The sequence below is a fragment of the Rhinoderma darwinii genome, chromosome 6, assembly GCF_050947455.1.
Source record: "Rhinoderma darwinii isolate aRhiDar2 chromosome 6, aRhiDar2.hap1, whole genome shotgun sequence".
Lineage (NCBI taxonomy): Eukaryota > Metazoa > Chordata > Amphibia > Anura > Rhinodermatidae > Rhinoderma > Rhinoderma darwinii.
In genome coordinates this window covers 124545959-124834316 of record NC_134692.1, presented here as the reverse complement: position 1 = coordinate 124834316, position 288358 = coordinate 124545959, and the positions used below count along the sequence as shown (strand labels likewise).

Sequence of the window (288358 nt, the reverse complement as noted above, 5' to 3'; positions counted from 1 at the left end):
TAATTATTGGTATTGACTTCACCTGTCAGTGGTTTTAATGTTATGGCTGATCGGTGTGTGTATATATAGTTAGTTTTTCTATATTTATTTTAAATTTCCTCCCATTTTGAAGGAGCGGCTTTAATAATTTTAAGTAAGTTTCCTCTCATATTACTCCTACGTGTCTAACAAAATCTTCTCTGTTCAATATACATGAACCTCGCTTGCACTTTCAACCTGTCAAACAATGTTGGAAGATATTAAGGGTCATAATAAAGATGTGATACATTTTATGACAACATTATAGAATATGTTGGTTCTACATAAATAACATAAAGTGAGTACAATTTACATTATTGTACAATTAAGGTACAGTACAAATGTATAAAAACAAAACCCTGACTGGCCCTCTTTAAAGGGGTTGTCACATCTACGCCATACCTTTCTATATCCCCTATTATGGGATCCTGGGCTCAGGACCCCACTTTATGTACAAAAGCAGAGAGTCGCTCCATAAAGTGACTCCCACTTTCGCAGACTCAACATGACCATCTTACATGGTTGCCCATGGATTTAACCCTTCCCCGCCGCAGCCATTTTTTATTTTTTTCCTCCCTGCCTTCCAAATGCCCAACTTTTGCATGGTCTTCTGAGGTTTTTTTTTGCGGGACGAGTTGACGTTTTTAATGGCACCATTTAATGTACCAAATAATGTACTGGGAACCTTTTAAGAAATATTTTATGGGGTAGAATGGAAAAGAAACAGCAATTCCTCCATTGTTCTTCAGGTTTTGTTTTTATGGCATTCACCAAGCGATAAAAATGACCTGTTAACTTTATGACTGGTCAATATGATTCCGGTGAAACCAAATTTCTACAGTTTTTCTTATCTTTTACTACTCTTACAAAATATCAAATTTGTTAAAAAAAACATTTGTTTTGTGTCGCCATATTCAAAAACCCTATAAGGGCATGTTTTTAGTAGGGCGAGCTGTAGTTTTTATTGGTACCTTTTGGGGTACATACGGCTTTTAGATCACTTTTTATTACATTTTTTGGGAGGGTGACCAAAAAACAGCAATTTTGGCGTTTAATATTCTTATGACGTTCACCTTATGGGTTAAATAATGTTATATTGTAATAGTTGGGACTTTTATGGATACAGCTATACCAATCAATTTTCATTTATTACATTACTTTAGGGCAAAAATGGGAAAAGGTGTTTTTTTTTGTACATTCCTAAAAACTTCAGTTCTTTAATTGTTCAAATATAATGGTGGTTTCTCTTGGCTCAAATACCCACAAAATCTCTCTCAGACCGGAGCAGGCAAAACTAAATTGGGTATGACCCAACAAATACCCTAAATGACATATATAAAGTACAGTTAAGTTTACCGCTCAGACGGAACTGGTAAAAAAAATTTAATTGTTACAGTATTTCTGTGTCACTAGGGAGACAATACACTTCAATACTTATGGCTTAATAAGAGGACAAAGATGGCAGACCTTAATTAGGCTGCCATGACAACCCTCGGTTTAACGGCTTAGATGCCACGGTTGATATTGACCACAACATCTAAGAGGTTAAATGGCCGTGATCCGTGATAACACCGATCCCAGCACTTATAGAATAGTCTCAGCTATAATACTTAGCTGACACCCACAGCATTTGGAGCCCTCTCAGCCCCCTTCCACCCTACGATTTCGGTAAGGGGTTAAATTGGCGCTACATCATACCACATTTTCCATAAAGTGGGGGCTTCCTCACGGCCAGGTGTTAAGCCAGCCATACACATTAGATGTAAGTTGACCGACCCGCCAATTTCGGCAGGACCAGCCTACCATCTAATGTGTATGGCGGCATCCCAAATCTCAACATGTCAAATCCTTTTGTTTGTTAGTAGATAAGCCGCGGCCAGAGAAGTCTGGTAGCGGCTTTCTCCTTCTCCCTATTGAAAACACATTCACGCCTGGCTGAGCGGAGCGTGCATGTATATTAGGGAGTCGGGAGGAGTAGTTGTCAGCTGAACAATCAACTATGTAAAGTAAATGGCCAGCTTTAGAGAAGTCAAACCTGCAAAGGTCAGCTGTTCCCTAAAGCGGCTGCAATATAAAGGATTTGTTCAGATGGGACTAACCCTTTAAATAGTAACAACCTTTTATAGATCTTCCTATAGACTGATGTCCAATTTAATTCATTTCTTTTGGTTCAGATTAAAAACAATTTCCCTTAGAAAATAGGTAGATCTATTCTTTAGATTTACTAGAGAGCAGTAAAATGATAAAACTGTAAAACCTTCAGCCATTTGACGGCCGTTTCGCCACTTTTAAAAAGTTGTGTAAGATAAAGTTCTCCTGTCTGAAGGTTTTTACATCTTTTCATGTTTAAGCTTTCATTACATTTTTAATATCAGCAAGTTCTCTACTTTTGATTTTACATTTCTCCAATTCATCTTGTTTGCTGAAATAAAAATATTTCAGTCAAGGAACAAAGAATTTATATTTCAAAGCATCTAAACATAGTTTATTTTATTACTTTTTACTTTACCGTAGCTGCGGACGTGAGAACACAAAGATTTCTTACTAGTATACCGCCAAAAATGGTTCTAGAAAATGAAAATTATATCCCAAGGGGCATAAAAATGCTAAAAACACAAGTTCATAGTTTGCCACATGCTTATAAACAAAAGGAGACGACAGTACATAGAAAGATGATAGATTAAATATATCTTGTCCTTTTATTTTTGTTGAAAGACTTCCAGAATTTTAATAACTTTCAAGTCTTCTTCAGGGAATTCAAAGCATTTTCTTTCTTATGTATCTGTAAGAGATAAATCTTAAATTTTTGAAGATTTTCAATGTCACTGCAAAGGAAGGAAACAGGAAAGTATGTTACAAAGGAACATTTTTGTTATAATTATTGTTAATAATAAAAAAATTATATATAAAGTTTCAGTAATTGTATTAGAATATTGGTGGTTATAATGTTTTCACAAATTAAAGGGGTTTTCCAATCCTCATGATAGGCCATCTATAGCTGATCGTTCAGGTCAGACTACAGAGACACCCGCCGATCTGTGAATCGCCGACACAGCATTAGCGGCGGTCCACAGTGATACAGCCTTCTCTGATTCACTTCAATGTGAGCATGTTGTAATACTGTGAATCGCCGTTAGTGTTGTGTCAGTGAGTCACAATACGAGCAGTGACCGGAATGAAGGGGAAGTAGCGCTCAAACGAGCACGGCGGCCCTTTAAAACAGCTGATCAACGGGGGTCCTAGCAGTTGGACCCCAAGCGATCAGCTATTGATGGCCTATCCTGAGGATAGGCCATCAATTTTTAGGGACTGGAAAACCCCTTTTTAATATATCATATTTTTTAAATTGTCAGTTCTTTAAAGAAAAAAATCAAGGGCATGTTTCAGTAGGCCTTGTTTTTTGTGTGGGTGGATTTTTAGGGGTTTTGTTTTTGTTGTTTATAGGTTTTTACATTTTACTGAACTCTATTGCCCAGATACAGCGGTAATTAACATTCCTTTTAATTGCGGCCTCTGAGTCATGATCTTCTACCACCTATTATCTAAGACAACAGCTATCAAATGTTCTATTTAATTTGTTTTTATGGGGAATTAATAGATCTACTTGAACTGTTCTGTAAAATTTTTATTTTTAGAAAATGTTTTCCTGTGCACATAACACTTTATTAAGATAATATGATTAATTCATATATTATATTGTTATTAATTCATATTATTAAAACATTTAAATAATCATATTGTTAAAGCATTAACAATGTACTTAAAAACAATGATCATACACAATGGTGACATATTGTCCCTGACATTAATGCTTCAGTCAGCGATTGGCTGTCACAGTCATGGTCAACAGGTCATGACGAAAACAGGAAGCAGGGCTATACCCCTGTGAGCGGGGGCATGGGGATATAACCAAATACAAAAGGCTATTAGAAATTGTATTCACCATTTTCTGTCTGTGGAATGTGATTTCAGGGGTTGGAGTACAGCTTTAAAGTGCTATTGTTGCCAAATATAACACTTCACCTACCTATTAGGGTCTATATGTTTCTCTCTACGGGCAGTATTTTTGTCAGCCAGTGCTTGCAGAGTCAAGATTTTCCATTGAGTTTGTCTGACCACAATTGAATGGTCTTAAAAAGTGACAACCACTTTACCGATTCACACCAGGGGGTCAATGAATGATGAAGAAGGCACAGCCTACGGTAAAGAAGTATTAGACATCAGTGGCCAAAAAAGATTAATTAGCAAAATCAATTTATTAAATTTATTAAATCAATTTACCAATGTTTATCACAATTACATACTTTCCATAGAGTGAGACCATGCTTTATGGGGAAAGTGGAGGGTTCGGGCCCAGCACTAAACTGCTTCACAACATACAGAAATAGCATTTGCTTGAGGCCACCACTAGGGGGAGCTAACTGCGTAGATAATGCAGCAGCTCGTGTAGCTGTATAAATGCATACACAGTGTGCTCCCCCTAGTGGTGGCTGCAGAAATCCAGATTTTCATGATTTAACTGTGAAGAGAAGCAGGGGATTTGAAGCTCAGTGTGATAATCGCTTACGTTTTTATAGGATATGTTGCAACATTACTGTGAACATTTAATATAATTAAAAAGTAGTTGGAGATCTCCATTGAGATTGGGGTACATTCTAAGTTTTGTTATGGGACCCTATGATTTTAGTGTGTGACCCTTGTTTACTACTGATGTTAATATCACTTGTGAGTGGGATTGCTCTTTAGTGAAAGTTTGTGTGTCCCGTCTATAACCTTTAATGCATGCCAGTCTGAGCTTGAGCAGCATTTTACATTCTTTTAGCAAGTTAAACTTTAGTCTTGGCAAATTGCATCTCAGAAATTCTCCTTTTATTAGCCTACATAGTGTCATATGAGTTACTGGAATGAAGCACTGGACAAAGGTTTGCATACTTTCCATGAATCTAAGCGTAATTCTTGAACAGATGGAGACTTATGCTTTGTCTGTAGTTTGATTGTGATCTCATTTTACATTTTTTTTTTTGCCAAAGTCCATCTGTCGAACTATCCAGGGACAATACTAAATGTCCTGTAATTTATTCTTTCTTTTTTGGAAAAGCAGATGTGTTCTACTTTATACCGTACTTCTCTACATAAAAATACCTTAAAGGGGAGCATCAGAAGTTTAAAAGCTATTTCCACCTTCGTAACTATTTATTTTCATTGTTCCAATGCATCTAAAATGAAAAAATAAAGAGATTTTGCAATTACTGTAGTCTTAATTAAAAATCTATTATTTTGTGTCTACAGCTCCTATGCAGACCTATGTGTTTCCATGATAACAGACTACAAACAAACCCTGTCTGGTCTCATCCTGCATTCATGTTGCCAGCCATCTGTCCCCTACTTTTTGCTAACCTACCAAATGTAATGTAAAAATAACGGGAATGATTAAAGGTAGTATGACTGCAGGATCAAACTACACAAGGATTGTTTGAAGTCTGTTACCATGGAAACAAATAGGTCTGCATAGAAACTGTAGACACAAAATGAAAAGAGATCAGCTGACTGTCCATATAATGCATAGACATTTGGTGCCTTCCAAGGCAAGATACGCTCTTTATAGTCGCTAATAGATAAGGGTCCTAAACTGGGGACCTCTTTCTTTTAAAGGCTATGTAAAACTTTGAAAGGGTTTGGTTTTTTTTAAATAAAAATGTCAGTCAGTGTGTTTGGTGCAACTTTCAAATTAGTATTTATAAAAAATTATTTTTAGTTTGTGAGATACAGCTGCTCTGTATCCTGTACACAGAGCAGCTGTATCGTTCGCTAAGACCTGAATCCGTCAGGTCTGCGGGACTTACACGTTCAGTGAAAGCGGGTCCTGCGTGTCGATCCACCTGTTATACATCAAATCTAAGTTCATAGCTCTGATGTGATAAATTGCAGATGGATCCTGCGTGTCAAAGACACGCAGGAGCCGCTGACACTGAGACCATCGGTCCTGCTGAGCTGACGGATTCAGGTCTTAGCGAACTATACAGCTGCTCTGTATACAGAATACAAAGCAGCTGTATGTCAAAAAGTAACAATAATTTTTAATAAAAACTAATTTGAAAGTTGCACCAAACACACTGGGACATTGCCCTTTCTAAGGTGTACATAGCCTTTAAATAATAGGGTATTTAAAAAGGTGTTTTCTAAACCAGACAGCTCCTCAGAGATGTAAAGAGCACAGAAAGTATGTGACCAATCAGCGTCATACACTTCTCTCCATTCACTTACACTGCACTAGCGATATAGTTATATCGTTATGTGCAGCTACATACACAAACATTAACATTACTGCAGTGTCCTGAATATACATCACTACCAGCCTGGACGTCATGTGTATTCAGAATCCTGACACGTATGTAGCGTCTCTGTGAGATTCCAGCAAGGCAAGCGTAATCTCGTTTGAAATGACAGGTTACATCGTAATCTCGCGAGATTACGCTTGCCTTGCTGGAATCTCACAGAAAAGATTCAGAAGTGTCAGGATTCTGAATAAGCATCACGTCCAGGCTGGTAGTTTTGTATATTCATTATCAGGACACTGCAGTAATGTTTTATTGTTTGTGTATGTAGCTGCACAAAACGATATAGCTATAGCGCTAGTGCAGTGTAAATGAAAGGAGAGAAATGTATGACGCTGATTGGTCAGCGTCATACACTCCTCTGTACAACGCCCACTTGGTCTAAAGTAAAAACACGCCCACTTGGGCATTAAGAAACTCATTAGCATAAAGCTAAAAATCGCTCATAAAGTGGTTTAAAATAGATCGTTTTTCGAAATAAAAAGCATTACTGTCACCTACATTATAGCGCCGATCTTCTTATATAGGAGATAGGGCACTTATAATGTGGTGACAGAGCCTCTTTAACAGATAACAAACAAACCCTGTGTAGTCTGTTCCTGCATTCATACTCTCTTCCATTTGTCCATTAGTCCTTGCTAACGTTTACTCGGGGCAAAAAGTAGCAGAAGTTGGGGACAGCTGGAAGGGCGTCTCACTGCAGGATCAGACTACACAGGCTTTGTTTGTTTGTAGTCTGTTACCATAGAGACACACCAGTCTGCATAGGAGCTGTAGACAGAAAACTGTAAAAGATTTTTAGATGCATTGGAACAACAATAATAATTTAAAAAAAAAAACTGTTGCAAAAATGTCAATATCCTTTGAGGAATTGTAAGGAAATGTTTTTGAAAGTCTTTTCTTCATTTTATTTTATTTTGTTTTGGAGGGAGCATTGAAAATAAATAAATTATATATGACAACAAGTTTATTATGATATCAACTCAACCCCTAGAAATAAAATTATATTCATTGAAATTCATATTTCTGTGAAAAGCATTTATTTCATTAAACCCACCTTTAGTATTTATAAAGCTTTAAACCCTTCCTGTAACATAATGTGTGAAGTTTTTCTTAATAACACATTTTCTTTTGATAAATTCAGCATTTTCAAGATACCTACAGAGCGCTGAATGTATTAAATTAGATTAGTCATTATAAACAGCGTGGGATAAAAACATGTAAAGTATTTTCCCATTCTAATTGAAGCAGAAACTATGTGACAAATCAGCTCAATCCAAACTTTTTATCACATACACAAAACAAATAAATTTTGCAAATTCTTGGTAAAAATAAAATTATGGGGATTACATTCTCAAATGCTGCAATAATATAAATACATTCATAGAAATTCTAAAAGAAAAAAAAAAAGAAAAATGAACATGAAATTATATACTGCTTAAAAAGTTTATAAATCTATGCAACCATTTTATAAAGAGAATAGAAATGGAGGAATGCATAGAATAATTATATTTAGTGAATATGAATTGAAACCATGAAAAGCAGAAAAGCCCTTTTCAAATACCCTATTAGAAAATTTTAAGTTAATGGGGTTCTTCGCTTTGGACAATTCCTACTTGTTAAAAAGGTCCCTTCGCAATAAGCAGGTTACATAGTGTCCCCCTGCTGGGAGCGCCAGCGATCCGGAAACCTTACAGTTATTGTTTAATTTCACTGCAGTGCCACCACTGGGGATATTAAGCATTACACAGCACCCATTCACATAAATGGTTTGTCTGTGTATGGCAGGATAGGTCCTCCAAAGCGAGAGACTCTCTCTGCAACCGCTCCTAATTCTGGCCAAGAGCTCAGGATTCTGAATGGAGAACACACCACGATTAACTCAGAATTCCCTAACAGGGTACATTAAAATGGGGTTTCTAAGGCCTCATTGACATTAAATTTTTGGGCTATGTATAACGTATACACCGGGAAAAGCTCCCGACATATACGTTAAACGTAGGCTGTGACAGATGCTTAACACTGGCATCCCTCTCCCATAGGTTAATATGGGATAAGCTAAACGTATACGTCATGAACTCCAATGACTCTTTTCATGATGTATACCTTAACTAGTTATAACCATTATAGTCTGTGGTTGGCCAAGGTTAGACATTCGTCACAGACATCTGTCACCCATAGACTATTATTATATACAGCTGATGTACACTTCATAAAAATCTGTTGCAAAGCCCATGGCGTATAGGATCCCATGTTAAAAAAATATATACGTCACGGCATACTTTTTTTTGCGAGATCCCTTTGGATGAAACAGTGAAGTCTTCTACACTATTCTATACTTTAAAAAAAATATATACGGATGTCTATCATCCCAAAGTAAGTTAGAAGGACACAATTTTGGCCTACGTCGAAGTAGTAATGTCCTATGGACACATTTAGTTAAACATAGGGAAAAATGTGATGTTAAAGGGTCATAAACTAGGCAACCCCCTTCATAGAGAGCGATTCTCTCTGGAGGACCCAGCATGTCATGTATTGCAAGGACAGCTCATTGATTGAAATGGCTACTCTGTCATTCTTTATTTCCCCTGTGGTGGCGCTGCAGGAAAATGTAACACTTACTGCCAACTTCCTTGAAATATTACAGCTGATTACTTGGACACCCTGTGATCATCTTATTTTCAAGGGACTCTTCTAAATTAAGAGATTGTTAAATAACCCCTCTATGGTAAAATGTATATATGTTACATAGACTGCCAATAAAAGCTGTCCATTGATGGTGTCATATTACGGATTATTTAATGAGAAGTCTGTGAACCACACTGTCTAGAGCAAAATATTTGGTCTTTTTGACCATCAAACATGTTTGAGAATTTTATAATTATGCAATTCTTCACTTTTGTGAGAGATTTCTGCTTGTACACGGTGGACAGCATAAAGCCTAACGTTAATAAAACACCTAACTTTCTTCTTCCCCTATGTATAGGATCATTATCAGAAGTTCAGAAGATGGCAAAACTAGTTGGTTGGTGGGGGCCTTACATTTTGGTGACTTAATTTCCCTGACTAAGGCCACATGCACACGACCGTAAAATCGCCCGTATTTACGGATCGTAATCACGGTCCGTAATTACGGGCCCATTCATTTCAATGGCCGACGGACACCTTTCTGTCTATGGGAGGGTCTCCCTGCCATAGAAACCTGCCGAAAAAAATAGGACATGTCTTATTTTTTTATTTTGCGGACCGTGCTCCAATACGTTATAATGGGAGCACGGCCCGTAAAAACGGCCAGCTGTCCGCGCCTGTCTGTGGCCAGCAGTGCCCGTAATTACGGGTCTTGTGCATGAAGCCTAAGAAAATAGTAGCTCTGTGGGGTAAAAATAAAATTGAGCACAGTGATCCCTTAATGTTACAGCAGGGGCAGCTAAAGCAGCTCTACAGTGTGAGGACCCTACCAAACTGCTCTGCATCTTTCGGCTTGCTGGACCCTTCTGAGTATGACATTGAGCAGTGGGATATTATAGTTATGAAATTGTTCCAAAATGTACAGTCATATTGAAAAATTACCCTGTCACGTAGCGGGTTAGTGGACCCACTAGGCCGCACCGCCGTAGCAGGGAGGAAGCTGGCCAAACAACAGGAACCCCAGAATACAAAGTCCCGCACAAGGGTGCCTGGATAGTCCAGACAGTGGCCGTAGCTCTGGCACAGATGGAGATGGGTTCAGCAGGAAACGCCAAACGTGACGGATGTCACAGGTGCCGCAGTTTGCGCCCGATGTGGCGAATTCCTCTGGACGTGGCAAAAGACACAGGACGTGGCGGATGACACAGATGCCGCAGGTTGTGCCAGACGTGGCGAATTCCTCTGGACGTGGCAGATGACACAGGACGTGACACGACTCTGACACTAATAGGCAGAGGAACAAGAACAGCACAGGATACAGGAATAGGTAACAGGGCACGGGTAACAACTGGAATGGGAAACACTAAGGGACCATTTGCAAGACAGACTGGGAAAACTAACAACGCTCAGGCAAGGATCAGAAGGCCTGGGGCCTTCTTATAGACCAGGAAATCATGGCAGTTGATGATGATGATGACCACACAGACCGGAGCGGAAGTGAGCACTGGCATCTCCTAGGAAGGAGATGGGGACTAGCGCTCACGGATCCATGGCTGCGGGCGTCGGGAGGTGAGTAAACCGGACGCTACATACCCAGTTTGGAAATTCTCTGCCATCTCTTGTTAAATATTTTTATGGACAAACAACTTGCACCTGAGAATTTATTTTTTGAACTTTGGGGGTACATTTCCAATGGTCTGAAATACTCAGATTATTACTATATTGGCAACGACTTATTTTCATACCACTTAATCATAACTTATTTTAACTTTTTGTAGACTCATTGCTATAATAAATAGATATGGTTAAATGCTATAAACATTATAATATTACAAAAAAAAGTTGATTTCCAAGGAGAATAATCAGCTTAATGATGATGTGGTGAATGAAGAATGAATAAAATAGTATAATATGAAGGTAAGCTGTTAGTCCCTCTGCATGCGAGGTAAATGGAATAAACTTTTAAGAGATTAGCTACTTTGAAAACAGCACTAGGGTTTATACTAATCCGTCATTGTCAAATTGTCCAAAAGTATTAATGCCTAATATTTCTTTTATTTCCTGTGTGTTCTCTTTACATGGCTCTGAAAATGCTACTAGGGACTTGAAGCTATATTTAACCCTAAAAACGTACCATGACATAACTGTACGTCATGGATTGCCTTACATTCAGGCACCATGGTAATCACGTTGTCACAGATCCTGATTGACTCCTGGACTCCCGCTGTAACAGTCAGGATCAGGGAAACCTCTTATCATGGGTGTTTAACCCTTTAGATACCACCATTAAAACCAAAATCGCGGGGTGCCAATCGTTTACCATAGTAGCCGGGGGCATAACAAAGCTCCCCAGGTCTGCCATAAGCTTTTGCCTATGGCAGACCTGGTGGCTGAAGCTAATAGGATGCCTGTCAGTGTAATACTGACAGGCAATAATGCTTTGGAATATTATGTATTTCAAAACATTGTAAAAGCCAGAGGCGTAGCTAGGTTCTCCAGCACCCGGGGCAAAGATTCAGTTTGGCGCCCCCCCCCCCCCCCAACCTCTTTCCCGTCATCTCCTTCCCCCTCGCCGTGTTTGTTTTCTCTACCAATCGACGTGTCATTTCTTTTTATGTAACGCGAGCATAAAATTATTTGCACATTTCACAAGCAATATGGTTCTATACACAACACCAGAACCAAGCTCGGTACATATATACAGCCCCAGAACAAATACAGCTCAATTTATTGCAACCCCTGCCGTATAGGTTTGTACGGCGTAAAACTACAGCTCCCAGCATGGCCCGAACAATGATAAGGATATGCTGGGAGATGCCGTTTCACAAAAAATAAATCCTATCATAATCACACCACCATCATCTCGCTGCAGATCATACAGTGACTACAGTGCTGATTAGAGGCAGAATAAACATTTACATTAGGTGACTCACCGGTGACGTCTCAGATTCTAGTTATTTTTCTCCATTTGGTCCAGACCTCTATGATGACTTCTCCAGGTCCATTTCTGCAGTTTGCCGCTCACATGTCTTCAGCTTCTCACTTTTCCAACATTTCTGCACCTATAAATAAATATAAAGTTATCATTATACCACACACTACGCCCCTAAATATAATAGCGCCATACACTGCACTTATAATTATAATAGCACCATACACGGTGTCCCACACACACACTGTGCCCCCTGTAGATAGTGCCTGCCATAGAGCCCCCTGTAGATAGTGCCCCTATATAGCCCACCCCTGTATATAGTGTCCCACAAATAACTCCCCCTATAGTGCTCTACAGATAGCCCATCCCTGTATATACCCCCTGTAGATATAGCCCACCCCTTTATATAGAGCTCTACAGATAGCCCAACCATGTATGTAGCCCCCCTGTAGATATAGCCCACCCCTGTATATAGTGCTCCACATATAGTCCACCCCTGTATATAGTGTTTCACAGATAGCCCACCCCTGTATATAGCCCCCCCCCCTTGTACATATAGTCCACTCCTGTATATAGTGCTCCACTAGATAGTCCACCCCTGTATATAGTGCTCCACAGATAGACCACCCTTGTATATAGTATATACAGGGGTGGGCTATCTGTGGAGCACTATATAAAGGGGTGGACTATATGTACAAGGGGGCTATATACAGGGGTGGGCTTTCTGTGGAGCACTATAGGGGGGAACTATTTGTGGGATACTATATACAGGGGTGGGCTAGATCTACAGGGGGGCCATATCTACAGGGGGATCATATCTACAGGGGGACCATATCTACAGGGGACCATATCTACAGGGGGACCATATCTACAGGGGGACCATATCTACAGGGCTGGGCTATACATAGGGCTTGGATATACACAGGGGGGCTATATCTACAGGGGTGGGCTATACACAGGGGGGCTATATACAGGGGTGGGCTATATACAGGGGGAATATATCTACAGGGGGCTATATCTACAGGGCTGGGCTATATACAGGGCGACTATATCTACAGGGGGGCTATATACTGGGGTGGGCTATCTATGGGGCACCATATACAGGGGTGGGCTATATCTACAGGGGGCTATATACTATATAGCCCACCCCTGTATATGGTGCTCTATAGACAGCCCACTCCAGTATATAGCCCCCCTGTAGATATAGTCCCCCTGTATATAGCCCAGCAGATATAGTCCCCCTGTATATAGCCCAGCCCTGTAGCTATAGTCCCCCTGTATATAGCCCCCCTGTAGATATAGTCCCCCTGTAGATATAGTCCCCCTGTATATAGCCCAGCAGATATAGTCCCCCTGTATGTAGCCCACCCCTGTAGATATAGTCCCCCTGTATATAGTCCCCCTGTATATAGCCCCCCTGTAGATATAGTCCCCCTTTATATAGCCCCCCTGTAGATATAGTCCCCCTGTATATAGCCCAGCAGATATAGTCCCCCTGTATATAGCCCCCCTGTAGATATAGTCCCCCTGTATATAGCCCAGCAGATATAGTCCCCCTGTATATAGCCCAGCCCTGTAGCTATAGTCCCCCTGTATATAGCCCCCCTGTAGATATAGTCCCCCTGTAGATATAGTCCCCCTGTATATAGCCCAGCCCTGTAGATATAGTCCCCCTGTATATAGCCCAGCAGATATAGTGCCCCTGTATATAGCCCAGCCCTGTAGATATAGTCCCCCTGTAGATAAACACCCCCATAGATAAAGTCCCCCCCGTGTAGACAAAGTCCCCCCCCCCCCCGCAGATACAGCCACACACTTCTATTACAATTTAAAAAAAATAAAAAATGTCAAACTCACCTTATTCCCGCTCCCACGCCGTCCGGCAGCCATGGAGACCTGCTCTCTTCTGCGCAGGTCTCCTGGGGGTTGAACGCGGCGTCTATGAAAGGCGCTGATTGGCTGGGCAGGATGACTTTCCCTGCCAGTCAGTCAGCGCCTTTCATCGATGGAAGCGTCACTGGTACAAAAGGTACCAGTCGCTTCATTCGTGGAGAGGCGCTGAATGGCCGGGCACGGAACGTGGCCGGTCATTCATTGCTTCTAATTGTACCTGTGTCCTTGTGACACAGGTACAATTATAGTGCAGGAGGAGGGGGCTCTGGCGCCCCCCTCTGAACTGCGCCCGGGGCACGTGCCCCGCTTGCCCCCCCCTAGCTACGCCCCTGTAAAAGCGATCACACAATTGCTCCTTCAAGTCCCCTAGGAGGACAAAAGAAAGCAAAAATAGTCAAATCAAGTTGAATAAATTAAAAATGTCTACCTAAAAAAAACAACATTTTTTTCCATCCTTTTTTCAATAAAAATAATTAGATTTTTTAAAAATAGTTCACCATAAAAAAAATTACATATTTGGTACCACCAAAAATCGGAATGAAGTGTAGCATAAAATTAACTTGTTTTTTTATACAGTATCTTAATCAAACAGAAAAGAATGGCAGAATTAGTGTTGATTTGCACCCCCCCCCCCCAAAATGTATGAAGATGAATTAATAAATGATATGTACCCTAAAATTGTATCAATAAAAACTGCAATCCGTACCACAGAAAAAAAGCCCGTAAGCCCTGCTACGTTGATAGTAAATTAAAAATGTTATGGATCTCGGTATGTGGTGACACAAAAATAAGTTTATAATAATGTTTTTATTTTGCAAAAGTATTAAAACGTAAAAAGAAATGAGTAAAACAGTAGACCTTCTTTTCTAGTACAGGACAAGCCCCTTTAGCCCTAATGCGCACGACTGTGGGTGCCACCCGAGTCCCTTTCATGACCGGTGGAAAGATAATACATGTTCTATCTTTCCAGGGATCGGAGAGTCGGGTCCATTTTCACGGACCCGAATCACCCACTAAAGTGAATGTGCCACTCGGATGCCATGGAAAACGGTCTAAGTGGCACTCGGTCGTGCGCAAGAGGGCTAATAGCTTCAACTTAGGTTTCCTCTCAAAATATCCATTATTTCCAAAGACAGTTCCCTCGCTCTAAATGAACCCCTGTATCTCACCACATCTGGAACTCTGTTAAATGCAACCTGAAAAAAGGACGTTTACATGTAAAAAATGGATGTCTGTCTTGGGTTTTCAAGAGGTTTTAGGGAAAACACATTGATTATCTATCCTTAGGGTAGGCCAACCTTAAATAGTTGAGGTCTGAGCGGGTCAGAGAGTGTCACAGTCCCATTGTTCTCCTGAATGGTGAGAGTGCAAGGGGCCAGACCCCCACACATTGATGGCCTATCTTAAGAAAAACCCTCTAATGTAGCCAATGGAAATCAACAGACAAACGTAACTCATTATATAGTGTGTGAATTCAAATTTTAATACAAAGTTAACTAAAAGGGCGAAATAAAAAAACAAAAATTCAGAACACACTGAAGCTGATTAATGTTTTCACAGCAGTTTCTTTCTTCTGTCTTTTTTCTTTGGCAGAGCAGGTGTTGTAATAAATTAATCTACAGAAAAGTCCTGATGAATATACAACTCATAACACCCACCCTCAGAAACAAGATGCAATTACTCAGAATATGTTGTATCTTGGAACATTGACAGCTCCACATATAAAAGCTTATTATAGGACAATACATGTATTTTAGAATGCCGCAAACGGCGATAATTGGAACAAAATGTTAATGGATGGACTTAGTTGTATTATTATAATTTATATATGAGTCTTAAACATGCTGCAGTTTTCTATGGAAGTTCACATCCTACAGTGTAAGTGAGATTTGGTCTCTCGTGAGTCGCAGTAAAATTGAGGCATTAATTTTACAACCGCAACTTGTACATGACCTTAATGTTTCACTACAAGTAAAAAATGTGATGTTATCTTGGGTTGTCACATTGCCTACAGGGTAATACATTACCCTACATATCATGTTCATGGTTATATTCAGACCACATCTTCATGCTAAGGCCGATTCCCTTACATTGGATGCAATATAGCAGTGGGATTTCTATGGAAAAGCATATCCCTATTCTAAAATTAGGATCATTTGACAGGTAATCCAGATAATGACAAAAATAAAATCCCTATCCTTCCAGTTTGATCCTTCACAAACAAAAGTGTTGTACTGTTTAATTTCCAATCTATCTTTTTGACGACTTTCCAGAGATTCGATTTCTGACACTTATCCCATCAAACCTAAAGTCTATAAACAGAATATGCAGCAGTAGTACCACGTACCACGTGGGGTGCTAAGATATATGCAAACAGTGAATTTTTAATAAATATAAATTGCAAACTCATTGCACCAGTCCATCACACCGTTCAGCCATAACATTAAAACCACTGACGGGTAAAGATAGTAACATTTATGATCTGGTTACAATGGCGCCTTTCATGGGGTGGGATATATTAGGCAGCAAGTGAACAGTCAGTTCTTGAAGTTGAGGTGTTGGATGCAGGAAAAACGGGTAAGTGTAAGGATCTGAGCGACTTTGACAAGAGCCAAATGGTGATGGCTAGAAGACTGGGTCAGATCATCTCCAAAACAGCAGAACTTATGGGGTGCTCCAGGTATGCAGTCATGGGTGCCCACGGCTCAATGAGTCTGTCTGGTCCGATCCCACAGAAGAGCTACTGTAGCACAAATTGCTGCAAAAGGTACAGCTGGCTATGATAGAAAGGTGTCAGAAAACACATTGTATCGCAGCTTATAGCATTTGGGGCTGTGCAGCCCATGTTGACCCTGGCCCAACATCAAAAGTGCCTACAAAGGGCACATAAGCATTAGAACTGGACCATGGAGCAATGGAGGAAGATGGTCTGATGAATCATGTTTTATTTTACATCATATGGACGGACGGGTGCGCTGCTTAACTGGGAAGAATATGGCATCAGGATGCACTATGAGAAGAAGGCAAGCTGGCGGAGGCAGTGCGATTCTCTGGGCAATGTTCTGCTGGTAAACCTTGGGTCCTGGATGTAATGTTAATGTTACTTTAACATATGCCACCAACCTAAACATTGTTGCAGACCAGGATCACCTCTTCATTGCAGTGGTATTTCCTAAGAACAGTGGCCTCTTACAGAAGGATAACGCGCCCTGTCACACTGCAAAAATTGTTCAGCGTTCAAGGTGTGGACTTGGCATCCAAATTCCCCAGATCTCAATCCGATCGAGCATCTGTGGGATGTGGTGGGAAAACATGTCTGATCCATGAAGACCGCACCTCACAACTTACAGAACTTAAAGAATATGCTGCTAAAGTTTTGGTGCCAGATACCACAGGACACCTTCAGAAGTTTCGTGAAGTCTATGCCTCGACGGGTCAGAGCTGTTTTGGCAGTACGAGGGGGACTAACATAATATAAGGCAGGTGGTTTTAATGTTATGACTGAGTGGTATGTTTTTTGCTTTGTTAAAGAGTTGCTGACTATCTTTGCATTTTAAATTCCTCTTTTGTGAGTGGTGACAGCCTCAATTTTGGTCATGCACTCCTCCCACCTGTCCAAGGACTGTTTCCTGCCTATGTGAAGTTCATTTTGTAGGTCTAGGCCCAAGAAACGTTCTCTTTTGTCTCGGTCATGCAAGTTGCATGATGGAGAAACCGGCATTTAATTCCCCTGGCGCAGCGGTCGTAAGTGCCACTCTCTGCTCTGAGTGGCGGCTCTAGCGGTCAATCATGAGGCCACTAGAGTCATCATTTGGAGCAGAGGGTCGGAGCTGGCAGCATGTAGTGAGAAGAGCCAAGGAGCGCTTAAACATCACTTGCGACTGCGGTCCTGGGGGAATTAAACATCGACTAGCTGCATGACCGAGAAGAAGGGTGACATTACAATGCCCTCCCCCACCTCTATAATGCGCTGTCAGTCGTTTTGAGGCCTCAAAACTGCTGACAGATTCCCTTTAATGTGAGATATCCAGTTTAGAGCAATGACTCAAGGAGAATGAAAGCTAGAGATTCAGGTGGAGGTCTACCTCCGATTTCTGTCCTTGGCATGGGGTAGAAGACGGACCTAAGATGCCCCTTCATCTGTAGTGCCTACAAGCGCTTCCACCCCTGACTATATAAAGAAAACTTTTACTAATTTTAAATATTTTTTTTTCTGCATGTGTCCACAGAAATCTTTATCTGGAAATGTTCCAAACCTTTATTTATAATACATCGCAATTTACATTTAATGAAGCCTTAAAATATTTCTTTTATTTTTCCGAACTAAGAGCTTTCTTGAGATTTTTCACATTCCTTATGCTGTGCTCTGGGTATCAGGGGTATTCCTTTTTATTTTTCCGTTACTTAACTCATCTTGTAGTTCTTTTGAGTGACTTAAAATGTATTCTCCACTGTGCAATGTATCATTCATGTGCGCATAATGTTCATTCAGACTGTCTCCGGAGTGAAGGCAGCTCTCTGCGGTGTTTAATAATCATTAACATCTCTGCTGTACGAGCCAAGGAGCTCATCCCATCTGTATAGCAACTTTTGTTGTCTACGACATATCCTTTACTTTAATATATATGCAAAAACAGCATGCAGCATCATACGAAGAAACAAACAAGCAGAAGGTGCTTATTTGTCACTACAACGCTATATCATTCCCATCATCCTGTGTGATTTGACCCATTCCACCTAATTTAACTTAGATATATCCCACATTAACCATGCATTGGATTCAAACAGCTTTGTGTATTTCCCTCACAGCTGAAACCTCAGGGCTCTGGGTTCGAGGTATGACTATTTACATATTATGATGAAGAATGCCACATTAGGTCCCTAAGCACATTTCCACTCTGACGGGTACAGTCAGCAAACCTTGAAGTGGAAGATAATACTTGCAGATCGACTTTTCTTGGAAAGTGAGATTCTACTACATGCAGTAATTCCCCGGGCCTCCTCTATAGAAGTGTAAGCTTATCTGAAGGAAGTTACAGTGCACTGCAGTCTCAGACTCCCAAGTTCTACTGCTCGATAAAAGTCGAAGTCACTAACAAGACATAAGTTGCACTCGGTATTCCGAATTGATCTATCTGTATTTCGATTCTGTTAATGTGAAGTCTTTTATAGGAGTGAGGATAAGGTTTCCATTAAAGATTTACTTTTTTGCATAAAAGGATTTCACTTATTCAATTAAAGCAGTAATAGCAATTGTGTCCCAGAGCCACAGAAATTTGGAGATTTTAACAACTGGTAAAGTTAAAGTAATTTGCATGTCATGAATTGCACCTTAGCACGGCTTTGAAAAAAGCCGAAATATGTGTCCGATATTACTATGTACCCTTTATTTAAAATATATTTGTGTCTAGACCAATGCATACTCTAGGACAGCTTTATTGATTGTTATACCCTGGGGGACAGTACTTTATAAGGTTTTGTAGAGAATGGAGGTATATATGAATATTTGCCGGAAAATATTTCTATAACCTCAGCAAAGGCTTTATGCACACGGCAGAGTCATGTATGGCGGCACGGACCCTGTACGGAGGCACATGCAGTCCCTGCAGCTCGATACTACAAAGCCGAAGTCTACCTGCGTGCCACCGTATGGTGCCTTTGTACAGCGCCATATTAAAAAGGAGCTGTCACCTCTCCTGACATGTCTGTTTTAGTAAATACTTGTATTCCTTATGGAAAAAAATGATAACTGGGCGTTACCATTCCCCTTGTCTAAAGGGCGTGTCCCTACACAGTCTCACTCTATCAGCACTGATTGGACATTGTCAGTGTGTGAAGGGACACACCCCCAACAGTTCACACCCAGTTGTCAATTTCTTTGTAAATTTCTAGGAGGAAAAATAGAGTAATGGCACATTGTAGAGTTCTAAGAAAACATGCCCCAGATTTAAGTCATGGGGAATACAGTACAATTATTCACTAAAACAGACATGTCAAGGGAGGTGACAGGTCCTCTTTAAGGAGATAATATGGCATCCGATCTACCATGACTACATTTTTTTTTCTAACAGATTCATACAGAATCCAACAGAAAAAAAGCACTTTATTCCTCCATATGTAATCAAAGGCAGGTATGGAGCTACATTAGAGTTCCATAGCCTCCTTTAGGTGTCATATTAGGAAGTTGTATGCAGCTATGAAACATTAATGTGAATGAGGCCTTACCTTTAAAGAAAAATTAGAAACACAGCACTTCATGGGATAATATCAAATCAAGGATAGCGGTATAGCATGTAAAAAGAATGTAGTCTGGAGAAAGAAGCTGGTTGGCTGGCTCTATTCCAGTATTGGGAACATTGATGTCAATCAGGAGGTCTCCAATGAAAAAATGAGTTGAGGAGAAATCGACCAAGGTGAAGAGTAATTCAATTATATAATTTGTTGTATCTTTTTATTTGGGAAAGCGGTATATATGAACCTTAAAATGTGTTATAACAAGACTTTCAATAAAGTAGTTTCCTTATTTTCACCCTACTGACATTGGGAATTACTCTTTACGAAAAAAATTTAACTTTTCCTTAACTTGTCCCTCAGCTAACTATAGAAAGAAGAAATGTAAAGTTGACCAATAATCAAACACACTGCTAATGTCACATGTTGAAAAATATAAAGAGGCACGCACCAAGAAGAGAAGTAAATATGGCCCAGCCAAGAACCCAGCAGGTCTGAAAACAAGAAGGAGACGTGCTGGCTCCAAAAATTACCTATTTATTAACCCTGCAGAACTCTTATATATCACTGAAAATAACTTTTTGATGACACAATCCTCCCCTTTTTGTTATGGAATCACCAGTTGAGCAATTTCCAGGGTGGAAGTTTATGGAATTGCTGGGTGAGCGATTCCCAAAGGTGCTGGAGACTGTCAGGAATGAGCGTGCAAATAAATCCGCAACCCCAAATCCATCACAACTCTGATCAACAGAATCTAAGGCTAGTCTATGGTTTTTGTCAGAGCCCACCGCAAGGCAGGTTGGACTTTTGCAGCATAGAACCCAGGTTGTTTTAACAGAGTTCAGTGTTAAATAAGAGGTACAATGCAGACAAAACCAGAGCAGATAACAAGACAGCCCGAGGGTTAACAGAAAGTCCAAATCACAAAGTGGATATCAGGGATTGCAGAGGTCAAAACCAGCCGGGAGCAGAAAGTCCAAATCATTAAGCAAAGGGTAATCCAGAGACTAGCCGAGGTCCAGTTCCAAAATGAGCAAATAGTCAAAGGTACAGGGTATAGTTAGTAGCATGATCAAACACATGGAGACAAGGAAAATCACAAGCAAAGAAAACAGAACCAACCCAGATTTAAATAATCCACCCTTCAATCTGATAAAAAGAAAGACAGAGAAGTGGAATAGGCTCAACAACTAAAACCAGGACTGCCCAGAAGTTAGACTAGTAGTCATGGTAATCTTAAAGGGACGGACGTTTCTAACACTTTTCTCACGGACAATGGAAGTATCTAGCTGCCACCTTAACACCTTAAGTTCCCTATCATGGTCGGCCAGGAGCTAAGGTTCTTACTGTTGGTGAAAACAACTCTTCACCTGCTGGAATTATTAAAAGCATTGTCCTAAATAAAAATATTACCTCCATGGAGTGCAGGAGTCTCGTGAAATGTAGTAGCTGTTTGAGCTGATACAGTAAAGATTCCATAATTTGCTTATAATGTATTGCCGAGATAATGTGTCATTGAAGTCAAAAACTCTAAGCATTTTTCATGGAATCATCAATAAGCACAGCCTATTACATTTCCAATTTTTCTTTTTTTAAGAACTGAACATAGCAGAAGAAACTGTATTTTCCACATTCACATAGCAGGGGCATCTACTTTAATAATAGAACAGGCCTCCAGGGTGGCTTTCCATCATCTGCTGTTTGAGTATAACAGTATATCTGGATACTCACACACAAATCCTGTGGAATTATTCACTTTTATAAATGGTAGTCATATTCCATAGATGTACAGAAGTTAAATTTAGAAAGATCCTTTTCCTATCATAATTGTATATGAAATACCTTTTCCAATGAAAACCAATCTTTTGAAAAATGAATTGCTGTAGGTTCAGCTCTGTTATTTTTCTTCTTTTGAGAAGGTTTTTGAAATGTGCTTGGAAAGAAAAGGTTGTGTTTGAATAGAGGTATTTTTAAATTTTAAGTAACCAGCTTTTGTGGAGATGCTAAGAAACACTCATCACAAATTTATGTATTTACAATGATAAAAAAAGTAGTTTAATGCTACCCAAAAAGAATCTATATTTTTATGTTGGTGTTCTTGGACATAGCGTGCTATTATTGGATCAGCCTGGCTATATTGGATATTTTTGCTTTTATACATGTTGCATGTTGTATATTTTTCAACTGTATTGGTTTATATTGCTTATATAATAATGTATTAGGTATTTTGAAGAGTCAATTAAATATATTTATTTCCCATTGTGCCAAAATATTCTACAGCACGTTACCATCCTTGATCTGTGGCCTTGTCTGGGCTACTATTGATGGGGCCTCCATCAACCTTAATCCAGCCCTGGACTACAGACATTCATTACAATGTTTTGTGGCTATATTTTTATCACATTGAGTTGTATGTCTTTAAATTATTATTAGCCCCTTAATGACCACCAATTAGCCTTTTAACAGTGGTCATAAAGGTTACTCATGCCACAGCGTCATAACCTAGCTAGGTTGTCCCGTGCCGGCTAGAGCGGTTGCTAGACCAGGCTCCTGCTCTATCAGCCGGGATCAGAGTTACCTCCTATCTCGGCACATTAGCCCCTTACAAAAGTGACCATGGCATCTAAGTGGTTTTAGAGAGGGGGCTCCGCAACCGCATGGTACTGATGGTTATTATGGCAGCTGGGGGCCTAACAAAGGCCCCTTGTTCTGCCATCAGTGTATGCCTATTAGGCCCAGTCAGAAGCTGACAGGCATAATACACTGCAATTCAAAAGTATTGCAGTGTATTATAAAAGCATTCAAACGATCGCATAGTGAAGTCATATGGGGGACTAAAAAGAAAGTAAAAAATAGATCAATAAAGTTTATCATAAAAAAATGAAAATCCCAAATAAAAATGATTAAAAAAAAAAACATTTATTCCCCTTCAAAATCCTTTATTATGAAAAAAACCAAAAAAAAACCTATACATAATTGGTATCGCATCCGTAACTATAAAACGATTACATAATTTAAACCGGATGGGGAAAACCATCAAATATAAAATTAAAAACAATGCCAGAATTGCTGTTTTCTGTTTAAACATACTCCCAAAAAAACACAATAAAATGTTGTATGTACCCCAAAATGGTACTAATAAAAATTTTAAGTTGTCTTCCAAACATAAGCACTCATACAGCTACATCGGCAGAAAAAAACAAATCATTTTAAAAAAAACAAAAACATTTAATTGTGCAAAAAAAAAACTATATAAATTTGGCATCAACACAAACGTAATGACCCGAAGAATAAAGTTATTATATTATAAATACCACGGCGGAAATTTACAACACTAAAAAGGATAGTGGAATTGATGGGGGGGGGGTTCTATTAACCAGCAGAAAAATGTACAAACCCAAATCAATAAATTATATGTACCTCAAAAGGGTGCCATTAAAAACACAACTCTTCCTGCAAAAAACAAGCCCTCACACGGCTATGACTACGGAAAAATAAAAAAGATATGGCTCTTAAAATGCGATGATGAAAAAGCGGAAAAAATTGCTTGGTAATTAAAGAGGCTCTGTCACCAGTTTATAACTGCCCTATCTCCTACCTAATCTAAAAGGGGCTTTAATGTAGATAACAACAGTTGTTGTTTGTTTTTGTTTTTTAAAAACAACACATTATTTTTGACCAAGTTATCATAATTTTTTGTTTTATGCTAATTTGTTCTAAATGCCCAACTGGGCATTTTTTTACTTTTCACCAAGTGGGTGTTGTAAAGAAAAGTGTATGACGCTGACCAATCAGCGTCATACACTTCTCTCCATTCATGCCCAGCTTGTTTCACTGCACATCGTGATCTCGCGAGATCACGCTGTGACGGGAATTCCTCCCACAGGTCCTTCACTGGAGCCATGGAAGACTGAACAGACATCGCCTCCAGCCGCTGCAGTTTCGGATAAACGTCCTGGCACGGCTGGAGGCGATGTCTGTTGACTTCCGTCGCTCCGGTAAAGGACTTGTGGGAGGAAGTCCCGTCACCGTGATCTCGCGAGATCACGCTGTGCTGTGATACAAGCTGGGCTGGAATGAAGAGAAGTGTATGATGCTGATTGATCAGCGTTATACACTTTCCTTTACAACGCCCACTTGGTGAAAAGTTTAAAAAAAACGCCCAGTTGGGCATTTAGAACAAATTAGCATAAAACAAAAAATGATCAGAACTTGGTAAAAAATAAATGTTTAAAAAAATATATATATATTGTTATCAACATTAAAGCGCCTATTAGATTAGGTAGGAGATAGGGCACTTATAAACTGGTGACAGAGCCTCTTTAAGGCCCAAAATAGGCTGGCCACTAAAGGGTTAACAATAACATTATTCTTTTTTTGTGCTTTCCATATCTGGATAACATATACCAACGCTGGAAAGCAAACAATACAATTAAAATGAAACCAAAAAATACAACAACCCTGGTTCTTGTTGCTATGGCAACAACAATGACAATAGACAAGGCAAAGTATTGTTCCGCATTCAAATTTATAGTAAAGTTTAACTTAAATCTGTGCAATTAGTTTTATGTCCCAATTCTCCAAAATAGAAAAAGACAATGTATAGAAGATTATTTCCTCTACATATAATCATTTGCTGACAACTGCCATAAAAATATATCCATCTCTTTCAGCTTCAATTTCCATAACCTTGCTGTGCTAGAATACAGGGGTTTTATATGTTACAATGTGTTTTGCACCCCTGGATTTCAGTTCCGCTTCGTCTGAGTCAAGACCGTGTAATAGAAAAGGCCAAAGCCCACAGGCTGCTCATCGAAACTAATTAAAAGGGCACTCAGATGAAATCCAAGGACTCTGCAAGTACAAGATGATAACAGGGGAAGCCACCATAACAGGCATTTATTGGTGAAACTGAACATGTTATGATTTCCATGTAGCTTAATGGTTTGATGTAGCCCTATGTTAAACATTTACTTAAAAAAGGGTTGTTTCCGTTTAGAGCTACCACAGCGATCAGCTGATCTGCAGTGATCAGCTAATCGGTAATCAGCTGATCCGTGCAGATCAGACTCCTGACTGATTTTGCAGAGGAAGCCACATATAAAATATAGACATCTTGAGTCTGTCAGAGTAGAAGCCTTTCTTATAGCTCCTGCGGGGGACCCCAATTTTATGATATTTATATGCCCTAATATTACATCTGGACAGTGTTTGTCTTCATGAGACAACCCCTTTAAAGGCAGTAAGACAATCATTGCTGATGATAATTGAAATACATTATACACCACTCAGTCTGTAATTTATTGGAAGGATGGACCTTAGGGAGCGATCCACATGGGACTATGACCATCCTACTTAATACCCTTGACCAAGGTACAGGCAGATTTGAGGTCCTACTTGGTGACAAACGTAAATGGGCCCTGTCTGGTCCATGTGGATGGTAAGAGGGGGAAGATTACTTCCACCATTAGTGATAGGTCGGTTATCGTTTGGCCAGGTAGACCGTGTGAACTTCCATTGCGGTTAAAAATAGGGAAAAATCCATTGGCCTTTATAAGACCGATGACATATCATAGGAGCTGAATTTCTGTACAATTCTCAAAATGTCACATGGTTTTAACAATTTAAGGGCATTGAGAAACTTCATAGCCATTACCTGATAACTTATTTTGTAAACTGTGGGGGGCATGGCAACAAGAGTTGAATTCCTCTGCAGCGCCCCCGAAAGGGAGAAATAAAGATTTCTTATTGAAATCAATGGTCATATAATGCAAAAAAAGTTTTTGGTCCTACAGATTGAGAAATGCTTTTTGTAGCTACATTTTACTCTGGCTTAGGGCCCTGAATGAAGACTCAGAATTCCCTAATAGGGTATTTGAAAATGGGTTTACTAAATTAGAAAGCTTCTCTGATCTTTTATCTTTTAATGGGGAACATTAAAAAGAACCTTTCATCTGCCCATACATGTGTAGCTGAGAGCAGCATGTAATGGGCAGGGCTGTACAAACCCTGGAGCACTGTAAAAAAATGTTCCTATCTTTCTCCGTTATTTAGATATTGGTGCCGTTATATTTGGCGCCCAATATTTAAATAACCCCTGAACTGTCAATGGGGCGTGTAATTGGCAAGGGTGTGACATCGCTGTGACACTGTCCAATCAGCTATGGACAGTGTCACAGCAAGAGCTGGAGAGAGGAGAGTGAGAGCATGTGCGCACCTCCGCCGCCACCACGGAACAGAAGAGGAGAAGAGGAATGCGAATTCTTCTTCTTCTGTTCCATGGTGGCAGGAGTATCTTCGGCAGCGGCAATAAGCGGCGCATGCGTGCCAGAGTGCAGGGGGGGGGGGCGCTCCCTCACTCATTCTTCAGCTTTCGGCAGACAAGGACAAGACTGTGTGATCTCCCACGAGTCTCGTTAAGCTTGTCTGCCGAGAGCCGAAGAGTGAGAGCGTGCGCGCACATGCTCGCACAGCTCTGAGCTGCGCGTGCGCCTACACGCTCTCCCAGGGGCGTAGCTAAAGGCTCATGGGCCCCGATGCAAAAATTCTTACTGGGCCCCCCCCCCCCCGCAAACTTCTCATGGCCGACGGTCCGCAGCTTTCAGCTGCAACGCTGGGTCTCCTAAGTGACCCAACAATGCAGCACTAGCAGCCAGGGGCGTCACTAAGGCTGGGTTCACACACCCTATTTACGGACGTAATTCGGGCGTTTTAGCATTGAATTACATCCGAAAATGCGGCTCAATAGCATAGGCAAACATCTGCCCATTCATTTGAATGGGTCTTACGATGTTCTGTGCCGACGGTCATTTTTTTTTACGCGCCGCTGTCAAAAGGCGGAGCGTAAAAAAGACGCCCGCGTCAAAGAAGTGCCTGTCACTTCTTCAGACGGAAATGGAGCCGTTTTCCATGGACTCCATAGAAAAACAGCTCCAATTACGTCCGTAATGGACGCAGCGAAAGACGCCTGCACATGCCATTACGGCTGAAATTACGGTGCCGTTTTCTCCTGAAAACAGCACCGTAATTTCAGCCGTAACAGACGCTGCCGTGTGAACATACCCTCAGGGCTTAACATGTCAGGGAAATAGCCCCAATACATATGTGTCCGCCCAAAAAAAAGTGTGTATATGAGACAGCATATCTATAGCACTACGACCCTATAAACTATGGATAGGATTAGATACAGTGGCTCAGCAGACAGTATCACACATGATAGGATTAGATACAGTGGCTCAGAAGGCAGTATCACACATAATAGGATTAGATACAGTGGCCCAGCAGACAGTATCACACATGATAGGATTAGATACAGTGGCTCAGCAGACAGTATCACACATGAGAGGATTAGATACAGTGGCTCAGCAGACAGTATCACACATGATAGGATTAGATACAGTGGCTGAGCAGACAGTATCACACATGATAGGATTAGATACAGTGGCTCAGCAGACAGTACCACACATGATAGGATTAGATACAGTGGCTCAGCAGACAGTACCACACATGATAGGATTAGATACAGTGGCTCAGAAGGCAGTATCACACATGATAGGATTAGATACAGTGGCCCAGCAGACAGTATCACACAAGATACGATTAGATATAGGGCCCAGCAGACAGTATCACACATGATTGGATTAGATACAGTGGCCCAGCAGACAGTATCACACAAGATACGATTAGATATAGGGCCCAGCAGACAGTATCACACATGATTGGATTAGATACACAGCTCAGCAGACAGTATCACACATGATTGGATTAGATACACAGCTCAGCAGACAGTATCACACATGATTGGATTAGATACAGGGCCCAGCTCGCTGACATTGCGTCTCCAGCGCTGGACCCAGGATAGGTAAGAATAATGATTTTGCTTCTTTATGTGTTACTGATTATTTTTGTGTGTTTGTGTTTTTTTTACAGGTTCGGTTGTTGGACTTCGGATACGAGGACTTCAATGACGGCGTTTTTTTTATTCTCAATAAAATGGTTAATGAGGGTTGTGTTTTTTTATTTCAATAAAATATTTTTTCTGTGTGCTTGTATCTTTTTAAACTTTATTATCACCGCCTTAGTAATGGCCGCTGGCTGATTGACAAGCTCCATTACTAAGGCGGGGCTTAATGTTAGCAGGTGCAGAGGCTAACACTAACCCCCATTATTACCCAGGTACCCACCGCCAACAGGGGTACTGGGAAGAGCCGGGTACGAACCAGTACCCGACCATCTGTAGTGACGGGCAGGCACCGGGGTGACCGCAGGCTGGTAGTATTTGGCTGGGGAAGGCCAAAAACAGTGGCCCTTCCCACCCTTGTAATGCTGCCTGCTGCTGCTGTGTTGTATCTGGCTGGTTATGAAAATTGGGGGGGACCCCACATCGTTCTTTCCAATTATTATTTTTTTTAAATAACGTGGGTTCCCCCCCATTTTTCATAACCAGCCAGATACAATAAAGCAGCAGCAGGCAGCATCACCAGGGTGGGAAGGGCCACTGTTTTTAGCCTTTCCCCTCCTGATAATACCAGCCTGCGGCCACCCCAGTGGCCGACCATCACTACAGATGGTCAGGTACTGGATCGTACCCGACTCTTCCCAGCACCCCTGGTGGCGGTGGGTACCGGGGTAATAAAGAGGGTTAGTGTTAGCTTCTGCATCGGCTAACACTAAGCCCCGCCTTAGCAATGGATGCTGTCAATCAGCCGGTGGCCATTACTAAGGCGGTAGTAATATAGTTTAAAAAAAAAACACAAAGACATAGAAAAAATATTTTATTGAAATAAAAAAAAAAAACACAACCCTCATTAACCATTTTATTAATAAAAAAAAAAGCCGTCATCGAAGTAGTCCTGGAATCCGCCGTAGTCCAACGACCGAACCTGTAAGAAAACACACACAAAATGATTAGTAACACGTGTGTTAGGCTTAGATACAGGGCCCATGTGTGATACTGTCTGTGGGACCCTGTATCTAAGCCTACCACAACATAGGCTTAGATTCAGGGTCCAGCAGACAGTAATCTTATACAGTATAAGATTACTGTGTGCTGGGGCCCTGTATCTAAACCTACAGTGTGGTAGGCTTATATACAGGGCCCATCAGACAGGATCTTGCATGGGCCATGTATCTAAGCCTACCATGTGATTGGCTTATATACAGGGCCCATCAGACAGGATCACACATGGGCCATGTATCTAAGCCTACCATGTGATTGGCTTAGATACAGGGCCCAGCAGACAGGATCACGCATGGGCCATGTATCTAAGCCTACCATGTGATTGGCTTAGATACAGGGCCCAGCAGACAGGATCACACAATCTGTGATCCTGTCTCATGGGCCCCCTAAGCCTGCTACATCGTAGGCTTAGGGGTTGTACAGTCTCTAAACATTGATGGCCTATCCTCAGGATAGGCCATCAATAGCTGATGTGTCTCCCGGGACCCGCCAATCAGCTGTTTTGAAGGGGCCGCAGCACTCGTACGAGAGCTGCTTCCCCTTCATTTCACTACTCGCCCACACTGTGAATCGCCAAAACGGATTCACAGTGTGACCGGAATGAAGTGACAGGAATGAAGGGGAGCAGCTCTCGTACGAGTGCTGCGGCCCCTTCAAACAGCTGATTGGCGGGTCCCGGGAGTCGGACCCCGCCAGTCAGGGCTAACCTTACCTTCCTCTTCGGCCGCGGCGGGAGTTCTGTCGTCTCGAGGCTGTGCGCGGCGCATAGCGTGGTGACGTCATGCGCTGCGCACAGCGCTTTACGTCAGGACCTCCGCTGCCATCCGGAACCTGGAAGGTAAGTAAAGTATGTTACTATAGTAACAGGGGCCCGCGGCCCGAGTTACTATAGTAACTTTTTATTGATGTAGTGCGGGGGGCCGTGGGCCCCCCTGGCTTCGGGGCCCGGTCGCAATTGCGACCGCTGCGACCCCTATAGCTACGCCAGTGCGCTCTCCTCTCTCCAGCTCTTGCTGTGACACTGTCCGTAGCTGATTCTACAGTGTCACGGTGATGTTACACGCCGCATTGACCATTCAGGGGGCTATTTAAATATCGGGCTCCAAATATAACGGCACCAATATCTAAATAATGGAGGAGGATAGGAAATTTTTTTAAAGTGCCCCAGGGTTTGTGCAGCCCTGCCTATTACATGCTGCACTCAGCTGCGCATGTATGGGGAGGTGAAAGGTTCTATTTAAGAAAGAAAATTAAAAAGATAAATACATAAAAAGGATGTGGCGTAAATTGTGTGCCAAATTTTTACCACAAAAAAACTGTTGTAAACTAAGCCAACCAAGAGGTGGTATAAGGAAGAGAAAAGTTTCTAACGTGTAGCAAGATGCGCTGAATTTATTTTACAGCATGCGCCACTCTGATAAATTTGGCGCATTTTCTAACAAGTTTACACTGTCTACTGTACATCTTAGACAGCATTGGTAAATCTGCCCTAATGTGTCTTAGACTAGCTGTATTATAATATGTAATAAAATTTTATATTCCTGATGCTGTATTCCATATGTCTATTGGATTCTTTTGAGAGTCTAAAAAAAGGCTTTAAAAAAAAAAAATAGCATAAAAAAAGCATAAAAACAAGCTGTATTTGACTCAAACCATAGGCGTCTGTTCTGGTTCTTAGGAGCTGCCAGCAGTATTATGGAATATCCACCTCCGAGGCTTGACATCCGCTTTGTGATATTAGCTGTCAGATAAATATTTAATGCCTGTGGAAATATTACATTATTATACCGGGGAAGGGTTCAGCTACAGATGGCGGGAGGTGGTTCCATTCCTACAGGAAGCAAAGTGCAGCGATATTAAATAAGTCATCCTACCATTCACTGCATGTACTTTTATCTTATTATGATTCACAATGCAATTTTTCAACCTTGTCACCGAGCTGATCATCCACGACAAAATCTTTAAATTAGTTCTTTGTCTTTAGCCACAAACTAGTCGTATAAATGGGCTAATATTTTCTGAATGTCGTCTATTTTGTTTCATAATAGAACATTTCACTCAATGATTCCTCTTCTTATGACTCCGTCTATAACTCTCCAAACAGCACCCACTTCATGTGAGAGTCCCATAACTTTACCATCATTGCATGGAAGCAATGTAAAATAGGACACTTTAAAGCCGCTATATTTTCTGGTAAAGGAGGAATTATAACCGGGGATGATGGAGTCTAATGTGCGCTCCGGAACTCGCACTTGCAGTAAGGTCTACTGATATCTGTGATGTTTTCTACTTTCAGCAAATAAAGCTTAACCATTGTATAGCAAAAAGTTAAGCAATATTCTAATATACTTTGTGTATCAATTTCTCAAATTTTTTCTCCAAGATCACTGCTTGCTGCCATTGAATGGGAACCTTATTTGTTTTATTTACGGAGGATTTAAATCTGTCCTGGTCATGTAATGATCATTAGAAGACACAGCTTTGATAACTATACTGTAACTACACGCTAGCATTCAGGGATTTGTATGTGTTACATTGTTGAGGACGGGCACCAAACTGAATCTTTGCCCTTGGTGGTAGAAAGCCTAGCTTTGCACCTGGATAGGGAATAGAAGGGACGTTCGATCCCTTAGATAAGATGAAAATTTTTGCCTCAATTGACAACCTTCCATCACTGAAAGAGTATTAGCACTTTTGCCAGATATACGGTATATACCCCGTAACACTTGCATCAACATTCGTGGAACACTTTAAAGCTCCGCCCCTGATTAACCCAGGAACGCCCACAAAATATCTTGGGAACACCCGCGCTTATTACAATTTGCATACGCCTCACCCAATTTGCAACCCAGTGTTTTGACAATCCCACGAAAAACAGGACAGTTGGGAGGTATGGACATGCAGTTCACCCAGACATACTTTACCATCTACAATTTGGGGAAGGGAAAGCACCATTTCCCTTTTTGTCTCAGGTGGCAAAAAGGTTAGAAACACTCCTAAAGCATGGCTTAACTAATGCCAGGACCGTAAAGAAGTGTAACGTTTTTGGTAGTTGGACGTGTTCTCGGTAGGAACAGGGTGGTGCTTAAAATATCCCATCATTTAGGATTCAACTGATTCAGAAAAAATGAGACATGTCTTTCGCTAAAAGTCACATTTTTTTTTCACGAATGTCCCATGTACCGAGCTGTAAAAGGGCCATGGTCCAGGAAAGGAGCAAGACTTACAAATGTCTCATAGTTTGGGATAAAATGTTGGTAAGTATGCAGCCACATCCCTAGCAACCAGTCGGTTTAAGGCTAAATTGCTACTGGCACTGAACTGATGGCAAAGAAGGGGCACGGATGCTTGGCAGTACTCAAACTTTGCTTTTCTCTATCCTTTCTGCCTTATTTTTGCAAAAATAACTTAAAGAGGCTCTGTCACCAGATTTTGCAACCCCTATCTGCTATTGCAGCAGATCGGCGCTGCAATGTAGATTACAGTAACGTTTTTATTTTTAAAAAACGAGCATTTTTGGCCAAGTTATGACCATTTTTGTATTTATGCAAATGAGGTTTGCAAAAGTACAACTGGGCGTGTTGAAAAGTAAAAGTAAAACTGGGCGTGTATTATGTGTGTTACATCGGGGCGTTTTTACTACTTTTACTAGCTGGGCGTTCTGACGAGAAGTGGATGATACTTCTCGTCAGAACGCCCAGCTAGTAAAAGTAGTAAACACGCCCAGATGTAACACACATAATACACGCCCAGTTGGACTTTTACTGTAAACACGCCCAGTTGTACTTTTGCAAACCTCATTTGCATAAATACAAAAATGGTCATAACTTGGCCAAAAATGCTCGTCTTTTAAAAATAAAAACGTTACTGTAATCTACATTGCAGCGCCTGCTGCAATAGCATATAGGGGTTGCAAAATCTGGTGACAGAGCCTCTTTAAGGTGGAGAATCCCTTTAAAAGCGAAAGGCCAATGTATACATATGCCACATTAAGTGAGGCTTACATTTCAGAGCTTGTACCTGTAGTTTTTGATCATAATTTTGGACCATTTCGGAGACAGGAGATGTGATGTTAACATTAGCCGTAGATTGAGAACGACATAACAATTTTAAAATTACATATTGACAGATTAAATGGGGAAAAGGTTCTAAATTTAGAACCTCCAGCAAGTTTTTGGCAAGAAAATGATTTGGGCTGCTGAGAAAAATTTAAGTGCATAATCACTCTGACTGTTCCCATCTAGTTAGTCAAATGATTTACAAAAAATGTATGAAGTTGTAAAGCTGAACATTAAATCACACAAGAATGGCTTTAATGGTGAATGGATTGTATCATAAAGCTTTTCATAAAAGGCAGAAAATATTCAAGACGTTCTTTGCATTTTGCAAGACGAGAGACAAAGTAGGTGGAACGGAACCCAGGGTTATGTAAAGGGTAATGAATGAAATAAAATATATTACATACACAAAAATGATAATGGTTGAGAAGCATAGGGCTGATGGAATTATTTTTGCACTATTATTTTTATGTCGTAGGTGCAGAATACATTATTTTTCTTTCCAAGAACTTGTAAAATTCAGGATAAAAAAAACATATTTCAAACAATTGGACTAATTTAAGTCTGACAGTAACAAACCTCAAAGTTTCAAAGTTTGTAAAAGTTTCATAGTTTACACCACCATTGCTTACTTGGACATTGTGTTGAGCACAGTTCCTTTACTGCATTTATCTTGTATATATAACTAAGGGTTTAAATAAATTCGTTACAATCAATATTCAGAATACTTATCTATGCGTTAAAGGATTTATGATCTCTACAGAGTTAATTACTTTGGAAGACCCGTAACATTCATGCAGTATATGTCTAATGATTTCATTGAGAACTGTGTAATGCTAAATTTCCCCTGTGGTGGCGCTGCAGGGGAATTGAACACTTTCTGTCAGGTTCCCCACAGATTACACCTTTCCATGATACCTTGTACATATAACTAAGAGCAGCCTCGGATTGGGGTTCCTTGGGCCCACCAGAGGAGATGATTCTGAGGGCCCACCCTCCATCTATATAGAACATACTCATGTCCACTTTTAATTTCATCACATTCCTTGTTGTTATCATTGTACACACAGGACATATCATTAACAAGTTTTAGTAGGTTAGATGTGAATCATCCCATAAGAAATAGATCCTAGTGGTAAGTGATTTGCTCCAAAGAGCTTCAAATGGAGTTGAATGGAGTTGTCTTCTGCTGGACCTTTAAGGCCCATTATTGGGTCAGAGCCTGGGCCCACCGGAGGAATCTCTGGTGGGTTAATCCAACCCTGAATAAGGGAGGGTGTAAATAAATAAGTTGTAATAAATAGGTCAATATTCAGAAAACATCTTAGTGATACATTAAAGGGCTTTTGATCTCTACCGAGTCTTTCACTCTGGAAGACCCATAAGATTAATGCAATATACACCCAACATTGAAATTGCAACACCAAGTAGGGCAAGCCATACGTTTATGCAAATCGAGGAAGTAGCAGGTGTCGCTAAGATCTGCAAATGATCAAATTTTTAAGCACCCGCTCCAATCTGTGGCATGTGAGAGGGGTATAAGAGCCGTATTGAGAGCAAAGGTTTTTAGCCAGTTGAAACCTCAAAAATCTGACCTGTTCGTCGATGTGCCAGTTATCGCAACTTGTCGCAAACAGAGTGGGACAGAATCCTTGAACTGAAAGACCTTGGTTCATCACTCCGGGAGATGTCTACGCGCCTAGACTGAGATGTCAGCACTGTTCAACGCTGCCTGTTCCGGAGGTTGGGAGAACAAACAGGAATGACAGCAAGAGGTTCACGGAGGCGATCCTCTGCACGGACGGATCGTCTGATTGAAAGAAAGGTGCGTAGTGATCCATTCTGTACTGTAAGTGAAATTGTACATCACATCCCAAGCCTAGGGCGGCAACCAGTGTCGACACAAACCATCAGAATGTGTTTGCATGACATTGGGCTACGAGCCAGACCTCCAGCTACAGGTGTTCCATTGATCACATGCCACCGCTCTCAAAGGCTATCATGGTGTAAATAAGGCGGCAATGGAGGCTGGAAATGGAGGTCTATGCTGTTCAGCGCCCCGCTTTTGTCACGGATGCAATGATTGCTAGAGATTGTTATGGAAACCACGTGGGCAATGCCATGAAGAGGCCTTCACAAGGGAACGTCACACAGGTCCTATTCCCGGGATTCTGGTGTGGGCTGGCATAATATACGATAGCCGTTTAATCAACAGAACAACACCAGGCCGCATGTTGCTCGTGCTACTGTGAGTAGCCTGCGTGGCCTAAACGTGCTACCGTGGCCAGCAGCATCTCCAAACTTTTGAGCACATCTGGGATGTCATTGGTCAACAATATCAAAGGGAGCTGCCAGTAGCCAATCTTGATGATTTGCATACCCAAGTGCATATATCGTGGCACAACATTCCTCAGACAACCATTAATAACCTCATTGATAGCATTGATATATTGTTTACTTTTTTTGATCATTTGCATATCATTAACATGTTTATCAATGATGCAATTTGCACAATTCCAAAACGTTTACTTCTTGGTGTTGCAATTTTAATGTTGAGGAGCGTATGTACTGCCTAATAATTTCAATAAGAACTGTGTAATGCTTAATTTTCCCTGTGGAGGCACTATAGGGGAATTTAACGCTTATTGTCATGTTCCGACACAGATAACAGCTGATCGCTGGGGAAACCTGTAATCATTTTATCATCAGGAGACCCCTCTAACAGAAAGATTCTCAAAAGCGAACAACCCCATTAATAAACCAACTCAAAGTAACAGCATTGAGATCTATATATCTTATTGATGTTCTCAACCTTTATACATGCTGAGCAAAAATGGGACATAGCAGTGAAGTCAATCATTTTGTCAGGTGGCTACTTGATTGGTCAGTAAAGAAACTGTGTATTCAACCCCGTAATAAATGCCGGCGGTCATTAACGGTACTTATAACACTGTGCCGCCTTTTCAGACAAGACAGCCCGGCTAATGCTGTGATCGCAAGATTCTGAGTTGCCTCCGATCCTGGCCTTTTAAAGTCCATAAAACCAAAATGAAAGTATCCAAATAAAAAAAAGACAACATTTTTTTTTGTCTTCTTAGAAAATGCTTTATTATGAAAAAATTAAAAATATAAAAAAAATCTACACCTAAATGGTATCGCTGCTTCAGTAATAACTTGAACTATAACATAAAAAAATAATAAAAAAATGCCAGAATAGCTGTTTTCTGTTCCTCCCACCTCCAAAAACAAAATAAAAAGCAATCAAAAAAGTTATATGTACCCCAAAATGTTACCAATAAAAAATAATAATAAAGTCGCCCCCCAAAAAATAAGCTACGTCGGCGGAAAAATAAAAAAAGTTATGCCTCTTAGAATATGGTGACACAAAAACAAATACTTGTTTTTTGTTTTTTTAAAAGGGTTTCTATTGTACAAAAAAGTTATGTTATTTATACCACACAGTAAGCGGCGTTGCTGTTTTTTTTTCCATCATCCCCAAAAAAGTTAATTAAAGTTAATCAATAAATTATTTGTGCCCCAAACTTGTCCAGCAAAAAACAAGCCCTACCACAGCTCTGTCTACAGAAAAATAAAAAGTTATGTTTTTTGAAATGCAACAATGAAAAACCGGAAAAAAGGTATGCAGGGGTCGGTGCCGGAAGCAGAAGGCTCCGAACACATTATAATGGCCGTGCTGGGTTACTGCAGCTCTGCTCCTATTAACGTAAATAGGAGCAGAGCTGCAGTACTGCAGCACGATCGCTATACAGTGGTCGGAGCTTTCTGCTTCCGGCACCGACCATGGAAAACTTCCGGCAGCCGAAGCAGCTGATCGGCGGAGTTCCAGGTGTCGGACCCCTGCAATCATATATTGAAAATAGGTTGTACATAGTTACATTCCTAAATACGGAAGTCCATAGATGGACCACTGATGATGTAAATGTGTGCGTCTACAGACTCTGGACTGCAACATTGGCTGTTGAATTCAGCTCTGATTGGGGCATAAAATTATAAATTTGGCGTGATAGAAGAGGGCACAGTGGTTGTGGGTTGATATGGTTGGTATATAATTGCAATGCTTCTCAATCTTCTGATGTTGACTGCAGAATTGTAATTCCTGTAAAGTAGCTGCAAAAAATGAAATAGAGTTAGAAGATTTGTGTACTTTTTTCATTTTAATTTTATTTGGTCACCACCGCAGGTCTGGGACAAGGCATTGGCGGAGTAGACAGCTGTCTAGGGAGTCATTGGGGTGCTAGAGTTGTAGCTAGGATTTCCTCCAATCATGGCAATGATTCAGTTTGCTGCCATAGCAATGAATTTAAATACCCTAGCCAAGGCAGAGTGGCATGTTGTCCTCTCTATGGCACCCAGCGAACATGTCCCACCTGTCCCTCTCCCTAGCAACATCCCTGATTAAAGAAAGTGAGTGTCAGGTGTCAGTGTAGAAGTATAATATATGAAAAGTAAAGGATGGAGACAGGAGAAGAGCGGCAGGGCCCAGCAGACCTACTACAAATACATTAGGCCTCATGCACACGAACGTGCTTTTGCGGCCGCAATTCTCACGAAAATCCACGTGAGAATTGCGGCCCCATTCATTCCTATGAGGCCATGAACACGACCGTGGTTTTCACGGTCCGTGCATGGCCCCGGAGTCCGGACCGCAGAAAGAACAGGCAAGCCTTATTACGGCCGTGTTATGCAGTTCGGGCTCATTGAAAATAATGGCCGTGGCCATGTGCACAGCCCGCGATTTGCAGGCGGCACGCGGCTGTCACTCTGTTGCCGGCCGACTTGGAAATCACGGCCATGCACATGGCTACGGTCGTGTGCATGAGGCCTTAGAGTGACCAGCCGACTTTGCATTGAGAACTGCCAACTGCACATGAGTGGAGCAGATGGAGGTGGAGGGTAACTGGGAGCATGTATTATGCATAAGAAGGCTAGGGCTTGGTGGGAAATGGGGGCATGTGAACTCCGGGTTGAACTTCTGACACCAAGGGTGCTGGGGCCAATTCTGGAACCCCTGTGTAGCCTGTCTCTCCCCTGCACCACAGTACTACTGGTTAATAGTAAAAAGTTACATTTGGACAGGATGAGTAGGCTATGGTTGTCACAGGAAATATCTACAGCTACTACAGCCAAGCTGACAACCTGTCCTCCAGGAACGCCACTTACAAGGTGATTTATATAAAGGAGATTTCTAAATCATATATTTGCAAAAACATAATGTTCTTACATTTTACTCTCCTTATTGATGATAGAACAAAGCAGAATAAGTATAATTTCCAATTTCTATCAAGTATATATAGTTTATTCTGCCCCTAACCAAAAGTGCTGGACCAGTGAGTGTTGACGTCCATAAAGTCACAATGTAATTAAAGACCAATACAAATCTTAATACGTGGATTATGTGCAGAGGTTATTGTGCAGGGAGGGGGAGGAGGTGAGCTGTGTCCATCACCTATTGTTCCACCTATTGTCCATGGTGAACAGGACCACCATCAGAAATTTCTGGGCCCCATACAGTCAAGGCTTTGGGCCTCCTCTCCCATTACCAGGGGATGGGGGTGGCAAAGGAAAGTGGCTAGAGAGGGGCAGGGTTGAGACGCAAACTGGGAGTAGCCCGTGGAGGGGCAGGATGGAGACAGTAGGTGGGTAGGGGCTCTGTCAGGGGACAAAGAGGAAAGACTAGGTGGAAGAGCTCCGTGGAGAGGGGAGAGGGCTAAGAAAGCAGAAAGTGATAGGAGCGGGAGTGGCGCCAAAAGGAGACGCACCCTGATCGGGGCTTTGGAGGAGGCCAAGGGTGAGACTGTAGGTGTGCAGGGAAGGCAACATAGAAAAAAATCATTGCACGGAAACTTCTGCTTTCACACAGCAGAGTCACTTACCAAGTTGGAGTGTTGGCTGCTGCTTCTGGCTCTTGCAGTCTCTGCGATCTTCCACTGCCCTCACACACAGCACCCACGTCACCTGTTTAGACACTTAGACCAGAGGACAAAGCTAATTTAGAACCCTATCCAGCACCTTAAATTAATTCAGATCTCCGATCAGACCCATAAATTAATTCAAACTCCCAGCCAGATTCCTAAATTAATTCAGACCACAGACCGGACCCCTAAATAAATATACACACAAATCAGACACGCAAATGAATTCAGACTTCCGACCAGACACCTAAATTAATTGAGTCCCAACCAGACCCCAAGATGCATTCAAGGCACTCCGAGAGTAATAAATTGGAGTTATTTTTTTTATTTTCAAGTGAAGCAAAAGAGTGTAACGTTTCGGCCTTTTCGTTGGCCTTTATGAAACACTGTAACAATTAGTGAGTAAAACAGGATACATTGGTATAAAATATTGAAAAAAGATTCTATGTCACTTAGTAACAGGTCTGATATTATAAGCAGCGTAATGTCAAAGTAAATATGTATTAAATGAGCAGTTATGCACACAAACTTCCTTTATTACAACCGATAAAGTAATTTGTTAGAGAATAGATATAATACATTGCATGTGTTGTGTGGTACACTGAGAAAATCAATGGGGGTGCATCAAGGTGCAGAGAATCCGTATCAGAAACGTTAAGGTGGCAAAGATTTAGAGATGCCCAAAGAGCAGGAAGGTATCTCTAGTCTTCCTGCTCTTCAGGCATCTCTAGTCTTCCTGCTCTTCAGGTATCTCTAGTCTTCCTGCTCTTCAGGTATCTCTAGTCTTCCTGCTCTTCAGGTATCTCTAGTCTTCCTGCTCTTCAGGTATCTCTAGTCTTCCTGCTCTTCAGGTGTCTCTAGTCTTCCTGCTCTTCAGGTATCTCTAGCCTTCCTGCTCCTCAGGTATCTCTAGTCTTCCTGCTCTTCAGATATCTCTAGTCTTCCTGCTCCTCAGGTATCTCTGGTCTTCCTGCTCTTCAGGTACCCCTAAAATATTTCAATATATAGGTATTACCAGTTATTGTAATCCTGCCTGTGATGATAATGAGATGAATGCTGACAAGTGATCTCTACAGAATAGGAAGTGTGAGTCTATTATGAGGCTCAGTGGCCAGAGTGAAAACTGCAGGATTTTAGGATTATTTTTTATATAGATAATGACATAGAAAATGTTTAAAAAATCAACAAATATTCTTTAAAAATATGTTTCACATAAAAACGTAATTTAAACAATAGGTCATTTTCTGATGACACATACCCTCTAAGACTCCCTATCTCTTGTTGGATCTTAGTAAGGAGAATCAGTATTGTCTATTGAAGTGTGACTCAAGCAGGGAAACACTCTATAACTAGACTTGGATAGCGCAATAGCGGCATCATCTGATATACCTGGTACCTGTTGGCAACTGGTGTTGTATTGTATGTTTTAAGATGTTAGTGTGCTGGATGGCAGCAATGAAATAAATATCACAGCAAGTATAACTGGTATGTGGGAATATAACTGTAAATACTCTTAGTATACCGTAAGTGGCTCATAATACCTGAATTGTGCATTTTACTATGGAAAACACTTCTTATTATCTACTCCTGGTGTGGCCTGATATTAGCACATGGCTTTCTAAGCAAGGTACGTGTCTATGCCATTTTTGGCCATGCCTACTTACAAAAAACAGTTGACCAAGTGGCAAAATATGGGTATAAAATATGGCCCTTGGCAGGAGCAAGCTGACCATTTGGGCATTAAGGGCCCATGGTAACATGGTCTGCAAAAAAAAAAAGAATGCACGTAGGAAGTGCTCATTAAATGTATTTTAGTAAGGCCCTGTTAACATCAGCATTCGGCATTCATTTGTTCTGCTTCGACAGAGGAGCAAAACAACGAAAATGCCGGAAGCACGGGCTCCGCTGAACAATGGAGACAACCACCGCCCGATGGAATCCATTGACTTTAATGGGTTCCATTGGGTTTCCATGGGGGTGTCTGTGAATTTACCGGCGCATGCTGTGCTATTGTTTTCGGTATTTTCAGCAGAATCTGCGACGGAGGCCCCTCCAATGCAGATGTGAACAGGGCCTAACCCAAATCAAGTGTGTCATGGCTAGATTGGTTGGTAAGGGGCCCATGACTTTTAATGCCCAGATAAGATTATGGCAATATACATTAAGATATTTCACTGGCACTGCTGTGATAAAGGTGTCATTGGCACAGGGTGGTCCATTAATAGCCCTTTAAATCACAAAAAGTGTAATATTAAGAGTAGGACCTTATGCCCACTAGCCGTAGCACAAATCTTGTAAGGACCAGTAATATGGCACCTAGAGATTATAACAGCCCATGGGGACTCTGCTTCATATCTTGTTATTTATGGTACAATTATCAGCCCATTCATTGCAAGTGACCCATATATAACACGTGTATGGTCCGCTAAAGGGTATATCAGTAATATCACTAAAGTAAATGTGTTTATTCATACAAGACTGGTTTATAATTGTGATCCATTATTAATATCAATCTGGAGGGTAAGGTATGTAATAAGATGTACTATATATCATTATAACCTCTATATTCTGCTCTATGTATAGTCATATCAGCGCTGCCATGTGAGAGACACTTTACTATTTAGGATTTCATGTTGCTTTAAAATGAATGACACCAAATAATTTCTATTAGAAAAATAAGAGATAATCAATGAGAGGAGCTAGAGGTCGCCATCTGGTGGTAAAAGACAACATAACAGCCTCGTTTTTTTGTTTTTTTTTTGTTTATTAAGGCCTAGTTCACACTGAGTTTTTTGTCGCAGTTTTTGACGCAGAAACCGTGTAAGAAACCGCAGAAAAACATGGCCGAAAAACGCCTCCCATTGATTTCAATGGGTGGCGGAGACGTTTTTCCCACAAGCGTAAAAAAACGCTCTCGGGATAAAGAAGAGTTTTGCTCTTTCTTCAGGCGTTTCCGTCTCTGACCTCCCATTGAGATCAATGGGAAGCAGAGACAGTTTTTTTTGCTGCGTTTTTTTGCCCGTGTCGCTCAATAGCCGTGGCCGAAGAACACGGCAAAGAGTGCAGGCAAGTCAAAATTTGCCTCAAAATAGTCTCCCCATTACAATTCAATCAAAAACGCATCAGCACAGTCCAATATACAATGAAGAGATTTGCGCAAAATTTGCCCCAATGGGGCCAGAAAATTTGAAATATGTGGCGTGTGCCAAATACAGTGGAATACATGGCGTGTGCCAAATATAGTGGAATACATGGCGTGTGCCAAATATAGTGGAATACATGGCGTAAGCCAGAAGTGTCAGTCCTCCCTGTACTCCTTGCATTCTATAGATGAACCCGTGCTATGGGTCTAACTCAGAGAGGAGAGTACTGCAGTGCATGGATATTTCGGGGAAATACAAAATAAAAAAATGTAAATGGTAATATGAAAATAATTTTACCATTTTAAAGAAATATGTTTTCCACAGCAAGTTATACAAGATTATTGGCTGCAATCTATGGGAACTCCTGGAATAACACGACGGTGCCCTTGTTCTTGGGCTGTGGCTGATATTGCAGTTTATTCCATTTACTTAAATCGAGATAAGCTGCAATACCAGATACAACCAGTGGACAAGAGTGGCACTGTTGCTGGATAAAAAGCAGACCCTGTTTTCTAATCTTGGACAACTCCGTTTAGTATTTATAATGTCAAGGTTGGAAAACATATACATCTGTAGTAAAGTGTTCTTCCACTGTAACACCACCTAAGGGTCAATATTTTTTGAATTTATTTCCCTGGACCTAGAAGAATCCTAAAAGCCAATGCCAGGACCCAACTCATAATGTGGACTCCAGAATTGTATTTATCAGTCAAGACTCCACGTCAGCAACATGAATTCAGTTGACCCTTGTATCCCACCATTGTCGGAAGTCTTTTTGGCCTGATTTTTTATAAACCGGCCCACGGATTACTCAATATACATAAATATAGCGCCATTTCTCAAGAAACCACAGTCATAAACAAATATATTTCAACATGTTTTCTCTCTTATCCACAGAAAACACCACAACTGAAGACTTCTCTAACTACTACTTACTCCAGCCTCCTTCCTTGGTGGTGACATGGTGGGGCAGCCAAAACCACACAGTGGAAATAGTTTGGGAGGAACCGGCAGAAATTGTAAAAAAAAAAAAAGAAAATAAATATGAAAACAAGCGATCAAGATCTTCCTGAAACGGATAATTTGCTTGATGAGATAATTAGACATGTGGTTTGCTGTTTATGTTACTAGATAATTACGATTCTATTATGGAATTCATTATCTAATCTCTGACACTTCCACCTAAAGGTCTGAGTTATAGAATTTCCACCATTTCTATGGAATTTTTTAACAATTTTTGTCCATACTTGTATCTCAGACAATGGAAATCCTCTTGAGTTCTTGAGTGATCTTCATAGAAGGTTCCATGTGTCCTGTTTTTTGGGGAGTGTGGAAATTTTTCTAAACGCTTTTTTATTTTTAATAAATCTCAATTACCAAATGTTAGGGATATTTCTCCGGATTAGGACCTGAGTGGATGCATCGCTGTTTTACCTTATTATTAAAAGAGCTGTGTCATGAAGACAACCCCTGTCCATATGTCCTATTAGAACATTTAGACATCATTACAAGAACATTTACATTTACATTTCATTCATATGGCCACCATGTAACACTAAATTTACCCAGCAGCAGTCTCCGCAAGGGAAATGCCTCGCTGACCATGGCTTCCCGGGCAAAATCAGCTTCCTGGGGGTACAGGGATCGGCAAATGGATCAATCAGCTGATCACCCCAAGGGCCGCATTCTAAAAGGGGTTGTTTTTTATGAGATAACTCACAAGTTAATTTACAAAATGTCAAAATTAATGGGTTGACCAAACAGGTTCATCACATTTAACCATTCATGCATACATGGTTCAGTTTACCCTTAAAAGGCTTGTTTTGGTTTAGGAAACACATTATCAAATACCATATTTAGCAGACCGGGGTCCCCAGTCCAGGACTCTAATCTATTAGTCACACTGGAGAGCAACTACAAAGAGTGTCTCTCGCTCTGGAGGACCCAGCACATTCATGCATTACATGAACAGCCATTGATTTGAATGGGAACTGTGCAATGCTTCATTTCCCATGTGGTGGTGCTGGAGGGAATTTTGAACAGTTGCCGGAAATCCCCATAGATTACAGCTGATCGCTGGATTCCAAGCAGGACACCTTGTGATCAGTTAATTGTCGGAGGGACCACTCTAACAAAAAGTGTTTATCCAAAGTGGAAAATCCTTTTAGGGGTTGTCAAGGTTCAACAATCTTTTCTCATTGTGTAGGCCACATACAGAAATGCTGATTTCCGTATTCTCATTCTGGGAGTCCTTGTGATCATCTGCTGGATGAAGGGGAGCCAAAATGTAAATACTTTACTTGGCACCAGCACTCCACACGTTTGGCCCAGGTGATTTTAATTAGGGAATGACCTCATAAGTGTTTCTGCTCTTGCTTGTGCTCTCAGTTGGCCACTAGGAGCGCATGGTAAGGTGAGCTTATTCCATCTGTTCACATGTTGTGGTGCTGGGGGGTGGTGTATGTTGCTGTGGTGCTGCAGTTGTGGGGGGACGTGGCTCAGAGTCAGGGAGGCTTGGCCTGGCCTAGCAGCATGGGTGCTTTTGGGCTTCTGGGTTGCTCCCTCTGCGGGAGCATTGTTGCAGTGGCGGTGGCCGCCATTCGGTGCTGGACCGATAGAGTAGGGACCCACTTTAAGGAGTTCGCTGTGAAGTGGCAAGTGGGCTTATATAAAATTTTATCAAAATGTTATCAAAGAACCTCATGTTCATGTTTATAATGTTTTGCCTAGCAGCTATAGGTCAAAGTATAACAAATGGATATGCGGTCCATGTCTAGTTCTACAATACTGATACGAAATGTAAATACTGTGACATCAGGTGGAGTCCTGGGGTCCCTCAGTTCTGAGAGCCACTTTGGATGTGGGACCTCCCATCTTAAGCTTTGTTGCGGTCATTGCACATAGGACATAACAATAAGGTCAAATATGTTGTTTTTAAATCAAGATTGGCTAAAATGGGACCTTTTGGGGCTCACAATTATGTCAGAGCCTGGACCCACTGGGGGTTCTCCTGGTACTCTAGTGGGCCAGTCTGACCTCCATCCACATTAGACTAGACTCTTCTCCAAATGTTAGACTTTTTACACACTTGCATATAATATGTGTGTATCCCTTTAAAATATTTTTATTTAACTTTTTTAACCCAAAAATCCCATGATGAAATACACTACCGTCCACTGATATCTCATCCGATAGTGTCTTAAACAGCGCTCTTCCAACCCCCAGACTTATTACAGTGACCTGCAAGAAAATGCAATGTTCTCCAGACCAATCCTCCTAATAGTGTTCTGTTGGTAAATTGAAAACTCATTTCTATTGTCATTTATTCACCACAAGCTTTAATCTCTTATTTGAAAAATAAAACTGCTGAACGGTGACCAAATGTTGCATTTAATGTGTGTTTAGGGAGAAATTCTGCTCAGAAAACATACTTATGCAAGCTTTCTTTTCCCATTGACATTTTTCATTAGTTTTTTTGTTATCCAATATACCAGCAAATGAATTTTTTAGCTGCTCTGCAGACACTGATTGGCTCCATTATAATCTGTTGTGTTTATTCAATTTTTACGTCGAATTTATATTTATCTGTCCGAAAAATTCCAGATAGTTGTCACTAAAGCAGCAACAGGTAATTATCGGCACCGCCCCTGCTTAAAAGGGTTGTCTAATGAGGACAACCGCGACCCATACGCCCTATTAGGGTACATGGACATTAAAGAGGGGGCTTAGGACCCCCATTTATGAGCCAGGCTACAAAGCTGCTCAAAAAAGAGCATCGCCCATTATAGGGTCAGCCATTCATTTGAATGGCCGCCATGTAATGCTACATTTCTCCTGCAGGGACCACCCCAGGGGAAATATCTGGTCACATATGACCTCCTCTCGCAATAACAGTTGATTGCCGGGGGTTAAAGAAGCCGGTCCAGCAGCGATCAGCCAGCTTATAGTTAAATAGGGGTTGATCGATCATAAATAGCAGACACAGCCCATGGACAAGGGTGGCACTATTTCTGGGGAAAGTAATAATGACCATTTTTTCTAATCCTGGACAATATGGATCACGCCACCATACCAAAATGAAAATGGAGCGCCTTCTGCTATGAAAATGTGTCCAAAAGGAAACCCCATTCACCCAAATCCTCTTCCCCCTTGTTTCTACTTTGGCTCCAAATATCCACATTTCATCATTTATGATCAGCAGTTCTGTGGGGGATGTGCAGTATGATAAAGACCACACAGAACCTGTCAAGTGCAAGAACATAAATACCCAGTAGGTTGTTGTACCACTGGTACAGAATTCCCCTTATGATACATTCCTACTTCCCAAAACCCTGATATGAGCTGGCATCGTAACCAGGTGTGTGGCACCATGACCCAGACAGGGTGGAAGTGACCCAAATCATTTTGGGACCAGGTTGAGTGAAGAGTCATTGGACAATACCCTCCAAACTTGTATTTCTATAATTACTTCGCTATATAGTCAAATAGCATTAATTAGAATCTGAAATAATTTTTCTCCTCCACACGTTTTGCTTTAGAAAATGTACGCAGAATGTACGCAGTTTTTCCTGATGGTCGTCCATATGTAGTCCCATGCTACTGGTGGAGTTTAGTGAGGGGATCCATGCAAAGGTGGGTTCAAGAAGTCAACAATATCAAGGACATGGAAGCGCTAGTGCAGTGTCGGCCTGCGGTACCTGTGGGCCACTAGAGAGCCTGTGCTCCATCAATACAGGACATGTTCACGTCTATCTGATATATCAATGTAAATGTCTAATAATTTATTTGTGAAATATTCCATAATAAATAGATCCTACCAGAGAGTCAGCTTAAAATTGCATGGTCTTATACTCGTCACTTGGGCCCACCAGAGGATCCGAACTTCCATAAATGTCAAATAACAACTACTGTGAAAAGCATTTTTGAGCATTGGTACCTGCTGGGTTAAAGGATAGGTCATCAATATCAGATCGGTGGGGGTCCGACTAACGGCACCCCACTGATCAGCTGATTGCTTTTCACAGGCAGGCACAGCACTGTACACTTCCGTAGTGGCTGTGCCTGGGATTGCAGTTCTGGTCCAATTTAAGTGAAAGGGCCTGCGCTGATTGCTATGGTAGTGTATGGCACGGCCCCTTCAGTCAGCTGATCGGTGGGGGTGCAGGGAGTCGGACCCACACCGATCTGATATCCTAAGGATAGGCAATCAATAAAAAAATGCCCGGACAATTCCTTTAGGTTTAAAAACTTTTCCTCGTCCCTTATGTTTAGGAAACTAAACAAAACTTCCTTCCCTGCAGCCACCACTAGAGGGAGCTGACAAGATTACTGAATACTGTTTTATTATTGAGTTCAATGTATAAATCGGAGGCAATAACTCCTAAGCTCCACCTAGTGGTAGATGCAGGGAGACATAATTTTATTATTTTACTTAGAATTTGGAGCTCTATAAATATACTATATACCACTATAAATATGTATTAGGAAGAGAATTTTGGACCTATTTAGAAAAAAACAAACCAGGATGGACATTAATTTTTAACGTTTAGAACACATTTAAACCATGTCATTACTGAACGTGGCTAAAAGTCCTAAACCTTCGGTAAACTTCGATATCTGGAAGGCTGTAAAATAATAATTGTAGTTGTTTGGTGCTTTGTGTGACGCAAGCAGCGTTATAGAATAGGGGGCTGGGAGAATACATTCTTTGAATGACTTTTTTGTAGACGGAATCTAACAAATGAACAGCTGAAGTTTATTTGAAATTGGACAGCGGCTTCTTTTCTATGTTCCACTGTTAATAATGAAGTTCTTCTGTTATCATTCTAACCTGGAGTATTGCTCAGTATTGGGAACGCACCTCCTATTATCCCAAAGGTGAATTGGCTATCACTGTAGGTCACTTTAAAGATTTGCTGATAAAGTTTCTTCGCCGTCCAGCGATTCTTCCCAGCTTTTCTTTTTTTAGAGATCATAAGATTAAAAGGCTGCAGTCCAATGTTTTACAGCGGCCGCTCCTCTATCATTAATTTTTTTTAATTTATTTAAAGGCAGTATAAAAGGTATTATTCAAACAGGGCGGCTTCGGTGCGGTACCATTATCGTATCTTAATGACCGAAGAAAAGCGCTTGTAAATATATTCAGGTCTTGCAGCGATTTTACTGCAATTGCGGAAAATAAACATTTTATGGGAAAAAAAACTCTAGAACTGTTTCTATGTAAAATTGCAATTGCGGTACCGCATGTAAAAACCGGAATTGCACTTTTTACATCCAACTTTAAATTCCTGTTTATCACATAGAAGTCAGTGGGGAAAAAATATGCACAAAACTGTTGCAAAAACACTACAGATTTATGGCAAACTAAAAAACACGGGGGTATAAGAAAGCATTGCTTCTAGGGAACAATATATGCGATGTGCGTAACGGCACAGAGCGCCATACCGAGGCATACAAAGTGCTTATAGCTCAAGGATATGGCGCTGCAAGGACTCTGTGTACCGCTAGACAGTCTCCTGCACACGGCTCTGCTATGTACATGAGGCCTCACAGTTGTGAAATATAATAGGATCTTACCTATAGTAAATATGGGAAACTGCAAGGCAAAGTATTCAAATACCGTGCCGCATTACTGTTCACCCATCACCAAGCACAGGATGCATAGCCAAAGTCTACTAATCTATAGATATGGCAGCCTATATTCCGCTACAGATGTGCAGCACAAGAGCTGGGAAACGTAAATTACCAATATTGTATCACTGCCAGGATTACCCAGGATTTCTATGAGCTGGAGCATAGAGCCAATGCAAAAAAAAACTTCTCCTGCTCTGGAGGACTTAAGGCTACCCATTGTATTACATAGCTACCCATTCATGAGCTCCATATAATACACTAATGGAATAAAATATGTTAACGATGGATTGTAGTACAACTCTTATCATTAGTGCTCGTGTTGTGTCCGTGGTCGCTGACCGCCGGCAAGTCTTACTTACCGGCAGCCGTGACCATGGGACACTCTCATCATGCCGACGTCTCCCTCCCCAGAGACACCGGCACATGCGGCTGCAGCTCCTCACTAATTCCTGTAGGGTGCGCGAGTGCTCGTTCCCGGCCTTAAAGAGCAAACGTGCGCACCAGTGCAAAATTCCCTCGCCAATCCCTATATACGATGGACTTTAAAAAGGGCTCTGCCCTTCGTCTCCTTGCCTAAGCGTTGTTGTGTCTGCCCATGTTCGTTATTGCAAATGGTTCCGTAGTTGTATCCTGTGTTCCCGCCCGTATCCAGTAATTGTGTTTGTTCCAGTGTGAAATCAAGTGTCATCTGTGCCAAGTGTCATTTGTGCCAAGTGTCTGCTACACCAAGTGCCTGCTACGCCAAGTGTCTGCCACGTCGAGTGTCTGCCACGTCAAGTGTCTGCCAAATCATCTATCCAGGTACTCTAGTCCCAGAGACTGCTATTGAGTATTGTTTGGTCAGCTGCTACTCTGCTATTTGCTATGTAATACTACAATTCTACAAGTTCCCGGTGATAAAAGCTGAGTGACTGGGTTAGAAGAAGGGGTTGCCCACAAGGTCCTGGTGACAGTTTCTCTTTGGGTTGTCGCAGAATGGACAATTATCACTTATCCCCAGGATAGGGGATAATTGTCTGATCACTGGGGGCCTCACCGCTGGTTTACCCCACCGATTGCAAGAACAGGGGTCCCAAACCCTCGTTGTTCCTCACTGCTCAGTCGCAATGAGGAGGACTTTGAATGTAGCGATCAGTGGGACCTCCAACAATCAGACCTGTGGATAGGTGATTTTTGCAGATTCTGGGACAACCCCTTTAAAGCTTATCTACCACATGCTTCTTTAACCTTAAAGGGGTTTTCCGGGACTTTGATATTGATGACCTATACTTAGGATAAGCCATCAATGTCAGAATAGTGGAAGTACAACTACCAGCATTCCCAACGTACAGCTGATTGAAGGATTGCCCTGTCCCTTTCATTCCCAGACACAGCTCCGCACATTTTGTAGTGGCTGTGGTAGTTGGATCCTGAACCCCCAGATCCTCCTGACTACACCCCTTGCAGTGAGGAGGATCTTGAACTAAGTGCTGTACTTAGCAGTTTCCATCATTCCCATAAACTTTGAATGGAGTGGCAGTGCAAATGCTCGACCACCACTCCATTCAACATCTTCCTCACTATGGTCGAGCAATGAGGGGGTTCGGAAGATCAGGGGGTTCGGAAGATCCCTTCTCATGATCGGTGGGGGACCTAGTGGCAAAGCATATCTTACAATACCAATTTACTGGGGCACCTGTGGATAGGTGATAATTGTTAATTCTGGGACAACCCTTTAAGGATTGGTCTTTTGTAGAAAAATATTATGAACTCAAAGTTTTTGGAGCAGATTTACATTGGCCACCAGTGATATAACAAACCATACAGAACAAAATCTGTCATTGACCTATTAGAGACCTATGGTTGGTGAGTTATCTGATCATGGCCATAGCTGAAGGGGAGATCTTGGAGGGGCATTTGCCTCAGGGGTTGGGGGCCAGGGGTGTGCCAACAAGCTACTTTGCTTTGTTAGAATATGTAGATACAGGGCTAAGGCAGTGAAATGATCTTTGCCCCAAGTGAAGGAAAGCCAAGCCATTCCTCTGTATTTGCCCATTCTCGGACCCCTCTACACCGTAAAGGCCACTGGCGCAGCAGGGATTTTATCTCCCATTTTCATCACTTGCAAAAATACTTTCCAACATATGCGATTGGTATGAATGTTTAGTGTTACTATGTTTAATTCCAGGATGTAGACGCCGAGATGGTTATTGCAAATATGAAATCTTACATTGAAATGTTAACCAGATGCTTAATGGGCTGGCAGCAGAACTCATTGGCTTAACTCATCATTTATGGGGCGAGGAAATGGGTAATTGGTTACAAACTAGGAAACCGTTACATATCGCCCAAATAATTTCTTCTCAGATCTGTAATGAACCACTGAATATAATGAGATAGGTTTAGCTTTTGCAGACATATGGTTTATGGTAAGATGGCCGAGCGCTCGTCTCCTGCACCTGCCCACCTGTTCGTAATTTGGGAGCTGTAGCGAGGCATCTTAAAGCATGATTGTGTTGTGTAATAAAGATGAAATGTAGCAGCAGAACACATGGTAAATGAATTAAATGTGCGCAATGATAAACAGCGGAATAATGCGGCAGCGAGATCACGAAACAACGAGCATTCATTATGTATCACTGTTACATTGCATAGAATAGGGCTCATCTGCTCTGATAACTGCGGATCTGAATGGCCGGATTGGGGATTGAGCAGTTTTGGGTCAGCGCTGGTGCAGGATCAGGTGTGTTACTGAAACGCTATAACTCTACAGATGAATTATTAAAAAATGTTTTAAAAAGTAAGATCTAATGGGAAAACCGGTGCATGTAACAATGATATTGCAAACCATATCTTACAATACCAATTTACTGTGCACATTAAATTTTATCACGACCCATGGGTAATCAAATATTGCCATAGAGCCGTAGCCTAGATGTGATCTGAGACCTGAGAAAGAAAAAGACAAAAGATGGGTAGTGAAATAGTCGGCAAGGTGGGGAAACTTTTTTTGTGTTCCCACGCTACCTACAGGACAAGCGGGGCTAGTCAAACAATTCTTCTTCACATCAAAAAGTCAGTGATATAAGATGATATAGTACAATGTAGGTTATAAGCAATAGTTAAAGGGGTTCTCCACCTAAATGTATTTTTATGAAAAATTAGGATATCGGCAAATGTGTGTTGTAAGTTCTGCCAAGTCGCCTCCACAGGATATGCCATGAATGGCTGATAGGATCTTGGGCGCCCCAGAGGAAATAATTCTTGGGGCCCACCCGTCAGCTATATTGAAATAATGCGACCACTCTTAATTGTGTAGTAAAATGTGTGTAGTAAACCAAAGACCAATATTACCACCACATAGTACCATTTAGTGGTAGACACCAGTCCTACACAAGCGCTCTGCAGGCCATATGACTTAAAGAGGCTCTGTCACCAGATTATAAGTGCCCTGTCTCCTACATAGTCTGATCGGTGCTGTAATGTAGATAACAACAGTGTTTTTTTTATTTTAAAAACTATCATTTTTGAGCAAGTTATGAGCAATTTTAGATTTATGCTAATTAGTTTCTTAATAGATAACAGGGCGTTTTTTCCAATTTATTCTATTTAAAACATTTTTTTTTTTTAAATGACGTGGGGTCCCCCCCAATTTTCATAACCAGCCAGATACAACACAGCAGCCTAGCATTACCAGGGTGGGAAGGGCTACTGTTTTTGGCCTTTCCCAGCCTAATAATACCAGCCTGCAGCTGCCCCAGTCCCCGACCATCACTACAGATGGTCGGGTACTGGGTCGTACCTGGCTCTTCCCAGTACCCCGGGAAAAATGTTTTATTGAAATAAAAACACCACACAACCCTTTATTGAAAATAAAAAAAGCCGTCATCGAAGTAGTCCTCGAATCCGACGTAGTCCAATGACCAAACCTGTAAAAAAAACACAAACAAACAACACATTAGTAACACATGTGGTAGGCTTAGATGCAGGGCCCATGTGTGATACTGTCTGTTAGACCATGTATCTAAGCCTACCACAAGGTAGGCTTAGATACAGGGACCTAGCAGGCAGTAATCTTATACTGTATAAGATTACGTTCTGCTGGGGCGCTGTATATAAGCCTACTACGTTGTAAGCTTATATACAGGGCCCATCAGACAGTATCAGGCATGGGCCACGTATCTAAGAATACCATGTGGTAGGCTTAGATACAGGGTCCATGTGTGACACAGTCTTTTGTAGCATGTATCTCAGCTTACCAGAAGGCAAGCTTAGATACAGGACCATAGCAGACAGTAATCTTATACTGTATAAGATTACTGTCTGCTGGGGCCCTGTACCTAAGCCTAATGTGTCAGGCTTAGATACAGAATCCCAGCAGGCAGTACTGTTACACTTAACCTCCTCTTCGCCTCCGGGTGCAGCGGATGTCCTGACACCATCTAACGCCATGACATCATCCGCGGCGCATAGCGTCGTGACGTCATGACTCGAGAAGACGTGAGGACTTCCGCTGCGCTCGGGAAGGAAGATGGGTAAGTATGTGTCGTGACTATAGTAACAGGGGCCCGTGTATTTTATTACATAGGCCCCAGTTACTATACTAAGATTTATAGGTGCGGGCGACCCGAATGTGGCAGTCGCCAGGCACCGGGGCTTGGGCCCCGAAAGGCCTGGTGCTAGCGATGCCCCTGGTAAGCAGCAGGGCAGGGAGACAATGCCTCTCTGCTCCGCTGCCGGATAAAAGCAGGGTGAACAGTAATGCGGCACGGTCTTCCAGTCCTCCGGTCCGACATTGTATACATATATATATTTATATATATACTGTATATGCATACATACATACATACTTACATACATACATACCCTAATGGACGGAGCTGTTGCCACCTTCCAGGTCAACAACTCGATACGGCAGCTGCTGGCCACCATCAGGTGAAGTTAGAGTCAGGGGCCCCACTTAAAGATATTGTTAGGGATCTGCCAGGTACTTCATCTAGCTATTCTCCTGGGATTAATCAATCCACACCTGAGGCCAGACCTGTTCGACTGACACCATCTCCCACCAACCAGGGTGGCAGGCTCAGGAGTGGGAGAGCCTATCGCGGCCTGGTCTGTCGGAGTTAGCTCCGCCCCCTGCCCTTTATTACCTGCCCTGTGCTCTCCCTCAGTGCTTGTAATTCTTTTGGATTCCTGGCCCCACTGCTGCTTGCTCCAGCCTGCTTCTGCCGTGCTTCTGCCTTGCTGCAGTTCTGCTTGACCTGCTTTGCTTTGCCCCTGGCTTGCTTCTGTCTCCGTGCCCGCTCGGGTGTACTCACTTCGTCTTGGTCCTGACTGTTCGTTCGCCGCCCCGTTTCCTCGTGGCGTTCCGTGGCTACTGCCCCTTCCCTTGCGTGTCCCCTGTTTGTCTTCCTGTGCACTTAGCCAGCGTAGGGACCGCCGCCCAGTTGTACCTCGTCGCCTAGGGCGAGTCGTTGCAAGTAGGCAGGGACAGGGCGGTGGGTAGATTAGGGCTCACTTTCCCTTCACCTCCTTCCTGCCATTACATAATTACAAGCCCTTACCTAGTCTACCATTTCTCCTACGCTGACGCTATCATGGACCCCCTTGAGACCCTGACCCAGCAGATGCAGGGCCTCTCCCTACAGGTCCAGGCCCTGGCCCAAAGGGTCAATCAGGGTGACGCTGCTTTAGTAGTACCCCTCACCTCACCTCTAGAACCCGACCTCAAGCTACCTGACCGGTTTTCAGGGGACCGTAAGACGTTTCTCTCCTTCCGGGAGAGTTGCAGACTGTATTTCCGCCTAAAGCCCCACTCCTCAGGTTCCGAGAACCAGCGGGTGGGTATCATCATATCCCGACTCCAGGAAGGGCCCCAAGAGTGGGCCTTCTCCTTGGCTCCTGACGCCCCTGAACTTTCCTCTGTTGATCGTTTTTTCTCTGCCCTCGGACTCATTTACGACGAGACTGACAGGACTGCTTTAGCCGAGAGTCAGCTGGTGACCTTACGTCAGGGTAGGAGACCGGTTGAGGAATACTGTTCTGATTTTAGGAAGTGGTGCATAGCTTCTCAGTGGAACGATCCGGCCCTAAGGTGCCAGTTTAGGTTAGGATTATCTGACGCCCTGAAGGATCTGCTGGTTAGCTACCCCTCGCCTGACTCCCTTGACCAGGTTATGGCCCTAGCAGTACGACTTGACCGACGTCTCAGGGAACGTCAGCTAGAACGCTTCAGTGTGCTCCCCTCTGACTTTTCTGCGATCCCCCCCGAGGTCCCGTCTCCTCGCCCCTCCACGGAGGACTCGGAGGTACCTATGCAACTCGGGGCCTCCATGTCCCCTCGACAACGTAGGGAGTTTCGCAGAATGAATGGTCTCTGCTTCTACTGTGGGGACGACAAGCATCTACTGAACACCTGTCCCAGGCGCAAGAATAAGAAGCCGGAAAACTTCCGCGCCTAAGTGATCATCGGGGAGGTCACTTGGGCGCACAGGTATTTCCCGTTAATGTGAAACGCAATAAAATTTTGCTTCCCTTTCAGGTCTCGTTTGCTGGCCGGTCTGCCACGGGCAGTGCTTTCGTGGATTCTGGCTCATCTGCTAATATCATGTCTGTGGAATTTGCTATGTCTCTAAAGATGCCTTGTATTGATTTACCTTATCCTATCCCTGTAGTAGGAATCGACTCAACCCCCCTTGCTAATGGTTATTTTACTCAGCATACTCCTGTTTTTGAACTCCTGGTTGGCTCCATGCATTTGGAGCAGTGCTCTGTACTGGTGATGCAGGGATTATCGTCTGATCTGGTATTAGGTCTTCCCTGGTTGCAGCTGCATAATCCCACGTTTGATTGGAATACTGGGGATCTCACCAAATGGGGTAATGAATGTCTTATGTCATGTCTTTCTGTTAACTCTATTTCTCCCCGGGAGGAGGTAAACACGCTTCCTGAGTTTGTTCAGGACTTCGCCGATGTGTTTTCTAAGGAGGCCTCCGAGGTGTTGCCCCCCCCATAGAGATTACGATTGCGCTATCGATTTGGTGCCTGGTGCCAAGCTTCCTAAGGGTAGGATATTTAATCTTTCATGTCCTGAACGTGAAGCGATGAGGGTGTATATCCAAGAATGCCTGGCCAAGGGTTTCATTCGCCCCTCGACTTCTCCTGTAGGTGCTGGCTTCTTCTTCGTGGGGAAGAAGGATGGTGGTCTTAGGCCGTGCATTGATTATCGTAACCTGAATAAGGTCACCGTAAGGAACCAGTACCCACTTCCTTTGATTCCGGATCTTTTTAATCAGGTTCAGGGAGCCCAATGGTTTTCTAAGTTCGATCTACGGGGGGCATATAACCTTATCCGCATCAAAGAGGGGGATGAGTGGAAAACTGCGTTCAACACACCCGAGGGTCATTTCGAATACCTGGTCATGCCCTTTGGGTTGTGTAATGCCCCTGCTGTCTTCCAGAATTTTATTAATGAAATCCTGAGAGAGTACCTGGGTAATTTTCTTGTTGTGTACCTTGATGACATACTGGTGTTTTCCAAGGACTGGTCCTCCCACGTGGAGCATGTCAGGAAGGTGCTCCAGGTCCTTCGGGAGAATAATCTGTTTGCTAAGACTGAAAAATGTGTCTTTGGGGTACAGGAGATACCATTTTTAGGGCAAATCCTCACTCCTCATGAATTCCGCATGGACCCTGCCAAGGTTCAAGCTGTGGCGGAATGGGTCCAACCTGCCTCCCTTAAGGCGTTACAGTGTTTTTTAGGGTTCGCCAACTATTACAGGAGATTTATTGCCAACTTCTCGGTCGTCGCTAAGCCTCTTACGGACCTTACCCGCAAGGGTGCCGATGTCCTCCATTGGTCCCCTGAGGCCGTCCAGGCCTTTGAGACTCTCAAGAAGTGCTTTATCTCGGCCCCCGTGCTGATTCAGCCCAACCAAGAGGAGCCATTTATTGTGGAGGTTGACGCTTCCGAGGTGGGAGTGGGGGCCGTCTTGTCCCAGGGTACCAGCTCCCTCACCCATCTCCGCCCCTGTGCTTACTTCTCTAGGAAGTTTTCGCCCACGGAGAGTAACTATGATATTGGCAACCGCGAACTTCTAGCCATTAAATGGGCTTTTGAGGAGTGGCGGCACTTCCTGGAGGGGGCCAGACACCAGGTAACGGTCCTTACGGATCACAAGAATCTGGTTTTCCTAGAATCGGCCCGGAGGCTTAATCCTAGACAAGCTCGGTGGGCACTATTCTTTACCAGATTTAATTTCTTGGTTACCTATAGGGCTGGGTCCAAGAATATTAAGGCTGACGCTCTGTCACGTAGTTTCATGGCCAATCCTCCTTCCGAGAAGGATCCTGCTTGTATTTTACCCCCTGGTATAATCGTCTCTGCCACGGATTCTGATTTAGCTTCTGATATCGCGGCTGATCAGGGTGCAGCTCCCGGGAACGTCCCTGGGGACAAACTGTTTGTTCCCCTGCAATACCGGCTGAGGGTACTCAGGGAAAACCATGACTCCGCTCTATCTGGTCATCCTGGCATCTTGGGCACCAAACACCTCATTACCAGAAACTATTGGTGGCCTGGGTTGCCTAAAGATGTTAGGGCTTACGTCGCCGCTTGTGAGGTTTGCGCTAGGTCCAAAACCCCTAGGTCCCGACCTGCGGGCCTACTACGTTCCTTGCCCATTCCCCAGAGACCTTGGACCCATATCTCCATGGATTTTATCACCGATTTGCCTCCATCTCAGGGCAAGTCGGTGGTGTGGGTGGTAGTCGACCGCTTCAGCAAGATGTGCCACTTTGTGCCCCTTAAGAAGCTACCTAACGCCAAGACGTTAGCTTCTTTGTTTGTGAAACACATCCTGCGTCTCCATGGGGCCCCAGTCAATATCGTTTCTGACAGAGGGGTACAATTTGTTTCCTTATTTTGGAGAGCTTTTTGTAAAAAGTTGGAGATTGATCTGTCCTTCTCCTCCGCCTTCCATCCCGAAACTAATGGCCAAACGGAAAGGACCAACCAATCCCTGGAACAATATTTAAGGTGTTTCATCTCTGACTGTCAATTCGATTGGGTCTCATTCCTTCCCCTTGCTGAATTTTCCCTGAATAACCGGGTCAGTAACTCGTCAGGGGTCTCCCCGTTTTTCTGTAATTTCGGGTTTAACCCAAGGTTCTCCTCCGTCTCCCCTGGTTGTTCCAATAATCCTGAGGTAGAGGAGGTTCATCGGGAACTGTGCACTGTCTGGGCCCAGGTTCAGAAGAACCTAGAGGCGTCCCAGAGCGCACAAAAGATTCAGGCGGATAGTAGACGTTCTGCTAACCCCCGGTTTGTCGTCGGGGATTTGGTCTGGTTGTCGTCCAGGAACTTGCGCCTTAAGGTCCCGTCCAGGAAGTTTGCTCCCCGATTTATTGGACCTTATAAGATCATTGAAGTCCTCAACCCTGTATCCTTCCGTCTGGAGCTCCCCCCATCCTTTCGCATACATGACGTCTTCCATGCCTCCCTCCTTAAACGCTGCTCCCCGTCCTGGTCCCCCTCGAGGAAACCTCCTGTTCCCGTTCTCACCCCTGAGGGGGTGGAATTCGAGGTGGCCAAGATTATGGACAGTAGGATGGTCCAGGGCTCCCTCCAGTACCTGGTCCATTGGAGAGGATACGGGCCGGAGGAGAGGACTTGGGTACCTGCCCGTGATGTTCACGCTGGGGTATTGATCAGGAGGTTCCACCTCCTCTTCCCCACTAAACCGGGTCCCCTTAGTAAGGGTCCGGTGGCCCCTCATAAAAGGGGGAGTACTGTTAGGGATCTGCCAGGTACTTCATCTAGCTATTCTCCTGGGATTAATCAATCCACACCTGAGGCCAGACCTGTTCGACTGACACCATCTCCCACCAACCAGGGTGGCAGGCTCAGGAGTGGGAGAGCCTATCGCGGCCTGGTCTGTCGGAGTTAGCTCCGCCCCCTGCCCTTTATTACCTGCCCTGTGCTCTCCCTCAGTGCTTGTAATTCTTTTGGATTCCTGGCCCCACTGCTGCTTGCTCCAGCCTGCTTCTGCCGTGCTTCTGCCTTGCTGCAGTTCTGCTTGACCTGCTTTGCTTTGCCCCTGGCTTGCTTCTGTCTCCGTGCCCGCTCGGGTGTACTCACTTCGTCCTGGTCCTGACTGTTCGTTCGCCGCCCCGTTTCCTCGTGGCGTTCCGTGGCTACTGCCCCTTCCCTTGCGTGTCCCCTGTTTGTCTTCCTGTGCACTTAGCCAGCGTAGGGACCGCCGCCCAGTTGTACCTCGTCGCCTAGGGCGAGTCGTTGCAAGTAGGCAGGGACAGGGCGGTGGGTAGATTAGGGCTCACTTTCCCTTCACCTCCTTCCTGCCATTACAGATATGCTCTAAATGTCTATTGTGGAGAAATCCCTTTTACAACAATGCTGCTTGTAACAGTCTCACAAAATCTGTCAGAATGGGTTTTTAGCTTCTGAATGTAAACAAGTATATCTCCATTCAATGGCTGCAAGCAGAGATCTTATTGAGAGTTTAGAAGTGAAACACAGAGTACATTAGAAAGTTGTGTAACTTAGGGTTCATAGATAAGATAAGGATCAAGAGCTTACAAAAAGGAGAACCTTTTTCTGTCCCTCCTTTCTGAGACCAGAGGGCCACCCCCGCTTCCATGACATAGTTTGATCCTGTAGAGAGGGATCCTTGGGGGCGGGGCACGGCCATTATAGAAGTGAGTGCTGCAGACCTGGCCACACAATGTCACAAAAAGCTTTTGCTCAGATTCTGTGAAAATGACAATGATTAAGTTGGTAATTGACTTTTTGTACAATTTCTTGCAACAATTTATAATAAATAACAGCAGCGAATTTAGAAGACTTGAATGGACGTAACTCACCAGCTTTCCACACGCTTTAATAAATTTAATTTTCCTAGTTCCTATGCAAGTTCTGCACAGTTGAGACTTTGAAAAATTGCCTCTTATATAAGGAAATGCAAAGACTAATATGTGGGGGAGGTGACACGCTTTCCAGCAGCGAGTTTTACGCTTATCACTAAATGAAACCTTTTTTTATTTTAAATGAGTTGTCTCCTTGTGTAATCCATTCTTATTACCCCCCCCCCCCCATCACTGTCCTATTTAGTTAATTTCCTGCAATGTATCTCCCACTTCACACACAGACAACCAGAATTAAATGTTCCATTGTTTCCCTTCAGTTATCGAGCTTCCGAATTCATGAAAGGAGAAGGCTTATGAAATTACCGGCAGACAAACGCTTCTGTTTCTCTTTTTTCATGATTATTTTTTCAGGCTCCTGACAAGAAGTAATAAAAAGCAAAACACATGTAAAATGTTTGATGGGAATATTAATCATGTGGGAATATTGATAAGACAACAAATTATAGGATACGGCTGGAAAACAAAAACACTAAAAACAGTGGTGGTGCTACTCCACCCATTTCATAGATAATTTGCTTAAAATGAATCAGTATATGCCGGTGGTCCCCAACGTGTGGCTTTCTAGCTGTTGGAAAAATACAACTGCTCCCATCAGGCTGTGAGTTGTAGTATTGCAACAGTTGGAGAGCCACAGGTTGGGGGTCACTGATGTAGGCAATCCTCCAGACTACCACGTGTGAGCTCTATGACTGTGCCACTCCACCCGCTACATAGACTATTTGGTTACAATGAATCAGTATAAGCCAGTGGTCCCCAACCTGGAGATTTCCAGCTGTGGCAAAACTACAACTCCCAGAATGCTGGGGCTTGTAGTTTTGCAACAACTGGAGAGCCATAGATTGTGGTTTAATGATGTAAACAATCATCTTAGAACTAAACACAAAAGTAGTACAAATCGCTCTGCCATGTCTGATAGTTCTTAACTATGCTGATACATTGTGACAACCCCAGCAGCTCAGTAAACGGGAAAGTCAGAATCACAGAAGAGGTCGATACAGGCTTTTTTTTTTTCCTATAGGTTATATGTTTTTGGTTCTGTCTACAATCAAAGCCTAAACACTTGTCCTAACCTATTCCTGCTTAAACAGCTGCAGTTTGTTACAATGAATCAGTGATAAACACAACAGCAGAAATCATTCTTCTCTTGTGGAATCAAGGCTGATAGTTCCTATGTACATTGATGTAATAACCCAGCAGATCTGTGAACGTGACTAAAGGTCCTTTTGCATGGGCAAATATTCTGCCTGTTAAATGAGCACCGATCGACAGTACAGAATGATGATCGGGAGTATGGGGACGAATGATCCTAAATCAGATCACTTGTTCCCATATATTAGCATCTTGTGAGCAGCACATCCCGTCTACACAGAGAGATATAATTCTAACTAGCGACCATTTTTATGGCTCCATAAAAGATCCAGTCAGCTCGTTCATCGGCTGATCGCTGACCTGTTTACATGGGCCAATGATCGTGATTGCGCATTCGTCCGATCATTGGTCCATGGCAGAAGAAGTCTATACAGTCTTCCCTTTTTTAAAGTTTATATATTGAGTGGGATTCCAAGAAATAATTTCAGTAAAAATTACATTTAATTCAAGAGCTCATATATTATCTAGTAGGACATGCTGGAGCCTACATAGAGGAGAGTCACGTCCAGAGCATGAAGCAAAATGGGGCCCCCTTCCTGGTGGAAGTTCATTTCTACCCATTCCTTAATTCTTTGCTTGACCTTTGGGCCCCTTCCCCATTCACTAACACTATGGTGCCTGAGGAAGAAGATGATCTACTCAGGTTCCTACTGGTCATGGTAAAAGTGGTGAAACCAAACTTATCTGGGACCAGTCTCCATGGTATACAGAAAACCACCAGTTTCCAAGGGCAGAGAAGACCTTCAGGTCCTCATTTCATAGACTCGTTTATGAGGTGTAATTAATTTGAATATTTTATATTTTGTTTTTAACCTTTTTCTCTCATTTAACAGTTTTTTTCGCAGTGTAAAATGGAACTATTTCTTAGCGCTAAACAAATCCTACCTTCAGAGTAATATGATTTACACCTCACCCGCACTGTGATAATTATCAAGCCCCAAGGATAAAGTGCTACAAGCATTTTGCAGTAATTGTCTTGATTGTCACCACATCAAACCTTTTGTGTTTACAAACTACAACAAGGTGGCCTTCACACCGCTCAATATTTTCATTTCAAGAACATCAGGATTTTATTTATAATGAAAGAAAATTATAATTACCGTACACGCTACTTCCGAGCGGTACAGCACTGAAACATTTACGCATGTGGGATATAGTAATGTCATAGTGCTCTGGAACCAAAAAGTTCAAAACCACTAGGTAGCAGCTCTACGCAAAATTCCTCTATTACCAAAACCAGTATATAGCTTGAATTCAGGGTATGGAGAATTCAAGGGCATATATGTACCATAGAGGCAACCCATGCAGCTGCCATGGGGCCTATGGAGAAAAGGCGCTCAGCCAGGGGCAGGACTGAAAGCTTCTCACCCGGGTGCAAAATCTGTAACAGGGCCACCCCTCTACCATGTACCATTTATAATACTGATGTCTTCTAATGTGGTAGAGGGGTCTTTGGGCACCTTCAGGCACCAGGGCCCAGGTGCTATTTCTATTTTCTTAGCTATGCCCCTAAGCTCAGCCTTGGTTTGTCCGACCCCTTTGCTATTGGGTGAAACATATCAGTGCAGGACTCCCCTCTTTAGAGGAACTACATTGTTAGTATCTAAAACAAAAGGGTGTAGAGGTTTTTCTGTCCTGGGTGGCAAAGCTTGGCAGTTTATTGGGGGGCATGGTTTGCTCTTTGCTATGGAGCTCCTTCTATATATGTACACCACTAGGGGTGCACATATAAGGTTGAGGTCCATCATGTTACCCTACCCTCCTCAACTTTGGACAGCTGGGTCTCTCAATTGTTTTTCTGAAACTTTTAGAGTATGTCTACACTTAGTTTAAATACTGCAGATTTTCCGCAACGTATTTCATTGTGATAAATCCGCAGCGTAATACAGTAGCAGCAGAGTGGATGAGATTTTAACAAATCCACAGCATGTAAATCTATGCTGCGGAATCGCAACTCAGAAAAAAAGCTCATACTTACCTGTAGTCATGGCGACACATCCCTCTGACGTCCTGCAGCCCAGCCTCCTAGAATGAAGTTTCATCCCATGTGACTGCCGCAGCCAATCACACGCAGCCGCATGGGATGAAACATCATCCTAGGAGGTGGGCTGCAGGATGTCAGAGGGACAAGACTACGGGTAAGTATAGTTTTTTTTTCTTTTACCACTGTTTTCCGCAGCGGACCTTCTGGCTGAAAAAACTGCATTACAATTTGGTGCGGTTTTTCGTCCGGAATTCCCTGTGGGGTCCAAGGCGGATATGCTGTGTACTTTTACGTAGCATATCCACCCTGTGTGACCATACCCTTGGAATTTCTTGAACCCTGGGCCAGTTCCTCCTCCCGCCATTTTCTAAGACTCTGTTCATGTTGGTGTCATGGCTTCTGTTATGAACTAAGATATGAAAGGAATGATGGATCCCATTGACATAAAATGGGGCCCATCAGGTTTTTCTTTCCTTTCCTGCAAGAATTTTATGCCGTCAAAAAACACCAAACCCCAATGGAACGGAACCCAGATCCAATGTGGATGGAGCCGAAGAGCTTGTTCACACAAAAGAGCAATTGACTTTATTCGAGAATTGTGATAAAAACATTCCAGGAAGTTTTTGATTTCTCTTTTCTCTCAATTTGAGGCCAATGTGTTCAGTTTTGTGGACTAGGTAACTAGACAAGTAACATCAGGATAATTTCTACTAAAAAATTAACACGATCCCTCGTGTGTTTAATTCGGTAGTGCGTAGATCCGCTATGCTTCAGCAATGCCCGGATTTGAAGTTAAATCATTTTATAATATAATGATAATGAGTTTTTCAGCAGTCATTATGTCTCTGTCAAACGGTAATAAAAATTGGGTATTTGTCTCCTTCCCAATTCTCATGGAGACCATGCAGATATGCCAGTCCTCATTACATCTTGATGGAAACAAAACCCATTAACACAGGTGCTGTAGATTTTGAACAAGAGAGACAAGTAGGAACAAATCTTGGTCAATTACAATAAGGAGCTGCGCACCTTACCCAGACTGATAGAAATCGAATTATGTTCTCTTCAGATAGCATGTTGTCTGCCGTCTTGCCTTAATCTTTTCATCTCTTAGAACGGTGTTGCGTCACTTTTATTTTCGTCCTATGTGTTTCTTTAAATACACTGGGTGAACGATTATTTCCAATATTAAATGTGTGTACGTTTTATTGCTTGGTCTTTAGCGCTTTGATGTATTTTGTTACGTTCTTAAGAAGATTTATTAAAAACTGACACTGATTTATGGAGAGCGTACACCTCAATAGTTCAGAGCATGTGCTAATAGCAGTAGAAATAGGACATATTGCTTTCTCGGTGGAATCACCAGTTTATATGGTAGACACTCAAATATAGTAAAATTCTATGTTGATCAGTATCAATATATCTGACTTGGCCGACAATCGGCAGGTGCAGCGAGCGCCGATTAACGAGACATCGTTGATCGGCGCTCGTTTGCTCCTGCCACACTGCTCAGGGCTTAACACAGGCAGAGTGGAGGCAGTCCTGGGGGCCTTCATTAGGTCCCTGGGCTGCCATGACAACCATCGTCACCGCCTGATCTCTTTGTGGGGGGGACAATGAGCTGTCGGAGTGGGTGCCCCCCTCTTTCTAATGCCTAAAATGCTGTGATCGTGATTGACCGCAGCATTTGAGGGGTTAAACAGCCAGGAACAGCGCGATCGAGGTTCATGGCTGTTAGTCCCGGGTGTCGGCTGTAAAACACAGCCAACAGCCATAGCGTATGGAGCGCGCTCAGCAAGTGAGCGCGCTCCATACTTCTCCCCCTGCACCAGGACGTACCGGTGCGTCCTGGTGCATGAAGGGGTTAATAAAAGTATTTTATATGCCTTAGGGCTGATTCACACGAACGTGTTAAACGTCCGCGGGACGGCCGTTGAAACAGCGGCCGTCCCACGGACCTATGTTATTCAATGTGGCTGTTCACACAGCCGTTGTTTCAACGGACCGTGTGAAGGGTCCGTGGGAAAATAGGACATATCTTATCTTTTCACGCATCACGCATCCCTCCATAGACTCTCAACTATGGGGGATGCGTGACATAGCGTCCCGCGGCACTGAGCACGTTTTCACGTCCGAGATGCGCAGCGCTCGTGTGAATAAGGCTTTAAATTGTAGTTTTGGTTGTTGGAACTTGATATATTCATGAAAGTTTTGAACTACGTTTCTATATTGGACCTTATATAAAATTGTTATGAAAAGCATTGCCCACATAACTAAATGACATGTCTCGTTTCTTGCAAAATGGCAAAAATCTACTTTAATGCCTCCATGCACCCTATGCCAATTAGGGACAAGGAGTCCTCTGTACTAGGAAGCGTCGAGTTCTTTTCTTTCTAACACCTTAACATTCCCTCTTCTCTACACTTCTCTGACATCTCTGCCAAACTGCTACGTCTTCCGCCATTTCATCCAGGGAGGGAATGGGGACGCGTTAGGAAGAAAAGTGCAGGACACTGCCTGGTACGGAGGACTACATGTGTCCAGTCTATCGTACTACTTGGGGTTGTTTTGTGACTTCTCAATTAAATTTCTGTACCTATTTTTTTTGTCGGTATTAGTCAGTAATAGATGTGCATATATAAAACTTATCAATAGATAGATAGATAGATAGATAGATAGATAGATAGATAGATTTTTATGGAAAACTCCTCACCTCCCATAGTTCCTTTTTACTGTGACTCCAGTCTAGTCTAATACAGTAAATAGGAAAAGTGAAGTGTCTTTTGCAATTTCTTTCCCTTTAACTGTATCTTAGACTGCATGCTGTGAGAGGGGAGAGGGAGCTGCAAGCAGAGACTGATTGACTCAGTGCTAAGCTCAGCTCTTGCATGAGACTGCCAACTGAGCAACCATGGAAAGCGGAAATGTTAAAGAAAACAGTAGAAAGGAAAAACACCCCAAATCTGCAGATCCAAGAGAGCATTTCAGCTGCACTACATCTGATATACATTTACAGCTGCCTATAAAGAGGCATTGGGTTCTAGATTCTCTACAGAGGTGAGTCCTGCACAGGTTCTTCACACCCGGCAGTAAGAGGGATCGGACCAACCACGTATGACATCTCCTTTTCTCTAAGGGTGCTTTTTGCTTAAATATACATAATCACCGGATCAGTCTACATTACTATAGAGTTAACTTTTGATGTAAAATCAAATATAAAATTACCCCGACCTTATCAGTATTTACAGAACCACTAGGAAGTAATTGTGTTTCCCCTCGAATGGTTAATAGTGATTGGCAGATAATCACGGTACGACTTTAATGCCCTCGACTAGCCGATTAGTAGATTTGTCAAGATAAAAAAGCTTCAACACCTGGCAATTAGATTTAGCGCAAAATCTATGCTTTGAAATTAAATCATCTCGCCACCGCGCGGCTATAAAGCTTCTTTTTTTTTATTTTGCACCTTTAGATTAAATCTCAATATTTGATGTCACCTATTGAGATTAAGATTACATTTCGTCTTTCTTATCACTTGACAGCTATTGTAAGACATTTGCTTTGAAAGAAAGCTTAACTGCAGCTCGCTAAATGTATCTATTACCGCGTTCAGTGCCATTGAATTGGCCTGCGGATTTATACAAAAGACCATTTTCTCAGAACTGAAGAGATCTTAAATAACGACGGAGAACTCCTTGTCTTTCTCCACTGAAAAGTAGATTTTTTTTTTTCCAATGGATCTTTGTTCAAATAACATATTCACCAATGTAATTGTTTGAAACCTTTTTCTATTTCCAAGCTGTGGTATTTTCACCTTCAAAAAAAGATTTGCATCAAAAGGTGAAAGCAATTTTAGACCTCCGTAAGGAATATACCTGGACGGGCTGTTTCTCATTTTTATCATGCCTTAGCAGTCTCTTTGCTCCACGGTATTGAGATAACACTTTAATTTTCTATGAGCACTAACCCCAAAGAATAGGGCATTGTTTTCATGTGATAGCCGGTTCGTGTGGTGCCCAGAGGAGTCTCCGCACGTCTGCAGACAAATGGGATTTATAACAAAGAGACTGGAAATCAAACAAAAAATTCCAATTCATCTGACGGATAATTGGAAAGGAATTTAATGCTGTTTTTCCTTTATCTGGACTTTTGACATAGACTTAGGTATCTAATAAAATTAAATTGATTTGATATATTTTTTTCATATACAAATTGTAAAAGTGGGAGAGGTAGGAGAGATCAGACGAGCTGAAGCAGCTGAGTTGCTCTTTATGTTTTATCATCTCCGGGACTCATCAATGTAACATTTAATGTATGTGATTATCTCATTTTGTTTTGACTGCATTCCACCAACTGAATAAAAATAGGTCCTTATTATCAACTAAATATTAGATGCTGTTTTATCCTTAAAGTGAATCTACACATTTTAACACCATGCAATTTTTAGGTCGAAATTCTGTGCTGATTAATTTATTAATATATCATATCTTTAAAGCGGTCGGAGCTCAGTTCTTCTAATAGAGAGCTCCCAATACCCCTAATAGACATAGAGTTTAAATATTGACTTCCTGCAGTCACCACTAGAGGGAGCTCAGGTGCTTACTGTATACTGTTATGATTGTGATCATTGTATAACTCATATGCAGTAAACTACTCCTAGTGGTGGCTGTAAGCAACCAGAATTGTATACATTTTGTGCTGGTAGCTCCATTTTTCTTATACGGAGCTCTAAATTTCCTGCATAGACATAGATTTAAAGCAAAACATTCTGGATGCCTGCAGCCACCACTAGGGGGAGTTTATTAACTCAATAATAACACAGTATATGATAAGCTCCCATGCTCCCTCTAGTGGTGACTGCAGGCAGCCAGTATGTTGTGTGGTGGGCCAGTCAAGACTTGGGCTGATGCTCCAGAACACTTCCTACAACCTATGTATAAGATGGTAATGTAAGGCCTAATTCACACAAGCATGTTCGGTCTGTGATATACGGACCGTATGTCGGCAGTATTTACCGGACCGAACACACTGCAGTTTCATAGTTATCTATGACGCTAGGAGTCCCTGCCTCGCTGCGGTAAACTGTTCCGTACTGAAAACATGATTACAGTAGGGGACAGTTTTCCCGCAGCGTGGCAAGGTCTCCTAGATTCATAGATAACTATGACGCTAGGAGCCCGGCTCCCTACAGTGTGTTCTGTCTGGAAAATACTGCCGACATACGGTCAATATATCACGAACCGAACATGCTCGTGTGAATTAGGCCTAATAGTTCAAGCATTTTTTGAGTATCTGGCGGAGTTTGATAACATTTACAAAGTGACATTCACAAGTCTTTTGAAGTCTTTCCTGGATTTTCCATTAACTAGAAGGGAACAGATTTAAAAGGCCCTTTATAAGAGCATGAAAAACAATTTAAGTTGAGGGACTCTTTAAGCATTGATGCATACAATAGTATGCTTAAAATGCCGGTGTTTTACCTGATATTGAAATATCCGAGAGAAAGTGTTAAGGGCCATGTCATGTGTTAGAAGAGCGGTTCCTAATCACTGACTCAAGGAGAATATTGAGGCTCTGAAATAATTGCTATCCAAATCCTACAGATACACTCATCGAGCCGTCCCACACAGGCTTTTTATAGGAAAGGCAATTACACATGTGCCTTGCATCTCTGATGAAGAGAAAAATGACAAATTATAAAGGAAATGGCTTAAAATGAGATAGTAGGGTTTTACAACTCACTCAATGTGGATGATAAGCTCTGGTAAGATATTAAGGCTTATTTAATTACGTGGTACATCCAGGAGAGACATGCTGGAGTATATAGCAAGTTACAGCACCTAACACTGGATAGCCTAACAACTATACAGGGGCATACAAAGGAGTGGAGGCCCTTTGACAAAATCAAAATGGGAAGTCCAGTGCTATTCTGTTTGCATTAAAAATTTTGACATAGTTTAACTGCTCTTACAGTAAAGAACCCTTTCTTATATTGATGATGGAGCCTCATTTCCTCTATGCTGGTCCATTGTACACTTTCCAGAATATTTTATATTTATCTGCTTGCTGACGCATGACGTGTATGCTCGTCATGAGCGGCCGGACATTGCCTGACCTGATCAAGGCCCGTACCTTCTATGGGCAGACTGTCCAGGGTCCATTTATGGGCTGTCTGACCAGGTTTCCTGCTGATAGGGCATACTTAGGTATGCCCTAACTTCTGCGTGTGTACTATTATTATACCCTTATAAGATTTATTTTTTTTAAAGTAAAAAGTCACATAGAATAAAAACAGTAAAAATGAACACACATATGCACATTTTTTTTATATAATAAATAAACTTTATTAAATATAATTCCCAAAACGTACAACTTTTCCCGCAAGAAAACAAAGCCTCATGAAGCCATGTTGACGTCGGAATGCAAAAAGGTAAAATAAAAACATTGTTCTGGTCCTCGAGGCAAAAATTGTTTTGGTTCTCAAGGGGTTAAAAAGTCTTTGTGTTTATCTTGTATATATTCATAAATATTAATAAGTGATACCACCCATCCCAATGTACCGAATGTATATTAGCAAGAAGTAGGGGGTAGCAGAAAGGGAGTATGGCTGCAGGATCAGACTACACAGGGTTTAGTTGTAGTCTGTAACCATGGAGACACATAGTTCTGCATAGGAGCTATAGACACAAAATTATAGGAATATTTTTAACAAGACTTTTTGTAAATTGGAATGATCTTGATTATAGAGGGAGTAAATCCAATTAGACTATTAGGTAGTTGTTATTTCGACAATTTCCAAATATAGTGGTGTAGGGTCAATTCTGGGACATTGCATATTTAATCATTAGGATCATGAGAAGCAGTGAATCACATTGTAAAAGATGTTTGCCCTTTAAAAACATTTTTAAAATATACAGTTTTAAGATAGACGGAATTTGGCAGCTACCGCTGTATCTTTGTATTTACATTGCCCCTAAGGCCAGAAGATTGGTATTTAGAGGCCCAAGTCTTATAAATTTATGACTGGGGAATAAAGAGCGTGGGTGATTCGAGGCCGATTCTGTGGATATTATGCTGACATATACTTTGTGTAATTGTAAATTTCAATAGACAGAGGTGACAAATCTTTTTTTTTTTTTTCCTTAAAAGGGTTTATTTTCAATATTTTTGCTGTACAAACATGTACAAATAGACAAGTTAGACAAACTAAAAGACAGTGAGAGAAGCATTACTACATTGAATACAGAGTGGATTCAGAGCAGTTAGATTGCATATATAGGAGTTACAAAATTTACAGCCCTCAATGCCCCAACTCAATCAAACCGTACATACACACACATTCATCCTAGTGCCCCAAACCTCCCACTCCCAAGAACCTCTACCACTCATGTAAATCGCGGCTAAACCGCAGTCTCTAGAGTCTCTAACCACCTTGACCAAATTTTACCAAATTTGACTGGACATCGTCTGTTCAGATATAATTTTTGATACATAGAGATATATTTATTCACCAATTGCTTCCAGTGTATTAAACTCGGACCGTCTGGACTCTTCCAAGCCATAATCACAAGCTTCCTAGCACAGAAAAGAACAAATATCTTATCATAATGGTTTGGTATGACTTCATTCATAACTCCGAATAGACACCTCTGAGGTGTAAGAAGTCGCGGAAAATCATAATGATCATGAAGAAACTCCACTACTTCCGACCAAAAGGGGGCAACTCTGGGACATACCCACACACAATGTAAATAAGTACCAACATCTGACTGGCGGCGAAAAGAACTATCCGACGTCAATGCCCCCATCCTCTGGAGTCTGACTGGTGTGTAATAGATCCTATGTAAAAACCTAGATTGTATCAGAAAATCCCCTGTACTTACAACCGAGTCAAAATAAGAAAGTTCCACCTCCCTCCAATCCTAGTCCGCCAAATCAGGGATATCACCCCTCCATCGCATAAATGCCCTACCAAAGGGTCTTTGTCCCAGGGAGGACATTAAGGTGTATAATTGGGTGGGGACCTTGAAAAGATCTGGAGCGCCAAGAAGGTCCTCCAGCCTAGAGAAACCAACCTGAGGTGACATAGAGCCAAATTGGGCACACCAAGCATGACGCAGCTGAAGATAATGGAAAAAAAAAGCCATCCCCGGAATGTCAAAGCTATCCTGAAGTGCAGAAAAGGATACAAAGCCAGTGTCTGCACTAACTACCTGACCCAGGAATTTTACCCAGCCCCGGACCACATCACCGCTCCTGGGAGCGACTCAAGATGGGACAACCAAGGATTATTCCATAGTGGAGTCCTAGGTGAGTATGAGGGAACCTCAGAGACCTTCATCAGAGAATGTGCCACCCTTCAAGCCACAGCCACCATCCGAAGTGGCAGTGGTACGCTCCCTGGGGATTTATATCTATAGAGCAAGTTTGTGAGACTTTCATAAGAAGTCATCAGTGCACCCGCCAGTGCAGTGGCTGCATTACAGAAGCGACAAATCTTTACTGGAAACAGAAACTATCAAATACGCCCCCATCTTCCAACAAGTGCATTTTATGGGTTCACTTACATCGGTTTTTTAACAAGATAAATACGGAAAAGTCCTCCCTAGTGGGGGTTGCTGAGAATCTCATACGACTGGGGAAACAGGGCATTGAAGCACCATGAAAAGAGAACAGAGCTAGAAAGAGAACAGAGTTTGAAGCCATGGTAAATGATATGAAAACATGCGAAAATAAAACGCATGGTGTTTTACTTAAAGGGAACCCGTCACCAGCATTTCACCTATTGAACTTTACTTATCCCTCACTGGCCGCTGCTATCAAAATTTCATTGCCGTTATCCCCTCTCCTAAACTCCTCCTCCGACTGTAAATAACGATCTGTAAACATGTTGCGCCTTTTATCGTAATAATTTGGTGTCCCGTTGTACGCTCACCGCAGAAGAGGACATCAATGCACAAGTGCGGGATTTTGTGTGATGGGGGAGGCGAGGAGCCGTCAATCAAAAGTAAAGAGGCGGGGTAAACTCGGAAAGACTTGAGGAATGAAGTTATGACTCTTTTCAAACAAAGATATGACTCTTTTATGCTCATTTGCATACAGTGTGGGAACACTAAAAAACTGAATACTAAAGGTACAGAGCCGACTAAGAAGACAATTATAGGTTATATAGAAATTATATGTCACCCACTACCCCCTGGTATTGCTGGTTTAAACAGTAAAATGCTGGTGACAGGTTCCCTTTAAGTACAAAAAATATTACTGGAAGCGGTGTCCGTGCATAATATTTATGGAGTAGTCTGCCTTCAACACCTTTTCTTTTTGTGGGTTCTTCAGAGACAAGCAATGTGTTCTCTGTCAAGGGAATGTCTAATTCTAAATTTTAATTGACGTGTCTGCAAATCTTTGTATAACTGGCATCAGAAAGTGCCTATTATACAGTTCCTCCTATGGCACATGAAAGGGAAGTTACACGTGGGCAACTGTGGACAGGCCACTCATATAGAATAAACGGAGCACCAGTGACGGCGTAACTTGCAGGGGGGGGGGGTGAGCACTTATTGTTGTATTGGCTGGCACTGTATAGAGGGGCAAAGTGAGCTGGTCTGGCACTGTAATACACACCTCAGCTACTGCATACCCTCAAAGCTCGCCCATTAAAGGGGTGGCGCTACAGGGGAAATAAAACCTTGCTGGTCACTGGGGGGTCTCAACAACAGAACAGCCTGTGGTCAGCTTATCGTCAGGCGACTCTTCTAACAAAAAGGAACTATTGAAAGCGGAAGGTTACATGGTCGGGACTAACGAAAACAGCGTAGCTCGCAGATCTACGCTGTTTCCGTAACTACCATTCAGTTCTATGGGACTTGCGGAAACAGCATTTACGTAACTCATGACCATATAAACTTTTTCATGGTTGGAATTCACCTCATTCCGCCGCAACACAGAGTGGCTGAACAGAGTTTAGGGGTCCCCGTTCTAGAGATAGGTGCGAGTCCCAGAGGTCGGACCCGCATCTAACTGACATTTATGACATATCCTGTGGATATGTCATAAATGTCTCTCATGGGAAAACCCCTTTAAAGGGGTTTCCTGGGACCCGCACCTATCTCTAGAACGGGGTCCCCTAAACCCCATTCTACCATTTTCTGCTATTGCTGCCTCCTGGGCACATCCTGGTTGTATGGTCAGGAGTTATGGAAACAGCGTAACTCGCTGAGCTGCGCTGTTTCTGTATGTCCCATAGTAGTGAACGGCAGTTATGGAAGCAGCGTAGCATGTGAGCTACGCCGTTTCCGTAACTACCATACAGTTCTATGGGACTTATGGAAACAGCGCAGCTCATTGAGCTACACTGTTTCCCAATTCATGGTCGGAATTCACCTGCTTCTGCCGCAACACAGAGCGGCAGAACGAGGTTTAGGGCGCCCCATTCTAGAGATAGGTGCAGGTCCCAGAGGTGGGACCCGCATCTATCTGACATTTATGACATGTCCTGTGGATATGTCATAAATATCCCTCATGGGGAAAACCCTTTTAAAATTCTACTTCCACTTTAAAAAAGCGGTACAGCAGTAGCTGCGTTATTAGTTATAAGGGATACTGATCCACCTCCCATAAATTTTATGTTAGAATTGGATGATACAAGCAGCAGAAACCAGTACAGGAATTGGTTAACGGACAGATATCTTTCGAGCAGCTTCGGGACGCTAGCTATACTCAGGAGATGTCTTCTTATTGTAAATGACAAGGTGTCTTCAAGGCTGTATTCTGAATTAATAATCTTACTGAGCGAGCACCTGAAATCTAAAAAGAATTCTGTCCAAGGAAATGACTTCAAGGTTTTAGAAAACCTCTATGGGGAGATAATCATAAAGTTCCCAAATTACATTTAACTTATACACACAGCTGAGATGCAGCGATAATACAAGTCTCTCTCTCCTATCAGTTAAAAAGGAAAAAAATCTGTTACCTGAAATAGTTTAATGCCTTATGGGGAAAAATAAATCCTACTGCTTGTGCCTATGTGTGATTTTTCTCCTTCTTCTGATACAGAGCTCCAAATCCTCTACATAGATAAAGGAGTTAAATCATGCACATTATCTTCCTGCAGTCACTAGAGGGAGCTTTGAAGCTTTCTGCATACTGAGTATGCATTGCAAACTCAATAATAAACCAGTATGCAGATAGCTCCTTCTAGTGGTCACTGCAGGCTGCCAGAATTTTTATAATTTAAATATATAGCTATGCAGAGGATTTGGTGCTCTGTCTCATAATGCAGTCTGCCTTAACCCCTTTAGGGCACAGCCATTTTAGGCCTTGAGGGTGCAATGATTTTTTTTTTTATCACTGCGTTACGAGAGCCATAACTTTTTAATTTCCCCGACATGGCTGTATGAGGGCTTGTTTTCTGTCCAATGACTTGTATTTTTATTATTGGCACCATTTTGGGTACGTAGATTGTATGTTTTGGGGGGAGGCAATGAAAAAAACCTAGCAATTCCGCCATTATTATTATTATTATTTTTTACGACGTTCGCTGTGCGGTATAAATGACACGTTAACTGTATTCTTTGGGTCAGTATGATCATGGTAATACCAAATTTATATAGATTTTTTTGTTTTGCTACTTTTTCTCAATAAAAACAATTTTCTTTTGGGCGTTCACCATGTGAAATAAATAACGCGTTTGTTTTATAGAACGGGTTGTTATGGTTGCAGCGATACCAAATATGTGTACTGTTTTTTTTATATATACTGTATTTCATTTTTTTCCCCATAATAAAGCATTTTATTTTTTTATTTATTTCTTAACAGTACTTTTAACTTTTTTTTCCCACTTACATACACTGCAGTACTATTGTATTGCAATGCATTATGCCGGTCAGTTTAAAACTGCCTCTGGCAAGGCCCAATGGGCAATCACAGGTGGCAGACCCGGGAGCCTTTGGCACCCAGTCATCATGTCACAGGGGCACCGATGTGTGATAGAGGAAGCCCCTTCCCTGTCTGACCACTTAGATGTTGCGGATGCCATTAACTGCAGAATCTAAAGGGTTAGACGGCTGAGATCTGAGTCATCTCTGACCCTAGCCGTTGCAGCAGTATCATCTGTAAAAACAGCTACCGTTCCCACACCAGAAGTTTGCAGCACTTGGCGCTAAGTACATAGATAACGAATATAGATAGATGTGTGCACTTTACTTATTACAGACGTGTCCTCAAAAATGTGGGTATCCAGCTGTCGTGGAACTACAACGCCTAGATTTCTGGGAGTTATAGTTTACCACAGCTGAATAGCCAAAGGTTGCAGCCCAATGGTCTATAGCAAAGGCCAGTGGCATATACAAGAACAAAGGCTCCATCATGGCGCTGGGTTTTGCCATCAACTCCACACCCGCTTGTTTGCTAAGAACGCAGTCCATCTAGAAACAGGAGTCCCGCACAGCTTTTTGCCACCTAAAAGCAAAAGTTGTGGTACTGACTAGGGCTGGGCCCCCTTTCTCCAGAAACAGTGCCACTCCTGCCCGTATCGGATATTGCAGCTCTACTACATTCACTTGAATTGTGCGGAGGTGCAATACCAGACACGGCCCATTCATGAGTCGCCGTTTCTCGGAAAGGGGGAAAAAAAAACAAAAAATCCAGATCTTTTTTTTTCTAATCTTATACAACACCTTTAGGCATAATCGCTCTTTTTATTCCCTTTTACATTGTACAAAGACAGATCTTGAGTAAATAATATATGATTCGAGCAAACTACCGAACAAGTGCCTACAACCATAGCACACGTACATTACCCTTATACTGCACCATTACAGACCGTGCGGAGATGGAAAACATTGTCCTAGGAGATAATACATTGCTCTGAGCTGATCTAGATGATCAGAAGGACACACAATGCATTGAAGACTATTGAGCCTGTGTGTGGTAGACAGTTTATCAAATATTGAAGATGTTATTTTCCAGTGCAGACTGCATTACGAGAGGGCTTCATCCGGACAGCAGAAGCTACTCCATCCATTGTGATCCAGGGATAACCAGACGACACATCATGGATCAAGAAACCAGCTCTTACCTATCCCTGGTGACAGGCCACAGATTAATAAGGTCACTGCTGCTCCTGGAGCTTGAATCTTTACGTAATTTACGGTAGTCAGCTATTTTTTCACATAGAGCGCTATAGAATATTAATAGCCACATCTGGCAGGTAGTCAGTTTACAAGTGTGCAGGGTGAGGATAAAGGCGATTATGGACAATGAAAGTTGAGTAAATAACAAAAATGGTCTTATTTCTAACAGGTATAATCTAATATTGGGTACAGTAAAATTTCATTAATATGGCACCAATAGGACTTTACTTGATAGACCCTGGATTTTCTGGATTATCAAGCAGTCATGGAAATGTATATAAACCTCACTTGTAAAGGTAGAGAAGAAAGCCCAACATAAGGTGGATACAATACAAAATCTGCTACTATACATTTTTTCATCCCAGCTCCGTCAGCTAAATTCTACATATTGTAGGTGCTGGACTATAGGAATCACTGTATATTGTAGAAGTGTCGTATACTTTTTTTCTTCTTGTACCCCATCTTTTAAAGGGACAACAGGCTCTCTCTCATCCCATAAGGTAGATTAGACAAAGTTGCCAATATGTGCAGTAAATGATTTATTGAAAGTTAAGTTGACACAATGACTTGACAGGTCCCAGCTGTAGAATATCCTCAGCGGAGTCCATCAGATTATAAAAAATGTTTGCAATCTGGCTAAATGTTTTTATACTGATGAAATTCTACCCCATTTATGTCCATACAAGCCAGAAAATAACATTTAAACTACGTTTTTATTATAAACATATTTTTGTTAGCTTTGCTGTACAGACTGGAACAGGATCAGCAAAGGATTTAATTAGTTCCATAAATTGAAAAGAGACACAGGTCCATCAGGTTCAATCTTTCTCAATATATTACCTGTCATTCATTACTTGCTTAATTATAACCAATGCCATTAGTCAATAAATAAGCATCCAGACTTTTTTTAAATGCCGACATAGTATCTGCCATCACTACCTCTTGGGGTAGAACATTCCATAGTGTTACAACTCTAACTGTAAAGAATCCTTTCCTATATTGATGTTTGAAACGTCTTTCTTCCACACGCAATGGTTGACCCCTGGTCCTTTGTAGAGTCCTTGGAATTAACAGATCATGTGCTAGTTCTCTGTATTGACCACACATATACTTATACATGTTAATAAGATCACCTCTGAGACGTCTTTTTTCCCAAGCTAAACAAACCTATTTTCTGATGTAGACATAGGCTTAAGTGGCATGTATGAACCCTGCACTTCTTATACTTTTATTTTTAGGAGGTATTGTGCATCTTCGGCTCCGCTATATCCAGAAACATGAATTTCTATGCATTTTTTTTTCTGAATTGTTACACTTTGATGCAAAATTGCATGAAGGCGGCCAGGAGTGTAAAGTACTGGGTTACATTATCCCAATGTGTGGGTGTCTATTTTTACCAAATATATGAATTTAGGCATATAGTGAAAATTGCACTAAAACCCTTGGCAGCGAGTTGTACCCTCTTTTACCCAAGGCAGGAAATTACAGGAAATTGTCAGTCTTTGTTTACTGTGCTGCAGCGATTACTTTCCCGTATGCCCATGTAACTGCTGCAGCAAATTTTTTGCTTCTGTGGTGTATGACATGAAACCGCTGAGGCCGGGGATTGGCTACAGCGGTCACGTGGGTATACTGGCATGTCATCGCTGCAGCACAATAAACAAAGACTGACGGGTACCACCAAACTGGAAGAGCTGGAACGACACAGGATTTATCAGGTGACTAATGGGTCTTATTTTTTTTTTTTTATGGCATTGCCGCCTTACTCAAATTTTTTGCAGATCTTGGAAAACCCCTTTAAGTCATACAGAGCTAAAACACACTCATGTGAACAGAACCCTATACCTTAAATCTTCATTACAGGAATGAAAACAAAGCCTTCGAGAAATTTTTCAAAATATTTATTTTGAAAACGGATGTACAAATACTTGTAAGAACGAATTCTCTTAATACTGGGCATTTATAAAACAACTTGTAGCAAAGAAATTCAGAAGCGCAACCATTCCATAAAAAGTACAAACCAGTCGTTGTCGTCATCAGTGCTGACAAAATAATAATTCAAACAGCAAAAAATGTAACACCAAAAAGAGTCAAATCGTCTACGTATCCTCTGTAAATCTCATTCTCCGTATGCTCCCGTCTGGAAACAATGTACATTCATATAACAAATGGCTTGGGTGAGCTCGATTCGAGACTCCTTGCCTGGAGAACGAGGCTTTGTTTAAGAACTTTATGTAAAAAGAAAAAAAAAAAAAAATCTATACATGATACATTTTGTACAGCCCAGTCTTATTAAAAGAACCATTCAGATGAACATTGCCCATAGCGTATGAAAGTTACATGGCTCCAAACCAAGGCGCCATTGTGGCCTCATCGCTATTAAAAAATATAAAATATTACAACTCCCTTGGATTTTTTTTCTTCGTCTTTTCTTGGTTTGTATAGAGCAAGAGCACAATAAGCGAGAGAAGAAGAAAATCATTATGTGTCTGTACAGGGTCCCTTTGTGTTTTTCATCCTCTATAGCTGCTATTTTATATGCTTTGAAATGTGTTTGAACTTGAAGAAAATCAATATTCTCTTTGTAAAAAGCGTAGCGCTTAATGACATGAGAAAGAAGTGTTCTGTAAACATGATTAGCTTCCATAGAGACCGGCAGATTGCCCCTAAAAAGCCTATCATATGTGCTGTAATTGTGAAATCGCCTTAGTTGGAAACGGCTGATACAAGACGGTTTTCTAGTCTACATTATGGTTGGATTTGGGACACGGCACAACCCAAAAAAGTTGTACAAAAAAGTAGCAAAACAAAAACAAACATTTTTCACAGCTTTAAAACCCCCTCGTAGAAACACATAGTTTATTATTTACGGATGGTCTTGGTAACACAGGGGTTAATCTTAACACAACGAAGTCCAGTTAGAGCCAGGGATGCCATGCAGGGTCCATACGGCACAAGTTATCCAGACTGTTGGCGGCGGCTACCAAGGTGTTGACTTTGCTTTCCCCTCCGTCGAATTGGGCCAGATTGTGCAGCCGGGTCACGATGGCCGTGACGGCTTTCTGAACCAGTGAAACCAGCTGTTGGCTGTCCATGTTCTCGGGCTGCCCGGCCGGCGATAGCGGGGACGAAGTGTCCTCTTGTGTCTTCTTGTGCCAGGCAATTATTTCATCCCTCAGAACGGTTTTCAAAATGCCGTCAACCTGAGCAAGAGGGGGGAAATTGGATAATTACATTCGGCTGAGAAAAACAGATGAGGGAGGAGAGAATTTGGCGAACTGCAATGAGGCCAAGCCGAGTTCTGTTAACCATTTCCAGATGGATATAAAAGAAGCATTTGAGTACAGGATTTACAGCGGATTATGAAGGGTGCATTTAAAGGGGCAGTACATTTTTTATTTTTTTGTATTTCCATGCAATCCAATGTTAATTTTATTTAAATGTCCAAAATTATTAGCAGTGGGAAAAAAAAAATGGGCTTAGCGTGCCTTTAATAAAAATGGTAGATATGTGGTGCTAATGTCGCCAGATACAAAAAAAATTAAAACTTGTTTAGGTCTATATTTTTGTCCATAGGGGGCAGTATTATAGAAGATGGTATTGGTATATTCTGCATTGTCCCTTATTGTGACAATACATTTTCTGGGGTAAAAACACGCTCAGAGCAGACGTAATTTCCCTTCCCCCACATCTCTCGACAGCTAATGCAATATGAATTCCTCAGATGTTGGGTAAAAACAAGAGCATGAAAAAGCTCCGCCCACAATAAAATTATTTGAAACCTATATTCCATTCTGAGGCATGATGGGAGTCCTAAATTAAAATTAAAAAAAATGTAAGCTTTTACCTAAGTTTTTACTATCCTGTACCATACAATTGATGTTGAGATCAATAGGGGCTGTAAATTCAGTATTTTGGAAAAGTTCGGCTAATAGAGGCCCAGGTCTATTATAGGAGAACATGAAAACAAGGAAGGAATGAGAGTAAGGCATTTCTGCCGTCCTGAACTCATTAATAATACCTTAAAATTTGGCTGTGCAAAGCAACGAGCGACTGCAATCATGGAAGCCGTCAATGGACCAGATACTCCGATGGTTGTTAGAAATTCAGAAATATTCGGGGTGAGCCGGAACGGGACAGGGCGATTAGCATCCAAGTCTCCAGTGGCATCATTGATATCAAACCGAAAGTAAGCAACATTGAGCTTTCCAGTGTCCTACAGTTAAATGAGAACGGAATTAGAAACAGAGCAGAACATTGTAAAGAGGACCTGTCAGCTCCCTCGACATGTCTGTTTTAGTAATTACTTGTATTCCCCATTTCTCCATAAAATACCAAATTATGTTCCTCAGTTATTCCTGTTGGAAATGTATGAGTACATTAAGAACTGGTTTCCATTCCCTTTGACAAAAGGATGTGTCCGTTACAGTCTGACACTCTCAGAACAGAATGAACAGTGTCTGTGTTTTAGGGACATAACCTATTAATACGAATGGTATTGCCCAGTTGTTAATTTATTCAAATATTTCCAGGAGGTATAACAGATGAATACTTTGATAGCATAAATGTGCATAAACTGACCCCTACGCTTCTAAAAGACAAAATCGGCTTGCTTGAAAAGGGTTAAAATAACCGTGGAGTGACCACCTAGAGAAATCTTTATATGGTCAGACAGCCCTGGGGTCCTTCAATGGACCCTGCGCAGCCTGGCCATACAAGGTATGGGCCCGGATTGCGTTACAGGGATTTCCTGTGATGCGATCAAAGGGGCATCCACCCTTCTCATTTTCACTTTGAATGCCGCGGTCACCTTTGGACACAGGACGAGAATGCTCACCCTAATACGTCAAGCCCCCGGCGCTCAGGACGTGTATTCTCGTCCTGTGTCTTCAACCAGTTAAGCACATACTGAAATTAGACCTTCTCCATGTAGTCCAGAACTTGGGTGTAGTTGTTGGTCTGGGCTGTGGCACACGGCTGCCATTTTTATTTTATTTCTACTGAACTACCACAGCACAAAAGTAATGTTCATGAATAACCCGATTTTAGGATGATCTCTGGTATCCTAGCTTAGACAGAAATCGTAACCATACCTAAATACACAAATGAATATCCTAAATACACAAATGTTATTCCGCCACGCTAAGTCCCCGGATGTTCTTCCGATTCAACGTGCAAGGCAAACGACAATTTAATCCAAAACACAGCAAACAACTGCTGATCCGGTCCACAAGCATCTGGCGCTGAAAGGGTGGGACCGCCGTGCAATTAAAGGTGGATTTGTAGAATCGTGTTCTGCTTAAGTCGTTTTACCAACGGCCCAATATTTGCTGCTTCTTCAAATACTCCACACACCTGAGCAATCTGCAGCATCTCCGGATTCAGCCTGTTCAGATGAAAGACAAATTCTGCAAAGCCGATCAAAGCCAGCTGGATGGTAAACATCTTCCGGAAGGTCCAGTAGTCGGTGGCGTTGGGGAACGTGTGAAGAGCCCACTCCTTCAGCATGCTGCGCGGCACCATGTTACCCTGCACTTCCTTCAGGATGTCACGCAAGACCTACGACAAATCAAAAAGAGGATTCCTATTATTTCAGGCTACAGCCTTGGGTGTAATCTGGGAGCTTCAGCAGCTGATTGATAGCGTTATAGTCGCTACCTTGAGAGCGAATGATTGAGATTGGATATGTGATGCACTTATGAGAAATATCACACGGAGGCTGTTCCTAGTCATTGCTTTATACCTGGAATGAAAGCTCTTGTGCAGTGTAGTGGGCCGTAACCCTAAAGACCACAGCGGCATCAAATAAAGGGTAAATGAGGAACGGGCTAGAGAACAAATCAGAACAAAAGGAGTAGAAATAAGACCAGGTCTACGAACGTCTGCGAATGAACACAGCACTAGCAATATAAAAAAGGAATGGCCGACTGTGTAATACACAACTGGACCGGGATCTCTAGAACGAGAGTAACTCGGTGTTAGGTGTTAATAAAGGGGGTTCCTAAACAGAGGACCCTGATTTATGACATCCATTTGGCCTAAAAGGGCATATGGAATGGAGGTGTCCTAGAAGCCATCCCTTTAAAAAAAAAAAAGCAATTCCACCCTGTTCTCATAGAAACTGCATGATTGAATAAGTTACCGGTAATGGAGGAAAGGGGAGGGGGGGTTGTCATTTTCCTTTCACCACAAAATCGTAAGGACAACGTTTTCAAAGCCCAGGTAGAAAACCTACCCAAGCTCCAAGTAGTCTGATGGTGACTCATTGTTATACAAAGCACCTTAAATAACCCAATAGTACCTAGTAACTGGTGACTTCTGTTGGGGGCTAGAATGAAAAACGTCACCTATGCTTATGAGTATATGTGGCAGAATTCCTGATCAGTAAGTCGCTTCAGGCTCACATGATGCGTTTGTTGACTCCTGAGAAACCTGCGGCTTCCTAGCAGTCCAGTGGATGGAAAAACATGAGCTCTTTTGGTAATTGAAAAACATGAGCCCTTTCTGTGCAGCTGATTGGCATTGAGTGGAGCCAAAATATATACTCACTAGCTTGTGAGTCTCAGTATATCCCTTCTCCTCCATCTGTTTTAGTGTTCTCACAATATCTATAAGTTTCCTTTAGGCTTCATGCACACGAACGTGCTTTTGCGGCCACAATTTCCCCGAAAATCCACAGGAGAATTGCAGCCCCATTCATTCCTATGGGGCCATGCGCACGACTGTGGTTTTCACGGTCCGTGCATGGCCCAGGAGCCTGGACCGCAGAAAGAACGGGCAAGTCTTATTACGGCCGTGTTCTGTGGTCCGGGCTCATTGAAAATAATGGCCGCGGCCATGTGCACGGCCCGCGATTTGCGGACGGCTCGCGGCTGTCACTCCGTGGCCGGCCGACCCGAAAATCACGGTCGTGTGCATGAGGCCTTACTCAAATCTGCTTTTACTGGAGTCAGGTTCTCGTTTAAGGCTGTATTTGGACATAGAACGAACTTAAGGTGGACAAACTGATGTTCACAATCTCGGTCAATCAAATCTAGGAACCTGTAAGAAGTTAAAGATGAAAAACTCAGGATTTGGGATTATATATAGATTTTAGTCTTTTTAAGAGGAACACATCCTCTAACAATACATCTACCATAGTAGGGACCTTCTGCCCTCACTGGTGAGATTGCCACATTATTTTGATTGATTTAATATTTGCTCAATTTGATAAATCTTTGAAATCGGATTTGTTAAATGCACGGAGGACTGGACCGGCCGCCTACCACAGTATTTATAGAAGGATCAGTAAACTATAGGAAAATTATTAGCAGTAAAAAGCAGGTTATAGCTGAGAAATACAGGCCGACTGTTCTTTTAACCATTCAGAACGGGCAGGACATCCTCTACGACATAATTAGAGAATAAAATCTTATTCACTGGAAGCCATTTTTCCCTTTTTATTATCCATTTTGCTTCAATTAGAGAAATTGCTTTCTTTATTGGATATTAAGACTTCTGTCATATTAAACCACAAGGTCTCATAACTCACTGGAGGCTGTGCAGTAATCTGCTGCGTGTGCGGCGCGCAGACCAGACCTGCTGCAGAATGCTAATCTTTCATGCAGCAGCCTGACCCTGGTGTGACGACGCTAAGGAGGAGACACAGGCTACTTTATATATATATATATATATATATATATATATATATATATATATATATATATATAGGTGTTGACCTATAAGAAGTGGGCATATACTCTTGCACTTACTTGAAATGAGAAGAAGAAATGGAAAGAAAAGCTGCTCTAGCAAGTTGTTTCAGGACTTTAATTATGATGGTGTATACCTAGTATACGCCATCAATATGTGATCGGTGGGACCTATGGTGGGACCTATCCTGATCAGCAGAGGGAAGGGCCATCTTGAGTATTGTGTCCCCTTCATTGTTTGTTTCGTTACAGCGCCTTACATATGGTTGTGGCTATGCCTGGTACTTCAGCTGAGCCCAATTTAAGTGAATGGGACTGAGAAGGGGTCAGACTCCCTATCCAAAGGATAGGCCAATCGAGATTAAAGTCTCGGAAAACCCTTTAAATGGTGTTGGATTATCATAAATTCTGGATTACTGGACAATCGTAGAAAAGTAAAGACAATTGTAATAAACCCCACAATTAAATACCAGTACAATATTTGCTACACATTCCTCTGATTTTGGTCTTGTGAAATGCAAGATTATCACGTAGATCTCTTCTGAAAACAAGTGGCGGATTATAATAAATTCTGGATTATGAAATGCTGGATTAATATGTCATGTCCATCCACATATGAATAAGGGTATGTTCACACGCATACTCAAAAACATCTGAAAATACGGAGCGGTTTTCAAGAGAAAACCGCTCCTGATATTCAGAAGTTTTTTTTAGCAACTCTATTTTCACTGCGTTTTTTACGGCCGTTTTTGGAGCTGTTTTTCAATAGAGTCAAAACTTCTTTTTCACGGCCGTTTTTCAAAACGGACCCGTAAAAAAAAATGGCTCGTCGGAACAGAACACCGTTTTCCCATTGCAATCAATGGGCAGATGTTTAGAGGCAGATGTTTGGAGGCCCGAAAAACAGCCGAAAATAAGCCGTGTGAACATACCAAGGGTAAATTCACAAAGGACGGATAAGCTGCATAAAAGCACACAGCGTATTCGCCCCGAAGCACCGCAGGGAATTCCGGCCGAAAAACTGCACCAAATTGAAGGCCGCAATGTATGCTGCGGAAAACTGCATGTATTAAAAAACCCGCACCGCAGGTCAGTTTCTGAATGTTTTTTCCGCTCATCATTTACGCATCGTGTTGATAAAATTTGTTCAAATCTCATCCACTCTGCTGCTACTGTATTATGCTGCAAATTTTGTGAAACTAAATCCGTTGCGGAAAATTTGCAGTATTTAAAAAACAAAACTAGTATTATATTTTATAATCAGGTTTTTTTTTTTGTTTTTTTTTTAGATATAGACTGTCTACCCTAGAATAAAGCTTTGTATGGTGTTCTATGATTGTGTGAGAATCCAGAATGGATAGCCTGCCACCTATTAGGTCTTGTTATTGGCAGATTGAATAAGAAAAAAAAATTATAAAATTATATACACTGAAAGAGTTAAAGTAATATAATGCACATGTACAAAGTAATAATTTCATGGAGCAGGTGACCATATGAACATCAAAAAGTCCCGTCCAGCTGCCGTGGATGACTAAGCTTATTATCATCTTATGTCGAGCTCATTTCCAGTGAAATGACATATTTGCACGGCGGCGCATACCACAGGGTGATTAAGTCGGAGCAGGGTGCAGAATGGTTCTACAGTGCGGCTTCCAAATTAATTACCGTATTTTCCGGACTATAAGGCGCACATAAAATGCTGAGAATTTCTCAGAAATAGAAAGTGCGCCTTATAATCCGGTGCGCCTTATATATGAACCCGACAGTAAAGAGAGGGGTTCATACAGGATCCTTTACCTCTATCGTGGGCGGCAGGGGTCGGCGGCGGCATACCACAGCACACACCATGCTCCTCCCCCCCGTGCGCCTAGGAATGAACTGAAAAAGTACGGTAAGGGTATGTGCACACACACTAATTACGTCCGTAATTGACGGACGTATATTTCGGCCGCAAGTCCCGGACCGAACAGTGCAAGGAGCCGGGCTCCTAGCATCATACTTATGTACGATGCTAGAAGTCCCTGCCTCGCTGCAGGACAACTGTCCCGTACTGTAAACATGATTATACTACGGGACAGTTGTCCTGCAGCAAGGCAGGGACTCCTAGCGTCGTACATAAGTATGATGCTAGGAGCCCGGCTCCTTGCACTGTGTTCGGTCCGGGACTTGCGGCCGAAATACGTCCGTCAATTACGGACGTAATTAGTGTGTGTGCACATACCCTAAACGTTTTGATTTGCAATTACAGCTGAACCAGTTGCAAGTTATTGTTAAAAAGTGTAATAAATTTTGACTTGCAGTCTGAGCAATGGTTTATTTAACGGTAATGTGCTGCGCCTTATAATCCAGTGCGCCTTATATATGAAACATGATTGCTTATAAGGCGCTCATAGAAAGTGCGCCTTATAATCCGGTGCGCCTTATAGTCCGGAAAATACGGTAATCAAAGATTGCGTACCTGATGACTGGCTTGAGTCCCTCGTGCTTGAACTGTGGCCAATCTGTCATAGTATCGTGAAATAGGGTTGTCATGCTCGATGCCTTTCTTGGCACAGCGCTGCTTATAGATCTCCACCAAAGAGAGAGAAGAGGGATTGTCTTCAACCAGACGCATCTGCGGTGAGACGGCCACGACACGGGGGACTGCAAATTATTGTTCGGAGGGGGGAGAGAAGGGGAAATTGATTAATACAACACGATAGTAATGCAGACGTGGAGGCCGGAGCATCGTTCTGCCGAACCAAGAAACGAGCCAAACTAATTACTTGGCCTCGGACATTAAAATATGTACTGAAGCATCATGGGTAATGGTTTTTGTCCAGCTAACGATCAATAGATCTGCGAGATATATCCCCAATAATAACAATAGAACTAAAAACTTTATACACTTATCAAAAAAGGCATAAAGACCGCATGTACACATGTTTTTTTCCCGCTCTCCATACCCAGTAAAGGTGTGCATTCTGCCATAGATCTGGCCATAGAAAGAAAAGTGACATTCTCTTTTGGTTGGATTTACAGCGCCTTTGGGCGTGGTCGTCGATCTTAAAAAGTTTTAGAGAATACTTGTATTCTCCGTTAAGTAACAATGCTGGAGCCATTTCGTAGAACTTTGTGGTATGCCATTCCTCTGTTATTCCTCCTGGAATTGTATGAATGAACTGGCAACTAGGTGTTACCATTACCCCTATCAATACGGTGTGTTCCTACACACTATCAGCAATGATTGGACAAGGTCAGCTTGAATGGACACACCCTATTGACAAGGGGAATGGTAGACACAGTTTTTAAGTCATTTATACATTTCCAGGAGGAATAACAGAGTAACAGCTCAACACAGATTGCTGAAAAAAGATGATCCAGAGTTGTCATTTCATGGGGAAAACAAGTATTTACTAAATAGAAATATTCAAAGAGATGACGGGTCCCCTTAGGACATGCTCGTTCTGTCCTAGGTCTCTTGCAGTGGCAGAAAATGTATGTTGCCTACTCAGCATTACAGAGACATGACACTACTGAGCATCGCCACCGCAGAATCACTATGGGAATCAGCTTTAAAAAAAAAATGATTCTAAACATTTCTAGAAAAGAAGATTTTGGGGACATTTTAGGTAAAAGTTCTATTAAGGTTTGTAACTCCCTTCCAAATAATGAACACATGGCACTTTTACGTACAATAAGCAGAACACTGATGGAACACGAAGTGCTATAGAGGAATAAGGCCTGGTTCACACCGGGTGATAGTGGTGCAGTTCTGAACACCAAAAATACTGCAGAAAACACTTTTCGGTTGTCTGGTTATGAATGTATGACTTCCCAATTACAAACACTTATTGAAAGCTGCGGTTTCGCTTTTTTGTTCCAATATTTCCCTCTTAGAAAGCACGAAACAGTGTAGATCCATCACCTACATCTGTTTGTATAAGGGGATTTCCTACTGCTAGAGCCCCCAGCGATCAGCCATCCTCTTTGATGGAACTTGGCACTAAATAGGGGAAATGGAGTATTACACAATTCCTACTGAAATCAATGGGCTGCCCAAATAATGCATGGACATGTTGGCTCCTCCTCTCCACTCGGACTAAAAAAAAAAATGAATGGGGGTCCTCTTCTATTACCTCTGACTTCCCTAACAGGATATTTGAAAATGTTTTTGTTCCACTCACAGGTAACATCTGTATAAAAAAAACACAGCAGCAAAATAACAGGAGGGCACCATGTAAGAACAGCACCTTAGAGTCCAATATTCTTCTAATCCCATAAAGAGTACCCCAAAAGTTGTGGTCCCTAACGTACGACTCATCTTAAAGTGGAGTCTAAAAAAAAAGGGTCAAACAACATGAATGTAGGACATTTACAGCGCATGGTGACATTACCACAACCCTGCTGCATTGGTGACTACAGAACGACTTGGCTGGAAAATGAAGCACAGACGGAGCTGAGCAGGTACAGACTCATCCGGAGATTACTATTCGCATTATGAGATTAGCGGAGCCGTTCTATCGTCTCGCATAAACCATAATAAATATTTACCTGAACAGGATTACCGACCAAGAAACTGGGGCACTGTCTGCCATCTGCACCTTTCCTCAACTTAAAGGGACACAACCAGAAAGAGCCCCCCATCTGCTAAAATGTTATACAGCCCCCCTATAAAACAGATAGGTCAACTGAAGATGCTGTGCCATTTGGCTAATAGGAGCGTTCAAAGAATACATAGAACTCAGTCATGAGTCCGGTGTATTCATGAGGGGAGCGCTCCACCCACTGCTTCCTCACAATGATCGACGGGCCGCTGTGTATGCAGATGAGAACCTGAAAGCCTTCAATCACCGCCAAGAATACTCTGCTTCCCTCGGTGTATTGTTTGAACGCTCCTATTAGCCAAACCGCGAAAAGGTGAAGCACATAAAACCCATGATCGGCAGTATCGCGTACGGGCACTCCAATCCGCATTGTACCACGTCACGATTTCCTTAACGCTCAGGTGGATTGGGGTGCAAACATATAGGTAACCGGCCAGCAATGACGGCAAATGTAAAACGGAAAGAATATAAAGGGTTAAGTACGAGCTGTAAGACCGCAGTTGTGGGGTGGGGTGGGGGGGGGGGAGAGTCTTGATGAAATGGCTGGAGATGTGCGATCTTTCTGATAATTACAGGCTCATTAGCACAATATGCGGCACGTGTCTTCTCTTCATTAGTCAGACGGATCTTGCATTTTCTTTCCAGTTAACGCGAGCAGGGGGGGGGGGGGGGTAGAAAATAACCATCTCTGTGGACGGGCTTTGGCTTATAAAGGAATAAATAACCCCACGAGCTCAAGCACCATCAATAATTTATTAACAATAAAACGCAGATAAAAAGATCTCGGTAGGAGAGGTTGTGATCTGCTTATCTGGCTACAAACACGTAGTGATGCCATCCCCATCCTTGGTCATATGTCTAGTGGGTGGAGACCACCACTCATACACCGGCACATGTCTCACAGATCACATGGACACCAACGTATCCGATCCAGAGATATGCGGCGCCAAAAGTTTGACAGACGCAGCCCCCACCCCACCATAATCTCTAACCAAACAGCATGCTCTGAAATCGGCAATGATGGTTTCCACTACGTGTGGATGGGGTTTGGGGAAGAGGGTGAGAGTTATCACAATGCTTTTTGGGGTCATAGTACATCTGAAGGCCATCAAGCATTCCTACACTTCTCCAATAAAGAACGCTTAGAAGAGGAGTCTACTTACCGGTAAAGAAAAGATGGCGCTTTGTGGTCTCCTTTCTCTTTTCTAGGCATGGGTTGAGAAGACGCAGCAGCTGTAAGACCCGCTCTTCTCTCCGAGACTCCGTCAGACAAGCGTCGTTCATGACCAGATAAGGATAAATCTTTCCATTGTGGCCCCTGATGTAGAGTCTTCTGGCGGCAGTATTGTGTTTCTGGACAATCTCTACCCTAGGCATAAACCTATAGAAAACAACAAAGTCGATTAATACCAATATGGCCGACCCATCGATAGCCCATTTCATGGGCTTAACCATTTCCATTTAGTCTCGTATACCTAATGGAGAGCAGAACTCAATTCCACCATGAAGTATATAGGGATATCTCAACATGCCATCCATGTAGAGTGGCCAAAAAAAATTGCTGGGCACAAGATCGCTACTGACATCCGAGCGATCAAGGACTACAGAACGCAAACCACCATAACAGCCAGTATAACCACTGGGACATGTCCGCGGTTCCCATCAATAATCACAAGTACAAGGGCTACATCCTTTAAATGGTTGAAGCTTTTAGACACTTCCCCTTGTTGTCAGGTTAAATATGACAGCTCCCCTAATACTGTAACCCGCTGCTACAGGTGTGTCGGCGATTCAGTGTGAGCAGTGACTAGAAATAAAGGGGAAGCAGTGGTTGTACGAGCGCTTCAAAACAGCTGATCAGCGGGGGTGCCGGACCCCGACCAATGAGATATTGATGGCTAATCCTGAGAAAAGGCCAATAATTTCTTAGGACTGGACAACCCCTTTAAGACGGACTATTACATTGCGATACGTACAATGACCTATTGAAGGTGAACTCGCGACTGTAACGTCATCCACTAGATAGGCCTGGTTGTGGTGCACCACGTCTACTTAGCCCTAGATCAAAGTAGACCGTGCTACATACAGGTCATGTGGTCTTTCTCGGCTTTGCTGAATAGCTAAGGGCCTGTTCACATGCTGTGGTTAAAATGCAGTTTATTGCCGCATTTACAGAGAATTTGTGGCAAAATGCAGCAGCAAAAAAACAAAACAAAACGCAGCGTTTTGATGCAATTTTGCAGTAAACCGCGATTTGACAGCACTGTGTGACTAGACCCTAAGAGGGCTCATGGAGAGGAGGAGAGCCGAAACCTGATCATCAGCCTATTTAACTATTTTGCCGCTCTTCAGATTGGCGATCCATGAGGCCATTGAATTTGCCCCTGTGGTTCACAATGACTTACACGGCTCTTCTGAACAAATTTGACACTTGAATGATTTCCGTCTATAGAAGACCCCCATAGAGGAGGGTGTATTAGTCTGGATGAATGTTGGCTGCCTGGAAGGATTGATCTGGATCTTCCAGGGTTAAAGCGCTAGACTGGTGATGAAACAGCAGGGATGAGGCTTCTGGGTTTCAAAGTACAATCAGCAAAATGAGGAGAAGCTCTAGTTCTGGTGATGGTGCTTGGAAGACGGACGCTGTGCCAAGTTGTAAATGTGTGCCCGCTGGTAATCAGCATGATGGGGGATATGATGCTGCAGCTGAAACACGCTCCGCGGTATATTTTTTTTTCTTGGCCTTAACTTCAGTTAAATATAATCTTCAATGCCGTCGTTTCTTATTTTACTTCAGTCACCTCTTATCTGCAAGCAGTGATACTGCAAATGACGACAGGGAGCTGGCCCAATATTAGGACATCTACAGAGTAGACCGATCCCCTCACCGACAGCCGTATCACCGAGTCCTTGTGATAGAGGCAAGTGCTATATACACTCCTTACCCAATTACAGCTCTATCCAAAAAAGAGCTACTTATTGACCGATTCAAGGAGATGCCGCACGTGGGTTTGCTCTGAAGGTCCGGTCTCCTTTGAGTGCACACATTCTATACAGAAACACAGGAAAACCTGGGAGCACTTCTATATTTCTTTCCGTGCACAATATATTCAAAGGAAAAGACATTGCTTTTGGATGGTCAGCAGCAGCCAAAAAGGCGAACTGCCCCTTTAAATGTAGTCGTCAGATTTCCTCTTTCAGCGTAAAGCAATAAGTCATCAGTGGGAGTCATAATTAATAAAGTATCAGAATCATGATTTTTCTTTAACCCTATCACTGCCAAGATTGCTGCTACTAGAATATAAAGGATAGAGCAGGGGTCGGCAATCTTCGGCACGCCAGCTGTTAAAAACTACAATTCCCAGCATGTTCTGACTGCCTTTGGCTGGAATAATAAAGCCTTTGGCTGTCAGGGCATGCTGGGAGTTGTAGTTTCACAACTGCTAGAGTGCCAAAGGTTGTTGACCCCTGTGTTAGCGGTGAGATTGGTTTTACTTGCAGGTTCGGTGTGTCTGTTCGGGTATGTTCATGCGGCTCAAGGAGTGACATGCACTTCTTTTTACAGGGCGTTTTTTACGCGCCTTTTTTCAAACGCTCCTTCGGAATGAAACGCCGTTTTTCTTATTGAAATCAATGGGCAGATGTTTGGAGGCGTTCAGCTTCCATTTTTTTTCAGCCGAAAAACGGCTGAAAATAAACCGTGTGAAATATCTAAAAGAGAAACGGGAGAGGAGGGTGAGGATGCAAGTGACAGAATGAATAGAAAGATCACAGCCTGTTATGCCCCTCTGTACAGCCTGCAGTGACCCCAGGGGGTGGTGATACAGGAACGTTTCTTCACATTATCAACCCTTTTACCAATAGTCCATGTAGTGAAAGGGTTAAATAGTAATTGCATTACACGGGTAGTCATTGACTTTTTTTGTGTCATCTACACGACACGTTGGCAGGCCCTCGTGAGGTTGGCATCATTCTTGTATACGCAACAGATACTTTATTGTTGCTCATTTATCATTGTATGAAGCATTACACAAGTGATTGGGGTTGAGCCGCAATACCAGACCCAACCTTAGGGCAAGGGTGGCGCTGTTAAAACAAAACAAAAACAAAACAAAAAAAAGAATACCCTTTGTATAATCTTTTAGAACCGCTTTGAAGACATTTTAGGATAGTGGATGGCACTGGCAAAAGTATAATAAAATGGAGGCAATGCCATTCCACAATCATGAAAACAGAGAACGGAGTCCTATTAGCGCATGACTATCTGTGTCAGGGGAGTGGTGTAGCGTGCGTACATCTGAACGTCTAATCCCGGTCCTTGTACTATAAAGAACGGCGATTATTATGTCATTTTCTACAATATCCCTTTAAAACATTATTCTGGCCCAGCCTGCTGCTATCTGTCAGGAACTTCACATGGGAAGCCATTAGTTGGCCGCATTCAATTTTTCTTTGTATTGTGGCATTTTACTATCAAGAAAGGACAATGCCCCAGAACTGTCATAGCAACGAGAGAAATGAGAACACATTTCCAGAACAATCAGGTAGCAGGGTAACGCAAAGAGTGGCCCCCGAAATGGCAATGTTAATAAATAATTCATCACCCTCTGACAGCTGGAAGGTCACAAAGCAGCAAACAAAACTTTCTTCCAAGACGTTGTCAGACCAGTGATCAGCATTGTCAGGGGGGGGGGGGGAGCAGGGAAGGTCTTCATGTTACCTGGCGATCTTGATGTAATAATGTGTTGGCTTTGGCATGAGAAATTCCCCAGGAATCTCGACTTCTGCCGTCTGGGCGGAGAAATTGCTGAGGAAGCGACACTTCTCCTCTATAAGGAAGAACTTGGGCAGCTGCTTGGTTTTGGCCTCCAGGATCTTGATCCACTTCTTGAGTTTGGAGATGAGATTGTGCAGTTTCATGGATCCGGGGACACTGAAGTCAAAGTCTAAATAACACAAAGGAAAAAACAGAGTAAATAAGTGCGGATCTACTGCAGTGTCCAGTAGGACGTCGTCTATTTCCAAACCAAAGACGAGACCATTTAGAAATGACAGGCGTAACATTACACAGTATGAAGCTCGAGACCTTTATACACAAATATTCCTTAGGGTCAGTTCACAGTTTTTTGGTGCAGATTTTGACACAGAAACCACGTGCCAAATGCCCCCCCCCCCACCACATTGATTCTAAAGGCGTTCTCCCCGGGCGGCTTTTGGCTGCTCACGGAAAAAAAAAAAAGTGGCATGCTCTTTCTACGGGCGATTTTTCTCATTAAATCAATGGGAGGCAGAAAAAACACCGGCGCTCGTTTTGAGTGCTTTTTGCGGCGTTTCTTGCATTAGATTCAACGGCCAAGGGCAAAACGCCACCAAAAAATTCGGGCAAAAGCGCATCCAGATTTTTTCTGCCTGTCAAAAAAAGTCTGTGTGAACTAGGCCTTAAAGTGTCACATGTTAAAGGTAATCCCAGCCCTATACAAATAAAGTTTAAACTATCCCTCCAGATGTGATCTTCCACCCGATCCCACATCGTGGGCGGTACAATATCATGCACAGGCCCCTATTCTAATTATTAGGACCTGTGCACGATGCCCTCCGGGCTTGGTATGGTTGCCATGGCAGCTGAACCGCACCGCATGCAGTAGCGTCTATCCATGCCGGATTTAGGGTCGAGCAGGAGATTGCAATTGGAGGGTCATTGTAGATATCGGTGGCCCGTCACTAGGCAGCTCGGCTTGGCTTTCAGAGACTACATGGCCTGCTGAATATACACAATGGCTGACCACGTGGCCGTCTGATACAGCTTCGTGCGACGAGGGTCACAAGGGTCGGACAACTCCTTTAATAGTTGCATAATGAAATAATTTACTTACAGTTTGTGGTCCGTTTACATTCCTCCTAGTCCTGCTCACACAGCTGAGGGTTTTTATCAATGTATCAGTTTAGGTAATCCTCTGTGAGCTAAACACAGCAGCACAAAAATCTCAGCAAGAGTTCTTACATAAACCGATACAAAACGACAGGTTTTTAATGTATTTTATGGGAAAATTGCCTGTTTTTGTGCCACTCCGTACCGTCATTAACCCCGCTATCGTGCCTTGAACATTACCGTGGACCCGGACTCATTGGGTTGCTTTCTTTTAACGTCTATAAAAGTTTTTTTTTTTTTTACAGATAAGCAAAAACATAATAATAAGAGTAAGGGCCACACAGGTCGGATTTGCTGCAGATTAACCCCTGGTTAGGCCTTGCAATGTACGTGAATGCAGAGCGCATTTTACCACGTCATTACATCTAGTAACGGATGGTCCCCTGCAGTGGTCGCTTAGATTAGACCCCAAACCTAATCCCCATGAAACAGTAATCCAATGCATTTAAAGGGCGTTATTCATCGGTTACCATGTTTAATGATGCTATGACGATGTAAAGAACCAGCAAGCGGTTGTAGTGCAGCACATATTAGAGCAGGTTTTATTAGGAAGGCTTCCGAACACAGCTGCAAACCGCGCATTAAACCAGACCAGCAACGGACTGAATGAAGTTAGACTATTAATAAGAAAAAACATCTGTGATATATCCTCAAGAGGAATCGGATTCCCTCGTGCATGAGATGTGCCCATTCTTCACAAAGCAGAGCAGCTCTCCTCGGCTCCCACTAGTCAGGAAATATTTGCGCACGCGCACCTTTAAAGGTTAATAAAGCACATCTTCCTATGAAGGTTTCTTTCTATTCAAAACTGCATTTCCGGAAGCCACGTAGACCCATTAAACAGAAGGACGGACACATTTCAGAGCATTAACCGCAATTGAATTTCTGATAGTGTGCAAACAATCACTGGGACTAGAGAACACACTGCTGCTTTTTAGCCTGCTGGCCTTCATCCATTAAATTTAATCACATGGTTCACGTCTTCCATTATCTACTGTCATGCAACTGTTGTGCCACAGCCTGCATCATGAAAGACTTAATGGGCTCCAGATATGTAGGTCATATTTAAAGCTCGGAGCTACTTTAAAAGTGAATCCCATCAGCCAATTTCCATATCATGGTGACAATACAACGCGTGCCGCCGGACAGCCTGCAAGTCATAGAAGAGATTAGGTGTTAACCTTGGGTGCCCAAAATAATTTTATGGACTGCAATATGAGTCAAGTGGTGAGGTTAAAGGGGAAGAAGACATTCGATGTCACACAGTTCTGTATCAAGACCAAGTAAACCGTGGATACCAGATAAAATATTGTATGGGAACTACAATTAATTGCGTGGGGGAATAGACCACCGTTGTGCCCACATTTCAGACTCACTCCATCGGTTGTTAGGCAGGAATCCGCACTGGAGGGTACGTGACCTGTTGTGCGTCAATTCCTTAAAAAGGGGTTGTCTCCCCTAACAGCGCATTTGGATGTTATAGGGGGGGAGGGTCCTCTGACAGGGCCCATATGAGACAGAGCAGAGAGCAGCAAGCAAGCAGTGGCTCTGGCGAACACAAGTCCCACATTTTATATGAATGCCCATTGATCTTAATGGCGGTCATGTAATACTACATTTAACCAGCATCAGGAAATGCCTGGCTGGCATTGGCATTCCCTGGCTTAAAAAGTTGTTTGCCATGGGTCGAAAGTTCAACTTGCGGCGATCACTTGATCACCTTGACAGTTGGGACCAACCCTATCCGCACCATGACGTACTATTGCGTCATGGTGGGCGGTGATTTTTGGAGCGGGCACACCCGCTAAGCCTGCTTCGTACAAAGCGGGTGTCAGCTGTATATTACAGCTGACATCCAGGACTAATGGCCAGGAAGAGCAATTGCGCTGTTCCTGGCCATTTAACCCCTTAATGATGAGATCAATCACGATCACAGCAACGAAGACAATAAGAAGAGGGGGGTCACGGACCTCTGACAGCTCACCCCCTCCCTCCACAACGCGATCGTGGGGGGCCAATGGTTGTCATGGCAGCCCAGGGTTTTGTTTTTTTTTTTAACTCCTGTTAAGCTCTGCAACTGGCAGGCTTAACAGGAGCCTGTAAAAATTACAATATACTGCAAGACACTAGTCCCCTAGGGGAACTAATTAAATGTATAAACCCCCCAAAAAATTATTAGTAGTGTAAAAAAAAATTTAAAAAAATGTATATTTATATATAATAATAATAATAATCTTTATTAAAAGTTCAAAAAAGAACAAACAACCTCTTCCCATTTTCCTCTAAAAAGTAATGTAAAAGAATAAGAAAGTTAAATATTTCAATATACCATTATTTAACTGACACGGTCAACGCCATAAAAAAATGAAAACACCAGAATCGCTGTTTTTTTGTCACTTTATATCCCTCAAAAAAATGAAATAAAAAAAAGTTAGCAAAAAGTCATGTAGCCAAAAATGGTACCAATAGAAACTACAGCTCTGCAAAAAATAAGCCCTCATACCGCTTAATCGCTGGAAAAATGAAAAAGTTATGGCTCTCAATGTGGCATCAAAACACAAATTTTAATTTGTAACAATTAGTTTCTTCCTTGTAAAAGTAGTAATACATAAAAAAAAATTATATAAATTTGTTATCGCCATAATCGCATTGACCCACCGAAAAAAGTTAACATGCCATCTTTAGCGTACGGTGAAAGACTTAAAAACGAAACCCCTCAAAAGATTGAGGATTCACAGGTTATTTTCCTATTCCGCCCAACAAAGAATTTTTTCCCAGGTTCCCAATACATTATATGGTACAACAAATAGATCTGTGAAAAACTACAACTCGTCCCGCAAAAAAACAAGCCCTCATACAGCTTTATCGACGGAAAAATAAAAAAAGTTATGGCTTTTGGAAGGTGGGGAGGAAAAAATTTGAATGAAAATCCAGAAAATGGCTGTGACGGGAAGGGGTTAAAGAGCTGCACAGCACTACTCCAACATTGACGTCATGGTTGGTGAGAAGTAGTAGCAATGTTGTCAATACCTCGCACTCGTCCAGTTTTATATGGGAGTCTATTTCTCTCTAGACATATGGAAGTATTGGAGTAAATGGTTTTAAAAACAAAAAAAAAAAAAATCAGGTTTAAAGTTTGGTTACTGGTCTTTAAAAATAGTGTAAAATATAATATTGCAGCTGTAATACCAGACCGGCCATATACCAGACAGATAACAGTAAAATCAAGTAGTGAAGGAACGTGGAATATGAAGAAATAAACCCGCGTTACCTGTCGTGAATTGGCTTTTCAGCTTCTGGAAGACCGGGTCTTGTGCCGTGGCCTGAGCTCTTCGTGCCAATGACTCGGAGGCTGCACTGGAGAACATGGTTGAGACATTGGAGACATTCTCCAGCCCCACGCCAAAGGTGCTGACCAGCTTCTTGACAAAGTTCAGAGTATGAGGGGTGATTTTAGCATCAGAAACGGCTCCACTTTTCTCGAAGGCCACAGAGTAACATTTTGCCAGCCCCTGCTGCAACTGTCTGAGGACCTGAAAGCACAACATCAGAAGAACGTCACTATTCAGCCATCCTTGTACAGACCAGAAAATGTAGAAAGTCTTGTCTGCCTTAAAGAGGCTCTGTCACCACGTTATAAGTGGCCTCTCTTGTACATGATGTGATCGGCGCTGTAATGTAGATTACAGCAGTGTATTTTATTTAGAAAAACGATTCGTTTTGACGGAGTTATGACCTATATTAGCTTTATGCTAATGAGTTTCTCAATGGACAACTGGGCGTGTTTTACTTTTTGACCAAGTGGGCGTTGTGGAGAGAAGTGTATGACGCTGACCAATCAGTGACCAATCAGCGTCATACACTTCTCCCCATTCATTTACACAGCACATAGTGATCTCACTATGTGCAGCCACATACACACACATTAACGTTACTCAAATGTCCTGACCGTGATTAGACATTACTACCAGCCAGGACGTGATGTCTATTCAGAATCCTGACACTTCGGTAATGTTTGTGTGAGATTTACAGCAAGGCAAGTGTAATCTAGCGAGTTTACGCTGTAAACAGTCATTTAAAACGAGATTACGCTTGCCTTGCTGTAAATCTCACACAGACGCTACAGAAGTGTCAGGATTCTGAATAGACATCACGTCCTGGCTGGAAGTGATGTCTATTCACGGTCAGGACACTTGAGTAACGTTAACGTGAGTGTATGTGGCTGCACATAATGATCTAGTAAGATCACCATCTACTGTGTAAATGAATGGGGAGAAGTGTACGACGCTGATTGGTCACTTCTCTCCACAACGCCCATTTGGCCAAAAAGTAAAACACGCCTAGTTGTCCATTAAGAAACTCATTAGCATAAAGTAAAATAGGTCATAACTGTCAAAAATGATTGTTTTTCTAAATAAAAAACACTGCTGTTATCTACATTACAGCGCCGATCACATTATGTACAAGATAGGGCACTTATAATGTGGTGACAGAGCCTCTTTAAGCACATTCTGTCAGAAATTCACAGGTAGAAGAGGAATGACGTCAACATTCCAAAAAAGCAAATCTTTTTTTATTGTCCCATAGTAGACGCCAGAAACGTTACGGCTCGAAGTCAATAATAAGATCGCAGCCATAAAGGGTGTTTAGAATGACATCACAATGATTCCCTCCATCCGTTCACACAATAATGATGTCATAATATACTCCCTTTATGGCTGGGATCTTATTATTGACTTCGAGCCGTAACGTTGCTGGTGTCTACTATGGAACAATAAAAAAAATTTGCTTTTTTGGAATGCGGACGGCATTCTTCTTCTGGTGAATCCTTGAGTGGGCTGGTGCGGCCCATAAAGACGGTCTGTTGCATTCCTACATCTCCCATTTAAAGTGACGTTGGTGCTGTTCCCATCTCTATTTCTACAGTTTTGTCAGAAATGTCCCATTTAGGTCCAATTTGTGTGATATTAGTGACAAAGACAATCAGGATGAACAGTGTAAAATTGTATTAATACATAAAAGAACAACATGATGCCGAACTGGAGTTTTTAATCTAATTAATATACAGAAAAACTGGCTCAGGGATGAATAACCTCCCGTGGTCAAACCCAACCCTTTAAAAAGCGTTTTAGGGTATATGTATAAAAAGTGGTGCTGGTGAACTGCAAAGTCACCCCGTTACTGAACTGAAAGGAACGTGAGGGCACACAAACTTAGGTTTTTAATATGGTTTCCACATTGCAATCAAAAGGTAAAAACAGCCCCACGGGAAAGAAAAAAAGGGTCACTATGATGTCCATGATGTGGTCTTCAAAAACTTGGACATGCCATGGAAAACATGTTGGAGAATAAGATTGGTCATAAATATCAAATATGAGGTGTCTAGTGGCCCCCCATTGACATTGGAAGATTTGGCAGACAGAAATCTCATGTGTATGGGCAGTGCTAGGTTTACGACCACCAACTCAAGATAGATCAACACAGGGCACAGCACGTACCTCTTCATGCCAGTTCTCTCTGAACCAAACCATCTGATCTACGATGCCTTCCAGCGATGACAACAGGGTGGGATGCAGCTCTCTCTGCATGTGCATAATTCGGCTGCACCTCCACATGGGTGCTGTGGCTCTGATGGGTCCTGGGTCAGAGGCAGAATGGGACTGGGTGCCTACTGTGCTTGGTTGGTGCTGTCCAGAGTCTGCGATAGAGCAATAGAAATACAATCATACATATTCACAGCTTCCATAGGTATAAAAAGCAGATTTAGCAGATTGATTTGTATTTAAAAAAACAAAAACAAAAAAAAAAAAAAAAAAAAAAAAAAAACAACACATACGGTAACTGGCTGCAAAGAAATGATCAGTCCCTTTAACAAAAAAAAATTTCTGCAGATCTGTTCAGATTCATTTTTCTATAAAGAACTAAATCGGTTTTATAGAACAACATTATTGCAAAAATAACATTTTATATACGGCTATTACGCTTCAGGAATAACCATTGAAACAATAACGGTACGTTATTATTATGTTGTTATCCGCTGGGATATATTAAAAAGCATTTCTATAAAAAAAAAACTCTACTCGGCTGCCTTACTGTTATATCTGTATTTGGGTCAGCAGGCTGAAAAACAATATGGGTGTCAATAAAGCACCCTCAGGGGATGTCACACAGCTTTCCTAGATCCCCGAATGGCTACTCTGCCCATTTATGCAGCAATACAGAAAAAAAAAAAAAAAGATGTGACTCCCCAAAAAGGCAGTGATTGATTGTATGCTGGGAGATGTGTCCTGTGAGAGAAGGCCATATTGGCGGTTAACCAGCTTTAAAAAACAAACACAAAAACAAACCCAAAAAAATCAGATCTAAACAAACAAACAAACCACTCAGAATTTTTAACAAAAGACAATGTTTTGTTTGTATTTTAGAAGGAAATAATCAAATGTCCAAATTCTAAGCTGATAATTCTGAATCTTTATAGCGGTCGGAACTCCATTTTTAGTATACGAAGCTCCAAATTTAAACTGATAAAATTCTCGCTGCCTTAAGCCACCACTAGAGGGAGCATAGGCACTTACTCCATACAACCTCAATAATCAACCAGTATGCAGAAAGCTCCCAACTCCTCCTAGTGGTGGCTACAGGCAACTAGAATTTTAGCTTTTAATTTTGTCTATTTGGAGCTCTATACCAGACACACTGAGCTCCGGCCCCTACAAAGATATATTACGAAAATGAATCTGCATAAAACATTGGACCTAAAACCCATATGATGTTAAAAGTTGGAGATTCACTTTAAGGAATTTTCATGAAATGTAACACTAAGATGTATATATATCACACACATAAGACATATATAAGAGGGACATTTTATGAAAGAGCATTTTAGGGAATTCAGTTTTGAACTTGTTAAAGACAGCCAGACCCAAATCTAAATGCATGAATGGTAGGGTATTTTCCATCTTCTCTCAATGGTACAAGAATAGTCCCGAGACGCATAAGCGGATATGAAATCAATTTGTTATGTGAGGTAGAAAGCACAGAAACCATCTTAAATAAAAACCTGTTCTTAAGACGGAGTAGAAAAACTTTTAGCGAGAAGCAAAATACATTTTCCAGCTTTTTTTACCATCTTTACGCTTTGTCAGCACATAAAAAGGAAGCATGAAATGACTTCCTCTCCCAATGTAATATATGTGTAAAATCTCGTAAGCCTGAAACTCACCGCTTTTGTAACGCTCCCTCTGCTCGATCTTCAGTGTTAAATACAGCGTCCGGATGGGAAAATACACAGCTTGAGGATATACCCTGCCAACCTGAGAACAGCAAGCAGTGGAGACTTTATGGTCATTTCTTAAGAAACGGAAACAGGCATCTAAGGTCGCAAAATAGACAATTATAAAACCAATGGAATCCCATCTCGAGGAATCTGTGGAGATTTTTTTTTCCAAAAGTGTTTGGTTTAAAAAACACATTTTTAAAATACTCTACTAGAGAATTCTGTGTTAGAAAAGGGGGTCTCACTATCAATTAGCCAGACAGGAGAGTGGAGGACCTGGCACGTCCATTAATTACACAGAGATCCCATTGATTTCAATGGGAACCATGTAATACTTAATTTCCCCTGTGGTGGCACTGCAGAGGAATTTAACACTTGCTGCCAGATTACGGCTGATTGCAGGAGGTCTCGGCAGCGGGAAATCTTGTGATCAGCTTATTTTCAGGAGAACATAATGTAAACAATGGTCCAAAGTAGACCAACCCTTGAACCTGGCCCAAAACATTAGATAGACATAAGATAGAAATATAAAGGATTGGACATATGAACGAAAACCCCAGGCAGAATTGATCACATACATAACCAACTCTACCATAACCATATCGCAATGATGAACGGCTGACAAAAATCCAACATGGCGGATTTTGCAGATACCTGTCGATGTGTTGAACGACTGCTAGCTCAACCTTGCCATCAGCAGAGCCAGTGAAAATGCCCATATTGGCAGATTTCTATCGCATGCTAATGGCCAACTTTACCCACTTATTCACTAATCATTTACCCAGGGAGGACATTTCCTTTCCTTACGTCCATCTTTTATTTGTGGCATTTCCTGTTGTTTTTCCACCTCTTCCTTGTATTCCAGCTATCTTCCCATAATAAATAGGACTGCTTTTTGTATTATAATTAGCTAGAACGCTGCCCTGGACTGGTAGAGCGGAACTTCCTGCGGGCGACTTCTGCAAGTATAAGGCTACATTCACACTAGATCCGGGGATTACGTCTGCCGAATGTACGGCCGGATGGATACAATTGCATAGGTCTGCCATAATTGTGTGCACATTATACTTGTATAGAAAAGCCCGACATATACACATACTATGAGCACGTCGGAATATACGTTGGTAGATTTTTCCGGCGTATAAATGGACCGTGAACCAGAGACGTGGTGTGAAATGAGAAGCGGGAAAGAATTTTTTTTGGATCTCTCATACAGCATTATATAGTATATATCTCCCAGCCTGGTCTACAGGACATGCAGACGCCCCTATGTTTATTTGGTGGAAGAATAAGAGATGCATTGAAAGCTTCTATAATCAGATAACGGTGATCGATGCCCAACTTTACAGTCCTAGCGCGATGTAAATGATGATCAATATCAGATGTGCTGCCAATGCCAGGACATAAAAAGCAACACGCTTTGAAACGCGCCACCTCAGCACCTCCTCCTACCACCTCACACTAAGGGTCAATTAAAGAGCGTCCTTTCGATCATCTTTCTGTATAAAACGAAAAGGCAGCGTAATATGATCAGTGCTGCAAGATACACGCGAGGTATGCTGCTTAATAGATAAATGGACGGAAAAAAAAAACAGCAGGCATAACGACACCAGCCAGCAAGTCTATAAACTCAGGCCACAATTCCCAACATACCAATGGCGCACACTGGCAGTGCCCATTAGAGAGTAATCTTACGCTACATAATTGAAGCTCCAAAGGCACAAAATGTCCCTAATGAAAGCAGAGACCCCCTCTACCCCGGTGCAGTCGCACGCCTGCTTAAGGACGGATTAGTATAGGATAATGCCGGGTTTCAGCCGGCGCGGAGACACATTACGTGCTCCATTACATTTGGGCACAATGCATCTTATTAGCCGTCCTGCAAACACATGAGAGCCAGATTGGCTATGCAGACCCTGAGGCAGCTAAAGGGTTAAGGCACCTCGTCGGCATACTGATGAAGGCGAGCGATCTTGCGGTGGAGCGTTTTGTCATAAGCGCGGTTCTCCTAACAAGGCTTCATAAAATATGCACAAATTGTGTCACTTGTGAGGCAGGACGCGGGAACGTAATTTATAACAAGGACAGGGTTGCTATGGCAACCGGTCATATAACGAAAAGGGCAGGATTCTCACTCATTCTAACTTTTCCGGATTCACGGTGGGGAAGGAACAATCAGTTGCCATAAAAATGGTGGATTGCGGACGGATGATGAAAAATGTGTTGTTTTGTTCTATTAGTGTGTCGTAAAAGGAGATCTTATAGGTGCAGAGCACTGGAGGGTTAATATATGTAATACAGAAGGCATCAACACTAATCATGTTTGCAGACCATATATAAATGTAGCTTTCACGTAAACGATTTGCCAAAATTGTACTTATTTTGCAGTGATTGACGAATATCACATTTTCTACTCCATTCACATCCAAAGCAAGAGTTGAAATTCTGCTTGTGCGGGACTATAACCAGTCTGAAGAGGATACAAAAACTCACCTTAAAGTGTACCTCAAGTTATGACCGCAACGTCCCCCAACAGTATAAAAGTGATGGCAGAAACCACAGCCGGGAAGCCCCTCCTGCAAAGGACCTGCCTAGGCAACCAGCCTAGGCAGGTCCTTTGCAGGAGGGGCTTCCAGAATCATACTATTGAATAGGCAGCGGGACCTCCTGCTCTCACGTCTTCGCCTCCAGCCGTCACTTTCAGGCTACATGCAAACGTTGCGTAATTTGGTGCAGAAAATCCACATCGAAACCGCAGATAAACCCGCATTTAATGGTGTGTATTTTTAATGCGTTTTTCACATTTTGATTCGGAAATAGGTGCAGATTTTCTGCTACGGATTTGGATGCTTTTTTATATACTTGTCAGACACAATTCTGAGCCAGAAACGCAAGATAAAATATGCACCGCAGGTCAATTTACGTGCGGAAAATTCCGAAACGTGTCGATGACATTATTTGACATCTCACTCATTTTGCTGGTACTGCATTAGGAGTTTGTTTTTTTTTGCAGGCAGAAAAATTTGCCTCAAAATTCTGTCTGGAAGTTTGAGGCAGACTTTGACCTGCCTGCACGCTGTTTGCCGCGTTTTTCGGTTGCGGCCACTGTGCTCCGCGAAAAATGCTTTCTCTGCCTTCCACAAATCCCCGAAGAAAGGGCATGTCGCTCCTCTTTCCCACGAGCAATTTTTTACCGCTCGAAGGAAAAAAACGCCTCCGCCACCCATTGAAGGCGATTTCAGGTGCAGTTTCTGTGGCAAAAAACCTCTGTGTGAACAGGGCCTTTTGCTGCGGATTTGCTGCAGGAAAATCTGCGTGGCAAATCCACATGTTCTGCGCATTGCGTACATTTGGCCTTAAAGGGGTTTCCCCATCAGAGACGTTTATGACATATCCGTCATAGATGCAGGTTGCACCTCTGGGGCATGCACCTATATCCAGAATGGGGCCACCTAAACTCCGTTCTACCTTTTTTTGCTCCTGCTGCTTCCTAGACACTTCCTGACTATGTGGTGGCGAGCTACGAAAACAGCGTAGTTTGCCGAGCTGCGCTGTTTCCATAAGTCCCATAGTAGTGAATGGCAGTTAGGGAAGCAGCGTAGCATGCGAGCTACACGGTTTCCTAATTCATGGTCGGCATTCACCTGCTGCAACACAGAGCGGCAGAACGGGGTTTAGGGGGTCTCGTTCCAGAGATAGGTGCAGATCCCAGAGGTGGGACCCGCATCTGTCTGACATTTATGACATATCCGGTGGATAGGTCATAAACGTCTCTGATGGGAAAACCCCTTTAAACTTCTGGCAAGAGACGATCCCACAATCTTCACTGGAGGTAGCCTTTAACGGTAAGCCGAGCTCCCACAATGCAATGCACTGCTTGTTTTGGATGCAAGTGAAAAAAATCTCCTGCATCCTAAAACGTTACTTATTTATGTAGATTTACACTCGAAGTTGCAGTAATTGATTCATATCCCATTTTACATACATATATAAATAAGTTTAGGTGCAAGTAAATATACTGAAATAAAACATAGAAGTAAAATCCTTATACATAGATGTCCATAGATACAAACAACAATACATCGGTAGAGTATTCCGTTCTCTTACACACACATATACATTAACTCAATTGGCTTAATAGAATTTGAGAAATGATTTCCAGTCTCCAGGAATCTGCACGACGCACAGAACAATTACGGTGAAACACGAGTCAATTTCTACTCATTCCCATTCGCCTTTGTAAAATAATTAGCGAGCACTTACATTCAATAAAGGGTATAACCTACAACTTAGCCAGACTTACCGCAGGTTTTACAGGAAAGTGACACTTTAGTCAAGTAAATATAAATATATATAAATAATCCCTCACCAACCCAAACTGCACTACACTCAAAAGTCAGCGTCTCCATAGAGAAATCACTAGCGATATACGAAACCGATCAGATGTCATCAGGTGACAAGGATAGATCTCCATCATCTCATGTGATCTGCCGTGGTCACCGGGCTGCCTCCGGTCCCCTGTAGGTGACATGTGACTACGGCCTCTGTCTCGCTAAGACTCTTTTCACAACAGCGTCATCACTTCTGTTTATAACCATGACCGCTATACCAGAGTTTTCGAATAGTACTGGCAAACTTTGACAGACCCCATTGACTTTAATGGGGTCTGTTGGGGATCCGTTCCATTTGACGCCAATAATAGCACTGTAATAACGATATCCTGCGGTTGGAGACGTGTAATTTCCATAAGTAATATGGCAGCTAAAAGTGGTGTTAGAATAGGTAGATAATGCAAGAATACCCTGGAAATACAAGAACTTACTTGGCTAATGAGATTAAGAAGAAGTTTTCCTTCGGATCCCACTAAGCAGGTGAGAAGCTGAGGGATCCAAGCCAACCACTGTATAGGGGGAACCCCTATACAATATTTATCTACAGCATCCGCCAAAGTGTTCTTATCATCATCAAAGCTCAGGAGCCAAAGAACCTAGAACCACGGAGGTATAATAAGGTTAGGTGTAAGGAAATATACTGAAAATAAAAGTAGAAGTAAAATCTCTATACACATCGTCAGCTTCAGGTAAACTATGCGCATATAGGCCATCAATATTAGATTGGTGGGGGTCCGACTCTCGGTAACCCCGCCAATCAGCTGTTTGAAGGGGCCGTGGCGCTCATATGTACGCCGCAGCCTCTTCATTGTTTACATGGATTTCATTTTTGTTCGTATTTGCACATGGCGTTACATTCGTAGCGGCTGTGCAAGATATGCAGCATTGTCCCATTCGCTTGGATCAGCACATCTTTACCTCATAGAGGGAAAGTCCCTAAACTCAAGACCCCATCTATGAACCAGACCAGAAAGTCACCGAAATAGCAGCTCCCGCTCATGTGGTTGCTCATTCTGCATGGAAAATGTGCGGTTGGCCATATTCTTTGGCGATCAGTGATCGACCAGGGATCTGGGTGCCTAAACGCCTGGAGATAAGCCTATTTTTGTCAGTGGCTTCCTATAGGCCAGGATCACACAGTTTTGGTACAGTTTTTTGAGCAAAACACAGAAATGGATACAAAAGAAAGGAGATGCGTCAGTCTTTTCTTTATACCCTTCCTTCCTTTTGGATCCACTGAGCCAAAAACTGCCACAAAAACGGCATCAAAACTGTGTGTGTGTGACCCTGGCCTAAAGGCTATAGAGATACACATTAGGTTCCGGTCTACCAGATGCAACAGGATCCACTAACAATCTAGTGTGTACGGTAGCGCTGGGGCAGGCAAGAAACATTGGCCATTCACTCCCTTGCAAAAAAAAAATGTATGGCTAGTCCTTTTGTTGACCAGCAATGATTTATTCCCCTCCCCCATAGAGATTAGTGAATACGCCACTGGTGCCTGGTGGTCATTCGGTGATAGCACAGGTACCACGAGGGAAGAATTTGACTACCTGCTAAAGTTTTTTTTTTTTTTTATTGGACCAAATCTTACTTTTGCCAAATATTTCCTTGACTTGCTTTCGTTCTGATGGCGGCATGCATGGAGATAGCAGGTAATGGCTGACACGCCCAGATGCAGCTGACGCTCCTTGACAAAGATAGTTTCCAGGTAGTCACCCCACATGGCCCAAGCCTTGACAAGAACATCATGCATTTGCACCGCAGCAGAGAAGGCTTTGTTTGCATCTTCCGACCTTTAAAAATTAAAAAATGATCTGTTACGGTCAAAAAGACAATTTGAACATAAGCATTAAAATCTAACACAACTTAAAGGATTTTATGGCATAAAGAAACCCACACAAGCTCGTTGGAGGTCTACCGGCTCATTTAAAGATCATTACAATGCTGCATTACTAATTCGCTCCTGGCTACACATAGGGCCGGAAATACTTAGAAATGTGTTCATGTTCGTTCTGGTTTGTCTGCATTTATATCTGATTAATTGGACCATTACTAGCTCATTTATGAATCCTGACTAATTATTTCCCCAAATATGTATTTGCATATTTGTTCATTAAATGAAGAATTATTATGAGCAGAATGGTGGTAAACAAATACATTGGGGAAATATATAAAAGTCTTGTAATAAAAGGATTCAGGATTATTCGTACTGCGGTACATTACGAGCTCTGGATTAGAGCCGCTCAAAGTGTTATATTAGGGGATTGCATTACGAGCTCGTTTCTAATAGAATGTTATTATTTCCATTGTGAATGGGGGGCGATTCCAAAAATAAGCCTGCGGAGCTGTGGGAGAATTAAATTCTTTGCTCTTGTCCTGCAAGCATCATCGGAACGCAGGTGTCATTTAAAGGAGCCTGCACGCTTGGCAGCGGACCGCTCACATGCTGTGGTAATGGCCCGATTCATTGTCAGCCCTGCAAGCTTGTGATCACAATGGCTCCCGCTGATAGAGAGAGCGTCACCTCCTGATGAATTACCCAGGATAGCTGAAGCAGATTAAAGCATCCCCAAGCTCAGCATCAGGGACTGTACAAAGGCTGCTCTCAAAACCCGCTGGTTTAACTCTTTACAGGCATCACGTGAATCTCCTAACAAGTTCACTGTAATGGTTTAGTTATAAATAACTAAAAATAAAAAAACTGCAGTCAAATTATTATTTTTTTACTAAAAGTGATATAAACCACACAAATATTTTATTTATTACTGGCAATAATGCTAACTATTTGGTTTAGTCAAGCTCTATTGTCCATTAAAGGGGTTGTCTCAAGATTAAATGTTATCCCCTAACCGCAGGATAGGTGATAACGTGCTGATCGGTAGAGGTCCAACCGCTGGGACCCCTACCGATCACGAGAACGGGGTCCCATTCCTCCAAAGGAATGGAGTGGCAGGTCGAGCATGCACACTGCCGCTTTATCCACGGTCTATGGGACTGCCGGAGCTGGACGAGTAATCTTGATGCAACCCCTTTAAATACACACATCCAGTGGGCAAAGCAAAATTATAAATATATATATATATAATAGAATATAATAGAAAAGGCCAATCATTATTTTTATTTTTTTAAACTATCCAAAAATGTCATTATCTGATGGCTTTGGTAATATGGATGCAAATACCTTCATCAAAACACAGACACTTTTTCCATATCGCCTATCGGGACAAAGGCCTTTTAGGCCCCTCGCTCAGTCGCCTTCCTCTATTCGCAAAAGAGGAGAGTTCTTATGAAAAGCAGCGTTGCCTCTGGAGAACCCGGTTGGTCACTTCCCAGCAGCAAGACCGTCAAGATTATTATTTGGGGAAGGGACCCCTCACATTGGTTAAATTCGACTCATAACTAGCACTTGAGACAATATAAGCCACATGAACCACTGTTCTCTTTTTGACTACGATGAGGATGTAGCAGAAAAAAATCCTACTGCTGAATGCGGATATATCACCGATGCCCCAGTCACGAATTAAACCAGTGTTTAGTGGATTCAGATCCTCATGAATTATAATACTAGACCTTTCTGTTAAAAAAAAAAACATTTGCAAATGTACAAATAACGTCCCCATGATGCTGTAAGCCTGGGTTATCATACCAGTGTCCAGGGCAGGATTTGTAGCCGCGTTCTCCCCCACTACACGGCTACTAATACTTATGATGCATAAGCTAATAACTCCATCTGACAGCGAGTCTATTAAAAAGATAATTAGCCTTAATATAGCAAAACCAATTTTTGTTCCTTGCTTTAGTGAGGGGGGGAGGGGGGGACCCACAGACAAAGTCTGGTGGACTGCGCAGCCAGGGACGCGATTACTAAGGGAGCGCGTGGATAAATGACTCACTTTATCAACACTTTCTCTCTAACCGGATTTGTCCCAAGCCCTTCCTTTTCTTTCTCGCCGCCTGAGCGATCTATCACACTGACACCTCTGATGGCTTTCTTCATACTTGTGCCATCACCTTGTTCACATACTAGGAGGGAGAGAAAGAGGTGACCACGGCTGACCTTTATAGAGGACTGGCACATGGACACTTTCTCTGCGGCCTTCTGTATGGAAGAAAGAATTACAACATGAATGCTTGTTTCCGTAAGTCCCATTAAAATGAATGGAAAGCATGTGTGACCACCTCTCTATTCATTCTTCACCTGGCTGCGGTGGCCGCCTCACCAGGTGGGACGAAGGGGGGTCGTGGGCTCCCAGTCTGAATATCGGTGTGGGTCCCAGAGGTGTGACCTGCACTTATCAGACACTTATTTCCTGCCAAAATGCCATTAATGTCTACTTAATATTTTCTATGCGGAGATGTGACAACTTGAAGTTACAGGCCCAAGGCTGCACTACTGATGACATGTCCCTTCCTGGGTCATGTGCAGTGTTGTTATGGAGGCCGTGTGGATTCAGATCATCAAGAACATCAATATTCACACATTCTCCACTATTTATGCTAGTTAGGATGTAGACAGTGATGTCAGTAGGGCAGATGTCAGTAGGGCAGATGTCAGTAGGGCAGATGTCAGTAGGGCAGATGTCAGTAGGGCAGATGTCAGTAGGGCAGATGTCAGTAGTGCAGCCTCAGACTCTATTACTGCAGCTTCAAGCAATAATATCTCAAAAAGTGCCAGTTTATTTACCTATCTGTATGTTTTTGGAGTGTGAGAGAAAACCGGAGTACCTGGAGCAAACACATGCAGAACATACAAACTACATGCAGATGCCGCCTTCGGTCATATTCCAACCCATTACTCCAGTGCTGAAATATAACAGTGCTTAGCCACTGAACCACCGTGGTGCCCATGTGTACCAGGGATTATAACCAATCCCTAAACAATCCCTAAACATGAATACTGGAAGATCAGCTGGAGTTACGTTCTGGCTTTTTACTCCCATGACTCCGGATCATTTCAATAATAACTTGATGGTTTTTACCTGTGAACAGGATGTAAAACGTACTTGTTAATTTGTGCGAGGAACATTCCTTTGAGTGCGTAGAACTCCGCTGTCATCTCCTTGGTGAAGTATTTCAAGTTGGTGGATTCAATCACCTCCAAGCCCTAAAAGGAAGGAACAATCAATGTACTATTCAGGAAGAAACCAAAACAACTGCCTGCCAAAGGCCATCAAGCATGTCAAGTTACTGTGGCTTCTATGCTGTAAAGTTCCCTCAAATTCCTCCATAACTCTGTTTAATTTCAATGCATAGAATGTCAAGCATGTGTGACCACCCCGCCACTAAAAAGTAACCGGACAATGGAAGTGGCGCACAGTTCCCAGATCTCCCCAATATGACCTAAAACGGGTATTCCACCTGCCAGCATTTTTCATCCATCCTCTGGATAGGTGAAAAGTGCTAAAATCGGTGGGGGTGCGATAGTTATGACCCCCCACCGATGACCAGAACGGGGGACCCCGGTACCTCCAGCCGCAAGATGGCGGCTAGGAGGTGTATGAACGGAGCGGATGACGTTCTTGCACGGTGCTGCTCCATTCAAAGTCTACGGGGCTGACGGAAAACAGCTAATCTACAATTTTTCACTTAACCGGTGGGCAGGTGAAAAATGCTGGAGGCTGGAATACCCCTTTAAGATATTTAAGCAGATCTTTTTTTATTTTTTAAGATAGCATACACAGGCAGAGGTCTCACAAAATCCCAAACCTAGTTGTCTCCTGACAAAAGGATGAGTTAGTTATTAGTTAGAATTTTTCCGTATCTTCGTAAACAAGTAGACTGTCACATTTGGCTCATGCAAGACATCCTTTACCGCATAAGCTCAAGCGTTCATTCTTAAAAGGTTTTGAGACATAACACACAGCCCCTTTAATCAGAGAACGGCCATCGAGATCAGCCAATAGCTGCAGGTCTTGCTCCCGAGACCACAAGCAAAAGCCTCATTTTGCTGGAGGGTAGTTCCTATTGGTTGGGAACAGTCATCCATGTAATTCACGGACGGCTGGAATCCACAGAACACTCTGGTATCTATATGCCCTGATAGTACATTGTGGACAAGGGTCGCCCTAATGGGACAAACCCTTTAATTATTGATAATTTAAAAAATTAAATACTAATTATTCAAATGTAAGTTAAAAGTATATATTTTCTATGGAGGGATCACAACAGGCACTGGCGGGTAGTTTGGCAGAGTAACACACAATGAATTTCCGAATGAGAAGATTGATCAAACATTTAGAGGATGCAGCGTTTCAGCCAAGCAGAACCTAAACCGGCTCTTCCAAATCTCCCCGGAAATATTACCATGAGACGGGACAGAGTCCTGCAGAGAAAATACTGTAGCTAATGGGTCCTTGTACAAGGTTAAACCAGGCTCATCCAATTAACACTTCAGGCTCTTGTAATTGGGTTTTTACGCAATGTTCCCTACCGCTTTCTTCTTGCTCCAACATTTGACCCAGGCCGGTCTATTGTCTAGCAATGGAATCGCTAAACTCCTGAGCGGTTTATCCACTTAAACTAATCTCATAATGGCGGGATCTCAGAAGACGCACCGCTGGGTGAGTCACTTTTATCTTTCAGGGATGATCAGGCAAAAAACGACTTTTGAAAGAGTTCAAGATCATTTTATCTGTTAGAATACTTTACCGGTCTATACTAAGATAATAAAGTGACTGCTTAACCATCTGATGCGGTAAAATGACGATCACGGAGACTATAAAGATCCCCAAAAAAAAAGTAAGGCTTCGTTCACATCTGCGCTAGGACTTTCCGTCGGAACGGAGCTCTGACAGACGCAAACGGAAACCATAGGTTTCCGTTTCCATCACCATTGATTTCAATGGTGACGGATCCGGTGGCAATGGTTTCCGTTGTGCAAGGGGTCCGTCGTTTTGACGGAATCAGTAGCGTAGTCACGGAACGTCGCCCTAGCGCAGATGTGAACCAAGCCCAAGATTGTAAATAGGCAAGATTGTGTTGTTATAATTAAATTTCTGCACATGAGCCAGTCCTGCTGCTCAACAAGTTACAATGGTCATGAACGCTCTTCTTTTCCTACTGTGACTTGTGAGAAGAAGTTGCAACCACTGTCAGACATTTTGTAAGCTACGGAGCGTTTTTTGGTCACCCACCTGCATACAGATATAATGTATGTTACTCCCGTAGTTACCCCTCCTGTGCCTACTTGGATTACTATACAAATGACACTTCTGAGGAAGGGGCACCCACATGACTGCCCATATCCACCAATGCTGCTCCCTAAATGGGATTCCCTTCCTTTAAAAGGAAGTTGCTAATTGCCTCTATATGGAATTATATTTGTATTTCAGGAAAATGACGTTCTGTGCTAGTACATATTTGGTAAACGGACTTACCTGCATGCATTCATTCTTTCCCATGACTCCAGCTAGCTGAAGGTAACACTTGACCTGTTGTCGGATCTTCTGGAAACAGTCCACAATGGGCACTGTGGGGATGGTGTGGATGCGGCTCAGGATATCAAGCGCAACGTTTACCAGTCCTTGCTTTCTGGCAATCTTGCCGTACTGTATGATTGCAGAAGCCGAAGCATGCACGCCCAGCATTGCGTTGTTGGAGCTTGGATCATGTTGAGTGCTGTTATCATAGGCGTTTACTATAGCTATGAAAAATGACAGACCGTTACGATCATCACCGGGCCATATGATGTGGATTTAGAGTACGGGAAAAGGAGCTGTAATGGTGCCCACCTTGGTAATGGTGTTGCCTCCACATGAAGATACTGCTCCAGTGAGACAGGTCATCGGACACTATGGGCAGTCTGTTCCTCCAGGTTTTCACTACAGTTTTCATATCATGGAGGCTGTTGCTCCTTCCTAAATTGGTTGGCTGCAGTCCTGCGTTAATCTGAGCGGCCTCTTGAAGTTCAATAATCTGCTGTGCTGCCTAAAACACAAGGGTTAGATATATCTGTAAATATGGGGCAGGAATGACGAGTGACTCCAAGGGTTAAAGAGGATCACCTCTCCTGACTGGTCTGTCTGGTAAATAATCAGAATATCCATGAAATTGCATGGAGAATCTTTTCTCAGTACTCTATGTTGTGCCGTTCCTCTGTTATACCTCCTAGAAATGTATGCGTAAATTGACAACTGGGAGTTACTAGTTGGGGGTGTGTCCCTAGACAGACTGACACGGTCCAATCAGTGGTGACAGAAACGCCTCCTACTCACACCCAGTTGTCAATTTACTCATACATTTCTAGTAGGAAAACCTGAGGAACAGCTCAATGTAGTAGTCTAAGAAAAAGATGTTCCAGAATTGTTATTTAATGGGGAATACAAGTAATTGCTAAAATAGACATCCCAGGAGAGGCGACAGACTGTCATGGTGGATTTAAAGAGGACCTATGAACTTCATATCAACATCATGCCTACTAACTGGTTGAAAAGCCACAGTCCCCTTTTATTTATTTCTATTTATAAGTCCAATTAGTGCTATATTCATGTAAAGATTCAGAGTTACGGAAACTGTGACGGCGTGTAACCACTAAAGGTCCCCTGGGTCTTTTTCTTAAAGCTGGATGACAATAGGTGTCCAACAGAGACCAGGACTCTTTCTTATAGAGGTCTGAAGGACACCATAATAAAATGTAAGGGGTAATTTCATGACTCGCTAGGTTAAGTCACTCAAAAGCGGACTCACATCGGTCAAACCCCTGCCAAATCAGAAACTGGTGGCACGTCCTAGCGATATGCCACCAATGTCTATGCTAGGACAACCCTTTTTAAAAGGCTCACTCTGGAATTTACCAAAATTTCCATTTAATTGTCCAATCGCTGGGGGCCACACTGATCGCAAGTACTGTGGTTCCGAACACCCCCATTTTTCCTCACTGCATGCCCTGCAGGAAGGAGGATAAATAGAGACATAGTCGAGGATGCGCATGCCGCTCTATTCAATGTCTATGGTTATGATCACGGCGGCTTCCGTCAGTCCCATAGTCTTTGAATAAAGCGGCAGCGTGCATGCTTGTCCGCCGCTCCTCTCAAAAATTCGGGACCCCCGTTCTCACGATCGATGGGGGTCCCAGCAGTGGAGCCTCCAGCGATTAGAAAATCATCATCTATGTTGTGAAAAAGTGATAATTCTCGATTCTGATACAACCCCTTCAAGCAATAATATAACCCTTCTAATGGGTGCATTTACTTAATGACTTGCGTGAGATTAGAAAAAAGCCCCCCCCCCCCTTCAAGAAACAGCACCACTCCTGTCCATAGGTATTGTCTGGTACTGCAGCTCACCCCCATTTGTTATTGGCACTGAACTTTAAAAACAGACAGCCCACGGACAAGAGTGGCGTTGATTCTAGGGGACAAAAAAAACGAAACAAAAAGAAAAAAACAGATGTATTTTTCGGATATCAGACAACCCCTTTAATGGCGATCTAGCAAAATAAATATATAAAAAGGCTTCTTTAGTGCATAAAATAGGTGAAAACCTTTTCTTATTGCGTATTTCCCGGAAATTGGGGTTGATTTTTTTTTTTTTTAATTGAAACAACGTAGATCTTAGACGAGCACAAGCGGAAAGAGATTCCATTTTGAAAAAAGAATAGGAGGAAGATTTGGGGCGACACTCCTGAACATCCCATTAAATAAACCTCTCCGAGCGTCAGAAAAACAAGAGGAAGAAGATAACAGTTGTATTTGCTGCTAATCAACTAAATAAGATAAATGCCCGAGGACTCGGCTCACATTTACAAAGTCAAATCTCCAGAAACAAAATAAATTAAGTAATACTTTCACAATTATCGCGGTATCCGCTCGCACAATACCGTAACCTCTTTTCTTCCACCATTCATCATGTAAATTTAATTTTCGTGCAGGTATTTAATCACGCGCTATCTGATATATATATATTTAAAAAAAAAAAGTAATTACTGCAGCTGCAAACTCGCGGTTCAGTTTGTACTTTTGTCATTCAATGTTTTTAATCCTCATGAAGAGACGTGTATATATTTAGGGCAACGGCCCTTCGATAATATAGCGTTCATGTAATATAGACATTAATTGTACAGTCAGATATTATTGATGAGACTCTCCTCCTTGAAGAGCCATTTACACAAAGCGACTTCGAAATAGCGAAAATCTGAAGAATTCGGTCTACTAATAAACAAAAAAAAAATTTATGTCCAGTTTTTTTCATTTAGGCAGGGCAATTATTATAATATTCAGAATTTTTTCTACTTTAACCATAATCGGATTGTGTAAGTATTGTGTTGTTTTTAGCTTAATAGATAACATTTTGCCTGCCTGCAGCCGCCACCAGAGGGAGCTTTGGAGTTTACTGCAAACTATTATTGAATTCAAGGTATGAAGAGTATGCAGTAAGGTCCCCCTAGTGGCAGGTAACCACTATGTGATCTTTTAAATCTACTGTATGTCTATGCAGGGGATTTGGAGCTCTATATCATAAAAACAGAGCTCCAGCTGTTACAAAGATATATCAAGTAATAAAATCAGCACAGAATTTTTAACTTATTTATAGGGGTTGGCCGCTTTGGAAAATCCCTACTTGTTAGAAGGGTCCCTCGACAATAGGCAGATCACAGGGGGTCCCCTGGCTAGGAACCTTAGTAATCAGATGTAATCTGTACGGAAACCTAGCAATAAGTGTTCCATTTCCCAGCAGCGCCACCACAGGGGAAATTAAACATTACACATTGCCCACTTATATCAAAGGGTTGTCGGTGTCATACAGTCCTCCAGAGCGAGAGACGCTCTTGGTAACTGCTCTCCAGTCTGGCCAAAAGATGTGGATTCTGAACAGGGGAACCCCTTCTACTAACTCAGAAGTTACCTAATACGGTATATAAAATAGATTTAAAAAAAATGGTGTTTAGTGGTGGGCAGGGTTGAGACCTTGTTTTTAGATGCATTGAAGAAATAAAGGGGTTAAGCCACATTTTAAACTCTAGCGTTGCTGGCTTATTACCTGTAATAAAGGTGTGTGAACATGAGACACAACGTATGGAAGCCTCCTCCATTCCCGGATTGCCAAACTGCTGGCCATCTCCACTAGTCTTTCAATAAAGTTCAGCTGCTGCTCTTCTGGGTGGCAAATAGCCAAGTAGCCACGGTACATATTGACCTTCCATGCCATCTCCTTTGGACAGCTCAACTCCACCTGAAAGAGTAAAAAGCAATAAAATCAGAAACCAGTGGCAATCAAAACGCATCTACTAATGTTTCAATTGGTTTGTGCTACTATATGCACGACCTAAATGTATTTTATATGTAGCCTCCATATACAACCATGACGGAAGGAAAGAATGAGGAATATTAAAAATCTTGTAGACGTGGTAGGGAAAATCCTTAGTTTCTGATGAACAATAGGAGCTGTCACCTTCAGATCCCCAAGCCGGAATAATTCACACACCATGATCATGCTTTCTGTACATTATGGTTTCTACATTGTAGCAACTCGTGGCAGTAATGTCCATGCCATTTTCCTACACCAGAAACATGTGGCCACCATATTACTTGACTATAAAGGTGCCAGTGGTCAGTGATGTGAAAAACGTTTCGAAAACGGAATGGGACAAAGCAAATACATAAAAATAAGGTATACATACATATCCAAGACCAAAAACTTCTGGAGGTGACTGAAGTTTACTTCTAAGTTCCAATAATTTACACAACCAATGGTCCCTTCAAGCAGTTCCGTAGCCACTGCTATGGTGTCTGAGTTGAGGGGTCAGGGACAAGCACTGAACTGCTCCTGATGCTTCCTTTCACACCGTTACCGAGCGAAATTATATAATTCTGTTTATGTGAAGCCACCACTAGGGGGAGCTCACTGCCTACAGATTTTTTTTACAGCTCTCAAAGATATCAATGAGAGCTGTATAAATCCATATGTTGTGAGCTCCACCTAGTGGTGACTGAAGGCAGCCAGAATTTTAGTATTATACACCATTGAGAAAGTCATCAACCAGGAATCACTAGCAATTTAAAACAAAGAATATGTTAACACGTGCCAGTGACATGATTTAACCTCTCTCAACAAATCTCTGCCTTCGACGAGACTTAATAAAATATTAATAACTCTTTCCATTTTAGGGTTTACTCAGAATCGGGTAAACGCGCCGAACCTCGCTTCTTTAATGTAATCTATTTCAGGAAGCCATGACATTGGTTAAGATCAAATGAAAGGGAAGCAGAGACAGCGCGGAGCACAGGGTTACAGGGAATGAATGTCTTAAATGTCTATCCTGCTTGCTAGACAATAGGAGCTGCCCGCGGTAAAAGGTGAAGGAATAAAAAAAACCCTGCCTGCCACCGTCCTCCCTGTGGGGATGAGAATGACGTCCTCTGGCAACTGAAGAACGATGCACAAAAACAACCAAAGTCAAACAACTGCAGCGGAACATTTAATCAGGAAAAACAAAGGGATTGATGTCTTTATAACGCAACCTATGGCTGGGAACTTCAGAGCCTGAAATATAGACAGGATAAAGCAGTGAACAGGAAAAAAGCGCAACGCAAGGCGGAAAAAAAGGTATTTATTACCGTGTCACCGGTGGATTGTCAATCGAGCATTAAGCACCAATGTTGTAAAAAAAAAATAAAAAAAAAAAAAAAAAAAAATAAATAAATAAAAAAAAAAAAACTTACGAACCTCAAATACTCAAAAAAAAAAAATATTCATTAAAGAATTACGTAAATCATTACATAGTGAAAAGTTAGCCAACTTTCTAATATATGTCACATTTCAATTCCAATTTTGTTCAAAACCTCTGCTTGCTGTCACTGAATGGGAACATTCTTGTTTTCCCTCAAAGGCTGAAAACACGTACGGACCTAGCACTTTTAATATACAAAAAAAAATGATAGATAGTTTAAAAAAAAAGAACTTTTCCCATTTTTCCCAGATTGTAAAAAATAAACATAAAAAGTCTGAATTATCAGGCTGGAATTCCACAGGGCATTTCAATTGCGTTTTACTGAAGTTTTGTAGCGATTTTCATGTGATTCTTAATTTCTGGGAATAATGCATTGTAAACACCGCATAAGTTTGATTACAAATTACCGCGGTTTTAGGATGCGGTTTTCAGGCCGTGCGGCTATTACAGATGAAGCACATGGATACAATGTTAAAAACGCGATCAAAAAGAATCCCAGCCTTAAAATAACACGCTATTTAATCCGCAGGGTGAAGACAGAAAAAAAATAAAAGAACTTATATTTTTTTGGTCACCTAAGCTCCCTAAAAAATGGAGTAAAAAGTGAACAAAAAGTCATATGTACCCCAAAATGGTACTAATAAAAATGACACTTTGCCCAGCGAAAAACAAGACCTCTCCCCGTTTCATCGGCGGAAAAATAAAAAAAAATGATGGCTCTCAGAAAATGGCGATACAAAAAAAAAAAAAAGAATGTTTTTTTTTGTAACAAAATGGTTTTTTCTTTGTAAAAGTAGTAAATAAAAAAGGTATAAATTTGGAATCTAAGTAATCATATTGACCCGCAGAATGAACTTAAAATGTCATTTTCACTGCACGAAACCCAAATAACAATGCAGGAATCTCGTTTTTTTTTCCTATTCCATCCCATAAAGATTTTTTTTCCCCCAGTTTCCCAGCACATTACACGCTAGAATAAATGGTGCGGATAAAAACTAGAACTCGTCCCACAAAAAAACAAGCCTTCATACCGCTATACCGACGGAAAAATTAAAAAGAAAAAGTTACGGGCCTTGGAAGGTGGGGAGGAAGAAACTTAGTCCTCAAAGAGTTAAACAACTTTCAGCTCTCCTGACAGGTCTGTTTATCAATACACATGAAGTAACAATTCTGAATCATTTTTTCTAAGGACGCTTTGTGCCGTTCCTCTGTTATTCCTCCTGGAAATGTATGAATAAAATTGAAAACTGGGTGTTACCATTCCCCTTGACCAGGGGCGTATCCCTACACGGTTATGTTTGGACATTGTCAGTCTGAGTACTTTCACACCCCTAACTGGAATAACCCAGTTGTCAATGTATTCATAGATTTGTAGGAGGAATAACAGAGGAACAGCGCAATGCAGAATTCTAAGAAAAGATGCTCTAAAATCGTTATTTTATGGAGAAGTATGTACTAAAAGAGACACGTCAGGAGAGGTGACATCTCCTCTTTAGTCGGTGTACTTCATGTTGAACATACATTGTACAGTAAATAATAATAATATTAGTCAGACATTGGATATACGTGGCACTTCCTCCTCTTCTCATGAACACGGCCTACGCTGTTCTCTTCAGAGGTAGAACGGACTTACACAAAAAAAACTTTGTAAACTAATCACATGACGTCTAGGTGGGAAACTGATCCATCAGCAAGCAGGAACAGAGAATAATGCGCCGATAGAAATCCACCATTATTTAGTCGCCGTACACTGAAGCTCTAAAGAGCGCTTGCCAAGCAAAAGTGTTCCCCGATCCTTTTACAGACAGGAATACGGCGGCAGAATCACAATGCATTGCTTTAGCATTTTCCCTTAGTAAATTAGCACATGCCTCATTACGGGAAATATCTTTCTATCCAGGGCAGTGCCTGCAGTCACCGGTGGCTGTCACCTCCAGTTAACTTTCGAGGCATCACAACCTAGTCCTGTCAGACATGATCAATTCCCGGAGTTTCATCTTGGGGATTAAAAACGGACTATACAATGTACCTACCCTTAACTGGATGACAAATGCCCTCTGCAAGAACATCAGTTAAAGGGAGAAATTATATCACTAGTTCTACCAGGGAGGCCACCTTAAATATATTGGGATAATTCACAGCAATGCCCTAATAAATGCCCAGCACTTGTAATGCTCCCTTTACCAACAGGAGTGATTCTGCTAATAGTGGCAGGCAGCCACAGGAGGAGAAAAAAAAATAAAAAAAAATTTCCACCTATTCCTTCCTCAATATCCTCCTTGTGTTTCCTATGCAGTCTCATAATGCAACCAAAACTAATAAATATATAACATATTCTTATATATGTGTCCCAGGAGAGCATTCACCCCCCCCAGCTTCCGTCTCACAACCCTTGAATTAGACCTGTCTAGCTGTAAGGCATCTGGCTGCAGCAGGAGCTCTCCCCCATAATATAAGAAACCAGAAATAAGCCCCACCCCCGTCAAAAATCTGCAAGTTGAAAATGGAAGGGATCAAGAGGGAAGATAATAGCAATAGTGTTTTATGCAATATCGATTCAGGAACATGCAGAAATCTCTACAGACGGACATACAGTTTATGGTATTCGTTCCTTTAAGAAATTGCTGTAAATTGGAGTTTCACTTTACACTAGTTAACCAATTTTTTAAAAAAGACACACTTTGAAATATGCCTATCATTGTTATTGCTGGCGCCAACGTCCTCACTCTCTATGCTGCCAGCTGTACCCAGGTAAAGAAAGCGGCCAAGTAGCGGGACAACCCACTTGTTTGTTTGGTCTGTCCTGTTTGTATCAAGGTAAAGTGACAATCTACCACAATAGGTCCGCAGCTTTGCGTTATGGATGCACTGCACGTACCACATAGACTTGTAGTAACAGCGGACAGCAGTATCTGCCATGCACAGGTGACCATCAGTAGTCACTGTGTGAACCGGGCCTTAGTTGTAGGGTGACAAATACAAGGCTGGAGCGACATGAGCAATGATTTCGGGCCTATGGCTGGGACGACTAAAGCCCATGGTGGTTCACCCCATGAATTCAGCATAAATTAGAGCTCAGCATATGATACAGCTGTTTCTCAACCAATTTACAGACCGTACTCAGATAGGTCGAGCTTATAATATATGAAATCACTTGTGGTGTCATAACCTGCTCATTTAGCTTTCATACAAGACAATTTGGTCAATTAATAGAAATATGACCCCTTGGCGACCACTAGATAAGATCACTGAGGCTCCGGGACCTTGCAGACCATGTCATTTGTATAGGACAGCTGTCACACCGCCCACCGCCAGCTGCTCTCCATCACCCCGAGTCTCCGGGAAGTATTCATTTATCAGAACGGACCATTGTGCGCCGTGTGTATCCTACCGAGCGGAGATTTCACAAAGGACGAGATGAAGGTTAAGTGAATGACAGGTCCAGTATATGAATCAGGATTCATTAGGAATGTATTTGTAGAATTTATGGTCTTCCTCTTGTTTATAATTAGAGGCGGCATTTAATGGGCAGGAATACTCTAAGAAGCGTGGAAGTTGTCAGATACAAATCACTTCATTTGCCTCTGCGTTACAATTGACGATGCTGCAGTCTATACGTTATCTAACCAGAGGACTCATTAAATGTATTATGATCACATTTTCTGCATGCTACAATGTATACACACACTAATATTATACACACACACACAGTCCAAACACAACTGAACACAGCACTCCACCGCATCTAAATATTAAACCATGTGCACGTTACCAGAGGATGAATCACTTCCCCAACGAATTTGTACAGAAAACCATAGGACAAGGGAACGGCACCAGGACTTCAATGATGATGAAAAATGGCTGCTTTATTCACCTCAAGTGAGCGACGTTTCGGTTCAAGACATAGCTTGAGAATGGTTCGGTCTTGAACCGAAACGGCGCTCACTTGAGGTGAATAAAGCAGCCATTTTTCATATTCATTGAAGTCCTGGTGCCGTTCCCACGTCCTATGGTTTTTGAGTCTCTCTCTATATATATATGTTATATACATATACACACACACACACACACACACACACACACACACGCACACTTTCTATCCTATAGCAGACTAAAGGACACAAACTGATCGAAGGAGCCACGGTCTACGTCTAAAAACACAACATGTCCCAGTGGGTTTTTCCCACTTTAGAGTAATCCTTATCAGTCCACTCTCTACAGCAGTTATTCGGTCGGGCCAACAGGAGAACCTCCCTCTGTTCAATCCACATCCCTTAAAAGACTTATGGAAAAGGGTTGTCCAAAGAAGATTTATTATCTTATGTGATCCAATAGCTCCGCTTTAAAGGTGATGTACAGGATTAAAAGAAACATAGCTGTTTTCTTCCAAAAACATGTCACATCTGTCCACAGGTTGTATGCGGTATTTCAGCTCGACCCCCATTAACTTTAAGAGAGCTGATCTGCAATAGCACAAACACATGGAACGGGCGCATACTCCCTTAATATGCCACACTAAGGGTATGTTCACACGCTTAACAAAAAATGGCTGAAAACACAGAGCTGTTTTCAAGGGAAAACCGCTCCTGATTTTCAGCTGTTTTTTAAGCAACTTGCGTTTTTTGACGGCCGTTTTTGGAGAGGTTTTTCTATTGGGTCAATGAAAAACGGCTCAAGAAGTGACATGCACTTCTTTTTACAAGTATTTTTTTTAACGCGGCAGTCTTTAAAAACAGCCGCGTAATAAACGCCCTGTGGGAACGTAACGCCGTTTTTTCCCATTAAAATCAATGGGCAGATGTTTGGAGGCGTTCAGCCCCCCCAGTTTCAGCTGTTTTTCAGGACGTTTACAGCCCGAAAAATGGCTGAAAATAGCCCGTGTGAACATACCCTAATAGTCTCCATAGCGAATGCATTAGTAAAATTGAGGCAAAAAGCAGGTCCTTTTGGCCTACGTCTGGCCGGTACACCTCGGTGTACCCCAAAAAATGATGTATGGCTTCGGTCACAGGCCTCCGTTTAATGGATACGTCATGGGCTTTCAATAGCTTTTCATGACATCTGTTAAACGGACGCCATTGTAGCGTATGCGTCACTGACGCATTAAACAGATTAACTGATACATCATGAAAAAGATCCTACATTACTCTATGAGTGAAGCATGCCACCGTTCGGCACGTGCGCCAGCCCTACGTTAACATATGCATCGGGAGCTTTTTCTGGTGTATATGTTAAGTGGCGGACAAAAACGCAGTGTGAACCTAGCCTTACCTTTACATGCAACTCAAAAGCAACACAACGTAAAGTTACTTAAACCCCGAGTGAAAACGGTTAATAATTCATCTCTAAAGCAACATGGCTGATTAAAAAGAACCAAAACCATTTATTAGCAATAAGCCTTAGTTGCCAGAAACCGCAGCTGTGTTCTAAATCAAAGAGATTCCCTACAGACTGGCTTATTGCCTCAGTGAAATGAGCTGTAATGCTGACTTTGTGCAAACATTGTGAGTAAGAATGAGGGAACGGATTCTCAAAAATCAGGGGAGAAAGGAGAGGATTCCGACCTGTACGAGGGCTTCTTTCATAGCCGTCCAATTAGAGACTCGCCAAGAACACTCAAGGACGAGGTATGGATTGATGTGGCCCTTTGATTGGCCGTAGTCCGTCAATGCCTCCCACTGATTCAGTTCTTTAGAGCATCTAAGAAAGCGACAAGGCACACAATGATAATGAGGAGACAACACACGACGCCATTCTCCTACAACATGTCATTTAAGCCTTCATGCGACAACTTCTATTCAACAATTACACAGGGGCCACGCTCAGAAACACGGACGGCTTAACCCATGAGGCTCCAAACAAAATCGGGATGAAAAATGTTACAAATATTAATAGAATCATTTGGATACGCATATAGTGCCCGATATATACAAGAAATTATTATACGGGCCTGGGCTTTAAACCCGCACAATTGCAAATGTATGGCACGGGTTTAAAGTGCAGGTAATCTCGAAGGAGACCCGGAGGTGAAGACATAAGCGGTTTATAAGCGCTTCCATCGGCGCTCTTCGTGTACCGTGTAGTGAATATAGCCAATGCCGCTGCGTCTCTTGGACGCGGCGAACACGCTACCCTGGCATAGCTGAGCTGCTTGGTCTAAGCAAACACAGATCACCTCTACCAGGGGCTAATGTCACCCTGTAAGGCCAGGGTCACACACACAGTTTTGATGCAGATTTTGGATCAGTTTTTTTTGAGCCAGAAACAGAAGTGGGAACAAAAGAAAGGAGACACATCAGTCCGTCCTTTATACCTTTCCTTCCTTCCGGATTCACTGCTGGCTTTGGCTTAAAACACTGCAACAATAACTGCGTGTGTGATCATGGCCTAAAGTGGACAGACATTGCATAAATGTCGACCGAACCCGTTGATCATCCAATGCGTATGGCAGTGTCCTGACAGACGTCGGGGGTAAGAGGGGTCGGGCATGCTGGATTTCCACAAGCCTAGTACTTTTGTTCATAAGGAGGTAAGCAGCTGCCAGAGGGGTCTGACAGGGGCTCTCTCCCTTCCTTCTATTGAGAACACATGCACGCTCGGCCGAGCCAAGCATTTAAGTGTACGGAGGAATCGGGAGGAATAGCTATGTAAAGTATATGGCCAGCTTAACGGAGGCTTCTATGAATGTTTATAGGCTTTTATAGATCAGAACTACCTAGATGTTTTACCATCATGGCAGGTTTTGAAAGATGGGGACTACATTCCATATCCCCCTCCAGATAAAGATTAGTTTAAAGGAAACCGGACAGTAGTTCATGAAATATAAACCGATAGGTGGCACTGTTCTATAAAGCAACATAGAAAATCAAGGCGACAATGGTGCACAATGTATGAAAGATTCGTTATAAATGCTGTGTGCAAATTTTTGTGTTTTGGATCAGATATTTTACTGCCCCATTAATATAAAAACAACAAATAATTAAATAGCAAAAATAAGTTAATATTAATAAGCAATACATGAAAAACTAATATTTCTTGAACTCTCTTAAAAACATAAAACACCTTTCGTCCTAGAATCCATCTTTTCCCATGAGAACCTACCAAGCACTGAAAACAGTATAAAAAAAATAACGTACAAAACAAAAAACTACAAAAAGAAGGAGAAAGAAAAGACATAATTCACTTACCGAATCCAATGATCCTCCCACAACTGATATTCTGGAAAAACAGCTGGAGACGCGTTGCTTCTTTCATGTTCTTTTTTGGCTTTTTCCATTGCTTTTTCATATGTTTCTTGAGCCTAAAAGAACAAAAGCTCAAAAGAATCAATAGCTTTTCATCTACAGGATCTGTACGTGCACATTCTGCACCCGGAGACAGATCAATACGTTCACACATCGACCGACACGTGGAGAACAGAACTGGATCAGACTTGCAAAGTTTTAAAAAGTATTTCAGATTTGTCTTAAGATCCTTAAAGGGACTATTAAAAGGTAAAACAACAATACACTCCCACTATACACTACTGCTTCTTTGGGTCCACGAACAACAGGGGTGCTGGGGTAAGGATAAACCAGGCATGTAAGAAGAAAAAAATGCCCTCTCAATTTATTTAGATCACCACCATGGGCCATAAACGTCTATAAGGCTATGTTCACACTGAGTTTTTTTTGCAGGAGGAAAATTCTGCCTCAAAATTCCGTTTGGGATTTTGAGGCAGATTTGGTCCTTCCAGCACGTCATTTGCCGCGATTTTCGCCGGGTTTTTCACCCGCGGCCATTAAGTGCTACGGGCAAAAATCTCAGCGAAATACACTCTGTCTCCCATTGATGCCAATGGGCGATCAGAGGCGTAAACGCGCAAAGATAGGGCATGTCCCTTCTTTCTCCCGCGAGGCGGTTTTACCGCTCCCGTCTCCCATTGAAATCAATGGGAGGCATTTTCGGCCGGTTTTTGACGAGTTTTGAGGAGCGAGTTTTGAGGAACGAGTTTTGAGGAGTTTTGAGGAACGAGTTTTGACGAGTTTCCGCTCCAAAAAGCTCGTCAAAATACTCAGTGTGAACAGGGCCTAATGATCCTTAGAATTCTTGAAAATATACATCGGCAAATTACATTTTATTTTAATGCCCCCCTTTTCATTCTTTTTTTCTTAATGTATCTTTAGAGAGGTTGGAGCTCCGTTTTCCTAATCTCCAAATGCCCTGCATGGACAGGAGCTCTGTATCCGAAAAACGGAGCAGCAACCTGTGCCCCAATGACACTGGTGCACATGTATCCGTTAAACATTTTCAGAACAGGTTTTAAGCCTCTGTACATAATCAAGAAACTTTCCATACACTGACAGCAAGTATAGACCTTTTAGGGGGGGGGGGGAGGGGGGGGGGGCTTATTGTACATGATATATCTTATATTTTACGAAGTAGCACAACTGTTCATTATAAAATGATTTACATGTATTTGGATAAAACTTAATGGGGTTGCCCGAGCGCAGGGCGGTTTTTCATACGGATGACCTATACACAGAATATCCACACCCATCAGCTGTTCTGCCTGCCTACGGGCACCAGATGTTATGCAGTGGCCGGTGTCGGAAGCAGATGGCTCCGGTCACAGTATAGTGGCCTTACTCCTATTCAAGTGAAGAGGAGCAGAGTTGCAGTACTGCAGCACAGCCGCGATACAGTGTACAGCGCCATCTACTTCCGACACCAGCCACTGCATAACATCTGGTGCCCGGAGGCAGGTAGAACAGCTGATCGGTGTGGGGTTCGGGTGTGGGACCCCCACTGATCATCTGCTGATGACCTATCCTGTGAACAAACTTTTTAAACATTTTAGTGTTGTACCAGTTAAAGCATTTGTTTGCATGACCCAACAACCGGGTGAATAATTGGGCTGTGTATAGGGGGAATATGGGGCACTTCTGATACAAAGAGGTGCTGGATATCGCTCAATAGAGATTTACAAGACTCATTCTTTTTCTCACAGATAAGATGTAGATCTATGGACAGTGTAAAACATTGTACCTGTTCAAAAAAGCCGTGCTGTTCATATGCAATGGCTGTAGCGGACTCTGGGAACTTGCAACGCTTCTGCCACAAGCCAGCCCACATGTCTTCCTCTTGGAGAAGGGAATATAATTCTGCGAGGGAATCTAAAATCTCCTGAAAGAAACAGACAGGGACTTTTAGACAGAATAAGGACATCATTGTTATCCAACAGGGACATATAATCCTGCTGTAAAAGATAAAGGACACATCGGCAAACAAAGCCACCACTGGATGAAGCGATTACTGACACTGGTCATAAGGGTGAGATGAGATATCAGCATAGCCAGGAAAGCTTCACCCCGGAAATGAATCAGGTAGGGCCTGGCTTGTTCTGGGTTATTTCTCTTCGGGACAGTGAAGAACTTCGTGGTACCAGGCCTTAAGGTGGACAGACACATAAGACTTACGTCAGCCGAACACCCTGATTTCAGCGGGACAGGTCAACCATCCAATGTGTCTTATATGTTCGGCATTCATTTATTTGGCATTCAGCATATTCTAAATTCAACATGCCCGATCCTTTTTTTTTTTCTTCCCCGAAAGGAGATAAGCTGCTGCCAGAGGTTTCTGGCAGCAGCTTATTTCCCTCTTCCGATTGAGAACACATGCACGCTTGTCCGAACCGACCGTGAATGTGTATGGGAAGTTTGCTAGGAATAGCTATGCGGCCGACAGCCATTGAGGGTCTGTGGCCACCTTTACGTTGGGTTCATATATTACTCCAGTTACATTGTAACACCGGCAGCGGGCAACCTTTCTTATGCGATAAATAGAAGTAGGCGTTAAGGGGGCACTGTGAATCCTGCCATTACTTGCCTTAGTCTTATTACTACAGCAATAGGCACACAAGCGAGAATTGACCCAGCTCTACCAACTGGTCTATCCAGGTGTTGAGTATTATGTCGGACATTTGATTAAAGGGATTCTATGTTTGAGGCGGAGGTGACAGTCCGATCTTCCTTGGATATGTCTAGCACATCTACATGGGAAATGTAGTCACTCCGGCAGGATACTGTAGATGTTAGCTGGGCAAGAGGCACCAGGTTCTGGCTACGAGGGAAGTAGAATAAAGCATTGAACCGCTGTCACTGTGGATCCAGCAATAATTTTGCTACGATAAAGAGGAGAGCACAATATAGAAAAGCCCCGTAACCCATTCTATGACCTTCATGAGGCCGGCACGGGCGGCTCATCAGCTCATCCGCCTACTAGCTGGCATCTGTCCTCTGCATTGTATGCCAGTGTTTACAGCACACAATGATCCGGTTTTAATGGCCTGTTTTTGTGGGTTTTGATTTCGGCATGATAAGCCAGCACTTTTTCATGGCACCCCCCTGTATTACGTTGGAATGGAGCCGATCTTTATTAATTGTCCTTAAGAGCAGTTTTTTTTGTCTGACTTTAATTATTTGAACATCTCTGTCCACCGGAAAAGAGCCGAAAAATAACTGAGCAAAAGGGAAAATGGAATCAAGTTATAATGGCTCGGGATACGCGTTCATAGTGCATTTGGTACGAAAAACAAAGAACATGGAACATTATCAGCGCAGTAAAAGATTATTACTTTCCTCCTGTCTGCCAGCCAGAATCTATATAAATACCTTCTCCAAAAGTGCTGAGGCAGAAGGAACGACACTTACTTGCTGGGGTGGGGTAATGCTTTCTTGTTCATAAAACTCGGTCGTCTGCTTGGGTTTGATCTGCAGACTGAGACCTTTCTCGAATGCCTGATGCTCCAGCATGAGCGTGGAGCGGAACCACAAATTGTGCGTCTTTCCCAGGTACTTGAGTACACAAGGCCTGATGGGGATTGGGGGGACGCACTGAGACATGGCCTCGACGAAGCAGTTCAAGGCGCTCGGCTGACAATCTCTCTGCACCTGGTGGCTCCCGCTGCACAGGAATGGGCTGATTTCCCCAGCCAGCGCCTGGGAACAAAAAGAAAAAAAATCGCAATGATTGCAAGCTCCAATGAACTGGGATCTCCAGAGCACCTGGATCAGTCCATAACTCATGTGAATGATACGAGGGAGGCCTTGTAAATGTTAAGCAGATACAGTATATACCTGCAGGAACACAGCATCTCTATCACCGCAAGCAATCTCACTCTCTCGTCATAAGCCACGTATAAACTTCATGGCCGCATACGTAAAGCTTCTACAGCAAAATAAAGATCTTATGAATCCGCGTATCATCCTAGAGTTTCACGTCATTCACTGATAATGTGAACATGTCAGACATAGATGGGGATGACCTACAACTCCTTATTAACCCCTATACTACATTACAAAGTACTGAATGGATGTTATATTTTATTGGTCACCAGATTCGATGAGAGTCAACATTAACCAGGGGAAAATGGTGTCAGAAAACCTTTAGTATGTCATAGCGACATATCAGAGGTTTTGATTGGTGGGGGTCTGGGTGCGGAGACCACCAGCGTCGTGAAAACGAAGGGACGGAAGCACCTATGTGAGAACTCTGCTCCTTCGGCTGTGATCTGCGCTCCGTGTTAGGCTGAAGACGGCCTCATAGACATTGTAGCCAGCAGTTGTTTATCATCCATAATACAGTATTAACACCCGCACCCAACACGGTTTAACTGGACCAGAACCCTGTGGGATCTGGATGTAGCCAGAATAAATACCCTAAACTAGTGGCCATAGTGGCTATACTACAGCGGTGTGAAATAGGCTTCTGTCTAGAAATTCTGAAAGTCTGGCAATTGTTTTTTCGCACATAGCTGCAAGATTATCAGAAAGATCAGAAAATGACCGAACAGAGATCACCACTTATTTGAAAACTACAGGACTTTTAGGAAAAGTTACAGGTTACTTTTGTTTACTTTTCAATGACCTACATTAATCCAGAATATTTGATCAAGTGCACATACCAGGTCCCTTTATTGCAAGGAATGCAAGAATAATGCACTGAAAAATGCACCCGAGTTTGCATCCTGCTATATTATTCTGTTTATTAGATGCAACATTAGCAATTTTTTTTTTCAGCTAAAAAGTTATATTCAGAAAAAAAAATAAAAATTACATTTTGCATGAATTTAAATTTTAGAACAGACCAATCAAATCAGTTTTGTTGCACTATCCTGCCTCCTAGTGGCGGGAGATGGAACTCACTGCCTAAAAACCTATTCACTATAAGGCTGGGTTCACACGACCTATTTTCAGACGTAAACGAGGCGTATTATGCCTCGTTTTACGTCTGAAAATAGGGCTCCAATACGTCGGCAAACATCTGCCCATTCATTTGAATGGGTTTGCCGACGTACTGTGCAGAGGACCTGTAATTTACGCGTCGTCGTTTGACAGCTGTCAAACGACGACGCGTAAATTGACTGCCTCAGCAAAGAAGTGCAGGGCACTTCTTTGCTACGTAATTTGAGCCGTTCTTCATTGAAGTCAATGAAGAGCAGCTCAAGATTTAAGAGCGTCACAGACGCCTCGTATATTACGAGGAGGGGCTTTTATGTCTGAAACGAGGCAGCTGTTTTCTCCTGAAAACAGTCTGTCATTTCAGACGTAAAAGCCAGCTAGCGTGTGCACATACCCTAACAGTAACTTACATGTTGTTGCCGGTCAGAAAGTATTTTCCACAATCTTGGGAAAAGTTGTATCCAAATCTTCTCTGCCAAGGGGGTTGCAATATGACAGAGCTGGACAAAGGCAATTAATAGGGCTCCGGTCTGTAGAGGACATACAGGGGGGTTAGATGAATATTACAACTTCATCCGTGTTATTCTAAGTATTGTAGAGCATCACCACCCAAGCCCATAGACTTCCCAATGATCGATGATTTGGAGCACTCACCTTTACTTCACGTAGGGAGTCGAGAAATTTGTCATGTCTGTTGGTTAACATATGAAGCTGATTACCAATGTCTTTTTCGGACTGCTCCTTAGTTTTAGGGTTGGTGCTTTGGTCCCCTGGCGCTAGCTCGATATCAATTTCAACGTCCTGAATACAAAAACAAATTGTTTTAATAGCCTTAAATACTATTTCCCCCCCCAAAAAAAGTTAAAGAAAAAAATTACCACTAGTACAATGGCGCCATACTCGCCAACGCTAAAAAAAAATGCCTCTCTCTCAAACAGGTTATTAAGCTTATTCACCACATGCTGCATTAATCTTAATTCTTCTATCAATACTTTGGCCATGGACCGTGGACCCACACTGTTCACTAAATATTGGAAAACTGTTCTAAAATTACAGTAATTTGTCTAATCCAATGCCACAGAGAGAACATTCAAAAATCCTGAGGCTCCATGTCCGTCAGGTCGTCATCCACATGCGATTTTTGCTAGTCTTTAGTCGGAGCTCCGTTGGTCAAGTGCATACTGCAGTCAACCTCAGGAGGAAGATGGGCTACAACTACATACTAAGGCTGCAATCAGACGTTTGTAATGCGGCCATAGGTTAGCCTCCATATTAGAGCCACAAGACCCTACAGTTCAAGTGAACCCAACATAGATCACCTAAAAACCCCGAAAATGGCCTAAATCTGCAGAAAGTGTATGGTCGGAGGAGGCAGCAAACCTAGAAAATGTGAATCTACAGGCGCTCGCTCAGTGCCAGCAGACGCTCCATTACCGCAAAACAGCAAATCTGCAGAAGCATATTTTTTTTTAAGGAATTAGAAATAAATTTCCCACTACCTAGTGAAAAGGTTAACTGCAAAGGGGAACTACGTTTTAAGATCTTACTGTGGCACATACAGAAGGTTTAGTCTAACACTCCACTATCTGTCATTTCTTGTATCCCGGGAAACGGAGATTTCGTTAGCTCTGCTTTCACACGTGGAACAATAGAACCGTTCGGAAAAGTCTCGCTGACTCGCTAGAGAAAGAAAAGTTTTAGAAGAGCTTGTAAAAAGCGATCTCGCCCCATGAGAAACCCGAAGCAGATTTAAAACTGTATACATTTAACTCTGATGTCTGCCGAGCGTCGTAAACAAAGTACACAAGTCTCACAACCAATCCACGGCTATAAAAAACACCACCACTGAAGGAAATTTGTATTCCTTAAAAAAACAATACCTCTTCCTTGGATTCGCTGTTCTCTCTCTCCCTCGGCTCCTGCTTGACGTGGGTTACCATAGCAAACGCTGCCCGATCGTGACTGTCTGCTAGGTTGATGACATTAGTGATAGATGGGAGCATGGCGCCCTGGCAGCTTGTGCCAATTGTAGTGGTCTTCTCGCAGACGGCCAGCAGGAGCTGCACAGATCAAAGTCAGGGGGTTCAAAGCGTTAATAGGATGAGGGCTTATCTTGAGAAACAAGTCATGTACAAAATAGGAAGAAGGTTAAAAGGAGCTCTGTTTAATCAGACAGGTGGGAAATGATAGAAAACTCCAATAAAAAAAATGCCAAGGCCTCCTGCACACTTCCATCACCGTTTTCACGGCCGTTTTTGACAGGTCCGTGAACCCGTTTTTGCGGCCGTGTGATTTCCGTGTTTCCGTTTCCGAGCGCCGAGCATGGTACTGTCCACGGTGCTGAAAGAGCAGGGTTGTTCAGCGCTAGTCACTGTACAGAGTGCTGAAAGAGTTAATTGGCTGCACTGATCGGCGGTAACTCTTTCAGCACCCTGGACAGTGACTAGCGCTGAAGAATGACCATGCTCGGCACTCGCAAAATACAATTTCTGAAATAAAAAAAATCAGTTCATACTTACCCAGAACTCCTTGCGTTTTCCTCCTGTCCGGCCTCCTGGGATGACGTTTCATCCCATGTCACCGCTGCAGCCAATCACAGGCTGTAGTGGCGGTCACGCAAGTCTGGATGACGTCAGAAGGCCGACCTCCAGGGATGACGCTACATCCCATGTGACCGCCTCAGCAGCGGCCTCTGCAGCCAATCACAGGCTGCCGCGTCACACAAGAAGGTCGGACTGGAGGAAGAAGAGGGACTCGTCACCAAGACAATGACCGGGTACGTATGAACTCCTTTTTATTTTATTTTTAATCAGCAGCCTCTTTTCTCTATCAGTGATTGATAGAGACAAGTGGCTGCCGATTAGTGTAATGTATAATATACTTCTGCCCGCCCGGCTGTTGCTAGGCAACGGCTCCGTCACACACGGATGCCTTCCGTGTGCCTTCAGTTTTTTTGATGGCCCCATTGACTTGCATGGGCCCCACGGTCACGGAATATCGGACCAAAGTAGGACATGCTTTATTTTTCTCGGAACGGAGCAACGGACCGTAAAAGAAACTGAAGTGAATGGGTCAGGGTGCTAGCCGTCTTAAAAACAGCTAGCACCCTGAAGAAAAAGACTGAAGTGGGCACTTAGCCTAAATGTTTTATAATGCTTCCTTCTCTAGTCATAGGAGCCGGCATGTGTTTATAACCAGCAGAAATCATCTGCATTACTTGTATATTGCAGAACGGACACAAGTCTAAAAGGGAATATACACAAGGCGAGCATCAATTATACTCAGACTTGTGGCTAAAGGCCCTTATACACGGGCCAATGATCGGGTAAATGAGAATTGATATAAATGCTCGTTCCCGATCATTGCCTGTGTAAACAGGGCAACGATCTGACGATGAGCGAGCAAACGCTCATTCATTGGCTGATCTGCTCGTAGATATGGCCAGAAAAATGGTGGCTAGTCAGCAGCACATCTCCTGTGTAAACGATCGCTCTTCCTTGTGAAGGAGCAAAAGTGCGCTGATTGACGGGCGGTCTCGTTGCTCAGCTGCTCGTTTTCACGGCCCAAATTACGGACCTTTTGACATCATCACTGTTTTTCTTTATGTTTTACATGTACGTCAAGAACGAACCCGACGTACACGCTAAACGTATCCACGGGGCTCCATTGTCAGACAAAGGCCAATAGAGTGTCCCTTTGGCCTCCATCTGGCCGGTATACATCAGTATACTGGGGGGGGGGGGAATAAAATAATAATAGGTATGGAATTATGTCGTAGACTACAGTATTATATCCCGAGTTCAGTAAAAAAAAAAAAACCACATATGCTGTTAAGTAAATACATCATGAGCGTTTCAATAACTTTTCATGATGTACCTGTTAAACAGATGCCAATATAGCCTACGGGTGACAGATGCCTCAAACGGATGCCTATCTCTGGCATCTGTCACCTATAGACTATAAATGTATCCGTTTAATGGATAAGTCATGAGAGTTCATGATGTATCTATTAAACGAATACAATTATAGCCTATAAATGATGGATGCCGTTGTCAGGCATCTGTCACATCCTACGTTTAACGTATAGAGCCGGAGCTTTTCTCGCCATATACATCAAAAGTAGGGCATAAAATGTGATGTGAATATAGCCTAAGGATGTGTTCACACGTCATGGTTAAAGCACAATTTTTTACGAACTTTCTCAATACAGACATACCCTATGGTCAAGAGTGGGGCTATTTCTGGGTCTTTAAATTAAAATTTTTTTTAATTTCATTCCCTTTTAGTAGGCCACAGCAGCAATGATTTATCTAGTCATCTGGTGTAAAGCCACAACACATGTAACACACACACACACATATTATATATATATATATATATACATATACTGTACGTGATAAAGAATAGGGCTGACCTCTATACACTGTTTAATCCAGAAATGACTGCCCATTGCTTCCCAGTTCTGAGAACAAGTCACATAGAGCAGTCGGTCATACACACGGCGCTTCATCGACATGTCGAAGGCCTCAAAAAACTTCGCCCGAATGTGGGGCTGAGAGCAGCGCAGTCCAGACAGAAAAGCGGGTTCCAGCTTGGCAGTAAGTTCACTCCCGGAGAGGTTCTCATCTCTACAATAGGTAATGCAGAATTATTATATCAGATTTTTATAGTGGAATACAAAAGAGAAAAAAAAAAAGCACATTAAAAGGGTTTATTCAGGACATGTCTGCATATTCTGTGCAGCAATTTGAAGTAGTGTTTGTTTACCCCCACTGATGCGGAGTATCAAGGGGCGCACCGCTAGTGAAATCCCACACAATCCCAATCACTTGAATGGAGCTTTACTGCAGAGCCCTGCACAACGTGTGTCCCGGACTGTACCGGAGGTCAGTTTTGACTTGATCAATGATTTTATGACAACAGTTTTGTAGCAGTGTAGTCAGCAGATTCACTAAGAATAAGGCCCCTTGCACACGACCATAATCTTGATGCGCAACTACGGATCCGTAATTGCAGATCAAAGTACGGATCCATTTATTTCACCTATATTTATGGGAAGGTGTCCGGGCCATAGAAAGCATCCGCAAAAAAGAAGACGTTCTATTTTTTTTATTTTACGGACTGTGCTCCTATACTTTATAACGGGAGCACAGCTGGTAAATGCGGGTGACTGTCCGCGGCGGTGTGCGGGGGGACTAAGCCTTTGCTGGTGCATTATGCAGATCTGATACTGTAATGCACATACATGATTATTTGCCATGTATAAGACTAAAGCAACATCAAATCGTAAGTTTCAGATTTTATTTTCCGACAGCACTTTTGAGAACACATTAATACACATTACTTCTATTCTTTTATGTACCTGTAAACATAATTAACAAGCTCCAGAAACTGTGCGTTCAACTCCAGGTCCTCTGGAAAGCGCTTTTCTATGTAGGTCATCATCTTCACCAGCAAAATGGATTTTTCCCGAAGTGTAGGAGTCTGCATGAAAATGAAGCCAAGGAAGCAAGTTTACAGCATGCTATATATATACACACACATATATAGAGTCTGCCACCCTATGCTTTATCCAGTTTATCGATTATCACTTACTATGATCCTGGCCTGCAGAGCATCGCACACAACCCTTTACTGCAGAGCATCTTACACAAACACAGCAGCTTCACTTAATCTGTTCACAGATATCGGCACACAAATGCTTCATTCTTTTCTTATCAAACTACTATAATAGGACGACTGTTGCACTATAGTGATTTGGAGGTGCATTGAACCTTAAAGAGGCTCTGTCACCAGATTCTGAAACCCCTATCTCCTATTGCATGTGATCGGCGCTGCAATGTAGATAACAGTAACGTTTTTTTTGTTTTTTTTTAAACGGTAATTTTTGGCCAAGTTATGAGCTATTTTATATATATGCAAATGAGCTTTGAAATGGACAACTGGGCGTGTTTTTTTTTCGTTATGTCCAACTGGGCGTGTATTGTGTTTTTAACTGGGCGTGTTTACTTGTTTTACTAACTGGGCGTTGTGAATAGAAGTGTATGATGCTGACCAATCAGTGACCAATCAGCATCATGCACTCCTCTCCATTCATTTACACAGCACATAGTGTTCTTACTAGAACGATGTGCAGCCACATACACAAGTGTCCTGATAATGAATACACATGACCTCCAGCCTGGACGTCATGTGTATTCAGAATCCTGACACTTCTGAATCTTTTCTGTGAGATTTTTTCTGTGAGATGGGAGGACACTGAAGGACACTGACTGATATAGGATTTTCCTAACATGCCATTGCGGGGAAAGAATATTAACGGCCAAAAAACTGCTGCATGGGGAGCTCCCAGCAAGGATCCGCTCTTTAAATTGATAAAATACAAATAGGGCGTTAAGCGAGATCTGTAGCATGATTTTCCTACTACTTGTCATGAGACTGAACAATTTAAAAGTAAGGCATCTTTCTGGTGATACTCCAGGCAAAAGCTGAAAATATAGCCATTATCAGGAGTGGTGGTGCCCAGCCCAGCCCTAACTTCTTACGAACGTGCTCCCTCCTGATCGGTGGATCCATAGATTTACTCGCTGCCTATATGCCGAGGTCCCGGGAAGTGGTTGTCCTAATCACTATAGGAAGTGGCTCACTGCACATGCAGATTTTACAGTCACTCCCTATACAGATTCCCGAGCGGGTTATGACAACCTGGCTCCACTGGGGGCAATAGCTGTATTTTCAGCTGTTGCCCGAAGTAGTAGTCGTTGCTGTACTTCACCCAGAATTGGAGTTAAAGCGTACCTATCTTTTCAGAATAAACTGTCATTTCTGTGTACATTAGGAATAACACTAGTTCTGGCCATTATATGACTTGTATTCTGCATTATTTAGCAGTTTTCCCCTCTGCAGGCTCTCCCTCTAATTCTCAGGTGTCGTTGAGCTAGTGGGCGGAGCCTAAGTGTGATCATGTCTTCTATACACTGAACACAGAGATAGGCGAGCAGGAATCACCTCTTCTATCACATATATATATATATATGAGCATGGAGGACTCTATTCAGTAGTAAGGGGCAGTGCAGCTAAGAATCCAGCACTGGCGTGAGAGAAACGTTACCAGAAGCTGCAGCTTGTCTGTATGTGTGTTTCTCACTCTGCTCCTCCTCTCCTCTCCATAGACTTGTGTGCAGCATGTCTGTCTCTTTCTCTCTCTGCTCCATCCTGCTCCCCTCCCCTCTCCATAGACTAGTATTGGCAGGCTGTGAAGAGAACCCCCCCCCCCTCCCACTGCCTGCAGTCTGTCTGTAGCTAGGGACCCATTTTGCTTGACAACAGGGGTTGGACAGCAGATTACAGGAAGGGAGGGATATGCCTATGGCAGTAATATCACACTGAATTTGCATGGATAAAACAACAAAATTTTAAATAATAGTAATTAAATTACAAAGTTGTTTTATATTAGGTATACGATTAGATTGGCACATTGCTTCCTCGGGACATCTGCAAAGCAAGTGCAGGTCATCAGAAGGAAAATAGGCAGCGAACGGCTCTCCCCCAATCCGTGTTGAAGAGGAAGCATTGGGCCACAACGATTGGAGGAGAGCTTCTGTCCAACAGGTTTCCCATGTAAATGTGCTGTCCACACGTCCTTCTCAGATTACTGTGGGAGTTGCGTACAGCACCCCGAACAGCTCAAACCACTGCATGGAAATCAAATTATGGCATCAGGGTTTCTGCGTGCGTCTACGGTTTCAACCATTTATGGGCATCTCTTGGATGCCCTTATTCACAATCTTATCAACTTTTACGCATGGGTATCCATAGAATGAACTTAAAACAGAATCTAAATTGTCTGCCATTAATAACCGTAGCACAATGCAGAATTTCTGCTTTTGCAAAGGATACAATTTCCTCCCATAGCGCCCTCCTCAGTGATCCGCTACCTATGTTAAAGCTGTCTGACGTCAGAGACCAGAGCACTGTGGGCGCATGCAGCAGAGCTCATATAGAGCCCAAGGCAGTCATAGGTTGCTATGGCAACCTAAGCCACCTGAGATTAGAAAACTGAAGACCGTTGCCACAAAATTACCTGTTCGTTGGTAAATTGCAGAAAAATGCCACAGAATACGGAGTTACTGAGAGTTGCTTGGCGGAAACTTTGCTTTAAATGCATTATATGGATAGGCGGTCTGATATCAGACTGCCAGGGTGTGCTGGAAGCTCTAGTGCCACAAAAGCTGGCAAGCTGCAAACTACTGTTAGGGTTTGTTCACACACTTAACCAAAAACGTCTGAAAATACGGAGTGGTTTTCAGAGAAAACAGCCTTTGGTCTTCAGGCGTTTTTGAAGCTGAAAATGAAGCTTCTTTTAATTTGGAGCTTCTTTTGAGGCGTTTTTCATAGTGTTCAATGGAAAATCAGCTCCAAAAACGCCTCAAGAAGTGACATGCACGTCTTTTTACGGTCCGTTTTTTTAAAACAGCGGTGTAAAAAGACGCCCGTATGAACTAAATGCTGTTTTTCCCATTGATTTCAATGGGCAGATGTTTGTAGGCGTTCAGCTTCCATGTTTTCAGGCGTTTTTCGAGGCGTAAACGGCCCGTAATACGCCTGAAAACGCTACGTGTGAACATACCCTTCTACATGAACCAACAGTGCAATAATGGACTATTTTTGGAGCTCACCTGATTTGCCGCCATGGGCGTGTTATTTTTCAGCCACTCCTCCACGATTTTTACCACAGCTCTGAGGATCTTGGCATCGGTGGATTTTTCTATGAGCGACGTCAGGATGTTCTGTATGAAGTTTTTCCTCATTTCCATGCTCATGACTGCCAAGCGCGTTTTCACGAGGTCCAAACTAAGCATTACCAGCTCACTGGTGCCCGCTAGAGAGCAAATGAAAGAGGAGTCAGTGAAAGAAAGAATGGCCGACCCCTCACCCCAACAGTAGGCACACACTAATGCCATCCATCACGTATGGAGCTGAAGTAATTAAACCGAGCTGGAAGGAATTCCCCCTTTACAAAGTGTAGCAACCCAGCTGGAGTTGTAGTTGGTGACTTGCATGTCATTTCCTGGAGATGAAATACCTGGATTGGCTTCAGCAGTGCCCGTGGCAGCTTGTGGGTTCAGATGTTCCCTCACCATCTTCTGGAGAGAGCGCATGAAGACGGATATGAGTCGGTCTATATAGCTGGGGTTGTTACTGCAAGCCGATTTCAGAATCATCAGGGTACCTGACCAAACCAAACAAGTTAGAAGATGAAATGTCCTACAATTTTGGGCACACAGAGACACTTTATGGAATAAAGCCAAAAATCTAATCCCCTGTATATTAAAAAGGCACCTGGCTCCAATGTATGTTTCATTATAATACCAGGTATTGAACACAACTTTTTTTACGTGCAAAAATGTTCCTAGAATATTCTTAGGTGGCTTATATTAAAAGCTAAACACTGGCGGCTTGATAATACAAAGCGTGTACAGATGTAGCAGAGCTGAACTAATGAAGGGGTTGTCTAGGATTAGAAAAAAAACGGACTGGTTTTTTTTTTTTCTCCCAGAAACAGCGCCACTTTTGTCAATGTAGATAGCGGTCGGTCGAACGATTGTTCGGGTGAAAGCTATTCCCGCTGAATACCCCTTAACATTCAGCTTGGCCGCAGTGGTGGCCGTAACCCTAAGAAATGAGCAGAAAAAAAGAGGGAACCAGGGTGTCGCAGGCCCAATATCTGGAGACTAGTAGCATTTGGAAAAACAAAAAGGTATTTAATGAAGTTAATAAATGTAGGCGTGCTGCCATGTAAGACATAATTAATAAGATAGAAACAACTTTATTAAGGCGTACCTCCAATTATTTTAGAAAAAAAAGATTTTTCTAAACTTGCATTAGCGATTATGAGTCTAACAGCAGCATGGACGGCGTATAGTCCGCGCTGCCGGTGGCTCCTAGCTCTACGGTTACATACAGTCTCCTACCGCCTCCATGGTTACCGTCTCAAGAAATGTTTTTCTACATAATGTCTGTATCATTTCTGGTACGTCTTAAAATAAAACCAAAAACCTCATTGAAGACTTGGACAACCCTTTCTAACGTCTCTCCTTTCATAGATACCTTTTTAGAATAGAGTAGGTGTGAGAGGGATTGGAAGAAATTGCTATTGCTGGTACCCCTAGGCCTCATGTACACGACTGTGTTCGGTCCGTGATATACGGTCCGCACGTCGGCCACATTTCCCAGATCGAACACGGTTCAGGGAGCCGGGCTCCTAGAATCCTAGTTATATATGACGCGGTGAGTCACTGCCTCCTCGCGGGACTACTGTCCCGTACTGAAAACATGTTTTTGTACGGGACCGTATTCCCGCGTGAAGCCTAGCATTATACATAACTAAGATGCTCCCTGAACTGTGTTCGGTCCAGGAAATGCGTCCGACACGCGGTCCGTATATCACGGACCGAACACGGTCGCGTGCATTAGGCCTTAATCCCAACATTACCAATCCGTTATAAATTTGCTAAACTGACAAGCCAGATGAAGGCAGAAACAATATCAGGAGGCTGCTAAGAATAAGTAGATTACATATATTTGGTAGAAAGCATATTCCTTAAGGCCCGTTTACACGGCCAATGATCGGGTCGATCACGATCATTGTCCTGTGTAAACAGGGCAGCGACCAGCTGATGAATGAGCGATCAGATCTTTTACGCATAAAAATGGTCGCCAGCACATCTCCCTGTGTAAGCCGGGCATGCGCTGCCGACAAGATGCCAATGTACGGAGAGGAATGATCGTAGTAACCACCGTCGGCCTCATTCTCCGCTCCGTTTGAATGAGGCAATTGAGAACCAATTGACCAGCTGTATTGTCGATCGGCGCTTGGTTAAAAGATGGTTAAACACAGGGAATATCTGCCCGTGAAAAACCACCTTTAGCTCTGACCTTGAAGCACTTTGCAAGCAAATGATTAAATTAAATTACAGTCTTTCTAAGTGTTTTGCACAATGCCCAATGACACCTGACAAGCAGGCAATTCTTTAAGTAAAATTACACCTGTCTGCAAAGATCACAGGGGAGGGCAGCGAGGGACAGCTAGCATTTCCATTTGCACAGCCTAGGTTCTTTGGCGGTATTATACCTGCTTTACTGACAGAACCAATTCACAGCAGCAGTCAGATAGAAAGGAATTGTTCAGGAACATAAAAAAAGAATGAAATCCCTATTAAAGTAACCACCTGGGGACAAGAAAGGGACTATATCCAGTACGTAAGACTATTCTATAGTGCGTATTGCTACTATATAAATATGTACACCCTAAAATGCCTCAAATGAATGTGTCCCAAGAAATAGTGCCACTGTGTGTTTATGGATTATTCATATAGGGAAAGAGAAGTCGTCTTTTACTAATGACTCGGAGAGCCATCAGTCTTAGAAATGCCTACAGGACGCCTTAAGAATATTTACAGCACTGGATTCTGGGAAAACCAGATACATCAAGCTGTGACATAATTGACCAGAGTCCGTGGGTACATCTTCAGAGACGCAGCCCTACAGACAAGTTTCAAAGGCAGTCACAGTGGGTCCAGCACTTAATCCAGCACTTACCAAAGAGCTGAGATGGGTTTGCGTTTGTGGCTTTTTCGTAATTAGTAAGACCTTCATAAATGACTTTGCCCACAGCTGCGTATAAGCATTCCAGCTCCTCATACTTGGAAGCAACACTTGAGGTACCTAGGAGAGAATTCACAGAGAATTAGTATCACAGGGTTCATTCATTCACAATGGACTATATAATATTGTTATTTTTCACTATGGGAATCATCTGGAATAACATTTTGACAGTCTAGTGTTTTTAAAGGATCAGGGATATGGAGTAAGTTTCACTACTAGGGACGATGCAAGAGGTTATATGAGATAGTACAAAAACATGCACCTCTGCAGAGCTGATGCGGTTACTCAGAGGCCGTGCCAAGAGCAGTCAAGATCTTTGATATGGGAGAGGGCGCTGCGGCCGCCACTGCTTTGCGAGGGGGCGCTGCGGCCGCCACTGCTTTGCGAGGGGGCGCTGCGGCCGCCACTGCTTTGCGAGGGGGCGCTGCGGCCGTCACTGCTTTGCGAGGGGGCGCTGCGGCCGTCACTGCTTTGCGAGGGGGCGCTGCGGCCGTCACTGCTTTGCGAGGGGGCGCTGCGGCCGTCACTGCTTTGCGAGGGGGCGCTGCGGCCGTCACTGCTTTGCGAGGGGGCGCTGCGGCCGTCACTGCTTTGCGAGGGGGCGCTGCGGCCGTCACTGCTTTGCGAGGGGGCGCTGCGGCCGTCACTGCTTTGCGAGGGGGCGCTGCGGCCGTCACTGCTTTGCGAGGGGGCGCTGCGGCCGTCACTGCTTTGCGAGGGGGCGCTGCGGCCGTCACTGCTTTGCGAGGGGGCGCTGCGGCCGTCACTGCTTTGCGAGGGGGCGCTGCGGCCGTCACTGCTTTGCGAGGGGGCGCTGCGGCCGTCACTGCTTTGCGAGGGGGCGCTGCGGCCGTCACTGCTTTGCGAGGGGGCGCTGCGGCCGTCACTGCTTTGGGAGGGGGCGCTGCGGCCGTCACTGCTTTGGGAGGGGGCGCTGCGGCCGCCACTGCTTTGGGAGGGGGCGCTGCGGCCGCCACTGCTTTGGGAGGGGGCGCTGCGGCCGCCACTGCTTTGGGAGGGGGCGCTACGGCCGGCACTGCTTTGGGAGGGGGCGCTGCGGCTGTCACTGCTTTGATCGCAATGTATTCACATCTAGCCCTAGAAAAGACCTTTGACGAAAATGACCAGATCAAGTAAACCAGATCAGACCTACTGTGTAAAAACGATCGCAAGCAAAATCCTTCAGAACACAGACCACTATTATTAATATTTCATTTACAATTATGTTTTCCACTACTAGTTTAATTTCTGTAATGCCAAAACTTAAGTACTATACTGGGAAATCTATTAAACCTCTGTCCCCCTGTGGTAAGCTTCATTTGTAAATATCCTAGAGCCAAAAAAGAAAAATGGTGTTGTTTCAAGGAGACGTAATTAAGGATAATGTACATTTATAATGATCAGGTCTAGCAATAACCTACAGCTAAAGCCACATACAGGCAAAGCACTGCTCACATTACACTTAATCTCACTCTCATTTAAGGTGAAGGGGGTTAACAACGTATAACAAATGTGTAGAAGAAAAAAAAAAAAAAAAAGGAATCAAAATGATTCTGCTAATTTTGTACTGAGCACGCTCGGTCAGTGAAATCACCGTCTATAAGAGGATTATACACAAAAAAACGAAATCACAAAGTGAGCTGTAAAACAAAGGAGGGAAATGAATCCTTTCTGAAAGGGACACTTGTTCTCAACCACAGAATATCATATCCAATCCTGAACGGACAATGGGAGGCTGTCGGGGTATTAGGTCACTACTGAGAATTGACTGGGCTTCTGGGCACAACTTGATACATGAGAGATCGGACGGTATAAACTTTCAGGCTGTGACCTGCTACAAGACAGCTCATTGACAAATTAAGTATCTACATCAAGCCTGGTGACCTACTGTTTTTGGAGTAGGACGACATAAAGGGGTTTTACCACAGTTCATATTTGTCACCTATCCACAGGCTAGGTGATCAATATCTGATCAGTGGGGGTTTAACCGCTGGGACCGCCACCAATCTCGAGAAAAGTCTTACCTTGCTGTTCCTAGGAGCCCCATAGGAATAGATCGGTAGTGAGCATGCTCGACCACCGATCTATACATTTCTATGGGGCTGCTGAAGATATCGCTTGGCAGCCCCATAGAATTTAATGCAGCGATGGTGGAGCCTGCACACTACCACTTCATTCCTATGGGGCTCCCAGGTAAGCCCGCTCTCGTGATCGGCAAGCGTACTAGCGGTCGGGCCCCCACCAATCAGATATTTATCACAGATCCTGTGAATAGGTGATGATTATGGATTATGGGAAAACCACTTTAATATGTTTGGGGGCCACATGGCACTTGCATATATCACTTATTTATGAAATTGGACATAGAGGGTGCAGGTACATGCTCGTATATGTATATGATCAAAATAAGGCATTTTGACTGTGGGAATCAATGTGAGGGTATTACTGCTGAATGTGGATGTTAAGACAAAAAATATATAAACAAAATATATATAAATTTATAAACATATTCATACGATCATCATATAACTTACTGGGCTCAGTTGGAAAAATGCTCATCAGTCGGGAAAGCAGAGTGTGGACGGCTCGTAGGACTTTTGTGTTTCCGCAGGTCATGCAGGCAGAGATTCCCCTTTGGAGAGGTTTAAAGCTACTGAGAATAGCCGGGTTCTGGAGCACAGTAAGAAGGAAACTCAGCACCTCCAGACCCGTACAGATGTTGGCAAAATTGGCTTGAGCAGGCTGTTCCTACAAGGGGCAAACAGAGGAAGATAATTAAAATGTAGTCCTACGACACGGAAATAGTACAGCGATATCCAACACCTCTCCCCTCTACCTTATAGTAGGGATAAAGCAGGATCCGAGGAAAGTTCTAACATAGAACAAAAATCCCTTAATCTGGCGTTTGATCATCCAAAAAATGGAAAAGGTTTCCAGAATAGAACTGAAAAATAATGTGGAATTTCCAAGGACCAAGACTGAGCAGAGAGAAGCAAATACAGACGTCCTTCATTAAAACTATAGCAGCTGATTTTGTGTTAAAGGGTAACTGGCGTTTGAAAAGACTTCTAACATGTCATGGTGAAGTATCAGAAGTTTAGATCGGTGGGAGTCCAGTTCCTGAGACCCCCACCGATCCCAGAAATGAAGGGACAGAAGCGTTCAGCAGAGCACTCCGAGCCTTCGATTGTGATCGACTTTGCCAGCAGCTCTCAGAGACGTGATCAGAGCGGTGTATGGACTGGTATACCTTCTAGGAGTCCATACACCGCTGCCTTCTCTGCGCTTTTTCTACAATTGTCTAATAATTCTGAATTTTTTACCCTCAACCAAAGTGGCAGCGTTTATGCTAACCTGCTGTCCCACTTGGGTATCCCCAAGTGGGACAGGGTTTGAAATTAAAAAAAAGCCACAGTTTAGATTCTAAATATTGGTAAGTATGCCCTAGTTTGCGTAGGAATAGCGCCCAAATTGTGTGCCAACGAGCTTACCCAGAAAAGAAAAAGCGTTTGTTCACATCCGTGTTATGCGATTTCCGCCAGGGGTTCTGGTCATTTTAACAGCAAGTCGGCAGTCTACATTGCTATTCTTGCCATCAAAAATACCTGACGGACCCCAACATAAGGCAATGGAATCTGTCCGAATCGATTTGAAAATGGCTCCGGCATAGCGGACATGGCTCTGTTATGAATGGAAATCATGGCACCAATGTGAACAGAGCCTTAGTAGGCAGATGGAAATGAAGTTTAAATTCAGATTTATTTTTTTAAAATAATTTGAAATGATTTTTGTTTTATTGGTACGGTAGTTTAATTTGGCGCTAAAAGTTTACAATGTGCTGTGAACTTGCATGAAAAGTGTTCATTACATTACGGTCACTCAGAGAATCAGTACAAATGACTGCAGATCATGGAGAATTTAAAATAACTTGTGAATGACATTTGATTTATCCGCCTCGTGCAGCCTCCTATGACAAAGTGCAAATAAAGAGAAGAGTTTACTATGGCAACAAAGTGATTACGGCCGAGAAACACGAACAGGATACGAGCATTTCAAAGTGGAGCGGGGACTTTTTGGAGAAGAAAGAGACACTCTTGTCTTTGTCAGATACCATTTTCTAAGTGGCAAACACTACCAGCAGTATGAAAGTGCCAGTATGGGCACCTGCGGATAGATAGAAAAGTCAGAACATCTTTAAATAGGAATCTGTTCCTTCCCTGGTGAGACCCTGGGATGGCCCCGCTGAGATAAAAGCCCATCGCCTGTTTTTCAAGCAAATTTTTCAGGCTTCTGTACCAGATTGTGGCTATTAATGTATCAGACTTCAATTAGTCAGCATCGCGGGTGATGGCTTAACATTTCAGAACATAGATAGATGGCATTTGCGAGTAAGTTTGTTGAAAACGGCATTTATGACCGTGATCCCTCCTCCTAAAAAAAATTAAAAATTAGAATAATACATGAAATCATAACAGCCGACTGTCCGTTGAACACAGAAATTTTCACTATTAATAAATCGCATTTGTCGGCGATATCAGACTTTGGATCTTTTAGGCCAGAGTCAAGGCCAGACCTCGACCGTTTCCCCAACTATTGGGCTGAGCGCTGTGAGGCTGTGGAGTAAACCATCAGACCATTAGGTATTAACCCTCTCTTCTTCCCTAGACCACCACCAGGGAAATAAAATAATAACCCCTATTCTATTCTAGACCACCAAGGGCCATTATCCTAAACCACCAGGGAATCAAATATTAAACCCCCCACTACCCTAGACCATCAGGGAAGTCTTAGGCCCTGTTCACACTGAGTTTTTTTGTAGGCAGAAAATTCTGCCTCAAAATTCCATCTGGAATTTTAAAGCAGATTTTGATCCGCCTGCACGCTGTTTGCGGCGATTTTCGCTGCTTTTTTTTTGCCCGCGGCCGTGGAGCGTCGCGGAAAAAAACGCAGGGAAATACGCTTTCTCTGCCTCCCATTGATGTCAATGGGAGGTCAGAGACGTAAACGCCCGAAGATAGGGAATGTCGCTTCTTTTTCCCGCGAGACAGTTTTTCCTTTTATGGGAAAAAACCGCCTCCGCCTCCCATTGAAATCAATGGGAGGCATTTTCGGGCGTTTTCTGACGCGGATTCCAGGGCCTTAAAGGGGTTTTCACACAAAGAATATTTATCACCTACCCACAGAATAGAATAGTACATAAATGATCAGTAGGGGCCCCACTGCTTGGAACTCCAGCAATCACCAGAACAGGGGTCCCGAGCCCCTTGTACCTCCAAACTCCATTCAAACTCCTCAGTGCAATCGTGACCCCCATCGTTCGGAAGAATGAAGGCTAAAAAGCGCCTGTCTGAGTAATGTGCCCGTTCAGCTACCGCCAGTATTTTTTGGGCTCTCCTTAAGAGCACTGTATGGGCAATAGGTAGTATAAAGCCCCCGAAAATAAACTCACCACAGTCATGAGAAGCTTATCAAACCACTGCAGTTTCAGCTCAGACTTGGGCCACATGTCGGCACGCAGGGCAGTCTTCAGCAGGTTGACACAGCGTCGGGATAGCAGCTCTCCTGGAGATCCAGCCGTGTTGGAGTTATCATTCACCTACAAAACAGGAACCAAAAGGCATTAAAGATTACTGGAAACAGCCGAGTTACATTATATGGACGAGGTAAAGGAATCAACGTGATATTACAGAATGATGTCCAGGAAAAATCTGCTAAATGTTTTACTTCTGTTTTTCAGTGATATAAGCCTAAGACCATGTTAAATGCTCAAAGAAAACAAATGTAGGTATCGCTGCCATGCCACATGGTGCCAGTGCGGCTGCGCCAATATCTGGTGTGTAGCTCCGGCTTCAGCCACAATAACGGATTCTTTGCATTTTTGATTGGACACATTCATGGTTGAAGAATGTAATAAAACTAAAGATATAAGACAGCGGCTACTTCCATAAGCAAATATTACAAACGTCTGTTGTATAAATTCACAAGATGTTGTAACATTTGTACCTGGCAAGCTATCCGAATGAGAAAATTCACCACGGTATCGGTGTGCTGCTTTTCAATTGGCTTTGTAATAACAGCGTCTGCCCCTGGAAGGGACTGGCTACGACCGAAAACCTGCAATGAAAAAGATGAAGTCCTAAAAACAAAGCCACCGGTATGTCAAGTGACTCCAACTGCAGACGGAACAACGATATAGGGAAAAAAGAAAAAAAAAAAAAGTAGTGGTAAACAAGCTTACTGTGCTAATTCCCCCGGTGGCGGTTCTGAAACGCTTCACTTCCTGGCTGGCATCTACTGTCATACTCCTCTTCACTCCACCTGCACTGGAGCTGCCCGCGTCACAGCTGCCATTTGTATCCATGTCAGAATCAGGCTGAGGGAAGTAGCAAAATCAAGATTAAATGATTCATTTACATCCCGAGAATAAAAGAACCTGCATGAGATTACGGCAGCATCGTTTCACCTGGTCTTTAATTCTCTGCAATTCCCACTTGATGACAACCTCTGCTAGGTCGACAGCCAATTTTCTCTGTTCTATGGTAACACTTGGAGTAAACCCCAGTCGCTGCATTGCGCTAACCATGTGCTGCACCAGGTTATGCCGTACGGGATAGTAAACCTGAAAAAAAACACCAGAAAACTTTTAGAATTCGGGTACACATCCTTTTTATTTTTCTTAATGTTGAAAAAAAATTGCAAACTTTAAACGTCTTACAGGGTAAGTAAACTTTTAAAAAACTTTTGACATGCCATAGTGACACCAGAAGTTTTGATCGGTGAGGGTCCGAGCATTTAAGTCGTCCACCGATCGCTAAAACGAAGCAGGAGAAGCGCTAAAGTGAGTGTGTGCTGCTTCACTTCTGATCGGCTTGCCTCGGAAAGCAAAAACGGACGACTTTCTATTGAGCCTGTACACGGCTCAGAGGAAAGCCGATCAAAAACAAAGTGGCACATCGCTCACCCGAGTGATTCTGCCACTTTGTTTTTGCGATTGGTGGGGGGCTCAGACCCTTATGACAGGTTGACAGTTGAAAATTTTAGTAAAAATTAAACTTCTCATAAAACATTCGGCGGCACAAGTGATCCAAATCTACTATACTGGGGTTTACTTCTCAGAGGATTCCCTAAGAAGCTGTTAAACTGAATTCCAAGTCCCTGAAGTTATGGACTATATGACTTATCGTTTTCCCATTGGCGTTAAGGACACACATAGGGAATTTGAATTCCCCGCAGCTGTTACTTTGCAGCGTATCTGAAATCTATTGACGAATATTAAGGAACTGCAGGTACCACCGAACCATAGGTACAATTTAATAGCATCAGTGACTAAACTTCCGAACCAGACTGCTCATTGAATGACTATGCAACAAACCTTAAAATGCTGAACTATTAAGTGCAGGATATGGACGAGCTGTGGGACAGTGTGTCCTTCCTCCACAATTATTTTCCGTGTCCAGTGAGTCAGCATCTGGTGGCCATCTTCCATACGTGCCGGCACTGCAGGAGTTAGGATTGCCATTGCTTGTCGGACAATGGCTCGAGCTTCCATTGCATGCGCTTTTAAGAGGCTGTGAAATACCTAATAAACAAGAAGAGAGCTGATATTTAATCACTTAAAGAGACTCTGTCCCCACATTATAAGTGGCCTGTCTCCTACGTAAGGAGATCGGCGCTATAATGTAGGTGACAGTAATGCTTTTTATTTTTAAAAAAACAATCTATTTTTACCACTTTATTAGCGATTTTAGATTTATGCTAATGAGTTGCTTAATGCCCAAGTGGGCGAATTTTTACTTTAGACCAAGTGGGCGTTGTACAGAGGAGTGTATGACGCTGACCAATCAGTGACCAATCAGCATCATGCACTCCTCTCCATTCATTTACTCAGCGCATAGGGATCCTGTTAGATCCTTATGTGCTGTCTTATACTGGCACATTAACAATACTGAAGTGTTTAGACAGTGAATAGACATTCCACGGGATGTCTGTTCACAATCTCTGCACTTTGTTACTCTGTCTGTGGTAGTTACAGCAGAGGACGCGTAATCTCGCGAGATTACGCGGTAAATGACAGGTTACAACGAGATCACGCTTCCTCTGCTGTAACTACGACAATAACAGTAACGAAGTGCAGAGATTGTGAATAGACATCCCGTGGAATGTCTATTCACTGTCTAAACACTTCAGTATTGTTAATGTGTTAGTATAAGACAGCACATAAGGATCTAGCAGGATCCCTATGCGCTGAGTAAATGAATGGAGAGGAGTGCATGGCGCTGATTGGTCACTGATTGGTCAGCGTCATACACCCCTCTGTACAACGCCCACTTGGTCTAAAGTAAAAATACGCCCACTTGGGCATTAAGCAACTCATTAGCATAAATCTAAAAACGCTAATAAAGTGGTAAAAACAGATCGTTTTTTTTTTTAAATAAAAACCATTACTGTCACCTACATTATAGCGCCGATCTCCTTATGTAGGAGATAGGCCACTTATAATGTGGTGACAGAGCCTCTTTAATCTCCACTGAGGACTGGAATTTAGTGACAGACCATAAATGTAGTCAAAGTCTGAAAAAATGCCTTACCTGCAAAACAATCTTCTTGTGTATGGCAAATTTTGAGATGATGTGAGCCAGGAGCAGATGACCGCTGTACTTGCATGCGGGGTCCACACAAGCTTTAGACAGCAAGCACGGCCAAGCAAAGGTCATGAGACGTCTAAGTTTGCTGTTGCGGTTCTTGTTATTGTCGTGGATGTGATGTGGAGCGTGTTCAACCAGAAGTGTCGCGAACTGCAAAAGGTAAATCCTAAGCGAGTCCAGCATGTCTGTCTGTTTTTCAGGGTCTAACACCTGTGACGAGAAAGAGCACATAGAGATCACTGAAATGTAGATGGGGTTAGAGAAAGATCTCCATAAACCTGAATCAGTAGACAACACTTTGGTATTACCTTGGTAATAAATACACTGGTGATGCTTTCTTGATTATCTCCTTCAGGGTTTGGCGGCCCCAAGAGCTGCTCCCCTTCATTTTTATCAAAACTGTATAAAAATGCTGGGTTCAGAATATGCTGTAAAACCTGGATAAAATAATTGGTAATAGTTAAGAAACACTAAAAAATGAAAAAGGTTACAAATCCAAGGGCATAACACTCCATGGACGGGATACCGTAGAGAGCTATGACACAATATAAGTACCAACAAGTCTCATAGACATGGTTTATGTAATACACAATTTCTTCCTCTACATCCCTTCACCCCAACTTGGTATCACTATGGCAGGAAGACGGGGTGTTTGTGCTATTGTTATAATAATCACCTTTGACTTCAGTTCATCTCCAAAATTAGAATCGCTGAACTCAACAAATCTGAAAAATAGCGCTCTCTTCTGGGCAATACTATAGGTTTTTGGAATCTCTTCCTCCATGTACTCCTTTAGAAAAGTCATGTTACACAGGAACCGGCCGGTAAAAGCTCGAAGCAGCTGAAAGAGCAATTCAATATCCCCGAAATTGCGCCTAAGAATATCAAAGAAGCGAGTACATAAGAGCAAGGAAAATGGCTTGTAAAGTCATCTTCTTCCATATTATTGTACCACTCACTTGCAGTAGTTGAGGAGGCAGAAGGCTAGTAGCTTGGGCTCTTTCCAATTTGTTGCCACCATGTTGTCCTTCCGATGACGCTCCTGAAAAGCATCGCTGACCCACACGCGCCTTAAGTGGCTTACCAGAGAATGCTGATTCGCCAGCCAGTTCTCATCGTTCTTGACTATAATGCTGATTATCTGGAAAAGAGAAAGGAAGTAAAGATGTCTTCCCAGCCTCCTATACAACAGCAATGGGAAAGCACAATTCTATAAAAACATAGAGTGACATGCACATTGATAGAAAACAGACTAGAAGTCCTAAGACTCAGTGTAACGGACAATGAGGCATTGTGGGTAATTAAAGGATTTTGCGAGCAGTATGAATTCTATAACAATTGTCATTTTACAGAACCATTGCTTCGTGTAAGGGTTGCCATTATTCCACAGAATTACCTTGACGGCCTGGAACTGCAGATCAAGTCTCATTGTAGAAGTACTGGTGCTGGGGGAGCCGGGCCGCACAGTAGTTTGAGCAACTCCAGGCAGCAGGAGTGTAATGAAGCGGTTCGGGTTAGCAGCCAGCACGTCTCTTAACGGTTTGGCATCCTTGTGTTTTAAAAAGCTCTAAAGAAAAAAAAAAAAGTGTTTATTACAAAAAGAATATCGAGACTCACTGTAAACTAAAATGTCAACATATAAAAGTTTAATCATTTAAAATAAACAAAAAAAAAAAAAAAAAAAAAAAAAAAAAAAAGAGTAATTTGTTGTCCTCACTGAACGCTGGGGGAGCAGCGAGAATCTTACTCCCTCTCTAGTGCTGCTGGGTAATGGGTCAATACATGCAGTAAATACGGGTGACATGCAGATTTCCATGAGATATTCCTTCATGAGTCACCCACAAACCATAGCCAGCGTTGCTATGCAACAGGTTGAACACAAACCGGTTGAGCAGAATATACAAAAACTCACCATGAACATTCGACTCCACTGAGGATCGTTCAGCGTTGCTTCCATCATGAACAGCTCCACAGTCTGAGATGGATGACGGGTTAAAAATTTGATCAAAGGTTCTCTGAAGGGACTTCCAGCCTATGGATGACCAGAGATATTATACAACATATACAATCCATACTAAATCCTTATATAAAAACCGGAAACATTCCTCTGTCTTAGGGCTTATTTAGACGAACGTGATATACATCCATGCAACGCGCCTCGCACGAACCTATGTTAGTCTATGGGGCTGTGCAGACTGTCCGTGAGTTTCACGCAGCGTGTGTCCGCTGCGTAAAACTCACGACATGTCAGTTATTTGTGCGTTGTTCGCGCATCACACCACTTGTCACTTTAGAGGCTCATGCTTTACAATGCAGTACTGCCTATTCAGATTAACTGCTTTGCATAAGCAGATTTCCCTCAACATTGGCAGAGTTCTATGAACGGCGCTCTCTATTTTGTGCCTGTATTCCATTGACATTGCAGTCGCTGTCCTGCCTGCTCTGTAATTTGAATTGCTCCAACTTGTCCATAACGCAATAAAATTATGGCTGCAATCTTCTAGAAACAGCGTCACCCTTGTACATGTGCTGCATCTGGCATTGTGGCTCAGAGAGAAAAAAAAAAGGCAGAAAAAGGGAGAAAAAAGAAAAAGCAAGAGATTAAAAGAAAAGAAAAAAAAAGCAGAAAAAAAGGGAGGAAAAAAGCAGAAAAAAAGGCAAGAAAAAAAAAAGTTAAAAAAAAGTAAAAAAAAAAAAAAAAGAAGAAAGGAACAAAAAAGGAGAAAAAGACAAAAAAAAAAAAAAGAAGTATAGGCGTACCTCTATGAGCATGGCTCGTTCAGTCTTCATAACAACCTCCAGTAATGGCTTTACTAAGGTCTGAGGAGCCGCCGGAATCAGGTGAAAGAGATTTATAATTGCAGAACAAATCTTCATTTCCTGAAAGAAAAGAAAGGGACACAAAGTCACAAGGGTAATCATCAGGGATATGGAAAAACTGGCGGCCACTTTGCTCATGCAAACCCCTCGGCTGTAGATGTTCTATTCCTTTTTACGAAAGTCTTGCCGCTGATGCTGCGATAAGGGAATATACAATTTTCTACTGACCAAAATTGGATTTTACTAAATAGTCCTAGCACTAAGGGAGCCGGCCATTATCTGAACATGAGAAAAATACATAAACGCTGACTGAAGTAATAAAGGGAGGGGAGTTAGTGTTTTGTTTTTAACACAAGGCATAGAATTGACATTTTCATTCGACACACAGATGCGCTGTGTAACGTAGTTTATCTGATTTTATTCACGTAAAGTTCAATCTTTGTATCATGAAAAGACTTTTCAACTTTCTCAATACATATTGGGCCTCATTTATCAAAACAGTCTCCACAGTAAACTTGTTGCCCATAGCAACCAATCAGAGCTCAGCTTTCATTTCTTAAACTGCTCTGGAAAAATGAAAGCTGAGAATTGATTGGTTGCTATGGGCTACAAAGATAGTTTTAAAAAAATGAGGTCCTTTTATATGCTTTAATGCCTCACAATTTTCAAAAGCTCTGCTTTCTGTAATGTAAAAATTCTTGTTTAACCCAGAGCCTGAAAACCGGAGCATCCGAGTACGCAAAAAAGGCAATGATTTAAAAAACATAGGGGTCAATTTAGGAACAGCTTTACGCTAATATTATGGCATTAAAAAGTTGCAAATTATGGTGCCATATTTGCGCAATAATTTGTTTTCTGGAACACATGCAACTTTTATTTTTACGTCGTCAGGGCTTGACAGGAGAGGCAGAGTCACCTGCAGCCCAAAATTTGTATTATTACTTACACCAGAAGCTGCCGTAAATTGGACCGGAAATTTACGCCAGTCCGTAGCTGCCGTAGATTTCACTTTGTGGCGCACGGACAGCCCGAGATGCGACAAATTTATTAAGAGCCAGGCGCCTCTTCATGAATTAGTTGCATCTTACCGCAGGATCCATGCACACGATCGTAGAATTCATCCGTAATTACGAACTCATTAATTTCTATTGCCCACAGACACCTTCCCGTATATTTACGGGAAGGTGTCCATGCCGTCGAAAGGCTTAGCAAAAGATAAGACATGCTTTTTATGGACTGTGCTTCCATACATTATATGGGTGGCTGTCCGCGGCCAGCTGTGCCCGTAATCACAGACCGTGATTAGGAGTACGGTCGTGTGCAGGGGGCCTTAGGTCTTCATAATTCTGCCCCATATGGCCACATTTATGAAAACAATCTGACCAATCACAGTGCAGATTTCATTTTTCTAGAGCAGTTTAAGAAATAAAAGCTGAGCTCTGATTGGTTGCTATGGGTAAAAAGGGCAATTTTTCCATGATACAGTTTGAGAAATGAGACCTATAGTATATTAGTAGCTTGTATAACTTCTGATCATACAATGAATACGCATCATGTACATAAGCTCTTGGAATCCTAACCGTACATTTAAGCCATGCAGGAGTTGGACGTATTGTCTATACGACTGGCGCCACAAACAAACATTTAAATGACTGCACACAACACTTGAAGATACAAAAGCACGAGATCTCTAACACAATACAATATATGTGATTCTCACGTCTGTCCGGAGGAACCCTCAACAGGGCATGATGTTCATATCTCCGCATAGGAAGAGAGTGACGGGGGCAGGAGACACAAACATGCTCTGTCGGGGGTGTACGAGGACAGGTTTGAGGACTACTATTTTAGGCAATGTCATAAAAAGGGAAAGGAAAATATACAATAGTTTAGCACAACAACAACTTCTCAACAACTCCAATTCTCACCTCTACCCCTTCCACGGCAGGCTGGACCAAAAAAAGAGGACAGTGAGAATTCATGGAGCGGGAGGACCAAGAGCGGAGTTGGCTTTGTACTAGTGTGTACATGTCATTTGAAGGGGTTGTACGAGATTAGAAAAGAGGTCCGATTTTTTTTTCCACAGGAACAGCACCTCTCTTGTCCATAGGCAGTGTCTGGTATTGCAGATGAGTACCATTCACAGCCCATAGACAAGAATGTTGCAGTTTCTGGAAGTAAAAAAAAGCAGACTCATTCATACAACACCTTTAAGCCTTTCTCCAATTTCGTTACCATGTACAACATACCAGGATAAAGCCACATATTTGGAATGACTTTAGACAATAAAGGGAACGCATAAATAGTAAATCTCTAAATGCAATGCGAATAGTGGGATTGCTTCTGTGAACACATTCGGATATTAAAGAGCCCCTGTGACTGTGAGCTCTCCTGACGTGTATTTTAATTTTACGCATGCCCCATGAAATAACAATTCTGGAGCATCTTTTCTTATAAATTTGCGTTGTGTGGTTCCTCTTTTATTCCTCCTGGGAATGTATGACAACAGGGTGTTACCATTCCCCATGTTAATAGTGGGAGCCCCTATATAGTCAATCTATGAAGCACTTTTCCTACACAGTCAGCACTAATTGGACCATGAGGGACATCTCTTTGACAAGGGAAATGGTAACACCCAGTTGTCCCCCAAAATGACCGTATATAGAAGAATATTACGTTTACTGCCTAAGCTTCCTTCAGACCCAAATCCCCTTGCTCCTTTTACTTATGGCTAAAGGGTCTTTTACACCGGCCAATAATAAGCCGATGCAGCGAGCGCCGATCAACGAGACATCGTTGATCGGCGCTCGTTTGCTCTTGTCACACGGAGCTACGGATGGGGATGAGCGGACATTACTCTGATCGCTTGTCCCCATACGTTATTATTATGCCGGCAGCGCGTCTACCTGTTTACACAGAGAGTTGTGCTGCCGGCAACGATCAAGTGACATGATCAAGCGTTTGCTCGTTCATCTGCGGATCGCTGCACTGTTTACACAGGGCAATTATCGGCAACGAGCGTTATATGAACGCTCGTCTGCGCGATAATCTCCCAGCATAAAACCTCTTTAAGACTACACCGGAGATGGTGCGGAAGTGACATGGTCTCCTGCTTTACTGCTGCCGTGCCAGTTACTGCCGCTCTGCCATCCATGTAGCCCTATACTCAACGTGATCATCATTGATGTCTGACAAAATCCTCTTCCAGATTACATATAAAGCTTTGTTTTTGTTTTAATCTTTCATTCGTGTTGGCTTTTACCTACATGACCAACAGTAAACTACCTGATCTCACTCGGATATGAGTAAGGGCCTGTTCACATCAGCGTTGACTTTCCGTTGAGGGGTTCCGTCTGAGGTTTCCGTCGGGTGAACCCCACAACGGAAAGTCAAACGGAAACCTTAGCTTCCATTTGCATCACCATTGATATCCTTTGCCTTTCCGTTGAGGGGTTCCATGACAGAAACCTCCGACGGAACCCCTCAACGGAAAGCCAACACGGATGTGAACAGGCCCTTAAAGGACACCACGTAGTTAGGGGACAGGCTTAAAAAAAACCATAAAATGAAGCAAGTCAATAGAACATACACACATGTGCAATGGTATCTAAGATATGCTGACAGTCCCTCTTTAGACAGGGACAATGATGTAGTAGTAGCGGAATAGTCATTATTTAATATTTTAATCTGGCATAGTATTCTCTGATGATTTGACACTTTAAGGGGAAAATGCAAAATTAGTTCTCACAAATATTTTACAGGGGTAAATTATACATGAATTCTCATATGCGGCTTACAAATACAGTTTATAGGTTGATATCGCCCCCTAATGGAAAATAAACTGCAGAGATTATATATTCAAATGATGATCGGGCAGTTAAGAATAAGGATCATTACATCAACTTGCCAGGACTATAAGCAGTTCTGTCTAATGCAAAATGTCTTCAGTCATGGACTTAACATTCTTCGTATTCTGGTAAGTAGAAGAATATTTATATAACCTTTGATGGCTCTTCATCAGTTAGCCTCATACCAGTAATATAAAGCGGAGTATAGACATTGCAGGGAACCTGTGATAATCCATGCGGCCTGGCAGACTCAGCGGATGGGGTAAAACAAGAGTTCAGCAAGATTGATTTTTTTCCTATTTTTTATTTTTTACAACTCTGATAAACGGCGACAAGTGTGTTTGGCAGCCGCTTATCTCCTGAGCTGTAATGAACGAACATGCACATTCAGATTAAAAGTAACCGGGAACCGGGACTGATAATTGTCCCAATAATTATTCTATACAGGGCCATAAAAGGACCAAGGTTGAGCACCTTAATATACAATCATAGTATATAGACATTCCAGCCAAAATACAGGTTGTGTATGTGTATCACGGCCGTAAAGTAAGATCATCTACGGTTCTACAAAATCCTAACAAACAGCCTTGTCTAATTGTACTGCACTGTGAATGTGACGCCAAAACATCAAATTATTATAACAAACCGATGAGCATCATAAAAGCGGTTCTCCGCTTTGGATAATCCATATTTGTTAGAAGCATTCCTTGACTATCAGGAGATCACAATGTGTCCCTGTGCTGGGACACCCAGAGATCAGCTGTAATCTGTGGGGAAACCTGGAACTGATTCATTTAACTGCAGCACCTCCACAGGAGAAATTAAGCATTACACAGTGCCCATTCAAATCAATGGGTTGTCTGTGTAATACAGGACAGGTTCTCCAGAGTGAGAGACACTCTTTGTAACCACCCTCCACTTTTGCCAAAAGATGATGATCCTGAAAAGAGAACCCCCGCCCCCTCTATTACCCCAGACTGCCCTAATAGGGTGTATGAAAAAAGGTTTTCTGAACTGGACGATCCCTTAAAGTGTAGTTTGTATTCCTACAAGGAATGTACTCATCTAATGCAGGTACAGAGAGGACACAGTGACACTAATAACAGTAAACATTACAAGACATATCACAATAATACATTAACTGTATTCATCAGGTACGAACAAACCCCTCAAACGTCAAGGAGCATGACAGGCGGAGCGCAGAATACAACGGTATCACAATATAAACTCATTAGGCAATATAGAGACAGGGGGCACATCTACATGAAGCAGGAGCTGAACACATGTACAGGGCACACCAGCATTGGTATCACATCTAGGCCAGTAGACCAGACATGCCAGGCTCATTCATTTATAGAATCCCAGGGCCGCAATCCAAACATCGCTAACAACGGTCACGTTCAAAAGTCTCAAAAATCAATTACAGATTTATTTTTCTATTTACATTTTCCTCTAGGCAAAGGCGCTGCTCTGCCTGTCGGAGTTGCAAGATGAAACATTTACCTTGGTTAAATGGATTGCCAATAAGTTATGTTACTTTAATGCAGACAATGATGGAGAATTAGTGGGGAAAAAAAAATGATACCAGTTGGCGTGAACAATACTTACATTTCCCTCACTTCTTTGCCCTCCTTTGTGAGTGATGACCACAACTTCCATCCATTTGCGCAGGTGTTGCTACATGAAAAATGAACAAATCTATAAATTAGGAGAATAGTCAAAGATCGGATTTGATTAAAACTCCTCATGAAGTCCTGCATTTCCGTATAATAGTTGGTAATCTTTGGCAGTTGGACCGTCCTTGAATTAAACCATATGATTTAATTATACTGACTGGGATGTCATGAATACAGGTGTATTGATTGCTACACCATGTAAACTCACAACTGATCAATAGGGGGAGCCGTGTCTGTGCGATCCCTGTGACTTTCAAGATCTCGAAAAGGAAATACTTATAAGGATGCGGTTAGGATTCTCTACCGTGACAGCACAGCAGAGACATCTCAAAGATGTCATATCCTTGTGCTTAAATGCGGGTGGGCTGCTTGGATTTGTGCGTCAGTCAGGTGCAGAAAAGACGACCAAGAAGTAAAAACCATAGAAAAAAAAAAGAAAAAAAGTTTCTTGATCTCAGTTTTTGCTTGTGAAGGCTGCAGATCCATCTACATTATCCTTGCAAAATGTACCACTACATTTGATGAATAGATGGGGGACCCACTTCTATAACGTACATATATGTGCCCTACTGGTGCATATACAATGGGCTTTTTAAGATCCCTTCAAGTATGTCTATGAGCCCGTACACCACTGGCTCAGCTTTCCGAGAAAAGTAGATGAGAAACGAAGCGGCACAGCACTCACCCAGTTTTAGCAATCAGTGGGGGTCTCAGTGCTCGCACCCCCATTAAAACTTCTGATATGTCACTATTACATGTTAAAAGTTTAGTTACCCTTTAAAGATGTGCATGTCACTATAGTAAGTGATACATAAAATTATTGTCACAATATTTCTTACCATCATCTGATCGCAGAACTTATCATTGAAGGAGTTGGGGAAGAGACGGGTCACGGACGTCAGGCGATTGACAACGTTGAGGGTCAGGCTGCGGTAGTCTCCAAGCATCATCAGTAGAGGCCTCATGTGCGTGTGAATCTGGTCTACTTCAATAGTGGCTCCCTCTAAAAACTACATAGGAAAACAAAACCATCAACGAGCCCCATTTACTTTAAATAATGGAGTTACCAGACACAAAACACATTTTTTTTTGTGCCGATTGTTCTTGTACCTTTTTAGACTTGGGCTTAGAATATACTGCCCTTAGATAGAAAAACACCACAACACTGAAAGAGGTGCTTTAAAAAAAAAAAGTGTCAGACTAACAGAAACGGAGAATTATCATATGCCAGTTTATTGGAATAAATACGTTTCTGCACAGCTTCTTCAATGACACATTTAGACCACCCCGGCCTGACTGTATTAGTCCTTTAGTATCAAGGACCGCGGATCACCATGACAACCTGACAGCTCTCGAGGCTATTGTTGGAGCTTCACCATTAATCATATCTCTGCTCCAAATACTTCTATTTTCTCTGGTTTTATACCCTGTAGTCAGCCGGTCATTGAAGAGTAATTAGTTAGAGAATAATAAGCATACACAGCTCTTAAGAATATATTGTCTACATCTCAAAATAACAAGGAAAATGAATGCAGACACATCATTGCTCCTCTCACCTTCCTCATACAAGCTTCTCCAGCCTCTTGAAGCTCATTGTTTGTGGAGTTAAGGGCCTTGAACAGTGCTGCAATGATTTTCTCTCTTGACTGTGGTAAATAGTTGCAGGCGGCTAGGGCATCTGTTCAGACAAGACCGGAGATAGGATTAAGCCATCACAAAAAGTAAAAAAAAGAATGAACTATTTAAAAATTATTTCAGTTAAAGTGTACCTGTTGCTTAAAGGAACAGTGTCATCACAAATTATTTTTTTATATGTTAAAGATGTTAGTGCTTTATTAAAAACGTTTATATTTATTTGTGTGTTTGTGTTTTACTTTTTCTTATTTTTACACTTTTTCTTCCCTATGTGGGCTGCCATTTTTTGTTCCATTTCTGTGTGTGTCGATTAACGACACATACAGACATGGAATACGGCAGCCACAGTCCCATAGGGACTGCGAACGGCTCCCGTCCCATTGACTTCAGTGTACGCCGTCTGTGTGGGAACTGCGCATGCGCCGCTCCCACACAGTCCAATTCGAAATTGGCGCCATCCGGCGCCATTTTCCTGTGGACCGGAAGTCGCGGCCGGACAGTAATATTACTACTTCCGGTCGCGGCTTCCGGATTTGTGCACTTGGACCAGCGGCAGCAGACTGAGCGGACGGGCCGGAGGGAGCCGTGGCGACAGGAGCAGGTAAGAGATTTCAATGTATGTTCGTGTTTGTGTGTGTTTACTACTGTATGTAAACCTACTACACTGTGTGTTAGCTCAAAAAATGGCGACACACAGTGTAGGAGGTTACACCGTTCAAACACCTCGTTTATCCCGGCACTAGCCAGGATAAAGGAGGGGGGGATGAAGAGCTCACTAGAGCGAGGGCTTTTTACCCAATTTTGCAATGCTGCAATTTTGGGAATAGCTTCATCTAGTGACCAAAAATGGGTAATATTATAAATTAGAATTAATTTATAATATTTCCTGACTCGTGAAAAAAATAAAAAAAATTTGAACAATGTTTAATCACCCACACACTAAATGTTTAATTTAAAAAAAAACAACATGTTTTTCTGGCAACACATTCCCTTTAAGGTGACTCTACAATTGTCAGTTTTCTCCCGAGCTCAGTGCCAGAGGGGGGAGGAAACTAGCTGCTATGATGTCTCCCATGTACTGCACAGAGAAATAGGAGATCCTGCTCCCCTATCTCTCTATAGCACACCCTCAGAAGCAGCAGCACCAGCATAGGAGGAGATAATCCAGCACTGGTTGCTATATGTCCCTACATCTCCCCCTCCCCTCCCTAAAGACTTCTATGGACAGTATGTAACCTGATCCCTACGTTTCATCCCACAAGACGGATTTTAGCAATGAATTGAGAGTGAATGATCAGTGCAGGAGAAGGGGGAGAAGTGCCTGATGAATGGAGAAAGAAGCATTTTTCTCTAAGGCCCAGTTCACACAGTTTTTTTTTACGCTGATTTTGAAGTGGAAACCACGTCGTAATCAGCGGCAAAAAAATGTCCGAAACCGCCTGCCATTGATTTCAATGGGAGGCGGAGGTGTGTTTTTTTCCGCAGCCGCTTTCAAATCAATGGGAGGCAGAGATAGCGTTTTTCGTGGCGTTTTTTGCCCACGACGCTCAATGGCCCCGGGCGAAAAACACAGAGTATCAAAGTTAGAAATTGCAGGCAGGTCAAAATCTGCCTCAAAATTCCTGAAGGAACAGGGCCATAGAAGATCTATTACAAAAATGTATATTCGCTTGTACTATTGATTTATGCAAAGTCTGTTGAAACAGCAGCGATGAGTTAAGCACCACCTTGAAGTCCAGTTTCACCATAACCCCCATTCTCTCCCCTCCCCCGCCAAAAAAACACAAAATGTCCTCCTAACAAATCTACGCTACAGAGCTAGAGATCAGCAGCGATTTTTCTCATATAATGTAGCGGCTTGTATCATTAAAAAGGTTTTCCTATCTTGGACCTATATGGCATATCCACAGGATATGCCAAAAATGTCCGATAGACGCTGGTCCCAGAGGACCTATCTCTAAAACGAGACCTCTTGACCCCAGTCCAACCTTGTCCTGCTGCTTTTCGGCCACTGTCTGACGAAGTGGTCGGGAGTACAGAAAAAGCCAAGTTTGCCATGCTACGCTTTTTCCGTACTCCTAATCACCTCATCAGACAGTGGCTGGAGAGCAGCGGGACAGGGTAGGATGGAGTTCAAGGGGCCCTGTTCTAAAGTAGATAGGTGGACATCTATGGCATATCATGTGGATATGCCATATATGTCCAAGATGGGTAATCCCTTTAAGTGCTACCAAGAAATCTGCTCTATACCGAGTGATATCAAATCTCCACAGGAGAAAGGAGAGTCACCTGTGTCACCCAGTAGAACTGTAGCTCATTGCTAGGCAACCACCCAAACTTAGTCACTGAATACAGAAGTAGCCACTGGCAAGATTTGTTCTGCAGAACTCTCCGAATCAATAAATACAACTGGAAACCAAGCTTCCTTGTAAAAATACATTAAGAAATGGAATAAGTTGCCTTATAACACAATTCGAACCACTCCTTTTACACAGAGTGCAGGCTGCTGCTTAAGAAAGCTCGTCGGCTGTTAATAGAGTAGAGATGCCATGGGAATCTAATGATTTCCGTTTGTCACCATTCTGTCAGGTTTCCGGTTTTTTGACAGAATCAATAGCGCAGTCGACCGCGCTATTGAATCCATCAAAAATCGGAAACCTGACGGAATCCATTAGCAATGTTTCCGTCTCCATTGATCGCAATGGTGATGCAAACGGAAGCTAAGGTTATCGTTTGCCTTTCCGTTGAGGGGTTCTCCTGACGGAAACCTTCGACGAAACCCCTCAACGGAAAGCCAACGCTGATGTGAACAGGCCCTTACACACAAAATTCAAACAGACTTACTTAAAGCAGCAATTCTCAGTGGCACAAGAGAAGACAGGCTTTTATAACAAGGTAACTTCATAAGCGTCGCATCTTCTGCTTCACACAGGTTTAACAGCTAAAACGAGTAAAAGAAGTTCAATGAAAGTAAAGTAATAGGAAGTAGGGAAAAGTTACTAGTGTAATCATTTAGTAAACTTTAAGAATGTCAGAGAATTCCCTCTACAGTAAAGGAAGACGGAATTATACTGTCTGCAGGGTCGCCATATAAATTCAGTCCTTTAAAGGGGATTTCTGAAATAAAGTTCTGCAACTTTCTAATATACTTTGTGTTTCAATTCCTCACAGCTCACAAGATTTCTGACAGAGGAACGGCACAATGCCGAATTTTAACAAAAAGGTGCTCCAGAATTGTTATTTCATGAGGAATACAGGTATTTACTTCAACAGACAGACATGTCAGCAGAACTGACGGATCATCTTTAAAGACCTCATAAGAGTTTTTATAGAGTTCTTATATCCGTCACTAAATAATGTCAAAGTATCCATCAGAAAAAAAGACAAATGAGATGAATATTCAAATCTATATGAATAAATTACCTCAGAGTAAAATACTTTGTGCTCTACAACATTGAGATCCATAGTGAACAGCCTGGGCTGTAGTGTTGTGCAGAAGGTGTTTCCCTCCATAAGGCCGATCTGAGCATTCGCTGGCTGGTGACGCAGCAGGTGCTTCTTAGGAGGAACCATGTCTTGTAATACCTATAGGGGAACAATCAATAGGATTGTAAAAGGAAACCCAACCATGTCGCATTTTAGCCCTTATCCGTCATATAAGGCTTTTTTTGTTTAACCCTTTGTCACAATCAAACACAGCTACGGAAGCGAAGAATAAAAAACAAGCTAAAAAAGGTAAAATTTAGGCCGAGGATGTCCTGTATGCTCAAACAGCCAAAACATATCCGCTTTCTACAAGAGATAATATGAGAAGACCGCGTTACCTCTTTATGGGGTTCCATAATCATGGTGACGCCTTTGCCAGTCACTTGGGCCAGGACTTGCAGAGAGTGCATGGCTTGCTTCCTCACTGTAGGGTTGGGTGACGTCACTTCGCGCACAAGATCATGTGTTACCAGGTGGAAGGACTTCTCTTGTGCAGTTACTATCTCCTCCGTCTTCTCCTCGTCCTTCAGTGGGGTGGCACATCTGATCAACAGTTGTTCCAGCGTAGTCTTAGCCATCGCAACGGCTCCATTAGAAACCTAAAAAGTAGTACGGCAAATTAATTTCATAAGAAAGGACCAAAAGCAACTATAGACAAGCGTGAAGGCGTATAAATACACTATTGCGAATCTTATGCTTGACAATACATGAAGTTGTGTCTGCAATACAAACGGCACAGTCACGTACGACAGCTTTATAATAGTGTCAGCGTCCTAGTGGCAGTGCCCATACCCAAAATCGTGTCCTCCAATGATACAAATGAGAAATGGAGAGCTGTTGTATGCGACCTCCCTTTCAATATTGGTCTCCAGCTGTTGTGAAACTACAACTCCCAGCATGTTGCAGATTGCTAGAGAGCAACAGGTTGGAGATACAACATGTTCCTTATATGTTGAGTAAGGTTTCTGCGACTTTTGTGGGAGAGGTGGGACACTTTTATACCATTCAATCACAAAAACATACAATGAATCTGCATAAAAGAGAACCAAACTAAGAAGGCTAGTGTCACACGAGTGTGCCAGATTATCGCACGTAACAACCGTGCGTAAATCTGTCAGTGTGTATTGCGTTTTTGCATCAGTGTGCTTTGTGTGTGGCATGGTGTTTTTTTCACGCACTTTTTTTTTTTCAATATAATTAATGCGTGAAATACAGACAGCACACGGATGTGCGTCCTTCTGCCGTCCGTGGTTTTCACGCACCCATTGACTTCAATGGGGCGACTAGGTGCGTGAAAACGCACCAATATAGGAAACAGACATTCGCTGCGTGAAAAATCGCGCATGTGTGAATAGCTCCATTGAAATCAAAGGGTCCGTGTGCTGTGCGTTGTTTCAACACACATCACACGGACGAGAATCACGCTAGTCTAAATGAGCCCTAAGGATTATCTAGAATATACAGCGTTCACATCAGAAATCTGAAGCAAACCCGACTCCATTCAATCAGTGTTTTTAGCGGCTTCTACGAGACAACACGCCTTTCCGCTTGTGTCCCCTGAGCAGAAAGATTACAAGTGCCTCACCCCAGAGCACATACAACGGGTACAAGCTGAAATCTGCACATATTAAATACCTCTCCGGTCAGGTCCATCATGACAAATAGAAGGGCTTTTAGAAAGGTCTGCTGATTCTGAAGCACCCAAATTAGAGGAAGGCGTTCCATGAGAAACTTAATGGAAACCACACCGCCAAGCTTTGCATACCAGGCTTGTTCATAGCAGCATGCACATAAACGTTCCACAATGTAAGAGAACAATGGAAGCTGGCACGCCTGAAAGAGAAAAAAAAACAAAAATTGCATAGAATAGGCCATATACAACCTGCCAAATTTAAGTGTTACAGCGCCATCTTCTGAATGTATAAACGAATGCACATATTACTAATTATTACATTTTAAAAAAAGGAGCGGGTACAGTATTGGTATATAGTTTCATATCCATCATGAGACATACAAGACCAAATGTAACCATGTTATTACCCTTTCTTTTGATCCAAGGATAATACTAGCGACATCAAATATCACGGCCAAAGCGACCTCTCCGATCTTGCACAGCTCCTTCTCTTCGTAGGCCATGCAGATTGCGATGGCATCAATCAGCACAAGAGGATCCATGCCTTTTGAACCATTCTCTTCGCTGTGAAACATGGCTGTACTGGGCTGACTGCCAACCTGGTAGCATTGTAATAGGAATGGTCCTGGATGAAGGAAAAAAAAAAAAAAAGTAAATTTAGAGAATGGAGGTCTCCAACCACAACCACCAGTGTTGTTGGAAACTAGAATTAAACTATTCAAGGCCAAGATGCAAGCAGTGCATCTGCTTGCGACTTTCTTAGTAGATTTAGTCTTCCATTGCAATCATACATTAGGGAGACAATATTGGATGTCCACACTTGTGGCGATCCAACGTGGTCATTCCCATATAATACAAGTGCTGGTACATACTCATTGAGAGAGAGAGAAAGGTGGCGGTTGGGGATCTGTCACCGTACTCGTGACTTAAAGGGTACCTGTCGTATCAGGGGAGTTTTCAGAGTAAGCGGACCTGTGTGTACATGAGGAATAACACTATATCTGACCATTATATGACTTGTATCTGCATTTATCACCAGTTTTCCCTTTTCCTTAAGCTCAGCTCCAGTGGAAGCGGAGACAAACTCCTATGATGTCTCCCATACACTTCACAGAGAGAAGAGGAGATCCTGCTCCACTCTCGCTCTTTGTAGCACATCCTCAACAGCAACATGGAGGACATTATTCAGTAGTACTTAGCGGGGTTGCTGGGAATCCAGCACTGGGGTGAGATACAGTAGTAGATGTTTTGAATCACACGTACATTTTTCAAAGAATCCGTGCAGAAATCGGAGGCTGAAACTCTGATTTCGGCCGCAGATGTACCAGCTGATTCACATAAAGGACACATTTCAAATACATTGGATGCAGAATGTTAGCAGATTTGGGGAAGATTTAGGAGCGTAATTTGTGCCTAAATCCTCATCACAACCTGAAAATTTAACCTTGACCTTACTAGAAGCAGCAGCATTCTGCCTCTCACATCAACAGCTCCCTCCTCCTCCCCTCTCCATAGACATCTATGGGAGGCAGCTATCAGTCTTTATCACTGCCTAACTGAATACAGATTTTACCAGTCAATCGAAAGTGAGAGAGCAGGAGGCAGGGGAGGGAGCAGCTTATATTTGGAGAAAGAGGCATTTTTTGATAAGAAGATATATTACAAAGTTCGTTTTTTAGTCTTGTACTATTGATTTATGGAAAAAAATGTAAAACAACTGTTTTATATAGGATATATTTATGTTAAATGCTTCTCAACCAAATCTTATAGTAATTTACAACACACATTTTCTCTTAGCGCCCTCTGCAGGGGAAATGTAGTATTAAACTAAACCTATATAAATAAGCCATTATTTCCAGAAGCCCTCGACTTTGACCATGCAGGGGATCCCCAACCTAAAGGGAATCGGGACAAGGGTCATCCAAATGGAACAGACCCTCTAAAGCTTTACTGTTCCTTTAAAAAACACACAAATACAGAACAGTAGGACAAGATTTAGTACAACCATCAGTAATGGTCATCAAACTCCAACTCACCACACTGTTGGGCAACAGCTACCATTGTGTAATGGCGGATCAGACTTGCAACAAACGGAAGGGCGCTGGGTCTCAGGTCCTTGATGACAGCAGACATGAAGGCTCCTGTTAGGGCCTGCTCAAAGGTCTTGCGGGATGGAGTGTCCTGAGCTTTGTAACGATGTGAGATTATGACATTGGGGATGGATTTTTCAGTAAAACTGCGGGAGGAAAGAAAAAAGGAGAAAAACAACCATTAGCAGAAGCGCTGGAAGCCATAAATTTTGTTTATCACCCGGCTTTCCTGTCCATACATCTTCCACACAGGAACAGGTCTGATCCGACTCATCTATCGCATTTTCATTTTGTCGCCTATTAGGCTAAAACATGACGGATGGCTCAATTTGACAGGGAGCATTTAAAGCCAGCGGTCAAGCGAGAGAAATACACTGAATAGGCACACGGGGGAAAGGCTATTACTAACCTGGCCTTTTCATGGATTTTCAAGGGGAGGTTTGATATCGATTTGGTAGCGGTGGGGTGTGATTATCACAAACGTTTTAACAGCTAAACTGATGGCTCTCATGTTTGCTTGACCTTTCAGTGCGTACAGGATTTACACAATAAACCCCGTAATTATTCTGCAGGGAGTCCGCAATGAAGTTGTTATATATTTAATTAAAAACTTTATACCGGGCTCAAGACATGGATAGACCCAGACAAGCAGTAATGCACATAGAAGCAGATCATTAAATGATGGCGTATCACGTACATAAAGCTTTGTCATTGCACAATGAAAAGTTCTTCAACTTGTTTGAATACCTACGTTTTGAACATCTCTGCTTGCTTTCCCTGACCTTATCACATAAGCTGCAAACAAAAACCACTTCTATAGAATATATAAAAATCACAAAACTATTGTGCAGTTAATTTTACCTAGGCTTTCTTATAGAGGCGAAAAAAAACCAACCCTGTTTGTCCTAAAAGCGCACCTAACTATTCAGGTGAGTTTTCAGAATAAGAGGTTATGTTTGTGTACATGAGGGAATCCAGCACTGGGGTGACATAGAAATCTTACCAACAGCCCAGGTCTCCCTCCTCTCCATAGACTTCATTGGGCAGCATGTCTGTCTCCTCTATCTGCTCCCCTCGTAAGACTTCCACGGGCAGTGTGTCTGTCTCTTTTAGTGTGTGTGTGTGTGTGTGTGTGTGTGTGTGTGTGTGTGTGTGTGTGTGTCCTCTGGCAGTGAAGAGTTTGCAGACATACATCCCCTTAGCACAGCAGAGCGGCAACATATGTCCACACACCAACAGAAAGAGCGAGACCGAGCAATTTTAAAGAGCTAGCAACGCCACCATCTGAGGTGCATATTCAGGCTAATAACACTCATGCCTTTGATGTATAAGGGTACGGTCCCACGTAGCAGAGTCCGCACTAGGCCAAACCTGGTCACTTGGGCTGGCAATTGGCTGTAAAATTTACCTGGCAAAACCGTGCAGTCATTGGCCACCGCAAGTGAGCGGTGGATGGACTGTACCCTTAGTCACTTCCTTTGCCAGGAATCAGATATTCCCATTGCAGCCAAATTAAAGTGTAACTCCTGTTTTCAACAGGTTCAGCTATCCTGCCCCAAGTTTAAATGCCTTCATCCTAGGCAACCGTATTACACTGGACACCTCTCCAACAAAACTTCTATTATAATTCACCCCAGTGGCACATTTATACTTGATTGGGAACACCAAAAATGTTATAACTGGAGCTACTTCCTAAAAAAAAAACAAAAAAAAAAAACAGGGGTTCCCAGGTAAGTCTTATAAATTCTTCAGTTCTGTGTAGCCACATGCAGTTCGAAGAGACTACGGTATGGACTATCTGCCTGTCATAAGCTGTGTCCCATTTACACGTGGCTTAGTGAATGTAGAAGTTCATGCATCGGTATCTATGACGATTTTTTTAATTGATCTCAATAAAAACTTGTAGTCATAACCATCAATACACAGTAAAGGCCCTATACTCCGGAATTGTGGCCGGTGCAATGAGCGCCGATCAACGAAACAACTTGTTGATCGGCGCTCGTTTGCTTCTGTCACAAGGAGCTATGTATGGGGACGAGCGGCTGTTACTCCGATCGCTCGTCCCCGTACATTATCATCAAGTCGGAAGCGCCGGAGATGCGCTGCCGACAACAATAATACTTCAGTTTTTTTTTTTAATGATACGATCAGCAGATAAACGAGCGTTTGCTCGTTCATCTGCTGATTGCTGCCCTGTGAACGCTTGTCTGCCCGATAATTGCCCAGTGTAAAAGGGCCTTTAGTGGCATGGGCAAGAATGTGTATTCCAAACCACACAATGCCAGAGTGCTGCTTCCCAAGATCTTAAGCTCGAAGGTCGAATATTTCGCATAGGTATATTGCAAAGATGGTTAACGTTTTGTAATCTGCTGTAAGCAATTTGGGAACCTAATAGCAATTGTCCGAATTCCCTGGAGCGCCACCGCAGTGGAAATGCGGCATTACACCAGTTCTATTTAAAATGATTGTGCAGTCCATGTAATGCACAGACATGAGATAGAGCGAGAGTCGCACATACACTCAGAATGCCTTAAAGGGGTGTTTGAAAATGGGTTTCCTAACCCAGACAACCCCGTTTATGTAAACCGTACAAGGCCGGTCTTACAGACTAATAAAATAATCGTCCCAAAAACGGGGAAGATCTCCCTACACTTGGAAGACATTGATTTAAGAAGACGCAGTAGATGAACTACTTAGTTATGTATCAAAGGGCAACACCAACAACATTGATGAACTGTATGTAAAAATCGGCATATTTCTTACTTGGGATGGGCCAGGAGCTGGTACAAGGCGTGTTTATTATCGTCCAGGCTCATCATTGCCACCAGAAAACATTTGATCACTTCCCAGGCCTGTCTCCGATAGTATGGCTCAGTGTTTGCACTCTTCAAACAATCCAACGCTGTCTCAATGGCCTAAAAGAGCAAACAGTGATTAAACCTCTTCCAAAACACACACGCGTCTCCGAGGAAATCTGCTTAAAACTTCAGCCCTAGAACTGCTTACATTTCTGCCTATCTGACGTTACAACTCAATTGTAATGTAATTATATGTAAAATTACCGCTTTAAATTGTTCAAAAATAAAAATATTAAACCAACAGTCTCCAAATAATTGTGTTCCTAATAAAATAACAATTCCGGAACACCGTTTCTTAGAACTCTATTTTTTGCCATTCCTCTGTTATTCCTCCTAGAAATTTATGAATAAATTGATAACTGGGTGTTACCATTCCCATTGTCAAAGGGGCGTGTCCCTACACATTCTCACTCTGTCAGCACTGATTGTACATTGTCAGTCTGTGTAGGGACATCCCCCCCCCCCCCAACTGGTCACACCCAGTCGTCAATTAATTCATAAATTTCAAGGAGTAATAGAGGAACAGCACAAAATTCTAATAAAAGATGTTCCAGAATTGTTTTTTCATGGGGAATACAAGTATTTACTAAAACTGTCAGAGAACACACAAATATATGCGCATTAATTTTGACACCATCCCTTCCAGCTTGACAATTTATGTTGCGTTTGCTCTTCATAACAAACCCTCAACCAAAGCGGCAGGAAAAAATTATTATTTAAAGAGTTTAGAATAAGACATTTAAATCCTCACCAGATTGTAACATGAATTTCATACCTGATTAAACCATAATTAATATAAATTGGAACTGACCTTTAAAGATCACAAGTCAAAATATCACTGTGAGCCTCTGGGGTAGAAATACCCAAACAACCTTCTACATTAATGAAAAAATTTACTTTTCGATTTCCCACAGAAATTAACATTTTATTTTTATTGTTAAAACATTTGTCCAGGATAAAAAAAAAATAAAAAAAAATAAAAAGCCTGCCAACTACCAAAAACAGTGCCACACCTTTCCACAGGTTGGGTGTAGTATTGCAGCTTTGCCTTCTTCACTTCAATGGAGCGGAGCTGCAGTACCACACACAACCTATGGACAGGTGTGGCACTGTTTTTGCAAGAAAGCAGCCCAGTTGTTCTGATTCTAGACAACCCTTTCAAGACGCAAAAGCAACTCCGAAATAAGAAGTACAATACCTTCAGTAGAATTAGGTCACTTGCTTGGAAATCATTGCTAACATTTTAAAGGGTACCCTGAACTTTATATTTTATGGCAAATCCATGATTCCCATAGATCCCCTAAATACATGAGACGCTTCCATAGGCTATGAAATTATCCACGCACATAGAGTTAAATCAATAGAGGAGCACAAAGACAAACATTACAAACACTGCCCCCTGTCTGCAGAAGTGGCTAGTGCATACAATACATAATCTGTTGGTAATAGGCTGGTGCACCTGTAGTAGGAGGTAGTGATTTATTACCTTTTCCATAGGTAGCTGAATAGATGCCTTGCAATCTGCAAACTCCACGGTAATGCTGGGTCCTTGAATTTCTGTTACGACATATTGAAGCTTTTGGGATTCTTTCAGCATTTTGCGATTGCTTCCACCAAACTTTCCAAGGACTCTGTAAGCCACGTGGGAAATGCTGTCTGCCGGATTACGCAGGGTCCTCCATAAGGCCTAGAATATGGATTATTGTTAGTACGTGCAATTTATTTTGTGGAATTTATAAGTGTATTATCGGAACAAATCGGCCAACGTAACTTAAAAAAATGTTCATATACTAAAATGACAGAGCAGCTGCATGGCTTAAAGGGATTTTCCCACAAACACATGCATCCCCGATCCACAGGACTCCCAGCAATGAGGAGAACGGGGGACCGAAAGTCCCCCGAAGTGCTTCATGAGAATGGGGCGCATGCTCAACTAGCGCTCTATTCATTTCTATGGTGATGCCGTAGATGGCGGTCCCGGAAGTCCCATAGAAATGAACGGAGCGCTGGCCGAGCACGCGCACTACCACTCCGTTCTCATAGAGCACTACGGGGGACTTTTCCTCGGTCCCGTTCTCCACATTGCTGGTGGTCCCAGCAGTCAGTCCCCAGCAATCACAAATGTATCCTCTATCGTGTGGATTGTGGATACGTGTGGTTTGTGCGAAAATCCCTTTAAAGCCAAATTCTTATTGAGCTCTACCTATTTATTTTCTTCAGTATTGGTTGCTCGGTTGGTTTTTCATTCTGCTCCATTATGATCAGTGATTACAGCTAAGGGCCTGTTCACATCACCGTTCGCTTTCCGTTCCGGGGTTCCGTCGGAGGTTTCCGTCGGGTGAACCCCGCAACGGAAAGTGAAACCACAGCTTCCGTTTCAGTCACCATTGATACCAATGGTGACGGAAACATCGCTAATGTTTTCCGTTCGTCACCATTCCGGCAGGTTTCCGACGGAATCAATAGCGCAGTCGACTCCGCTATTGATTCCGTCGTTAAAACGGAAACCTGCCGGAATGGTGACGAACAGAAACCATTAGCGATGTTTCCGTCACCATTGATATCAATGGTGACTGAAACGGAAGCTGTGGTTTCACTTTCCGTTGCGGGGTTCACCCGACTAAAACCTCCGACGGAACCCCGGAACGGAAAGCGAACGGTGATGTGAACAGGCCCTTAGATTCATAGTATACTAAGCTGCAAAGAAAGTTTGAGATGTGTGAAACGAACCTTCTGTCTCAACAGTGGCTCAAGATGTAAGTCTGTCCCTCCACCATGCTTTACACTGCAGCTCTGCCTGTTCAGATTGGCTCCTGTCTATTCGCACAAGCTCACAGGAAGTCAGCACATGTTGAGATGACTTCCCTTACAGCAAGGATAGAATGACTAGAAACTACAAGCAACTAAATCCCCAGAGGGAAAAGTTGGTCATCAGGTAATTGCAACAGATATAAACTCATCACCGTTCGGCATTGGTCAAGAGGAGGATGTGAGGCGACTATGAGGCTGTAAGAACTAGGAGCAGTCTGCCTGCTTCTGCTTGACTGGCTGGTATCCCCTCCCCAAGCACACTCAGGGCGTGTTCACACTACGCGTTTTTAAGATTTGGTTGATGAACTCTCAAAGAGAGACATGGTAGTTTGTCTACAAAACAAAAAAAGGCATGTTGGAGTAGAATGATCATACATGTGGGAAAGGCCATGACATGGACATTGTCCGCCCAAACGACACAAATACCAGGGACCTCACATCCCTGACAGATGGGGAAACCCTTGCCAGTAACCACAGGCAGCACAAAATAACTTAACCGAATATAAAAAAACGCACAACTTTATAGAAGCCACGTTTGGGAAGAACGACAGATATTTCACATCAAATCGAGAACGCAGGTTTCCCATTAGAAAGGAATTTGTTAAAGTTTACTTTTCACAAGCCTCCTCTTTAAATATTTTACACAGCGCTTATGCCGATCGGAAAACAAGTGCACAGAAAATGCCATCGAAGTCACCCAGGAGACCGCAATGAAATGTCGCCACACTTGGGGGATATAGCGGAAATTGCTGCTACGAATCAGCTGGTTCAAGTGAACTTCTGCTGCCCCCTGGTGATAGAAGAGAAGATTTACCTGCATGAGCTCAGCACGGACAGGCTGGATGTGATCGTAGAGGAAGTCTGGCTGCAGATTATCCACGCACAGCTCCAGGGTGCGCAGACCTTGACTTACTAAAGTCTGGGAACCATTTAATGCCGACACTAAAGGATCCATCAACATGGGAAGATACGGCAGCAAAGAGCTCAGGCGAACAGGCACCGTGAGACACAGCTCCACAAAGAGATCCTTCATGTGCTGTTTGTGGAGGCCGCTTTGTAACATGTTCAGGCCTAAAACAAGACAAGACAGTCACACTATATTCAGAAGACAACCATACGAGGAACGGCTGTGGATATTGACTGACCTTGAAGAAGATTCGGTAACAAAGGCAGAAACTCCTGGTACAGAAGATCATGGCTGCCTCCCCCAATAGACCTGAATAAAGCCCGGAGCAGCAAGAAGTAATTGTACGGCTCCTTGGCAGTCTGGGCGAGCTCCATTGAGCTGTTCACAATTTTGTGCAAATGGGGCTGCCGAAGAGAAACATTACAAAAACAACGTTATTGCTGAGGAAGTTACAATTTTATTGTTAAAACTGTAGGCGAGGGAGAGAGAAGGAAAGCTAATGAGAGACAGAAGAGGGATACCTGGTCTTACATAACATGAGCATAATCATTGTGATATGTTGTGCAACTTTCCAATTGACTTTCTGTTTCAAATCTTTACTATTTTCAAGAGCTCTGCTTGCTGTCAGCAAAAGGAAACAGACTTGTTTAAATCCAGAGACTGAAAACCTTTCCTGACTTCATATTTCTCACAGGTGGGATCTGGTTCATTGTATCCGACGAGGCAATCCTCTGCAAGCTACACAGTCTAGACTCTACCTGCATTGATACTGCAGCAAACCCCCAGGAAAAAAATAAATAAATAAATATATATATATATGATATTGGTGCTGTTCAGGCCTAAAGAGGATACTACTGTAGCAAACTCTCAGCAATGAGAAGCAATGGGTCCTGCTATGTAAAAAAAGGAATGTTACCATTCAATGAGCGCAAACATCTCCAAAATTGTGAAGAATTGAAACAAAGTTTATTAGAAAGTTGAATAACTTTGCATTATACAGGGTGTATGTATTATTTGCATAAAATCACAAAGCCCCTTTAATGGCTCATCCTCTTAAAAGACAAGAATCTCTAAAAGTAAAATATAATAAAAGTGCTCTCCATAGATAAACAGCAGGCGGCCATACTTGTGACTCTTGAACTAGATACATTGCATATTCCATTATTTACAGATCAGTGGGACCTATAACTAAAATCCTACATCAAACTTTTCAAGTCAACGGGGCTGTTCCTGTACAGCGCTGGGTCGGAATGGATTCTACGCAGGAAAAAAAAAATCTGAAGGGGCGGCAAGAATCACCCCAACTTCAAGTAAATGATGGCATATGATAGCAATGTGATGGGGAAAAAAACCTTTGACCTTGACAAGCCCTACTCATCCATCCATTTCTGTCCTTGAAAATACAAAGGCTTCATCCTACTCTGTATCACTTCACCCACCGCCATGAATATCCGCTACTATACAAGTCAACATAATCATTATTCAGAACAGGCCTGACGCGTTTCTTAATTAAAAGGCCGGACTGCGCTGAGATTCATCTCTTCACCTTAAGCATTTGCTCGTTATCTGCAGCAAACAGGGAAACCGAGCCAAACACCAGCTTGAACAGCTTGAGGTACAAGTTGGACAGCTCCACGTTGGAACCCATCTCCGGAAGCCTTTCCAGCAAATACTCCACCAGGATGGTAGCAAAAAGAGCCGACGTGGTGGGGTTCGCCAAGAAGGAATTGGCAACAATCTGAGAAAACAAGACATTCATTCAAATTCAACATTCCTGAACAAAGACGAGTTTCCCTGGTGTCCTATCATTACCACAGTAACAGCCCTTGTAAATTTGAGAAAGAGCAAAGATAATTGTTTCAAGGGACCAGGTCTGTACGGCAATCAAAGCAGATTAGTGTCACAAATTTTGATTTGCTCTCCGGAAATAAAGCTAGGAAAATATCAAACCGTAAAAACATAAAATAAAAAAAAGCCTTAAAGGGCACCTGTCACGTTGAACATGCTGACCTGCAGGCAGCGTGTTATAAAGCAAGAGGAGCGGAGCCGATTGATATATTGTTTTGTGGTAAAAGATTCAGGATGACCCGGAATGATAAGGTGATAAATGTCTGATTGGTGGGGCTCTGATCGCTGGGACCCCCACCGACAACGAGCCCCATAGGAATGGAGCCATCTTCTGCAGCCCCATAGAAATGAATGGAGCAGTGGTCCGGCATACACACTACCGCTCCATTCCTATGGGGCTCCCAGGAACGGCAAGGTAAGCCCATTTGAGTGATCTGTGAGGGTCCCAGCGGTCGGATATTTATCACCTATCCTGTGGATAAGTGATAATGATTATGGGAAAGCCCCTTTAATGGGTTATTTCCATCTTATGAAGAGATGTCATATCTCTAGAATACACCATCATTTATAATTAGGGGGGGCCCAACCGATCCAGAGAATGAAAGGGCTGCAGCGTTGCTTTAGCGCTGTCTCCCCTTCTTAGTTTTCGCTGTAGAGCAGCGCTTTACTTGATTGGGGCCGTGCTGGACAGGGCTCTGTTGCGCAGGGAAAACCAGAGAAAGGGCCGGATCACTAAAGCAGCGCTGCAGACCCTTCCTTCTCAGGATTGGTAAGGGTCCAAATTTGGAGCTGTAAGAAATGGTTGCAAAAGTGTACATGCCCTAAAATAATACACTAAAAGGATTCAGCATATTCGCACACCTGGAGTGCATAGTTTTTGGAGATCCTCTCCACCATATAAGGAACAGTAGTTTGAAATATCTCCTTGAACGTCAAAGGATTCATCATGGTGAAGACACCAGCAAAATGCTCCAAAACCTCCTTCTCCTCTTTCATCCGCACGGTTTGACAGTTGGCTACACGTATGTACGTCTGCCCATTTCCCGCTATCTGGACCTGGAAAAAAAAAGAATTATATTCATACAGCGCAAAGTATTCCCAGAACGCAGGATCAGAGCTAAAGATGTCTGGCATTTAAACTACGAAAGGGAGTCTCATATCTGATTGTTGTGTCGTGGCAAACTACCAGGAACGAGGACATTACTAATGGGAGAAGCAGCAGCACTAAAACAACCTGCAGAGTATCAACTCGATCCCTTTTATTATAGAAGAAAAGAAACTACAAAGCCACAGTAAACACTCTGACCCTAATAGCTTGTCCCGCTGGAGGAGGGGAGGGACATTTTTTACATAGGGCTTGTGCGGATTCTTGTATATTGTGGGATACGGCAATAGAGATCAATTTACACACTTCATGCATAGAGCGGCATTATGAACGAAACATGAATGCTACCCAAGCAACAATTCTGCAGCCGCAGCTCGGGAACGTCAGCTATATTTGGATAGACCCTTAGGATCGTCAGTTCTATTAGCTAAAATATTCTGTGGGTCAAACGTGGATCATCTGCTGCCATGTTGTTCAAGTTCTTTTCAACTTTTCTTTTCCTAAAGGTGTATCTGTTCTTCGGAAAGCTGGGTGACATTACAGCTCTGCCAGACTATTAAATGGTCACTCTAACTGCAGTGATAGCCAAACTAAATCTTGTTTTCTTGCATAACCAGGCAGTTTTGCTGTTCAGGACTCTAGGAAAGGTGAGTGAAGACTCCGTTGGGAGTTGTAATGATAGCCACAGAGCTTTCCCAGAAACAACCAAGAAACAGTTAAAGTGTAACTAAACGTTCTCTTAAAACTTTTGACATGTCATAGTGATAGGTCAGAAGTTTCGATCGGTGGGGATCCGAGCACGGAGAACCCCATTGATCGCTAAAATGAAGTGGCGCAAGCGTTCAGGTGAGCGCTGTGCCGCTTTGGTTCTGATCAGAAAGGCGAGCAAGCAATGAACACTCAATAGAAAGTCTGTGTGTCTGTACACCGCTAGCAGAGCCGATCAGAAATGAAGTGGCACAGCGCTCATATGAGCGCTTCTGCAGCTTCATTTTAGCGATGGGTGCGGGTTTCAGCCCCCACGGATCAAATCTTCTGACATGTCACTAGGACATGTCAAAAGTTTTATGAAAGTTTAGTTACACTTCAAAATAACATGTTTAATAACTTCCAAGTGAAAAAAACTTTACTGACATAAGCCGGGAAAATCTGATTTATTTACGCCGACGTGCCGATACCCTTAAAAAGGGGTTGAAGTCAACCCCTATTTAAATGGAATCAGCAGAATGCAGCTGTTTTATAGCGATTTAGTGAAAATCAGGGCAAAAAAACACGCGCAAATACAGCGACGTGTGAATATACCATATGAGCGCCTCTCTGTTCTGCCTCAGAGGCGGGTCCCAAGTGAAGAGACTACCCTCGTCGGCGTCCATGATTGCCTATATGAGACAGCCCCTTTATTGGTCAATTGTATGCTATAAAGGAGCCAATACATCCTTTTAGCATACAGATGGCCATACGTTCAGCGGAATGGTTGTAAATGGTCCTGGCGGAACATAAACAACCTACACAGTGTGAACTTTATATTTACTGGTGACTATTACAACATCTGACATGGCTTCCTGTGTAGTAGAGGGATTCTAGGGATTCTCTGCATGGATGAGTTACCTGGTAAATGTCCAGCGCTTGCATCGCATACTTCACAAGCTTGATATAGATCTGGGTCTCTTTAGGTTGTAGCTGCTTGTTAGGGACAAACTGCGTTTCTGTAAAGTAGAGAGGAGATAAGTTAAGGAACCCAGAGTTCGAGCTCCTGACCGAATGATAGGTCACAAACCTAGATTACCGCCAGGTGCTTTGCAGGACGTAATTCCCCAGGTAATGGTTTTCACACCGCACACCAACGTCTTGACCAGGCTCCGGCAGTCGGTCACTTGGAAAGTTTGCTTGTCTTCTTTGTCTTTTTCCCCTTGCTTATCAAACACTATAAGAGGGACTTGGGCCAAGGGGGTGGAAGGAGCAGCGGGCAGAGCGTTGGCAGGAGCGGCTGCTGGAACACTGGCTAAAATGGCATCTGCTGCACAAAGCTCAGACTGGGGCTTGCACTTCTTAAAAATGGCAGATAACTGGTAGCGGGCAATAGTGTGGAACTTCAAAACAAATACCTGCGGGAGAAATACAAGGCGAAGTGTTAAAATCAGCAAGAATGGCAAATAGGACTCACCAGAAGAATAAAGCCGATCATAATTAAAGTTTTTTTAGTGGAATATGCAAGTAAGGGTATATGACCAAAGACTGATAATGACTTCAGGATCTGACACTTTATAAATATACTTTATTTTCCCCAATCACTCGACATTTTCAAAATCTCTGCTTCGTGTCATGCACCGACAGCAAGCGGAGACCTTCAAAATGGTAAGTATTTAAATAAAAAATAAAGGATATCAAAAAGTTGCAGAAGTTTTTATTATTCTAAGTATAAACTCTAATGATAATAACGAGAAATAGAGGATACAGCACCATGGGCATAGGCCCTTGCCCATGGGAGGCTGACACTGTGTAGGAGGAAGTCTTAGCTCTACCCAGGCATGCCATTCCCGGCCCACATATACTGGCTAAATCAGTTATAGCCTAGTGTCTGTAGGTGGCTGATACTCAGGTCTTCTGCTATTTTATTATTTATTCTTTCTATCTTTAGGGTTTGCAGTCCAGTCTCCAGATTAGTCACCCCCTGCGGGTGCTGAGAGAGCAGGCAGTTCTCTGCCCTGAACTTCCCTCACTGCCATTCATCTTAAATTATTCTCTGCATCCGCAGGTGTAGTGCCAGTACCCACACTATATGTGAAAGGTTACTGAAGAGGTGACCCTGTGCAAACGTGAAGACTTCAGAGGGCGAGTGTGAAAAATTTTCCTCACAGATCCCACTTCCCCCATTTTTCAGGCCTGCTCCCTGACTAAGGGAATAAAGGAACATTTTTATTTGGGTAAGGGACCTTTATATGGCCAACTATGTGTTTGGGGAGTGTTTTGATCACTTTCCAGGCTATTCCTGGCGCACTGAAACGTGCACCGTTCACTACAGCAACAGTCAGCCAGGACTCTTAAATTTAGTACCCGGTCTTTCAGCGGCCTAGGCCGCATCTTCCACAGCTGTATGCCCCGCCTACTAGTGTCACGACTTTTCCTGGCCTTAAAGGAACAGTGTCATCACAAATTATTTTTTTATATGTTAAAGATGTTAGTGCTTTATTAAAAACGTTTATATTCATTTGTGTGTTTGTGTTTTACTTTTTCTTATTTTTACACTTTTTCTTCCCTATGGGGGCAGCCATTTTTTGTTCCATTTCTGTGTGTGTCGATTAACGACACATACAGACATGGAATACGGCAGCCACAGTCCCATAGGGACTGCGAACGGCTCCCGTCCCATTGACTGCAGTGTACGGCGTCTGTGTGGGAACTGCGCATGCGCCGCTCCCACACAGTCCTAGTCGAAATTGGCGCCGTCCGGCGCCATTTTCCTGTGGACCGGAAGTCGCGGCCGGACAGTAATATTACTACTTCCGGTCGCGGCTTCCGGATTTGTGCACTTGCACCAGCGACAGCAAACGGAGCGGACGGGCCGGAGGGAGCCGCGGCGGCAGGAGCAGGTAAGAGATTTCAATGTATGTTCGTGTTTGTGTGTGTTTACTACTGTATGTAAACCTACTACACTGTGGGTTAGCTCAAAAAATGGCGACACACAGGGTAGGAGGTTACATCGTTCAAACCCCTCGTTTATCCCGGCACTAGCCAGGATAAAGGAGGGGGGGATGCTGAGAGCTCACTAGAGCGAGGGCTTTTAACCCAATGTTGCAATGCTGCAATTTTGGGAACAGCTCCATCTAGTGACCAAAAATGGGTAGTATTATAAATTAGAAATAATTTATAATATTTCCTGGACTCGTGCAAAAAAATAAAAAAAATTTGAACAATGTTTAATCACCCACACACTAAATGTTTAATTTTTTTTAAAAAAACATGTTTTTCTGGCAACACATTCCCTTTAACATCTCTGCTTGCGGTCAGTCAATAGGATCTTTTATGGATTACTTCCAGTGGATAAAAATATGTCCGGGTAATGTGATGGAAACATAGGTGTACGACTAATTACAAGACCTTTAACCCCTTAATGACCGGCCTATTTTGGACCTTAAAGGAACAGTGTTACCACAAAACATTTTTTTAATATGTTCAAGATGTTAGTGCTTTATTAAAAACGTTTGGATTAATTTGTGTGTTTGTGTGTTCATTTTTCTTATTTTTACACTGTTTCTTCCCTATGGGGGCTGCCATTTTTTTTTTCCATTTCTGTATGTGTCGATTAACGACACATACAGACATGGAATACGGCAGCTCCAGTCCCATAGGGACTGCGAACGGGGCCCGTTCCATCCACTAACAAGTACGCCGCTGTGTGGGAACGGCGCATGCGCCGCTCCCACACAGTTCAATTTGAAATGTGCGCCGTCCGGCGCCATTTTCCTGTGGACCGGAAGTCGCGGCCGGACAGTAAGATTACTACTTCCGGTCGCGGCTTCCGGACTTGTGCACATGGAGCAGCGGCAGCAGACGGAGCGGATGGACCGGAGGGAGCCGCGGCAGCAGGAGCAGGTAAGAAATTTCTATGTATGTTTGTGTTTCAGTGTGTTTTACTACTGTATGTAAACCTTCTACACTGTGTGTTAGCTCAAAAAATGGCGACACACAGTGTAGGAGGTTAGACCGTTCAATCCCCTAGTTTATCCCGGCACTAGCCAGGATAAAGGAGGGGGGGATGCTGAGAGCTCACTAGAGCGAGGGCTTTTTACCAAATTTTGCAGCATAAAGCAATGTGGTTGCTTTACCACATGCAATGCTGCAATTTTGGGAATGGCTCCATCTAGTGACCAGTAATGGGAAATATTATAAATTAGAATCCAATTGAATCCAATTTATAATATTTCCTGACTCGTGAAAAAAAATAAAAAATTAGAACAATGTTTAATCACCTACACACTAATTGTTTAACTAAAAAAAACAAAAACATGTTTTGCTGGCAACACATTCCCTTTAATGACCAAGCTATTTTTTACGTTTTTCAATCGTCGCATTCCAAGAGCTATAACCTTCTTATTTTTGCGTTGACATAGCTGTATAAGGTCTTGTTTTTTGCGGGACAAGTTGCACTTTTTAATAGCACCATTTTTAGGTACATATTATTTATTGATTAACTTTTATTGGCTTTTTTTTGGGGGGGGGGGGGAATAGAAAAAAAATCTGACATTTCGCCACTCTTTTTTGCGTCCTAAATCTACGCCGTTTACCGTGTGGTATAAATAACACAATAACTTTATTCAGCGGGTTGTTACGATTGCAACGATACCAAATTTGTATAGTTTTTGTATGTTTTACTACTTTTACACAGTAAAAACGCTTATTTTTCAAAATTATTTGTTTTTGCGTCTCCATATTTGAAGAGCCGTAACGTTTTTATTATTTCGCCGATGCGGTCGTATGAGGGCTTTTTTTTTGCGGGAAGACTTGTAGTTTTTATTGGTACCATTTTGGAGTAGATGCGACTTTTTGATCACTTTTTATTAAATTTTTTTAAAGTCAGTATTCACAGAAAACAGCAATTTTTCCATAGTTTTTTATTATTTTTTTTACGGCGTTCACCGTGCGGGTTAAATAATGTAATAGATTTATAGTCGGGGTCGTTACGGACGCGGCGATACCAAATATGTCTAACTTTTTGACTTTATTTTTTTAATAGTAAAGCAGTTTGTAAGGGGAAAAGCTGGGTTTTTCATTTTTTTTCACATTTTTTTTTAAATTAACTTTATTAAACTTTTTTTTTCACTTTTTTACTAGTCCCACTAGGGGACTATAATATGCGATTCTGCGATCGCTATTATAATACACTGCAATACTTTTGTATTGCAGTGTATTACTGCCTGTCCGTTTAACACGGACAGGCATCTGCTAGGTCATGCCTGCGGCATGATCTAGCAGGCATTCACTCCAGGCAGCCTGGGGGCCTTTATTAGACCCCCGGCTGCCATAGAAGACACAGACACTCGGCGATCGTATCGCCGGGTGTCGGTGGGAGAGAGCGGGAGCTCCCTCCCTCTCTCCAAAACCACTCAGATGCGGTGCTCGCTATTGAGCACCGCATCTGAGGGGTTAAACGTGTGAGATCGATACTAATATCGATCTCACACGGCAGAGCAGGGACGCTCCCAGCCCTCAGCTACATCAGCAGCTGAGAGCAGGGAGATCTGACAGTTCCCTGCTCTGTAAACTTATTCCGATGCCGCGACGTAAAAAGTCTATGGCATCGGAATAAGGCCCGTTAGTGACCGACGTAGAAACACGATGGGCCGGTCACTAACGGGTTAATAACTGTACTGCAACACATTTGAGTTCATAACATAGCCAAGTCAGATTTTTATCCACTGGATGTAATCACTACAGGTTCCTATTGAATGACAGCAAGTAGAGATTTTGAAAACCGCAAGCAATTGATACAGAAAGTACATTAGAAACTAGCATAACTTTCCATTATACAAATAAGCGAATAGGACGTCTGAGAATGGCAATGCTCTTTACCTCCAGCATTCTCATTAGTATATCTCGCCCATTGCCATTTTCCTGTTCACTTTTGGAGCGGATGCAGTCCACTAGGTTGAGCAGAAGCTTACAGGACATCGTCTGGATGCTGCTGGGTATGGACTCGTCGTCAATGTTTTTGGCGAAGAGCTGAACTGCGAGGGACAGGTCATTCAACGGGAGATGCTGACGGACGTGGTGGACAAGGTCCGCTAACGTACTGTATGCCAGGGGCCTGTAGATTAAACAAGAAGTCAATTCTACAGTCTTTTAACATAACGAATCCTTCATGACTTCTCAACAAAGTGACGATTACCGACTAATGTAAGCGTCTACAGCATTAAAGAGCTTGACAGTTGCTGGATTATCAGATGTTGCATTAACACAACTTGATCAGTCTCTTTCTTAGGTCCCATGCACACGACAGCAAAAACGGAGCCATTCACTTTCATTGAACACTGACACCTTTCCGTAGCACTATGGAAGGGTGTCAGTGCCGTGGAAATGTTCCGGGAATTATGGAACATGTCCGTTCTTTCGCATTTTGCGGGCCGTGCTCCCATACTTTGTATGGGAGCACGGCCCGAAAATGCGGCTGTCAGTCAGCGGCCGGCCGTGCCCGAAATCTCGGGCCGTGATTGCGGGCACGGTCGTGTGCATGGGGCCTTAGAAACAAGTGCCATATTTTCAGCATTTCTGCATTATCAGATGCCGGAGTAGAAGAACTTGACCGTATTTGGAGGTTTGCACTGTTTGGCTGTACTACTGGGGTTACTTCTGATTTTTTGGCCAGTAGAAAGCCAGCAAAGAATCTTTGTGTACACCGGAGGTGGTCTTGCACTAGGAACGCTGGGCGATACCAAAATATGCCCCCCATTATATCTCCCAATGGGGTTGTGGTCTAGATTCCCTAGAATCCTGAATGTGGTAAGTATCTAGTTCTGTAGAGACATAACCCCCGCTTCTAAAGGAGGTAGATTTGCTATTCAGGAGTCTGGTAAAGATGCAGGACAACCTTTGTGGAAGCGGTTACATAGGTCATAGTGGTTGTCCCCCACCGTTTTAAAATACAAAAGGTTGATGGAAAATAATTTTTTAACACGTCGAATTAAGATAGAAAGTCAAGGATTTACTATACTGGTGATTTTATGAATAAGAAAAATATATTTCCACACGCAACTTAAAAAAACAAATGTTGATTCTTACCGGAGTGTTTCCCGAGCGGTGTACCCAGAGCCAATGAGGATAGATTCATCAAACAACTTGTCCATGCAGGGGATGAACTCTGAAAGATAAAAAGGTCAATGAATCATCAGGTAATCTGTGACAAGTACTGAATGGGTAGCCTCCGCTACATCACTAAACCCAATGGAAGCCATATGCTGAATACAAAAATTGACTCGAGCATGAATCTTTAATTTAAAGGCGGTGTCCAGGATTTAAAAAAACATGGCGGCTTTCTTCCAAAAACAGCACCAGTCTATGGGTTGTGTCTGGTATTGCAGCTCAGCTCCATTGCAGTGAACGGAGATGAGCTGCAATACCACACAACACCTATGGACAGGTGTGGCACTGTTTTTGTCTGAAAGAACCCATGTTTTTCTAATCTTGGATAATCCTTTTAAATAAACACACGACAGTATGTTCATTCACACCGTAAGGCTGCGTTCACATCTGCGTCGGGACTCCGTTCATGAGTACCCATGAACGGAATCCAAACTGAGTTTTGCATCCCCATTGATTTCAATGGTGTCGGATCTGGTGCAAATGGTTTCCGTTTGTCACCGTTGTTTAAGGGTTCCGTAATTTTGACAATGAATACCGTAATAGACTGCGCTATTCATTCCGTCAAAAAGACGGAGGGTGACTAACGGAAACCATTTGCACCGGATCCATCACCATTGATGCAAATGGAAACCTCTGGTTTCCATTTGGATTCCGTTCATGGGTTCTCCTTATGGAAAGCTCAGACGAAACCCATGCACGGAGTCCCAACGCAGATGTGAACGAAGCCTTAAAGAGAATATTCTATTTTAAACAAAGGGATCAGGTACTTACGGCTTCTTAAGTCTGTGCTGAGAATATGCTTGGCGGCAATAAGCAGCTCTTTCCGAAGATGGGCAGTTTCAGGTGGGCAGTTGGTCAAGAGCTGCAGCATGCCTTTTACCATTTGCTGGGAATGTTTTGCTACTGTGTCCTAGACAACAGAGGCAAATGTAACGCAAGTGTTCAAAGGACATATCCAACAAACACCCTAAAACAGAGGTAGTGGTCGGGCAACCTACCTGATAAATACGAATGATGTAAGCCAAAAAGGACAAGGTTTTGATCTGGGCTGCGATGAAGTCGGCATACAGTTCTTTGTTGTACAGTTTGTGCTGCCTGAAACATAAAAATCACATTGACTAAAACCATAGCAAAGGAGATTTACCCTTCAGTGTCCCAGGAAAGCTGAGTGATCACACATGTATGTACACCATTGCTGCCAATGTCAGTAATATGTTAGGGAAAGATAGAAGGGAGTGTGGCTGCAGGATTGGCTTACACAGGGATTGTTTGTAGTCTGTTACCATAGAGACACAAATCTCCAAAGGAGTTGTAGACACGAATCAGTAGTATATTTTTAATTAAGACTATTGGCAAAGTTGTTTCTTTGTCTTTAGTACATGCATTGAAGCAATAGAAAAAAAAAAAGGTGTTGCAAAGGGTGGACAAAGCCTTTAACAGCAGGTAAATTAGTTGTATCTATCCTTCAGACAGAAATACGTAAAACTGGGAAAATGCGATTGGAGGAAATGCTGTTTAATGTATCAATCTCCTTATGGTGCAGTTTGCAACTTCAAATTCCACGGGAACTTATTAACACACAGGACAGTGGCCGGAACGTTTCTGAACGGCATGTTATATGGTGCTTTCTTCTACGGACTTATGGTTACGCAGCAGTTTTTACATTGTTTTCCCCAAAACGATAGAGATGGGACTCCCTGAGGCAACACTAAAGTTCAGGGGGTCACATTTAAAGGGGTTGTCCACTACTAAGCAACTGATGGCCTATCCACCGGATAGCTCATCAGTACCGTATTTTCCGGACTATAAGGCGCACCGGATTATAAGGCGCACTTTCTATGAGCGCCTTGTAAGCAATCATGTTTCATATATAAGGCGCACTGGATTATAAGGCGCAGCACATTACCGTTAAATAAACCATTGCTCAGACTGCAAGTCAAAATTTATTACACTTTTTAACAATAACTTGCAACTGGTTCAGCTGTAATTGCAAATCAAAACGTTAAGGGTATGTGCACACACACTAATTACGTCCGTAATTGACGGACGTATTTCGGCCGCAAGTCCCGGACCGAACAGTGCAAGGAGCCGGGCTCCTAGCATCATACTTATGTACGACGCTAGGAGTCCCTGCCTCGCTGCAGGACAACTGTCCCGTACTGTAAACATGATTATACTACGGGACAGTTGTCCTGCAGCAAGGCAGGGACTCCTAGCGTCGTACATAAGTATGATGCTAGGAGCCCGGCTCCTTGCACTGTGTTCGGTCCGGGACTTGCGGCCGAAATACGTCCGTCAATTACGGACGTAATTAGTGTGTGTGCACATACCCTTACCGTACTTTTTCAGTTCATTCCTCCACCAGAAATCCATCAAATCCGTCATCTTCAGTGTCGGAGTTGAACAGTTGGGCGATTTCGGCATCAAGCATGGGGTCCTCCTCTTCATTATCCGAGTCGGTTTCGTTGCTGCTGCTAGGCTCTTCAGTGGTGATTCCAGCCTTCCTGAAAGCTCGGATGACACTGGAGACTGATACATTCTTCCAGGCATCCACGATCCACTGGCACATAGTGGCATAACTCGCACGGCGTTGCCTCCCTGTTTTGGTGAATGTGTGGTCACCTTCTGTCATCCAATGCTCCCATGCAGCTCGCAATTTAACTTTAAATGACCTGTTGATGCTGATATCTAGCGGCTGGAGCTCTTTGGTTAATCCACCAGGGATGACAGCAAGCTCCGAATTAGTTTTCTTCACTTGGGCTTTGACAGTATCGGTCAAGTGGGCGCGCATCGAGTCACAGACCAATAGGGATGGGGATTTGTGAAAAAAGCCACCCGGTCTCTTGACGTAGACCTCCCTCAGCCACTCACTCATCTTCTCCTCATCCATCCAGCCCTTTGGGTTAGCCTTAATGATGACACCAGCAGGAAAATTTTCTTTAGGCAAAGTCTTCCTCTTGAAAATTACCATGGGTGGTAGTTTCTGGCCATTAGCCTGACAAGCGAGAACTACAGTGAAAGATGACTTCTCATTTCCTGTGGTACGTATAGATATCGTACTGGTCCCTGTTTTCTCAACAGTACGGTTTACGGGGATATCGAAAGTGAGGGGAACCTCATCCATGTTAATAATGTGTTCTGGCTGGATATTCTTTTCATTTATCTTGGTTATGCAGTAGGTGCGGAAAATGGCCAGCTTCTCTTCATAATCCTTTGGTAATTGCTGGCACACAGTAGTTCTGGTGCGAATGGAGAGATGACGCCTTTGCATGAAACGAAAGCACCATGAAGGACCTCCTCGAAAGTCCTTGATCTCCATGTCACGTGCTAAAGCAGTGGCTTTGAGTCTAATAGAGACAGTGGAGACGCTTCTACATGCGTTTCTCTGTTCCATAACCCACTGTTCTATTTTGTCCTCCAACTCTGGCCACCTTGCTTTGTTTCCTCGGAAACTCAGTTTGGTCTTCTTTACTTGGCGGAGGTCATCTTCTTGTTTTCTCCACTTACGCACCATGGATTCATTAATGTTGAATTCTCTTGCAGCTGCCCTATTTCCATGCTCTACTGCATAACTTATAGCTTTAAGCTTGAAACCTGCATCATAAGCATGTCTCTTAACAGGAGGCATTTTTTGGGGTAGTGGGTATAGTTAACGCTAAAGCAAAGATATATTGCAAGGATCCTACAGAGCTGTAAGTATCACTCAGTGTGGCTCCTGATTACGGTGGCCGTAATGCTCAATCCATTTATGGATACTGTAAAAACCCAAGTGAAGAATAAATTCATAGGCGCACGGGGGGGAGGAGCATGGTGTGTGCTGTGGTATGCCGCCGCCGACCCCTGCCGCCCACGATAGAGGTAAAGGATCCTGTATGAACCCCTCTCTTTACTGTCGGGTTCATATATAAGGCGCACCGGATTATAAGGCGCACTTTCTATTTCTGAGAAATTCTCAACATTTTATGTGCGCCTTATAGTCCGGAAAATACGGTACATCATCGGTGCGGGTCCGACACCCAGACCCCGCACAGTTAAAGAGTCTCTGTCACCACATTATAAGTGCCGTATCTCCTACATAAGGACATGGGCGCTATAATGTAGGTGACAGCAGTGGTTTTTATTTAATAAAACGATCTGTTTTCACCACTTTATTAGCGATTTTAGATTTATGCTAATGAGTTGCTTAATGCCTAAGTGGGCGTGTTTTTACTTTAGACCAAGTGGGCGTTGTACAGAGGAGTGTATGACGCTGACCAAATCAGTGACCAATCAGCGTCATGCACTCCTCTCCATTCATTTACACAACGCATAGGGATATTTTAGATCCTTATGTGCTGTCTTATACTAACACATTAACAATACTGAAGTGTTTAGACAGTGAATAGACATTCCACGGGATGTCTATTCACAATCTGTGCACTTCGTTACTCTGTCTGTGGTAGTTACATCAGAGGACGCGTAATCTCGCGAGATTACGCGGTAAATGACAGGTTACAACGAGATTACGCTTCCTCTGCTGTAACTACCACAGACAGAGTAACGAAGTGCAGAGATTGTGAACAGACATCCCGTGGAATGTCTATTCACTGTCTAAACACTTCAGTATTGTTAATGTGTTAGTATTTGACAGCACATAAGGATCTAGCAGGATCCCTATGCGCTGAGTAAATGAATGGAGAGGAGTGCATGATGCTGATTGGTCACTGATTGGTCAGCGTCCTACACTCCTCTGTACATCGCCCACTTAGTCTAAAGTAAAAACACGCCCACTTGGGTATTAAGAAACTCATTAGCATAAATCTAAAATCGCTAATAAAGTGGCGAAAATAGATCGTTTTTCTAAATAAAAAGCATTACTGTCACCTACATTATAGCGCCGATCTCCTTATGTAGGAGACAGGGCACTTATAATGTGGGGACAGAGTCTCTTTAAGCCACTCTGGCTGCCTCCGGTCACCGGATGCTATGGCCCATAATGCGAAGTACAGAACTGGAAGCCGCTGGCTCTGTAAATTGCATAATGGCCGTGCTGCCGAACTGCAGCTCTACTCCTATTCACTTGAATAGGAGCAGAGCTGCAGCTTGACCGCTGTTCACGTACGTCCGGTGCTTGGAGGAAGTCCGGGTGTCGGACCCCCACAGATCATGTACTGATGACCTATCTGGCAACTGTTAAATCGGCTCCACAAGCATAGTTATGTCGGAACCCCCCCTTTTACACCTAAATATGCAAAATTTGGAACGACAAAACACTATATAGCCTGGTAGCTAACATTGAGACAATAAGTACTATTGTAGTGAACAGGTTGTGAGAAGGCGATACGAATGGGCCTCTTATTACTTAGACTTAACTTTTTTAACTAAATTGCTACGTCAGTGGAAGTATATCTTACGGGATTCTGTTATACCAGTGTGACTTTATGGTCTTTACTCAACATTTGCTGCCTTACATGAAAACAGTTACACATACCTGGCATTGGTAGTAACCTGCGTGACAATCGTGTTCATGATCAATGGTACAAATTCGGACACCATGTTGTGAATGTTTAGTTTGTAGAGCTGTAGAAAAAGGAAAAGACATTTCAAATCAAGACATTCTATAAAATATAAAATCTGAAATGAAAGATAAAAACTGAAAAAAAATTAACGCTTTGTACAAAGGGACACCATCGTTACATATGGATGTAAATAACACATTGTACATGGCTCTATTAAAATACATGTCAGATTATAGTGGTGGGGGTTCTTGCTGGCAGTACAGGAGCTTGTAATGGAGAGCTGGCCATAGGCATCAGATTAATTTCGGCGGGACCGACCAACCATCTAATGTGAATGGTGGCATCCGGACGGCAGATGTATGAATTTCAACATGCTTAACCTTTTTGTTAACTAGTAGATAAGCGGCGTCTGGCAGCGGCTTTCTCCCTTCTCCCCATTGAAAACACAAGCCGAGCCGAGCAGGTCTATGGGGAGTTGGAAGAAATACATAGCTGTTGGACGAACAATTGTTCGGCTGACAGCTATCTAAAGTGTATGGCCGGCATTAAAGCATAACAATTAGGGGATACATCTGAACCATTAAACAGCCTACAGATCCTTTGGGAGGCACTTAGAATAAGCCCCCACTAGGTTTCTGCTCACCATTAAAGAGAATGTGTCACTAGAAATTTTTATTTTTTTCAGTTAAACAAGTAGTATTTGAGTGATTACACATTGTTTTAATTTTTTCACAAGTCAGGAAATATTATAAATTAGATTCTAATTTATAACATTTCCATGTGCTGGCCACTAGAGGGAGCAGCATGGTCACTGTGGTAAAGCAACCTCATTGATTTATGCTGCAAATTTGGGGTAGACACACTCTCCTCTAGTGTCCTCATGCAATCCCCCCCCCCTCCCTTCTTCTGGCTAGTGCCAGGAGAAGGAGGGGTTTGAATCTTCAAACCTCCTACACCGTGTGCCGCCATTTTCAGAGCGACTGCACAGTGTAGGAGGATACATGAACATAATACACACATCAAATACACGAACATAAACGACCTGCTCCTGCCGCCGCCTCCGCTCCTATTCCTTGCGCCTGAACATATGGCGGGAAGCCGCGGCCGGAAGTCGTCATCTTACTGTCCGGCAGCGGCTTCCGGTCCACATGAAAATGGCGCCGGATTTCGCTCTGCAAACGAGCTTCGTTTTGGTCTGTGTGGGAGCGGCGCATGCGCCGTTCCCACACAGACGGCATACGCTTCTGAGAATGTATGTGCCGTATTCTATCTCTGTATGTGTCGTTAATCGACACATAGAGAGATGAAAAAAAAATGGCAGCCCCCATAGAGAAGTAAAAGTTTGAACACAGTAAAAAGTAGAACATGACAACAATAAAATAACATTTTTGTTTATATTTTATTAAAAGCAATATAATAATAATAATAATAATAATAATAATAATTCAAAAAAAAAAATCATGACACCGTCCCTTTAAGGAATCTGGAGACTATTTAAAATGGTAGATGAAAACCGTAACTCCTGCTTGTTAAAACAACTTAAGGGCACCCTAACAAAATGGGCCCTGTTGTGTGCCACATGCCCTAAAACAAAGAAGTTTAAAAATGTGAAGCACCAGACACACATAACCCCATATAGTATAAAGACACTAAAGTTTTACTACCTACTAATGATCATGTCCCTTTAAATCTGTTCACACAATCAACATCCACATCTGCAGCATTTCTGCGCCTGATCAGAGTCCTTGGAGAATCTCTTACCTGGTACATTAAAACAACTATTATTGGCAGCTCTGCCAGAACCTTTAGGGAGAGGGAGCCCTTTGGGATGATGGTATGCTGCAAAAAGAAAACATACAGCCATGAGTTACACTACAGCAGAGTGCCCTGTATACAACAGATCAGAACAAATTAACGGAAAAAAAACAAAAACGGTTATGCGGGGGCCAAATGCAGACCGCACAACTGAAATGGACTGATTTTCACACAATGTATTTTTCCTATTACAGTTTTCTGTATACGAAAGCACATCATGAAGGAGAGAACATCGCCAGGGGCTGCCCTGCTTACCGTCCTCGTCTCACTGTCTTCTCTCTCCGGATTTACTTTGACCACGATGGTGGAAATCATGCCAACCATTTCTGGAGCAGGCACAGTGTTTTCTGGGATCACGGGGGGATTCTCAAAGTATCGACTCTAGGAGAGGTGATGGGATGAGGCATATTTAATTTTGGTTTAAGACTTCTTAGATATAAATATATACTGAAAATCACATCATGGAGTTAAAAGAAGATTATACAAATCTAAGGGGCCACGCACATGGCATCGCAGAGTGCTCGAACCCTGCACAACCACACACAATAGGAACCAGTGGTGGGCAACATATAAATTCCCCTAGAAGAATGGCTTCTAAGAGAGAATACCTCTAATACTGTATGCCATGGAGAATGCCATGACTTTTTTTGGAGGCACATGGGGGGTACAGTATAAGCGTTGTAGAACAGATCCAAAATGCAGCCGTCTACATGAAGCCTACAGAGCCGGCGTATATGCCAGCGGATCTGCCACGCTGATAATCAAATATCTAAGGGGTCTGTCCTCAATGAAACTGCCCCCTTTGTCTCTTCACAGCATGAGGCAGCACAATAGACATCATTCTGTCATTAACCCTCTGCCGACCAGTGATAATGAAGTAATAACTATCAATTTCACAATTGCTTTTTTTGTTCTTTTTCAAGTCTTCTGATTGGCCGCTATCAAATGTCAGCACATAAAACTACAATATTTCATATGACTATACGTGAAAATAATAATCTCTATTTATATAGCCCCAACGTGATCCATCACTTAGTTAACAGAGCTCCCATAAAGGGGTTGAACTAATTTGGAAAAACATGGCTGTTTTCTTCCAAAAACAGTGCAGCACCTGTCCAGAGGTTGTATGTAGTGTTGAAATTCAATAGAGATGATCTGAAATACCAAAAGACAACCCATGGACAGATGTGGTGCTGTAGGAGGAAGACAGCAGCCATGTTTTTCTAATCCTTTACAACCCATTTAAAAAGGTATTTCACACAAATCGCTGCCTGGCATTTAAAATCAGCTGAAAAAGGCAAAAAAAAAAAGAAGAAAACTTACCACAACTTTAGGAAGCTCTTTATAAATCTGTCTAACAAAGTCGAGAAAATGATGAATCTAAAACAAATGGAAACGAAAGAAAAAAAATAAATCAGTAAAGGAAGTCATCCTATTAAAGGGGTTGTCCACTACCGAACAACTGATGACCTATCCACCGGATAGGTCACCAGTATATGATCTGTGGGGGTCCGACATGTCATAAGTTTTAAACGGTGGGGGTCCGAGCACGGAGACCACCAACAATCGCTAAAACTAAGCAGCAGAAGCGCTCGGGCGAGTGAAGTGCCACTTAGTTTCCGATCTGCATTCCTCAGAAAGCCGAGTGACCAGTGTACGGGCTCAGGGACTTTCTATTGAGCCCCTACACCGCTCCGAGGAAATCCAGTCGGAAACTAAGCAGCACAGCGCTCACTGCTGCTTTGTATTAGCGATCGGTGGGGGTCTCAGTGTTCGGACCTCCACCGATCAAAACTTCTGACATGTCAAAAGTTTTTTGAAAGTTTAGATACTCTTTAAAGCAATGACATTTCCATAACAAAAAGGCAACCTACCTCTTGAGTGATTGGTGGTCGGAACTGCTTGTGCAGCTCAATTATGATTCTTAAGCAGATCAGGACGTTCTCCTCATTCTCAGTCTAGAAGTAAAACATATATTTAACATTACATAAAATCGGTGAACTCAAGTACTAGGCTGAATATAGAGACCGCGTAAAAAGGTCAGTGCGTCACTACCTCCAGGAAACGGAACATGACAGACAGGACATTTTTGGTGTGGGGCCGCAGGTGTTCATTGGTCGGGATCCGATGGATGATTTCTAGGACGAGTTTCCGCAATTGCTAAAGGAATAATTGAAAAAGGAATATAAACATTTTTCCATACATTAAGAAAAATGGTCCTTAGCATTTTCTAAACTTACACAAATCATAACTTAAACTCCAGAAAATGTAATTATTTAGTAAGGATTTCAGAATCTAGTAGGAATTATTTTTGAGCGTCGCTCTTTGCTAAGCACCAGCATAAATATATCCCAGTTACTGCTTAGTAATATTATCTGGCCCAGTGCACGGGTGACAATGTTGGACCTGCACCCTTGTGCATGCCTTTAACAATTCCATTCTTCACCACTAGGGTTAGAAAGCGGATTGCTGTGACTAAGCACTGGATCATGGGTTGCAACTTAAATCCTTTCTTAAATTTCATTAACTTATTCTTTAAAATATCAGAACAGTAACTGCAATCAGATCTTATCAGTTTAACTCTCAGCGCCCGATGTGAGGTATATACATACAAACATACATGCACAAAATTACCCTAGACATCCATACCAGTATCACATCTTGGTGGCTCAAGCCTGATAATTTCATCATTTTAGTAATCAGATCTTATCAGTTATACTCTCAGTGCCCAATGTGAGTTTGCCAACATACACAAACACACACATACTGGTCACACAACCAAACACACACACACACACACACACACACACACACACACACACACACACACACACACACACACACCACATCTTATGAGCTCAAGACGGATAATCTCATCATTTTGCAATTCTATTCATTTAGATGTAAAAAAAAAAAAGTATAAAACTATACTGAAAATTGATATTTGGTAGACTACACACATCTTGGTTGAGCAGTGAGGACTCCCGTTTTCATGATCAATGGGGTTCTCAGCGGTGGGGCCCCCAGCGATCAGAAAATTAACACCTATCCTGTGGATAGGTGATCCTTTAGGATTGTGGGGAAAAAACCCTTGAAATTGCAAAATAGAATGAAAACCAAATCCAGTTGAACTGTGCATACCATATGTATAAAATAATGTTCCTCAAACCCAAAAATTCTCGCTCATACTCTGCCAGGGACAGGAAATTTCAAGATCTTTACCCGCCCTTAGGCAAGAAGCGGCGCCTTCCCTATTATCAACTATTGCCCTGGTAATACAAATACCTGTGCTGGTTTCTCCTGAAGGAACTGAACTTCCCCGTCTTGTAGGAAAGTAAGAAATCGCGGGATGATGTGCTCCAGGAATGTGGAATATTGGGCGGAAGTCGTGACATTCTAGAAGAAAAAAAAATTTACTTTGCATAATGATTTCCAAGAAAATAGCAGACTATCCACAAACCCACCCCACGGAGCCAAACGTGGAAGGTATCGGGATAACTAGGTCTACAGCCAGCTTAAAACGTCACGTAGTACAAACAAGCGCAAATAAAGTGACTCGGAAATGTGTAGCACCTACCTCAAAGTTCTCGCTGACTTCCTGCATCATCTTCAACTTGGTTTCATCAGCTGAAATATTAATTCAAAGTTAGAATTAAATATGGGTGGCATGTAATACTACAGCTCCGCTGGAGCGTCATGGACGCACCGCCATTTTCCTCTGACGGTACCAGCTGATCGTTGGGGGTCCTAGTATCCTGCGATCTGCTCTTCCTTGTACCAAAAAGATTGTGCATAGCGGACAACCTTTTTACTAAAGGGAAATCCAAGATATTTCCTAACATTTTAAGAAACGACATTGCTATGAGGGAACTTCTCCAAATGGTGTATTGCGGATCGGAGCTTATTGGGCATCAACAATGTCGAAAATTGACTGGATTAGCCCCATAAGGGCAGCCATCCTATACACTGTGAGAAAGGCCATGAAACCACAAGATACGCCTGCTTTTCCAGGACACCTACGTGTATTGACATCTGTAAGAGCAGCCACAAACTGGAGGTATTTCTTCATTAACGTAGTCTGGTCCACCACGGTGGGTCCAGATGGAGGTACAAACGCCATTTTTTCCACTTTATCTTCTTTTTGTCCTGCTTAGTAATACAATGAAAATAGTCGCGTCATCCCACCTAGCAAAGGAAGACGAAGAAGTGATGAGAGGTCAACGAGGATCCAAAACATTTGTTTCCACCAATTTATATAGATAAATATAAAAAAAAAAAAAAAAAAAAAAAAGTTCTTCCGAAATCTCAATTACGAGACGAGTTTGCACGGCAAGACGGGCTTACTACATGAATAGTACCGGGCAACAAATAGATTACGCCACATGCTCCATTTTTATGCTGTTGACATGATTTTTGCCAACTTGTAAATTCAGTCATCCTACGAAACAGAGGATATCTCCGCCATGTTTTTTATATCTATATTTGCTGTACAAACAGCGTCGATTATTTTTTTTCTTTTTGTTTTGTTACCACTCACCATTCTCTTTTAGCAGATTTTTACAAATAATGGGCTGATTAAAGCGGATCGGTCAGCGGAATACGTACTCTTCGTTTATACACAGTAATCTGAACCACATAAAATACGTATAGAGATCGCAACGAGTCACAAGTGAATTAGGCGGAGACTAAATTACCAGGCATGTATGAACGCAGCGCTATGAATAAACATTGAAGGCGTCGCGGCACTCACTGGAGCCTTGCGGTGGGGAAAGTTCATCAATGTACACTCCTAGAATACCCCTTTAGGAAAAACCCCACATTTTTTTGTGGCATTTTTCCTGGAAAAAAAAAGCTGCGTTCAGATGTTAGCTGGAAGACAATAGGGAAATATCAAACGCACTGAAAACTGAGTTGTTTTTTTTTTCGTGAAGTTTGTTTTCTTTCAGGTCAGTGGTATTTTTTGCAGCATAGGGTTGGTTTGGTGTATTTTCAGCCCCTTTAGGCCAAATGCACACGACGCGCATTACGTGCAGATTTGCAAGTAATCTCATCCACACGTTGCAGAATTGTTCCGCACGTAAATTGACCAGCGCTGCATTTTTTTTAAATCCGCAGCGTGTCAATTTCTGATTCCGCTTCAGAATTGTATCTGACAAACTTATAAGAAAACGCACCAAAATCCGCAGAACAAGGTTAGATTCACATGAACGAGTGCAAATTCGGCCATTTTTCACATCTGAGTTTCACCCGTGCCGGTCCCATTTTCATGGATGCCCATAGACTTGAGTCTATCGTGGGATCCGTGAAAACGGAAGAAAATAGGACATGATCTATTCTTCAACGGAGTTATAAACGTAGATGTGATCGAGAACAGCTGAAATAGTAATAATTTGTAATTAAAAGTAATTAGAAAGTTGCACCAAAACACACTGAAATTTTTATATAAAAAAAAAATAATATATATATATTTATAATATTTTTCTTAAAGGTGTATATAGTCTCTAAACACACTATTTGATTTAAAAGAGTGCCCCAAAAAAAACCACTAGAAAAAAAGATGGCATTCTTAAAAAAAAAAAAAACGCTGCAAAAAAAACCCAAAAAGTAATTCTTAATGTCGCATGCGCATAAATATTAGGGCCTGTTCATATCTGCGTTGGAGGTTCCACTAGACAGCTCCGTCGCCTTGACGGTCACCCGGCGAAACCCATTAAAGTCATTACCGATTCCTATATTTTCGTTGTTCTGCTACTCTGAGGGAGCAGAGCAGCGGAAACACGGAACGCAGATGTGAACAGGCCCCGATTTTATAATGGAAGTCAGTGGCAGAAAGATCTGTCAAGAACAGTAACATCTAATATATGGAACTAGCGTGGTGTGAATATACCCCCGCCATCTACAAATGACTACGTACAACTGTGCGTTGGGCCTTGTGTATGCAAGGTGAGTTGTCCATAGCAACCAAGCAGATCACTGATTTAATTTCCTAAACTGTTGAAGGAAAAACGAGCACCGACATGTGATTGGCTGACATAGATAACCGATCCAGGATCTGGTCTGCACTGGTTTTTATACACCAACCTAATATAAAGCAAGTCAGTCAGCAGTAATGCCCCTGTGGTTACTATGACAGCAGGCGTCATGGCATTTTCACGATTTAAAAACCAGCCTCATGCGTATTTCTACGCATGCTGAGCTGAAGTGGCCAATGAAAATGCGCTTTACTCTCAACCTGTTTTCCATAGGCTACAAGTAACTAAACAGCTGATTGGCTGTTTTTAGCAGGCTGCGGGAGTGACCTTTTCTGTGCTCCAGCATCATTTCCTGTGCGCAGCAGCAGCAGCCTCCAGTACACAGGCTGAGAGTGTCCCAGTGTGATTCCTGTGTCAGGGACCCGAGGAAAACAGCCGGGATAGGACCACTTCCTGCTATGTCCAGATTGCCAAGGGGGCAGAAGAGAGTCAGGAGGAGGAAGTGCCATCAGCATTTGGTGCGAGACCTGATCATGTCTTTTACTGTCTGCTCCATGACACTACATGTGTTATATATGTATATACTGCACACCTGTGTGTATGATATATGGGTAAATACTGTATCTGTGTATGATATACAGTATATACTGCACCTGTGTGTATGATACTGGGTATATACAGTATATACTGCACCTGTGAGTATAATATATAGGTATATATGGCACCTGTGAGTATCTAGGCACCTTATTTGTATATGTAGGTATTTACAGTATATACAGTACATGTGTGCATTACATTTTTTCCAGCGGCGTAAAAATACTCCTCTTTGCATATACGAGGAGTATTTTAGCCAAGGAGGAGTAGGTAACTTACAGTAATTCTAATTAATAACACGTAGGGATACGTGCGTGGTGTTAAAAACTTGACATTTATGCAGGGAAACAAAACTAATATGGTAAAAGGAGTTAAAAGCTATGTACACATTTGAATCCTGTACACATAGAAGCCGTATCATCATGTCTGAGCAGCTTCCATCAGTTTAGCTGAACTGAGAGCTGGTCCTGTGTGTTTATACAGTAACTTGGATGTGATCGTTGTTACCTAGATCCTGTGTGCCAGAGACACGCAGGACCTGCTTTCAGTTGAGCCGTCAGTTCAGCTGACCTGACGAACACGGCTCAAAAAGGACGATACAGCTTCTATGTATAGAGGATACATAGAAGCTGCATCTTAAAAAGTTAAACAAACTTTAATAAAAGTGATATTAAAAGATGCATAAAACCACAAAGTACAGGCTCTACATTTAGCGTTAGGCTGGATTCACACAAGCATGTTACGTCCGTAAAGGACGGAACGTATTTCGGACGCAAGTCCCGGACCGAACACCGTGCAGGGAGCCGGGCTCCTAGCATCATAGTTATGTACGACGCTAGGAGTCCCTGCCTCGCTGCAGGACAACTGTCCCATAATGTAATCATGTTTTCAGTACGGGACAGTAGTTCCACGGAGAGGCAGGGACTCCTAGCGTCGTACATAACTATGATGCTAGGAGCCCGGCTCCCTGCACTGTGTTCGGCCCGGGACTTGCGGCCGAATTACGTTCCGTCCTTTACGGACGTAACATGCTCGTGTGAACCCAGCCTCAGGCACCAAAAAACAACCCCAAGGGTGAATGGGACAGTAGGCCAGTATGTCGGAGGAAGCATCTCCTCATAGCAGCGCTGCTAAAAGCCTGCGCGGGTTCCGAGACCACTGGACTACAGGAACCAGCTCAGCCTCTGATTGGCTTATTTAGCTGGTGACATCCATTGCTGTAGCCCAGCGGTCTCCGACATGTTTCTAAGGGCTCATTCAGACGAGCGTGTAGAAACGGCCGTCACACGGACTCATGTATTTCAATGGGGCCGTTCACACAACGTTGTTTCAACAGAGCGTGTGAAGGGTCCGTGTAAAAATAGGACATGTCCTATTTTACTGCGGGTCACGCACCCCACCACAGACTCTAGTCTATGAGGGATCTGTGACAACGCGTCTCGCACGGGTGCACCTCGGAGGTTACAAACGCCCGTTTTTCACGTCCGAGGTTGCCGACGCTCATCTCAATGTAGCCAAAGACCCCGTATGAGGCTCAGAATGTCCATAATAAGTCTATTATCACCATTATCTAACACTCCAGCAATACAACTGCCAGCGAAACGGATTCATTACCCAGTATGCAACCTGGAAATACACCTAAGCCGTCCGGAACATAAAAGGAAGTGGCATCTTGACTTCTCACTATCAAATCACAACACGACAGCGATGTGGAAACCTGGATAAATCATTACCTGGAGGACAGTTGGACCATAGAAAACAATGCAATAAGTTAGGAATGTACCTGGCTCCTGGGATTTGTCTGGCCATGAACGAAATCATATCACCCACTCCCACAGCAAGTATCATACTCACATAAAGGGGTTGCGCAGCGCGACCCTCTATGCACCAGATCTGACATCGGTCATGGAGACCTCCTGCTCCACAGCGGGCATAAGAGTTGCCGAGACCACCACCCAAAGCACAGCAGGTATCATGCACGACACCTGCCAGGCATCGGACGGTTGTATCACGCACTGAGGTGCAGCGTCGCTCGACATTCGATGTCAGATCGGTCGCTGCACGACCCTTTTAACTGTCTGTTATAGACAGTCCCCTTATGGTTCTATTGAAGCGAACTTACAGTACACCCTACAAGGTTATATGGCGGTGCTGATATAATACGGACCCTGAAATACAGCTGTGTTAGACCTCGTTCACATCTGCGTTGGAGACTCCGTTAGGGGCCTCTGTCGCATATATGGCCGAGAATACCAGAAACAATGCAGCACTATTGTTTCCGGTAAAACCACCAACACCCCAATGGAAACCCAACGGAACCCATTAAAGTCAATGGATTCCATTAACCGCTATAGTGTCCAAGGGGCAACCACCAGGGTTTCCAGTTATTCCCTTGTTCCGCTCCTCTGAGCAGAAAAACGAAATGGACAAACGCAGATGTGAACTAGGCCTTACAGTCTCTTAAGATTAATTCACACGTCGGCATGAACAGTCTGTGTACTTTGTGCCAAAAATCGGCCAAAACACTTCCTACTGACAGGATAAAATCCAGGCACAATCCATACAACATTCCCATGTAGTGTTCATACAGTCACACGTCTGCAGCGCACACCTCCAAATACACGAAAAAGGGGTTGTCTCGTCGCAGAGAAGATTGGAGCCCCCGAGGCGGGCAGCAGGTCCAGCTAGCCGCAGCCAGCCAGATCTTTCCCTGCAGTGGCCGCCGCAGGTAAAATGTATTACATGGTGGCCATTCAGATAAATAATAAGGCATATAGACAGGAATTGTCTTCATAAGGGCTCATTCAGCCGAGCATGTATCATGTCCGCGTGACGGCCGTTAAAACAACAGCCGTCACATGGACTCATGTATTTCAATGGGGCCGTTCACACGACCGCGGTTTCAATGGAGAATGTGAGGGGTGCGTGAAAAAATAGAACATGTCCCATTTTACTGCGTGTTACTCATTCCCTATGGGGGATGCGTTATAACCCATCCCGTACAAGTGCACCGCTGATGTGAAAGACAACGCTTTCTCCCGTTTGAGTTTGGCCATGTTCGTGTGAATGCAGCCTTAGGCCTCATGCACACGACCGTAGCCCGACCGTAGCCGTGTGCACGGCCGTGATTTTCGGGTCGGCCGGCTGCGGACTGTCAGCGGACTGTCAGCCGCAAGCCGCCTGCACATGCACATGGCCGCGGCCATTGTTTTCAATGAGCCCGGACCGCAACTCCGGACCGTAATAAGACATGGCCGTACTTTCTGCGGTCCGGGCTCCCGGGCCGTGCACGGACCGCAAAAACTACGGTCGTGTGCACGGCCCCATAGAAAAGAATGGGGCCGCAATTCTCCCGTGGATTTTCGGGGGAATTGCGGACGCAAAAACACGGTCGTGTGCATGAGGCCTTAGACCATTTATTTAAAGAGTTATTTCTATAACCACGGGATATATCACGAATGTCTGATAGATGTGGGTTCTATCTGGCACCTATGTAGAAAACGGGGGTGCGCAGAACTCCATACAGCCTGGTGAAGTGGTCGCCGGCTGCTGCAACCACAAGGAGAATTAATGGACAGGTGAACGCTCTCTACATTCTGTTCTATGGGAGCTACAGTAAATGTAAGATGGAAATAACCCTATAAAGGGAAACTCTGGCACCCACATGACTAATAAAAGGCCTGTTGCTCATCCTGATGCCACCAGCACCTCCCCATACCAAGTACACAGAGAAGGTATTACATGTCCTCGGCACAGGTTTCCTCTGCGCTATGTGACATGCTGTGAGTGCATGCTGGGAGTTGTAGTTTCACAACAGCTTGAAGGCTACAGCTTTTATACATAGTAAAGCATCACCTATAACCAGGTCCTGGCTGCAAGCAGTGTGTACACTGCACATACCCACACAGAAACATGGCACACTTAGGTCTTGTTCACATAGTGCAGACTTTCTGCAGATTTTGAATGTATTTTTGGATCAAAACTAAAATTGGATCCAGAAGAGCAGACCTATAATCCCTTATATATTTCTTCGTTCCGGCTAAAAAATACATGCAAAATCTGCAGAAAATCTGCACTGTGTGTACAAAGCCTTAGGGTACGTTCATACAGGGTGGATACGCTGCATAAAAGTACGCAGCGTATCCATCCTAAAAAACGAAGGGGAATTCCGGCCGAAAAACTGCACCAAATTGTGCTGAAAAAGAAATTAAAAAAAAAGACTTCCTCCTGGGATGATGCTGCAACTGTGATTGGCTGCAGCAATCCCATGGGATGAAACGTCATGCCAGGAGGCCAGGCTGGACAGAGAAAAGAGGGACATGTTGCTATGACAACGCCCGGGGAGTGAGTATTAATTTTTTTTTATTAATTCTAAACAAAAAAAAAAGTGTTTTGTTTTTTCTAATTTGCGGGGGGGGGGGGTTTATGCGGTGAAATCGCAGCTTTTCCGCCTCAAAAATCGCAACATTTGCTTTGTGTTGCGGGTTTTAACTTCCCATTGAATTGAATGGGGGAAAACCCCAACAAAAGAGCAGCGCTGTCAATTTATGCTGCGGATTAAAAAAAACAAACCGGAGGTAAATTTATGAACAGTTTCTCGGCTGATATTTCTGCAGCGTGTGGATCAGATTTGTTCAAATCTGATCGACTTTGCTGCCACTAATACGCAGCAGATTTTACGCAATAAAATCCGTGAAAATCTGCAGTCTTTTAGGCTGGGTTCCCACAGTGCAGATATTGCATGCGTTTTTTAAGCCAAAGCAAGGAACGGAACATAAACAGAAGAAATCTATAAAGGAAGGCCTTTTAGGTCTGCTCACCTGGATCCAATTCTGGTTTTGACTAACAAACCGCAGCAAATCTGCACTGTGTGAACCCAGCCTTAGGTTGCAGTCACACGCAGCGGATCTTATTGCAGACATTTTCTGCGATTGAAAATCAGTTCCATTCATCTGCTCGGGGTTGTTTCTGCAGCAGGTGCATGGATTTCAAATGAATGGATCGGATTTTCAGTCGCAGAAAATTTTTGCAACAAAATCTGCTGCGTGTGACTGGACCCATAAGGAACTATGATAATTTAACGTGCCATTTTACACCATAATGTCACCTCTAAAAACATATATCAGATCACCTGAATGAATGCATCACACAAAATACCAGAGCTGTCAGATGACGTCTGAAAACGAAATATTCTACGTATACACATGGCGCATATTACAAGCGACACTTTTTTATTGTGAGCCATTCCTTCACTGTCAATACACACGCCATCAATGCCACCCAAGTGTAAACAATCCAGTGTTATAGTGAGATCTATGATAGCCATGATGCATAGAGCATTCAGATCAGCATTATCCAGGTCTTACCTCTTACAGTAACACACAATACTGCTCTATACAGCCATAGCAGATGTGAGGCAGGGGGAGTATTGTGCATGCAGCTCTCCCAGTAATCATACAGGTAAAACCTCTGGCCTCACACCCGCCGATCACATAATACGACGATGAGAACCACATAATCACCGGCCCTTGACCCCCGTACACACCGGTTTGGTCCGCCATAAGATCTTACCCTGGCGATCTCCTCGTCTCTATCGGCCCGGCATTCTCTCCCCTACACCAGTCACGGACTCTCGCTGCTTCCGCCGTCTCCCGCTCAGCACACGACCAGAATCCCATCCCAGCAGCCTTTGCGCGAGTGATGGGGTCTTCTATACATCCCAAATAAAGCCTTCCAATTTAATCGTTTTTGATAAAAGAATGACTCCGATTTTTAGGAATATCATAATAATCTCCGTTATTCATACAAGGAGCAGTTATATTATAGCGATCTGTAATGAAAGGAACTATATTGCGGAGCGGAGTGATATTTTTACATAAGACCATACATTTGGAGTGTCTTCCTACGTCATCAGCTGTCGACGGCAGCGTGCGATATACGATCTTTAATCCTATTCGCTCTCGCTCACAGTTAGGGATCGCTGATAATGCTTGGTTGCAGAGTAGACTACCAAGGTATAGGCAGAGAAGGACAAAATGCACCAAATTCCGCCCCCCAAAAACGTTATTATGTATTATTATATATTTTATTACACCTCACGTGACAGTTTTAAAATGTGTTATGAAAAAGGGCGTGGCTACGGTTGCCACCAGGCCGGTGAGCCATTAGCTTGGCCGGTATTAACCCCATAAAGTACAGGCCATTTTTTGGGTTTTCGTTTTTTTCACTGCCTGCCTTCCAAGTGGCAGAACTTTTTTATTTTTATGGCAATGGAGCGGTGTAAAGGTTTATTTTTTTTGCGGGAGAAGTTGTAGGGTTTTTTTTGCACCATTTAAAGGACCATATAATGTACTGGGAAACTGAAAAAAAAATATTTGTGGGGTGGAAATGAAAAAAAAAACGGCGATTCCTCCATTGTTTTTTGGGTTTCGTTTTTACGGCTTTCACCGTGCGGTAAAAACATCAACTTAATTTTATTCTGCGGCTCAATACGATTACAGCGATACCAAATTTCTATCGTTTTTTTTTTAATGTTTTACCACTTTTGCTAAGAAAAAAAAATATTTCGTAAAAAAAATACGCCATTTGATGAGACATCAGGTAGATATTGCTTTATTGCAGGAGACCCATCATACTAAAGACGATTTCCCCCGTATGCTTAAAGAGGCTCTGTCACCAGATTTTGCAATCCCTATCTCCTATTGCAGCAGATCGGCGCTGCAATGTAGATTACAGTAACGTTTTTTTTTCTTAAAAACGAGCATTTTTGGCCAAGTTATGACCATTTTTATATTTATGTAAATGAGGCTTGCAAAAGTACAACTGGGCGTGTTTAAAGTATCATCCACTTCTCTTCAGAACGCCCAGCTTCTGGCAGTGCAGACACACAGCGTGTTCTCGAGAGATCACGCTGTGACGTCACTTCCTGCCCCAGGTCCTGCATCGTGTCGGACGAGCGAGGACACATCGGCACCAGAGGCTACAGTTGATTCTGCAGCAGCATCGGCGTTTGCAGGTAAGCTACATCGACTTACCTGCAAACGCCGATGCTGCTGCAGAATCAAATGTAGCCTCTGGTGCCGATGTGTCCTCGCTCGTCCGACACGATGCAGGACCTGGGGCAGGAAGTGACGTCACAGCGTGATCTCTCGAGAACACGCTGTGTCTGCACTGCCAGAAGCTGGGCGTTCTGAAGAGAAGTGGATGATACTTCTCATCAGAACGCCCAGCTAGTAAAAGTAGTAAACACGCCCCGATGTACGCACATAATACACGCCCAGTTGTACTTTTACTTTAAACACGCCCAGTTGTACTTTAGAAAGCCTCATTTACATAAATATAAAATGGTCATAACTTGGCCAAAAATGCTCGTTTAAAAAAACAAAAAAACGTTACTGTAATCTACATTGCAGCGCCGATCTGCTGCAATAGGAGATAGGGGTTGCAAAATCTGGTGACAGAGCCTCTTTAAACTATGGGCGGGGGAGGTGCATGGCTCTCCTGCAGTGGAGAGGAAAGCTGGGGTCTTTATATTGATTCGTAGAGCCCTCCCCCACACGGTTACGGATATAAAGACGGACGATGAAGGACGAGTGATACATCTTATGTTAAATAACCCGCAGGGGACGCTCAGCTTATATAATGTATATGCCCCGAACATTTAGTAAAAACCCTTTTATGACAAACTTCGTGATAAATTGTTACATGATCGTTTCCTGATATACTTGTGGGAGGAGAATTAACGGGGTAGTCTCGCAAAGTGAAGACCGATCGGTACGGTCTGACGAGACCCTAACAGCCAATGACCCAAAATCCCAACTGGCAGACCTTCTAACGGTCGCTAGATTGATGGGTGGAGAGACACTCACCCTGGCGATCGGGAATATACTAATCTCTCCCACCCCCACTCATCTGGGTCACGTATAGATTATGTCTTGCTTAGGCGCTCGCTACTTTCCAAAATCAGGGGGGTCTCTGGGGAATTCACCTAATAAACATGTTAACATCTTAAAGAGGCTCTGTCAGCACATTATAAGTGCCCTATCTCCTATATAAGAAGATCGGCGCTGTAATGTAGGTGACAGTAATGCTTTTTATTTAAAAAAAAAAGCTATCTATTTTTACCACTTTATTAGTGATTTTAGATTTATGCTAATGAGTTGCTTAATGCCCAAGTGGGTGTATTTTTACTTTAGACCAAGTGGACGTTGTACAGAGGAGTGTATGACGCTGACCAATCAGTGACCAATCAGCCTCATGCACTTCTCTCCATTCATTTACTCAGCGCATAGGGATCCTGCTAGATCCTTATGTGCTGTCTTATACTAACACATTAACAATACTGAAGTGTTTAGACAGTGAATAGACATTCCACGGGATGTCTATTCACAATCCCTGCACTTCGTTACTCTGTCTGTGGTAGTTACATCAGAGGAAGCGTAATCTCCCGAGATCTCGCTGTAAATGACAGGTTACAACGAGATTACGCTTCCTCTGCTGTAACTACCACAGACAGAGTAACGAAGTGCAGAGATTGTGAACAGACATCCCGTGGAATGTCTATTCACTGTCTAAACACTTCAGTATTGTTAATGTGTCAGTATAAGACAGCACATCATGATCTAGCAGGATCCCTATGCGCTGAGTAAATGAATGGAGAGGAGTGCATGATGCTGATTGGTCAGCGTCATACACTCCTCTGTACAACGCTCACTTGGTCTAAAGTAAAAATACGCCCACTTGGGCATTAAGCAACTCATTAGCATAAATCTAAAACCGCTAATAAAGTGGTGAAAACAGATCTTTTTTTTAAATAAAAAGCATTACTGTCACCTACATTATAGCGCCCATGTCCTTATGTAGGAGACAGGACACTTATAATGTGGTGACAGAGCCTCTTTAAGGACCTATTAGACAGCTCGATGATTGGCGCTCGTTTGCTTCTTTCACATGGAGCAATGATTGGTTATGTATAGGGATGAGCGATAGTTACTACGATCGCTCGTCCTCAATCATGTCGGCAGCACGTCTCTCTGTTTACCTGGGTGATGTGCTGCCTACAGTGATATTTAATGCTGCATAAAAGAGCAGATCAGCTGATGAATCAGTGTTTGCTCGTTCATCGGCCGATCATTGCCCGTGTAATAGGGCCTTTACAAATGCCTGTGACTAAAATGACCCAATCTACAGTATTTATTTGGTAACAATGAGTAGCACGGTTTTTGTTGTATATTAATATATAGACCTCACCCATAAACACCCGAAATTTAATGCCAGCACCCAGACAGACTACTGATCCCGCAGTCACTAAGTCACTGATCTGGCTCTTCCCTACCTTCTCTGTCATGATCCCACAGGCAATAGTGCTGATCGTGGCCATTGTCCCTATCCTAAGGCTACATTCAGACGAGCGTTGGCAACCTCAGACGTGAAAAACTGACGTTTTTCATGTCTGAGGTGCACCCGTGCGGGGCGTGTTGTCACGGATCCCACATAGACTAGAGTCTATGGAGGGATGCAGGGACATGCAGTAAAATAGGACATGTCCTATTTTTTTACGGACCCTTCACACGCTCCGTTGAAACAACGGTCGTGTGATCGGCCACATTGAAATACATGAGTCCGTGTGACGGCCGTTGTTTTAACGACCTTCACACAGATGTGATACACGCTCGGCTGAATGAGCACTAAGGCCTCGTGCACACTTCCGACACCATTTACACGACCGTTTTTGACGGATCCGTGTGCCCGGTTTAGCGGCCGTGTGCACTCCATGTTTCCGAGCATGGTACTGTCCAGGGTGCTGAAAGAGTTAATGGGCTGCACTGATCGGCGGTAACTCTTTCAGCACCCTGGACAGTACCATGCTCGGCGCGCGGAAAATACAATTTTAATGAAATAAAAAAAATACGTTCATACTTACTATCCTCCTGTCCGTTCTCCAGAGATGATGTTTCATCCATGTCACCGCTGCAGCCAATCACAGGCTGTAGTGGCGGTCACGCACGTCAGGATGACGTCAGAAGGCCGGCCTCCAGGGATGACGCTTCATCCCACGTGACCGCCTCTGCAGCCAATCACAGGCTGCAGCAGCCTCTGCAGCCAATCACAGGCTGCTGCGTCAGAAAAGAAGGTCGGACTGGAGGAAGAAGAGGGACTCGTCACCAAGACAATGACCGGGTACGTATGAACTGCTTTTTATTTTATTTTTAATCAGCAGCGTCTTCTCCCTATCAGTGATTGATAGAGACAAGTGGCTGCCGATTAGTGTAATATTTTTGTAATGTATTTCTGCCCGCCCGGCCGTTGCTAGGCAACGGCTCCGTCACACATGGACGGCACGCGGATGCTTTCCGTGTGCCTTCAGTTTTTTTGACGGCCCCATTGACTTGCATGGGCCCCACGGTCACGGAGTCTCGGACCAAAGTAGGACATGCTCTACTTTGGATCGGAAAAACGGCTAGCACCCTGAAAGAAAACACTGAAGTGGGCATGAGGCCTAAGGCTACATTCACACGAGCGTGACAGATTTACGTGTGTAAAAAAAACATGCGTAAATCTGTCCGTTGCGTTATGCATCAGTGTGCTTTGTGTTTTTCACGCACTCGCAAAGCACTTTTATCTTTTTTAATGGAATTGATGCGCAAATCACGCACAGCACACTGATGTGCATTCGTGTGCTGTCCATGGTTTTCACGCACCCATTAACTTCAATGGGCACATGGGTCCGTGAAAACGCACCAATATAGGACATGCAGTGAGTTTCACGCATGTGTGAACAGCCCCATTGAAATCAATGGGTCCGTGTGCTGCGCGTGATTTCCACACACAGCACACGGACGAGTTTTACGCTCTTCTGAATGATCTCTTATATACAAGGGTTCGTTTTATTAGCAATCAAAGTGAGAAAAGAAACAGAGGCAAACATGGTGACAATACACAAACTCCTGTCCAGATTCGTGCCCATCGCACATGTATTTATATATATTACATGATCAATTCTATATTCCTAAAACTTCTTTCTGAGTAAGGGGCGAGGGGCATAGCTATAGGGGGGCGCAGTTGTTCCTGAGGCCTCTGCCTCATAGGAGGACTCCAATATTATTGCACATGGTAGGTGGGGGCCCCGTTACAGATTGTGCATTGAAGTTACACCTACACTGGGCAAACAAAAGTTACAAATCAAAATGTTCGACTACTTTGTGGTCAAATTTTTTTCTTTTCTTGTCGCTCACCAAATCTGGAAAGTGTAAGGCCCCATGCACACGAGCGTGTTTTGCGGCCGCAATTCCCCACGAAAATCCACGGGAGAATTGCGGCCCCATTCATTCCCATGGGGCCCATTGAATATAATGGGCGCGGCCATGTGCACAGCCCGCGAAATGCGGGCGGCTCGTGGCTGACAGTCCGTGGCCGGCCGACCTGAAAATCACGGCCGTGCACATGGCTACGGTCCTGTGCATGAGGCCTAATAGTGGCACCATTTTTTTTAGCAAATTTACACTTGCTCATAGCAGGCGTAAATTTCATTATTTTTTTTTCTCACTAGTGCAAAATTCTCCAAATGAATTATGAGGCGTGTACTGTACCTTTTAGTAATTTTGGCACAAATCAAGCCAAGATCATTTTGGCAATGGTGTTCATTTAATATTTTTCCAACATTCATATGTTGGAATCGGCCATCCTAAATGCAGGATCGGTATGTACAATTCTGCTATTTGAGAAATATTACCACATCCATTCCCCGCTGTCATGTCCATTGTCAAGTTAATCCCCGTCACTCTTGAGTTCCTTTTCTCCATAACAGAATTTGTCCAGGATTCATTCATATTTACATAAATGACCGATCGGGAGAGATTGCACAGACAATGGTTTGATGTACGGAAATCTTAAATGGCTGTGGACGGAGCCTTTATTTATCGGTTCGTGCCTTCACTTAACATTAACCATTCGACACCATAGTCGATCCATCAATGACCTTCACTTTTACCATTATCAGTTTTGTTCAGTTACCCCAAAAACTTTATTTCTCCTTCTGAATTGTACTTTCCTATTTTTTTTTAAATTGTGTTGATTGAGTTTGTGTTGTATATGAATTACTATTGTGTTACTTTGTTGAAGCTTAACTATTGTGTTACCGTCATTACTTTATATATGTAGCATATGGCCACAATATGAAACTGTCAATAAAACAGTTTTGACACTAAGGGTATGTTCACACGGCCATAAACGGCCGAAAAACAGGAAGCAGAACGCATCCAAATATCTGCCCATTGATTCTATGGGAAAAACGGTGTTCTGTTCCGACAGGGCGTTTTTTTACACGGCCGCGAAAAAGAAGTGCATGTCACTTCTTGAGCCGTTTTTGGAGTCGGTTTTCCTTGACTCTATAGAAAAACAGCTCCAAAAACGGCCGTTAACAACGCAGCGAAAAACGCAAGTTTGCTTAAAAAACGACTGAAAAAAATCAGGAGCTGTTTTCCCTTGAAAACAGCTCCGTATTTTCATAAGTTTTTTGCTAAGCGTGTGTCCTACGGGTATGTCGGAACAGAACGCCGTTTATCCCATTGAAATCAATTGGGCAGATGTTTGCATGCGTTCTGTTTCCAATTTTTACGCCGTTTATGGCCTGAAAACGGCAAAAAATAAGCCGTGTGAACATACCCTTAATGGTAAAAACTGAACGTTTCTTGGCAGCCATTCAGTATCTAAAAGTAAAAGAAAAAAAAGTGCCCTCTACCAAGGACCACTTCTTGTACTGGCTCAACGGTACTGCACTTCCACCTACTACCACTAGAGGGCCACAAAACCCTGGTACAGAGGAGGAGGATGATGCTGTCATATTATGTGACTGCACAAAGCTGCTCCAGATCTCCCCTGCTCCCCTCACATAGCGGTGTCATGGCCTCCTCCAGCTTCACCTCCGTCATCCACTCCTTTCTTTTCCTGACTGCCACTGTGAGCTCCACATCTGGACGTAAGTAACCCATTGGATTGCTGCATGTCATGTCTCATAGGGCTGTCATCTCTACAATGCAAAAACGTCTGTCTCATACAATTGTAATATTTATGTCCACAAAATCAATATAACACAATCCCGGGTCATATGAAATGATTAGGTTCGCAGGGCCGGATTTGTTTGTGTGGATCATTTTGGTGCTGGAATATTTTGACCACATGAATAATGGGAATCTGAGTTCTCATTCATACATTGCAGTGAGATTTCTGATGTAATTTTTGGCGTATTTTTTTTTTAATCGCAGCATGGCCGTAGTTCTCATCCGTAGTTACAAATAAAATTGCGGACCCATTCCACAAATGATAGAACTTGTCTTATTCTTGTCCGCAATTGCGGCACGGACTCGCCCATAGAAGACTTTTTTGGCGCTTCGGCAATTACGGACGGCTACGGAAGTGCCTCTGTATTTGCGGATCCGTATTTGCAGACAGTACAAACCCTTACGGTCGTGTGCACGAGGCCTAAGCGTGGTGTTTGCAACATAATAAACACAACCTTCTCCGTCATCTGTATATTCTAATATGTAATAATTCAATACAACACCATTCATACGTCCTAATGGGGCATATGGTTGCCATAGAGGGGAGTCCCCCACTTGCGACCCCCCCCCTATTAGCTAGATTAAGGAGGCGCTGAAAATATAGTCTCAATCTAGAGGACTTGGCACACTCTGACACTATACGGTCGCACAGGGGGGTGTAACTCGGGAGTGCTGGTCCCCGTGCCCCAACCCCATCAGATCAGACCACTAGATCAAAACCCGGATAAAAGAAGACTTTACCCACCGCCCTTGGCTTCTCTTGTCCGCAGGATCCCGCCCTGGATCCCCACAGGCTGCCACATCAGGTCTCGGCACACAAGGTCTGTGCCGCGGCGCATACAATGTTCGGACGCCGGGCAGCGACACGGCACACAACGTTCAGCTTTAGGGCATTGTGTGCTGTGTTGCAGATCCTGCCGCTGCCCGCTGTCAGGACCTAATATGGCACAGACCGCCTGATGCTGCAGCCTAAGGGAATCCGGGACGGGCTTCCTTCCCCTCTGGGCCTGCTAGCGGCTGCACCCCCTGTCATCGCGATTGTTACGCCACTGCTTGAGCCTCTTCTATTGAATAGACTCCATTGGATACTACATTTGACCCTTAGCGGACGCTGCAGGGGACACGTGTGGCTGCCCATCGCTTCCTCTAGCAACAATGGCTGCATTTAGAGAGGGGGCTGTCCAAATGGCGTAACCCCTTAAAGTGGTTGGCCACATTCTAATTAGAATTGGTATGTGGCAATTTTGTAAAGCAACAGCTGTGACACCAACAGTTACACACCATAGGAATATATGACATGTAGATCAATAAATAGAGAAGTCACCGATAGTCTAAAACTTTGCTGACGCCTGTAAAAGGAGCAAATGGGCGCAGCAGGTGATGTCACTCACCAGCATCTGCCAGCCCACCCCATATTAAAACTATAGCCGGAAGAGGATGTGGGGGAATGGATAAGACAGATAAAATGACGAAAATCCGACAAAACCCTTTAAAGTCAATGACTTCCATCTGTCGGCGATTCAGTGACAGTAATGAAGGGGCAGCAATGCTTATCTGAGCGCTGCGGCCCCTTCAAAACTGCTTATCGTCGGGTATGCCAGGAATCAGACCCCACCAGTCAGATATCGTTGGCCTGTCCTGAGGATAGGCCGTCATTTTCTTATGACTGGACAACCCCTTTAAGTGGATGTTAACGGGGGGATCTGTGTGCATATTCACTGCCTGAAACAACTGTATGACCAGCTATAATTATTACTACACAACAAAATGTGGTCTTATGTCCTGACCTGTCTCCTCATTCATTGATTTCTAGATGAATCCTACTTCCTGATGGTTTCTGCCGATAGCCCAATAACATCTGGTGCGCAGGCGACGGTGAATGCCGGCTTACTAATAGTAAATGACAGCACAAGTCTCATAGCAGACCCGGGACTGTATCATTTTCATTGGAACTACACCCCTCTGCTGCTCACTCACCATTCAAAAACAGAAACCAGCTCTGCTATTACTGTGCAATGTGACTCTCCGGGGTCCTACCCAATATCCGTCTGGGTGACAGAAAGACGCTGCTCTACGTGCGAACCAATCACAAGCAACACTACAGTACTCCAGGTTACAAGTAGGCAATGGTTCTATTCACTGCTTTACAACATGTCGAGTGACATCTACATTATCGGATTTTTTTATGCCAAAATTCAGGCCCAGTCTGTGACATAACAAGTAACCCTAAGTTCCCATAGCAAAACTTCTCTCTGGCCAAACATAGCTGTACGTTCCATTATCCATCGCCATTCACCTTCTGCAAACTCAACTTCTCTGTCTCCACCTCCGGCATCTACAATGACCCCGAGCTGCCCCTCGCCTCGGAGGCTTCTTTAAGGGTATGTTCACACGCACTATTTACACGTAATTCAGGCGTTTTTTGCTGGAATTACGGCCGAAAATACTGCTTGAAAGCGTCGGCAAACATCTGCCCATTCATTTGAATGGGCTTTACGATGTTCTGTGCCGACGGTCATTTTTTTTACGCGCCGCTGTCAAAAGACGGCGCGTAAAAAAGACGCCCGCGTCAAAGAAGTGCCTGTCACTTCTTGGGACGTAATTGGAGCCGTTTTCCATTGACTCCATAGAAAAAAAGCTCCAATTACGTCCGTAATGGACGCAGCGAAAAACGCCTGCACTTGCCATTACGTCTGAAATTCAGGAGCTGTTTTCTCCTAAAAATAGCTCCGTAATTTCAGCCGTAACGGAGGCTGCCGTGTGAACATACCCTAAGGCTGGGTTCACACGACCTATTATCAGACGTAAACGAGGCGTATTATGCCTCGTTTTACGTCTGAAAATAGGGCTACAATACGTCGGCAAACATCTGCCCATTCATTTGAATGGGTTTGCCGACGTACTGTGCAGACGACCTGTAATTTACGCGTCGTCGTTTGACAGCTGTCAAACGACGACGCGTAAATTGACTGCCTCGGCAAAGAAGTGCAGGGCACATATACATTATATGCAGGACACTTCTTTGCAACGTAATTTGAGCCGTTCTTCATTTAACTCAATGAAGAGCAGCTCAAGATATACGAGCGTCAGACGCCTCGTATATTACGAGGAGGAGCATTTACGGCTGAAACGACGCAGCTGTTTTCTTCTGAAAACAGTCTGTCATTTCAGCCGTAAATGCCTTCTATCATGTGAACATACCCTAACAGTGGAGGTGGACGGCTGGGCTCCGAAGTAACTTCTGTCCCATTTATAGTCTAGTACCGCCATCTTTATATGTGGGAAAGGTTTTTTTGGCACCAGGGACCTGGTGCAACTGCAACATCTGCACCTCTTAGGGCTCATCCACACGCTGCGGAAAAATTCTGACCAGAAATTGACCTGCGGTGCGTACATTTTGGACCGCAGCATGTCAATTCCTGCTGCGGAAAGTGGACGGAATTGCTGCGTTTTTCAGAGATGTCAGCATCTCCCAGCCTTGTGAAAAACGCAGCAAAATACGCACCATTTTCTGCCATAAAATCTGCAGGAAATGGTGCGTTTTTGCCGCAGCGGAATGTCTGCTATTTTCAACAGAATTGCTGCAGAAATTTTCTGCATCAATTCCATTGTGTGTGGACAAGTCCTTAGGGTATGTGCACACGAGAACTGTCTTTTACGTCTGAAATTACAGACTGTTTTCAGGAGAAAACAGCTGCGTCGTTTCAGACGTAAAAGCTCCTCCTCGCATTATGCGAGGCGTCTTTGACGCCCGTAATCTTGAGCTGCTCTTCATTGACTTCAATGAAGAACGGCTCAAATTACGTTGCAAAGAAGTGTCCTGCACTTCTTTGCCGAGGCAGTCAATTTACGCGTCGTCAAACGACGACGCGTAAATTACAGGTCGTCTGCACAATACGTCGGCAAAACCATTCAAATGAATGGGCAGATGTTTGCCGACGTGTGAACCCAGCCTTATAGTTACTCCCTATAGTCAATACTTGACAAACAGAAAACGAGTCCATCTATAGGACCTGACATTTCAGAGAGTATTTCCTATTATTGTGATGCATTATGGGTTTTAAGTCTAGAACAAGATAAAGGAAATTCTTCACATATGTTTTCTATTGGAGTTAGACAAATATTTTTAAGATGGTGAAGTTTATTATTGCCCCTTAAATATAAATTGAGGAATGGGCTAGATGGTTGTTTTGGTGATTGACCCCGATCTCTCTTACTACCCCCCATTTGTGAGGTAAGGGTGGGGTTACACGGCAGGTTTGCACTGTAGCATGTCTATCTGCACTTGTTTAGCTCTTCTTACGTGGCGCAATGGTCAGAATGTGTGGAGACGAACGATTGTTAATACGATCACTCGCCCTGACATTTTGCATCTTGTCGGCAGCACATCCCCTGTTTACACGACATTTGGTGCCGACAAGCGTCCATTTTTGATTTGGCGCCGCATAAAAGATGTGATCAGCTGACGAATGAGCGTTTGCTCGTTTATCAGCTGATTTTTGCCCTGTTTGCACGGGCCAGTGATCGGGAACAATCCCACATTTAGCATTTATCACCTCTCCACAGGAGAGGTGATAAATGTATGATTGCTGGGTACCCCACCACTGGTACCTCCACCGATCTTTAAAATGGGGGTCCCAAACCCCTCACTGCTCGTTTGGAGTAAGGTTTTTGAATGGAGCGGCGGTCACGCCTGTGCGCTGCTGCTTCATTCACCGTCTATGGGGCAGAGTGTGGCGCTCGGCTGTTTCAGTCGACGCTGTAGACATTTGAATAGAGCAGCAGCGCACATGCGCAACCGCTGCTCCATTCAAGATCCTCCTTACTGTGATCGTGCTGTTGGGACCCCCCTGCGGTCATACATTTATCACCTATCCTATGGATAGGTGATAAATGTTAGTTGTGGGAAAACCCATTAAAGATTGATAGATCAAGATAACGTAAATGAATCTGGCCATACACACTCATTAGCTGTCATCTGACAGCTATTTCACCCTACTCCACCATAAAGGTGCCCGCGGAACCGAGCGTGCATGTTTATTTCATTAGGGAGAGGCGAATAAGACACGATCAGACTCCTCTGGCAGCGATTCAACTACTGCAGGGAATGCGGATCGGCATGTCGACATATGGGTTGACATACAACATGCTGCATCCTTCTTTTTCCCGATATCGGACATTGGCAGGCCCCCATATACAGGAGATCAAAATTGGTGAGAGGACCAAATAGACTCAACTCCATCTCATGTTATTGCCCTAGGCTGGCTGCTATACACCCTTCCTAGATAGATGATGCAGCAACACAATTCTCCCTCGTGTTCCGGACTCCAGGCTGATATCTCCTGCACTGATATATTGTAATAAACTGCAGCTGTGTGCAACTACGACAAGGTCAGGACAGGTTTTCATCTATTGATAGAACGCAAGCAGAGATATTGAAAACAGTGATAAATTGATATACAAAGTATATTAAAAAGACTGGACGACGACTCTAAGGGTATGTTCACACGGCCTATTTTCAGCTGTTTTTCAGGCCGTAAACGCCCCGAAAAACGTCTGAAAATACGGGGGCTGAACGCCTCCAAACATCTGCCCATTGATTTCAATGGGAAAAACGTCATTCCGTTCTCACGGGGTGTTCTTTACGTGGCTGTTTTTAAGTACGGTGCATAAAAAAACGCCCCGTAAAAAAGAAGTGCATGTCACTTCTTGAGCCGTTTTTGGAGCAGTTTTTCATTGGATCAATAGGAAAACAGCTCCAATTACGGCCGTAAAAATACGCATCAAAAAACACTTGATGCATGAAAAACGGCTGTAAATCTGAGGCTGTTTTCCCTTGAAAACAGCGCCATATTTTACAGCCCGTTTTTGTTCAGCGTGTGAACATGGCCTAAGTCAGGGACCTGCTGCTGAGGAATCAGTCATAGACTAACATAATATTTTCAATCCGCAGGAGGAATTGTGGGACATCTCACAGCATCACAAGCAGACGTTAACGGCACGCACTTGAGACATGGCTTCTTCCTCGCCACTAACAGCAACGTGACGTTATCTTTCTTAATTTACGACCCAAGTAACTTCTTTAAGTCGGCTGCGTTCACATACAAATGGACATTTGATGACGGGTTTGTCAATATAGAATAACAGTTATAATTTTGCCTGTGCCCAGAAATAAGGCCTCATGAACACGGAGCCTGTATGACTTCGTACTATGGATCCGTAGACACCGTATGGTGCCTATGTAGAACACCATCTTATGAGGTATACCTCCGTAATACTGAATGGGTTGTGTAGGTTGGGGGCTGATTTTTTATACAGATGATCTATCCACAGGTCATTAGTATACAATCGGTGGGGATCCGACACCCGGACCCCGCACCGATCAGCTGTACCGGCCTCCTCCCGGTGCCGGAAACTATGCAGGGATCGTTGCCGGAAGCAGAAGGCTCCGACCACTGTATAGCCTCAGTACTGCAGCTCTGCTCCTATTCACTTTGTCGGAGCCTTCAGCCTCCAGTACCAACCACTGCATAGCTTCCAGCACCCAGAGGAGGCCGGTACAGCTGAACGGTGCGGGGTCCGGGTGTCGGACCCTCACCGATCATATATTGATGACCTGTGGATAGATCATCAGTATAAAAAACAGCCTCCAACCTGGACAACCCCTCCATTTTTTTCCATATGATATCGGAGGCATTTAACCTATGGAGACACATTATGGGCCCATAGACTGCCATAGGTGCTGGATTACAGCTTATTTTAACTATGAACTGCCTTGAGTAATACAAGACTAATCATTAATCAGACCACAAATAATAAAAGTGGACGTGATGGAGATTCCTCTTGAAACATTCCTCTTTTTAATAGGATGTGTACCTGCACACGCTGCCAATGTCCAAACAATGCTGACAGTTTTAGACTGTGTAGGGGATACGCTCTATTGAGAAATGAAATGGTAACACCCAGTCGTCAATTCATTCCCACATTTCCAGGAGGAATAACAGAGGAACAACACAATGTAGAGTTGTGAAAAAGATGCTCCTGAATTGTTATTTTATGTGCAGTACAAGTATTTAGTAAAACAGACATATCAGGAGAGGTGGCTGCTTCTCTTTACATTATTTAAGATGAGCAGCTGTGGGGGGGGGGGGGTCTGTGAGAAGAGTGACAGGACGGTGGCACTTTGTTAAGCATTGTGCCCCTTTAGGAGCCTCACACACGAGCGTGTTTGGTCCGTGATATAAGGGCCGTACGTCGGCCGCATTTCCCGAACCGAACACACTGCAGGAAGCCTAGTTATGTATGACGCTAGGAGTCCCTGCCTCGCTGCGGGACAACTGTCCCCTACTGTAATCATGTTTTCAGTACGGGACAGTAGTTCCACGGAGAGGCAGGGACTCCTAGCATCGTACATAACTAGGCTCCCTGCAGTGTGTTCGGTCCGAGAAATGCGGCCAGCGTACGGACCTTATATCACGGACCAACCACGCTCGTGTGTGAGGCTCTTTAATTTAATTAGAGATGTCTGTATCTCTGCGTTGTGTTGCCGTCTCGTTCATTTAAATCAGTGGCACCGTAATACACCCGCAGGTCCATCCTTATAACAATTGCTAGGGGTCCTAATGACAAGTCAGAACATAGTAAAGGTGAACATATGTGTCGCTATTCATTTGATATTGATTCAAGAATATGTTGTCGTAGTTGTCTTATCAAATATAGCATGTAATAGGGCCTGTTTGACATGTCACAAGTTTTGATCGGTGGGAGTCTCAATGCTCGGACCCGCACCGATCAAAACTTGTGACGTCACTATGATCGCTAAAACAAAGCGACAGGAGCGCTTCCTTTCTGCTCAGCTTTTCTCTGAAAGCCGAGCAGGTGGTGCACGGACTCATAGGCTGGGTTCACACACCCTATTTACGGACGTAATTCGGGCGTTTTAACCTCGAATTACGTCTGAAAATACGGCTCCAATGCACCGGCAAACATCTGCCCATTCATTTGAATGGGCTTTACGATGTTCTGTGCCGACGGTCATTTTTTTTACGCACCGCTGTCAAAAGACGGCGCGGAAAAAAGACGCCCACTTCTTGGGACGTAATTGGAGCCGTTTTCCATTGACTCCATAGAAAAACTGCTCCAATTACGTCCGTAATGGACGCTGCGAAAAACGCCTTCACATGCCATTACGTCTGAAATTCCGGAGCTGTTTTCTCCTGAAAACAGCTCCGTAATTTCAGGCGTATCGGATGTGTACGTGTGAACATACCCATAGACTTTCTATTGAGCCCGTACACAAATTGCTTGGCTTTCCCAGAAAAGCTGATTAGAGATGAAGTGGCTCAGTGCTCGGACCCCCACTGATCAAAACTTCTGACGTGTCACTATGACCTGTCAGAAGTTTTTTGGACATTTAGTTATACTTCAAGGGGTTGCCCACTCAGAACAACCATAGTCCATGTGTCATAGAAGGACATGTAGGAACTCAAGCCCACAATCTATTAGCCAGATTGAAAAGTCACTGCAAAGAATGACCCTCACTCTAGAGAACTCTGTGCAACCAGGTATTGCATAATTACCCGTTAATGTGGACGCTTCCGGCAGCTTCCTAATTACCGGGATTTCCAGCAGTTCAGTTTACACTCGGGGGAGCTGCCTATGGAAAGTGGCTGTGGCACTATATATAAGTTGCTTTGTCAAGTACTGCAGCACAGCCTGTGAAAGCACAGCAAATGGGGGGGTAAGATGCAGTACCAGACAAAACCACATGGGATTAGAGCAGAATTGTGTCATGTACGACCGTGATGGGCTGAGGAGCCAAAGTGAACATGCGGCCCTTTCGTTTTGCTGATTCTAGAACGAAGGGTCTCATGGGTTGGATCACCCACTGTTGGCTGATAGTAAGCCCATATGGCCTATGGCATGTAGTTAATATATATAATAAGTCTATGATTTTTTTTATAGGCCTACAGTTTTAACAACTGATCCTTTTATTCATCGCAACTATACTACACCTGGAAGTTTCAAAGTTTTCTTCCAAGTTACTGCTCATCTGTATGATGTCAAATATCAAAGACATTCTGGGAAAAAAACAGGAAACTTTACAGCCATGTTGACTTTACAAGGTACAAGTGGAATATATTTTATTTGTATTCTTTTCCATTAAACGGTAGCCAATCTAAACAAGCTGAGCAGCAGTGTAGAGCATGGTGAAGCCTAAGGGTATGTTCACACGCAGTGTTTTCAGATGTAATGGAGGCGTTTTACGTCTCGAATTACGCCTGAAAAAACGGCTCCATTACGCCTACAAACATCTGCCCATTGCTTTCCATGGGTTATACGGTGTTCTGTTCCCACGAGGTGTAATTTTACACGTCGCTGTCAAAAGACGGCGCATAAAAAGACGCCCGCGAAAAAGAAGTGCATGTCACTTCTTGGGACGTTTTTGGAGACGTTTTTCATTGACTCCATTGAAAAACAGCTGCAATAACGTCCGTAAAATACGGCGCGAAAAACGCGAGTTGTTACAAAAACGTCTGAAAATCAGGAGCTGTTTTCGCCTGAAAACAGCTCTGTATTTTCAGAAGTTTTTGGTCACTGTGTGTGAACATACACTAAGGCTTCATGCACACGACAGTATTTTCATCTATCCCGAAATACTGTTAGTAAATACGTATCAGTAGGCATCCTTATATCACTCGTACATACGGAAGGGTGTCCGTAAATACGTTCCGTATTGCATCCGTACTCCATCCGTATATACGGATCCGTACAAAAAGAGGAAGGTTGCAAATTATGTCATCATCATGTTGCCTAGCAATGCTCCTGTAAATACGGACGGTTTACGGATGCAGATCAGTAGTCGTCCGTATTTACGGAAGCTCCCATAGACTATGGGAGAGTCCTTCACGTAATTACGGACAAGAATAGGACAGGTTCTATAATTTTTTCAGCACTGACTCCCATCAATAAAAATACTGAAAGGTGTCCGTGGCCAATAGAAATGAATGGGTCCGTAATTACTGATGAAAAATACTGTCGTGTGTATGGGGCCTAATACAGCGATATTGGGAAAATACCTAAACTTCCTTTAAATGGTGAGGATTTTAATCTAAAATTATGTCCCCTGTACTATTACTACTAAAGATTTTGTTTAAAAAAAATACATGCAAAACTGCACCGTGTGAACAGGGCGTTTTGTTAAAGAAACTGCATCAAAACTGCGTGTGTGTGATTCAGGTCCTAATGCTGGTGCTCTTATCCTACTGTTTCTACTAAGGCCACGCTACTGTCATCCTACAGGAAGGCCTGTTATGCACTAAAATATCACACAGTAAAATTACTTTAATCTTATTAACCTTGTTAGACCTTATGTGTGCCAGATTATCAAATATTCTAGATTATTGGACTTTTTGGTGGAAGATTATTCTCATTTCTGGACTATCGGATGCTGGAATAAAATCATTTTTCTGTATATAGTTCTTGTTGAATATTATCAGGAAAGTTTCACAGAGTTATTTTATTTTTTGTTTCCAGATGTTATAAGTCGTATCACCATAGCTGGCCCTAGAGAGACCACCACCACCGGGCAGAAAGTCAATATGTCTCTGCATATCTTTGGAAGGTAAGTTGTAAAATCACCAGGAGGGTGTATAAATTCTGCGTACAGAGGCTTCGTACTATGACTCCATTCTGTGGCTATTGTTAGTACACTATCGGTTACATGTCGTCCCCCCCACCAGATGGGCTAAATACATCAACAGCACATACAGTATCTCTCTCCTGTCCTGATAGTTTGCTACATTGTATCAGCGCAGTTAAAATGTATCTGTCTTGTGTCCAGACTGTTTAGAACATAATTGATTTCCTAGACTGGATAAAGTTATAGCAAACCCTCAGGGAGAAATATTAGGTCAATACAGGTTTTCAACCTCTGGATGGAGACAAGAATGTTCTTGTTCACTGACAACAAGCAGATATTTTGGAAATGGTGAGGAACACAAACTATATTGCAGAACTTCCATTAAATAATATTGTACCTAACTTTTCAGGTAACTATTTAGAATAAGCTGTGATGTGTGTACATGAGTAATAACGCTATTTCTGGCCATTATATGACTTGTATTCTGCATTCTTTTTTAGCAGTTTTCCCTTCTACAGGCTCTATCTCTAATTCTCAGTTTTCTCTGAGCTAGTGGGCGGAGCCTAACTGCTATCATGTCTTCTATACACAGCACACACATAGAAACAGCAGCAGCAGCAACAACTTGGAGGAAATTATACAGCAGTAATGAGCAGTGTAGCTGTGAATCCACCACTGGGGTGAGATATATTAGGGTATGTTCACACGCAGTGTTTTCTGGTGTATTTTGCGCCTCGAAAAATGCCTGAAAAAAACGGAAGCTGAACGCCTACAAACATCTGCCCATTGAAATCAATGAGAAAAACAGCATTTAGTTCATACTGTTTTAAAAAACGGAGCGTAAAAAGACGCTCCGTAATAAGGGCCTGTTCACACGGGAGTATTTTGACGAGCTTTTCGGAGCTGAATCCGCTCCGCAAAACTCGTCAAAAACTGGCCGAAAATGCCTCCCATTGATTTCAATGGGAGGCGAGGACGGTTTTCTCTTGCGAGCGGTAAAACCGCCTTGCGGGAGAGAGAAGGGACATGCCCTGTCTTTGCGCGTTTACGCCTCCTGCCTCCCATTGACATCAATGGGAGGTAGAGAGAGCGTATTTCACTGAGTTTTTTGCCCGTAGCACTCAATGGCCGCGGGCGAAAACCTATGCGAAAATCGCGGCAAACGCCGTCCAGGAAGGACAAAATCTGCCTCAAAATCCCAAACTTTGAGGCAGAATTTTTCTCCTGCAAAAAACTCAGTGTGAACGAGAAGTGCATGTCACTTGAGGCATTTTTTGGAGCCAATTTTCCATTGAACACCTTGAAAAACGCCTCAAAAGAAGCCTGAAAAGAATCTCCAAATTAAAAGAAGCTTCATTCTCAGCTTTAAAACCACCTGAAAATCAGAGGCTGTTTTCTCTGAAATCAGCTCCGTAATTTAAGAAGTTTTTGAGTTTGCGTGTTAACATACCCTAAGGGTAAACTACCGAAAAACGGCTGAAAAATTGGAAGCAGAACGCCTCCAAACATCTGCCCATTGATTTCAATGGGAAAAACGGCCACGAAAAAGAAGTGCAGGTCACTTCTTGGGACATTTTTTAATCCGTTTTTTATAGACTCTATTGAAAACAGCTCCAAAAACGACCGCGAAAAACGCGAGTTGCTCAAAAAACTTCTGAAAATCAAAAGCTGTTTTCCCTTGAAAACAGCTCCATATCGGTGCTCCTCACTCGGCTGAAGACGACTCAGATAGAACTTCGATGTGAACTTTCTTCAGCCTGACAGGGAGCTCCGACCACAGCCGAAGATGCAGAATGCTCAGCTGAGCGCTTCTGCACCTTCATTTAGAATAGGCCATCAATATAAAATGCCTGGAGAACCCCTTTAAGAGGCGCTCGTTTCTTAATAAATTAGGCGCATCTCTTGCCATCCGTGCGCCATAAAATTAAATCTATGTCACCTAGTGTAGATTTACAATCCAATTTACGCCAGTTTTCTGGCGTAAATTATCGTAAGTTTATAGGGACCCCTTTCACTAAACCCCACCCACGTATTGAAGAGTCCTGGAGACGTCATAACAATCGAGAATGTCTAATAATTCCCCCTGTCTGTCCGTGTTTCTGGAGGTTCTCAGATCTGGAGATATTTGAGATTTAGTAGTGGACATGAGGGCAGGCATTTCTCAAGACTTCCTACCAGTCATCCCATTCCAGAACACTACAGTCAACCTCTAACCAGCCTGAAATGGCTGATAACAGGGAGCAATAGATTATTTTAAGCTACACAGCAAATAGACATAGGATATGTTTATGGAACACATAGCAATACTTGTTAAAGAGACTCTGTCACCACATTATAAGTGCCCTATCTCCTACATAATCTGATCGGCGCTGTAATGTAAATTACAGCAGTGTTTCTTATTTAGAAAACGGTCATTTTTTATGGAGTTACGACCTATTTTAGCTTTATGCTAATGACTTTCTTAATAGACAACTGGGCGTGTTTTTACCTTTTGACCAAGTGGGCGTTGTACAGAGGAGTGTCTGACTCTGACCAATCAGTGACCAATCATACACTTCTCTCCATTCATTTACTCAGCACATAGTGATCTTGCGAGATCATGATGTGCTGTCACTTACTCACACATTAACGATACTGAAGTGCCTTGAGAGTGAATAGACATCACCTCCAGCCAGGACGCAATGTTTATTTACAATCCTGACACTTCGGTAACATCGCGTCCTGGCTGGAGGTGATGTCTATTCACTCTCAAGGCACTTCAGTAACGTTAATGTGTGAGTAAGTGATAGCACATCATGATCTCGCTAGATCATTATGTGCTGAGTAAATGAATGGAGAGAAGTGTATGACGCTGATTGGTCACTGATTGGTCAGAGTCAGACACTCCTCTGTACTATTAGCATAAATTTAAAATAGGTCATAACTCCGTCAAAATTGATCGTTTTTTCGAAATATAAACCACTGCTGTGATCTACATTACAGCGCCGATCACATTATGTAGGAGATAGGGCACTTATAATCTGGTGACAGAGCCTCTTTAACGATCGACCATAAATAAAGTAAGACATGGCGACACAAAGTTGCCCAAGAGTTTTGGTAAAATGGCATTACTACGACTTGTGTTGCGATTTCAATCATTTCATTGTGACTCCGCGTCACCGTACAGCCCCAGTCTTATTCAGTGCATGACATATTATGACAATTAATGCATTGACTTATTTAGTAAGATTATAAAACATATATGGTTCCGGGATATTTTTCTCCGATAGCTGCCAGTCTGAGGGACATACTTTGCCCTATTAACGTATAAAATCCAGCTTTGCTTTATGTCACATGCCCATGGCCTGATAGATGACAGAAGAGGAAGAAGTAAAGGGCATATAAGGAATGGGTGGCTTGTCATACTTCCACATGAGGTTTGCTGACTCGGGTCTTGTGATATACTCACCCTTATATATCACTACAACAAAAAGAACTGTGCTGGTGTCTGAATAATGGCGGAAGCACCTGTATATAAGGGAGGGCTCAAACAGGGTGCTCTAGCCCTTTTTTCCATTGTTAGATGTTTATTTATTTTCAAAGGGGTTTTCCAGGATTTTTATATTGATGGCCTATCCTTAGCATAAGTCATCAATATCCGATTGGTGGGGGTCTGACTCATGGCACCCCCACCTATCAGCTGACTGAAGAGGCCTCTTCACAGTTTACCAGGCACAGCGTCGTTCACTTTCATAGCGGCTGTGTCTAGGATTCCAGTACCGGTATCATTCAAGTAAATGGTGGCGGTCTGCAAAGCACTGCAATCCCAAGTACAGCCACTACGAAATTGTACGGCGCTGTTCCTGGTAAACTGTGAAGAGGCCTCTTCAGTCAGATGATCAGTGGGGGTGCAAGAGTCGGACCCCCGATGATCTGATAATAATGACCTATCCTGAGGAGAGTCCACCAGCCCAATTCTTTGTTCCCATGGGAGATAAGCCGCTGCCTGGGGTGTCTGGTAGCGGCTTATTCCCCTCTCCTCCGCCGAGCATGCATGTAAATGTCAAAGAAGTATTGTTTTCTAATGCCGGCCATACACTAGACCCAAAAAGGCTGATTTAGACCGTCTTCTGTTACACCTGTTTGTGGACCGAAGGGCAGATATCTGTGGAAAAGTCCATCAGATTTTTTCTGTTCCGGGCAGCTGTTTTGTCATGTAACCCGCACTGTGACTATCCGAATCCTACAGCGTCTTCTGTATGGACCAGAAGTCACTGTTACTATGCGAGCCTATCAGGGCAAAGATAAAACATTTTACCGGAGTGCTACTTTAATAAATATATTAGGGAATAGCTTAAATTGTAATGCAGTGTTGAACTAAGATTCCTTCAGGCCTCCAGAGGAAATTATTCTGAGTACCAGTCATCCATTAGTACAGAACATGTGCACGACCACTTTTGATTGTATTGTAACTTGTACACTCAGGACATATCATCAATAAGGCATAAAATGTTATTTGTAAATCTTCTAATAAGAAAAAGACACATGGGGCAAAAAATTTACTCCAAAGTCACCTCCAATAGGCTTGTCTTCTACTGGACCTTTGGAGCCCATTTTTGTGGCAAACTGTGGGTCCACCGGAGGGTCTTTTGGTGCTCAGGTGGGCTCGTCTGACCCTGTAGGAATTCCATAATACAGATGTCTAGGAATGCAGGAAGCAAAAATGAGAACAATTCTAAATTGGCTGCATCTTTATAGGGTTAAGCACTGTGTAAGAAGTTTCCCTTAACTAAAGGGAACTGATATTTAAGCAATTCTTCAGTAAGTTCTGGTAGGTTCACTAAACTTGAACTTACATTTTACATCTTACAGAATTCTAGATGGCACCACTGATTTGTAAGGTTTTAAAAATGTATGAAGAAGATTTAAGGAGATGTGACGGAGATTAAACGAATGACATGATCCTTCTTCTTCTTTCAGTCCCCCTTTGACAATCTGCTGGCTAATCAAGTCTGACTGTGTTTCTTTGGATGGAGAAGAGTGCCACCCACTGGTGATAAATGGCACTACCTGCATAATAAGATATCAATTCAGATCGGCCGGGAGTTATTGCTTGAGTGTAAAAGCCCAGAATGGAGTCAGCAAGCTGTTAGGACATCAGAGCATCTCTGTTACTTCTACAGGTAATAACACAACTTTAATCAATGAATTTACTTATGTGCTTGTCTCTTATAGGAAGAACTCGTATTCCCCATGTAATAACAATTCTGTCCCATATATGGAACCCCCAGCGATCATACATTTATCACCTATTATTTACTTCCCTTATTTTTGTGCATTTTTGGCTCCTCTTGATGTGACGGAACGTCTAAGGCCCCATGCACCCGACCGTAAAAAATCTCCGTAATTGCGGACCGTAACACGTCCGCAATTACCGACCCATTCAGTTCTATTGGCCACGGACACCTTTTCGTATCGCTACGGATAGGTGTTCATGCAGTAGAACTGTTTAGGGAATTATGGAGCATGTCCTAGTTTTCGTATTTTACGGGCTGTGCTCCCATACTTTGTATGGGAGAAAGGGCCGAAAATGCGTTCATTTTTTTCATACTTTTCTAGGAGGAATAATAGAGGTCACAGGTCCTCTTTAAGCCGGACATAAAGAAAAGATATCTCCATTACTGCCCGTGTCTCCAGTGTGAAGTGTCCTATGGCTTGAGAGCATCTGCAGAACTGTACCTGTAGCCTGCAGGTGCCATATATTTAGTGGAAAGGAAAGGATCGGATGCCATCCTGAGAGATACCAGCTTTTGGAAAAGCTTTCCTGATTAGCATCCGATCCTGTCCTTACATTTCTGTCTCATGCATGGAGTCCTAATATGTCCATGTGAACGGAGCCTAACTTTCATAGACATCAAAGACTTGTCTGTTGTAACTCCATGCTTTGTTCTTGCAGGTGTGCACCCCGTCTGGTTTGTGCTCCCATGTTGTGCTTTCATTGCCATCGCTATTGGCTTCATCTTCTATACTTTATTCAGAGCCGGCAGCCACAGTCCTCATCAGAAATCATTGGTGGAGGTATGTTACTGGCTCTTTATTAGCTGCCACATTAGGCCCCATTCACATCACATTTTTGGCCTACATTTAACGCATTAAAAAAAACAAAACTCTCATGTCTCTTTTTATGATGTATACGTTAAACGGATGCCATAATAGCCTGTGGATGACGGATGCCACTGTTTGTCCCATCCGTCACCGATAGGCTATTATGGTATCCATTTAAAGTGTACCTAACGTATTTCTATTTAAAAGCTCGTGATGTATACATTTAACCCCTTAAAGGGAACCTTTCACTAGCCCCTACATGTGCAGCTGAGTGCACCATGTAATAGGCACTGCTGAGCAGACCTTCTGTCACTTTAAACTATGTTTCTAGCCTGCTCCGTTTTTTAGATATCTGTGCCGTTATATATTTGACGCCCGATATGTAAATGACCCCCTGTACTGGAAAGTGCAAGGGGGAGTGACACTGTCCAATCAGAATGTAAATTCTTCTCCTCTTCTGTTCCGTAGGATCGCTGTCGAAGCTGTGCGCATGCGCGCGCACGCTCTCCTTCTTTCTCCAGCTCTTGTCAGACAGTGAGGAAAAACTGTGTGATCTCGCGAGGGAGATCACACAGCACAAGCCGCTCTGACACTGTTAGTAGCTGATTGGAGAGTGTCAGAGCGCTAAGTATCACGCCACCCCTGCCCTTTCCAAGAAATGAAACGCCCCATTGACAGTACAGGGGGTCATTTATATATCGGGCGCAAAATATAACGGCACCGATATCTAAAAAACGGGGCGAGGCTAGAAAAATAGTTTAAAGTGACACAGCAGTGCCTATTGCATGGTGTGCTCAGCTGCACAATGTATGTGCTAGTGAAGGGTTCTCTTTAAGGCTGGATTCACACGAGTGTTGCGTTTTTGCGCGCGCAAACAACGCGGCGTTTTGCGCGCGCAAAAACCATTTGACAGCTGCGTGTGTCATCCGTGTCTGATGCGCGGCTGCGTGATTTTCGCGCAGCCGGCATCATAGAGATGAGGCTTGTCGACACCCGTCACTGTCCAAGGTGCTGAAAGAGCTAACTCTTTCAGCACCCTCGACAGTGAATGCCGTGAAAAAAAGAAAAAGTTCGTACTTACCGAGAACTTCCCGGCCGTTGCCTTGGTGACGCGTCCTTGGTGACGCGCCTCTCGACATCGGGCCCCACCTCCCTGGATGACGCGCCAGTCTATGTGACCGCTGCAGGCTGTGCTTGGCCTGAATTGTCATCCCGGGAGGTCAGACTGGAGGAAGATGCCGGGAGTTAGCGGTAAGTCAGAACTTCTTTTTTTTTTTACAGGTTCATGTTTATTGGGATCGGAAGTCACTGTCCAGGGTGCTGAAACAGTTTAACTCTTTCTGCACCATGGACAGTGACTATCTCCTGACGTCGCGTACCGATAATTTTTTTTCCGGGTTCGGCCAAATCGAGTTCAGCCGAACCCGGTGAAGTTTGGTTCGCTTGTCCGGCTTCGCTAATCGCAAAGACACTCAGTTTGGATGTTCGGAAACAGAAAAGCACGTGGTGCTTTTCTGTTTACATTCATCCTTTTGACAGCTGTTGCGCAAACACGCAGTTCGCACGGAAGTGCTTCCGTGCGACATGCGTGGTTTTCACGCACCCATTGACTTCAATGGGTGCGTGATGCGTTGAAAACGCTGAATCAACGGACATGTCGTGAGTTTTTTGCAACGGAGCAACGCTGCGCAAAAAACGCTGCCATGTCTGCACGGCCCCATTGACTAATATAGCTACGGGCAACGCACGTGAAAATCACGCGCGTTGCACGCGCGTATTTTACGTTCGTCTGAATAAGCCCTAACAACCAGGCCTATTTGGGTCTTAATTACCAAGCTTTCTTTTTTTTTTTCTCATCTTCGCATTCCAAGAGTTAGAACTTTTTTATTTTTCCGTCTACATAGCCGTATGAGGGCTTTTTTTTTAATGGCGCCATTTTTGGGTGCATTTATTATATTGATTAACTTTAATTAACTTTTTTTTGGGGGGGGGGATTAAAAAAAACTGCTATTTCAGCATTGTTTTCTGCTTTTTAAATTAACGCCGTTCACTATGCGGCATAAATAACATGTTACCTTTATTCTATGGGTCGGTACGATTACATCGATACCACATATGTATCGTTTTTTTACGTTCTACGTTTGCACAATAAAAAACCTATTAAACAAAAAGAATACATTTTTGCATCACCGCATTCCAAGAGCCGTAACTTTATTATTTTTCTGTTGATATCGCCATATGAGGCCTTGTTTTGTGCCGGAGGAGTTGTAGTTTGGGGCTGAAGGTTTCTTCAATCTTAGCCGTTGCAGTGGGAGCCCGGCTATCAGTCACAGCGGCGCTCCCGCGGTGATCATGTGGACACAGCTTCTGTGCTCACGCGATCACCATCACTACATGCACGTCCGAATGCGGGAATTTGGCCCTTCCCATGACGTGCATGTATGTAAAAATGCGGGAAGGGGTTAACAGATAGATGCCTGTGCTGTATGGCATACATTGGTATACATCACCCAAAGACTCCCATTGCAGGATCCCATTTTATGAAATCACGTAGTCCACTACACTATTCCATACCTTAAAAAAAACTAAGTTATACCGATGCATACCAGCCTGACAGTGGCCAAAAGGACACTCTTATGGCCTCTGTCGGGCTAATGGAACCGTATGGACAAGTTACCGTGTACTTTAGGAGCGTTCCTGGTGTACTTGCTAACCGTAGGAAAAAAACGTGATGTGAACAAAGCCTTAAGGTCCTTTTACACGGGCCAGTGATCGGACAAACGCTCGTTCATCGACTGATTGTATCGTTTATGCAGTACGAAATATTATAGCTGTCGGCAGCACATCTCCTTGTGTAAACAGGTAACATGCTGCCGACATCATGGAGATGTATGGGGACGAGCGATCGTAGCGACCATTTCTCCTCCCCATGCATTGCTCCTCCCCATGCATTGCTCCTCCCCATGCATTGCTCCTCCTCATGCATTGCTCCTCCCCATGCATTGCTCCTCCCCATGCATTGCTCCTCCCCATGCATTGCTCCTCCCCATGCATTGCTCCTCCTCATGCATTGCTCCTCCCCATGCATTGCTCCTCCCCATGCATTGCTCCTTATGAAAGGAGCAAACAAGCGTCGATCAATAAGCTGTCTCGTTGATCGCGCTCATTTACACGGCCCAGGTCGGGCTGTGTAAGAGGACCCTTCGTTTGTTATACCTTCTTGTGACAGCCACCGGAGTATCAGACAAACATTGCCGACATACAGAGTCATTCTTTTAATACCAAGTGCATGAAATAGTCGTACGTTGTATACTGCTCATTAATAGACCGTATTCTGCTTTGTTTACTCATTGCGAACTAGGCAGGATTGCATTGTATTCTGTTACAAACGTATCCATGTCTCTGCCTAGACTCTCAAAAACACGACTGAATCCCCGAGGCCTCATTTGCAGATTGGATCAGTATTTTGCATCAGTATTTTACAGCAGAAATCAGGAATGGATTAATCTTTCCATTATATTGAATAAGGCCTTTGCCCTATAATCCATTCTCTCCCATTACTGGGCAATGTGAGGCACTGGGTGGCACAGTGATTGGCATTGTTGTCTTGCAGTACTGGCATTTTAGGATTGAATCCAACCAAGGTCTGTATGTCATTCTCGTGTTGTAGGGGGTTTTCTTTGGGTTCTTTTGGGTACTCTGTTATCTTCCCACAACCCATAGATATACTGATAAGATAACAGGCTTCCTATGAGTTTGGCCCTAGCGTTTACTTCTGAGATATTAACTCTTTGTGGAGAGAGACTGGAATATTTTGGTGCTACATAACCAGCCACAAATCGTGCTATATATAGAGGTCATAGAGGGGGTCCCCTGCTCAGAGCTCCCCTCTATTAGTGTAGAGCTGCTGCAAAGACCAACTTATCAACCGGGGGCGCTTGAAACGACCATATATTACATGGTCGCCCATTGATTTCAAATTGCGCTGTTTAATACCACATTTTTGTGCAGGAAATTACCTCATCAGGAACAGCTTTAAGGAAAAACCTGAATAGCGCCTGCGCATTTGTGAGTGCGATTATTTTTTTGTGAGTGAGATTATAGTTTTGTAGTAGTTGCCAGTCTTGTCTACCTGTGCTACAAATTTTCTCCTCCAAGCCTCACCCTCCATACACATATCCTGCACCTCCCCGCTTATCTGTTATTGAATCTTCCCTCGCTTTTCTAAATGTGAGGGGCCTAAAATAAGCCTGTTTGGCTTGAAGAGGCAGTGTATTGTATAGCAGGTCTGTGTATCACCACTCCTGTAAAGTTGCTGCATGTACTCAAATCGTGGTCACCCATATAACAACACAAGTGGTCACTAAGTGACCTGAAGTACCACTGCCTACAAAATACACTAAAGTGTTAGGGGAGCGGCAGAAAGTGAAATAAATATCTGAAAAGCAATGTAATATTTATTATACTATGTGAAGGCGGTTTCGGCAGTGAAGTTTAATGTTAGGGTATGTGCACACAATAAGTGACTTTTACGTCTGAAATTACAGACTGTTTTCAGGAGAAAACAGCTCCGTCGTTTCAGACGTAAATGCTCCTCCTCGCATTTTGCGAGGTGTCATTGACGCCCGTAAGCTTGAGCTGTTCTTCATTGAATTCAATGAAGAACGGCTCAAATTACGTAGCAAAGAAGTGTCCTGCATATAATGTATATAAGTGTCCTGCATATAATGTATATAAGTGTCCTGCATATAATGTATATAAGTGTCCTGCACTTCTTTGACGAGGCAGTCATTTTACGCGTCGTCGTTTGACAGCTGTCAAACGACGACGCGTAACTGACAGGTCGTCGGCACTGTACGTCGGCAAACCCATTCAAATGAATGGGCAGATGTTTGCCGACGTATTGTAGCCATATTTTCAGGCGTAAAACGAGGCATAATACGCCTCGTTTACGTCTGAAAATAGGTCGTGTGAAACCAGCCTAAGGCTTCCATATGTGTACTTATAGGCCCACATTTATTATGCAGTGACTCTTCTCAATGTTCACCAAATTTGGCAAATGACGAGAAAAGTGGGCGTGGTCTTCAAAGGAGATGTATTTTACGTTAGATATTTTTTAAAATGCAGAATAGGAGGAAATGGTGCAAATTTTGGCGCAAATATTTTTAATCTCCTCACTGTTCGAAGCGCACCAAATTTACTATTAAGAGGCGTGCGCCATTTAATAAATTTGGTGCAAATCACTCCAGTTATCCCCATTACTCAAACCTGTAGTATGGAGCCAGGACTGAACCTTTTCCTGAGCAGATTTTTTTCCGCTCTCTTTCCTCCATTTTTTTCCTTTTTATGGACAGAAGAACAAAGAATAGTAATATCATTGATCTCAATGTCTAAATAGATTGCCAGCAATGATGAAACAGTGAAAGCATTCTTCATCTTACATCGCTTTTTGCACGCCAACGTAGGGTTGTCACGATACCAGAATTTGGACTTCGATACCGATACTTTGTGAAGTATTGCGATACTCGATACCAAAACGATACTTTGCCAACAGTAATAATAAAAAAAAGTTCTTCCATTTTCTGATGTGAGGCGCGAGGTGTGATGAGTTTAACCTCCATGTGCCTCACATTAGTAGTAATTAACCCCATCATGTTTCTCAGTCATAATGGGTTAATATGTAAGGTACATGATGGGGTTAATTACTATTAATGTGAGGCACATGGAGGTTAAATTCATCACACCTCGTGCCTCACAATAAGGGCTTATTCAGACGAACGTATAATACGTCCGTGCTACGTGTGTGATTTTCACGCGCCTCGCACGGACCTATGTTAGTCTATGGGGCCGTTCAGACAGTCCGTGATTTTCACGCAGCGTATCCGCTGCGTAAAACTTACGACATGTCCTATATTTGTGCGTTTTTCGCGCATCACGCAACCATTGAAGTCAATGGGTGCGTGAAAATCACGCGCAGCACACGGAAGCTCTTCCGTGTGACGTTCGTGATTCGTGCGAAAGCAGTAAAAACTATGAATGAAAACAGAAAAGCACCACGTGCTTTTCTGTTTACAAACATAAAAACAGAGTGTCATAATGATGGCGGCTGCGCGAAAATCACGCAGCCACGCATCATATGCTGATGATACACAGAGCTTTTATGGAGTTTTTGCGCGCGCAAAACGCACACGCTCGTGTGAATCCGGCCTTAGTGAAAGAAAGCAGTTTTTAGTTTATTTTTTCACAGCGTACACATCATAAATGACGCAAAAAAAATACTTGTGCAGGTAATTATGGCCGTGCCAATACCCAATATGTGTATATGCCAGTACATTAGTCTGTGTACTGATAGTACCTTAGTATGCCCTAACAACAGGAAATATGGTAGGACAGCCCTCGGGTCCTTCAATGGACCCTGGGCTGTCTGCCCATATATGGTATGTCCCTCGCTTGCGTCACAGGAATTCCCTGTGACACGATCCAGGGGCATCCCCCCTTCTCATTTTCCCCTGAATGCTGCAGTCAGCTTTGATCGCAGCATTCAGGGGAATAACGGTGGAGATGAGAGGTTTCTCTCATCTCTGCCGTTATAGAGCGGGGCTGCGGCTGTGTAATAAGCCATTGCCCTGCTCCTGACAGGAAGTGCGTGCGCGGTCAGCATGAGGTGATGCGGCCGGCGCTGCACTAATGAGCGGCGGTTCAGGCACTGAAGACAGAACATGGGGGTGTTTTGTAGTGCACCCGCGATGTTCGGTCTTCAGTGCCGCCGCTCATTAGTGCAGCGCTGACCGCATCACATCATCCTGATGGCGCGCACTTGTCAGGACTCAGGTGCGGGGCAATGGCTGTGTTACACACCCGCAGCCCCGCACTCATACAATCATGTGTTACTATACTTAGTTGTGCGGTCGCACAGCTAAGTATCGAAATACATGAAATAACGGTATCGAATCATTTGGGGGTGCACGGTATCTAAACAGTATCGAAGTTTCGATGCATCGTGCATCCCTACGCCAACGTTCAGTATGCATTGGCGTTCCATTTTCTTACATAGATCATTTATCTTGCTTCAAAAATGCTCCTATTCCTATTTTTACTAAAAGGAACGGATGCAGAACTGAGAGAAAAAGACTCTGCTATGCATTGTACCTGTGACTGTCTTCGTGCTGTCATGTATGAACATGATGTCTTTACTTTTATGTGACCTGTAGCTCAATAAAATGCCTCTGGATATTGAGCCTAGAAGACGTCATCGCGTTTATTCCCTATATATTTATTTCATGGGAGAAAACATTTCATTATGTGCTATCAACACAACCCAATTGAACGTGGAAGAATAAGATGCATCATGTATTTACTCTCTATACTCAAAAGCCATTGACGATCTCTGCCCAATTTACAGCTATGACTCACTATTACCTGTAAATCCTCTTTGCTTTGTATCTCTACATGTCATCACGATTCAACAAACAGAAAGAACATTGACTACAAGAAATGATACAAAACTAACTACCATACCCGGATCTTACATAAAAGTGAAGTGAATTACTTGCGCGGGATACAATTTGATTGCTAGTTGTTGGTCCCCGTCCTTTGTTGCGTCCCATAGGCGTGCCTCAGTGGTGTCCAGGACATGTTGTGTTAAGTGAGAACATTCTGGTTTTGCTGATAATTACAGCTGATGTCTCATGAAACAATGTCCTGATTCTTGGCTGTAGATGAAGGCAGGTACACAACACAGCGCCACGCGTTTCAGGCGAAATGAATAAGAAGGATACTTCACAGTAGCAGAAGCTAATTTACACTCATAGTGTGATGTACAGAGAAGCCATGGGGTGCGAAGAATGGACTTTTGTACGTATGTATAGAAAGCAGCGGGTATGAGAATGAACTGGAATGACGTAAGTCTCCTTTGTGTCGCAAAGCTACAAAGAAAACAAAAGAAGATGAAATGTATGTCTCGAAAATCAAAGCCCTGCTTTGCTATTGCTAGAAGCGCTGAGGTGAGGGCATTGCTGTGAGTGGCACGGTTTAGGGGTTAACATGGGAATATATGAGGCCAAAACAATTAATTTGTTCGGGCTGTTGGTGGAGAAGGTGATATTATGATGATGTGCACCCACACATTTATCTAGCTGCACTTCAAAGTAAACGCGGATGTAAGAAATACAAGGCAGCTTGTTATTTTTCTTCAAATTCCAATATTTGTTAAATTCAACAGGATTTATAATCCAGTCAGGATTTAGGATTATTCTGATATTAAAACCGAGAGGCACCCAGACTATTGCTTTATAAATAATTAAGATTACTTTTTGGTAAAAGTATATGATTCTAATAAACTCTATACCCCTACATAGGCTCCCATTGATCCAACATACACCAGTGTCCTTTTTTTACACGTTACGGAGGTATGCGCTGGCATACCTTTTTTTTTTCTGTATTAAAAAGCGTAGTCTACGTGGTATGTGTTTCTGTGTCATGGGAGCCCATATCCAACGTATGCAACTATAATATACAGTTGTATACATCAGGACTTTATGCTCAGTGAATACAATGTAAGATTTTTTCGGTCAAATGTGCCAAACATAAAGCAGAAATGATCCTTAAAAGGGTGATATGACAATGTGAGAGCAGGACTCAGGAGTTGGGGGACATGGGGCATTTTGATTTTGCTATGGGTCCTTCTTCCTGCTTATCTGTCAGCCTGATCACATTATTTGATGTGAAAAGGTCAGGTATGATAAAGGGTAATTGGCTAATAGTATAACCAGGCATTCTATCCTGCTTTCTGCTGTACTTCAAGAACATTTACTGGGAAGAGGTAGTGGGTAGGTAAAGGGACTGTCCACGTTGAGCAATCCCTTATTAGAAGGGTCCCTCATTGATAAGCTGATCAGATAGTATCCCACAGCTGGAACTCACAGCACTCAGCTGTGTAGGGAAACCGTTAACAAGCATTCTATTCCCCTGCAGCGCCTCCACAGGGGAAGTGAAGGATTGCATGCTGCCCAACATATGAACATCAAGTGACAATAAAAGAAAGAAGAGAGAGCCCTTTCCATAAGAACTTACAATATATGGGCAGGGTCTTGGAAACATACTGCTCATGATACCAAGGGGCATTGAAGCAATGGTACTGCTATATGTTTTGACATATTCACTGCATTTCATCTGTTTGCAAGTGGCTGTGGCAAAATGTTCCGGCTAGGCTACGGAAGGGATGTTGTTGCTTTGTGGTGCCATTGCATTTCTTGCCACCCTCTAGTTCCAGTCTTGCTCAGAGATGCAGAGTAGACATGAACATTGACATTAGTCCCCCAATATCGTATGAGAGGTAAAATATGAATCTGTCCAATCCTTTGTTTCCCCTAGAGATCAGCAACAACAGGGGTGTCTGGTAGCAGTTTATCTTCCTCACCCTATTAAAATAAAATGCATGTTTAACTGAGCCAAATGTGAATGGGTTAATAGTTATAAGGGGAGTATAAAAAGAGAGATAAAAACCCTGGGATTTAAATGTAATATTACCCCTCTATAAATCCCTTTTAAGGCCACATCTTGATGTGAAATTCAGTTTTGGGCTCCACATTGGTAAAAGGACATAGGAGAACTGGAGAGGGTTCAAAGGCGGGCAACGAGTGTCGCTTACAACGAAAGGCTAGAAAAATTGGGCTTGTTCAGCTTGGAAAAAAGACGTCTTAGAGGTGATCTTATTAACATGTATAAGTATATGTGTGGTCAATACAGAGAACTAGCACATGATCTGTTACTTCCAAGGACTCTACAAAGGACCAGGGGACACCCATTGCGTGTGGAAGAAAGACGTCTCAAACATCAATATAGGAAAGGGTTCTTTACAGTTAGTGTGGTCAAGCTATTGAAAGCCCTACCCCAAGAGATAGTGATGGCAGATACTATGTCAGCATTTATAAAAAGGCTAGATGATTATTTTCTGACGAATGGCATTGAGGGTTAAATATTTAATCAAGCAAAGAATGACGGGTAATTTATTGAGAAAGGTTGAACCTGATGGAGTCTTTTTTCAACCTATGTAACGCTGCACTAAATGTGTTCTAAATTTGCAATATACATTATATAAATGTTATCACAACTCATTCATGTGGGACCATCTGACAATGTACACCAGATATAGAGGCGATCGACAGCCAGTAACGGTATAGTAATAGTATAAAGTGGTATAAGGAGGTATATAGCATATCGTATTGTTGATAAAATACATAAACCTCTCAATACTGTCATTGATGTACAGAAAACGCCGGGAAACAGTCATCAAAGATGACAGCGAAAGATTATCGGGGATCTTCACCCACAAGATGATGTCTTCATTATCTGTGTGGAACAGTTTATTCCTAAAATCCAGATATCATTTCCCGCTATGTTCAAAGACAATTCAAATAAAGCCACTTAAGATGTTTCCGTTCAGTGCTGTATAACCCGCAGAGATCTGTGAGAAATGCCCGAAACAACAGATAAATGTAAATACTTTACTAAATCCGCTCGGCAAGCTGCCAGTTCTGTCCATTAGTTATTGAGCAAAGCAAAAAAAACTAAACTCTTCACAGCTGAAATATAATATGATAATGAGATTGTCCTACAATTAATAATAAAAAAAAATTAACAAAAAAACGATCCAGTGAAGAGTTCCGACATTTAGAGAGGTTTTATACTGGGCGATTATCGTTAACGATAATTGCCCTGTGTAAACAGGACAGCGATCATCAGATAAACGAGCAAACGCTCGATCATCTGCTGATTGTATCATTTAAAAAAAGTTAAATATTATCGTTGTCCGCAGCACATCTTAGGCTGTGTTCACACTGAGTTTTTTGACGAGGAAACCGCGCCGCAAAACTCGTCAAAAACGGCCCGAAAATGCCTCCCATAGATTTCAATGGGAGGCGGAGGCGTCTTTTTCCTGCGAGCGGTAAACTGTCTCGCGGGAGAAAGAAGGGACGTGCCCTATCTTGAGGCGTTTACACTTCTGAGCTCCCATTGACATCAATGGGAGGCAGAGAAAGCGTATTTCGCAGCGTTTTATGAAAAAACGCTGCGAAAATCGGCGTGCAGGTAGAGGAAAATCTGCCTCAAACTTCCAAACAGAATTGCAAAAAACTCTGTGTGCACACAGCCTTAGGGCGGATTTACACAAGTGTGTGCGTTTTGCGCGTGAAAACGCGGCGTTTTTTGCGCGCAAAAGGCACTTAACAGCTCCATGTGTCATCACCATATGATGCGTGGCTGTGTGATTTTCGCGCAGCCGCCATCATTATGACACTCTGCTTGTATGTTTGTAAACAGAAAAGCACGTGGTGCTTTTCTGTTTTCATTCATACTTTTGACTGCTGTTGCGCGAATCACACGCGTCCCACGGAAGTGCTTCCGTGTGGTGCGCGTGATTTTCATGCACCCATTGACTTCAATGGGTGCGTGATGCGCCAAAAACGCACAAATATAGGACCCACGCTGCGCAAAAATCACGGACTGCCTGCACGGCCCCATAGACTAACATAGATCCGTGCGACGCGAATGAAAATCACGCGTGTTGCACGGACGTATTACACTCGTGTAAATCCGCCCTAAGTGTGTAAACAGGGAGACGCGCTGCCAACATGATAATATATGGGGAAGAGCGATCAGAGTAACAACCACTCCTCCCCATCCATAGCTCTTTGTGACAGGAGAAAACGAGCGCCGATCAACGAGCTGGCGTTTGGCCGATGTAATAGGGCCTTTATTTACACAGCTTGGCTACCCGGTCTTCAAGGTGTACACGTGCGCCTGATGAGCATGCTCAGTCATTATCCCCACAGCCAGGTCTCTGTGACCCTCAGAGCAGCCAATAGAAATAGCTGTCTGTCCTGTTAGTCAGGGAAGGAGCAGAGCCTCTGCGGTAGCATGGCAGTATAGCTGAGAAGAAGGCTCCTCCTCAGCTTGTTAGGACGGTAAGGGTATGTTCAGAAGGGTCAAATTTGCAGCGGTCGCATGGGACGAAATGTCATCCCAGCTGGGCGGCTGTTCAGAGAAGGCTGTTTGAGAGCGCTAACGCATTGCTACACCTCATTTGTTGTTTGTTCTGGATTTTCTTTTCCCCATTGAACTCAATGGGGAATTCCTCGACAAATATGCATGCACTCTGTAGCATAAATTTACATGCTGGGGATTAAAATGAGATTTTTTAAAATTTTGTCTACCTTGCTGCTACTGTAATACGATGTGGATTTTCCAACCACAAAGCCGATAGTAAAATCTGCAGCAATTAAACTACGTGTGAACATAGCCTAAAGCTCTTCATTCTGTCAACTGATATGAACTCTGCACATGCCCACTCAGCCTTTATGGTTTCATTTCATTATATTTTCATTGGTTTCTAAGGCAGTGTATACGGTGGATGTCATACAGTATATATCTTCACTACTCTGGATCCAATGTTACCTATCTGCAGGGAAAGTAAAAAGGGAATATAATGTCAGCGGCCAAAGGGGAAAGGAGACCGATTCTGCTCCGAGCCCCTCCCCTAGCAACACAGATTAGCAGCAGCACCAAGGGGGATACAGGGAAGCAAAACAAGATGAGAAAATTATTTTTATGTTCTAGAAACTCTGCATATTACTTTAAAACAGCTATTAACAGCATTTCTGGACTTTTGGTATGAAAATTATTCATGGGATAACCCTTTTTATGCAGACCAGTCAGCTCTCCTCTCATCTGTTTTTGCACATTTTTTTCTTAGAATTCTGCATTGTGCTGTTCCTCTGTTATTCCTCCTGTAAAGATGAGCAAATTGACAACTGGTTGTTACCATTCTTTTGTCGATAGATTGTCTTCATACATAGTCTGGCAGTGTCAGCGTGTAGATAGGAAAGGTAACATCCAGTTCTACAATGTTCCAGATTTTTATTTTTTGGGGGGAAATACATGTATTTACTAAAGCAGACATATCAGGAGAGCTGACCGATCTTTAATCTTGCGACATTTAGAACGACATTAAGTTTCGAGCTGTCTGTGATATGTGAGAATTTATGTTTTGTAGCTGGGGAGTATTGTGTTATGAGGGTTCGGGTTAGTTGATGCTTTATGTGTGACTGTTGTATTGAGATGATGAGAGGGAAGGGTGGTGGTGAAACGTTCTTTTCCCCTCTATGGGAATGCTACATATGCATGTGACCTTTAGTGTTTTTAGGAAAATGTTAACCTGTGCCAAGTAGTATAAATGAATGCATAAATCTAGATAAATCTAGATGTACATTTCTGGGTGTTATAGAAAAGCTCCAGTCAAACCTGAAAATTCAAAAACCAATGCAATGAATCCTAATGCCCCCTATCCCTTCACGTCATACTCACAAGGGTCCATAAAACAGAGAGTTAACCCTTTTTATTATACACCATATAATAATTACAGGGGACAACAAAACTGAGATATACAACTTTCTTTCCACTGCTTTCTCTATTTATGTCCCCAGCAGTGTACATTGAAGTGAAGGGGTCCCATAGGAAAGGCTAAAATGGGCCCCCCTTTATAGTGTCCTTTTTTTGCCATCCCGACACTCTTGGGCCAATTCCCCACCCCCTAGTTTTATAGCAATGCGGTTCTGGTGTGGAAAGTCCCTCTCGCTTTCCAACACTAATAGGGATGGAACAACCAGGGCTGGGTCCCATATCTCATAGGGCCCCAATGCATGGTCTACGTACGTCCATGCATGTTCCTACAAAACGGACAGCTCAGTAGTCACCCATGAATTTCTTTCCCTGACTAATAAAGTCTCCGCAGGATCAAGGAGTTATAAATGTAACTTTTCTTTTACCCTGCAGAGTCGCAATCTTGTTAGTTTTGTTCCCACCTTGACAGATCTTCCCGGGCAGCTAAGGACCCACCCAGTGTTAGGACCCACAGTAGAGCATCCCATACGTCAGCTTCCTGGACTCCCATGAGTATGAGGTGAATTTGGGGTTACCCGCAGACTAAAGTGAATTCTCAGTTTTCGGGTGGAGTTAGGCTTTATAATCACTGGGGTCTTCTACAGGTCCTCCAAAGCTACTGGGAACAGATGTGTCCAACCGCATGCCTAGACCCATTCAATACTGGTATAAATAAAAGGTTCATGATGTTACCAATGTCTGAAGAATTTTCTAGGTACCCATAGTTCTCCGGGAGTTATAGGGTAATACAAACCCTCACCCCCGAGCTTGAAGTTCTGATATAATATTATGAGTAAATTTCTTGCAGAGTTGCTATAACCCAGGCTGAACAGGCTTGTCATGTTCTGTGTGACTGTAAGTCTGCTGGCAGTATGGAGAGGGATTGTTAGTATCTGTGAAGGCGTTGAATGGAGAAGCAATATGTCAGATTTTGCTAAAATAACAAAACTCCCAGCTGTTTGCTTGGACCTCTCGTTCTATAATGAGCACAGTCAGTTCCAAACTTCAGCCTTGTAGAGTGATGGAAGTTTGGGGGAGGTGTTTGTATATTCTCCCCAATTTGTCCTGGATCTGTTGGAGGTGACAATTTATGTGGGTGGCAGTAAAGATGGTATTTTATGGAAAGTGACTGTATTTGCTCCTTTTTCTGCCTCAATTCCAGTAGGCCAGAAATAAAGCTTTACTGTAATATGGTACAGTATGTTCCTGAAAGCACAAACTGCAAAACATAAAATGCAAAAAGTATATAGTTCAGATAAGCGGGGCCTGCAACTTTTAATAAATATCATGTATGCTGTAAATTCGGTTCAGAAGAGCTGCGGGGGTCCGGCTGTTACATATGGAATACAGACTGATCCATAGGTAATCAAACAATCGCCCCTCTCATATAGCATAAATCAGCATAGATTTGTTATTATAGTGAAATTCCTGCATACGATAATCCAGAAAGTCTGATAATCTGGCACCGTTTTTCTCTCTTTGGTGTTTTTTTTTTAAAATCCTTGTGTCATGCTCCGCCTCCTAGAGCGCTGCACTAGGAATATGACAGTGTTCCTTTAATTTTGGCTTTGTCACTGAGGATCTTTACTTTTATAAGTGAGGTTTACATACTTTTCTATGACTGTCCAATAGATAAAGAACAATAAAAGCCTGATAATCTGACTGGATTTATACGGTATTAGCAGATTTTCCAGATGATCATATTTATATAAAATTATTTCACCAATACAATGATGATGTAATACATATGGGAGGCTGGCATAGACACAAAGATGTCTACTTTTAGGACAAAATTATATCGCCCATGCTTGATTTTCTTGTTTTTGGATGTCCACTTCTATCCATGTCTAATTTTTACCAATTATCAACTCTTGAAAGGTTGCGGGCATTGGATTATCCAACTCTATTGTTTATTTGGCACCAAACGTGTCTATTGCCTGCTCGATTTTTCCTCCATCGAGAATAAAATACATATTAATAGAGTGATTATGGGGGGCATACTTGCCAACAGTCCTGATTTTCACAGGACGGTTACAGGAACCGGGTTAACAAAAGGGTGCACTGATTGGCTGAAAAATAGAGAAGACGTCTAATGATGAACTCTTTTCCCTCCTTCTAGGTGGCAGATTTTGATTTTTCTCCGGTTAGTGAAAAGTATGAAGCTCTACCAGAGTACAAGGAAATCCCTGCTGGAAACCTATGCTGCTCTTACTGCACTGCTGACAGTTCTTCTGCGGAAGGGGAGCAGAGAGGAGAAACACAGCCCCTCCTACATTCATTATCCACACCCATGAGGAGCTACACTCTGTGACCTGGGTGCCGCCTATAGTGTTGCCTTAATAAGCTTGGTGCTTGCTTACAGCTCAGTATTGTACCCACAGACACGTATGTTTTAAATTCACTAAATAAAACAAGCATAAAATAACAAAGTGGAGGACATCTCTCAAAACTAGTGCAAAGGAAAAGTGATGAAGCTGCCTATAACAATTGATTAGGTTACTGCTTTAATTTTCCCCGGAGCCGGAGAAAAAGGTTGGAATTTGATTGCTTTGGGCAGCTGCCCTACTTTTCTTTTGCACTAGTTTTGATAAACCCCCCTCACCCATTTGAAAAATTGCATTAAAGGGGTATTCCAACCTTAGACATTTATGGCATATCCACAGGATAAGCCATAAATGCCTGATAGATGTGGGCACCAGCTTTGGACCCGCAGCTATATCGAGGGAGTGAGGTAACCACATTCTGTTGTATGGTTACAGAAGTCGCCACACCAAGCAAAACTGGAGTTGGGTACCCCCGTTCTCCATATATGTGCTGGTTCCAGAGTGGGACCTGCATCTATCAGATATTTATGGCATATCCTGTGGATATGCCATTTATGTCTAAGATCGGAATACCCCTTTAACTGTATTACCTATGCTTGAGTGCAACTTAATGTTTACAGAACAGTCATACGTTAAATGCTAGGAACAGAATTTAGCAATTAATCAGGGTGGGCAGGGCTAGCATGGCAGAATTTCCTTCAGAGGCATAACTTGAATCTTCTGGGCGCCACTGCAAAATCTGTAAGAGGCCCATCACCTATCATGTGCCATTTATAATACTGAAGCCTTTTATGGCAGAGTAGTTTTCGGGCCCCCTCAGGCACCAGGGCCCAGGTGTGACTGCTACTTCTGCATCACCTACAGCTACACCCCTGAATGCCTTTTCAGTCTGTGGTAAGCAAGGAGGGTCCATAGAGGGACACGTTCCACCAAATGATCCACTGAATTTACACCACTAGCAGTTTGGTGAAGTCAATTACAACTGACTATTGGCTTCGTTGACATACATTACCTTGTGAAGAATCCTGCCTGGATTCCACATTCAGACTTGGTTCGCAAACCGACATTAGTCGTGCAGCTTAAATATTCTAACTAAGGCCGGATTCACACGAGCGTGTTCGGTCCATGATATACGGTCCGTATGTCGGCAGTATTTCCCGGACCGAACACACTGCAGGGAGCCGGGCTCTTATCGTCACAGTTATCTATGACGCTAGGAGTCCTGCCTCGCTGCGGGAAAACTGTCTCGTACTGAAAACATGATTACAGTACAGGAAAGTTTTCCCGCAGCGAGGAAGCGACTCCTAGCGTCATAGATAACTGTGACGATAAGAGCCCGGCTCCCTGCAGTGTGTTCGGTCCGGGAAATACCGCCCACATACGGACAGTAAATTGTGGACCAAACACGCTCGTGTGAATCTGGCCTAAGTGCGACATTCTTTCTGTCCCCTCCATTACCTACTTACAGGATCTTTGACGATTACATTCTATGTCCAACAGCAGAGAAAAAATTATGTCAAATTCCATTCATCTGGCAGAGAAACCCTGATAATCTGCCATGCTACAAAAATAGTCCCATGTTGGTATAACAGCAATGTACTTGATAGTCCAACCCTTCATGCCATGGGTCCATGGGGGCTGTTCAGCATGTCCAGAACTTTAAGTGGTCGCAGCAGCGCACATGTGTTGGGTATTATGGACCGCCGCTGGAGACATCTGTCGTTTATCTGCTGTCCGGCTGCTGCCGCCAAATTGCCAGGAGCAAGTACGTATGTACATATTTATACAACGGAGGAGATTTATCAATAGTGTCTTAAGATACATGTGCTGGTCATTGAAAATGGTGCAAAATTGCGCCAAATTTATCAATTGGCATGAGAAGTTCGGCGCATGTTAGACACCCTTATCTTTATTGTTCTACTACGTGGTTGGAATACATTTCCGAGAAAAAAAAATTCAGCTACAATAGCGCCATCTATAACAAATTTGACAGTTTACTTCTTCCCTTAGGCATGTCCCTTTCTCTAGACACCTCAAAACTGTCGAAATAGACGTTACAAGTGTCTAAAACACATACAAAAATGCACACAATTTATGTTCCGCGACTTATAATAAAATACAGTATCACTATCTGGGACAAAGTAAAATATAAAATGTGCCTCAATTTAATTATTTATTTCTTGTTGCTTATATAGCGCCATTATATTCCAACACTTTACAGAGATTGACATCACGCTTATTAGTCCTTGTCTCCAATGGGGCTCACAATCGAATTACCGTATCTCTCACACAAATACATACAATAATGATCCTGTCTCCCATCAGAAATGTAATGGCTGGAGACGCTACTGTACGAAGATCTTTGCTGGAAAGGGTTTTGGTGTGTTACAGATGCCTGGGACCAAACCCCCACTCTGCCGCCATCACTTTGAGAGTCCTGGCAGGAGACTTATCAGTATGTTTTTGGGGTGTCAAAGGAAACTCCTGCAAACATGTGGAGAACATACGAACTCCATGTAGATGTTGTTGCTGCTTGTTGCGCTTCCACAGACATAGAATGCACAGATAGGCATTTCATTTAGGGAAAATACTTATTTGAAGCTTCTGTTGGGGGTTGGGAGTAAGAGAACTTTACACATAAATTACGTGATAAGCCAGAATTACAATCATGACAATAAAATGCTACATCTTTATAAATATCTCTTCATAATGTGAACCTTTATTTTGTATTTGTCATGTTGTGGATACTGTACTGTATATGGAATATACAGTTTGATGCTGTAATTACGTTTGATTTGTATCAAAAATTGCCATAAATTAATAAATAAATTAACTTCTGCAAATGAAATTTCCCACTTTTCCCCATTCAATTTTCACTATTACTGATAGAGCGTGCTGTCATTTTTTCCAAAAAATGAGCATGGACAGTGGTTGAATGGGAGTTCATAATTATGTTGTAAAGTGTGCACTACCCTTTTCAACCAGCAGGTGGCTCTGTGTACTGGTAAATGGAAGTCTTCAATTCCCCAGGTATTTTGCAAAAAGCCCATTGTCGTTGTGAATTTCCTTATTCTGTAATGCTGAGTGCACCATGTGTACTAATAATAGTCTTTCATTTACTTTTCTCACCTAGAGGGCAGTAAGTGACAAAGAATTGTCTGAGACTGTGAGTGGTGTACATAGCATACCTCCCAAACGTCCCAGATTCAGCCGGATACCAGGTAGTGTCCCGGGTGGCCGAGGGTATGTCCTGCTGTCAACGGTATCTGCGTCCTCAAGATGCAGATACAGTTGAACCCAATGCTGAAGCAGGGAACCGTCAGCTCCCTGATTCAGCATTAGTTCAGAGCAGAGGGAGCTCCTCCGTCGCCAAGGACCCCTGGGCACAGCGCTACTTTAAGCGCTGTGCCCGGGAAAGACCTTGACATCACATATATGAACAGTAACGTCAGGGGCTCCTCCTGGAGCGGAATCCCGTTGCCGATGCTCTGGCCGGGGATTCCGCTTCTAGAGGAAATCCCTGAGGTCACTGTCCATATATGGACAGTGACGTCAGGGGTTCCTCCTGGAGCGGAATCCCCGGCCAGAGCTTCGGCAACTCTCTGGCAGGGGATTCCGCTCCAGGAGTAGCACCTATCGTCACTGTCCATATATGGACAGTGACATCAGGGGCTCCCTCTAGGAGCAGAATCCCCGGCCTATACTCTGGCTAGGGATTCCGCTCCTAGAGGGAGCCTCAATGCGCTATCTACAGGGTGGTGGCACCATCTACAAGGGTGTGTGGCACTATCTACATGGGCACTGTGGCACTATATAGGGGCACTATCTACAGGGGACACTGTGAACAAGGCCAAAACATGAGTATTATGCTGCAGAAACGCTGTGAGAGGGCAATATTAGCAGTTTTACGGGTGATTTTGGGAGCCTGTGCTGAATAATTTCTGAAGGGGTTTGTTATGAGAGCACTGACTGAGACTGACATGTACATGTGTGTATGGGCATGTACAGGGCCAGCATCAGCACCCGACGAACCCGGGCAAGTGCCGGGGCACACTACTCTTGGGTGATTCACTCTGCCACCGGGTGCTGATGCTGCCATCCTGACTCCTCTAGGAGTTGAATCCCCGGCCAAAGCGATGCCGGCGCTCTTGCTGGGGATTCCGCTTCTAAAGGGAGCCCCTGTCTAGGAGCAGAATCCACCCTGAGTGTTGCCGACACTGGCCGTGGATTCCACTTCAGGAGGAGTGCCTGATGTCACTATCCATATATGGTCAGTGACGTGAGGGGCTTCTCCAGGAGAAGAATCCCCGGGCAGAGTGTCGGCAGCGCTCTGGCTGGGGATTCCACTCCTAGAGGGAGTCCCAATGGTGCTACTTACAGGGAGGGAGCTGTGTGGCACTAGCTGGGAGGACGGCTGTGTGGCACTAGCTGGGAGGGGGTCTGAGTGGCACAACCTGGGAGGGGGGCTGTGTGCCAGTACCTATGAGGGGGGCTGTGTGGCACTACATAAGGGGGCTGTGTGGCACTACCTACGTGGGGGTGTTGTATGGCACTTCCTACAAGGGGGCTGTGTGGCACTACCTACAGGGGGATGTGTGGCTCTATTTACAGGGGGCACTCTGGCACTATCTACAGAGGGCACTACATATGTGGTGGTGCAAACTGGGGGCCTAACTTTTATATGGGGGCACAAACTGCAGTTTTCTGTCATTTTACTGCTGCCGTGAGTTCCCCTGCAAAGGGGCCCACTAATTCTGTGTCGCCCAAAGGCCCACATGAACCTGGAACAGGCCCTGGGCACGTACCATATCCATGATGCCCTCCTTGAGAAGCTCGTGCACCTGTGTTAGACAACCACAAGATTTTCCAATTTCTTCAAGACTTCTTGATTATATCCCCTTCATTCTGACTTTGTTTCAACACTGTTACATTCTGATCTTGTCTCCGCTCTTTAAGTTGAGAGGATGATGATGTGCGATCTGTCACATCAATACCGTCTAGACAGAGTTTAATTGAACCTAATCACCATCAGTTATTAGCAGATGTCACATCAGTGACTGACAACTAAGATATCTATATTTAACAGATATTAACTCTATATGTGACCGGTATAAAGAGTCAAAGTATAAAAGAAGTGATAATTGTTCAAGGGAATTTGACACAAGTAAAATGGTATTTTTAAAGGGACACTAAAGGTACTTTTACACCGGCCAATTTTGGCCGATGCAATGAGCGCCGATCAACGAAACAGCGTTGATCAGCGCTCCTTTGCTTTCACAAGGAGCTAGTATGGGGACGAGCGCTCGTTACCCCGATCGCTCATCCCCATACATTTGTATAATGTCGGCAGCGCATTTCCCTGCGATGTGCTGCCAACAACGATTATATTTTGCACATTTAAAACTATAGAATCAGCCGATGAACAAGCGTTTGCTCGTTCATCGGCTGTTCATTGCCCTGTTTATCTAATTATCTGGAACGAGCATTCTTTGAACACTCGTTTGCCCGATAATTGGCCAGTCTAAAAGGACCTTAACCCTACGGTCTATTGGATTACTGTGCAGTTGAATGTTATATATTGGTGCAGGGGGAAGCGAGACGCTGACTATGGTATTATGGTATACTTATGGCCCGTGAGCACCCTCCATACTTCCCTATGACACTTATCACATACATGTACGTGATAATTCGTCAAGGGGTTAACCCCTTAGTGACCACTAATACGCCTTTTTACGTGATTCACTAATGGGCTTTAGGCTAGGCTGACGCCTTTTCACGTCAGCCTAGTCTAAGTCCTGCATGGGTCTCCCGTGCAGGCAGGAGCCGGGGCTCTGCTGTCTGATGACAGCTGAGCTCCTGCTCCAACGCCCGCGATCGAAGTTTACTTAGATCGCGGCCGTTTAACCCGTTAAATGCCGCCGTCAATAGCGACCGCGGCATTTAACTTTGTTTACAGATGGAGTGCGCTCCCTCTGTCACCCATCGGCGGCCCGCGAATGCAATCGCGGGTCTCCGATGGGGTGTCATGGCAGCCGGGGGACTGATAAAAGCCCCCAGGTCTGCCCTGGACATATGCCTGTTAGGACGCGCCGGAGGCACGTCCTAACAGATTGCCTGTCAGATTTACACTGACAGGCAATAATGCTCTGGTATACGAAGTATACCAGAGCATTATAGCAGCGATCGGAATATCGCACAGTAAAGTCCGCCAGTGGGACTAATAAAATAAGTCATCAAAGTGAAATAAAGATTATTAATAAAAAGTACAGTAAAAAAATAAATAAAACCATTTTTTTCCATAAAAAGTGGTTTTATTTAGTAAAAGTGTAAAAAAAAAAAAAAAAGTACACATATGTGGTATCGCCGCGACCGTAATGACTCCATTAATAAAGTTAATATGTAATTTAAACCGCAAAGTGAACACCGTAAAAAAAAAACGCAAAAAACTATGGCGAAATTGCAATTTTTTTCCATTGCCCCCCAAAAAAGTCATAATAAAAATGAATCAATAAGTCCCATGTACCCCAAAACAGTACCATTCAAAACTACGTCTTGTGCCGCAGAAAACAAGCCCAAAAAATCACTACATTGATGGAAAAATAAAAAAATTACGGCTCTTGGAAAGCAACGATGCAAAAACAAATAATTTTAGTTCAAAAGTGTTTTTATTGTGCAAAAGTCGTAAAACATAAAAAAACCTCTACATACGTGGTATCGCCGTAATCGTACCGACCCATAGAATAAAGGTAACATGTTATTTACGTCGCGCGTCAATTTAAAAACGCATAGAACAATGGCGGAATTTCAGGTTTTTTTTTATAATCCCCCCCAAAAAGGTTAATAAAAGTTAATATAAAAATTATATGTACCCAAAAATGGTGCTATTAAAAAGCACAACAAATCCCGCAAAAAACAAGTCCTCATACAGCTATGTAGACGAAAAAATAAAAACGTTATAGCTCTTTGAATGCGACTATAGAAAAACGAATAAAATAGCTTGGTCATTAAGGCCTAAAATGGGCTGGTCACTAAGGGGTTAAAGGAGTAATCAGTTTTCGGCAAATTAATGTTATTTTATGTATAATTAAAAGCTGTACAATTTTCCAAGATACTTTCTGTATTAATTCCTCACGGTTTTCCAGATCTCTACTCGTTTTTATTCAGTACCAAATTTCATTGTTTACTTCCAGTGGATCAAATATTGTCCATGGTCATGTGATGGACACACAGGTGCTGAGATCGTTACAGTTACAGTATGTGTATCAGAGCTGTGTCTTCTAATGATCCCAGCACCTGTGTGTCCATCACATGACCATGGACAGTATTTGATCCACTGGAAGTAATCAATGAATGTTCATACTGAATAGAAGCAAACAGAGATCTTGAAATCCGTGAGGAATTAATATTGGAAAATTGTATTACTTAATTATATAAAAAAGTGATATTAATTTGCTTAAAGTGGACAACCGCTTTAATAGTACATTTGATTGCACTTATTATGTGCACCCATTCAATTAATAATGATCTAAACTTGTCCCTTCTCCAATCATCTCCACTCCACCTTCCCCAATCCTCCCCACCTTCACCAATCCTCTCCACGCCACCTTCCCCAATCCTCTGCACTCCACCTTCCCCAATCCTCATCACTCCACCTTCTCCATTCTCTGCACTCCACCTTCCCCAATCCTCTCCATTCCACCTTCCACATTCTCTGCACTCCACCTTCCCCAATCCTTTCCATTCCACCTTCCCCAATCACCTGCACTCCACCTTCCCCAATCCTCTGCACTCCACCTTCCCCAATCCTCTGCACTCCACCTTTACCAATCCTCTCCACTCCAATTCCCCAATCATCTCCACTCCAACTTCCCCAATCCTCTCCACTCCACCTTCCTCAATCCTCTGCATTCTACCTTCCCTAATCCTCTCCTCTCCACCTTCACTAATCCTCTCCACTCCACCTTCACCACTCCACCTTCCTCAATCTTCTGCACTCCACCTTCCCAATCCTCTCCACTCCACCTTCCCCAATCCTCTCCACTCCAACTTCCCCAATCCTCTTCACTCCACCTTCCCCAATCCTCTCCACTCCACCTTCCCCAATCCTCTCCACTCCATCTTCCCCAATCCTCTCCACTCCAGCTTTCCAATCCCCTCCACTCCACCTTTCCAATCCTCTCCACTCCAACTTCACCAATCCTCTCCACTCAACCTATGTAACCCACCCTTCCCTATAATTTTTTTTAATCAAAGCCGATAAACAGAAGCTCAAAACAAACTCAACACCACATGTACCAACATAATGGAAGTGATGTATAGAACATTGGGTCCTTTATATCAATCCTCTCCACTCCACCTTCCCCAATCCTCTGCACCTTCACCACCCCACCTTCACCAATCCTCTCCACACCACCTTCCCCAATCCTCTGCACTCCACTTCCCCAATCCTCTGTACTCCACTTTCCCCAATCTTCTGCACTCCACCTGCACTCCACCTTCCCCAATCCTCTCCATTCCACCTTCCCCAATCCTCTGCACACCACCTTCCCTAATTCTCTCCACTTCACCTTTCCCAATCCTCTCTATTCCTCGTTCCTGGATCCCCTGCACTCCACTTTCCCCAATCCTCTGCACACCACCTTCCCCATTCTCTGCACTCCACTTTCCCCAATCCTCTGCGCTCCACCTTCCCAAATCCTCTCCATTCCACCTTCCCCAATTCTCTGCACTCCACCTTCCCCAATACTCTGCACTCCACCTTCCCCAATCCTCTCCACTCCTCCTTCATCAATCCTCTCTACTCCAATTCCCCAATCCTCTTCACTCCACTTTACACAATAATCTCCACTCCACCTTTCCCAATCCTCTCCACTCCACCTTTCCCAATCCTCTCCATTCCCCCTTCCTCAATATTCTGCACTCCACTTTCCCCAATCCTCTCCACTCCTCCTTCCCCAATCCTCTCCACTCCACCTTTCCCAATCCTCTCCATTCCACCTTCCTCAATATTCTGCAGTCCACATTCCCCAATCCTCTCCACTCCTCCTTCCCCAATCCTCTCCACTCCAACTTTCCCAATCCTCTCCACTCCAACTTCCCCAATCCACCTATGTAACCCACCCTCCCCTATATTTTTTTAATTAAAGCCGATGAACAGAAGCTCAAAACAAACTCAACACCACATGTACCAACATAATGGAAGTGATATATAGAACATTGTGTCCTTTATATCTTTCTGTGGACTAAAACTTTTAACTTTTTTGACCAGCTCCCTCCCCTCCATTTTACCTACACAACCTCCAATTCCTTAACCACTCCTCACACCTTTTACTACTGAATGATAAAGACCATAAAATAGTTGACTTCAGCAGAACCCAGAAGCCCATGATTGTTGACTCCTGTGACCAAACATATGGTGTGGGTACCAGAGGCCGACCCCAGCACAGACTGACACCAGATATATTATGTTGTGTTTTTTTTTGCCAAAGTTAGAATTTTCCTTTAATTTAAAACTCGTGTAAAATGGGTCTAATAGAAAATTGATAAAAAATAAACGCAAAAAAGTTAATCTGTCTTTCCTCCTCGTCAGTAGAAACAACATGTTCAATGTTGGTGGATGAATAGGATACAAAAGCTTTTAATCAGAAAGCATGTTACCTTAAGGGTATGTTCACACAGGGTAGATACGCTGCGTAAAAGTACGCAGTGTATCCACCCTAGAACCCGCAGGGAATTCTGGCCGAAAAACCGCACAATGTGGTGCAGATTTTCGGCTGGAAACTGCTGCGAAAAACAGTTTCCTAAAAAAAAAAAGCCAATACTTAACCCTTAGGCATTGCCATGGCGACGCTTCCTTCTGTTCTCGGTGCAGCCCGGCCTCCTGTGATGACGATGCAGCCCATGTGACCGCTGCATCCTGTGATTCGCTGCAGCAGTCACATGGGATGAAACTTTATCCCAGAAGGCCATGCTGCACGGAGAAGAGTGGTAGGTGTCGCTAATGGCAATGCCGGGGGGCAACTATTGTTTTTTTTATTTAAAAATAAAAAAGAGTTTAATTTTTTGTCCAATTTGCATTTTTTGTGGTGGAATCGCAGGTTTTCCACCGGAAAAAAATCGCAAAAATTTGCTATTTAGTGCGGGTTTTACCTTCCCATTGACTTCAAAGGGGAAAATCTGAAACAAAAGAGGAACGATTCTGCAGCATAAATTGACATACTGCGTAATTAAAAAACGCACCACAGGTCAATCTATGAACATTTTCTCGGCAGAAGGTTTCTGCAGCGTGAGGATGAGTTTTCTTCAAACTCATCCACTCATCCAAACTCTTGCTGCTTCTGTAATATGCAATGAAATCCTTTGCAGAAAATCCGCAGCTAATTCGCTAAGTGTGAACATACCCTTAAACTTTTATCCTTCGCATTTTGGGCAAAGTTGGCCCAATGAGCCCATAAGGCTCTTTGCTTTTAGTGTTGGTAATGAGTGCTCCTACGTTCACGATGTGTCATGGTCTAATTCTTTCAAAAATATATGAATTCCATAAACACAAACAACAGTTTTTATCTCTCAAGGTTTAGCACAAGAGCTGCCATAGTAACAGAGCGCATCTCTGTAGAAGAATTGAGCAGAGCTTCAAAGGTTGTGTCTGAGTGTTTCGAGCTACAGCTTCTATTGAACGCTGCTGCCGAAATATTGTCATAGACCTTCCCATGTGCTTCTCTCACATCTCATGAAAGTGCTTTGTGTACAGAAAACAAAAGCAAACCTTAGTAGAAAAACAAAAAAAGACAGATATGAGGTTACCATTGGAAACCATGCACGGAAGGACGTATGGAAAACGAAAGATGCTAAACTGGAGCAATGTTTTAATATGGTTACAGAAAAGGGGCAAACTATGGGGCCATATTTGAGGCTATTCAGATCTTTATTAAAGGGATATTAGGCCATATATATGTTGTCGCATATACATCAGCTACTACAATATCATTATATGAATAAGACCTCCATACATTGAATGAACCGGGTATAGTTGATGTCTTACCCCTATATGCAGTACTGTTATATTTAGTCTATTGTAATGAAAGGGGTTGTCTGGTTTAGAAAAACCCATTTTCAAATACCCTATTAGTGAATTCTGAGTTACTAGAGGAGAGTTCCCCCATTCAGGATGGATACAGAGTGGGTCTCACTCTAGAGGACCCAGCGTTATACGGACAGTTCCTTGATTTCAGTGGGAATTGTGTAATACTTTATCTCCTCTGTGGGGGTGCTGTAGGGCAATTGGTGGCACGTTTTCCCAGTCTCAGATTACAGCTGATTGCTGGTAGTTCCAGCAACAGGACACCCGTTGATCACAAGGACCTTTTTTATAAATGTACAAAGTGGACAACTCCTTTAAGGTGGTCAAAGCCACAATCGCACAAAAACTCTGTCATTGCAATGTTTGTCTGTAAACCAAATACATCAATACCTACATGCTATCAACCAAATCTGTCAGTGAAGTGGACTGATGGCTCAGCTGAGAGCGGGTCCTGTCTGTCCAACACACAGGATCACAATAATATCGATCACATCTAAGTTGACAAACTTCAATGTAATCAATATTATTGTGATCCTCTATGTAAGGCTTCGTTCACATCTTCGTCGGAACTCCGTTCATGGGTTCTGTCTGAGCTTTCTGTCAGGGGAACACATGAACGGAATCCAAACTGGAACAAACGGAAACCATAGATTTCCGCTTGCATCATCATTGATTTCAATGGTGACGGATCCGGTGCAAATGGTTTCCGTCTGTCCCCGTTGTGTAAGAGTTTTTTGACGGAATGAATAGTGTAGTCAACTACGGTATTGATTTTGTCAAAATTACGGAACTCTTGCATAACAATGACAAACAGAAACCATTTGCACCGGATCCGTCACCATTGAAATCAATGATGATGCAAGCGGAAACCTATGGTTTACACTTGTTTCAGTTTGGATTCCGTTCTTGACGGAAAGCTCTGATGGAACCCATGAATGGAGTTCCGACGCAAATGTGAACGAAGTCTTTCAGTTATGCAGGACCGGCTCTCAGCTGAGCCGTCAGTTCACTTCACCGACGGATTCGGCTGATAGCCAAAGATACAGCTTCTATGTATAGAGGATACAAAGAAGCTGTATTGGAGAAACTGAAGAATTTTTAAAATAAAAGTCCATTAAAATTTTTTTTATAATCACATAAAACATTTATTTATTCATAATAATAATAATAATTAGAATGATGATAATAATAATAATAATAAATAAAAAGCTATCAAAGGGGTACATAAACTTTAATGAAGTTTGAGGTTAGTGCTCTCCGGATTTGTATTTTTATTTCAAATTTTAGGCTGTTTTACACTGACAGGTATTATTTTATATATATTTTTTTAAATATAAGTCATCATCAGTAAAATTCTCCTAATGAAAAAAAAATTATGTTTAATAGTTAAAAAAATATATTCAATATTCCAAAAATACAGTTTTTGTTGGATAAAAATTATCAAACATGAAAAAGCATACATATATTGTATTGCTGTAATTGTGGCAACCGCTAAACTAAAGTTAACGTAATTTGCACCAAAAAATGCCAAAATAAAAGCTGCATTGTGTTACTTGCTATGGGCAGCATTGGCAGTTTTTCTGTTAGATAGTTTTATGCCCGGTTTCTATCCAGCCTCTACCTCAAAACTCCATTGCGCCCATTGTAATAATAGGGAGCGGGAGTATTGGTGACAGACGTCAATATGTGTCATCGGCTCTTCTGCTCTATAGTGGGCGAGTGACACTGACAAATCTTTATGTGAGTGGACATGTCGCTGTGTCACCCGCTGGAGGTGACACCTGTTGCTAAGCCATATCCCAAACTAATTCGGGGGCTGCCTAGAAAATCTGCAACTTTCAAGAATTGTTTGTCAGTGATGCCGAAAGACTCGATAATGAATAATTACAATTGGAAACTTTTTTTGTACTGGATTTTCTTCTTCCTCCTTTTAAGTCTGGACCAACAGAGGCCATGAATTCCCAATTAAAGTTCACTGTAGATGCTGCGTGGTGCATAATATCCCAGCTTGTACCAGCGCAAATCAACCCAGTCACCATCTGCTATTCTAATTGGGTGTTCTAAATACTTCAGCATTTTTATTTAACGAGTGTTTATCTTGTCTCTCATGCATGTTTAATGCTGTGATTTCTGTGGCTTCATAAATATAAGGAAGAATTGATTCAGCAAAGAAAGTGAAGAAGTAAATAGTGAGACCTGATTATTTTTTAAGTAGCTAGAAGGCTGCAATATCTTACATATATATATATATATATATATATATATATATATATGTATATATATATATATATATGTATATATATATATGTATATATATATATATATATATATGTATATATATACATACATACACACACACACTATATAGACAAAAGTATTGGGACAACTACATATTACACCTACAGGAGATTTTATGACATCCCATTCTAAACCTAAATGCAATAATATAGAGTTGGCCCCCCCTTTGCAGCTAAAACAGCATTAAGATTTCCCTTTACTGGAACTTAAGAGCCTAGGCCAATCCCTGAAAAAAACAAAAACATAGCGTTATCCCACCAAATGTTACAGTTGGCAAAATGCAGTCAGGATAGTAACGTTCTCCTCACATTCATCAAACCCAAACTGGATTTTCTCCATTCTCCCTTTAAAGAGGACCTGTCACCTGCCCAAAAAAACTGCAGTTGACATCTCCATTAGATTGCAGGCACCTCACAGATTCTTCTGCTTTTTATTTTTTTCTTCAAGCCCCCACCGTTTCTGAGATATCGGGCCGTTAGTTCTGGTGTCTGAAATGCAAATGAGGCCTTTGACTGTCAAGAGGGCGGTTACTCCTTATAATGTGACAGGTGTTACCCGCCCACTTGACAGTTAAAGGCATTATTTGCATATTGGGCACCAAAACTAATGGAATTGATATCTCAGCAACGGTGGGGGCTAGAAAAAACAAAACAAAAAAGCGTCAGAATCTGTGAGGCGCCTGCAATCTAACTGAGATGTCAGCTGCAGTTTTTTGGGCAGGTGACCGGTTCTCTTTAAGTCTGGACCAACATCTTATTTGATCTGATAATAATATTTTACTGGTGCTAGATTAACATAACATGTAAATCTAAATATATTTGTCATTAGCAGTAGCTAACACCCAATACATTTATGAAGGACTTTCATGATTCCTGTTATATTGTTGTATGTAAAGAGCAAAACGGACAGATTGAGTCTAAACCTTTTTTAAAAAAAAATGCTTATTTATTAGAGAAACAGGTCAAGCAGCAAACTAAGAGCAGCAACGTAGAATTCCAGGAAACAAAATAAAAAATGCACTGCATCCGTCTATATGGGCATACACATGACATAACTGTTGTTTCATTCTGCTGAAAGCTATTCCTTTCAGCTCAGACTTGGCTCAGCTGAGCGGGCATGTTTATTTCAATGGTTAGAGGTTAATAATATCTCTTGGGGAAACTAATGATTTGGTCATATTGACATCCATCATGTCTGATTCTTCAGTACCCATGTAGATAGTTCCCAGAGTACCCATGTAGATAGCGCCAGTGTCCCCTGTAGATAGTGCCCCTATATAGTGCCACAGTGCCCATGTAGATAGTGCCACACCCCCTTGAAGATAGCACTACCATCCGTGTAGATAGCGCTACCCCCTCCCCCACTTTAGATAGCGCCATTGGGACTCCCTCTAAGAGCGGAATCCCCAGCCAGAGCATAGGCCAGGGATTCCGCTCCTAGATGCTACTATTCATGTATGGACAGTGACGTCACTGTCCATATATGGACAGTAAGCTTAGGGGCCACCCCTCGAATGGAAACCCCTGCCATAGAGTCGGCAACGGGGATTCTGCTACAGAGGAGCCACTGACGTCACTGTCCATATGTAATTTCAGTGGCTCCTCTGAAGCGGAATCCCTGTTGCCGATGCTATGGCAGGGGATTCCGCTCCAGGACTAGTGACGTCAGTGGCTCCTCTGAAGCGGAATCCCCGTTGCCGACACTAACGGGGATTCCGCTTCAGGGGAGCCACTGATGTTACTGTCCATATATGGACAGTGACATCAAGGGCTTCCCCGGGAACAGCGCTCTAAGTCGCACTGTGCCTGGGGAGTCTTTGGCAAGCAGAGGAGCTCACTCAGCTGCTCCGCTCTAAGGCCGGATTCACACGAGCGTGAGCTTTTTGCGCACGCAAAAAACGTGGCGTTTTGCCTGTGCAAAAGGCACTTAACAGCTTTGTGTGGCATCAGCATATGATGCGCGGCTGCGTGATTTTCGCGCAGCCACCATCATTATGACACTCAGTTTGGATGTTTGTAAACAGAAAAGCACCTGGTGCTTTTCTGTTTTCATTCATCCTTTTCACAGCTATTGCGCTAATCACGCTGGTCGCACGGAAGTGCTTCTGTGTGGCATGCGTGGTTTTCACGCACCCATTGACTTCAATGGGTGCGTGATGTGCGAAAAACGCTCAAAGAACGGACATGTTGTGACTTTTACGCAGCGGACCAACGCTGCGTAAAAATCACGCACATGTCTGCACGGCCCAATAGACTAATATAGGTCCATTGCACGGACATATATCCCGTTCGTCTGAATAAGCCCTAAAACTAATGCTGAAGCAGGGAGCTTACTGTTCCTTGCGTCAGCATTAAAGGGGTTGTGCCATAAAACACATGTATCCCTTATCCACAGGATAGGGGATACATGTGTGATCGCTGGGGGTCCGACCGCTGAGACCTCCAGCGATAAGGAGAACGGGAATTTGCAACGGGTCTGTTGTGCAGTGCCCTGGGTGGCGATCTTCACTTTCCATTTCATCCATCTCCCCGGGTTATATAAGGGACATTGTAGCAGTCGGGGCAATCTGTCGTAAGAGGTATGTGGCGTAAAAGCCTATCTATGCTAGATGTAAATGAGTGGGAAAGTAAACAACTATCTTCATAGAAGATATCACCTGTGAGTCATTGAATTTAGTTGTTGTTTATTCTCTGACTGCACCGGATCAATATTGTATTTATCTGTCCGTATATGGTGGTGATATTTATATTTAGATGTATGCTATTTGAACATATAATGAGGCTAACTATTTGGTTGTAGGGCTAAAGCAGGACACATAAGTTTCCTGCTCTTGCGTAGGCAACCTTACCCTCCCCTGTATCCCTACAACGCCAGAGCACCAAACCCCCTCTTTTTTTTTTTCTAAAACTAACAATTTTGATTTGGCCATTCAAGGTAATGTCAAATGTTTCTGCCAACACCAGAATCCAAAATTTTCCAGCCCCACTTATTTATTCTTTTGGCTTTCTCATTCATAAAGAGCCATAGAAAATACTGTTACCCCAGCCAGACCGTTCAGATCTTAATGAAATACCATTATATTTTAAGAATTGTTTTCGGTCTTTCATCATCGTTCTACCTAGTGCCCTTATGGCTCTTATTTCTTGACTGCTGGATCCTTTCGTATTTTCTCTCTATAATAGAGTGAAGTAGGTAAAAAATGTTCTATAGTTTCTATAGTTTCACCATTAACTCTAAAGTAAGCTGTCTTACCTGCCGTCGTAATCCTTGTTTTTCTAATGTTTAGTTGAAATCCAGTCTTTATTCTGTCCTTTTAATTTTCTGTGAGTGATTTCCACAACTTTTATCTCTTATGTGCAATGTATAAATATTTATGTTCTTAATGAGATTTAAGCACGAGTTCACTTTTTTGTTGAGGCCAATAACTATACAATATAAAAACATACCACTTTATAATATACCGGAATTACCTGTTTTTCCCTTAGTCCTGTTTCACTTCTGTGTGTATTTGTTCCTGGTGTAAATAATTGTGTGGTTAATTATTGCAGTCTGACTACAAGCAGTCTCCTCTGTAGTCAGGTTCTCTCAATAGATGCTCCCCTTAGGCTTCACAGCACACAGATTTTTTTTTCTAGTGATTGCTCCTGCAACTGCATCCTCTCCCAGATGTCACACAGCAGTGCGCAGTAACTGTGAAGAACCATCTCAGCAGCAATAGGGAGAAAGGGAGGACTGAGGAGACAGTGAGTGTTGGAGAGAACAATCTTGCACAGTGGTTTGCTGTGAAGTGACAGTAATCACACAGAAGAAGGGGAGTGTTTGCGGTGTGTATTACTGACTGCGCATTGGGCTCCAATTTTGGATATTTCTGAGGAGAAATGTCAGAGCAACATGACAAATCAAAATGTTTAAAAAAGCTAATGGATCCTTTAAAGGTCCAGGCACTTTATAACATTTTCAGAAATAACATTTTTTAATGTAAAATTGTACCTTCACTTTAAGAAGGTTGCCAGAGATAAAAAAAAAAAAGGTCTGCTTTTATCCAGAAACAGTGCCACTCTTGTTCATAGGCTGTGTTTGGTATTGCAGCTCAGCCTCAATCAACTGGTCATACTGTATGTTTTATTGAAGTATCAGTCTCTTCATAGAGACCAAAGTAATTTCTTTCAGTTTAAAGTTATATAGTCTATAAATGATACATTGAGTTGTATACAGGCCCTCTAAACAATGGTAGGGGGTTACCGCTTTTTAATTGCTTTATAGTAGAGATCATACGTTTTACGTGAGTCCCAAGCAAAGATGTCTGACTCTACTTGTCATATGCAGCTTTTAGGTCAATAGCGTGACAGGCGAACCTACTTCTCATGTGGACGTGTAAAATCTGCCCATGGCAATGGTGTCACACCTCTCATACTTTTAAAGGCATATTAGCGTCTTCATTCTCAGTGTACCAACTCTGCCATGCAAAATAGTTGCTTGACTTTATTTATCCTTTCTTGATCTTATTTTTTTATTGTCCAAGGGGAAAAAAAATTATAAAAACTAGTGCAAAGGAAAAGGGAAAGAGGTGCCCTATGGAAAAATAAATTATATGATCTGATTGGTTGCTATGGGCAAATCCTCCACTTTTCCCTTGTGCCACATTGTACCCCCTCTACTAAGCCATCCCACCTGCTTGCATTCCATTGAGTGATTGATTTGTCACCATCCAGTTCAAGATACTAGCAAGTTCTTTTATAATGCATTGTCTCTGGAGCCTCCCCTAGCTGCAGCACCTGTCATCACAGGCTTCGCCCTGGACATGGGTCCAGCTGAATTCGGCATGTGTACCCCGAGGCTGGCACTATCACTTGCTCAAGCAGCAGCGGCATGTTCCTAATGAGTTCCGTAGAGACTGCAGTGTGTCTGTCGTTTTTTAGCTCTTGCAGACTGAAAGAATTGAAGTGCTTCTGGCAACCGCTGTTGGCTCCATAACATAACCAGTTTTCTTATTGCTGATTTTAAGGTGACATTGCCTATTATATTGTGTCGTAGCCCTTTAATTTTCCATCTTACTCTGCTAAAACACAACATATATTATACATATAAAAGTAATGATTTTAAACTCCCTCAGGTTGGATGTGTGTAAGACGTGACCTCTTGTTCTCGATTCCTTATGAGATCTATTTGAAATGGCTTTAAATTATTTTGTTCTCAGTACCGCTTTTTGCCACAGGGGCAGACGCACGATGCTCTGCTAAACAAAGTTTTAGTCTCTTTGGGTAGCATCATATTCCCATAAATGCCACGTACATTTCTTTTTGAAAGGAAAGTGCATTGTAATGAAATATTTTAAGATATCCAGCAACATCAAAGGCAATAAGATTAAATCATTTACTTTGTGACATTCATATGAAATCCACAGTATAGCCAGACAATACTTAAATAAAATATTATTAGGAGTTTGCCGGCAGTAATTAAGATCTCACAACACCCTGATTCCAGCCTACCAAGGGCATGTATAAAGAAGTGGGATGCCCATAGTAGATACTTAAAGCGGATGTTCAGTTGTGAGCTCAAAAACTATATGTAAGTCAGTACCTATAGGTAATGCTTCCCTGCTATTTTTTTCTTCTGTACTTGCTGCTTGACTGCTTTTTAGTTTAGCTTTATTAGGGCAGAAATGTGATCTGTGACTACAGTTTGGCTACAGTGCCTACAGGGAGTCTGAGTAGTCTTAGACACACCTCCTTTTTGTCATTAGTTTAGGCTGCCTCTCTCTCCTCAGTACAGCTCTGTCTCCTGATTGGCTGCTTTGTATAAACACAAGTCTATCATATATTCACCAGGAAGTCAGAACATAGAGCTAATTTCCATGACTTTAAGGACAGAAGATTGACACCCGTCTCAACCATGGCCCCACCTTTTCCCTCAAATAAAAACTCAACTACCGTTATGGTGCAAGGCCATAGCAGCCATATTTATCAAACAAATATTCTCATAATTAAGTTTAATAAAAACTTTACATAAAAATACAATATAAAATGACAGGTAATCAAAACACATCCTAGAACATATTACCCTGTTCTATCGTCTCCATTTCTTGGGGGAAAAATGATCCTTAGAGGCAGTCTCCATTTCGACCCCTGCTTTCCAAGTAAGGTAAAAACTCCTTACCCCTAGCCGTCCAAACCTGGCCTAAGGGAACTGAATACAACTTATCCAACTATTCCTGGGGGGCTCCTTCCCCCCAGGACTCCATTCGTTGTATTTCACCATAAATACAGATGCACGGCTTATTTTCATGCACCTGACCATAACATTTCTGCCTCCAAGGACCCCTTTTCCCCGCTCCTAATAAACTGCTATGACAACAAATAACTCCCTATACCATTACCGGTCGGGTGGGCGGGAACTTCTCTATAATGGCACCAACTGATGTACCCTCCCCTTAACACCTCCTTTATATATCCCCTACCCGGGCCATTCCCATACCCCCACCTGGTGGCCTAAACTGATAGTGCAGACCCTATCACTTATTCCCACTAAGCCAATTAATGATCCTGCTTACTTCTATTCCAGTCCGCTACGGTTTCACCCCGCTCCATTGCTCTCCTTACTACAAGGCAGAATATTTATAAAGTATAGACTACTAAATAACCAGTGAAGATAAAAAGAGTATCAGGTAATTGCCTCAGAAATTATAAGGCCCCACAGCAAAACTAACATTGGACCCCACCCCTTACTAAAAGCTTTGCCGAATGTACTACCGAGACTTCTAAATGTATTTACCGGGACCCCTACCAGTCCTCATAACTAAAAAGCTGTCGTGCTAGTTAAGCATTGGGGCTCCTTCAAAGATTAGATAGAGACGCTCCTGTCCATCCGCAACACACCCCAACGTAACCCCATTCACCCTTTCTTCTGCCCATTCATTCAGGTCAGAACCCTACCAATCATGAAGTGATGGCATATCCTGGAGACATACCGTAAATTCTTATGATAGGAATACCCCTTTGAAGTTCAGAAAATAGAAAGTTACTGCATAACTTGCAATTTCCTACAAGAATAATAATAGCAATAATAATAGCGTCAGGCTTAGGGGAATTTCAGATTCCTGAAGGAATCTTTGCAGACCGGTCTTCAGACTATAGACTGTGTAATGATATTGTAGTCTGCTTAATAATTCACATGGAATCCTTGCATCTTATTTTGGGTCATTTCATCTAAAGCAGTGGTCTTCATCCTGTGGCCCTCCAGCTATTATCAAACTACAACTCCCAACATGCTCTAACAGCCACAGACTGGAGAGCATAAGACTAGAAATCTCTAATCTGAAGTAACATAGCACTGACATAAAGTAAAATAGCATAGGCAAAAAGCCAAGTAAAATGGACAAATAAAAAATAAGGGGCTACATAAATTCATTTTAGCAGGAATTATCTTCAATCGTTTTTGATGGGTTGATAACAATAATTCATCCTAGCACATATATAGATATGATTGGCAATGGCACAATAAACTAGCTGAAATTAAACATATTATACAAAAAAAAAACAACTTTATAAATATGCAATAAAATAAGACTATAAATACTAAATTAAACATTGCCAGCAGTTTTAATGAGAAAGTTTCTTTTACTTTACTTGGCATAATACATCAAATCTGAAGTCAATGACAGCAGCCTTCAACTTTGATTCCACATTCACTCGATCCTGAGATATTCTGTTTATTTCTGCCAAGATAGAAAAGCTTTCTTGACACATGTAGACTGCTGAAAATATGAATAGAATCATATGCAGCGCAATAAATGCAACCAGATAGACCTTCCTTTCTAATGGACTGGTCAATATGTAGAAATCTACCATTAGGATCAGTGCTGTAACAAAAAATTGCTGGGCTCCGTAGAAAACTGGGCACCCCGCGAGTATTTACCAGCTCCATGTGAAAGTTACGGTGAGGGCCGGTAAAAAAACAACTAGTATGGTCTGACAATTGGTCATCATTAGACTACTGTGTCCCAGAAATACAATGTACCATACATGTGCCCCTAGTGACATATTGTGCTGCCATATGTGCCCCCAAAGATATACTATGTTGCCATATGTTCCAGATCCTAGACCAGATGCATAAATTAATCCAAACTCCAGACTACAACCAAAATTAATCCAGACACCAAACCCCAAATTAACTCAAAGACCCTGTGTGAGGTGACGCCCAGAGGTGAAGAGGACCCTGGAGCGAGGAGCGGTAAGTGATACTGGTCATTATCTATAGGATTTAATCCAATAAATAAATGCTGGGGCCAGCCCCCTTGTTACTGTAATGGCCACCGCTCCTCGCCGCCGCCGTATACTTACCTCCTCACGGCATTTCCTGGTGCCTAGTCGGCGCTGCATAACGCCCTCTGTCAGGTCTTCTTGCGGACTCCATCGCTGTCGCTCTCCTGCGCTTCCTAGTGCGCGCGCTGACCCTTGCAGTCTAAACTATTTGAAAAGTTGCCTCATTTTAGATGCATTAGGGCTACAAAAAAAATAAATAATTCCCATGTGCATACCCTTTAAAGATTCACTCAGCTCTTAGAACCTTTTCTTTACTCTACTGTACAATAATCCTGACACCATATAGAGCAGTTGTGTGTCCTGCGACCTACCAGCTATGGGGAAATGTCAACTCCCAGTATGGCCTCATATCTAATGTTAGGGCATTTCATGATATGGTTAATTTTTTTCACTTTTCTAAAGAAAGACTAAATTTCTTGCCACTACCTAAGTATTATAGTATAAATAACTATAACAAGAGCTTTTCATTGTCGACATTAAGCCTTGAAGCATCTTAGCACCTACTAGGTCTTCTCAGCAGGTTGCTGTGACAACTCACAATTGTGATAAATGTACAATATGTTCCATCGTCCCATATTTCTTTGGGCTGAATTATTTGTCAATTCTCAGAATAATTTTCCATTATTAAACGTCTCGTATGATTTGTGTCTATATCTACAGACTTTTATAAAACTATTGTACAAAGCTTTTGAAGTAGGAATATTCAGACATATGCTAAAATACAAGTGCAACACCCAAATGACTAATTTGCATTTCTGCATAACACAAAATCAACCCCTTACTGACAAAGACAATTTTGGCCTTAAGGACCAAGAGAATTTCTTTTGTTTTTGCTTCCTTGCGTTCCATCAGCCAACTTTTTTATGATAAGGCTATGTGGCTATATAAGACCTTGTTTTTCTGGAACGAGTTATATATTTTTAAGGCGTCATTTTTGGATACATGACTGTGCTGCCACAGCAGTCGTAGTGTGTCATTAAGTGCTCCGAATGTGGTAGTGACAAACGTGTTTTCTCTTTACTTAGTTTCTATTACTTACAGTCAAAGTTCCTCCAGGAATACGATATCCATCGCAAGTCAGGACGGGGAGAGCTCCCCTGACAACCATCAACCGCCATAACATCAACATGTATTGAGGTGTGTGGAGAGGACCTGAACTGGAAATCCTGTTCCAAAATATACCTGGTATTCCCAGCGGAACAATCTAAGAAAGCTGTAAGAATATATTCTATCCTGGATGACCAGAGTAATTGTTCACTGGTAAGCCCAGAATTCTCCACGTTGTTCGGCATGGAGATGTCTCATCTTATACTCTGGGTACATTTGCAGCCTACATTCATCATATCATCTGTACAAGGTAACATCCAAATGTATCTTCCAACATTAATTGAATGTGACCAATCACCAAACAATAGTGATGATATTCCCACACCAAGTTCCGTACTATCATTCCCACCTGAGATGTACCACCCCTTGGTGAGAATGCAGACATCTCGCTTCTCCTGGATAGAGACCTGCCTAGAGTTCACAAAGTACGCAAGCAATGTAATGGCCCTAAAAATGCCGTTTATGCTCAAAGACTAGAACTTGGTTGGGTTATTGTAGGAGATGTTTGTATAAACAAGACGCGCAGATCTTGCAATACGTATTCTTTCAAGACTAGTGTATTCGGAAATGGTCGCACCTCTTACTTCAGACAATGGCAATGACATTATGATGCGAAAGAGAGAACTAATTCAAACATGATGTTTCTTGACAACACACAAAACCATAGCTGTGTTACGCATATTTGGGATGACAGTTTAAAAGTGTGTTCTTCCATACTACCAGTGATGATCACAAGGTGAACCTTTCAATAGAGGACTAAGAATTAAGAATATAGACAAGAAATTCTTCAAAGATGCCTCCAGCCACTGGGTTGCTCCTCTACCATTATGTCACCCAAGGAGCATTTTATCCAACAAAAAGGAACAAGCATTATCCAGATTTAACTCCCTAAAGAGTTTTACTAACAAAGAACATGTTCCTAGAAGTGGGAATCCAGTAGTTTATAATTGGGGTCATATCAACAGAAAATCTTTGGACACCTCAAATTTCACTAATTTCTTTTATAAATTCTTCTCTTTCAGAGGACCAGCAAAAATGCTAAGATCGGATTGTGGAACCAACTCTATTGGTGCGTGCAAGAAAGCCATTTGTATAGCCAAGGCTGTAATTAGAAAGTTCAATCTTCTTAATTCTTCCCACATGGGTGAATCATGGGAACGACTGATTGGCATTTCTCAACGTGTTCAGGATTCTTTGCTGTTGGATTTGAATGCCACACGATTCGCTCATGAAGTGCTGGTTATTCTACTAGCAGAAGCAACTGCCATAATTAACTCCTGCCCCTTGACTCCTGTTTCTTCAGACTTTGAGTCTTCAGTGATTTTGGCTCCAGCTAATCTTCTAACCCAAAATACTGGATCAAATCCCTCTCCATCTGAGTTCTTTAATACCAGCAATCTCTATAAGAACCAATGGAAACGTATACAACACTTAACCACTTGTTTTTGAACAAAAGATGGAGGAAAGCATATCTCAATCTTTAACAAGGGCACAGAAAGTGGTGGATTTGGTTCTGGTCAAAGACCAGCCAACACACTGCATAGAATGTCCAATTGGTCTAATTCCAATGCCAATACCAGTGAGGATGGTAATGTTTGTAAGGTAAGAGTAAGGGTTGCAAGGCAGGGAGTTGCAAAGACTTTTACCAAGTCTTCTCCAGATATGATACTACTGCAACATCAGAACAGCAATACCAGACCACTGTTATCCATTCTGAGACCTGATGTCATCTGACTTTATAGACTGATAAATCTGCAATAAAACAACAACTCCAAACTTGTTTGTTGTAAGGGTCGTTACGAGTGTGTGGACACCTCAGTTTGCTGGGGGATGGGCACTAAATGTAATCTTTGTACCGGGTTAAAGGGTGTCTAGTAATGTCCCTGTCCATGTCTTAGTTCCACGGTTCTTCTGAAAAGGACATGCAGACCTGCAGGAGGAGACTACTGTCAGTAAGTTATTCTATTCCAATCAGTGTTGTCGAGAGATTCCTTATCAAGCAAAGGCATAAGTGAATCTGGGCAAAAAGGTCATTGACAAATGGTCAGCTGAGCGGGATAGGAGGCAGAGGAGTAGTCAGGTCAGGCCAGTCAGAATTCAAGGTCAAAGGTTACAGACAAGATGTAGAGAAACAGGAGCTAGAAACAACAAAAACCCACCATATCTAGCACTATACTGGTGCCAGAGGGGGATGTCAACTTTTCTTCTGTTTTTCAACTTCAACAGATTTTCATGTATCTTTACATAGGATTTGATCTGAGAGTGGGGAGCTTGGTGCACAGGCTGTACAGCCTTCATGCCAGGGACATATCTAGTTGGGTTTTAACGGATATATGCCTCAGATGCTCTGTGTGGGGGGCACCAATGTTAAATATATTGGTTTTCTTGCTTTATTCTTTTACCAATCCTTATCCATATGGGGGGCATTATACTGTATGGAATACCTGCCATGACTAAGAACACAGCTAGTGTTTGAAATGCGTAGGCTTTGATACTTACTATTTCGAAACCACCTCGATACTGTGTCTTTTTATATGTATCTATTTTTCTATGCCAATAAGAGTGGGAATATCGATTCCCTTTTAATCACATAACAGCGCTGGATCTTACTTTTTTTTTTTCTTCACTGTATGGGGCAGCTATAAGTGGGAATATACTGTGGGGGCAGCTAGTGGGGGCATTATATTGTGGGGGCAGCTATGGGGGACATTATACTGTATGGGGGAATTATACTGCATGGGGCAGCTATGGGTGGCAATATACTGTGAGAGCAGCTATGATAAGCATTATACAATGGTGGCAGCTATGGGGGGCATTATACTGTGTGAGGGCAGCTATGGGGGTATTATACTGTGTGTGGAGCAGCTATGGAGAGCATTATACTGTATGGGGCAGCTATGCTGGGCATTATACTGTGTGGTGGCATTATACTGTGTGGTGGCATTATACTGTATGGGATAGCTATGGGTGGCAATATACTGTGGAGGCAGCTATGGGGGGCATTATACTGTGGGGGCAGCTATAGGGGACATTATACTATGTGGGGGCAGCTATGGGGCATTATACTGTGTGGGGCAGCTATGGGGAGCATTATACTGTGTGGGGAGCAGCTATGGAGAGCATTATACTGTATGGGGCAGCTATGGGGGGCATTATACTGTGTGGTGGCATACTGTGAGGGCAGCTGTGGGGGGCATTATACTATGGGGGCAGTCGGGCAAGGCGGCTGGGCATAGGCGTGTGCAGTGGTATGGTGGTGTTAGGGAGAAGTAGGGGGCCCAAGCTGAATTCTTGCACCAGGGCCCATAAGCCTTTAGCTACGCCCCTGTTCATATAGTGTACGTATTTAAACAGCTCCTACTGAATGCAATATATGCTGTATACATCTGTATGTGAGTAGCGCTCTCAGTAGTGGATGCTGGCAAAAAATATTTGCTCATTCTTCCCTTTGGCTGTGTCGTTGTGATGCAGGAGGGGTATTTCCAGGTACTAAAACTTGCTCCTCTGTTCTTTAGTTCCTCGTATTCTCTCCCGTCTGGTAATCTTATATACAGTATGTTACTCTCATAATCATGTCCCTGTGGCTTCTCTGCCTTTTTGAACTAGTACACAAGGATAAGACTCTCCTACAATAAGGTAAGAGCACCCACATAACATCCCACATAGATCTTGGTACTAGTAATGCAAACTCATTATTTTGGCTCCAATAACTGTCACTGTTTGATAGTGGTTAGGTAAAAAGGAAACATCTGATGAATAAACTGGGCCCTTTAAATTGCAAAAGTCTGTGACCCCATTGTCACTGCTCTGATTTGACTGTAATATAAAATATAAATGAGAATTCGACTTTGTTTCAATACCAGATTTTATGGAAGAAATGAGTGGGGGTCCCATTATTGTGCAGAGGAAAACCCCCAAAACGGCAATATGTATCAATCTTCTGTTCTTAGATTCCTTATCTGGATGCATTACATATAAATCTGCAAGAATTGTGGGAGCAGAACTGTCTACATGAACTATACAAGTTAATTAATAATGGATGACTTAATTGTTTCAGCTTGAAACTGTTAAAGTCCCATTAACTGCATTGATTTTCCGCATGGAATGTAATTATCCAAAGTCATTTTAAAAAGCATAAATCGTATAGTTGCAAATAAAGTATATAAAACAATTTGCTCTGAATCTAATAATAAAACAATAAAAAAAACTTACTGGAGATATAATGACCTGTGCCTCATATACTACCCAGCATACAGATACATAAATTAAAAAGGGATAGGCCATCCCCGTCTGATCATAGTGGTCAAACCCCCAATACCGCCACGATCGGCGCATGCGTAGTGAAGCTGAGTGTACAGTAATGCCGGATTTATCGCCAGAAGCCAAGGTCAATCAACCAGAATTGAGCATAATAAATGGACGGCCACCGTGACTGTTCACCGGAGCGGCTCCACCTCCATGACTCCAAGAACCTCATTTGCATACAGTGCATGCAGTATTTATCCCCTTAACAACCGCCTAATGTCTTTTGACAGCGGTCGGTGCAGGTCTTTAGTCTACCGCGAAGTCTTTTGGCGTCACTGTAGAAAAGGCTTATAAGTGTGTGAGTGCTCATTCTCTAAGCAGAAGTTGTTACTAACAGCTCCTGTACTTAGAGAAGCCTCCTGACTACAACTGGGATCAAACTATGATCCCAGCTGTTTAACCCATGGATCGCCATGGTCCATGACCGCGGCATGATTAAAGGGGACTGCTAATACATTATAAGTATAAAGTACAGTTGGTAAAAAGTTACCCCTTCGTGGGATTAAAAGAAAAATGGAGTAAAAAAAATTTCAATAATAAAAAGTTATTATTTCGTTTAAAATATATTTTATTGCCCATGCATTACATAAAAAACAAAAAAACCTACAAATATTAGGCATCTACACGACAGTAATAACCTGAAGTATTAATGTAACAGGTTATTTAATGTGAAACTTGAATGGTATAAGAAAAAAACAAAAAAAAATGCCTAAAATACTATATTCACACTGCAAACATAAAGTGCTTAACTTCTAAAGCCAATTTTTTGTACCCCAAACTGCACAGCAAAGAAATAAAAACATTTTCCGCATAAAATAAGGCCTCATACAGCCACGTTGATGACAAAAATAAAAGAGTTATAGCTGCTAAAATGCGGAGAGGCACAACTCTTCATGAAGGCAGGTACTGATTATACATATGGGTACATGTGTAAACACCTATTTATACATATTATAAGGGAGTTGTGGCAGTTTGGAGGCCTAAGGGTCAGTTCACATGGAGTTTTTTGACGCAGAAACCGCATCGGAAAACGCGCAAAAAAACGGCCGAAAATGCCTTCTATCGTTTCAATGGGAGACGGAGGCGTTTTTTTCCCGCGAGCGGAAAAAACGGCTCGCGGGAAAAGAAAGCGACATGCCCTATATTTTGGCGTTTATGCTTCTGACCTCCCATTGACATCATTGGGAGGCAGAGAAAGTGTATTTCTCAGCGTTTTTGGCCATCGGCACTCAATGGCCGCGGGCGAAAAACGCCACGAGAAACAGCTTGCAGGCAGAGTAAATCTGCCACGAAATTCCAAACTGAATTTTTAGGTAGGTGTTCTGCCTGTAAAAAACTCAGCGTGAACCCAGCCTAAATTCTCCTGACACGTTCCCTTGAGGGCCAGGATCAGACACGCAGCTTTGACGCAGTTTTTGGTGCAGATATACTGCGCAGGGGCTACATGACCCATAACGAACCTTGCCGCCTGCCCTGAATTTTTTAGAGAATGCCTGAAGAAGAAGCTGCCACGGCCCCAAAACGCGTCGCCTGTATTCATATCATCACTATCAATAAACTATCTTTCAACTTGAACCCCCCAGTGCCAACTTTGACTAAGCATCAGTAGAAGCAAGCTAATTACAACATTTCAAGGGAACAGCGCCGATCCAAGTGCTGTTTTTTCAGAGAATCTCACCCGACAGAGTGAGAGTATCGCAATATCACTATCATTTGGAACCGGACACATCCTTGCATCCGGAAAAACCTGTGGCTTGCAGTTCCCTGGACCTCCACGTTTTAAAGACCATATCTACAGGGGTATTGTGCTTCCTAGCACGACACCACCAGGTGAGCACACCTTGACAGAATTACTATTCTACATTTCTACGTGGGATAATTCACTATGTTTGCGCCGTTGTGTACCTTTTTTTCTCCCTAGTGACTTGCTGCCTGACCTTTTGCTCTACCTGACCATGCTCATTGATACTACACCTGTTACGTTGGCCGTCACCAAGGGTGACTCCTCTGGGGGTAGCAACTTGGGGTTCCCCTGGAGCAAAGTCCAGATCCCTGTACACAGGTTTAAAGGGTAAAGACCAGGGGTTCCCTTAGACTCTGCTCCCCGGTTTAGCCCCACGTCAAAACCCTTGGTGACAAGGTGCGTTCATATTGCCCTCTGCTTGCCTCATGACAGAAAATCCCACCCGCCCTGTGACGTGACTCCCAAAATGGTGCAAATCTATGACTCCCATCATGCTGGAAGTTGTAGTTTATCGACAGCTGCAGAGCTGTAGCTAGAACCAGCTGGATAACAAGTCATTTTCATGTTAATCCAGCATGGACCGTTTTTTGTCATTTACCGGAATGACTGGATAGTGGCACCAAATGGTGCTGGATTATTGGAATTTGTCCTACATTCCATTCTTTCATTCATAGACTACTGATTATAAGAGGCATGTATACTTTCACTGTCTGGTTTGCATTAGTAGATGACATTTCCCAGTGTCAGAACATTCATCTGATGGGATAATTTGGACATACAGTACGAGCAGCCTTGTATTACATTAACGTACGTCCATTTGGAACTCCCAAGGGCTTTTCAGAAGCTTTTAAAGCCGAGTTAAAAATCAGATTAAACTATTATGAGCCGTGATGTCATCAGCATGTGACACACCCAGATGCCAAGACAATGCCAGGCTAGAAAGGATTACCCAGTTCTAAGATAAGCAGGGCACCCAGACTTTCATCATTTTTTAAAAACATCCTTTACAAAAAATAGAAACCTTTGATTGAAAGCTACATCTCTCGGACGCAAGGGCAGCAATTTTTTTTAACTTGTCATTGACATGTTTCAGATCAGCCTACATTAAAGATATACCTGACATTAATAGTCTGATGCAAGTAGAAGGTAGCTGTTCTCTTCCGGCAACTAGAACATCTAATTATGCTAAGAAATTCCCAAAGCTTTCCTTAGGTTATACATTTTCAAGGAGGAAAAGGATAATTGTAGAGTTGGCTCCGTTCATTGCAATATTATTTCTTTGAGTATAACAGGTTCATTCACCAGCATGTACTGCCAGCTATACAGATGAATATTGAGCATCGCCAATATCCGAAAGATCACTGAAAATATGGTTGGCAACAAATTCTTAAAAAATCTTACAATTTTCAGGTCAGGTACAGAAAGGAGAAGTGTAACTACAAATAAAGTTTACTGCCTGTTAGAATTTTTTGGGGAATTCAGCAGCGATACTTTTTACTGTATGAATATACTTGAGGTAGTGATGATCTGTTTCTTTGGTAAGAAGCGTCGCTTAGGCCCTGTTCATACTGAGGTTTTTTGCCCTAGAATTCCTTCAGGAATTTTGAGGCAGGTGTTGAACTACCTGCATGTACTTTTTCGTTTTTTTTAAAGCGTTTTACACCCGCGGCAATTAATGCAAGGACCGTGGGAAAAAAAACAGTAAAAAACCCTCAGAAATTAACACCGCAGGTTTTTTCTGCCTCCCATTGAATCAATGGGAAGTCAGAGGCGGAAACAGTGGCAAGAAAGGACATGACACTTTTTTTCCCACGAGTGGCAAAAAGCCACCCGGGAAAAAGAAAACCCTCTCCCTCCCTTTGAAATCAATGAGGGGCAATTTCGGCCTTTTTTAGCACTGAATCCAAAGCGGTTTCCCGCATCAAAATCAGAGCCAAAAAACTCAGTAGGAACTGACCCTTATTCTTCCTTCGACATATATTTGTATAAACGTTAAAATGTCTTCTATTGGGGTCATGAAGAGGCATACTGTATATAGCTGTATACGGAACAAATTTTCTAATGGAAGCGTTGTGATTTTTACGTTGAAATGGTGCTCCATACTAATGTAAAGAAAGAAAACACTGCTGTTGTCACAGGCCCGTGGATAAGGAGACTGTCATGTGGCCTGCAGAGGATGGTGTCACCAAGGGATTTGATGTAGGGCTAAACCATGGAGCGAAGTCTAAGAGGACCCCATGTATTCACTTTTTAAGCCCTATACAGGGATCTGGACTTTGATGCTGGGGAAAGCCAGGTCGCTACCCCCAGAATAGTCTTCCTTGGTGATGGCCAACGTAGACAGGCGTAGTACTAAATCAATAGACAGTATGAGGGGTCAGGTAAAGCAAAGATCAGGGCACTCGCAGTTGATCAAGAAAAAGGTCAGGGCAGGTGGCTGGGGTTTGTCACAAGTCACTAGCAAGAGGTCAGGGCAGGGAGCAGGCAAGGATAGTCAAAGGTACAGGCAGAGGTCAATCACAGGAAATCCAACTAAATATTCTCAGAGAAACTCTAGACAAGTTAGAAAGAGCCAAATTGCTCCGGCAAGGCGTACAGGAAAGGGAGGACCCTTTATACCCTGGAAAATCTGGGTGGATAATTCAGTGCACACTGGCCCTTTAAGAGCCAGAGCAGAAGGTGAGAAGTGGCACCATGGGAGTCCGCCAGAAGCAGAGTTCAGGGGAGAGGAGCGTTGCCGAATAAAACATGCCCAGATCTGGTAAATGTTTGGCGACGGCAGGGAGCAGCTGGATTATCAAGTATAACATTAAAACTCCAAATATTATTTAGACTGCTGGTTTACATATCTATCTATCTATCTATCTATCTATCTATCTATCTATCTATCTATCTATCTATCTATCTATCTATCTATCTATCTATCTATCTATCTATCTATCTATCTATCATCTATCTATCTATCTATCTATCTATCTATCTATCTATCTATCTATCTATCTATCTATCTATCTATCTATCTATTTATCATCTATCTATCTATCTATCTATCTATCTATCTATCTATCTATCTATCTATCTATCTATCTATCTATCTATCTATCTATCTATCTATCTATCTATCTATCTATCTATCTATCTTTATCTACAACATTTATTTTTCTATGCATATCTATCTATCTATCTATCTATCTATCTATCTATCTATCTATCTATCTATCTATCTATCTATCTATCTATCTATCTGTCTGTCTGTCTGTCTGTCTGTCTGTCTGTCTGTCTGTCTGTCTGTCTGTCTGTCTGTCTGTCTGTCTGTCTATCTATCTATCTATCTATCTATCTATCTATCTATCTATCTATCTATCTATCTATCTATCTATCTATCTATCTATCTATCTATCTATCTATCTATCTATCATCTCAGGGCCGGTTTTAGACAAAGTGTGGCCCTGGGCAAGGTTAAAAGTGGGGCCCCAAATACTGAATTAGGGCCTGTTCACATCTGCGTCTGGGTTCCATTGATGTCTTCTGTCAGACCTTTCCGTCAGGGGAACCCATGAACGCAAGCCAGATGGAAATCATATGGTAGCTTCAGTTTGCATTACTATTGATTTCAATGAGGACACAGGTACAGGTATACAGGACACAGGTACAAGTGAATGTGGCTGTCGCTGGCATCGGGGCCCCCTCCGGTGCTAGCGATGTTATGGGCCAGGATGTGCGGGCCGCGTAGAAGCCGTGGGCAGGGAGCCCTTGAAGGATCGGGGCCACCGGCGATTGCCCCCCCCTAACGCCGGGCCTGATCTATCTATCTATCTATCTATCTATCTATCTATCTATCTATCTATCTATCTATCTATCTATCTATCTATCATCTATCTACCTATCTATCATCTATCTATCTATCTATCTATCTATCTATCTATCTATCTATCTATCTATCTATCTATCTATCTATCTATCTATCTATCTATCTATCTATCTATCTATCTATCTATCTATCTATCTATCTATCATCTATCTACCTATCTATCATCTATCTATCCATCCAACACTATCCATCTATTCATCTATCACTATCTGTGTATCTTTTTTTTGTTTGTTTTTTTGCTCATGACCAACAACAATGACCAAATGGTAACAGGAAATAGAAAGTGAAAAGTATATTTACATTTAAATCCAAGGTTTACAAATTGTTTTTTGTTTGTTTTTTGTGTAACTTGCTTTATATGTGTTTTCAATCTGCAATTCCTTTGTTGTGGTTGTCTTTCATAATCTTGACCCTGGACTACAGTATTGATTTTTTTCTGAGAACATTTAAAAAGAAATCTCATTGAAATTTTAGCAAAGTGGACTAGTATTATTGTCAAATATTTCAAAGGTGTTTCTTTGAAGAATAGAAGAATTATCTAAGGTGTAAAATGGATCAATTTATTTTCCTCTGAGTCAGTAAGATGTCAGCAGAAAAATCTTAAAATTTGACTTTATTGTGTAGATCAATGTATAACACCAGGAAGGTCCCAGTTTGGCTCAAGGGCCACACATAGCTCACAGACGGAGTTATGCTGGCCCACCAGAGTACCAGAGGATCAGTACCAGAGAACCAGTTGTCCCAGGCTCGGACATAATAATAGACCCCAAAGGTCCAGCAGAAGACAACCCCATTTGGAACCGAGCATTTGCTAATAGGATTTATTTTCTTGTGGTTCGACTTACTAATAACCTATTATATCATATTAATAATATGTTCTGTGTGTGCAACATTACAACAAAGATTAGGATTCAAGTTGACGTGCCCATGTTCTATGTAGATTGAGGATGGGCCCTTAGAATCATATTTATTTCAAATAAACCCAGTCAGACATTGCTCACAGGCTTCTTTCATGTGACTCCTGGCAACCCATGCCAGCCTTACATCACCAAGCACAATGCCAAGCGTCAGATGGTTGGGCTAAGCTGCAATACCAGGCATAGCCTATGAACAAAAGAGGCGCTGTTTCTGAAAATTGTTTAAGCACGCATTCTATATGTTGCTTCCAGTTATTTGTGTTATCCAAAACCTAAGATATCAGTCCATATGAATCCAGGAAAAGCACAAAGAGCAGCCCTAATCTTATTTCCTAATTACTAAATTATATTCTTTTCATGGTTCTTACAACAGTTCGCATTGAGCTTTACAAACAGATTGCAACAGGTTGATTCATTCTGTCACAAGGATAATTCTTCTTAAAGGCAAAGTTCCAGGATGAGTAGGTTGTCATATATGTCACTCCTGATGACTGATGAGCATTGCCTGTGTCACGCAAAAAATCTGCTATTCCTTCTGGTAAGCCAAAAAATGCTCTTTTACTTATTTGAGGGTTTTTTCTCTTATTTCCCCGCAGTTGCTTATCGCACAGTGTCATTCCCAACAGTCACATTGCAGTACAGCTGACTAAAATTAATATAGGATCAGGAAAATTTGCCAAAGCAATCTGCTTCCTTTCAGAGATGTTGAAAAAGAATCCGCTCGGTTATTAGTTCTTCACATCTGTCAAACAATTACTAAGATAGCGATAAATGTAAAATCCTGCCTTATCCACGTGCAGCCCTCCTCTCGCCTGACAGCAATAATGTGAAATGTCAGGAAAACAGACAGGGGAAATCAGAAGAAACTGTGGGTATTATTGTACACAAAACGTAGCTTGTAATATAATATAGTATTAGTAAATCCGATGACGCTTACCGCTATACTGTAGCTTAGTTAGTAGATTGTACACCATCTATCCAAAAGTAGGTGGACTCCTGACCATCACACCTATATGAGTTTATTGGGCACCCATTCCAAAACCATTGGCGTTAATATCAGTGGCAGATTAATTCTACAATGGGCCCTGGGCTGTTGACACAACTGGGGCCCAAGGGGAGGTCAGGTTTTCTGACTGACTGCTGAGGGCTCTATAGGGGGGTTTGAGTGTCTGACTCTGATGTCTCCGTGGGGTGGGTATCCCTCCCATAGAGACCTCAGCAGTGGGTGGGTATCCCTCCCATAGAGACCTCAGCAGTTTGTTGCTCAGAACCCCCCCATAGAGCCCCCAGCAGTCAGTCAGACAACTTCCCCTTGCAATATATTAGTAACTACTGAGGGCTCTAAGGGAAGGGGGGGGATTATACTGAAAGGGGGGGGTATAACCATATGTGACTGCAGAGGACTCTATGAAGGGGGGAGTAATCCCCCATAGAGCCCTCAGTATTTATTAAACAGTAGGGGGGGTTTTGAGTCTGACTGCTGCGTGCTCTATGGTGGTATATTATTATCCCCCCATAGAGTCCTCTGCCGTGAGTTAGGTGCACCACCACTGGCTATATAATTAATCGAATCCCTTAGCATTGGCCGATCAGTTTAAAGTTGGCTGGGGCAGGAGGCGAGTACCACACTAACCTCACTGCATGACCACCGCCCTGCTTTCCTGTTCCTCTCTGGCAGTGCGTGCATCATCAGAGAGGCGTGTTCTAACTTCTACCACTAGCAGACGTGCCTATTGTGACACACGTCTGCTAGCCCTATCCCGCCACTGCAAATGCTGTCCCTCCCCCAGGGCCGATTCTAGCTTTTCTGCTACCTGAGGCGAAAATTGAAATGGTGCCCCCCAGATTTTGATTGACATCCCACTGGCTGTTCTACATCACTAGCAGCCTCCTCCAACTCTTGCAGATGTGCCGTTGCCTTGTACTGGCATGCGCGGTGCAGCCGGGCAAAGTACACCTCACTGCACGGTGCGTGCCCAGGTAGTACAAGGCAATGGCACATCCGAGAAAGTTGGAGGAGACTGGTTGTGATGTATAACAGCCAGGGGATGTCAATCAAGCATGGAAAGGTGTGTTTGGAGGCTCTTCAGGATAGCAGCACCGCCCCATGACCCTTTAACGAGTAATAAGCATATAGTGTGCGCCGTTTTAAAAGTTGATTTTATAGATTTTACTGCATCTGAAACAAAATACAGGAGAATGTTTGGAAATATTGCCAGGTTATGTATCACCGCATGGTGGCAGTTTAAGGGATTAAAACTACCCCTGAAAACCATTCCATCTGCCTTGCAATTTTGTTATTAGAAATATATTCTATATAATTACAGCTCCAGAACCAAGCTCTGACATATACGGCTCCAGAACCAAGCTCAATACATGCGTACAGCCCCAGAACCAACCTCAGTACATATATATATATAGCACCAGAACAAAGCTCTACATATATTTACAACACCAGAACCAAGCTCAGCACATAAATACAACACCAGAACCAAGCTCAGCACATAAATGCAACACCAGAACCAACCTTAGTACATATATACAACATATGAAAGGCGCTGATTGGCACGACTGAATGACATGCCCCATCAATCAGCGCCCTTCAAAAACGGAAGCGGTGCGATGACATCAACGTGCCGCTACCGTCGTTGATTTGCAGGGCAGAATGACTTCCCCCACCAATCAGCGCCTTTCAACAAGTGTAAAGCGTCGTTGTAAGGTGCTGAATGGTCGGGCACGGAACGTACCCGGCCATTCAGCGCTTATGCATGTAATTGTACCTGCGTTCTATAGACCCAGGTACAGTTAGTGCAGGAGGGGGTGGCGGTGGGTGGTTTCAGTTGCGCTGCCGCCCCCTCAGAGAGGCAGCAGGGCGGATGGTGCGGCCCTGCCCTCCCCATTAGCAGCGGCCCTATTTCCTCCCCATTAGGGGCAATTGCGTGCTGCAATATGAGTTTTTTTAAATTATGTGCAGTTCGGGCCCATATGATGATCCGCCACTGGTTAATATGGAGTTGAGATCCTTTTGCAGCTCCACTCTTCTGGGAAGGTTTTGGGGTTTGGCAATTTTTGGCCATTCACTCAGAAGAGCATTTGTGAGGTCAGACACTGATGTTGGAGGAGAGGGCCTAGCTCACAATCTGCATTTTAGTTCATCCCAAAGGTTCTGGATAGGATTGAGGTCAGAGCTCTGTGTAGCCACTTGAGTTCCTCCACACCAAACTACTCACATCATGTCTTTATGGGCCTTGCTTTGTGCACTGGGGCACAATCGAGCTAGTACAGGAAAGGGCCGAACCTAAAATTGTTACCACAAACTGGAAGCTACAATTGTGTAAAATGTCTACCGTTACCCTTTACCAGACATAAGGAGCACAACCCTGAAAAAACTGCTCCAGACCAATATCCTTCCTCCACCAAATGTTACAGTGGGCACTATGTATTGCGGTAGGCAGTGTTCTCCTGGCATCTGCAAAACCCAGATTCCTCCATCGGAGTACCAGGTAGTGAAACTCTATTCATCACTCCAGAGAACGCGCTACTCCAGAGTGCAGTCGTGCATGTTTGACACCACTCCAGTCGACACTAGGCATTGTGTATGGTGATCTTAGACTTGTGTTCAGCGATCATGGAAACCCATTTTATGAAGCTCCCGGAGCACAGTTCTTGTATGGATGTCACTTCCAGAAGCAGTTTGGATCACTTTAGTGAGTGATGCAACAGAGGATAGTCGATTTATACAACACTCAACACCCCCACCCTCTGAGTTTACGTAGTGTATCGCTTTGTAGCTGAGCTTTTGTTACTCCTAGATGCTTCTACTTTATAATAAGAGCACTTACAGGTGACCGGAGCAGATCTATCAGAACAGAATTTTCATGAACTGACTTGTGGCAAAGGTGGTATCAGTGGCGTAACTACCGCTATAGCAGCCGTAGCGGCCGCTACGGGGTCCGCGGCATGAGGGGGCCCGTGTCGCCCGCCGGCACGGGCCCCCACCATGGCCGGAGGCTCCGCTAGCAGCCGCTATGGCTGCTACAGCGGGACGCCACTGAACACTACGGCAGAGCAGGGAGGTATCTCCCCGCTCTGCCATTAAACAAAAGACATGTATCCCCAATCCACAGGATAGGGGATACATGTGTGATCGCTGGCATTGATAGGGAGAACGGGGTACTGAAAGTCCCCTGAAGTTCTCCATCACAAACCTCGGACTTCCGGGGTCTGTGTCGGCAGCTCCGTAGAAATGAATGGAGTGCCGGTCACGCTTGTGCGCATGCGTGACCAGCGCTCCTTTCATTTTTATTGAGCTGCGCAGACGCCGGAACTCAGAGGTTAGTCATGGAGAACTTGGGGGACTTTCGGTCCCCCATTCTCCCTATCGCTGCCAGCGATCACACATGTATCCCTTATCCTGTGGATAGGGGATACATGTCTTTTGTCTTCTCACACTGTAGGTCACAGGCGAAACGCGCGTCGAGGCGTTCCTGTGCCATCTCTCCACGTTCCGTGCTGCCATCATGTCCACAGGTACATCCTTTTTCACATGAACTTTTTTGGCATATAGCTGTAATTTTTGCCTGTATCTGCGCTGTTGATCTGTAGCGGGTATTTGCTATGCATATTATGCAACGGGCAGCATTTCTGTTATAGATGTAGCCTTACATATATATACTCTCTATACCTGATTAGCATTATATTATACTTGTGTGCATGGCATGTTCAGTATTGGGACGTGTTTCAGAGTTTGGTTGTCTCTTGTTTCCCTCATGGTATGTTGTCATCTGTACCTGACTGCTATTTCTCCTGATATATGATCCGTTATTCTTGTTGTATTTATTATTGTAATAGCATGTATCGTTATGTAATAATAAAGATGTATATTTTTTACTTTTCATGGTAGTTATCTTCATATTCTATTGGGATGATATGTCCCTTGCGCTTTCGCGCTTTGTAGGTTGTTTCTGAGTCATATTGGGCATTCTCCTTTTCGCTTTACCCTGTTTTGAGGTTCTTTGTAGGTTTGCTATCTACAGAGGGGGCTGTATGGCGCTATCTACAGAGGGGGTTGTATGGCGTTATCTACAGAGGGGGCTGTATGGCGTTATCTACAGGGGGGGCTGTAAAAAAGGCACTATCTACAAGGGGGGGGGGGGTTGTGTGACACCCAGGGGAGGGGGGGCCCCAGTCAAAAGTTTGCTATGGGGCCCAGTCTTTCCTAGTTACGCCCCTGGGTGGTATCCTATGACAGTGCCACATTCACAGTCATTGAGGTTTTCAGTATAACCCTTACTACTACTAATGTCTGACTATAGAGATATCATCGCTGTGTGCTTGATTTTATGCACCTCTTTGCAATTGATATGGCTAAAACACCTGAACTTAATATTTCGGAGGGTTGTCCACCCAACTTTGGCCATATGGTATAATTGTTACATGACAATAAAATGATTAAAGGATGTTGCACCTATAAAATATCTCTTCGGGTGAATCTCTGTTTGCTCTTATAATAAATGGGTTTGCCATTGATTTCTACTGAGTCAAGGGTGTACATGCTGTAAAGACAGAACCTTCAGCTCACGCGCCTATAGGCCTATGGTGGCATGTGAAGTCGCTGGCAGGTAAGTTGAGGGCCCAGGTAAAGCTTTTGCCAAGTCCATGCTATGCCACACTATGGGAGCATCTGATTTGCATTAAGAAATATACAAAGCACAACTAGACATATATTAATGTATTCAAATGAATGTACATAGTATATAGGAATGAGTAATACAAAATTTTACCTTGTCTGATTTAATTAATACAGAAAATAAACAGGTAATTTACTATGACATTAATGTGTATAAGGTATATTAAGGCTCAATTTACATGTTGAAATTGGGGACCTGATGGCACATGATACATAATGGATAACTCTACAGGAATGTATTCAAGTGCTCAATGTGTGCAACCAAATGCAATCCAATGTGACTGCCAAAATAAACCAGTGTTTAAGGGGTTCTGTACTATACCCATTTGTACTGCATTTTTTTATATAGTGTTAGAATATTATAGGAACACTGCAGACAAAGCCTATACACTGTTGTATGTCTTATACTGTCTTATACTTAAAGGCTATGGATACCTTTGAAAGAAATTTTGTTTTAGTTTTTTAATTAAAAAAAAAGGTGTATCAGTGTGTTTGGTGAAACTTTACAAATACTTTCTATTAAATATTAGTTTTGCTTTTTTAGATACAGCTGCTCTGTATTCTCTATTCTGTATTCAGGTCCACGGGACTGACAGATTCAGTGACAGTGGGTCCTGCGTGTCTCTGACACGCAGTATCCACCTGTAAACTATCACATCTAAGTTATGAACTTAGATATGATCGGTAACAGCTGAACCCGTCAGGTCTGCGGGACTGATATATTTAGTGAATAGCGCTAGATATAGCTGTCCTGTCTAGAGAATACAGAGCAGCTGTAGCTAAAAAAGTTAAACTAATTTTTAATAAAAAGTATTTGTAAAGTTGCACTAATCACACTGATACACGTTTTTATTAAAAATAATAATAATAATTTGTCTTTTAAAGGTGTCGATAGTCTTTAAGGGGGGAGTGCATAAAACAGGGATTCAAAGCACATAAAGAGAAAATGCCTGTGTCATGCGCCGCCCACTCAAGCCCTGCATAGGAAAAAAAAAGCATAAAATACTACTTTGTGTAGAAATAATTAGTAATTTTGCCACCCATTTTGCAAGGCTATGTGATTTTAAAAAAAGCTTTAAGAAAAGGTGAAGAGCTCCTTAAACTTTCTCCAACTGCGTAAATTACCTGTTAGGCATACACATTTCCTTAGATTTCCTTAGATTTTTACACAAAGTCATTACTTGAAGTCCATGGTTTCCAGGCAAACTCTGGAACAGGACCCCCCACCTACCATGGGACATTTATAATACGGCTTTATTTTTTTGTGCTGAGCATCCTTTGGGCTGACTCAAGCATTATGGCCGGGGTGTGACTACTATATCTGCACCCCCTACAGCTATGCCTCTGCTTCTACAGGATACAACAAATTTAGGTTCTGAAATCTAGAATTCACTTTCTTTCCCTATGCTAAGTGGATAGAAATGGGTTGAAGTTATACTACCGATTTTTGGGTGGAGTTATATGTTGAGTATTTAGAGCCAAGGCCAGACTGACCCACCAAAGTACCAGCGTAATCCCTGGTGGTTCCCGGCTGTGACACAATACGGATCCCCAAAGTCCAGCAGAAGACATTTGGAGGTGACTTTGGAGTCAATCACATGCCACTAGTGTTTATTTCTTATGGGTTGATTCACAAATAATCTATTAGACCTTGATGACTTTCCTGTGGGCCTTCAATGATATCAGGACAGCTTACAATGCAATTAAAAGCAGACGTGCACATGTTCCTTATAGGTGGCTGGACCCTGAGGATAATTTCCTCTAGTCGACTCAAGGAATCCCAGTCCGACACTGGGTGCCGCTTTCCATTGCCTAAAGGCCCTTTTACATGGGTCAGCGATTGGGCAATCGAGCATTCATATGAACGTGCATTCCCAATCATTGCCCTGTTTAAATAATACAACGATCATCCGATGAACGAGCAAAAGCTGATCGGTTCTTTTATGAGGCCAATAAAATGGTCGCTAGTCAGCAGCACATCTTGGAGATACCGACATGATGCAAATGCATGGGGACGGACGATTGTAGTACCGATCGTTCATCCTGATACATACCGACCATTGCGCCTCGTGGCTAGAGCAATCAAGCGCGATCAAGAGGCTGCATCGTCAATCGGTGCTTGTTTTCATGGTCAATATCCGGCCGTCTAAAAGGGCTTTTATTTAGATAGCCGTCAATCATTCTCTTCTTGCAAATTTGTTTTTAATTGAATTCATCTCTAGGCAAGTCACTGGCGCTCTAATCTTTCGAAGACTACTTACAATTAAAGCTTCAACCCAACTGAATTAATTATTGTCACCTTTTGTCTTCCTACGGCTCATATTAAAATACAAATGAATATTCAAACATGGAGGAGCGCAGATTGATTTCTGATAGGACAATGCAAAATTGAAAATGAAACAAGCACTGGTGTCTAATGTGAATAAGAAGCAAATTAATTAAAAAACATTAAAGACAATGAAGCCGAGCACACGGAACCGCTGTCACTTCCAGGGCAAGGTATTTAAGGTGCACCCACCCGCCAGAAAGCGAGAAATGCAATATTTTACACTGCATACACAAGCATGAAATTCCAGATAATGATAGCACAAATCTCCAACATGAAAAGGCGAGATGTCGGGCGACTGTCAGCAGCTTTCACAAATGGAGAAATTACCTGAATCTATCACATTTCATGGAATCCGTTCTCTTTGAATATGTATCTTCTTCTTGACAGGGGTATAAATAAATCTGTATTTATTTATGCGGATAACTTTTTGTAAAAGAATTTCAATGACAAGGAATTTAAATTGTTGGAAAAATATAGATTGTTGTTGCAGCCGAGGGGAAAGATAGTTACGTTCTCTAATGGGGCTTTAAAATATTTTGGTTATTTACTGTATACAGGAAAAACATTGTACTGATCATTGTGTATATACTGCAGCGCTGTGTACAGTATTTCATTATAATACACAGCAATAGACAATTTGCACCAATGACCTGAATAATACACGACAATGGAAATTCTCCATTGACAAATCTGTAAATGATATTTGTATAAACATCACATCGAGAACCTGATGATTATACAGAGATGAGCGGCGCTACATAGATACTACTTATCTCTTCCTACAGAAGTCGTCAATCACAAATCACTTTTGCAGAAAGTTCTGTCTCCTGTGCCAACCACTGATCGACTAACATATAGGGCTCCTTTTTTTTTATACTAGAGGTTGGTTAGTATAAAACTTGACCTTTCATTTATTTGATATACATCAGCAGGGGATTTCCTAGGCAGCCGAGAAAAGCCATGATTGATATCTCTTATATCCTATTTTATTTTACACAAATTGTATTTAAGGATGAAAAGGTTAATACCTATATTAATCTTTCAGCTTCATCAACATTTTTTAAAGTGGACCTGCTAGCCGAACTTACATGAAGAAATCTAGATTCTGAATTTAATGTGTGTGTACATATGTGTATATATATATATATATATATATATATATATATATATATATATATATATATATACATTAATGAGCTGGAGACTACAAGAGCTGTTTATGATAAAGGTCACAGCCACAGCTGGAGCCAGCGATGCTCATACCAATTGTTACTGACAAAGTCCATTTCTTAATTAACCAGGTAGGGGGTCAGGTTACGTGTCAGTTTAATGAAATAGTTCAAATCAGGTAAATTACTATTTCTTGACATTTTTAGGCTGTGTTCACATGTGACATGTGAACACAGCCTAAATATCTGAATTTAATCTGATTTGTATAGCAAGATTTTTGCTGATTAAAGGAGCACTCCACTTTTTTCTCACCCTCCATTTTTACATTGATGTTTCAGTGGGGTGCTGTGTGTAGAAATACTTACCGATCCCCACATCGTGTCGTTTTCATGTCCAGCGAAGCCCACATGATTTTCATTCTGACCTGGTCTGGAATCACTGCTTTTCAAAAAACCGCAAGTGAGGATCTCAATGCATTCCTATGGAGCCTGAGTTCCGGTT

At 42.8% G+C, this 288358-nt stretch overlaps 2 protein-coding genes across 6 annotated transcripts; one reads left to right on the top strand and one right to left on the bottom strand.

Annotated features, from left to right (window-relative positions):
- Positions 1–77836: 77836 nt before the first annotated feature.
- Positions 77837–205309, bottom strand: TRRAP (transformation/transcription domain associated protein). 4 transcript variants are annotated; one of them, XM_075830269.1, is made up of 72 exons: positions 205053–205309; positions 196936–197100; positions 196493–196542; positions 196201–196311; positions 194971–195075; positions 194790–194873; positions 194239–194295; positions 193171–193296; positions 192862–192939; positions 191073–191161; positions 186601–186697; positions 186374–186512; positions 185522–185600; positions 184316–184550; positions 179523–179850; positions 179354–179451; positions 177502–177696; positions 176339–176530; positions 175031–175196; positions 174700–174956; positions 172561–172761; positions 170980–171131; positions 168163–168362; positions 166534–166751; positions 166129–166326; positions 164832–165092; positions 164431–164592; positions 163852–163948; positions 160929–161050; positions 160212–160382; positions 159305–159373; positions 155777–155797; positions 153789–153908; positions 152941–153060; positions 152425–152595; positions 151988–152169; positions 151705–151903; positions 151337–151465; positions 150972–151238; positions 149756–149962; positions 148847–149002; positions 148622–148756; positions 148387–148497; positions 147833–147979; positions 144918–145131; positions 142318–142443; positions 139802–139948; positions 139395–139597; positions 136079–136200; positions 135131–135344; positions 132597–132776; positions 131371–131517; positions 131127–131246; positions 129187–129474; positions 127523–127660; positions 125683–125795; positions 124060–124195; positions 116806–116997; positions 113559–113754; positions 113205–113470; positions 110832–110932; positions 107420–107621; positions 106257–106421; positions 101381–101471; positions 99657–99856; positions 97430–97691; positions 92950–93175; positions 89393–89610; positions 86102–86286; positions 81308–81511; positions 79974–80168; positions 77837–79155 (listed from the first exon to the last, which is right to left on the bottom strand). In XM_075830269.1, the coding sequence occupies exons 2-72, from the start codon at positions 197033–197035 to the stop codon at positions 78871–78873; spliced, it is 11538 nt and encodes a 3845-aa protein (XP_075686384.1). In that variant the 5' UTR covers positions 197036–197100; positions 205053–205309; the 3' UTR covers positions 77837–78870. The 4 variants fall into 4 exon arrangements, with proteins under 4 accessions (XP_075686384.1, XP_075686385.1, XP_075686386.1 ...); XM_075830270.1 differs by having other exon boundaries at positions 179532–179850; XM_075830271.1 differs by lacking the exon at positions 155777–155797.
- A 117-nt stretch (positions 205310–205426) lies between these two features.
- Positions 205427–245347, top strand: TMEM130 (transmembrane protein 130). Of its 2 annotated transcripts, none has more exons than XM_075830267.1 (8): positions 205427–205495; positions 214353–214658; positions 218493–218664; positions 221504–221664; positions 223076–223163; positions 228141–228343; positions 229117–229238; positions 244822–245347. In XM_075830267.1, exons 1-8 carry the CDS (start codon positions 205468–205470, stop codon positions 245011–245013), a joined length of 1272 nt encoding a protein of 423 aa, XP_075686382.1. In that variant the 5' UTR covers positions 205427–205467; the 3' UTR covers positions 245014–245347. The 2 variants fall into 2 exon arrangements, with proteins under 2 accessions (XP_075686382.1, XP_075686381.1); XM_075830266.1 differs by lacking the exon at positions 205427–205495 and adding an exon at positions 212304–212457.
- The last annotated feature ends 43011 nt before the right edge of the window (positions 245348–288358 follow it).

Coding starts and splice junctions, on each gene's coding strand:
- TRRAP (XM_075830269.1), bottom strand. CDS start 197,035: ATGGCGTTTGTACCTCCATCTGGACCCACCGTGGTGGACCAGACTACG. Junction 192,940..193,170: donor AAGACAGTGAGACGAGGACG/GTAAGCAGGGCA, acceptor TTCTTTTTGCAG/CATACCATCATCCCAAAGGG. Junction 113,471..113,558: donor GAGGCAACACCATTACCAAG/GTGGGCACCATT, acceptor CATTTTTCATAG/CTATAGTAAACGCCTATGAT.
- TMEM130 (XM_075830266.1), top strand. CDS start 212,310: ATGATGCTGTCATATTATGTGACTGCACAAAGCTGCTCCAGATCTCCC. Junction 218,665..221,503: donor AAATGGACATTTGATGACGG/GTTTGTCAATAT, acceptor TTTTTTTTATAG/GCCTACAGTTTTAACAACTG. Junction 228,344..229,116: donor CATCTCTGTTACTTCTACAG/GTAATAACACAA, acceptor TTGTTCTTGCAG/GTGTGCACCCCGTCTGGTTT.